The following is a 288358-nucleotide window of genomic DNA, read 5'->3' as shown; positions in this document are numbered from 1 at the left end:
ACGAACTGGGCAACTATTGGAACCAAGCTGATATGGGGTTGCTAGGTGATTCCAATACACGCCCAGGATTAGAATATTGATCCAGATTTTTGCTTTACCAATCCCTCCTGTTTCTTCTCAGTAGCATCCAGAGATCACTGGTTGGTCCACAGGAATAAGCAGGGTTAGTCTAAATTGCAGGAAATCTCAAAAACAACTGATGAAACCAGAATTCAATAACAAATGTACCATAGTTCTTGAAACACAATTTTTCTCTCTCCAGTTTCCCATTTTTACTAAAGACAAATCATGGTAAGGCTGATTTGCTTTATTATACATGGCCTGATTATTTGTACAAAGTGCAGCAAGAATAATTGCCATATAGGCTTTTAAAATTAGTTTTGATAGAACTCTTCCATAAGAAACCTTAGAGAAGACCTTTTTTTTTTTTAAGCCAAGCCCAGCCATGGATTTATACCCTCAAATACCTATGAGTTGGGTAAATTTCTCTCCTCTTGAGGTCTCATGATAACTTGGGGCTCCTGAGTCTGTCAGAAAGTGACATTCTTTACTTACTACAGGTTAGGAACCCTGTATAGAGACCGTGTAGACAAGGTACGAGGCCAGTTTTCCCCAGGGGCTTTTATTAGCTTTACAAGTCAAGTTTGATTCCTTAAAGGAAAGCATGCCATTCCAGTCAAAGCCTTGGCAAAATAACCAGTAGTTTCTCCAATTGTGCCCCGTTGCAAAGGAAAGCAGATTCTTACTGCATTTATGCAAATAACTATATTGCCATAAGTTAAGATACTCATAAGTAATTTCCAAATTCTGGAGAAATCAGAGAGGAACAAATATGCTCCAAATTTTGTTTATGAGTATGTACATTACTTGTTTAAAAAGCTGTGAATAACTTAAAAGTTTCCTTGACTCTGAAGAACAAAACAGGATCAGCAATGTTTTAAGCAACAAGTCAAAAAAGGTTACTTCAGACTTCTATTAGTTTAGTCCATATGGTTAACTTCTGTTTTGCTTGACATACATGAACATTTCAACTTTCCATGACAGTCCTGAAAGTTTCTCTTTCCCTTTTCTAATGTCACAATCTCCAAAGTTAAATGAAACCTGCATTCAAGAACACCTATTAGAGTTGTATAGTTGATTATAAATCACCTTTTGGGGCTTGGTGGCTCATGCCTGTAATCCCAGCACTTTGGGAGACTGAGGCAAGTGGATCACTTGAGGTCAGGAGCCTGACCAACATGGTGAAACACTGTCTCTAATAAAAACACAAAAATTAGCCAGGCATGGTGGCACGCTCCTGTAATCCCAGCTACTTGGGAGGCTGAGGCACGAGAATTGCTTGAACCTGGGAGGCAGAGGTTGCAGTGAACTGAGATTGTACCACTGCATTCCAGCTTGGGCAACAGAGTGAGACTCACTCTCAAAATAATAATAATAATAATAATAATAATCTTTTGAAGAGGATCAAAACAAAATAATTGTCTATGGATGACAAAAAGTTTTAGGACAGCCACAGTTAAAAACACAATTGACAAATTTGGTTACCTCTGTTGCATACAATGGTTTTGTGTAACAATTATAATTATACTGATAAGGTGCACTAAGTCATATCAGAATTATAGGAGTTTCCCATTATTTTGGAACACATACTAATAACATATTTATACAAATATAGCCCGAGGAAAGCTAAACACTGTTTCACATTTGACACTGCTTCCTGTATGACTTTTATGCCATATTTCACCTTTACATAACTGTACTGTTAATGTTAAACCCAATTTTCAATAAAACCTTATAGACATATCTACCCAATTTTAATGTTTGACCATAAAGTGAGGTTCTCATAAACCTTTTATAACCCTTTACAAATTTTTGTTAAAGAGCAGATTAGTGCTCTAAGAAAAACCTGTTGTGCTTTTATTCCAATGTTCAATTTACAGAAAACCTGAATACCCCTTTAACTTTAGACAATATGTTCACACACACAATTTCTTTTACAAAGATTAATTTTTTGCAAACCTTCCACAACTTGCTTAAACCTTAAGCTTTATCTTATCTAACTTAAAACAATCCTTTAACTTTTTAATCTAGACAAAAAAAAATCCACATTCCTATGCCTTCTTATAATCTTTTACCAAAAACGCATTTCACTTTCTATACACACCTTACGTGTAGAATTGTTTCAATTTCTCAAAAATTACTTAAATCACGTAAACTAAAAGACATTATACTTTTTGCTTTTCTGACAAAATAATTGATATAAGCACTTATTTTTAAACCAGTTAATCAAAGCTCTTTCATATTACACACACAACACATATAAATACAAAGACAAACAGAAAAAAAGGACTCATTCCCTAAGCCAGGAATTGAACCCTGAACCCAGACCACCATTGTGAAAAGACAAAGCTAGGCCACATGGTTACATGGTTACATGTCCCAAGGACATAGAAGACAAGAGGGAAACCTCATCCAGTTTTTTTCCCAGGGACCTGCAGCAAAGTTTATAACTGACTAGTTTGCTGGGCCATCTTAAACAGTGGGCTTATGGGGCTCTAAGCCTGTGTTTTATCCTAAGGTACCCATCTCTATGACAGAACAATACAGAAAGACACACAAAGCACACCAGATTCACTACAGCTTAAGACTAGCCTCACAAATCCTTTTTTTATTAATCAAAACTTTACAGAGGAGATAAACAGTGATTTTTGCCATTCATTCAATCAGTTTGCACAGAAAGAGAAAGGGAAGGGAAAGAAGAAAAGCATTGCTTTGTGGCAGAACGGGAAAGGCAAGGTGCTCAGAGAGGCCAGAGAAAGACCCACCCATTGCAACTGACACTAAATCAAAAGTTCAGGTGGCCATTTGTCAGTTAAGAAGGGATCTTTTCTAGCAGTTCCTTCAGTTCTCAAGTTTCTCCTTTTGGGGAGGTAAAAGCTCCCCATATCCCACCATCCTGTACATGCCTAATCCTGTCACCTACCACCATCAGCAAAGAGTGCAAGGCAGATTAATTCAAACAGAATAGCAGTTAACATCCGTAGTGCCAAACCCATTCTTAGCCAAGAGAAATTTTACTGAGAGGAGCCTCTAACCCTCTAAATCTTAGGAAGGAATCTAACCTTCCTAAGTTGGGACTCTAACCCCCTAAATCTTAGGAAGGAATCTAACCTTCCTAAGTTGGGCTTCAAACCCAAGTTCAGTCAAGCATCCTTGCCTTTTATTGAGAGGGGCCTTTAACCCACTCTGTCTTAGGAGAGACTTTAACTCCACTAAGTTGAGCCTGTAACCCAATCCCATTCTTTACCCAGGTATATGCACCCCACTTACCCACAGTTGGCCAATCAGTGCTGCAGTCTTTGGGTTGGAGGGTCTCCTCAGTATCATCCCTTCCATGGTTCATCAGAAAGACGTTACCAGACCCCAGTACTTACCCAAAGTTAGCCTTTGGGTCAGGATTTCCTTAGTATTGTTCCTTCTGTGGTCACCAGAAAGATGTTACCAGACAGGGGTCCTGATCCAGACCCCAAGAGAGGATTCTTGGCTCTCACACAAGAAGGAATTCAGGGTGAGTTCATACGGTAAAGTGAAAACAAGTTTATTAAGAAAGTAAAGGAATAAAGAATGGCTACTCCATAGAGAGAATAGCCTCTAGTAATAACATTTAAATATCCTGATAATCATACCGTGTGTCCTTTATGTCCTGCTAAATAATTACCTGTTGAACTAATGCAGTGCCAGAAGATTGTCAAAATGGTGCTGATAACGGAGAAGAGTGATATCAAGATATTTCACAAATCTTATCAAAACTGTTTAATACATCTTAAAGACTGGGATAAGAAACCACCTTTGAAGTATACTATTTGGGAAGAAAAAACAGAAATCAGATTTCTTCCTCAGTTCATATATAATACATATTCTAGATGGATTAAAAATGTAAATAGGGGCCAGGCACGGTGGCTTACGCCTGTAATCACAGCACTTCAGGAGGCCGAGGTGGGCGGATCACGAGGTCAGGAGATCAAGACCATCTTGGCTAACACAGTGAAACCCCGTCTCTACTAAAAATACAAAAAATTAGCGAGGTGTGGTGTTGGGCACGTGTAGTCCCAGATACTCGGGAGGCTGAGGCAGGAGAATGGCATGAACCCAGGAGGCGGAGCTTTCAGTGAGCCAAGATCACACCATTGCACTATAGCCTGGGCGACGGAGCAAGACTCCGTCTTAAAAATAAATAAATAAATAAAATAAATATGAAAATGAAAATGTTAAGACTCTTAGAAAATATCAAGGCGCTCATGATAGGACTCAGCTGCATCTGTCTGTCTCTTTGGCCATACTCTGACAGTGGCTGAATTAGGGCAGCTGGGATTTGATGCACCGCCTGGTTCTCAGACACTTCTAGACGCTGTGCTCCAGAAACTCTAAGTTAGATAAAGCTGCACAGAAAAGGGTCAATCAGAAAAAGGTAAATAAGACTGATTTAATAACTACAGAAATCTTAACAGAACACAGATCTTCATTGAACTTCCCTTATAAGCAGCCAAAGGAAAAGTGTTTCCAACTTCTAAGACCTCAGACAAGGCTGACCACGATGGCTTATGCCTGTAATCCCAGCACTTTGGGAGTTCAAGGAGGGTGGATTGCCTGAGCTCAGGAGTTCGAGACCAGCCTGGGCAACACAGTGAAACCCCGTCTCTACTGAAATACAAAAAATTAGCCAGGCATGGCGGCATGCGCTTGTAGTCCCAGCTACTCGGGAGGCTGAGGCAGGAGAATCGCTTGAACCTGGAAGGTGGAGGTTGCAGCGAGCCGAGATCGCACCATTACACTCCAGCCTGGGTAGCAGAGTGAGACTCCATCTCAAAACAAAACAAAACAAAACTCAGGCAAGAATTGCTCTGTGCTCTTGATGTGGCCCCCACACATTCCCTTCATAACCTGGAATCCCTACTGTAGTGTTTCCTCTTACCTGGAACAGCTAAAAGATGAGGGAGAGTCAGAAGTGGTATGTGTTAGTCTGTTCTCATGCTGTTATAAAGACATACCTGTGACTGGGTAATTTATTAAAGGAAAGAGGTTTAATGGACTCACAGTTCCACATGGCTGGGGAGGCCTCACAATCATGGCAGGAGGCAAAGGAGGAGCAAAGGCATGTCTTACATGACAGCAAGCAAGAGAGCCTGTGCAGGGAAACTACCATTTATAAAACCATCAGATCTCATGAGACTTACTATCACGAGAACAACATGGGAAAAACCTACCCCCATGATTCAGTTACCTCCCACCAGGTCCCACCCACCACACATGGGGATTATGGGGAGCTACAATTCAAGATGAGATTTGCGTGGGGACACAGCCAAACCATATCATGGTAGAATTTTACAATTGGAATTAGAAAAACAGACATTTCAGCTCTAACATGTAAAGAGCTTGAAAGTCATCAGTCACATCCAAAAAGCAAGAAAAAGGCTAACCAAAATGAAAGTCTGTGGCTTTAGAACCATCAGAGAATCGAGGCCATGGGACAAGCCTTCACTCTAAAATCTGGACAAGCATGCAAGTACAGTGAGTCACAGCCAGATCAGTTTACCTGGAGCAGAAGCTGCTGGAGCCCTAACACTTACGTGGGAATTTTGAAAAATGGCTGAGGCTAAGTGTGGGCCAGTGTGGAAGGGAGAAACTCCTTGGGACCCAGTCTTAGAGGAACCTCTTACTTTCATGGGGTTTGCCTCCAAGAACCTCATCAGCTTCCCACAGTAAAAATCCAAGAAGAAAAAAAATCCCTCGTGTTTTACAGCATTGAGAAGGGAAAAGTAACCAATCTGAAAGAGATATAGAGCATTCTATTCTCCATAACAAAAGAAATCGTAACTCCAAGGAGATGTTGCCAGAGCCTTTTTTGTTCAGGGGGAAGGTAGTTAGCCAACCACATTTAGCCTTCCCATTTCACCTAAGGGGAGGGAAAAAAAAACAACAACTTAGAAACACTTCACAGCACAAACACAGAACCACTAAAAGACTTGAGATTTAATCATAAGTTTATAGAGTGCTTCCCTGCCCCACACCCCACTACCAGGTTGCAATGGTCTAAATGTTTGTATCCCTCCAAAATTTACATGTTGAAACCTAACCCCCATCCCTAATGTATTAAGAGGTGGGGCCTTTGGTGGGTGTTAGGTCCTGAGTGTTCTGCCCTGATGAATGGAATTAGTTCCCCCAATAAAAGAGCTTGAGGAACCTATTTGCCCCTTCCCTCTTCCTCCATGTGAGGACACAGCAACATGATGCCATCTATGAGGAACGGACCCTCACCAGACACTGAATCTGCCAGTACCTTGATCTTGGATTTCTCAGCCTGAAAACTGTAAGACATAATTTTCTGTTGTTTATAAGTTACACAATTTAAGGTATTCTGTTATAGCAGCATAAAAAGACTAAGACACATGTCTTCAAGACTCCCATATAGTAACAATGGATTACAAATGGAGGAGCTGTAACTATGTAATAAGGAGTTCGTAGGGAAACCAGAGGCACTGGTATTAAAAACAAAACACAACAAGGACACTAGAGGAAACGGAAACATCTGGCATCTACAACTACTGCAGACATTAAACACAGCCTCCTTTCTAGCCAGATTGCCCTAAGGCCTCACTTTAAAAGACTGTTTACCTCAGATCCTATTACCTAATACATCATGTTCTACTTTTAGCAATTACAAAGCATGCTAAAAGGCAAGGGAAAAAAACGGACTAAAACAAAGTAAGCAGTACTAGACGGATATGATACAAATTTAGGAATTATCAGATAAGGAATTTAAAGTAACTGATTAATATATTAAAAGCTGTAATAGAACAAATAGACAACCTGCAAGAACAGATGCATAATGCAGGCAGAGAGATGGGAACACTGAAAATGAATCAAAAGAAAATGCTAGAAATAAAAAACACTGTAATAGAAATGAAGAATGCCTTTGTTGGGCTCATCAGTGGATTAGACACAGCTACAAAAAGAATCAGTGATCCTGAACATAGATAAATAGAACTTTCCCAAACGGACATGCAAGGAGAAACGAAAATGAAAGTAAAAAGGACAGAATGTCCAAGAACTCTGGGACAATTTAAAAGGATGTAACACGTTATTTGAATACCACAAGAATTAGCAGCAGGAGAGATATTTAAAGTAGTAATGGCCAAGAATTTTCCAAAATTAGTGACAGATGCAAAACTACAGAACCAGGAAGCTTAGAGGACACCAAGAAGAATAAATACCAAGATATGTACACCTATGCACATCATCTTCAAATGCAGGAAAAGAAAGACAAATAGAAAATACTGAAAGAAACCACAAGGAAGGACAATACTAGAGGAATAAAGATAAGAAATCTTACCAGAAACCATGCAAGAACAGAGTGGAGTGACATATAAAGTGTTCAGAGAAAAACAACTAAGCTAGTCTTCTGTATCCAATGAAATTATGCTTCAAGTATGAAGGAGCAATAAAGACTTTCTTAGACAAACAGAAATTAAGAGAATTTGTCACCAGTAGACCTGCCTTGCAGGACATATTAGTAGATGTTCTTTAGAGTGAAATAAAATGTTTTTGGTCAGAAACTTGGAGCTACATAAAGAATAGAAAAGAATTAGAGAAGGAATAGGTGGAAGTAAAATATTTTCCTGTTCTAACATAGGAATATTTTCCTATTCTGAATGGATTTAACAGATAACAGTTTGTTCAAAATAATGGCAACAATGTATTTGGTGATTATATAGCTTATGGATAAAGAGGAAAAGTCAACAAGGCAAGAAATCCAAAACGAAAAAATCAGCTCCAAGAATTTTATTAAGAGAATGTATTGGACAGGTTAGAAAATTCAAAACGGGAACTTTCAGAAAAGTTGATATATCAAGAAGATAAATTTTTTTTTTATTTTTGAGACAGAGTTTTACTCTGTCACCCAGACTGGAGTGCAATGGCACGATTTCGGCCCTCTGCAGCCTCCACCTCCCAGGTTCAAGTGATTCTCATGCCTCAGCCTCCTGATTAGCTGGGATTACAGGTGTGCACTACCACACCTGGCTAATTTTTGTATTTTTAGTAGAGACGGGATTTCACCATGTTGCCCAGCTGGTCTCGAACTCCTGGCCTCAGGTGATCTGCCCGCCTTGGCTTCCCAAAGTGCTGGGATTACAAGTGTGCACCAACCGTGCCCAACAAGAAGAGAAATTCTTTGAAGTGGTTAAATAACATACTTCATGAAGTAAACAAGAATAGAAATGACCTATTGTACTGAAGCAATACATTTATATGACTTTCTGGCCTTTTTTTTTTTTTGCCTCTTCTATGTTTGACAGTTTTTATTTTAAAAAATCAACAGGAAAACATATTTGCTGATCACCCCTGTATTATGATAGTGAATAGGTGAAGTGAACTACAGTGTGACCGTATCACAAATGTACCGAGAAGAATGCTTTCATGTTCACCAAATAGACCGTATTAGCCTTATTTCCACAAAGGTTATGTACATTCACTCTTAATATGATTTATCATAATTTTACTATTTTATAATCAACATGTAAGTACCTTTGTTGGTTGTTGTTGTTTTTTCCTTAGAGATGGGGTCTGACTTTATCAGCCAGGCTGGAATGCAGTGGCACAATCGTAGCTCACTGCCGCCTTGAATTCCTGGGCTTGAGGAATCCTCCCGCCTGAGCCTCCTGAGTGGCTAGGACTACAAGCATGTACCACCATGCCTGGCTAATTTATTTTTAAAAAAATTTTTTTAAGAAACAGTCTCACTATGTTGCCCAGGCTGGTCTTGAACTCCTGGGTTCAAGCAGTCCTCCTGCCTCGGCCTCCCAAAGTGCTGGGATTTATAAGTGTGAGGCACTATGCCCGGCCCTTTTTTGGGTTTTATTATGATTTTTTATTAGTATGTTTCTAAGATACTAATGGTCCATATTAATTTAATATATTTAACTTTTCTGGATGAGCCATTTTAATTTCAGTCTTCTATTTTCATAAAATTTAACTGTAAGAGTTGCTTAAAAACAAAAGGTCACAAAAATTTTTCATTGGTCTTTTGACAATATATGAAGTGACTATAATTTGTAATATTAATGTAGTCAAACTTATCAGTCTTTTCTTTGACAGTTTGTTCTTTTTGTTACGTATCCCTACTTTAGTCTCTATTTTCTGTCCTTTAAAAATATTCATTCATTTATTCATTCTCCTTCAGGTTGGAGAAATGTCTTTTATTATTTGCCATTTTATGTAGTGAGATTTTTTTCTCTTTAATATTCATCCTGCAAATGGTAACGTTTTCACTGAGTTTTACAAGATTACAGTTTCTTTGTTTTGACAGGGTCTCTCACTCTGTCACCTACGTTGGAGTGCTGTGGCACAATCTCAGCTTACTGCAGCCACAACCTTCTGGGCTCAGATGATCCTCCCACCGCAGCCTCCTGGGTAGCTGGGACTGCAGGCATGTGCTACCATGCCTGGCTAGTTTTTTTTTGTAGAGATTGGGGTTTCACCATGTTGCCCAGGCTCATCTTGAACTCCTGGGCTCGAGCATTCTGCCTGCCTTGGCACTGAAGTGCTGGGATTACAGGCGTAAGCCATCTCATTTGACCTGTGGTTTTTTTCTAAGTCTATAACCTCTAATTTGAGGTCAAAATATCAGATCTTACTTAAATAAAATAAAAGTGGAGAAATCCTGGTGATTGTACCTAACAGTTTAGCTTAACGAATGTGATATTTATCACCCCTAACAAATATATTAACATGTGTTTGCTTTTATATAGGCATGTAGAAGTCCAGGTGTTTGGTGACCACCATGGCAATGCTGTGTACTTGTTTGAAAGAGACTGTAGTGTGCAGAGACGACATCAGAAGATCATTGAGGAGGCCCCAGCGGTAAGCACCTTGGAAAGAAATTTCTAAGCTTCTCTATAATGTGAATCTTACTCTGATTTTCACATCAGAAGTCTGTGAATCTGGTGTCTCTCACCCCTCAAACTCCTGCTGGACAGCTGTTTCCTAATAGCGGTGTAATGAAAAGACCTCCTGCGGTATTGGGGATGAGGAGGAGACTGATGTTCTGGGGATAGACACAACAGGGCCGTGTTCCTTCTGGATAAAATATGGGAAAATCTACTCTGATTCACCTATCTGATTTACAGTGAAAAGCTGTATAGTGAGGTTTCAGTGCACATTTTAAATTGTAATGAACGGCTGGGTGTGGTGGCTCACGCCTGTATTCCCAGCACTTTGGGAGGCCAAGGTGCGTGGATCACCTGAGGTCGGGAGTTCAAGACCAGCTAGACCCACATGGAGAAACCCCCATCTCTACTAAAAATACAAAATTAGCCAGGTTTGGTGGCGTGTGCCTATAATCCCAGCTACTCGTGAAGGCTGAGGCAGGAGAATTGCTTGAACCTGGGAGGCGGAGGTTGCGGTGAGCCGAGATCACGCCATTGCACTCCAGCCTGGGCAATGAGCAAAACTCCGTCTCAAAAAAAAAAAAATACAGAAAATCGTAATGAACTAGAATTAATTACTGCAATGGAATGGTCTGGTTAATTGAATGTATTTTTTGTGGAGAAGGCTTTTTTAATTACCATTTTATATGTTCCCAAAATATGTGAGAGATTTTCCTGCCTTATTGGTTATATTACAGAGATGAGAGGGTCTCTCATTTGGCAGCGCTTGCTCGCTTAACATTATTTGTTTACATCTCTTTGAGCCTTACCCCTGATTGGTTGAGGTGATTACCTGGGTCAAAGCCTGCAACTAGGACTACCTAATTTTGGATTTACATTTCTGTGGAGATTGCTACTGCCATGGATTCTTGTTCAATGTTATATAGATGTTTTTTTAAATATATATTTATTTCCAAAAAGTCAGGGATCAGAGGTTTCTGGTTAATCAGTACATTATTCTTATACCATATTCAAATTTTAATTTATGTTGCAGAATATATTAACTTCTGTTGTAGAATATATTATACCATTCTATATTATACCAGAATATGTTATGCCATGAATATTGACATATTAAATGTCAATAGAAATTGCAGTAAAGCCTTATTTTCAAGTGGTGATTACTTAAATTTATATCTGTATAGCACTGTTTTTAAAAAGTTAAAAACTTTGTTTACTTCTTGACATATATTTCTTTTTATGTACCTTTCTTATTGGAATCTCAAGGTTTCCCATTATTTTAAGGTAATCATTAGGCACATCACTCAGATTGCTTATCATCCTGAAACAAAATAAGGACTGTTAAAAGTTACCATATTGATACATATAGTTTTGTTTTGTTTTTTTGAGACAAGGTCTGGCTTTGTCATCCAGGCTGGAGTGCAGTGGCGTGATCATAGCTTATTGCAGTCTCCAACTCCTGGGCTCAAGCTGTCCTCCCCTCAGCCTCCAGAGTACTTGGGACTACAAGCGCATGCCACCATGCCTGGCTAATTTTTTTTTAATTTATTGTAGAGATGGGGTCTTACTGTGTTGACCATGCTGGTGTCAAACTTCTGGCTTCAAGTGATCCTTTAACCTCAGCCTCCCAAGCACTTGGATTACAGGCCCGAGCCACTGTGCTCAGCCTGAAACATAATTTTAAGTGGACATATAGCTATAAAAGCTGTCATGTAGATACAATGGACAAAGATATGTAATTATGCTGAGTAATATCTGCAATGCATAGAAATTAGTAGCAGAATCATTAAACTTTGGTATATTGATAGTTAAACTAGCATAGGACAGTTCTTGATGAAGTATATAATATTAGCTTTTTATCCTTCTTTTTTTTTTTTTTGAGACGGAGTTTTGCTCTATCACCCAGGCTGGAGTGCAGTGGCGCTACCTTGGCTCACTGCATCCTCCGCCTCGTGGGTTTAAGCAGTTCTCTGCCTCAGCCTCCCAAGTAGCTGGGATTACAGGCACCCACCACCACACTCGGCTAATTTTTGTTTTGTATTTTTTAATAGAGACAGGGTTTCACCATCTTGGCCAGGCTGATCTTGAACTCCTAACCTCATGATCAACCCACCTTGACCTCCCAAAGTGCTGGGATTACAGGCGTGAGCCACCGCACCCGGCCAACTTTTTATCCTTTTTCATGCAGAATTTGATACATAGAAATATAATACAGTCATGCATTGCTTAACAATAGGAATACATTCTGAGAAATGCGTCCTTAGGTTATTTTGTAATCGTGTGAACATCATAGAGTGTATTTAAACCTAAATAGCAAAGCCTACCACACACCTAGGCTGCTAGTAGAGCCCATTGCTCCTAGGTTACAAACCTATACAGCATGTTACTGTACTGAATACTGTAGGCAGTTGTAACACAGTGGTAAGTATTTGTGTATCTAAACATATATAAACATAGAAAAGGTACAGTAAAAATACAGTATAAAAGATTATTAAAATGATACACCTGTATGGAATACTTACCATGAATTGAGCCTGCAAGATTTTCAGTTGCTCTGGGTGGGACAGTGAGTGAATGTGAAGACCTAGTACATCACTGTACACTTGGTAAACACTGTACACTTACACTCAATTAAATTTATAAAAAATATTTAATAAATTAGCCTTAACTTACTGTAACTTTTTTACTTTATAAACTTTCAAATTTTTTTTTCACTTTCTGACTCTTTTTTCATAATACTTAGCTTAAAACACAAACACATTATACAGACATACAAAAATATTCTTTCTTGGCTAGGTGTGGTGGCTCATACCTGTAATCCCAGGGCTCTAGGAGGCTGAGACGGGTGGGTCACTTGAGGTCAGGAGTTTGAGACCAGCCTGGCCAACATGCTGAAACCCTGTATTTACTAAAAATATAAGAATTATCTGGGTGTGGTAGCAGGCACCTGTAATCCCAGCTGCTCAGGAGGCTGAGACAGAATTGCTTTAAAAAACCCAGGAGGCAGAGGTTACAATGAGCCGAGATCACACCACTGCACTCCAGCCTGGGCAACAGAGTGAGACTCCATCTCAAAAAAAAAAAAAAAAAAAAATTATTTATAGCCTTATTCTATAACCTTTTTCCTGTTTTTTAATTTTTTTTTTTTTGAGACAGAGTCTCACTCTGTAGCCTAGGCTGGAGTGCAGTGGTACAGTCTTGACTCAGTGCAGCCTCTGCCTCCTGAGTTCAAGTGATTCTCGTGCCTCAGCCTCCAGAGTAGCTGGGACTACTGGCACTGGCCATCACACCCGGCTAATTTTTGTATTTTTATTAGATACGGGGTTTCACTATGTTGGCCAGGCTGGTCTCGAACTCTTGACGTCATGATCCGCCCACCTCAGCCTCCCAAAGTACTGGGATTACAGGCGTAAGCCACTGCACCCGGCCCCTATTTTAAAATTTTTAAATTAAATTAAATTAAATTTTTTCAAGACAGGGTCTTGCTGTGTCACCCAGGCTGGATGGAGTGCAGTGGCACAAACATGGCTCACTAGACCCCTGACGTCTTGGGCTCAAGTGATCCTCCCACCTCAGCCTCCTGAGTGACTGAAACTATAGGGGTGTGCTATCATGCCTGGCCAATTTTTTTTATTTTTTAGAGACGAGGGCTTACCGTGTTGCTCTATGGTTTGATTCTCGCCAGGCTGTTATCAGTCTCCTGGGCTCAAGTGCTTCACCCATCTCGGCCTCCCAAAATGTTGGGATTACAGAGGTGAGCCACCACACCTGGCCTGTTTTAACTTTTTAAACTTTTCTATTAAAAATGAAGACACAATCACACCCATTAGACCTAAACAGAGTCAGGATCATCAATGTCACTTTCTTTTCTCCACATCTTGTCCCACTAAAAGTTTTCAGGATCAATAACATCTTTGGAGCTGTCATATTCTATGATAACAATGCCGCCTTCTGAAATACCTCCTGAAGGACCTGCCTGAGGCTGTTTTACAGGTGACTTATTTTTTTCAGTAAAAGGGATACACTTTAAAGTAACTATTAGAATTGTATAGTATAGTAAATTAAAAAAAAAAAAAGTAGTTGTATTATAAAGTATTATATGCAGCGCATCATTGTGCTATACTTTTTTTTTTTTTTGAGACGGAATCTCGCTCTGTCACCCAGGCTAGAATGCAGTGGCATGATCTCTGCTCACTGCAAGCTCCACCTCCTGGGTTCACATCATTTTCCTGCCTCAGCCTCCCGAGTAGCTGGGACAACAGGCGCCCGCCACCACACTCGGCTAATTTTCTTTGTATTTTTAGTAGAGACAGGGTTTCACCGTGTTAGCCAGGATGGTCTGGATCTCCTGACCTCGTGATCTGCCTGCCTCAACCTCCCAAAGTGCTGGGATTATAGGCGTGAGCCACTGTGGCCGGCCGATTGTGCTATACTTTTGTATACTGGCAGTGAAGTCGTTTTGTTTACACCAGCCTCACCACAAAACACATGACTAATGACTGTGCTGTGATGTTATGGCAGCTACAGTGTCACTAGGTGATAGGGATTTTTCAGCTCCATTATAATCTTATGGGACAACTGTTGTATGTGTGATCTGTCGTTGACTGAGAAACATCATTACGTGACACCTGACTGAATTGAATTTTAATGGAATTTCTAGTAAGGCAAGCTACTAATGGAGATTTATTTAAATATCTTTTTCATAGCCTGGTATTAAACCTGAAGTAAGAAAAAAGCTGGGAGAAGCTGCAGTCAGAGCTGCTAAAGCTGTAAATTATGTTGGAGCAGGTATGTTAAGATTTGCTTCTAATGGAAGAGACATTAACAGTGATTAATTTATGTTTTAGAAGGCAAGAGAAACACAAGTTTTAAATCAGTCGCTTTCAAGCTGTTTTGACCATATTCACAGTAAGAAATACGTTTGATATTGAGACCTGGTATGTACACATAAATGTTTATTTTTACATACATATATATTTGAAACAAATGTTTCATTAAACAGTACCTGTCTTAATTATATGAGTTTTGATATTTTGTATTCTATTTTAAAATCACTAGATTGATTGATTTTTTTTTACTTCTTTATAGTTAATAAACTTTATTTTTTAGAGCAGTTTTAAGCCTACAGCAAAATTGAGCAAAAAGTACAGAGAGTTCCCATATACCCCCGTCCCCCGCTGACACTTCCCAACACACAAGCTCCCACAGTATCAGCATCCCTGTACCAGAGTGGTAACGTTTGTTAAAGTCAGTGACCCTACAGTGACATATCATTATCACCCAAGTCCGTAGTTGACATTAGGGCTCACTCTTGGTGGTGTACATTCTGTGAGTTTTGACATGAAATGTATGAAATGTAATGAAATGTATCCGCCATTGTACTATGGTATAGAATAGTTTCAGTGCCCTAAATATCCTCTGTGCTCTGTCTATTCATCCCTCCATTCCCCCTAAACCCCGGCAGCCATTCATGTTTTTACTGCCTCCCTAGTTTTGCCTTTTCAAGAATGTCATATAGCTGGAATCCTACAGTATTTAGCCTTTTCAGATTGGTTTCTTTATAATATGCATTTAAGTTTCCTCCATGTCTTTTCACGGCTTGATAGTTCATTTCTTTTTTATGCTGAATAATATTTTGTTGTCTCGATGTCCCAGAGTGTATTATCCATTCAGCTACTGAAGGACGTGTTGGTTGCTTCCAAGTTTTGGCAATTATGAATAAAGCTGCTATAAACGCCCTGGAAACAAACAGGCTTTTGTATGGACATAATTTTTTAGTTTATTTGGGTGAATACTAAGGAGCGTGCTACTGGGTCATATGGTGAGAGAATGTTTAGTTTTGGAAGAAACTGACAAACTGTCTTCTAGAGTGACTGTACTATTTTGCATTCCTACCAGCTACAAAAGAGGTTTCCTGTTGCTCCAAATCCTCAACAGCTTTTGGTGATGTCAGTGTTTTGGATTCGGGTCATTTGGTATCTCATTGTTTTAATTTGCATTTCGCTAATGACATACAATATTGAACATATTTTCATATGCATACTTGCCATCTGTATATCTTCTTTAATAAAGTGTCTGTTCAGGTCTTTCACCCATTTTTAATCAGGTAGTTTGTTTTCCTATTGTTGAGTTTTAAGAGTTCTTTGTATATTTTGAATAACAGTTATTTATCAGATGTGCCTTTTCAAACCTGTCCGTCTGAGGCTTGTCTTCACTTCTCTTGACTTTCCCTTTCTTTTTCTTCTTTTCTTTTTTTTTTTTTTTTTTTTTGAGAGAGAGTCTCACTCTGTCTCCCAGGCTGGAGTGTAGTGGCGCGATCTCAGCTCACTGCAACCTCCATCTCCCAGGTTCAAGCTATTCTCCTATCCCAGCCCCCCAAGTAGCTGCGATTATGGGCATGCGCCATCACACACCCAGCTACTTTTTTGCATTTTAGGTAGAGATGGAGTTTCACCACGTGAGCCAGGCTGATCTTGAACTCTTGACCTCAGGTGATTCGCCCACCTTGGCCTCCCAAAGTGCTGGGATTACAGGCATGAGCCACCACACCCGGCTGACTTTCTTTTCACAGAGCAGAAGTTTTAAGTTTTAATGAAGTCCAGCATATCAATTATTTGTAGATCATGCCTTTGGTGTTGTATATAAAAAGTCATCACCATATTCAAGCTTGTCTAGGTTATATTATACTCGGCTGGCCTTGTGCTTTTTTGAAAGGTTATTAATTATTGATTCAATCTCTTTAATAAACATAGCTATTCAGATTATTTCTCTTTATAGAGACAGGGTCTCATTATATTGCCCAGGCTGGTCTTAGACTCTTGGCCTCAAGAGATCCTCCTGCCTTAGCCTCCCAAAGTGCTGGGATTACAGGCATGAGCCACCATGCTGGCCTATCCTCACTGCAACCTCCACTTCCTGAACTCGAGCAGTCTTCCCACCTCAGCCTCCCAAGTAGCTGGAACTACAGGCATGTGCCACAACACTCAGCTAATTTTTAAACTTTTAGTAGAGACAGGGTCCCCCCATATTGCCAAGGCTGGTCTCAAACCCCTGAGCTCAAGCATTCCTCCCACCTTGGCCTCCCAAAGTGTTGGGATTACACACATGAGCTGGCCCTAGGTTCTCTCTTTCTTGTATGAGTTTTGACAGATTGTGTCTTTGAAGGAATCGGTTCATTTCATCTAGGTTATCACATTTGTGGGCATAGAATTATTCGTATTTCTTTATTATCATTTTAATGTCCATGGGATCTGTAGTGATAGCTCTCTTTTTGTTCCGTTACTAGCAATTTGTGTTTTCTCTCTTCTTTTTTTCTTGGTTAACCTGGCTAAAGGTTACTGTGTTTTTGTTTTGTTTTGTTTTTGAAACAGATTCTCACTCTGTCACCAGGCTGGAGTGCAGTGGCGAGATCTTGGCTCACTGCAACCTCCACCCACTGGGGTTCAAGTGATTCTCCTGCCTCAGCCTCCTGAGTAGCTGGGACTACAGGCGCGCACCACCACACCCAGCTCAGTTTTTGTATTTTTAGTAGAAACGGGGTTTCACCATCTTGGCCAGGATGGTCTTGATCTCTTGACCTCGTGATCTGCCCACCGCAGCCAACGTTATTGATTTTATTGATCTTTTCAAGGAACCAATTTGGGTTTTGGTGATTTTTTTCTATTGATTTTCCATTTTCAATTTCATTAATTTTTGCTTTAACTTTTATTATTCCTTCTGCTTACTTTGGATTTAATTTGCTGTTCTCATTAATTAAAATATAAGCTTAGATTATCGATCTTGGTATTTTCTTCTTTTCTAATATATACATTCAATGCTATAAATTTCCCACTATGCACTGCTTTTGATATATTCTTCATATTTTGAAAGTTGTATTTTTATTTAATTCAAAATATTTTAAATTTTTTCTTGAGATTTCTTTATTGATTCAGGTGTCATTTAGAAGTGTGTTGTTTAATATCCAAATATCTTAGGATTTTCCGGATATCCTTCTGTTAGTGATTTCTAGTTTAATTCTGTTATGTTCTGAGAGCAGACACTGTATGATTTCTATTCTTTTAAATTTGTTAAGACGTGGTTTATGTTACAGAATGTGGTCTATCCTGGTGAATATTCCTTTCTAGTTTGAGAATGTGTTCTGCTGTTGTTGGATGAAATAGTCTATAGATGACAGTTGTATCCAGTTGATTGATGGTGCTGTTGAGTTCAACTATGTCCTTATTGATTTTCTGCCTGCTGGATCATCCATATTTATTTAATAACAGATAGGTGTTAAAGTCTCCAACTATAATAGTGAATTAACTATAATAGTGAATTAATCTATTTCTCCTTACAATTCTTTTTTGCCACATATATTTTATGCTCTGTTGTTAGGTACATGCATGTTAAAAATTGTTATGTCTACCCCTTTATCATTGTTTAATACCCCTCATCCCTGATAACTTTTCCTGCTCTGAAATTTGCTCTAAAATTAAGATGGCTACTCCCACTCTCTTTGGTGTTAGCATATTCTATCTTTCTCTGTTTTACTTTAAATCTACAAGTCTTTATATTTAAAGTGGATTTCTTGTAGATAACATATATTTGTCTGTTGCTTTTTTATCTGCTCGAACAACCTCTGTCCTTTAATTGGTATATTCAGACCTCAACATTTAAAGTGATTGTTAATATACTTTGATTAATATTTACCATATTTATTATTGTTTTCTGTTTATTCCCCTTTTTCCTATTTTTATCTTTCAGACTTTTTCTGCCTTTCATGGTTTTAATTGAGCATCTTATATGATCCAATTTCCTCTCCTGTTTTAGCATATCAAGTATGGTCATATGCTGCATAACACCATTTTGTTCAATATAACAGTGGTTCCATAAGATTGAAATGCAGCTGAAAAATTCCTATCTAGTGACATTGTGGCCACTGCAACATTATAGTACAATGCATTACTTTTTTTAGGTTTAGATATATTTAGATATACAAATACTTACCACTGTATTACAGTTGCCTACAGTATGCAGTAACATATTATTATTGTTTCAAATATTACTTCCGTTCCTTCCTTTCTTCTCCTTCTGGTTTTCTCATTCTGTGTAGTTATACCTTTTGTAGTTGGCTTACAGTGCTAGGTATTGTTCTGTTTAAGGTTTTTTTCTCATTGTTTTTCAGAATTGGAAGTTTCTGTTGTCATATCCTCAAGTTCAGAGGTTCTTTCCCCTGCCATACCCAATGTGCTAATGAGCCCCCCACAAAGCATGCTTCGTTTCTATTAGGGTTATGGTGTTGGTGTTTTTTTTTTTTTCAATTCTAGCATTTCCTTTTTATTCTTTCTTAGAATTTTCACTTCTCTGCTTACATTGTCCATCTGTTCTTGCATGTTGTCTACTTTTTTCATTAAAGCCCTTAGCCTGTTAATCACAGTTTAGAATTTCTGTGTCTGATAATTCTAACATTCCTGCCATACCTGATGCTTCTTCAGTCTCTTCGAACTGTGTTTTTTGCCTTTTAGTATGCCTTGTAATTTTTTGTTGAAAGATGGACCTGGTGTACTGGGTAAAGAGAATTTTGCTAAACAGGCCTTTTGTAATGTGATAAGGCTGGAGGGGGCGTGTTCTACTGTCCCATGATTGGATGTCAGTCTTGCTGAGCCTGTGCCCCTGGTGTGTGAACTTCACCAGCGCTTCCCGGTATGTTTTTGTTTTGTTCTCCTCCACCCCTTAGATTGGACAGGATGTCTGGCAAAGGCTGGGGTTGAGTATTTCTCCTCCCCCAGTGAGGTTAGGCTCTGATAAAATCCCAATCGTTTAGGCTCTGATAAAATAGTTTTTCTCAAGGGCAAACCTTGAATGTTTTGGTGTATTTCAAACTGGTTGCATTTCCCTTCTTCTGATGCTGGAAGCATGGGAGGATTTTTCTCTGATATTCACTGTGAAGGTCTGGCAGAGCTCCTAGAGGTAAAACTCACGGAAGTGTGGGGTCCTCCTGTAACTGGGTCGCCTTGGAGTTTTTAACTCTCAGAGTTGTCCACACTGAGCTGCCAGGAATTTGTCAATTACAGCTCAGGCTTATCCTCATGGCATCTCTGTATCTGCCTGTCAGTTGTCTGTCTCTCTGGTTCTGTGGACAAGCAGCTTGCCCTGTGACCTGATTTCTCTGACAAATTTAAAAATTGTTGATTTTCAGCTTGTTCAGCTTTTTACTTGATAGGACAGAGTGGCAACTTCTAAGCTCCTTGATGCCAGATCAGATGCCAAGAGTCTTCAAATTGATTTTAAGCTGGGCACAGTGGCTCACACCTGTAACCCCAGCACTTTGGGAGGCCAAGGCAGGCAGATCACTTGAGGTCAGGAGTTCGAGACCAGCCTGGCCAACATGGTGAAACCCCATCTCTACTAAAAATACAAAAAATTAGCCGGACATAGTGGCGTGCGCCTGTGTTCCCATGTACAGGGAGGGTGAGGTAGAAGAATTGCTTGAACCCAGGAGGCAGAGGTTGCAGTGAGCCGAGATCGCGCCATTGCACCCCAGCCTGGGTGACAGAGTGAGATTCCGTCTTTAAAAAAAAAAAAGAATTGATTTTAAAATCCACTAATGGGTTGTGACCACACTTTTAAAAACAATTTTACATTGTGTTCACTTTAAGCTAAGAGAAAAACACACAAACACAGAAACACAGAAGACTACAAACTATATGATTTCATTTATATAAAATTCTAGGAAAACTATAGTGACAGAAAGCAGATTGGTGGTTTCCTGGATCCCAGGGTTTAGTGAAGGGACTGATTCCAAATGGGAACAAGGGAACTTTTTTTATAATGGAAATGTTCTATAGTTTCATTGTGGTTCTATGATTGTATTCAATTGCTAAATCACACACCTACACTTCAGATAGTTACAGTTTGTTGTCTAAAATTGAACCTTAATAAAGTTAGGGGAAATTTTTTAGAGCTTAATAGAATGCCAATAGATATTAACATAAGGTTTAGTTGCCAAACAATCTTTCAATGGGTTACCAGACAAAGGACTTTAAAAGGAAATTCCTGGAGCCCACAATCATGGAAAAAAAGTTTTCTTTTTCTCCATGGGGTTAGGGTGAGATGGGATGTCATGCTATGAGGCTCCCAGGATCTTGGTGCTCTGAGGCAGTAACATGTGGTCCACCCTTGTTCTCACTGTTACAGCAGCTGAAACGGATTCATAATTTGGGCTTACCATTTGCTCACAACCCCGAATATACCTTTTCGTTGCCAAATTTCATACAGCTCTCTATTTTTGACTAAGACTCATGCTGCTGCAAATGTGAGATGTTTTCTTCATGAAATGCAAAGTGTTACCATTGAATGAAGGCAGCAGTAAAACTTGATGTGATGCATCATGGGAGATTTTGGTTTGCTACTGATTGATTATACACTATTGAATATGACCATTGTTTTTTATCTTTTAGGGACTGTGGAGTTTATTATGGACTCGAAACATAATTTCTATTTCATGGAGATGAATACAAGGCTGCAAGTGGAACATCCTGTTACTGAGATGATCACAGGAACTGACTTGGTGGAGTGGCAGCTTAGAGTGCGAATATTTTTTCTATTAAAGATCAGCCTTGGCTGGGTGTGGTGGCTCACGCCTATAGTCCCAACACTTTGGCAGGCCAAGGCAGGTGGATCACCTGAGGTCAGAAGTTCAATACCAGCCTGGCCAACATGGTGAAACCCTGTCTCTACTAAAAATACAAAAATTAGCTGGGCGTGGTGCCAGGTGCCTGTAGTCGCTGGTACTCAGGAGGCTGAGGCAGGAGAATCGCTTGAGCTGGGGAGGCAGAGGTTGCAGTGAGCCGAGATCACACTGCTGCATTCCAGCCTGGGTGACAGAGTGAGACTCCATCTTAATAAAAGAAAAGAAAAAATAATCAGTCTTGATGGGAGGGAGGCGAGGGTTGAAAAACTACCTAAATGGTTCCATGTTCACTGTTTGAATGATGGGTGCACCAGGAGCTCAAACCCCAGCATTATGCAAAATACCCGTGTAGCAAACGTTCACGTGTTCCACCTGAATCTATAATTTACAAAATCCAAAAACAACAACAGCAACAACACAGTCTTGAGAATAGGTTACTACCTTCTGACCTCCTAATGCAGGTGTCATTTTGGACAGGATTCAGTTCTTGGTGGTTGTGATGAGGACAGGAAGATGGGACATAAAAAGTGAAGCCACATTTGATGCTGTAGCTTTTTTTGGCACATTAAGGACTCAGATTCATTTCCCCTTAGGCATGGGCAGCCAGCAGGTGAGATTCTGTCACAGAGGCTTGCTCACAACCACATCACCTCAAGGGAAAAGCCTCATGGTCTACCTAAAGCCTCAGCATTCTGGGCCAGGCCATCATTCGATTTTAGAGGCAGGGCAGATGCTAGACAAGATGAAATGAGCTAAGGCAGAGTTGGGAATGAAGAGCCAAGGAGATGGTCTAGAATGATCCAAGTAAAGTGCGGATTTATGGCTATTGCTGGCCCATGAGTAAATGTTCATTCAGAGTAATTGTTTGGAAACTTATAAAGCATTTTGGCATTGCTATGACATGTCTACTGTATTTTTCAAACACGTAAGGTTATAACTGTTCTTTTACTGTGGATAGTTTGAGAAGCACTGGTATAAACCAGAATTCCACAAAACATACTTCTCAAATATTAATAATAGCTTAGTCTGTTTTTGTTCTCGTAAGAACAACAGATTTTACTTTAGCCTTCTTTTTCTTAACATGAAAAAAGTTGGTTAAGTAATATAGACATTCCTGATATCTGTAGGATTCTCGGTTCCTTATATATCCTGAATCTAAATTGTTTTTTTATGGTGTGATGCTAAAGTCTTGATTATTTTGATAATTTTATCTTTTCAGAACTTCTGTAAATAATAATATAATACTCCTTTTGTTGGTTCCTTGGGGGTGATTGGTGGTTTTAATTGAGCCAAAAGGTTCTTCTGGGGCTGTATATCCTAGGGCGCTAATGAAAACCAGGCACAGCAAGCTAGTAAGTTTTAGTGAGTGTCAAGAAAAACTGTAATGGCTTTGGAAACTTCTGGAAAGAGTGTTTATATTTCCAGAATTCAAGGAAAAGGAGGACAATTTTTCTGAAGCAGTAAATCAAGAGAGTTTAGACTTTGGAAATCATAAGAGAAAAAAAGATTTCTAAGGATTAAGGAAGGAGAAAGCTTTTGGGCATTAGGGAAACCAACAGACATTTATTTTTTGTAAGAGCTTGTCAAGGCTCTTCGGAAAGAGAAGCCAGCTTTTATCATCTGGGGAGGGACACTAGAACTCAGGGAAGCTGCTGGACCTGGTTTATATACAGTTCAAGGCATTTGGCATCTGGCCTTTAAACAGAGGTAAAACAAAGGGGCTCACAAGTCAAGAGTCCAAGCTTGAGGACCTGCCTGTGTAGTCAAGCCTTCCTAGAACAAGGGTTGAACAGTGACTGATGTGAGTGTCCCGGGTTCAGGCTACAGATACAGATAGTTAACAGTGTTCAGGGAAAGCTGGTGAAAATGTCAAGGTTAGGGGTTCCAGAGAGCCAATGTCAGCCTGAGAGAACTCAAATGGCACTATCTCCAAAGACCCAGCGACACTCAAGTGGATGCCAAGCTTGGAGGAAAATGGACAGGCAAAGACAAGTCAAGGTGAACATAAGAGACAGAGTTTTGCTCTTTTTGCCCAGGCTGGAGTGTGCTAGAGTGCAATGGCGTGATCTCAGCTCACCTCAACCTCCACCTCCCAGGTTCAAGCGATTCTCCTGCCTCAGCCTCCCGTGTAGCTGGGATTACAGGCGTGCACCACCATGCCCAGCTAATTTTTGTGTTTTTAGTAGAGACGGGATTTTACCATGTTGGCCGCTGGTCTTGAACTACTGACCTCAGGTGATCCACCTGCCTCGGCCTCCCAAATTGCTAGGATTACAGGCATGAGCCACTGCGCCTGGCCCAGAATTCTTTATTAAAATATTAAAGAATTTGTTCCAAGTCTATTGTGAACAGTGCTGCAATAAACATACGTGTGCATGCATCTTTTTAGTAGAATGATTTATAATCCTTTGGGTGTATACCCAGTAATGTGATTGCTGGGTCAAATGGAATTTTTGGTTCTAGATTCTAAGGATGGAATGATAATAGGTAACATAATGCTTACTGTGTGCCAGACACTTTTCTCTGAAGCATGGAAGGCTTAAGAAACTTGTCTACATGACAAAGTAAATATAGAGACAAAATTTGAACCTAGGCAATCTGGCTGCAGAACCTGAGGTATTTTCAAAATATACTGCCATAAAGGCATTTAACTTAGTTCCGTTTCCTTTCATTCTTAACTGCCGTGCATCCTGATCTTTCATATTTACAGATTCAGAAAAATGAAACTTTTGCCTCTGTTTTATACTTAACCGGTGTAGTTCAATGTCATGCTAAGTTACTTAGAGTCTTTTTTCCTGTATCTAGATTGCTTTTTTAGGTTGTCATTTTCTCATCTTGGAAAAAAACTTGAGAGTAAATAGAGAAAAGTGCAGTGTGTCCTCCAATAGCCATTTCCAGTTTATACTAGTTAATTGAAGAGAGTGATTTGTTGTATTGGTACATAATAGCCAAAATAGTAATAATTATAGTAACAACAAACTGTGGTGATCACCCTGTTTGTAATCTGGTATCATACAGTACACATCAGCATAACAAAATTGAAAAACCATAATTTTCCCCTTTCTGTTTTGCTTTATCACCCACTTGCTGATGAAGATTACAGCATAGGATGACAACGCCAGCCACACTTTTTGCTTGGCTGTGAATCTAGTCGTAAACACTAATAATGTACTATTTTTTTAAAAAATTGATTTGGGAATTGAGTGCTAATGTTTTCAATGAAAACTGAGAGTATGTTGCCAGTAAGAAATTTTGGTTTTGATTATATTGAACAAACACTGATTTTTATATTAGTAAGTTAGCCATCACTTTGCCTGCTTTTGCCATTTAAAAACTCTGATGCCCAAATGATAGACTGTTGCCAAGCTGCATCTGTTTTTTAATTTATTTTTGTTTTGCCCAATACTCAAATGAGTAGACAAAATAATAGTTTTTATTTGGCTGCATTGCAAAACCTAGATGTACGTTTTACCTCGAAAAAAAGCAAGACCATTGATCTACTAAGTCTGGGAGCCGCTATATGGTAGATTTCATAAGAAACGCTATTCTGTTACCAGATTGCAGCAGGAGAGAAGATTCCTTTGAGCCAGGAAGAAATAACTCTGCAGGGCCATGCCTTCGAAGCTAGAATATATGCAGAAGATCCTAGTAATAACTTCATGCCTGGGGCTGGCCCATTAGTGCACCTCTCTACCCCTCGAGCAGATCCTTCCACCAGGATTGAAACTGGAGTGCGGCAAGGTAAAGTCAAAGAAAATGAAAAGTCTCACTCAATTTTTAAGTTTTTAGTACATTATTATTTTTGGACAAATTCTGATCCCTAAGTCTTACGGAACTGTCTAGCATATTTTAAAATAAAGAATTTAAGTGATTTCTCAGTAACCATTACTTTTTCCCTCTGGAATTGTTATTTTTAAAGAATAGCGAGTATTTTTAAACAGTGAACTCCTTTTCTTTGAAATTCAGCAGTATTTGGTCAAACCTAACCAGGAAATATTTTGTGCGTACTGTTTTTGACCTTGCCTCATTACAAAACTGATTTAAGATGACTGATATCTGCTATGCACAAGGCAGACTGCCTTCAAGGTACATAAAGTATAAGTTGGAGAATTAATACATAAACTTAGTGTAAGCTAAACAATAATAAAAAAATTACAGTAAAGAAACAGTGGAAGAGTTATCACAGTTCAGCATATGATTAATAAGAGTGGTCATAACTAGTGATTATTTAGGACTTCCTACTTACAGGCACTGCTCTAGGTGATTTTTCTACATGTGTTCCTTTCACCATGAGAACTACCCTGTGAGTAGACATTATTATCATCCCTGTTTTCTAGATGAGGAAACTGGAACACAGAAGAGTTAAGTGACTTGTCCAAGGTCATCCTTGGAGCCAAGATTCAGACCCAGACAGTCTAGCTCCAGAGTCAGTGCTCTGAGCCTCTCCTGTCATCTTAATTTCAGTTGCTGGAATAAGTTATACAGTGATGGGATATAGCAATTTTCAGGGGTAAGAGGTCACGCTAGACTAATATAATCAGGACAGATTTTTTTGTTTGTTTTTTTGTTTGTTTTTGTTTTGTTTTTGAGATGGTCTCGCTCTGTGGCCAGGCTGGAGTACAGTGGTGTGATCTTGGCTCATTACAACCTTTATCTCCCTGAGTTAAGTGATTCTCGGCCTCACCCTCCCGAGTAGCTGGGATTACAGGTGTATACCACCATGCCTGGCTAATTTTTTTTTGTTTTTTATATTTTTAGTAGAGACAGATTTTCACTATATTGGCTAGGCTGGTCTCAAACTCCTAGCCTCAAGTGATCTGCCTGCCTCGGCCTCTCAAGGTGCTGGGATTACAGGGGTGAACCACCGTGCCTGGCCAGGACAAGTTTTTAAATGGATGTCTGGAATAGATTTAGATAGGTAGATTTAACAACATAATGAAGAGTGAAGAAAAGAGAGAAAGGTATGTTCGAAGAATAGTAAGAAAATATGTGGCTGGAGACATGGGTTGAAGGCAAATCCTAGTGTCCTGAAAGCCAAAATGAGGATTTAGGTCTTCTTAAAAATAAATTGGTAGCATTTTGAGAGCTCTGGATAAGCCACAGCAAGATTTGGTAGTTAGTAGACTCTTTAACTTAGCAAAGCATCTTAACTCTGCTTGCCCCACTGGTTCCTTCTTTTTTTTTTTTTTTTTTTTTTGAGACAGAGTTTCACTCTTGTCGACCAGGCTGGAGTGCAATGGCACAATTTTGGCTCACTGCAACCTCTGCTTCCCAGGTTCAAATTATTCTCCTTCCTCAGCCTCCTGAGTAGCTGGAATTATAGGCACCCACCACCATGCCCGGCTAATTTTTTGTATTTTTAGTAGAGACGGGGTTTCACTATGTTGGCCAGACTGGTCTCAAACTCCTGACCTTGTGATCTGCCCACCTTGGCCTCCCAATGTCTTGGGAGTACTGGCGTGAGCCACCTGTAGGCATCTAATCTTACCAGTGAGGACTCTGGGGTTCAAAGAGGTCAAGTGACCTGCCAAAATCATGGAAAGACCCTACAACAACATTCTTTACAACACGCTACATCCTTTCTACTTGAACCATTTCTAACTAGTGGAATGCGCCCTGGTTCAGATTCTTGTTCTCTAGGACTGTAACCATCCTAGTGATGATAGCTGCCATTGGTTTATCAGCTTTGCCAGGTATGGCACCTGTCACTTTATTATCACTCCTCCCAGCAACCCTGCAGGACAGAGGAATTATTAAACTTGCTTGACTGGTGTGGAAACTGAAGGAGTGGAGGGTGGGGAATGCTAAGGGCAGAAATAAGGGGAATGTGAGAGGGTGGAGGAAGATTGTGTTGACTTTGAAAATGAAAAGGGAAAAGAAGCTTCAGAAGAAGATAGGAGAGGGAAAGCCAGCTTGTGTGCCATTGAATCACCACATTAGGGCCTGGTGCTATTGGGTGACCCACCCTTGTTACACCTGGCAAGTTTTCAAAGCCCTCTGAACCTCAGGGTCCTTATGAATAAATTTGTGTCGATGTTATTTATCATGCAGGGGTTTATGAGGATTAAGCGTGAAATGTACGTAACAAAACGTCTTGCTTGTTGTATTTTATTCCTTTATGTTTTGACTTGAAGAGGTTATCGTGGTTTTCAATTTCAGGAGATGAAGTTTCCGTGCATTACGACCCCATGATTGCAAAGCTGGTCGTGTGGGCTGCAGATCGCCAGGCAGCATTGACAAAACTGAGGTACAGCCTTCGTCAGTACAATGTGAGTGATCTGAGACCGTGCCAGTGACCTTGATGTGTTTGCTCAGCACCAGAGTTCAGCCTTTGTCTTTGGCAAGGCCTTGGTCTTGTCAGCGTATTCTCTATTTCCATCAATTGCCCAAACAAAATAGTTTCATATGGGAGAATTTTGCAAGGGCCAGAGCAGGGTTTGAGGACTTCTTCATTTCAGTTACAAAAGAAAGATTGCAGAAATAAAATTGTTAGTGTCAGTGCTATGTTTCGGTGAAATCCTATTCACTCTGTAGATAAATCCAGCTATACATGGTACCTTAGTAGGTTTTTTATTTTTCCTAAGAGCTGTCCACAGTAGAAAATACTTAGGAAATAAAAGCAGATGTTTTCCTGAATGTTGTTTTCGCTACCCAGTATGCCTGCAGTCTGGGTTTACTTTCTCTAAAGTAAAATAATTATGTTCAGTTTCATCCCTTTAATAGAGTTTGTTATTTTTCTGTAGAACATTAATTTCCTTGGTGCAGAAAGTCCCATATCACATTGATTTGGCCCATAGAAGGATTTATTCACCCAGTTATTCAACTTGTTTTGTGTTAATAATTGATCAAAGCTCTGGTTTCTGTGGCTTCAACCACACTGGCTGCCTTGCCGCTTCTGAGACTCACTCAGCATGCAGCCATGCATTCCTGTCCAATCTTCCAGAATGTTCTTCCCCTACATGATTGCAGGGCTCCCTCCTGACTACCCCGCTCTCCTGCTCTGAACCCTTTCCCAGGCTGCCGCATTTAAAGTATGACCTTTTGTTATTCTTTATCCTTGTAGCCAGCCTTCATTTTCTTCATAGCATGTGACATTATATTCAATACCTGTTTACAGATATTGTTACTTGTTGCCCTAGAATGTCAGCAGAGACTGTGAAGGCAGGGACTTCATACCTTTTGTTCCTCACTCTATCCCCAGTGCCTGGATCAGAGCCTGTCACTTAAGAGATGCTCAGGAAATGGCTGTTAAATGAATGAAGGAATGGATGAGTGAATGAATGAACCCAAAGCTCAGATAGCTGGTTTTACTTTTGATCCCATTTATTGGTGTATTTGGGTTAATTTTATACCTTTTAAAATTTTTGTATCAGTATATAAAATTTGGATTTTATTGTTGGAAGGAAGCTCTTTTGAGGTCATTTAATCCTATCCTCTCCTCAGTATAGCAATCCAGCTTGCTGTTTGCAGTCTTCCTATTCTGTGGAAGCGTTCTGAGCAGCAAGTCTTCAATACCTTGCAAATGAATTTCATTTATGTTTCTTAACATTTATTATGTTCCTAACCTGAGTCAAGTAAGTGCCTCGGTATTTCCAGTATCCTCTTTGTCATATTAAAATGTAATTTTGAGTGTCAAGTCCAGATGGATATAGTAATAGTGGATGGACATAGTGATAGTGAGATGGTTTTTTGTGGTTTTTTTTCCTGAGAGTTGTCCTGTTGCCACATGGTACCTTAGTAGGTTTTTTATTTTTCGTAAGAGTTGTTCACAGTAGAAAATGCTTAGATAAAAAGAGCAGATGGTTTTCTGAACATACTGTTTTTCCCACTCAGGAGGAACTGGGGCTTTATTCTCTTCCTAGATTATTGGACTGCACACCAACATTGACTTCTTACTCAATCTGTCTGGCCACCCAGAGTTTGAAGCTGGGAACGTGCACACTGATTTCATCCCTCAACACCACAAAGAATTGTTGCTTAGTCGGAAGGCTGCAGCCAAAGAGTCTTTATGCCAGGCAGCCCTGGGTCTCATCCTCAAGGAGAAAGCCATGACCGACGCTTTTACTCTTCAGGCACATGGTACGGATGGCTTTTCTCTTTCCTCTGCTTGTCAAGTTTTGCAAATCATCACTGAACATGCTTTTCTTTCTGTATGGCACCCTTGCCTCTCTTTTCTCCTCTCAGTGACTGACATCATTCTTTGCATTCTTTCTTTTGTAGTATGAAGTTTGCAGACATGTTTTTTAGTATGAAGCAAAGCTCTTCACTTGCCATGGATGCACCCATAAACACTATTTAACCCGTTAACTGGAGTGTAACTAATCACCTAACATTGTAGAAATGGATCTCTTATTTTACAGACGTGAGCACGGTGGCTTACGTCTGTAATCCCAGCACTTTGGGAGGCCAGGGCAGGTGGATCATGATGTCAGGAGATCAAGACCATCCTGGCTAACACAGTGAAACCCCATCTCTACTAAAAATACAAAAAATAAGCCGGGCGTGGTGGCACACACCTGTAGTCCCAGCTACTTGGGAGACTGAGGCAAGAGAATCGCTTGAACCCAGGAGGCGGAGGTTGCAGTGAACCGAGATCACGCCAGCCTGAGCAAGAGGGCAAGACTCCATCTCAAAAAAAAAAAAAAAAAGAAAGAAATGGATCTCTTTTCAGTCAAGCACTTGTTTTCCCCACATCCTATGCTAATTTCTTACCACTTCTTTTGTTCACCACTCCTCATGGCCCTACTTTGTTATGTCCTTTGTACCTGCAGGAACTCCCTTTGTCCCAGAGTCTCAAGACAGAACACCAGAGACTTAGATTCCCTTGGGTTACCCATGACTTATTGTCGAATTACTTCTTCCTCTTTTTCCATCCTGTGATTGGATGTCTACCTAGAGACTTCATAGTGTCATAGTATCCAAGCGTAGGAAGGGCCATAACAGGGGTTCGTCCTGGCTACCACACACATGCATTGCATCCCTACCCCAGCACACCCACTAAGCTGTTGCCCAACTTCTTCCTAACACCTTGGGAAACTGAAAGTTCATTACTTCATCGGGTAGTTGATACTTTCAGTCAGTTCTCCATTAGAAAGTTCTGCCCTTAAACCAAACACCGCATGTTCTCACTCATAGGTGGGAATTGAACAATGAGAACACTTGGACACAGGGTGGGGAACATCACACACCAGGGCCTGTTGTGGGGTTGGGGGAAGGGGAAGGGGAAGAGATAGCATTAGGAGAAATGCCTAATGTAAATGACAAGTTAATGGGTGCAGCACACCAACATGGCACATGTATACATATGTAACAAACCTGCACGTTGTGCACATGTACCCTAGAACTTAAAGTATTAAAAAAAAAAATTCTGCCCTTTAAATTGATACAGAATCTCAGCTCTCACATACTTTTTGCATTTCAGGCTAGCTCTGACCTTCAGAGCAAACAGAATTTTTAAAAATCTCATCTATTTTTCTCTTTTATTGGTAATTACTGTATTACCCTATACAGTTTGAGCATCCCAAATCCCCAAATCCAAAATGCTCCAGAATCGGAAGCTTTTTCAGCGCTAACATGATGCTCAAAGGAAATGCTCATTGGAACATTTCAGATTCCAGATATTTGGATCAGGGATGCTAAGCCAGTTAAATATAATGCAAATAATCCAAAAAAAAAAAATCTGAAATTCAAAACACTTCTGGTCCCAAGCATTTTGGATAAGTGATACTGAACCTATATTATTATATGATTCTATCATTAGAATCTTTAATTTCTATATCATTTAGATTCATTCAAGATAGCTATTTTGAAAGCTTAAAATGTAACATGTTTTAAGTGCTGAAAACTACATCTTTAGAAGATTTGTGCTCTATCCTCATTTTATCCTTTTACATTGAATGAAAATGCATCTAAATATGTCCCATGTGGTATTCCTGAGCCTGAACTTAACATTTTTAGAATGGAGTGTTCTCTTACTGTGACCTTCCTTTTAAAAGTTTATAATTGGTACAGATATGAGGTTCAGAATAAATTGCATCAGCTTAGCTATGCTGAAGCACCTGGATATTGTCCAATAGAGGATATACACCCAAATGCCCATAAGGGGCCAGGCACGGTGGCTCACGCCTGTAATCCCAACACTTTGGGAGGCCCAGGGCAGGTGGATCACTTAAGGTCAGGAGTTTGACCTTAAGTCAGCCTGGCCAACATGGTGAAACCCCGTCTCCACTAAAAATACAAAATTAACCGGCTATGGTGGCATGCACCTGTAATCCCAGCTACTCAGGAGGCTGAGGCAGGAGAATCACTTGAACCCAGGAGGTGGAGGTTGCAGTGAGCTGAGATCATGCCACTGCTCTCCAGCCTGGGCAACAGAATGAGACTCGTCTCAAAAAGAAAAAAAAAAAAGGCTATAAGGGCTGAGCCAACAACATAAAAGAGTAAAAGAGGCCAGGTGAAAGAAAAATAGTGAGCAGTAGAGACTTTAGTGACCTGGAATGAATTTGCCCCATCAAAAGGGGGTGACCATGGTACGTTTATGCCACTGTAGGATTAGAGTTTAGGTTGCAAATAGTCAGATTCTTCAGTAGAAGCTAGAATTTTTCATATGAAATTTCATAAGATGTAAACAAAAGTATCCCTTTAAACTTAAAACAACAAGAAGAACAAAAACAGCACATCTGAGCTGCCAGTTTAGGACTTGCATGTTTTTTTTTCTTTTTTTCTTTTTTTTTTTTTTGAGATGGAGTCTCGCCCTGTCACCCAGTATGGTGGCACAATCTTGGCTCACTGCAAGCTCCGCCTCCCAGGTTCACGCCATTCTCTTGCCTCAACCTCCCAGGGAGCTGGGACTATAGGCGCCCACCACCATGCCCGGCTAATTTTTTTGTATTTTTAGTAGAGACAGGGTTTCACTGTGTTAACCAGGATGGTCTCGATCTCCTGACCTCATGATCTCCCTGCCTTGGCCTCCCAAAGTGGTGGAATTACAGGTGTGAGCCACCGTGCCTGACCAGGACTTGCGTTTTATGTTTTCTTTTGTAAGGTGTAAATTTCATAGGCTTGATGCTCATAAATTTGTTACTGAATTTTAAATTTTTTCTAGATCAATTCTCTCCATTTTCATCTAGCAGTGGAAGAAGACTGAATATCTCTTATACCAGAAACATGACTCTTAAAGATGGTAAAAACAGTAAGTAATGTTTCATTAAAAGAGAAATGTGAGTCATACAAATGTATCACATTAGTCTGAAAAAGAGGATTCCAGCCTGGTCATGATCAGTTACGTTTTTTAAATGCCTAGGCTAAACATTGGAAGGAAATATGCCAAAATAATAGAATTGATTGGCTCTGGGTAGTAGAGTTGATCGTATTTGCCTTTCTTCTTTGCACTTTTTAAATATTTTGTAAATATTCTAAAAATATGTCATAAAATAAACGTAGCAAAACAGCTGAAATGAAATATGCCAGAATGTTAGAAATATGCAAAAAAAAAAAACCACCTCTTTTTCCCTAATCCTTTGTACTTTTTTTCTTGCTTTGCAATTCTTCTGCAGCGAGAGTGTATTACTTTTAAATAAGAAAAACAGTTTTCAGCTGGGCGCGGTGGCTCACGCCTCTGGTCCCAGCACTTTGGGAGGCTGAGGCAGGCAGATCACGAGGTCAGGAGATTGAGACCATCCTGGCTAACATGGTGAAACCCTGTCTCTACTAAAAATACAAAAGATTAGTGGGGCGTAGTGGCGGGTGCCTGTAGTCCCAGCTACTCAGGAGGCTGAGGCAGGAGAATGGCGTGAACCAGGGAGGCGGAGCTTGCAATGAGCTGAGATAACACCACTGCACTCCAGCCTGGGCGAAAGAGCGAGACTCCATCACAAAAAAAAAAAGAAAAACAGTTTTCAAAACTATGTCAGAGAGGGACGATTACCCACTGCCCAGGCAGTGTTTCAGGGGTTCAAGTGGAAGTGGGTCACTGCAGAGCTATAATTTATTAAGTGCCTTATCTCATGTAAGTTTTTATCTTCACAACATAAATGAGGGGGAGTCACTGTTATACCCATGTATGGATGATGAAAGCATGGATGATAAGGCACAGAAGTGAAGTAATTTTGTCAAGGCTAGTGAGTGGCCGAGCTAGGATTCACACCCACTCTTTGTGACATTGACTCTTAGGCTATTTCCACCAGTTTTCCAATAGAAAATTGATTTTTGATTGTCAACTAATTTGAGTTGACTCAACTTAGGGACTGACTTTCTTTAACTGAAGTCGAAAGAGGCTGATGCTTAAGCCAGAAGGAAGTTTATAAACTTCTGGCTGGAGCAGTGTAGCAGCAGGACCAGAATTCTATAGCTGGTCACTGTATCCCTTCTGCTGTAAGACAGTTTGTGTGGGAAGCCCAATGGGTGGAGTCAGAGCTCAGAGTCCTGGCTAACCTTGAATGTGAGATGTCATTGAACTGTGACAGTTCTGTTATAAAAATATGCCTCCCAGGTAGGGCAGAATACTTTTGTCAGCTGATGACAGAATCCTCTTCCTTGGACAGAGGAAAATCTTTTTCACTTCACCTCTATGAAGACACTAACTCAGTAACAATTTTTTTGTTTTGTTTTTTGACACAGAGTCTCTGTTGCCCAGGCTGGAGTGCAGTGGCACAATGTCGGCTCACTGCAAGCTCCGCCCCCCGGGTTCACACCATTCTCCTGCCTCAGCCTCCAGAGTAGCTGGGACTACAGGTGCCCACCACCACGCCCGGCTAATTTTTTGTATTTTTAGTAGATACGGGGTTTCACTGTGTTAGCCAGGATGGTCTCTATCTCTTGACCTCGTGATCCGCCCACCTCAGCCTCCCAAAGTGCTGAGATTACAGGCATGAGCCACCGTGCCCGGCCAGTAACAAATATTTTGTTCACACAAGTTTATTGGGTTATAGCTCTTCAGTTATTTTTCAATTCTGAGCCTAGATGGTCATTACCTTAAGTGCCTTGGGCATATTGTCAAGCCTTTATAATGAAAATTTGCAAACATCCTTTATATAGTAGCATTCTGCAAATGGTTAACCCATCCATTTATGCTCATTTCATCCTAAGAAATACAGCCCCCCAAATCTGGAAGTATCTTACTCTAGACTCCTATATGCTAAATACAAGTATCAAAAGTGGTAAAGTTTCACTGGCTTCTTCAACCTGAATTAAACAGAAGAATTGCATGTGTGATTGTAATTCATATAAGCCAACTGTGTTATTTGGCATGGCTCTTCACTAAAGCAGCAAGCACTGATTGGAAGTATGCTGTGTTTTTTGGAATTAAAAAATGTTTTCATTAAAAAATGAGTACATAATTGAAAAGCCAACATGATTGCTGTTCACTATATCCTTTTGGCAATATTCTATGAAAATAATCCAAGTCTATATGTAACAGCTTTCAGAAAATGTTATATTGCTAAGTCTCAAAAAAAATGCTAATAAGCCATGACCACAATTAAATGGAATGCATGAAATAGGAAGCTTAAGAGACCAGGCTGGCCACAGTGGCTCACACCTGTAATCTCAGCACTTTGGGAGGCCAAGGTGGGAGGATTGCTTGAGGGCAGGAGTTCGAGATCAGCCTAGGTGACATAGTGAGATCCTGCCCCTATTTATAAAATAAAAATTTTTAAAAAGGGGGGAAAAAAAAGATACCAGAAGAGCAGGACTCCATCTCAAAAAACAACAACAACAACAACAAAAAGATACCAGAAGCATTTATGAGTCAAAAGCAGAAGCATCTTCTAGTGAACTCAGTGAGAATGACCAACTATTTTAAGTATTCAAGGCTTGCAAGCTATTCTTACTTTGCTACTAGAGGCCATGTTTCACAGAACCCTGCCCAACCTCAATGATAATAATGTCTAAAATTTATTGAGTATTTGGTATATGTCAGTTACTGTATTAAACACTTTCCAAAGATTATTTCATTTGCATTTTCAGAACTGGCCAATGAGATTGGTGTTATTATTAGTGTGAACTTTATAAATTACTAATCTCTCTAAGCCAACGTCAAGGCTCAGAGAAATGAGTAATTTTCCAAAAAGTTACACCAAAAGTAATTGGTGGAGTTGGGATTTGAACCCACACTCCAGGATCCATGTGCTGACCGAATACTGCAAGTGCCACACTTGCATACCTTATTAAATGTATAAGAGGATGTTTAAGGTTCTCTTGTAGGTGACAAGAGATACCTAGGGTAGGATTTTTTTTGGTAGTGTCTTTACTGTGATCTGTTGGCATTCGTGCCAGTTAAATACATGTCATATTTTATAAATTCAAAGAAAATGGCTGTGGTGTAATTGGAGGCACTTTGTGATAAGAAGAGTTAAAGCCTGTCAACGTGATACAGGGTGGAGAAGTTTTATTCATTCATACATTCAGTACAAAGTTTTTGATAAAATAGATATGCCAAGTGATGTGGAGAAGAGAAGGAAATGTCTTTGTCCCTGCTTTTTTTCTGTTAAGGAATTTGCCATTTGGAAGTGTGTATGTTGAGAAGATGGAGAGCATAGTGGTCAAGAATGTGGGCCCTGGAGTTCTTGTACTTTAGTATTTGGCTTTTGTGAACATTTTAATTTTGATAATTTTTCTGAAACAACTGATAGAGAGGAAAATCACTCTTTATAAACCAGGATGAGAGGAGAATCATAGTGGGTGTTTTGTATGCAGAAGGCTAAATGTTCAGAGGAGGGAGAATTTACTCTGCCCAGGCTGACTCTTCCCAAGGACAGTGAGCCTGATGTGAATGGGCAGTGAGGTTTCTGTGCTGTGGCAGGGCACCAGCAGCGTAGTGAAAGAGAAGTGTGAGCATAGAGCCACAGTGCAGGGAAAGCTGGGCGCATACATGGGGAATGTTTTTGTGTGTGTGTGGTTTTTTGGGGTTTTTTTTCTGAGACAGAGGCCCGCTCTGTCGCCCAGGCAGGAGTGCAGTGGTGTGATCTCAGCTTACTGCAATCTCTGCCTCCCGCGTTCAAGCGATTCTCCTGCCTTAGTCTCCCAAGTAGCTGGGACTATAGGTGAGTGCCACCATGCCCAGCTAATATTTGTGTTTTTAGTAGAGATGGGGTTTCACCATGTTGGCCAGGCTGGTCTCCAATTCCTGACCTCAGGCGATCCTCCCACCTCGGCCTCCCAAAGTACTGGGATTACAGGTGTGAGCCACCGTGCACGGCCTAGGGAATGTTAATTGTCCCACTTTCCCATTTGGGTGGAGCATCAGGCCGTCCATGGAGGAGAATGGTAGGAAATAAGACTGAGAGGTTGGGGCCTCCAATATCAGGCGAAGTATTTGGAATGGGGTCAGGACATCAGCTCTGAGTGTTGAGATGAGAAGCAGGAAGACCCCAGAGGACCTCCTCAGATTCAGCCAGGCCTGAAGCAGTGGGGCCCGAGGCAGGGTAGAGCAGTAGGAATGGAAGGAAGAGATGCATAGGACAGGGAAGAATTTGGCAGCATTGTAGTAACTGTCCCTATTTATAAAATGAAAATTTTTAAAAAGGAAAAAAATAAGATGCCAGAAGCATTTATGAGTCTAAAGCAGAAGCAACTTCCAGTGACCTCAGTGAGAATGACCAACTATTTTAAGTATTCAAGACTTGCAAGCTATTCTTACTTTGCTACTAGAGGCCGTGTTTCACAGAACCCAGCAGTGGAGACTGTTGCATGTGGAAAGCAAAGAGGATGAGGCAAGGATGTTGCATGTGGAAAACAAAGGAGGAGGAGGCAAGGATGACAGGTTTTAAGCCTGGATGACAAGGAGCATCGGGGTGCCAGTCAGGGAGCTCACAGGTCTGGAGGAGAAGAAGGTAGAGGGAGAAGATTGGTTGGCCCCGCCGTGTTCATCTTAAGTTGTCAGTGGAGCATCCAGCTGGTAATGATAATAATAATCAGAGGTCACCTAGAGAAGAAACGTCGGGGCTGGAAACAGATGTGAGCTGGCAGCATCAAAATGAGTACTGAAGTATCAGAAGCAGACAAATTGATTTTGATCTATATACTCTACTCCACAAAACTTTAGATTTTCATCTCCTCGGATAGTCAACCAGTTCCATACTCATGTAATCTAGGCATACTCTGGAGTTATTGCAGGTTTGGTTCCAGACCACTGCAATAAAGTGAGTCAAAGTTTTTGGTTTCCTCATGCATATAAAAGTTATGTTTATATTATACTTTAGTTTATTGTGTGCCAATAACATTATGTCTAAAAAAAATGTATATACCTTAATTAAGAAATGCTTTATGGCTAAAAAAAATACTAATGATTATCTAAGCCTCCAGTGAGTTGTAATCTTGTTGCTGGCGAAGGCTCTTGCCTTAGTGTTGATTACTGTGATTGATTTAGAGTGGTGGTTGCTGAAGTTTGGGGTGACTGTAGTAGATTTTGTAAAATAAGACACCAAGGAGGTTTGCTGCTTCAGGTGACTTCCTTTCATGAAGATTTCTCTGCAGCATGCAGTACTGTTGAGATGTAGCAATTCGGTCACAACTTCAGGCTCCACTTCTAATCCTAGGTCCCTTGCTATTTCTACCACATCTGCAGTTACTTCCTCCACTAAAGTTTCAAACCCCTGAAAGTCATCCATGAGTCATTAACGTCTTCCAAACTCTTGTTAATGTTGATAATCCAACCTCCTGCCATGAATCACAAATGTTCTTAATGGCATCTAGAAGGTTTTCAATTTACTTTGACCAGATCCGTCAGAAGACTCACAATCTATGGCAGCTATTGCCTTACAAAATATATTTCTTAACAAGACTTGAAAGTTGAAATTACTCCTTGATCCATGGGCTGCAAAAAGGATGTTGTGTTAGCAGGCATGAAAGCATTAATCTCCTTGTATATCTCCATCAGAGCTGTTGGGTGGTGACTATGTGCATTGTCACTGAGTGATAATATTTTGAAAGGAATCTTTTTTATCTGAGCACTATTGAGTAGGTCTCAACAGTGGGCTTAAAATATTCAGTAAACCATGATGTAAACAGAAGTGCTGTCATCCAGGCTTTGTTGTTCCATTTATAGGGCATAGGTTGATTTAGCATCATTCCTAAAGGCCCTACGATTTTCAGAATGGTAAATGAGCATTTAATTCAACTTAAAGTCACTGGCTGCATTAACCCCTAGCAAGAGAGTCAGCCTGTCCTTTGAAGCTTTGAAACCAGGTATTGACTTCTCCTCTCCAGCTATGAAAGTCCTAGATGACATCTTCTTCCAATAGAAGACTGTTTTGTCTCCATTAAAAGTCTATTGTTTTTTGTAGCCACATTTATCAATTATCTTAGCTAGATCTCCTGGATAACTTGCTGCAGCTCCTCCATCAGCACTTTCTGCTTTATCTTGAACCTCATGAACCAGCCTCTGCTAGCTTCAAGTATTTTTTCTGCAGCTTCCTCACTTCTCTTGGCCTTAATTGAATTGAAGAGAGTTAGGGCCTTGCTCTGGATTGACTTTGGCTTAAGGGAATGTTGTGGCTGGTTTGATCTTCTATCCAGACCACTAAAACTTTCTCCATATCAGCAACAAGGCTGTTTCACACTATTTATTATTATCATTATTATTATTTTAGAGATGGGGTCTTGCTATGTTTCCTAGGGTGGTCTCAAACTCCCAGGCTCAAGCAGTCCTGCTTTGGCCTCCCAAAGCACTGGGATTATAGGCATGAGTCACTGCTCCCAGCCCAGCTGTTTCACCTTTTTATCATTCATGTGTTCACTGGAGTAGCACTTTTAACTTCCTTCAAGAACTTTTCTTTGCATTCACAACTTGGTGGTTTGGCATCAGAAGCCTAACTTTTGGCTTATCTCAGCTTTTGACATTCTTTCCTTGCTAAGCTTAATCACTTCTAGCTTTTGATTTAAAGTGAGAGACATGTAACTCTTCATTTGACCACTTATAGGCCATTGTAGGGTTACTAATTAGTCTAATTTCAATATTGTAGTGTCTCGGGGAATAGGGAGACCCATAGAGAGGGAGAGAGACAGGGGAATGGCTGGTCAATGGAGCAGTAAGAATACACACAATGTTGATTGAGGAAGTTCTTTATCTTACATGGGCACAGATTGAGGCACCGTAAAACTATTATATAGTAGTAATATCAGAGATCACAGATCACCATAACAGATATAATAATTTAAAAGTTTTAAATATTGTAAGAATTACAAGAATGTGATCTAGAGACACAAGGTGAACACATGCTGATGGAAAAATATGCTTGACATGGTGTTGCCACAAACTCAGTATGTAAAAAACATAATGTCTGCAGAGTGCAATAAAGTGAGATGGGCCTGTAACATGAATAATTTATTAGGTGTGTATAGTCTTACCATTTATAAAGCATTTTCACATTTATTTAATAATTATTACATTTTATACCCATTTAATGACTCAGAAAAATCAAGGCTCAGAGATTTAGTGAGTCAAGATGACAGAGGTGATCAGGTGGCAGATGCCATTCTCAACCAAAAACTTCTCTTTACCAATTCATTGCTTTTTTTTTTTTTTTTTTTCTTGAGATGGAGTCTTGCTCTGTCGCCCAGGCTGGAGTGCAGTGGTGCGATCTTGGATTACTGCAACCTCCGCCTTGCGGGTTCAAGCTATTCTCCTGCCTCAGCCTCCTGAGTAGCTGGGATTACAGGCGCGTGCCACCATGCCTGGCTCATTTTTGTATTTTTAGTAGAGACGGGGTTTCACCATGTTGGTCAGGCTGGTCTTAAATACCTGATCTCGTGATCCCCCTGCCTCGGCCTCCCAAAGTGCTGGGATTACAGGCGTGAGCCACCACACCCGGCCTGCATTTTTAAAATTATAATACTGTAGCCTTTTTGTTGAGGGAAAAATACGTAAAATATTTGACAGCCTTAAAATATCTAAAACTCAAGGCTGGATGTGGTGACTCATGCCTGTAATTCCAGCACTTTGGGAGGCCCAGGCAGATGGATCACTTGAGTCCAGGAGTTCAAGACCAGCCTGGGCAACATGGTGAAACCTCATCTCTAAAAAAAATCAAAAAATTAGCCAGGCATAGTGGCACGCCTGTAGTCCCAGCTACTTGGGAGGCTGAGGTGAGGGGATCACCTGACCCCAGGAGATTAAGGCTGCAGTGAGCCGTGATTACACCACTGCACTCCAGCCAGAGTGAGACTCTGTCTTAAAAAATAAATAAAAATGAAAATAAAACCCCTGAAATTCCATTTTAAAAAAGAAAAGTTTGAAATTCATCTTTATTGGTACTAATTTGACAGATGCTTTTCTAACAAAATATTTCCAAGAAGTTCAAAGATGTTGACTTTCCTTTGAATAGTTGGTTGTCTTCAGGTTGAGCATAAGATTCGTTATATCTCAGTTATTAAATAAATGAATGTTTTCTAATTTTTCTTCATTTTTTTCCCTTTTTCCGTAAAGATGTAGCCATAGCTGTAACGTATAACCATGATGGGTCTTATAGCATGCAGGTAAGCCTTATTGGTTTTGTTCTACAGTGCAGAGCTGAATCTGACCTCTTTTATACTGAATAGGGTATTTTTTCACTCTCTGGTTTCTCTTAAGCCTTTGACTATTATGACTGTAGTTACGAGAATAACTTATGCTTTTATTTCAGACCCAATTTGGGGAAATTACCCCCATACAGTTTCTAACTGATTGTTTACTCAGTTGGGCTGTTATTCCTTTAAGAATAAAAACTTGGCAAAAAGTAAAAGCTTGAATCAGACATTCACAAGCCCCTAAAGTATGTGCATGTATTTACATCAAAAGCAGCAGTTCTCTCAAATTTTTTGTCTCAGGAACCCTGTACACTCTTTAAAATACCCACCAGAGCACTTTTGTTTGTGTTAATTATATCTCTTGATATTTACCATTTAGACAATTTAACTGAGAAGAACTAATTTATTATTAGTTTTTAATTGTGGTGAAATACACATAATATAGAATTTACCATTTTAACTATTTGCATTCAGTGCATTCAAGTTGTTATGTAACCATCACAACCATCCATCTCCAGAACTTCTTTCTTCTTGTGAAACTAGAATTCTGTACTCACTGATTAAACAGTTACACTCCATTCCTTCTTCCCCCATCCCCTGAGAACCACGATTCTACTCTCTGTCTCTATGAATTTGACTATTCTAGGTACCTGATAAAAGCGGAATAATGTGGTATTTGTCCTTTTGTAACTGGCTTATTTCACTTGGTACAGTATCTTCAAGGTTCTTCCATGGTGTAGCATATGTGAGAATTTCCTGTTTTTTTGTTTTGTTTTGTTTTGTTTTGTTTTAAGGCTGAAAAATACTCTGTTGTATGTATATACCACATATTCATTATCCATTCAGCCATTAATGAACATTCAGGTTGTTTCTAGCTTTTGGCTATTGTGAATAATGCTGCTATGAACAGGGGTGTACAAATACTTCTTTAAGACTCTGTTTTTTGTCCTTTTGGGTATATATCCAGTAGTGGAATTGCTAGATCATATGGTGATTCTGATTCTTTGAGAAACCACCATAGTGTTTTCCATCGCAGCTGCAGCGGTTTGCAGTCCCATCAACAGTACACAGTGGCTCCAGTCTTTTCACATCCTTGCCACTATTTATTATTTTCTGGGGTTTTATTTTTTTGTTTTATAATAGCAATACTAATGAGTGTGAGGTAGTAGTATCTCACCGTGACTTTGACTTGCATTTCCATAATGACTAATGATGTTGAGCATCTTTTCATGTACTTATTGGCCATTTGTATATCTTGTTAGAAAAATCTGTATTCGAGTCCTCTGCCAATTTCTTAATCTGGTTGTTTTATCGTTGTTGTTGAGTTGTAGGATAAATCGAAAAAAATTTAAAACCTAATCACAAGTACACATTCCATTAGCCATCACAGTGATAACATTATCACACGTTCAGTAGCCTCTCGAAAATTCCGTTGTGTACTTATGAGAGAATGAGGTTATAAAAAACAATACCTTAATCTTTTTTTTTTTTTTTTTTTGGAGATGGAGTTATGCTCTTGTTGCCCAGGCTGGAGTGCAATGGCGTGATCTCAGCTCACCACCACCCCTGCCTCCCGGGTTCAAGTGATTCTCCTGCCTCAGCCTCCCAAGTAACTGGGATAACAGGCATGCGCCACCATGCCTGGCTAGTTTTGTGTTTTCAGTAGAGACAGGGTTTCACCATATTGGTCAGGCTGGTCTCAAACTCCCAACCTCTCAGGTGATCCGCCCACCTCCGCCTCCCAAAGTGCTGGGATTATGGGCATGAGCCATCACACCTGGCCTTCTTAGTCTTGTTATGATTTGTGGATGCCCTAAAAGGGTATTAGGGACCCCAAGGAACACACAGGTCATATTTTGAGAACCTCTAGTGTAAAGTTCATGGTAATCCTCAATTAGAAGAAGACCATTACATTGGCAAAATGGAATGCTTAAATGGTTTTTAAAAAGTGGGAATTCAATCAAATTCCTATAGTAAGGTACAACTTCAGGAAATAGAATAACTCATTTTTAATATGAGCTAAGAGATGTCAAATCCTGCAGAATAGATTTGTCAGTGATATGAGGCCGGGCGTGGTGGCTCAAGCCTGTAATCCCAGCACTTTGGGAGGCCGAGACGGGCGGATTACAAGGTCAGGAGATCGAGACCATCCTGGCTAACCCCGTGAAACCCCGTCTCTACTAAAAAATACAAAAAAAACTAGCCGGGCGAGGTGGCGGGCGCCTGCAGTCCCAGCTACTCGGGAGGCTGAGGCAGGAGAATGGCGTAAACCTGGGAGGCGAAGCTTGCAGTGAGCTGAGATCCGGCCACTGCACTCCAGCCTGGGTGACAGAGTGAGACTCCGTCTCAAAAAAAAAAAAAAAAAAAAAAAAAAAGATTTGTCAGTGATATGTATTAGACCTCCCAACACTTTGAGACACATTGATTTTCTTTCTCTGAGATTCAGAAAAACCATGGAAAGTCTGCCTACTTGGGTATAAGGGCTATAATTCATATTAATGCCTCTGGTTTGAGATAATTTCTTGTCCTATGGTAGCTGGTAAAGTAGATTGCCAATTTGTTCTTATCTGCTCATGGAACTACATTCACAATTTTAAAATGTGTTTTCATGAATCTTTAAACAAAACAGTTTCCAATCTAACCTTTGTCCTAAGAATTCCACAAACATTCAAATGGCTGTTTTAGTAGGTTACAAAGCATAGTAAAATGTCATATTTAACTTAGGATAGATGAGAACCAATGTATAAATATTGCAGTATGACCTATTTCACCTTAGTCTACGTAATATATTTGAAAAGAATAGCCATTTAACTTCTACACTAGCATTATGGGAATTGAAATGAAGACTATAGAGAGAAGATTTAAATGGAGTTTTTACCTAAGGGAAATTTTAAAACAGAAAGGTTCCATGTCCTTTTATCAGCTTCCTTGAAACATTGTGAACTTTGTTCTTTGGCGTATGGTCTCTTAAAGTGAGAAAATTATGGCCAATCTCCAGCTAATTTATGTTCTTAAATCATAACTGAAACCCATGAATTGGGCCTATGTGTTGATAAAAGAATATCATCTAATTATGTGGTTCTGGCTTTTTTTTGGTGACTGACTTTGGCACAGGAAAACTAAATTTGACTTCAAATACTCAGAAATAATTTTGTATTACAAACGTAATATATGCAAATGAATTTTAATAATTTTGCATAACTTGATTTGTATTTTTGTTTCATATTTTTAGTGCTATCTTTATATATTTACATGAACCTTAATCTATAGCATTATGGATAAGTTATATAACTTTTTTTCCCCTTTTAATTATCTTCCTGTCATTTCTATATGAAGTATCTTGGTTAGGAATAGGGGAAAAGTTCCATGACTTTTTAAAATATATATATATGTTTAAGACGTATTTTATGTTTTAAAACTACCAATAGTGAAGAATTGATTCTGATCTTATTAATTCTGTAGGGTTGTTCATTTATTTTAAAGATCTTATTTTCATTTTTTTCAGATTGAAGATAAAACTTTCCAGGTCCTTGGCGATCTTTACAGCGAGGAAGACTGCACTTACCTGAAATGTTCTGTTAATGGAGTTGCTAGTAAAGCTAAGTTGATTATCCTGGAAAACACTATTTACCTATTTTCCAAGGTAATGTGTCTTCTTTATAATATCACTCCTGGGGCATGGGAAAAAACTGTTTGGCCCGAGACATTTCACTGAAAGAGATTAGAAAGATCCAGCTTCCTTCGACCATTGCTGTGACCCTTTTCCCTCAGTTTCCCTCGCCATTCTGTGTTTCTTTGCCGAATTCCTGCCCTCTCTAGTTTCCCATTCACTTCTCTCATTCACACAGATGCTCATTGATAGACACATATCCATTTTCTTCCTGAATTCTGAAACAAATCCTTACATTTTCTTTGTCAGAGAGTATCTCCCTGCTCAGTGGGTGTTATTGTCTCAGGGCTTTGATGTCTGAACACTTTTCCCCACCCACCATCACCCTGACAACTGGAATCCTGGTGACTTTGGAGGAGGTGACCACTGAGAGAGGAGTCTGTGGACCAGATGTTCCTTGTGGGGAAGGTGGACAGTAGGAAGGTGGATGGCATTAGTGGTGGTCTCTTGACAGTCAGAGCCAAGGCAGGCTTTGCATGGTTTTGGTTAGGAGCCTGCTGGCCAGTGAGTCTGTAACCTTCTGCCTGGGCAGAGGAGGATAATGCATTATCAAATATGCTGTGGCCTCACAGTGCTTTGTGATGAGATTCCTTTGGTAGTCTAGTAAGTAAACTACTATATATGGAGTTGAGGATGATCCCACTTTGCCAGGCATTCCTTTCCATAGCCAATTGTGCTATAGTTATATGATGATAGAGGCAGTATAATGGAATGGTGAAGAGCACAAGTTCTAAAATGTGAAGATGCTTTGGTTCAAATCCTGGCCTTGCCACTTAACAGCCGTGTGACCTTGGCTGTTAAACTCTCTGGGCTTTAGTTCTCCTATCTATAAACAGTAATAATAACAGCAATAACAGTAATAATAATAGTTGCAGTGGCTTGTGCCTGTAGTCCCAACACTTTGGGAGGCCACGGCAAGCAGATTGCTTGAGACCAGGAGTTTGAGACCAGTCTGGGTAACATAGTGAGACCCCATCTCTACAAAAAATTTTAAACATTAGCCAGGCGTGGTGGTGTGTGCCTGTAATCCTAGCTACCCAGGAGGCTAATGCAGGATTATTAATAGGCTTAGGAGTTCAAGGTTGCAGTGAGCTATGATTGTGCCACTGTATTCCAGCCTGGGTGGCAGAGCAAGACCCTGCCTCTAAAAAATATTAATAATAGTACCTTCCTCATAGAGTTGTTGTGATGATTAATGATATAATATATGTGTGTTAAAACCAATTTCTAGCATACTGAGCATCTGAGAGTGGGGGTGCTACTGAAAATGGCTACCAGACAGTGGCTACTTGTTGTCTACAGTTAATGCTTTATTTTTATTTTATTTTTTGAGATGGAGTCTCGCTCTGACACCCAGGCTGGAGTGCAGTGGCGCAATCTCGGCTCACTGCAAGCTCCACCTCCCGGGTTCACTGCATTCTCCTGCCTCGGCCTCCCGAGTAGTTGAGACTGCGGGCGCCTGCCACGTCGCCCGGCTAATTGTTTGTATTTTTTAGTAGAGACGGGGTTTCACCGTGTTAGCCAGGATAGTCTTGATCTCCTGACCTCATGATCCACCCGCCTCGGCCTCCTAAAGTGCTGGGATTACAGGCGTGAGCCACGGCACCTGGCCTAAATCTTTTAATATACTGTGAGGCATGTATACCGTTACCTCTTTACAGTTGGAAACCAAGGCTGAGAGGGGTTTAATAATTTGCTCAAGGTCATAAAGCTAGATTAGAACCCTGGTATTAATGGTGACTAATTTTTGTGTGTGTATGTGTGAGTCAGAGTCTCTGTCACCCAGGCTGGAGTGTAGTGGCGTAGTCTCAGCTCACTACAGCCTCTACCTCCCAGGTTCAAGTGATCCTCCTGCCTCAGCTCCCGAATAGCTGGGACTATAGGCGCGTACCACCACACTGGGCTGATTTTTGTATTTTTTGTAGAGATGAGGTTTTGCTATGTTGCCCAGGCTTGTCTCAAACTCCTGGACTCAAGCTATCTGCCTGCCTTGGCCTCCCAAAGTGCTGGGATTACAAGTGTGAGCCACTGCGCCCAGCCATGATGACTAATATTTAACAAATAGTGGGAAACAATTACCTCAGGTATGTTAGTAAAAATATAGTGATAGGATCTTGATTCCATTTTCAGTTTGTTTTCTGTTTCTAGGAAGGAAGTATTGAGATTGACATTCCAGTCCCCAAATACTTATCTTCTGTGAGCTCAGAAGGAACTCAGGGAGGCCCCCTAGCTCCTATGACTGGAACCATTGAAAAGGTAATGACATAGCATCTGTAGAGTGTTCAGTAAGTTTTAATACGTGGCTTTGTTGAACTTTGTCATTTATGGCCTTTTCCCTTTCTAAACCTTGCCCACTGGCAAGCATCCACTTCACAAAAACAAGAGGATCTATTACAGATTCAAATGTTTTATCACAGTCCTCTCTGAAAATACCCATTTACCTCATTTATGAAAAAGACTGCTGTTTTTGAAGGCAGGCATTTGCATCAAAGTACAAATAATCTAAATTGTCTTTTTATGATTAAAACTGAGCATTCATTAAGCATTATTCAAAAAAGCTGGTTTTGAATGTTAAATTTAATAGCAACAAATTTTTCATGAAATAGTGACATTTTCTTTAGTGTACATAGTTGCATCTGTGTTAATGTAAAAGGCTGGTATCGGTGAAGAACGATACGGTTTTGTGTTGAATGCAGTGTATAATTCACAGTTGCAATCCATACTGTCTAAGTCAGTTCGGGCTGCTAGAACAGAATACCATAGACTGGGTGACTTTTAAACAATAGAAGTTTATTTCTCACGATGCTAGAGGCTGGGAAATCCATCAAAGCACCAGCAGATTAGGTGTCTGGTGAGATTCTACTTACCGATTTCATATACAGCCATTTTTTCTCTGTGTCCTCACGTGGTGGAAAGGACAAGGGACCTCTCTTCAGGCCTCTTTCATAAGGGCACTAATGTCATTCATGAGGTCAGATCCCTCATGACCTAATCACCTTCTAAAGGCCCCACCTCCAAATACCATCATCCTGGAGGTCAGGATTTCAACAAATGAATTCTGGGGGGATATAGACATTTATACCGTAGCACGTATTGATATAACATCAACTGGTGATAGATCAGTATCCGTTGTCTCCTTTTATATACTTGAATACAGTAGAGTCTCCTCAAATCCATTTAAGTCATAAAAACTCAACTGTATATGCTTGAAACAAAAAAAAGAAGAAGAAGAAAATAACTACTTAAATAGCGTGGGTGATTTCAGCCACCATTCTCCTTTGGACATATTTACCCCAAGTGGGTATGAGCTAGGAGACCTGGATCTGCCGTTAGCTCATTGGATTTCATTCCCATGGCCTCTCATAGTGTAGGCATCTCTGCACAACTCTGTTAGTCTCCCACTTAGTAGCCATGTTAACCACAATGAAAGTGAGACCATACAGGATCTATGAGTCCACTCATATGTATACAAAGGAAAACAGAAATCGCTTTCTGGGGTCGCTAATAAGTTTAATTCTGTTGCATGAAGGTTGTTTTCACATTTACTACACAGGACTCTGAAGACTTCAGACACACTTACTATACTTGGCCCTAGACAACCCCAAAACAAGAAAACCAGTCAAGACCCTCATCCCTCTTCCCTGTCTGGTGAAGACATTTAAGTATATTAGTCCTTCCCTACAGTAGGCAATGTGTCTTGTTTCTACATTCTTGAAAAAAATGAAAGGATATCAAAATATATGGAGTATATTCATGTGATTCAAGCAAAACTAAGTGGTTTTGGGGGTGGGGACAGGGGACTAAGCAGTGCTACCCGTCAACGACAGTGCCAGCAATGCCACATTGACCTGTAGGCCTCTGATTTGACCAGTACATTTGACCTGCAGGCCTCTGATTTGACCAGTACATTTGGGCTGCAGGCCTTTGATTTGACCAGTACATTTGGGCTGTAGGCCTTTGATTTGACCAGTACATTTGGGCTATAGGCCTCTGATTCGACCAGTACATTTGGCAGATAGCACAACCACATACTACTTCTGCCTGTAAGTTTATATAACAACTCTATGGACCACAAAGGACCTCTGTGTGTTTTTTTTTTTTTTTCTTTTAATTGATGTATTATTGTGTATATTCGTGGTTTACAACATGTTGTGAGTACATATAGACAGTAAAATGGTTACTGTAATGAAGCAGATTAACATATCTAGGACCTCTGTGTTTTCAAATATTAACCTGTCACACTGAATCTCAAGGTGTTTGTCAAAGCTGGAGACAAAGTGAAAGCGGGAGATTCCCTCATGGTTATGATCGCCATGAAGATGGAGGTAAGGAAATTATGAGTTCAGTTGCTAAGAGGACTTCGGGAGCAATCAGACCTAATTGTTCCTTTGGCTTATTTTGTAACTTAATACCACCTTAAATATGAAGAGCAATGAATTGACAAAGCATTAATTGTAGGAAACAAAACCAAACTATCTTTCTTGTAAAAAGATTTTTATTTTAATTTTGTGAAATTGTACCTGTCATTTCTGATTCTGAAATTAATGAAATTATCAATAGCTTGGAATCAGGTAGTAACCCAACTGAATGTTAACTGTTGGTGTTTTCTAAGGCCGAATCAAGGATACCAGGCATCAGTTTCAAAGTGAAAACCTGAATCAAATTAAATTAGCTGTTTAGGTTTTTAGCCGGTTCAAATGGTAGGTCAGTGATTCTTAGGCTGAATGTTGCAGTCCTTAACTTAGAGTGGTTCAATTAAGGATTTTTCAGCTTGACAATAGTGTAAAACCATACACGTTGAATGTACTCCTCAACTTACATTGAATTTATCTGGACCTGACCCCATTGTAAGTCAAGGAGCATGTGTACAGTCACCAGGGGAGATTTTAAAAACTGCTTCCCCAGACCCATTGAATTGCGATCTCCAGGATAAAGCCCAAGGATCAATACTTTTGAAAGGCCGGGCACAGTGGCTCATGCCTGTAATCCCAGCACTTTGGGAGGCCGAGGCAGGTGGATCATTTGAGGTCAGGAGTTCACAACCAGCTTGGCCAACATGGTGAGACCCCATCTCTATTAAAAATACAAAAATTAGCTGGGCATGGTGGTGCATGCCTGTAATCCCAGCTACTCGGGAGGCTGAGGCAGGAGAATTGCTTGAACCTGGGAGGCAGAAGTTGCAGTGAGCTGAGATCTTGCCACTGCACTCCAGCCTGGGTGACAGAGCAAGACTCTGTCTCAATTTAAAAAAACAAACAACAACAACAAAAAAAACAAGAACAACTGTTGAAAGCTTCCTAGGTGCAATTCTAACATGAAGCTCAAGTTGAGAACTGAGAGCTACACCAGAGCTTCCCAGTCATATCGTTGAATGGTCACTGCTGTGTCCTAGTGTTAATTCCTCTCAACTTGTTACCGTTCTCCCTGTGTGCTGTGATGTTAAAAATAAAAACAACAACAACAAAGTGTTGGAAAGCACTGAGAGACAACAAAACATCAAAGTTGGCTACAGTCTTCATTTTTGGTCTCCCTTTCTTGACTTGGTGTATACTGTCCTCATTAGTATTGCAGCTGTCTTTTGTCCTGTCTTGTGTCTCTGCAGCATACCATAAAGGCTCCAAAGGATGGCACAATAAAGAAAGTGTTCTACAGAGAAGGTGCTCAGGCCAACAGACACACTCCTTTAGTGGAGTTTGAGGAGGAAGAGTCAGACAAAAGGGAATCAGAATAAACTCCAGCAAGGAAATGGCCAATTAAGTAGTGTCTTCTCTCTCCACCAAAAAGAGAAAGTGCCTCCTGCTTTTCTCGGGGTCTCATAAAAAGCAGTTTTACTAAATGATTGTGTGCTTGTGCTGAATGCCTTTCATATTTGAGAATCATGCATTTGGATCACAAATATAATAAATTATCTCAAAATATTTCATACTAATAAAGTTGAATTATTCTTTTTTATTGGAAACCAATGTTTATTTCTGCCTCAAATTTTATACACTGTAGTCTCTTTTAGGAAGGGAGGAAGAGAAAAGGACATTTAATTAAATGAATTACTTTCCAGTTGCTGTTATGAAGAAAACGGGCAGTAACATGTTTCAGAGATGCCCTGGAGTTCAACAACTAAGGTTTTGTCTGGCCAAAAAGTAACTTACTAGGTAGTTTAAAATACATGGATATTAGCTGGGCACAGTGGCTTTCATCTGTAATCCCAGCACTTTGGGAGGCTGAGGCAGGCGGATCACTTGAGTTCAGGAGTTCAAGACCAGCCTGGCCAATATAGTGAAACCCCGTCTCTACAAAAAATAAGCCGTGTGTGGTGGTGTACACCTGTAGCCCCAGCTATTTGGGAGGCTGAGGCGGGAGAATCGCTTGAACCTGGGAGGCAGAGGTTGAGGTAAGTCAAGACCGCACCACTGCACTTCAACCTGGGTGACAAAGTGAGACTCCATCTCAAAACAAATATATAAATATAAATAAGGAAAGACATGGATATTGTTTCTAGTGTTTGTGATTAGAAAGTTTCTATCTAGGTTGCCTCTGCCTTTATTGTACTTTCTAAGCTTATAAAAATACATGTATTTTATATCTATTACATGCTAAAATATATTAATATAAATGTTTGGTAAATTTGAAAAGCATAATTTTACAGAAAAAGATAAGAATTAAAAGCCTGAGCCTGCTGAATACTTTTTTTTTAGAAATACTTTTTTCATTATGAAGAAAAACCATTCAGTTTACTTTTGTCTAGATTCCGTGTTACTTTTACTAACAGATGTGCAGCCTTTTGCATTTTTATATATTCATTGAAGTGTTAAATATTTGTTGAATTGAGTTCTTGTTGAATACATAAGACTATGCTAAATGTTGTGGAAAATACAGAGAAATATAAAAGATGGTCTCCGTACTTTAAGATGCCTATAATTGGGAAAGTAAAACATAATCATGTCTGCTATGATGAGAATGTGTGCCCTATATTTCACGTGTTAAAAACTTAATCCCCAAGTTCGTGTGTTGATTACAGGTAGGACCTTCGGGAAGTAATTAGGATTGGATATGGTCATCAGGGTGGGGCCCCCATGATGGGACTGGTGGCTTTAAAAGAGAAAGAGAGACCTGAGCTGGCTTGCTCTTGCCCTCTTGCCATGTGATGCCCTATACCATGTTATGACACAGGAAAAAGTCCCTCAGCAGACACTGGTCCCTTGATCTTGAACTTCCCAGACTTCATAACTGTAAGAAATAAATTTCTTCATAAATTATCCAGTCTGTGATACTCTGTTTTAGCAATGCAAAACAGAGCATGACAATGTCAGAAGTTACAGTTTTAGCAAGGGAGCCTTTTCCCCTTTCCAAACAAAATTTTCTCTGTTTAAGAGACAGAAAAGCGGCTGGGCACAGTGACTCATGCTTGTAATCCCAGCACTTTGGAAGGCCGAGGTGGGCAGATCACGAGGTCAAGAGATCGAGACCATCCTGGCCAACATGGTGAAACGCGTCTCTACTGAAAATACAAAGATTAACTGGGCATGATGGTGCGCGCCTGTAGTCCCAGCTACTCGGGAAGCTGAGGCAGGAGAATTGCTTGAACCAGGGAGTTGGAGGTTGCAGTGAGCTGAGATCGTGCCACTGCACTCCAGCCTGGTAACAGAGTGAGACTCTGTCTCCAAAAAAAAAGACGGAAAAGCAAAGGTGATGTGATGGAAATTTCACATTGCTGTTTGCCCCCTTTTGGAGAATGCTGTTTGTATCCTTCAGTGGAACATGGTTGAGTTCACTGTTGCATTGTTAAGTGACTGTGTTGGGGATATGTGTATTGAAGGAATTCGAAGCCAGCCTGCCCAATTACCCACATATTGGTAGAATTCTTTCTTTAGGATCTTTGCCAGGTCTGGTGCTGTGTGAGCAGAGTTGTTTTGCACATGAATGCATCTGTTTCTGCTACAGACACTTACAGAGCATTTGCTGTATACTAGGGCCTCTGGAAACAAAGATGGTAATAAATGACCTCTGCCCTTGCCCTATCTAATGGGAAACAGGATCCAGCTGCATAGAAAAATGTAATATAGGCCAGGCATGGTGGCTCACATCTGTAATCCCAGCACTTTGGGAGACCGAGGCAGGTGGATCACCTGAGGTCAGGAGTTGGAGACCAGCCTGGCCAACATGGTGAAACCCCATCCTTAGTAAAATTACTAAAATTAGTCGGGCATGGTGGCACATGCCTGTGGTCCCAGCTACGCAGAAGGCTGAGGCAGGAGAATTGCTTGAACCCTGGAGGCAGAGATGGCAGCGAGCCAAGATCGTGCCACTGCACTCCAGCCTGGGCAATGGAGTGAGACTCCATCTCAAAAAAAAAAAGTAATATAATTGACAATAAGTGGTATAATATACCTGTCTACTAGGTGCCATGTGCGGTCAGGTGAGTGAGGTACTAAATTCTGCTTTGGGTCAGGAGGCTGAGGGAGAGGCAGTGATGTTTGAACTGGGCTTTGGAGGATAGCCGTTTGCCAGATGGAGAAAGGTGGTGAGTCCAGGCCGTTGCAGGCAGAGGGACTCACAAGGTCTAGGACAGTAAGGCATGAAGGCATGCAACGTGTTGGGGGCACAGAGTGGATGGCTCAGGCCACTAGGCAGAGAAGGGCAAGCAAGGGATGCAGCTGCCTAGCAGTAAAAGGCCTTCTCTTGTCCCAGAGGACTTCATTCTGGAGGCAGTGAGGAGCTGCTGGAGATTTTCAACCAACTTGAGTTTTTCAAGTTGTATAATGTCCACAGTCTGGAGTACAGGCTGGAAAGTGAAGAGAGGCTGGAGACAGTCCCAGACACCAGGTATGTGGGCCAGGCTGGCTGCAGCGGCTCAAGCCTATAATCCCAGCACTTTGGGAGGCAGAGTCTGGAGGATCACTTGACAGCAGGAGTTGGAGACCAACCCCACACCGCCTGCCCCAGGTCTCTACAAAAAATTTAAAAATTAGGCATGGTGGCGCATCCCTGTAGTCCCAGCTACTTGGGAGGCTGGGGTGGGAGGATTGCGTGAGCCCAGGAGTTCGAGGTTACATTGCTCTATGATCACACGTCACTGCACTTCAGCCTGGACAATAGAGTGAGACCCTGTCTCAAAAAGAAAAAGAAAAAGTACAGGTCAGGGTGGGGAAAACAGACTATGGTGCACATCGTGACTTAAAAGTACTTCTCCCTTGGATAAGACCCATTACAGGCATGGACCAAAACAGTCATTGGTTGGAAAAAAGCAGCTAACTACCTTCTCTTTGATAGCAGCGTGGCTCAGATATTTAATAACCAAGAGAAGAACAACATTTAAGAACCCCAATGATTGCTTTTTGATCACAGGGGAGAACACATAGCATTGTAGTTGAAATACAGCAGTTAAAATTCTTGCATTCAGACCCTAGCTTTGTCACTAATTAGCTGTATTGCCTTGGGCAAGTCATTTAACCTCTCTCAGCTTTATTTGTAAAATCTGAGGTGGCAGCACTACCTCACAGGCTTGTTTTGGAGATTAAAGGAGAAAATGTAGAGGTTGCCTTTAGCATTGTACCTGGAAAATCATTTATACTTGCCTGGTAGTTATTGCCAACTCTGGTTCTTGCTAGGGAGCAATTAAGAAACTGCCGTAAATTCAGCCTAGCTGGTTACTCTTGCCAGGAAAAATCCCAGGTCCCAGGATGGTGAAAAATCCTGCTTGGACATGCATCACCCTGACCCCTCTCTCCCCTCCCTTCCCCAGCTGTAGCCTGCTCCAGTGTGACCCAGGAACCTGTCAACCACTGACAGACTGTGTTGCTGCCGGACTGTCGGGGGAAGCCTCCGTCAGTAGGTAGAACTGTGTGCTGGTGGGACAGCAGCCCACCCATTTGCATGAAGGCTGGGTCAACTGAGGAACAACTCACTTGGAACAACTCACTTGCATGAAGGCTGGGTCTGGACTTGCTCCACCTGCCACCATCAGTTGTCACATGTGTGTAGCTGGTGCTGGAGAGGAAGCCTGTGTCTGGCTTGCGCCTCAGTGTGGGCAGGCATCACACTTGCTGCTGGGCAGCAGAGTAGGGCGGTCTTTCATTTAGCTGAACTCTTTCCCCCTTTTCCTCCTCCACAATCGACTTCTCACTCCTGCACACTTACTGTTAACCCTCAACTAGTCCTCTTAGGAATATTAGAAGGTGAAATGTGCATCTGTGCCCTGCCTAGCCAGGGCTCTTCTGCTGTTGTCATGAAAGTATTTACAGTGTTGACAGTAATGTTTGCACGTCTATTACATCTTTCATCAGAAGATCTCAAAAAAGCGCTTCTAGGCGGGGAGTGGTGGCTCACGTCTGTAATTCCAGCACTTTGGGAGGCCAAGGTGGGCGTTTCACCTGAGGTCAGGAGTTCGAGACCAACCTGGCTGATATGGTGAAATCCTGTCTCTACTAAAAAAAAGATACGAAAATTAGCCGGGCATGGTGGCGGGGGGGGGCGCCTGTAGTCCCAGCTACTTGGGAGGCTGAGGCAGGAGAATTGCTTGAGCCTGGGAGGCGGAGGTTGCCGTGAGCCTAGGTTGTGCCACTGCACTCCAGCCTGGGTGACAGAGCAAGACTTTGTCTCAAAAAAAAAAAAAAAAAAAAAAAACACACTTCTAGATTTTCACACTAGGCTTCAAAATACCCCGGAAGAGGAAAATGCGATTTAAACTGTGTGGTAGAAGAGATGGCTGTCCCCAAATGCTTTACTCCTTGCTTAGTACAAAGAACCTTAGGGTACCAGTCTCCTCCTGCTAATAAAACACTGTTCCCTGAGGGCTGACCCCAGGGTGCTGCCCCTAGAGGTTAGTAGTTTTTCCCCACCAGACTGGGAGTATAGGGCATCCCAAGAGGCCCTGCCCGCAGCTCTCAGCTCTCTGCCGCAGGCGGAGTGGAAACACTCTTGCCCATCCTCCCCCAACCCCTGGGAATGTCCCTGGCGACACCATTCCTTCTGGATGGTGCCTGGGCCTTGAGGAGATTATACCCCTGATACCGATGATTACCTTGTCACCCTGACATTTGTCTCCCATTTGCTGGATCCCTGGGGACTCAAAATGCCTTGGTGCCTCTAACTGGCTCAGTCTCCTGCAGCGAGCTCCAAGTGAAGTGTGCACTCTCCTCTGCCACCTCCAAGCCACAGCACAGACGTCAGCTCCCTCCCTGCTAAGAATGGCTGATGGCATTCTCTGTATGTATACCACCCCTCATTACCATTTTGCTAAACTGTTAGATTAGATTAGACATAATTCTTAGTCCAAAACCAGCCTCCCCCAGAAACAAAAATCCACTAACAAAAACAGGGTAATTTGGGACTTCTCCCTCTTCCCAGTTATTCCTTTATCATTACCAACTATGTCATAAAAGTATTATGGTTTTTTTCCATTATTGAAAGCAGGCAGTTAAAAGTGCTACTCCAGTGAACACATAAATGATAAGAAGGTGAAACCGCCAGGCTAGGAGCAGTGGCTCACGCCTGTAATCCCAGAACTTTGGAAGGAGGAGGCAGGAGGATTGCTTGAGCCCAGGAGTTCAGGAGTTAGAGACCAGCCTGGTAGGGAGACCCTATCCCTACAAATAATTTAAAAAATTAACTAAGCATAGTGGCAGGCACCTGTGGTATCAGCTACTTGGGAAGCTGAAGTAGGAGGATTGGCTGAACTTAGGAGTTTGAGGCTGCGGTGAGCCGTGATCGCGCCACTGAGCGACAGAGCGAAACTCTGCCAAAAAAAAAAAAATAATAAAAATCTATTTAGAATGGGAGTTTATATTAAAACATTTCTCCAGACTAACTGATCCTCTGATTGCTTAACTTACAGAAGACGACTAATCACTTGAAACCTTAATAGAAATAATATGTTTCAACATTGCTGAGGAATTTGTTAACTTCCCAGATGAAAATTCTGGGATTAGGTGGTGAGTAGAGAAACAGGCAGTGAGGGCCAACATTCAGAGGTTTGCATTTCATGAAAGGGCTTTGGAAGTATCTGAAATTTGGAGAAATGTACTTAGGAGGTGGGGTCTGTGACAGTTTAGGTCTTATATACACAAGGACAAAATTTCACCCTCCTCCTAGAACATCAGGGAGATGGATTAATGAGAAAGATGTGACTCACCAAGGGTAATATTACATTTATAAACACTGAAAGAATATACCAGTTTAGAAACTCTTATCATCAACCCTGCTTTTTCAGATGTTTTTATTCTTGTATTTTTTGCACATTTTTATTATTTGCTAATGTAATTCTCCTTTCCAAAAAAAAATCTGACTTGCTTAAGTGAATGTTTAAAGAAGTTAAAAACTGCACAGTGGAATCCACATTTAGGAAACTCCTTTATGAGCAGAAATATTTGTCTCTTCCTCAAACAGAAATTTCATGTTGCTGTTAAAACAAAGTGACTTGATTTCTTAGATACACTAATAAAACAAACAGTATAATGTATCAACACTTTAGTTATGATTTCTTCTTTTATATATATATATTTTTAGACAGGATCTTGCTCTGTCACCCAGGCTAGAGTGCAATGGTCATCATCACAGCTTACATCAGCCTCAGCCTCCTGGGCTCAAGTGGCCCTCCCACCTCAGCCCCACAAGTAGCTGAAACCACAGGCATGCACTACCATGCCCAGCTATTTTTTATTTATTTATTATTTATTTTTGTAGTCTCACTTTTTTGACCAGGCTGGTCTTGAACTCTGGGTCTCAAGCGATGCTCCCACCTCGGACTCCCAAAGTGTTGAGATTACAGGCATGAGCCATTGTGCCTGGCCTTTTTATGACTTCACAGCGAGAAATGTACCTCTCGTTCAGATCAGAATATTTATATTGATCTGACTTGTGTGTTTCTCCTGAGTGAAAAGAGGATGGAAGCCAAATTATAATGATGAGGTTTCTTGATGAGCAGGGACCCAAATAAAAGGAAGGTGGCGCATGGTTTTGTTCTGCAGAGGATATGACAATTTGATACATGTCTCTCCACAAAAGGAATGCATACGGGGGCTACAGGTTGAAGATACATGCTAGGAGTTCTCTCCCTGCAGAGTTCCCATTTTTCTCCTTCACTTGCTCATCTCCATTTTGTTGACATATTCTTTCTTTAGATGTATTAATACCATTAGCCTGTTTTCCCTAAAATTGTCTGATGACAGGAATCACCTGGAGTGCTTGCCAAAAGTAGATTTCTGAATTAGAATCTCTAAGGGAAAGGCCTGGCATTCTGTATACTTAACAAATGCCCCAAGTTGTTCTGACCAGGAAGGTTTGGGAACAATGAGTTGGTCTAGTGCGTCTCAAAATTTAACATTCCTACTAATCACCTGCAGCTACCGATTCCACTGGTGTGGAGAAGGGCTGAGAGAGTCTCCATTTCTAACATGCTGCCAGGCTTGCAGCCCGAGGACTGCGTTTATTTTATTTTGAGATGGAGTTTTGCTCTTGTTGCCCAGGTTGGAGGGCAATGGTGTGATCTCGGCTCACTGCAACCTCCGCCTCCTAGGTTTAACCGATTCTGCTGCTTTAGCCTCCCGAGTAGCTGGGATTACAAGCATGCGCCACCATCCCCAGCTGATTTTGTATTTTTAGTAGAGACAGGGTTTCTACATGTTGGTCAGTCTGAACTCCCGACCTCAGGTAATCCGCCCGCCTCAGCCTCCCAAAATGCTAGGATTACAAGTATGAGCCACCGCGCCCAGCCCGAGGACTGCATTTTGAGGGACATGCATCAGTGATTCTCAAAAGGTGGTCCAGGGCCAGCAGCAGCAGCACTACCTGGGAAGTTATTAGAAATGCAAATTCTCAGCCCCACCCTACATCTCCGGCATCAGAATCTCACGGGTGAGGCTCAGCAAGACGTCTGGAGAGATTTTTATACATATGAAAAATCAAGAACCATAGATCAGATCTGTAGTTAGTTAGGCTTAGCTGCTTCTTACTGCTTCTGGCTGGAAAGTTATTTCACTGGAGATAAACCTTTGAATATTTCTAATCTTATTCGTTTTGTGTACATTTACGTAGTTTAACTCCACTTGGGGAGGTGCCTTGCTAGCCCCTTTGTAAAGAGTTCAGGGAATATTGGCAAGAAAGTCATCTTGGGGTATTTTGGGGGAAACTGTTCCTTGTTGGCTTCAAATTTAATGTTTAAAGATCACTACGGAAACCGCGTTAGGTTAGAACAGGCTTTGCAAATGCAAATGGGAAAGGGACAAGCACACAGACAGCAGTGAGTGAGGCAGCATGGGGTAAAGGGGAGGAGAGGTTTGGTGAGCTTTGGACCTTGGAGAGCAGCTACTCCTCAGCCCCACCCAGCTAGTGCCAGGCTAGGCGGGAATGTGGGCTCAGGGCGGTCACATCTTCCAACATTTTGCGTGAAATCTCCTGATTTTGAAATTTTGGCCAACTCTTAGATTCATGGTAAATATTCCGTGTGCCTAACCAAGTTGGCCTTGGTCGGCAGCTCTGCCTTGGAGGAACTAGCTGGGGAGATGATTCACCAGCCTTGCTGCCCCTCCATGGGTCACCCTCACAAAGAAGCAAGCCAAGGCTGCTCTGCCTATGGAGTAGTGGTTCTTTTGTTTCTTTACTTTCTTAATAAACTTGCTTTCACTTTATAGATTCGTCCTGAATTCTTTCTTGCGTGAGATCCAAGAACCCTCTCTTGGGGACTGGATTGAGACCCCTTTCCCACAACACTATTACTTACTTCTGGGGTTTTCATAAGAATTAATTTACATATGAGAGTTCCCTTCTCTCCCTTGGACACTTTCCCCAGGAGTCCTTTGCTTTCTGTTTTTTGTTTGTTTTTGTTTTTTGAGACATAGTCTCACTCTGTCCCCCAGGCTGGCTTACAGTGGCGCGATCTCGGGTCACTGTAACCTCCGCCTCCCGGGTTCAAGTGATTCTCCTGCCTCAGCCTTCCGACTAGCTGGGACTACAGACACGCACCCCCACACCCGGCTAATCTTCGTATTTTTAGCAGAGACAGGGTTTCACAACATTGGCCAGGATGGTCTCGATCTCTTGACCTCGTGATCCTTCCACCTTGGCCTCTCAAAGTGCTGGGATTACAGGCGTGAGCCGCCACACCTGGCAGGTCCTTTGCTTTCAAAACACCATTGAGTATTTCATTGTTGTCAAATTAAATCCAGAGTAGTATCTGAGATTCCATGTCATCTAACATGCTGTGGAAACTACAAAGCCTCCAAACAGGTTTCTACAGAGACTAGTACTCTTTGCCTTCCTCAATTAATTACACAGAAAGGATGGGAAAGGTGCATAGGGTGAAGGGGGAGATCAGGAAAATACAAACAAAGAAGCCAGGCAAGCTGAGGTATCGCCCAGCTCTGGTGGTCCAGTGCTGGGAAACCCAACCACCAATTACTTTCCAGGCCCCATGAAAGGTAAGTCAGCTCCTCTGTCCAAGTAGCAAACTGATCAGCCGAGGGTTAGCACCCATGGAAATTGTTGGAACACTTCATGTTGGAAAATGAAGTTTCAGATTGTGTAATCCCTCTAGAAGCAAAGAATACTTAACAGGAAAGTAATTCCAGAGGCAGATCCAGGTTTTGCAGGTCCTGAAGCTTACACAATTTGGGGAGAACTTATTTAAGAAAAAGAGTGTGAAATGACATATACAAAAATAGTTTTGAAAGTACACGGCAGTCTTAGCCAAATGTGGTAGAATGTTTACTTCTAAAATTTTACAAAAATCAGATGACTAGAGACTTGGAAGGGGCCCATACAAGCAGGGGTCCTGGAGGTTCCTAAGTATCCTGGAACATCAGCCTGTGTCCTGGTGACCACTGGAGGGCTGGGAGGGGTAGTGTCCAGAATGAAAGTGTTGGTGCTCTGGGAAGCTGGTGATGTTCCGTGTCTTGACCTAGGTAGGAAGGTGACTACACAGTGGGTAATTTCACAACAATCTGTTAAACTGCACACTTGGGTTTTTGCTTTTTTTTTGAGATGGAGTTTCGCTCTTGTTGCCCAGGCTGGAGTGCAATGGTGCAACCTCAGCTCACTGTAACTTCTGCCTCCCAGGTTCAAGTGATTCTCCAATCTCAGCCTCCTGAGTAGCTGGGGTTACAGGCACCTGCCACTACGGCCAGCTGATTTTGGGTATTTTTAAAAGAGATGGGGTTTCACCATGTTGGCCAGGCTGCTCTCGAACTCCTGACCTCAGGTGGTCCGCCTGCCTCGGCCTCCCAAAGTGCTGAGATTACAGGCATGAGCCAAGGTGCCTGGCCTAGTTTTTGCACTTTTATGTATACTTGTTATATTTCATAATTTAAGAAATAATTTGGCCCTTTTCTAAGTTAGGGAAAATACTCATTGGATGAAGTAGGTCTTCAATAAATACTTGTTGAATGAGCTAATGAACGAATAATTTTCAAATATATTCAGAAAATATATAGTAAAGGCCTAAATGTGTAAGGACATGTTATTAAATATTTTATAGTGGCTGGGTGTGGCGGCTCACACCTGTAGTCCCAGCGCTTTGGGAAGCTGAGGAAAGAGATCACCTGAGGTCAGGAGTTTGAGACCAGCCTGGCCAACATGGTGAAACCCAATCTCACTAAAAATACAAAAATTAGCAGGGCGTGGTGGTGTGCACCTGTAAGCCCAGCTACTGGGGAGGCTGAGGCAGGAGAATCACTTGAAGCCAGAAGGTGGAGGTTGCAATGAGCTGAGATAGCACCATTGCACTCTAGCCTGGGCAACAAGAGTGAAACTACATCTAAAAAAAAAAAAAAAAAAGACTGGGTGCAGTGGCTCACGCCCGTAATCCCAGCACTTTGGGAGGCCGAGGCGGGAAGATCACGAGGTTAGGAGATCGAGACCATCCTGGCTAACACAGTGAAAACTCATCTCTACTAAAAAATACAAAAAATTAGCCGGGCGTGGTGGCAGGCGCCTGTAGCCCCAGCTACTTGGGAGGCTGAGGCAGGAGAATGGTGTGAACCCAGGAGGTGGAGCTTGCAGTGAGCCGAGATCGCGCCACTGCACTCTAGCCTGGGTGACAGAGCAAGACTCTGTCTCAAAAAAAAACCCAAAAGTTATAGTATTATTATAGTATAGTATATTATTTTAAGCAAAAAGAAAAGTAAGATTTAATGAGAGAAAATTATATTTTACTTCATTTTGCCTTTTCTTGCGGGGGACAGGGTCTCTGTCACCCAGGCTAGAGTGCAGTGGTGTGATCATGGTTCACTGCAACCTCTGCCTCCTGGGGTTAGCAATTCTCCCACCTTAGCCTCCCTAGTAATTGTGACTATTACAGGTGTGCACCACCAAACCCGGCTATTTTTTGCATTTTTTGTAGAGATGGGGTTTTGCCTCATTGCCCAGGCTGGTCTCAAATGCCTGGGCTCAAGTGATCCATCCACCTCGGCCTCCCAAATTGCTGGGATTTCAGGAATGAGCCATTGTGCCTGGCCCTCTATTTTTTTTATCCTACAAACCCATATTTGTCCACTCTAATAAGGAACTAGGATTGGAGGCAAAATGGACAAGATAAACAGGTAGAGGGAGGTACAAAAGGGAACATCCATCATGTGTAGATATTTGAAGTTATTTATCTTGAGTTAATCCAAGGGAAATCTTCAATTTTTTATTACAATTTATAAAATGCATCTTTCTCCTAAAAGAAGTGTTCTCCTACTTTTCTTTGGTGATGATCGATATTGTGCCCAAACTGACGGAGTACATCACTCACTCTTTGGAAAATCAATTTCTCAAGTAGTCAGAAATTAGGATAGCTACATGAGAGATTTTTAATAGCCAGAGCTTTCAGATCTGCAATTACCTAATTATACTACATGCTCCATTTTCATTCCTATTTAATTCAAGAAATTAAGGATCTATATTATCCCTGTTTTCAATATCAAAATCTGAACAGGTAGTGTGATAATTTTTCCTAATTTGTGAATGTGTAGTTACGTAAAACCTTATTAAAGAGCTATTTTATTATACGTTTAATTAATTACCTTTGTTGTGAAGTCTGGGCATACATACGGGGGCAAAGCACTCAGAAGGAGGCATAAACAAAACAGTCCCTTGGCTCAAGCACTTAATAATTTACTAGGAAATCAGAAACATAAACCTGAATCAATTAACTTGCTAAATAAAGTTTATGTTCTTAAAAAAATGTATAAAACATCCAGGGAAATATAAATACAAACTAGATATTTGAAGACATTCAGGAATGATTCCTTTTTTTTTTTTTTTTTTTTTGAGTCTCGCTCTGATGCAATCTCGGCTCACTGCAAGCTCCGCCTCCCAGGTTCCCGCCATTCTCCTGCCTCAGCCTCCCAAGTAGCTGGGACTACAGGCGCCCGCCACCTCGCCTGGCTAATTTTTTATGTTTTTAGCAGAGACGGGGTTTCACCATGTTAGCCAGGATGGTCTCGATCTCCTGACCTCGTGATCCACCCGCCTGCACCTCCCAAAGTGCTGGGATTACAGGCGACAGCCGCCACGCCCGACCTCAGGAATTATTCTTAATTTTGTAGATGAGTTAACGGTATTGTAAGTTCTCCCCCTAGAGCCACCTTCTTTTCAGGACATATCCTGAAATATTACAAATCAAATGTTATGATATCTGAGATTTGCATCAAAATTATGCAGATTGACTGGGTGCGGTGACTTACACCTGTAATCCCAGCACTTTGGGAGGCTGGGGTGGGAGGATCACTTGAGTCCAGAAAGTTGAGGCAGTAGTGAGCTGTGATCAAGCCACTGCACTCTAGCCTGGGCAACAGAGCAAGACCCTTTCTCAAAAAAAAAAAAAAAAAAAAAAAAAAAAGCAGCTCATGGGGAATGAATGGGGTATAGATGAGATGAGACTGGCCTTGAGTTGATAATTGTAGAAGTCAGGTGATGGGTACATGGATAGGAAACCATTCAGTCTACTTTTGGATACGTTTATAAACTTTTAGCATAAAAATTATTACACCTTATTTAATCTTTCTTTCATTGTGAAATGAAAACACTAAATATTACTGGAGCCTCAGTGATTTGCCATCACCATTTGAAGCTCTCTCAACTTTAAGATCCCAGCAAGCCTGCCTCTTGTTTCCTCCATTGCTTCTATGCAGGTCTCAGTATCTGTCCTGTGGTTCTCAGAAGCATGTACCCTGGAGGGATATAATGACAATGGTTTGGTTAGTGAGAAACTGATTGCTTGACTCTTGCCTGAACTTTAAAATCTCCACTTATTTAGGAATAAAACAGAAATAGTTCATCTTATGAGTTTCCTCAGAGGCCAGTGAAATCCTGAATTCTCTTGGATGAGAGAAACCTACAAGGATGAACTAACTAAAAGATGTGTCAGTTCTTCTTGTCTCTGATCTTGGTGTCAAGGCTATTCTGCAGAAGCTAGGGCCTTTGTCAAAGAACTGAACACTTAAACCTGTCCTAAGAGTTGGAGAAGCTAAAGGAAGATCCAAGGGAAAGAAATTTCAGGCTTGGCTGCTGCTTCCCTTGTGCCCTTCAAATCTCCCAGGAATCTTCCTCAGGGCCCTTCCTAATGGGAAACATACAAGGAAAGGAATACAGGGAAATATAGTTGAGATGCATTCCAAGCCAGCACGAGTTGTGTTCAGACTATAAAGTTCCTGAAAATCAAGCTAAAGAGTTTGGTTGGGCTGGGCACAGTGGCTCATGCCTGTAATTCCACCTGGGAGGCCAAGGCGGGTGGATCACCTGAGGTCAGGAGTTCGAGACCAGCCTGACTAACATGGTGAAACTCCGTCTCTACTAAAAATACAAAATTAGCTGGGCTTGGTGGTGCATGCCTGTAATCCCAGCTACTCAGAAGGCTGAGGCAGGAGAATCACTTGAACCTGGGAGGCGTAGGTTGCAGTGAGCCAAGATCATGCCATTGCCCTCCAGCCTGGGCAACAAGAGCGAAACTCCGTCTCAAAAAAAAAAAAAAAAAAAGTTTGGTTGATATGGACAATGAGTGGCCACTGAAATCTTTTTTGAGCCAGAAGCGACATGAGTGAGGCTGGGCATGGAGGCTCATGCCCGTAATCCCAGCACTCTGGGAGGCTGAGGTGGGAGGATTGCTTGAGCCCAGGAGTTCAAGACCCAGGAGTTCAAAACTAGCCTGGGCAACTTAGGGAGACACTATCTCTACAAACAATTTAAAAATTAGCTGGGAGTAGGGGTGCGTTCCTGAAGTCCCAGCTACTTGGGAGGCTGAAGTGTGAGGATCACTTGAGCCTAAGAGTTTGAGGCTGCAGTGAGCTGTTACTGTGCCACTGCACCGTGGCCTGGGTGACAAGATTGCAGTGGTGAATAGGACAGACTGGAGGGCCTGGTTCTGGTGCCCTGTATATATTTCAAGTGAGGGGTAGCTAGACGATCTGGAAGGCTCATGTGGAAAAGGAAGAGGCAGAGCAATGACTAGAAATTTTGCTGCTGGGGGCTAGTATGCAAAGCTTGCTTTTGTGTGTTTGGGGGATAAGAGCAGATCTACACACAAAGTATTCCTGCCCTTGACATTGCCTTTGTCCCTCCATTTTTTAAGCCTAGAACATTTAAACTGGGTCAACATCCCAAGTTTGTGACCCTAAACAGGGTCCTGAAGGAGAGGATACAAATGGACATTTATCATGTTTTGTGACACTCAATAATAGCAATTGAAAACCCTTACTGTGAGGGAAGGCACCAAGTCGGTGGAGGAAAATACAAAAGCTGGGCTGAAGCAGGAGAAAGCTGGGAAGCCTACACAAGGCTAAGCACACCTGGGCTCCTTCCTGGCCCCCAAGAGCTCCGGGGGAATGGGAGAGTTGAACTGGCAAGGAGCAATCCACTCTCACCATCGGCCTCTGGAACCCTGTCAGGAAGAGACCCCTGGACCACAACAGACACTCAATTTGGCAGGGAGAGCTGCTTAGAGAAGCGGCAGCACACCATAGCGGCAGCACACCAGTGGATGTGGAGCCCAGAAGATTTCACGTGGGAGCATCTGTAGCAGAGCACAGCCAGGGATGTCAATCCCCCTAGATTCAACTTGCTCCCATAAGAGACTTCTGCCCTAGGGGAACTGATGGACCTGAATTCTGCAGGGTGGTCTTGTCCAACAGACAGGGCCAGTTGGACCTGAGCACCCCTTGGTCTGCTGGCACTGTCTGACGGGCCCCAGCCTGGCTATGTCTGCTTGCAAGTCAGCTTCAGGTGCCCTGGAGTCCCACACCATAGCTTCTGTGCTGGTGGACTGTGTGTGACTGGTGGAGAGCTCCAGAGGGGTGGCCCCTACAGCCACACACAAGCCCACACACTCCCTCCCCAAACTGCAGCTTCCCCGGGGTCCATAGCAGCTCCCCACATCACTTTGTTGGCACGCATCTGCCTGGGTGGGTTTTGCAATCCTTGACCTGCCAGTATGGGAATGCAACCACCCCCATTCCCCCACTGATCAACATTGCAGATGGAGCCTTGGCAAACAGAGTCGGCCAGCCCAGCCCCTGTCAGCATCCTACCCTTCACCCTAGGTGACCACTCCTGTTTGTGGGACACAGAGAAGGTACCCAGACCTGCACTTGCCAGCACTCTGCCCCCAAGCCAACACCACCTCCAGCACGATCACATGCACAGTCACCAGCAGAGGACCCCTGCACATCCCCAGCTTTGTTGCCTCCACCACTGTGGTGAATACCTGCAGGGAGGCAGATACCCTGCCACCTGCTAGCTCTTTGCCACAGCTGCCACTACCACTGCCACTGGCATGTGCAAATGAGGATGGATCTGCTGTCACTGCACTACTAAATGCTTTGGCTGACACCATCCATCAGAGTGTAGTGACCAGCAGTCCAGGAGCACCTCACTCCACCCCCTTACAGTGCAGTGGATTCCTAACCTTGAGGAGTCAGAGAACAAAGTCAGGGCCCAATACAAGTTCCCTAGAGTTAGAGCATACAGTCCAGGAGTTGAGGGCTGAGTGCTGGACCCCTAAAATCTTCCAGAAACAAAACCAGTCAGTGGAATCCACCTTATACCACAATCAAATCCTCAGGGTCATCAAATAGGATAAAAGAAAAAATTATATACAAAGGTCAGCAACCTCAAAGATTGAATGAAGATGCGGCCACAAATATGAGAAAGAATTAGTGCAAGACAGCTCAGAAAGCCAGAGTACTTTCTTTCCTCCAAATGACTGCATCCCCTCTTCAGCAAGGGTTCTAAACAAGGCTGAGATGGCTGAAATGTCAGAAATAGAATTCAGAATATGGAAAAGAATGAAGATCATTGAGCTGCAGGAATATGTTGAAACCCAATCCAAGAAAGCTAAAAATCATGATAAAACAATGCAGGAGTTGACAGAAAAAATAGCCAGTATAGAAAAGAAAATAACCCATCCGATAGAACTGAAAAACATAATACAAGAATTTCATAATGCAATCACAAGTATTAATAGCAGAACAGACAAAGCAGAGGAAAGAATCTCAGAGCTCGAAGACTGGCTTTCTGAAATAAGATAGTCAGACAAGAATAGAGAAAAAGGAATGAAAAGGAATGAACTAACCCTCATGTTTAGGTTTAGTTTACGTAATCTTATGTAAGATTATGTAAAAGAGACCAAATCTATGACTCATTGTTGTCCCTGAAAGAGATGGGGAGAATAGAACCAACTTGGAAAACATATTTCAAGATATCATTCATGAGAACTTCCCCAACCCAGCTAGAGAGGCCAACATTCAAATTTAGGAAATGCAGAAAACTCCAGTGAGATACTTCACAAGAAGTTCATCCCGAACACACATAATCATCAGATTCTCTAAGGCTGGAATGAAAGAAAAAATGTTAAAGGCAGGTAAAGAGAAAGGCCAGGTTACCTACAAGGGGAAGCCTATCAGATTAACAGCAGACCTCTCAGCAGAAACCTTATAAGCCAGAGGAGACTGGGGACCAATATTCAACATTCTTAAAGAAAAGAAATTCCAACCCAGCGTTTCATATCTTGCCAAACTAAGCTTCATAAGCAAAGGAAAAATAAGATCCTTTTTGGACACCTTTTCAGACATGCAGATGCTGAGGGAATTTGTTACCACCAGACCTGCCTTACAAGAGCTCCTGAAGGAAGCACTGAATATGGAAAGGAAAGACCATTACCAGCCACTACAAAAACACACTGAAGTACACAGACCAGTGACACTATAAAGGAACCACATAAACAAGTCTGCAAAATAACCAGCTAACATCATGATAAGAGAATCAAATCCACACATATAGATATTAACCTTGAATGTAAATGGACCAAATGTCCCAATTAAAAGGTGCAGCATGGCAAGCTGGATAAAGAATCAAGACTCATTGGCATGCTGTCTTCAAGAGACCCATCTCACATGTAATGACGTGCATAGGCTCAAAATAAAAGGATGCAGAAAACTACCAAGCAAATGGAAAACAGAAAAAAAGCAGGGGTTGCAATCCTAGTTTCAGACAAAACAGACTTTAAACCAACAAAGACAAAAAAAGACAAAGAAGGACATTACATGATGGTAAAAGGTTCAGTTCAACAAGGAGATCTAACTATCCTAAATATATATGCAGCCAACACAGGAGCACCCAGATTCATAAAACAAGTACTTAGAGGTCTTCAAATAGCCTTGAACTTCCTCATAATAATAGTGGGAGACTTTAAACCCTGCTGACAATATTAGACAGATCATTGAGACAGAAAATTAACCAAGATATTTAGGATCTGAACTCGGCACTGGACCAAATGGAGTTGATAGACGTCTACAGAACTCTCCACCAAAACCAACTGAATATACATTCTTCTCATCGCCACCACATGGCACATACTCTAAAATCATCAAATAATCAGAAGTAAAACACTCCTCGGGAAATAAAAAAGAACTGACGTCATAATAACCAATTTCTCAGACCACGGTGCAATTGAATTATAAATCAAGGCTAAGAAATTCACTCAAAACCATGTAGTTCCACGGTATTTGAATAACCTGCTCCTGAATGACTTCTGGGTAAAGAATGAAATCAAGGCAGAAATCAAGAAGTTCTTTGAAACTAATGAGAACAAAGATACAACATGCCAGAATCTCTGAGACACAGATAAGGCAATGTTAAAAGGGAAATCTATAGAACTAAATTAATAGAACTAAATTTATAGAACTAATCAGGCTGAGCATGGTGGCTTATGCTAATAATCCCAGCATTTTGGGAGGCTGAGGCAGGCAGATCACTTGAGCTCAAGACCAGCCTGACCAACATGGTGAACCCTGTCTCTACTAAAAATACAGAAAACTAACGGGGCATGGTGGTGCGTGCCTGTAGTCCCAGTTACTCAGGAGGCTGAGGCAGGAGAATCACTTGAACCTGGCAGGCACAGGTTGCAGTGAGCAGAGATTATGCCACTGCACTCTAGCCTGGGCAACAGAGTGAGAGACTCCGTCTCAAAACAAACAAACAAACAACAACAACAAAAACAAGAACTAAATGCCCATATCAAAAAGTTAGAAAGATCTCAATTTGACAACGTAGCATCACAGCTAAAAGAACTAGAGGCCAAGAGTCCACCAATCCCAAAGCCAGCAGAAGACGAAGAACCAAACTCAGAGCTAAACTGAATGAGACTGAGGCATGAAAAACACTCAAAAGATCAATGAATCCGGGAGCTTTTTTTTTGGAAAAAATTAAAATAGACCACTAGCTAGACTAATAAAGAAGAAAAGAGAGAAGATTCAAATAAACACAATCAGGGTCAGGCATGGTGACTCACGCCTGTAATCCCAGCACTTTGGGAGGCCAAAGCAGGTGGATCACTTGAGGTCAGGAGTTCAGACCAGCCTGGCCAATGTGGTGAAACCCCATCTCTTATAAAAATACAAAAATTAGCTGGGCGTGGTGGCACATGCCTGTAATCCCAGCTACTTGGGAGGCTGAAGCAGGAGAATCACTTGAAGCTGGGAGATGGAGGTTGCAGTGAGCCAAGGTCATGCCACTGCACTCTAGCCTGGGCAACAGAGTGGGACTCTGCCTCAAAAAACAAACAAACATAATCAGAAATGTCAAAGAGGATATTACCACTGACCCCACAGAAATACAAATAACCATCAGAGAATATTATGAACACCTACGTGCACATAAACTAGAAAATCTAGAAGAAATGGATAAATTCCTGGACACATACAGCTTCCTAAGACTGAATCAGGAAGAAACTGAATTCCTGAACAGACCAATAACAAGCTCTGAAATTGAGTCAGGAATGAATAGCCTACCAACCATAAAAAGCCCAGATCAGATGGATTCACAGCTAGATGCTACCAGCTGTACAAAGAAGAGCTGGTACCATTCCTGCTGAAACTATTCCAAAGAATTGAGGGCCAGGTGCGGTGGCTCACACCTGTAATCCCGGCACTTTGGGAGGCCGAGGCAGGCGGATCACAAGGTCAGGAGTTCGAGACCAGCCTGGCCAGCATGGTGAAACCCTGTCTCTACTAAAAACACAAAAAGTAGCTGGGCATGGTGGCACGTGCCTGTAATCCCAGCTACCTGGGAGGCTGAGGCAGGAGAATTGCTTGAACCCTGCAGGTGGAGGTTGCAGTGAGCTGAGATCACGCCACTGTACTCCAGCCTGGGTGACAGAGGGAGACTCCATCTCAAAAGAAAAAAAAAAAGAGAGAGAGAGAATTGACGAGGGGCGCTCCTCCCTAACTCATTCTTTGAGGCCAGCAGCATCCTGATACCAAAACCTAGCAGAGACACAACAAAAAAATAAAACTTCAGGCCAATATCCTTGATGAACATTGACGTAAAAATCCTCAACAAAATGCTGGCAAACTGAATCCAGCAGCACATTGAAAAGCTTATCCACCACAATCAAGTAGACTTTATCCCTGGGATGCAAGGTTGGTTCAATATTATTCAAATCAATAAATGCAATTCATCACATAAACAGAACCAAAGACAAAAACCACATGATTATCTCAATAGGTGGAGAAAAGGCTTTCAATAAAATTCAACACCCATTCATATTAAAACTCTCAATAAACTAGGTAATGAAGGAACATACCTCAAAATAATAAGAGCCATCTATGACAAACCCATAGCCAACATCATACTGTATGGGCAAAAGCTGGAAGCAATCCCCCTGAAAACTGGCATAAGAATGCCCTCTCTCACCAATTGTATTCAACATAGTATTGGAATTTCTGTGCAGGGCAATCAGGCAAGAGAAAGAAATAAAGGACATCCAAATAGGAAGACAGGAAGTCAAATTATCCCTGTTTGCAGATGACATGATCCTATACCTAGAAAACTACATAGTCTCAGCCCAAAAGCTCCTTAAGCTGATTAAAAACAAAAAACAAAAAACAAACAAAAAACTTCAGCAAAGTCTCAGGATACAAAATAAATGTGCAAAATCACTAACATTCCTATACATTAATAACAGTGAAGCTGAGAGCCAAATAAGAAATGCAATTCCATTCACAACTGCCACAAAAAAATATAAAATACCTAGGAATACAGCTAACCAGGGAGGTGAAAAATCTCTACAAGGAGAACTACAAAACACTGCTCAAAGAAACCAGAGATGATACAAAGAGAAAAATATTCCATGCTCATGGATAGGAAGAATCAATATCCTTAAAATGACCATACTGTATAAAGCAATTTATAGATTCAACGCTATTCCTATTAAATTACCATTGACATTCTTTGCAGAACTAGGAAAAACTAACCAGGCATGGTAACATGCACCAGTAGCCCTGGCTACTTGGGAGGCTGAGGCAAGAGAATCACTTGAACCCAGGAAGTAGAGGTTGCAGTGAGCCAAAATAGTGCCACTGCACTCCAGCCTGGGTGACAGAGTGAGACTCTCTCAAAAAACAAACAAACAAACAAACAAAACACTAGAAAAAACTATTTTAAAATTCATATGGAACCAAAAAAAGAGCCCAAATAGACAAGGCAATCCTAACCAAAAAGAACAAAACTGGGTCGGGTGTGGGGGCTCACTCCTGTAATCCCACCACTTTGGGAGGCCGAGGCGGGTGGATCACCTGAGGTCAGGAGTTCGAGACCAGCCTGGCCAACATGGTGAAACCTTGTCTCTACTAAAAATAAAAAATTAGCTGGTCATGGTGGTGCACGCCTGTAGTCCTAGCTACTCAGGAAGCTGAGGCAGGTGAATCGCTTGAACCTGGGAGGTGGAGGTTGCAGTGAACCAAGATCATGCCACTGTACTCCAGCCTGGGAGGTTGCAGTGGGCTGAGACTGCGCCACCACACTCCAAAAAATAAATAAATAAATAAATAAATAAATAAGAAGAACAAAACTGGAGGCATCAAGTTAACAATCTTCAAACTATACTACAGCTATAGTAATCAAAACAGCATGGTACTGTTACAAAAACAGAAACATAGACCAATAGAAAAGAATAGGAAGCCCAGAAATAAGACCGCAAGCCTATAACTATCTGATCTTCAATAAACTTGACAAAAACAAGCAATGGGGAAATGATTCCCTATTCAATAAATGGTGTTGGGATTACTGGCTAGTCATAAGCAGAAGATTGAAACTAGACCTCTTCCTTATACTATATACAAAAATTAACTCAAGATGGATTAAACACTTGAACATAAAACCCAAAACTATAAAAATCTGAAAGACAACCTAGGCAACACCGTTCTGGGCGTAGGAACGGGCAAAGATTTCACGACAAAGATGCCAAAAGCAATGTGACAAAAGCAAAAATTGACAAATGGGATCTAATAAAATTAAAGAGCTTCTGCACAGCCAAGGATACTATCAACAGAGTGAACAGACAACAGAATGGGAGAAAATTCTTGCAAATTACGCGTCTGACAAAGGTCTAATATCCAGCATCTATAAGACACTTAAATTTACAAGAAAAAAAAAAATCCAAACCCATTAAAAAGTGGGCAAAGGACATGAACACTTTTTAAAAGAAGACACACATGCAGCCAATAGTCATATGAAGAAAAGCTCAGCATCACTGATCATTAGGGAAATGCAAATCAAAACCACAATGAGATACCATCTTACATCAGTCAGAATGGCTATTGACTTTTTTGAAAAGTCAAAAAATAACAGATGCTGGTGAGTAAATAGAAAAAAATAAATGCTTATGCACGGTTGTTGAAAGTGTAAATTAGTTCAATCATTGTGGAAAGCAGTGTGATGATTCCTCAAAGACCTAAAATAGAAATCACATCCCATCCAGTAATCCTATCATTGGGCATACACCCAAAGCAATATAAATCACTCTATCATAAAGACACATGCACACGTATGTTTATGGCAACACTATTCACAATTGCAAAGACATGGAATCAACCTAAATGTCCATCAATGGTAGACTGGATAAAGAAAACATGGTACATATATACCATGGAATACTATGCAGCCATTAAAAAAAAATGAGATCATGTCCTTTGCAGGAACATGGATGCAGCTGGAGGCCATTATGCTTAGCAAACTAACACAGGAACAGAAAACCAAATACTCCATGTTCTTACTTATAAGTGGGAGCTAAATGATGAGAACACATGGACACATGGAGGTGAGCAGCACACACTGGGCCCTATCAGAGAGTGGAGTCTTGGAGGAGGGAGAGGATCAGGAAAAATAACAAACGGGTACTAGGCTTAGTACCTGGGTGATTAAATTATCTGTACAACAAGCCCCCGTGGCGAGGTGGCTCACACCTGTAATCCCAGCACTTTGGGAGGCTTAGGCAGGCAGATTACCTGAGGTCAGGAGTTCGAGACCAGCCTGGCCAACATGGTGAAACCTTGTCTCTACTTGTAATCCCAGCTACTCGAGAGGCTGAGGCAGGAGAATTGCTTGAATCCGGGACCCGCAGGTTGCAGTGAGCCGAGATCCTGCCACTCCACTCCAGCCTGGGTGACAGAGCCAGACTCCATCTCAAAACAACAACAACAACAACAATCACCAAAAAAAAAAAAAAAACCCAACAATCCATGATACAAGTTTACCTGTATAACAAACCTATACCCTTGAACACAACAGCTAAATTTTCAAAAATGTAAATTAAAACAGCAGGATATTGTTATTTTTACCTATTAGATTGGCAATAAGTAAAGGGGATTACAAAAATATGGATTTGGCAAGATTTGTAGGAAATGTACAATCACACACACTGGTAATGGGAGTACAAATTGGCATAACTTTTTTGACGGTCAATTTGGTAAAGCATTAATATGTGTTAAAATATCCCTTAATTCAGTCATTCCTCTCTAAAGAGGTTTTTTGTTGTTGTTGTTTGTTTTTTTTGAGACAGATTCTCGCTGTTGCCCAGGCTGGAGTGCAGTGGCCAACCTCCGCTTCGCGGGTTTACGCCATTCTCCTGCCTCAGCCTCCCGAGTAGCTGGGACCACAGGCACCTGCCACCATGCCCAGCTATTTTTTTTGTATTTTTAGTAGAGACGGGGTTTCACCGTGTTAGCCAGGATGGTCTTGATCTCCTGACCTCGTGATCCGCCTGCCTCGGCCTCCCAAAGTGCTGGGATTACAGGGGTGAGCCACTGCACCCGGCCTTGAAGAGTTTTTTTGTACAGATATATCCACACAGGCATTCCAGGATGTATGACTAAAAATAATCATTGTAGTATTGCTTGGAAAAGAAATTTTAAAAATAAAATGAATAAAATAAAATAAAATTGGATTTCTTGTCTTACTATTGAGTTTTTAAAGTCTTTAACATATTCTGGATATAGGTCCTTTATCAGTTATATGATTCATTGTCTGGCTTGGTTTTTTCTCTCTCTCTCTCTCTCTTTTTTTTTTTTTTTAGACTGAATCTCACTATGTTGTCCAGGCTGGAGTGCAGTGGTGCAATCTCGGCTCACTGCAACCTCTGCCTCCCGGGTTCAAGCGAGTCTCCTGCTTCAGCCTCCCGAGTAGCTAGGACTACAGGCACCCGCCACCACGCGCAGCTAATTTTTGTAGTTTTAATAGAGACGAGTTTCACCATGTTGGCCAGGATGGTCTCAATCTCTCGACCTTGTAATCCTGCCGCCTCGGCCTCCCAAAGTGCTGGGATTACAAGCGTGAGCCACCGCGCCCAGCTGTTATTTGACTTTTTAAATGATGTCTTTTAAAGTGCAAAATTTCCAATTTTGATGAAGTCAAATCATCCGGCTGGGCGCAGTGGCTCACGCCTGTAATCCCAGCACTTTGGGAGGCCGAGGTGGGCGGATCACGTCAGGAGATCAAGACCATCCTGGCTAACACGGTGAAACCCTATCTCTATTAAAAATACAAAAAATTAGCCGGGCGCGGTGGCGGGCGCCTGTAGTCCCAGCTACTCACTCGGGAGGCTGAGGCAGGAGAATGGCGTGAACCCGGGAGGCGGAACTTGCAGTGAGCCGAGATTGCGCCACTGCTCTCCAGTCTGGGCGACAGAGTGAGACTTCGTCTTAAAAAAAAAGAAAAAAAAAAATCATCCATCTGAAGGATTGGGATCAACCTGTAGATCCTTCTCAGGCACAAAAACAACCAACCCAATAAAACAGCTGGCTCATTGGTGGTGAACTAGGAAGCTGGGCTCTGTGCCATAGACTTCACCCAAGGTATGTTGCTCCACCACACTTGCACAGACTGAGCGAGGGATTCTCTTACACATTTCACAGCTATGCTGTTACTCTGTAGGGCTGTATCCTATTGATCAAGAATGAAAATAATCCCTTCCTCTCTCTTAACCCTTCCCACGTGGTGGCAGTTCTTTCCAGCTAGACCTGATCTGCCTATTGTGCTGTCACCAACACCTCCCCAGAGCTCACCCTGGCAGGCTTGACATGGACCTTTCTGCCTCCTCCTCTCTCCTCAGCTCCCATCCCCTGCATCTCCCTTCTGTGGCCAGGCTGTCCACAAAATTATTTTGCTTCAATGTGGTGATCTGTGGCCACAGCATTTTCCTCTCTTTTATACCTTTGGTCAATTAAGAGCTGCTATGTTACATTTGATCTCTATTCTCTCTCTCTATTTTTTTTTTTTTTTTTTTTTTGAGATGGAGTCTTGCTCTGTTGCTCAGGCTGGAGTGCAGTGGCGTAGTTTCAGCTCACTGCAACCTCTGCCTCCAGGGTTCAGGTGATTCTCCTGCTTCAGCGTCCTGAGTAGCTGGGATTACAGGCGTGCACCACCATGCCCAGTTAATTTTTGTATTTTTAGTAGAGATGGGGTTTCACCATGTTGGTCAGGCTGGTCTCGAACTCCTGACCTCTTCATCCGCCCGCCTTGGCGTCCCGAAGTGCTAGGATTACAGGCGTGAGCCACCGCGCTGGGCCACATTTGATCTCTAAAGACCTTTGCCCTGTCATCTCCCTGCTCAAATGTCCTGAAGGAGTCTCTCTCTCCCACAACAGATTAAGCTGTTTGGGCTGCACCTTTATTTGTGCGTTTGTGTGTGTGTGTGTGTGTGTGTGTGTGTGTGTGTGACCTTTAGATTCTCTCATTGATTTCTTTTTTTTTTTTTGAGACAGAGTCTCACACCGTTGCCCAGGCTGGAGTGCAGTGGCGTGATCTCGGCTCACTGCAACCTCTCCCTCCCAGGTTCAAGCGATTCTCCTGCCTCAGCCTCCCAAGTAGCTGGGATTACAGGTGCCTGCCATCACACCCAGCTAATTGTTTTAAATTTTTATTTCTAGTAGAGATGGTGTTTCACTATGTTGTCCAGGCTGGTCTCGAACTCCTGACCTCATGATCCACCCGCCTCGGCCTCCCAAAGTGCCGAGATTACAGGCTTGAGCCACCATGCCCGGCCCCTTCATTGATTTCTTTTGGTGCATACATTCTCAGAATGCTCATCTCACAATATTAGCATTGTGTTATTTTTATTGTTTTCTTTTTTTTTTTTAATTCTCTTTCACAGTGCTATAGGCTAACCTGACCCTGATACTAACCTTTTTTGGTTTTATTATATTTGTACAAAAACCTTCCCTTTCTCCAAACTCTTCTCTCTTCATCCAGCCCAAATAATTTCTTTTAAAAGTGTGACATATCACGAAGGCAATGGAGAAAATGACATTTATTTACTGTATAGCCCCACAAAAAACACCTCGAAACTCTAAAGTGCTTGTGAAATGTGTTTCTGAGTTTCATATGTCTTATTTTGATTGAAAAATCCCTGTGCAGAAACCACATTGAACAGGATGACATGCTCAGGGTCAAGCAAATTATAGGTGCTTGGAAGATTTTATAAATGTGTATGTGGTTTTCCTAGTTTGCTATCTACACTGAAAACATTCATCCAAGAGATATTTATTTTTTAAGAATAATTATTGCCGGGCGCGGTGGCTCAAGCCTGTAATCCCAGCACTTTGGGAGGCCGAGACGGGCGGATCACAAGGTCAGGAGATCGAGACCATCCTGGCTAATCCGGTGAAACCCCGTCTCTACTAAAAAATACAAAAAACTAGCCGGGCGAGGTGGCGGGCGCCTGTAGTCCCAGCTACTCGGGAGGCTGAGGCAGGAGAATGACGTAAACCCGGGAGGCGGAGCTTGCAGTGAGCTGAGATCCGGCCACTGCACTCCAGCCTGGGCGACAGAGTGAGACTCCGTCTCAAAAAAAAAAAAAAAAAAAAAAAAAAAAAAAAAAAAAAAAAGAATAATTATTATTTCCCCTTACCACATGCTTTTTTGCAGTTGAACTATGCTAACTTTCCAAATACTAAATATTTCTGTGCTTACTCTTGGTTATATATAAATATTTCAGGTTTGTTTCGGTTTTCACTTATTTCTTGAAGTTAAGAGTACTTATTACTCTCAATTGTTGAGCATCTACTCCAGCACAGCCACTGCTGAGGCACATGCTGGTCAATATGGTAGCCACTACCAACTGAGGCAACACTTGAAATATGGCTCGTCCAAATTAAGATATACGTTAGGCATAATAATATACACATCAAATTTCAAAGACATACTTGCAAAAAGAATATATGTCATTGATATTTTATATTAAGCACATGTTGAAATGCTGATATTTTGGACATCTTGGGTCAAATAAGATGCTATAAACAGGCCGGGTGCAGTGGCTCATGCTTGTAATCCCAGCACTTTGGGAGGCCAAGGTGGACAGATCACTTGAGGTCAGGAGTTCGAGAACAGCCTGGCCAACGTGGCGAAACTCCTTCTCTACTAAGAATACAGAAATTAGCCGGGCGTGTTGGTGGGCACCTGTAATCCCAGCTACTTGGGAGACTGAGGCGGGAGAATCACTTGAACCTGAGAGGCAGAGGTTGCAGTGAGCTGAGACCGAACCACTGCACTCCAGCCTGGGCAACAGAGAGAGACACTGTCTCAAATATTAAAAAAATTAAAAAAAAAAAAAAGAGAGATGCTAGAAACAAAACAGGTGAAGCCTGTTGTTTCTTTTTACATTTATTTTACATTTGCTAGTTTATTTATTTATTTTTTTGAAACCAAGTTTTGCTCTTTCACCCAGGCTGGAGCGAATTGGCATGATCTCGGCTCACTGCAACCTCCACCCTCCGGGTTCAAGCAATTCTTTTGCCTCAGCCTCCTGAGTAGCTGGGATTATAGGCACCCGCCACCATGCCTGGCTCATTTGTATATTTTTAGTAGAGACAGCATTTTGCCATGTTGGCCAGGCTGGTCTCAAACTCCTGACCTCGGGTGATCCACCAGCCTCGGCCTCCCAAAGTGCTGGGATTACAGGCGTGAGCCACTGCGCCCGGCCCATTTGCTAGTTTATTTAAAGTACATAATAAAGGATACAGAAGACAATTTAGATGAAGAGAAGCACAGGGCAAGGCGTTGTGGGAGAAGGTGCAGAGCTTTCATGCTCTCTCCGGGGTGACGCTCTGCAGGCACCTCCACGTGTTCAGCAATCAGGATGCTCCTCACTTTGTAAAATGACACTACAAGGAAAGGTAAACTTTCTTATTTGCCCGGTATTTGTGGCTTACGTCATATTTGTCAGACAGTGCTGGTCTCAGCACTTCATATATTTATAGTGAATGAATGAGTGAAAAAATGCAACTGGCTATACTTTTCTGATCTTTGAGGGCAGCTCACAATAGTCTACCAGGAAGGAATCAAACAAAGTTACGGTTTGACGGAAATTTATTGTAATTCAACTCCATCTCATTTTGTAATTGAGAATGCTGAGGCTCAGAGATATGTTCATGCTTTATATACTATCCATGGAATAGACAGGAAAGCGGGGGGTGATTCAATACCACCATCCCTCTGTCATCATCGGTGGAAAATGTCTCAGTGAGGATTTCCAAAAGTATCCAGGGACAAATGTCCAGGATTCTAGAGGACCCTCTAGCTTGCTACCTGTGGAACTGTTTCACTCATTATGGTTTCAATGAATTCATTCTCTGCAACTGACTGGAGCTGTCAAGGACAAACACCCCAGGCTGAGCCTTGGTCTCATCTAGGAGTGGCCAAGCTGGGGCAGGGAGGTCCAGGGTAGACGCTCTGGGACAGTGGGACATTGTGACATCATCATTGGTGGTCTTGGACAGTTTCTCATTGCTGGGTCTCCAGTCCTAGCTGTTACTGTAAGCCCATGCCTCTACCATGAGGGTGGAGGAGTTAAAATCCACAGATCCACATGTACCTTGAGGCGACAGACTGGCTCTGGTGAATATTCCCATTTTCCTATTTAGAAGTTGACCCACTGAAATACTGCTTTTGTTGGTTCTTTTGTATGAAAGGAGTAATGGTGCCCAATTTCCTAGGGGCAGTTCCTGAGGTGTACCCCTTCATCCTGATTAAGAATCCCTTTTATAATGGTTCTTATTTATTTACTTTTAATTTTTTTTTTTTTTTTTTTGAGACAGAGTCTCGCTCTGTCACCCAGGCTGGAGTGCAGTGGCCGGATCTCAGCTCACTGCAACCTCCGCCTCCTGGGTTTACGCCATTCTCCTGCCTCAGCCTCCTGAGTAGCTGGGACTATAGGCGCCCGCCACCTCGCCCGGCTAGTTTTTTGTATTTTTTAGTAGAGACGGGGTTTCACCGTGTTAGCCAGGATGGTCTCGATCTCCTGACCTCGTGATCCGCCCGTCTCGGCCTCCCAAAGTGCTGGGATTACAGGCTTGAGCCACCGCGCCCGGCCTACTTTTAATTTTATTTTTTATTTTCTGAGACAAAGTTTTGCTCTTGTTGACCAGGCTGAAGTGCAATGGCGCAATCTTGGCTCACTGCAACCTCTGCCTCCCGTGTTCAAGCGATTCTCCTGCCTCAGCCTCCCAAGTAGCTGGGATTACAGGCATGTGCCACCATACCCAGCTAAATTTGTATTTTTAGTAGAGACTGGGTTTCTCCATGTTGGTCAGGCTGGTCTCGAACTCCCGACCTCAGGTGATCCGCCCACCTCGGCCTCCGAAAGTGCTGGGATTACAGGTGTGAGCCACCGCGTCTGGCCTTAGAATGGTTCTTAACATGGAGGAAAGAGGCTCATGCAGTCATTCCTTTGGCATCACCAGTAACACTGGCGGGTGAGCCAAAAGGTTCTTCTGCTTCTAGCCTCCACTGATAAGTTTGGTATGAGTTTGAAACCGTGGCTTTCATGTTAGACTTCCTGTGGCTTCACTAGGGCCCACTCTGACTGAGGCCTAATCCTGTCTGCTTTACCCTTTAAAACATGGTTATAATTCTGAATTCATAAGATCTAAATGCCATGTTTTACTGAAAACAAAATAGGCTCCATCAGTCAATCGCATTTACCCTTAGGTATTTATAAGTCAGCAAGCTTGAATCCAATAAGGACATTAGTGTAAATGTTGGGCAAAATTGAGAGCACCCAAGTTAAGTGTGGGAGGGTGGTGGCTGTGTATCTCAGACTAGTGGCTTTGAACTGTGTCTGTGTATAGTCACCCTGCAGGCTTAATTTTAGCTAGATGAACTACCAGAAATGTTAGCAATCTGTCTTTTCAGATTACTTCTGCTCTTTCTGCTAAAGACAGATTCTAGAAGTATGAAATCCTCACTTTTACATGTTTCCTTGAGCAGAACTGCAACTATTTTATCAGTGAATATTATGTCTTAATATGAAATTTTAAGCTTCTGTGGCAACAAGTATTTACATATTTATGAGTGCTGTATTAATTTTTTCATCGTTCTAGGTATACAGTGAGAGGGCGTGTGTGTGTATGTGTTGGGGGTGGGAGGGGGTAGAGAGAAGAGGAGAGATAGAGAGACAAGATATTCAATTTTGGCTAGATGTTTCCATCTTATTTCTTATTATTGTACTGAGATTGTTACTATGGAAAAGTCATTAGAACTCCTGTACTTGAAAAAACTCAAAGCCTTAATTTAAATATCTGAAACATGACAAACAAGTAATATGAGCATATTAGTTAATATTATTTTGTTAAATATTGTAATTTATGTTTTATCTTCAGGATGCTTTTCCACTTAAAAAATAATCAGGACAATTTTAACAAATATGTTTATCTCACCCAATCACGACGATTGAGTAATAATTCTCCATTTCATATTCAGTACTGAGCCAGGAAGTACAGTAATGGATACAGTTGCTACTACATTTACCATCTGACCATATGGTATAACATACATCTGCCAAGGAGGACAAGCATTCCTTTACAATAACAAACAATATAGGCACTGTCTTAAGACAGACATCAGTTACATAACTCTTTCTTTTCATTAATTTATCCCACTCTGACTATGCAGCACATACATGTCGGGCACTCACTTTGACACTGAAAACCCAAAGAATTGTGCAACCAGGCCTCTGACCTTAAGCAGTGCAGTCCGGCAGGGGAGATGGTCATGTAGGCAAATGCTTATCATATGATATCATAAGTATAACAGAAGTACATGTAAGGTGTCAAGAGAAATGCAGGGAGAGAAACTTGCCTAACTGCTGGAATCCAAGGATCAGGTCAGGAGACAATCATAGAGAAGATGGTCTTTGAGTTGAGTACTGACATCTTGGTGGGAAATATAATGTGGCAGTCAAGAGAACAGACTCTGTAGCCAGACTCCGGGATTTCAAATCCCAGCTCTACTACTTGCTAATTATGGAATCTATTTTTTTTTTTTTTTCTTTGAGGCGGAGTCTCACTCTTGTTGCCCAGGCTGGAGTGCAGTGGCGCGATCTCAGCTCATTACAACCTCCGCCTCCAGGGTTCAAACAATTCTCCTGCCTCAGCCTCCTGAGTAGCTGGAATTACAGGCATGCATAACCATGCCCGGTTAATTTTTGTACTTTTAGTAGAGACGGGGTTTCGCCATGTTGGCCATGCTGGTCTTGAACTCCTGAACTTATCTGCCCGCCTTGGCCTCCCAAAGTGCTGGGATTACAGGCATGAGCCACTGCGCCTGGCCTAGCTAGGGAATCTTAGGCATATTGTTGAATCTCTCTGTGCTTCCATTTTCCCCTTTGTAGGATGGGCATAATAACTGGGCATGCTCATAGGGTAGAAGTGAGAATTATATGAGTTAGTATGTGTCGCAGTGAGGATTACATAAATTAGTATGTGTCATGGGCTTTCCATGTATCAGACACATGGAAAGCCCTCAGTCAGTATTAGCTAGGAAGCCAGGGATAGGAGAATCGGAGAAAGCAAGGAAACATGCAGAGGTATGGCAGTCTTGGTTTGTGAGAACTGAAATATAAGGTGCATTTGGGTGGAGGGTGGTGGAAAATGGCAATGGGAGCAGATAGATTAGAGAGAACTTCAATGCCATGCCAAAGAGGCTTATGCTTATGCAGCCCTTGGAGAATTTTAAGGACAAATTCAAATTTGCATTATAGAAAGACAACCATGGAGCAGTGGAGAAGTAGAGGCTGGAACATTAGCTAAGAAGTTATTGATAAGATGAGGAGAGATGATAAAGAAAAATCTCAGTACTTTGGGAGACTGAGGTGGGCAGATCATGAGGTCAGGAGTTCGAGACCAGCCTGACAGACATGGTGAAACCCTGTCTCTACTAAATATGCAAAAATTAGCTGGATGTGGTGGCACGCACCTGTAATCCCAGCTACTCAGGAGGCTGAGGCAGGAGAACTGCTTGAACCTGGGAGGCGGAGGTTGCAGTGAGCCAAGATTACACCATTGTACTCCAGCCTGGGTGACAGAGCTAGACTCCATGTCAAACAACAACAAAAAGAATTGGCTAAGAAATAGTAGGGTGCAGATTTAAAAGTCATTTAGGAGGGAAAATTGATGAGATGTGGAGTAAGGGGATGAGGCAGGAAGAGTGGTGGATGACTCTTAGATTTCTAGTTTGGATGATTTGATGAAAAGCCAGGAGGAAAAGTGGGTTTGGGGATAAGGTTTTAGATTTGGTGAGCTTGATGGACCTGTGGAATGACCAGAATGAGTGTTTAGGCCTGCCACTTGGGGACTGGAAGTCAAGATTTGGGATTCCTCTGGATATGGGCAGTACTTGACATCGTGGGAACGTGACAGCGTGACACAGGTTGTATACAGAAGGATGTTCAGGAATGGTCAGGAAAGCCCAAAGAGAGTACAGCCAGCAAAGGAGAGTGGTCACAGAGCAAAGAGGAGATGCAGGAGAAGGTGGAGTCATGGAAAATGAACAGGAAATTCAAGGAGGAAGTGTTCAAATGCAGGTGAGAGGTCAATTAGAATAACTAAGGCCTGTACCTTGGTAGAGCTTAGGAAAACTCACAAACGATTATTTCAATGGAGTAGAACAGAGTGGAGCAAGAGACACATGAATCCTCTTCATTAACACCCTAGGTGTTATGTTAATACTTTAGGTCAAAAGCTAGGTAATCATGGAGAACATCCGCGGACATAGTCCAGTTTCAGGCTTGCTGCATGAGGCAGATCTGGCTTGTCCCTGCAGGACTGTTTACTCAGAGCCCAGCAAGGAGCTTGGCACATTCACATGCACCCATTAAATATTGGGGGAAAGAATGGATGAATGGTTTGTGGCGGCCAGAAACCTGCCTTGGTACAAGCGGTGGGAGCTCCCAGTACATGGCTAGCTCCAGAAATTCAGGAGGCCTTTGGGAGTTACTACAGAAGTTCTGTTGTTTTGATGAGAACAAATTCGTTAGTTATAGGGTTGATCTGGTCTTTTAATGCCTGTGCTGGTGATGATGGTGATAACGGGTCTACTCAGGTGGGTCTTGCTCTGAAACATAGGTAAGCTCTTGGTCCAGTTTCAGATGTGATTTTCTGAGTGGGTTTGCTTTCTTAGCTGTTTTATTTCCTTCCTGTGTGAATGTGTCTTACCTCTCCAATTGGATACTACATTTCTGAAGGGTAAGGACCACTCACTCCACAGGAGTCTTCTGTCCACTTGCAGCACGAATTTGTCCACTTGATCCTCAGCTCAGAATCCTAGTGCTCCTCAGCCTCGGCCGACTTAGCGCCCAGGGCAGGTCACACCTGGACTGTCCGCCCTGCCTGACTCGACCCTCAGTGAAAAAATGTGTAGTTGCTTCCCGAATCTCACCCTGGACAGGCCGAACTGAGGGGATACTGAGAGCTAGCAGTAGGCAGGCCACCTGGACTCCCGCAGCCGGGCCTTGGGTCCCAGTGCACCCCACCCCATCCCACTCTAGGGTTGCCCCACTGTCTCCCAGCTGACACAGGTCTGGGGAGAGCCTGGGCCTCACTAACAGAGTGACAGCTACCGCAGGGCTGGACTAAGGTCTCCCCTGGGATGCCCACGCGAGGGAACGGATCTAAGTATGATACTGAGATGGGGGGGAAAAAGAAGAAAACACGGGGCGGGGGTAGGTGTTTCCACTATCTTCTCTCTTTTTTTGGTACTGATGGGGAGGGGAGGTCTGGGATGGATGAAGCTCCTCAACCATCCGTTTCAGCCGCCCCCAGCCGCTCAACTTATCGGCCGCCGCTCGTCCCCGCTTCCAGCCCGCGTAGACCCGGCCGTGACCGTCCGGAAGGAACCGCGTAGGAAACGGAGGTGGGGTGTCCCCCGGCGCCCCCACTAGAGACCGCCCGGCGCGGCAGGAGGATGTCGGCGCGCGGAGGGCTTGCGTCGCCCGCCCCTCCCCCGCCGCGCCCCCCGCCCCCGCCCCGGGGGACCCCCGCGCCCGGGGGAAGCCCCGCGCGGGGTGCCCTCCGCCCGCCTCCGTCCCTCCGCCTCCCCGAGGCCCGGGGCTGCCTCCTCGGGCCGCGCCGGGCCGCCCCGCACTGCGCATGAGCGGGAGCCCGGCAAGCCCGTGAGAGGAGCCGCCGCCGCCGCCGCCGTCCATTCGCTGCGGAGCCGGAGGAGGAGGGGAGAGGCCTGGAGGACACCAACATGGTGAGGCACTGCGGCCGCCCGCCCGCCCTGCCGGCTGGGGGCCGGCGCTGCCGCGCACCCTCGCCCCGGCCGCCCTCCGCCCCGCGGTGACCCTGCAGCCCCGAGCCTCGGCCCGCGGCCTCCGTCCCGCTCCCAGGCGGGGGCTCTCCTGCCTGCCTCTCCCTTCCTCCTTCGCCCCTTCCCGCCCGGGCGCCGCCGCTACGCGAGAGCCGAGGAGGCGGAGCGGAGCCGGGCCTAGTCGGGAGCCCCGGGGAGTTTGGGGCGCGGGGAGCGGCCCCGGTGCTTCTCTTCGGGGCCCGGCACGGGTGGGGGAGGCGTTGGGGCGGGGGGAGGGGATGGGGCAACGGCCCTGCCCCTGCCCCTCTGCCGGCTCCATTGTGTCTGGCCGGGGACTGGGGTCTGGGGTTCCGGGTGAGTAGCCTCCCCCCGCCCCGAAGCCGGGGCTTCCCTCTTCGCCCGGCCGGGGAGAAGGAAAGACTTTCCCGGCGCGCCTCTCCCTCCTCCGCTCCCGGCTCCAGTACCCCGCAAGTCTCCCAGGCAGTTTTGCTTGGGGCGGGGTATCAGCCCTTTTCCTTTCTCCATCACCTCTCGAGGCGTCCCATGCTTTTGGAGAAGGAGAGTTTCCCCGGCCAGTTGGTGGAGGTTATATTTACCTCTCTACTGAAAACATGGGAGACTGCTGAGCTTGGGGGAGGGGGTACGGAAGTGCAACCTGTTCTCATTTCATAAAATTAGGGAACACAGACTAGCGAGCGCCCTTTCGAGCACCTATTTTATTTGCTTGGGGGTGGGAGGAGTAATTGCTTTATTATAGTAGTTAAGGGCCATTTGTGATTTTTTTTTTTTTTTTAAAACAGTTTGTCAAGTTACTCTCCTTTTTTGTTTGGGGGCGGGGGGGAAAGAAAGTCCTTGGCTTGCAGACCCTTGTGGTCGAGTTGTTTACTTTGGTAATTAAGTACCTGACTCTGCTGGAAGCTCTTCGTGTTTCAGAAGCGCTGTTTGGCATTGTACAGTCTGAGCGTGAGTTGAATTCCGTGCAGGTTACTGTATGAATAGTAAAAATGATATTGTTGTCCTTTTGCTCATGGGGAACATAAAGGCCTCTTTGAGGAGGGTGTGTGTGCGGGCCTGTGTTAAGGGAATGCCCCAGTGTCTTTGTTTTTAGTTGGTCTTATTTTTGCTGAACGACACTTCTAGTCCCATCCTCCAGCTTGGCAGTATTTTGTTGTCATGTATGGATATATGGTTTAGTCTGCCACATATTTAACATTTATGTTCTGTGGCAAGTTGTGTAGGAATTTACAGTTTGAATTTGTAAGAAAACTTTCCTGTAAAGTGCAGGTTAATGTATGGATTAGTATTACAGTGTTCAGAGATCCACCAGGCAGTCTGAACAGTTTCTAGTTTCTTAAGTATTTACATGGTCGCAGACATTACTCCTGAAGTTTCCAGACTCTTAGCATTTAGATGAGTATAGTAAGCTCGAAGTAATGACATTAATTCCCTGGGAAGCACTCAGCCACAGCTGAAATGTGTGCTCTTCAGGATGGTTCCAGATCCGCATCATCCCCTAGATCTGGAGTCATCACCTGTTCAGGAATTCAGGATTCAAGTGGTTCATAGGAGAGTTCAGCTTGTAAGCTGCTATTCTTTTGGTTAATATTAAAATTAGCTACTTTTGAAACTTAGCTATAACCCATGTAATTCTACCATTGGTGACAAGATATTAATTAAAAACATATCCTGTGGCTGAACTCAGTTTATGTCATGAGAATTGTGATATTCTCTGGTTTAGAAACTCACCATGGGGGCAGGGCACGGTGGCTCATGCCTGTAATCCCAGCACCCTGGGTCACCGAAGCGGGAGAATTGCTTGAGAGCCTAGGAGTTTGAGACCAGCCTGGGCAACATAGTGAGACTCCATCCCAAGGGGAAAAAAAATAATATTAGCCAAGCATACTGGTGCTAGCCTGTGGTTGCAGCTACTCCAGAGGATGAGGTGGGAGGATTACTTGAGCTGGGAGATTGAGGTTGCTGTGAGCCCTGCCACTGCACCTCTCCAACCTGGCTAACAGACCTTGTCTCTTAAAAAATATAAGAAGAAAGAGACTCACCACTGGCCCTAATAGAAGTTAGGCAGTAAGAACTTTATAGTTAAGAAGTTGTTTCATTATAAACTTATCTTACATATAATTGTTTCTTTATACAGTTTTTGGGCTGTGAGTTTTTTGGTGTCTGTAGCTGCAGCCCATTTCTAGAGTACGTTATTGTCAGTTCTAGAGCAAACTTAAATGATGGGATATTTGAAATATTTTGTATAAGTAAAAAAGTTGTTCTGTTAACTTATTCCCTCCCCCCTGTAAATGACTCCAAAACTAGATAATATTCTGTTACTTTGGAACTTTTTTTTTTTTTTGAGATGGAGTTTTTGCTCTGTTGCCCAGGCTGGAGTGCAATGGTGCAATCTTGGCTCACTGCAACCTGCGCCTTCTGGGTTCAAGCGATTCTCCAGCCTAAGCCTCCCAAGTAGCTGGGATTGCAGGCGTCCGCCAACATACCCGGTTAATTTTTGTATTTTTAGTAGAGACGAGGTTTCACTATGTTGACCAGGCTGGTCTCGAACTCTTGACTTCAGGTGAGCCACCTACCTCGGCCTCCCAAAGTGCTAGGATTACAGGTGTGAGCCACTGTGCCCAGCCTAGAACATATTTTTAAAAAGTGTTCAAAACGTGTGGGTGGTTTTATTTATAAGATGGCAGGATTGGACTGGATGATTTCTAAAGTGTCATCCAGCATAGACATTTTGTGATTCTAATGGTTTTCTAGACTCATAGCATCATAGATTTTTTAGATCTGACATAGACTGAGATCATCTAATTTACTCCTCCCCATTTTTACACAAGAAGAAATTGAGGATCAAGGAGGTTTTGAGGTTCAAGTTTGCAGGATTGTTGGTTGCAGAACTGAAACTATTTTCTCCTCGTCTACCATTTCCCCCAGTATTTGTGGTATATATAAATCTGTTTACTCATGAAATCCAGAAAATTACATTTGAAATTAAATCATATTGATCACTTAGAGGAAACCACGTGTTATTAATGAATATGTTAAGTAACACAATTCATATTAATGGGCGATCAGTGATGTTAATGCCTATGTTTTCAATGGCTTTAAAAATATATGAACTTTGAAATTAAGATTATATTGTCAACAAATACTAGAATTTGTCTTTTCATAGCTTGTTGCACATTCTTTGCATATCTACAAGTAAATTAAACGAGAGTATCAATTCTTTTCAATGATTGTTATACATCTGTGTGCCAGACACAGTGTTAGGCACTGGAGGGATGTATGTATCACAGAAGAGACAAAAATTCTCACTCTGGTGAGGGTTACCTTTTAGTAGGGAGACATAAATAATAAACATGGTATATAGTTTTCTTTACTGTGTTAGAAGGTGTTAAGTACTGTGGGAGAAAACAGTGTTAGGGAAGGGGATTGGGGGTGCTAGGGCATTGATGGAAGTAGGGTTACTAAGTATCTGTATCACCGGTGAGACCATTTTGAGCAGACTAGGGAATGAGGGAATAAACCATGAAGAAATATGGTAGAAATCTTGAGGAACAGTGAGACCAGTGTGGCTGGAGCAGTGTGTGTGTGTACGTGTGTACGTGTGTACATGTGTATATACAGGGGATCATTAGAGCAGATAAGGCCTAGGTGGTAAGGAGTGGGGATAGGCATGGGTCGGCACTGTAAGGGTATTGGGCTTTTATCCTAGAGAGAGGGAAAGCCATTGAAGGATTTTGAGTGGTATGATATACCTTGTTTTTTTTGTTCCGTAGTGTGCTGTAACAGTATTACAGATAATTATTTTTTAAAGCAGTTTTTTCAAAAGACCCTTACTACAGTTTTCTTTACCATGCAGCTTCTGTGTACAGAGTTTTGAATTCTGTTTAAGATGACTGTCTAATGTTCAATAAAAACTAATGGATTATCAAGTATACCTAACCACACTAGGGTTAATAAAAACACAACAAAACCTCTTTGATAGATTGTCGAATATGTTCTCGTGGTTTGTATTTCGTTCAGTGACTATATGCAGAAAGCCGGGCCTTTCGTTCAGTGACTGTATGCAGAAAACTGGGGACAAAGAAAGGAAATTAACGTTTATTGAGAAGATACACTCTGCTAGTCAGACAATTTACAGTTGTCATTAATCTCCACTCCCACTTCTGAAATAGGCATTATTACTACCTTTTTTTTTTTTTTTTTTTAAATTTATTTAGCATATCGGGAATGAAGGCTTAGCATTCTAAATGATTTGATGCTAGTGTGTGGCAGAGCAGCGGTTAGAACCCTGGTCTCTGGTTCCACACTTTATCTCCCCCTGACCCTTACCTACTCCCATTTTTCTGTTTTTTTTTTTTTTTTTTTTTTTTAAACCCAGCAAGCACTCCTTCAGTGTAGATGTAGAATCTTTGTTTAGTTTTACTCTGGTTTCTTCCTTGTCATGCTGAATAATAGTGACCTAGTTGTTTCCATGTACAATCAAATGATTTGATGTAAACATTAAGCAATTGAAAAATTATAACTTTTGGTGCATATAATAAGAAAGTTGGAGGTACAATTAATTCTGTGTTAATTTTTGGCTGGGCACGGTGGCTCACGCCTGTATCCCAGCACTTTGGGTGGCCGAGGCCAGCAGATCACGAGGTCAGGAGATCGAGACTATCCTGGCTAACATGGTGAAACCCCATCTCTACTAAAAATACAAAAAATTAACTGGGTGTGTTGGTGGGCACCTGTAGTCCCAGCTACTTGGGAGGCTGAGGCAGGAGAATGGCATGAACCCGAGAGGTGGAGCTTGGAGTGAGCCAAGATCGTGCCACTGCACTCCAGCCTGGGCAACAGAGCTAGACTGTCTCAAAAACAAAAACATAACACAACAAAAAAAATTCTGTGTTAATTAAAAAAAAAATTTTTTTTAAAAGAACAGGTCATTTGGGTCAAGTGGCTACTTTGATTGTGCTCTTATAGATTGGGTCAAGCATAAGGAAAATCTGGGAGAAAACTCTGTTAAAATTTCAGTATTGAGTTCAAGTTATGGTAGTGTTTGCCATGAAATTTGATGAAAAGAAATAGTTCCAAATAGGATTCAGTTGCCTTGTGGACAGAAACAAGCTCTTGACCAATTTATATAGCCACTTTAGGTGTGCATCCACCCCCACAAGAAAAAGCAAAACAGAAGGAAAAAACAGTCACTGAAATACAGTCTTTTATTATTTTATTGAATTTGTTTTATGTAATTAGTACCTAGTCACTGAGAGTGATTAGGCTGCCTGTCTGTATTATAAAATTTTAAGGGATTTAGTTTTTTTTTTTTAAATCTATAGTACTTTTGAATCACTCAACACAGAGATAAGTTGCTGAAGTACACAGCCCATTCCCTCATTAGAGTAGGGTATTTTCGTTTTAATAAACGTGGAGTGTTTATTCAGAGGATTCTAATACTTCCTGATTTAGGATTTGAGAAAATATCAAACACTAGAATTAGAAGATTTTATTTTTCAAGGATCATTTATTCTCTCTAAGAAATATAGTATGTTAGATCTTAACTATGGAATTTTATAAATCTCATTTAATTTTTCATTTTTTTGGTGTTTTTTTTTCTTTCTGCCTCAGTAATCCTTTATTAACTTGAGATTACTTTAGAAAACAATGTTAGTGGAGAGAGGAAAGTAAATTTAAATTAGCTACTTGGATTTCTTGTTAGAAGTTCAAGCAATAAGTTTGAGAGAATCAATCGAGATGATGACTAATGCAAGTATTTTAAGATGGTTATTTCTTATTTATCATCAGAAATTAGCAAAAATAACATTTTTTTGTTTGTTTGTTTTGAGACAGGGTCTCACTGTGTCGTGCAGGCTGGAGTGCAGTGGCACGATCTCGGCTCACTGCAACCTCTGCCTCCTGGGTTCAAGCGATTCTCCTGCCTCAGTCTCCCGAGTAGCTGGGATTACAGACATGTGCCACCATGCCTGGCTAATTTTTGTATTTTAGTAGAGACAGGGTTTCAGCATGTTGGCCAGGCTGGTCTCAAACTCCTGACCTTGAGTGATCTGCCCCCCTTAGCCTCCCAAAGGAGTATACCTCCTGAAAGGCCAGACGAGGCTGGCCTTTTGACTAGTAATTTTAACTAGTAATTCTGAGGGGTGGAGAGAAAATCTTTTAAATTTTTACTAGTTGCCTACTTTTTAAAAACCTGTGAAGAAAAGTATACGAAAGTCTATAATAATCTATTTGAATCTTACAGATATACTTCTGAATATTTTCTTTTGAGCTGGAGTTTCGCTCTTGTCACCCAGGCTGGAGTGCAATGGTGCAATCTCAGCTCACTGCAGCCTCTGCCTCCAGGGTTCAAGTGATTCTCCTACCTCAGCCTCCCGAGTAGCTGGGATTACAGGCACACGCCACCGTGCCCAGCTAATTTTTGTATCTTTAGTAGAGACGGGGTTTCACCATGTTGGCCAGGAGGGTCTCAATCTCTTGACCTCATGATCCGCCCGCCTCGGCCTCCCAAAATGCTGGGATTATAGGCGTGAGCCACCATGCCCGGTCACTTCTGAATTTTTGAAAGGTAGGTTGCCATAATATATCATCGTGCACAATAATCACATAGTATGTATATCATTCCTATGGACTTAGTAGTACAGTAGTACCCTCTTGTCTGTGGCTTCACTTTGCTTGATTTCAGTTACCCATAATCACCTGGTGATCTGAAAATATTAATGAAAAGTTCCAGAAATAAACAATTCATAAGTTTTAAATTGTGCGTTGTTCTCAGTAGCATGATGAAATCTCATTGTTGTAGCCGTTGGTCATCCCTTTCTTTGTCCATCTTATTCATGCTGTATTCACTGCCTACTGTTAGTCACTTAGTAGCTCTCTTAGTTATCAGGTCAAAAAAAAAAAACCAAACAAACCAGAGTGTATATATAGGGTTCTATACTATCTGTGTTTTCAGGCATCCACTGAAGTCTTGGAATGTTTCTCCCTCCCCCACGTGGATAAGAGGGGACTAATGTAATACAGAGCCTCTTTTTTTTTTTGAGATGGAGTTTCCCTCTTCTTGCCCAGACTGGAGTACAATGGTGTGGTCTTGGCTCACCACAAACTCTGCCTCCTGGATTCAAGCAATTTTCCTGCCTCAGCCTCCCAAGTAGCTGGGATTACAGGCATGTGCCACCATGCCCGGCTAATTTTGTATTCTTAGTAGAGATGGGGTTTCTACATATTGGTCAGACTGGTCTCAAACTACCAACCTCAGGTGAACCACCCCCCTCTTGGCCTCCCAGAGTGCTGGGATTACAGGCGTGAGCCACTGGGTGTTGCACTGTTGTTCAGGCTAGAGTTAGTGATGTGATCATGGCTCACTGCAGCCTCAACTTTCTGTACTCAAGTGACCCTCCTACCTCAACCTCCTGAGTAGCTGGAACTACAGGTGTGCATGACCAGATATTGCTATGTTGCCCAGGCTGGTCTTGAACTCTGGGCTCAAGCAGTCCTCCTGCCTGGACCTCCCAAAATGCTGAGATTAAGGCGTGAGCTGCCTTGCCCAGCCTCAGCACCTCTTAAGAAGGAGTTAATTTCAAGAGTTATTCAAAGTGCAGGAAATTTAAGAATGAATGAATAAGTAATTGTTATCCATAAGCAATTATTTTAAACTTCAGATTTGAATACTATGAGGGTTTTGTTCGTTTTGCTTAGTATTTGAAATTGTACACATTTCCATATATTTTCTGGCCATAACCTATATAAGTATTTGTATTTTCTCTGAGTTTCAAGCCGTCTCTTTGGAAAAGGGAACCCTGACTTCGAGTGCCCTGTGATTTTTTTGTTTTCAACCTCTGTACATTTAAAGCTATAGATTATAGCCATCTGTTTTTAAAATAGACTGTGAAAGGACTATAAACACATTTTTCTTTCTGTTGTATTGCTTGTCTTAAAAATAACTTATCCTCTTCCTTTTCTCCTTCCTACCCCCAACCAAAAAAAAAAAAAAACCCTAAATAGAAGCTCAATCCCCAAATTATCTTTTTAGTTAGGTTGTGAGAGAATGCTTAATGGGGACTTTTAGTTGGAATGCAAATTGTTCACATTTGACTACTTTTCCATTAAAATAGGTGAAGAAATATTGCTCACAATTCTCCCTTCAACAGTCAGTGGTTGCACTTTTGTCCTTTTGATTTTCTTTTCACTTGAAGGCAGTATATAGTAAATGGCAAAACTGCATGCCTTGAAACCAGGCAGCAGGGCTTCATTTCTGGCTCTGCTACTTTTTGAATAAGTAGATAAATTATGCTGGAAGTTTGGTTCCTCATTGGTAAAATGGAATCATCTTGCAGGATTAATAAGTACCTAGTGCAGTGCCTGGCACACAGTAGAAGCTCAAATGTTAGCTGCTAGTTTTATTATAGTTTACCATTTAAATTTTTTTTGTGGAGTATTTTTTTTTTCTTCTTTTTTTAAGATAGGATCGCATGCCTTCTCTTGTCCAGGCTGGAGTGCAGTGGCGCCATCATAGCTCACTGCAGCCTTTATCTCCTGGGCTCAAGTGATCCTCCCACCACAGCCTCCCAAGTAGCTAGGACTCCAGGAATGCACCACCATGCGTGGCTACTTTTTTGTTGTTGCTAATTTTAATACAGACGAGGTCTTGCTATGCTGCCCAGGCTGGTCTTGAACTCCTGAGCTCAAGTGTTCCTCTTGCCTTGGCCTCCCAAAGTGCTGGGAGTACAAGCCGTGAGCCCACCACACTTGTCCATCTTTCTTCCTCTGTGAACTTATGTGGAGTCCTTACCATGTGCTAGTTACAGTTCTAAGAGTTTAACCTGAATTGATTCATGTAACCTCAACACTCTGTTTACGGATGAAGAAGTTGAAGCACAGAAAGATTAATTTTCCCAAAGTGATACGGCAATTAAGTGGCACCGGTAGAGTTAAAATCCTGACAGTCTGGTTTGAAAGTCTGCACTCTTCTCTAGCGAATCATATTATATTGCCTCTCTGTACAGGTGGAAGGAAAGAGATAGAGCTACTCCTGCCTAGATTCCTATGCTGACTTTCCTGGAGTAGAACTTTGGTTTCTAGGTGAAAGTCTGCTCTAGGAGTTGTAGGTAGGCTCATTGGTTGAATTGATTTTTTCCTGCACTTTTGACTTCGGACCTATAGTCTATTGGAAGGCCTTTTGTGAGTGAGTAGTTTTGGATATTGGTAACGTTTTCCTGTGTTTGCTGAATACCATGTATTATATATGGAAAGTATGATCTTCTAAAGTTAAAACTAGCTCTTTAAATTTCAGATGAAGTTAAACTGTCAATATGATAATTACATAACAACATACAGAGCTTTTAGTGAGAATTATGGGTGATCATAAAAGTGTTTTGATTTTGAAAGCATTAACTTTTGTGAGCTAGATTCATCAAATCCTAAGTTAACAAGAATTGAGTTAGAAAATTAATTCCTCTAAAGATATAAAGGCCTAAGTGTCTGTTTCTGGAATTCAGGCAGAAATATAAACTTAAGGATGAGAAGATAAAAATTCAAGACAATAGAAATAAAATGGATCTTAATTTTTTCCTGTAAAAATATCACTTATTAAAATTATTTCTATTTTGAAATTGTTAGGACTTAGTTGACTAGAAAGTCATTTTCATGTTTGTTGTTTTTCCTTGGGGAAATACTTTTAATAGGAAGACTTTTTAAACTTTATTAATATTTTTTCTTCAGATAAGCTATTATTTTAAATGTGATTCTTAAATTTCTTTTCTTTTTTTTAAGATAAGATTTCGCTCTGTCACCCAGGCTGTAGTGCAGTGGTGCTGTCTTAGCTCACTGCAGCCATGAACTCCTAGGCTCAAGTGATCCTCATCTTCCCACCTCAGCCTCCCATGTAGCTAGGACTACAGGTGTGCGCTACAACAACCAGTTAATTAAAAAAATTTTTTTGTAGCGATGGTCTCATTGTGTTACCCAGGCCAGACTAGTCTTGAACTCCTGGCCTCAAATAGTCCTACTGCCTCCGCCTCCGAAAGTGCTGGATTACAGGTGTGAGTTACTGCACCTGGCTGATTCTCTAATTCTTGAATTTCTTGAGTAAAAAAAAAAAAAAATGCAAATATGCTAGATTTAAGAATAAAACAATATGTGTTGATAACTTGGCATGTTATATTTTGGAAAGATGAGCAAATAAATTCATTTTACTCTTCAGATTATGACAGTATTTCTAATTTTGGTAATCTTTGATACCGTTGTAATTAGCTTTCTGTTACAAGAGATAGCATTTCTCTTCTCCCCCTGCTTTTTTTTGCCAGAGTTAAAAAGCAAAATATATTTTGTTTTATGCATTTTACATCCTTTCCACTATTGCGTTTTTTTGAAAACTTCATAATATCTAGGTAGTTTTAACATTGGAATACTGAAGATTGTATTGCCTGATCTTATTTAATGATTACTCTAGTTTATTCCCTTTAAATAAGTATTTAAATAAATGGCATATATTACATTTGAGTGCTGAATCATTGTAGCTGTCACATGATTTTGCTCTTGGGAAGTTCCCCACTGTGTTTGTAGTAGAAACAGAGAAAAAATCCATCTGTTTTTTCTTCCACCTCAATTTTCTATCCACCCTCTCATCCCCTATAAAATAATTCTTCTCTGGTTAGTCACCTTTTTCTCTTCCTTATGTTGATACAAATTTAAACCTTTGGTGCCATACTGTCAACATCAGAACACTGCCTGGTACGTCTTTGTGGCTTAGGAAAAGGGGATGGGAGTGTTACAGCTCCCCTAAATTGGTCTGGTATACTCCAGCTTTATTCTAGGATAGCCTTTGAGACTACAGAATTGAATTCCCTTAGTAGGGAATTGGGTGTTACAGTGTATTCTAGGAACAGAGAGCTGACAAAGAAATGGTAAGAGTGCACTGTGAGTATAAGAAGTGGAGGGTACTTATCAGACTTTATAGGAATGGGATTGTCAATATCACTTGGCTTAGCTGGAGTCCATACTGTCACTTCTTGGCCCAGTGTAACTCAGTAGCCTTTATGTTGTTGGAAATGGGTAGGTGCACCCTGTTTCTTCAGATATATTGATATTGCCCTGTATAATGGAAATTTATACCAAACCAGTTAAAATAGTTTACATTTGGCCTGGCCGGTGGCTCATGCCTGTAATCCCAGCACTTTGGGAGGCTGAGATGGTTGGATCACCTGAGGTCAGGAGTTCAAGACCAGCCTAGGCAACATGGCAAAACCCTGTCTCTACTAAAAATACAAAAATTAGCTGGGCACGGCAGCACGTGCCTGTAATCCTAGCTACTCGGGAGGCTGAGGCAGGAGAATCGCTTGAGCCTGGGAAGTGGAGGTTGCAGTGAGCCGAGATCGCACCACTGCACTCCAGCCTGGCGACAGAGTGAGACACTGTCTCAGAAAAAAAAAAAAAAGTTTACATTTATATTTGCGTGTATGTGTGTGTGTGTGTGTATATATATAAAATTTATTACATAAACATTTTTCAAATAAGATATGACATGGAATTAATTCGTTTGTATTATTTTGTTTTTAGTTTGTGTGGGTAAGACAGTTTTTTATCTTTGTTTCCCTGGTCTTCTATTATCCTGCTTTCTGATAGGAATAGAATAGTAGAATGACTAGTTCTTTTTGGCCGGTAGAAATGACTTAAGCTATGATTTTTCCTTTCCTCCCTTCAACAAAGGTGATAGACCCTGCAGGGAACAGAGCACTGGATTTAAAACTATATGATAAAACCCCAGCTAAATCTGTTTGTTTTGCCACCTCCAACTTTTAGGAGGATGGGGGAAAAATTACGCCAATAAGTTGTATCAGGTTTAATTAAAAAGTAATTGCCAAGCCAGGCACAGTGGCTTACTCCTGTAGTCCCAGCACTTTGGGAGGCTGAGGCAGGTGGATTGCTTGAGCCCAGGCGTTTGAGACCAGCCTGGGCAACATAGCGAGACCCAGTCTTTAAAAAAAAAACAAAAAAACCTACGTATTTTCCAGGATATGGTCTGTGGTTGGCATACTTGCAGGTTAATCTCCAACACTTCCTGCACCATTATACGGTGGTCACTGATGATCACAGTGAACCTTTGGTACTTTACCTTCTTTCTCAGAGGAGAATTAAAACATATGTTAGGGTACTCTATCACTCAAGGGAGAAAGGTATACTAAGTTTTAAAATAATTTTCAGTAACAAAAGTTGGAATCAAAATGATTTCCTTGTTAACTTTCATTTAAGCAAAATTAAATTAGGACAGTTATCTTCCTTGGCATTTGATTTCATTGTGAGTTTGTTGTCATTGAACAGTAAATCTCAAGGAGGAGATGGTTTTCCAAAGGGAAGAATCCTAGACACTTGAGGGATGTGTTTTGCAATGGGATATGACTTATCTGATGTCCAGATGTTGTAGAGTTATTAGTGAAGTAGCAGAAGAGTAGTGAATTTATAGTTTCTCAATTTTAGTGGAGTACAGAGGTTGAGATTTTAATCTGTAATCTTAACAGTAACATATTTGCAAAGAGAGAAGTGTGACTGACAGATCAGATTCTAGAGCATAGACATTTTTCATATTGCAAGAAATAGGGAGATAGGGTTAGTTTTCATATTTGATTTTGTATAGTGTTGTTTTTACTGTGATCGGTAGAAATATGTTGTAAAATCTCAAAAGCTTTGTAATTATGTATAGCAAGCAGTGTGATTTATGGAAAGATTACTCAGATTCATGAGAACTCTTTGTTCTTGTCTCATTTCTACTAATAACAGCCTGAGTGATATTTTTGAACAAATGCCTTAACCTTCTGGTTAGGGTTCTCTGATCTGTCTAATCTGGAAGTTGATGTTTACGATCTGTCTGTTTGGGCCAGATGAGAGCATCTGGGGCTCTCAAATGTGTTGCTTAAACCACAGGGGAAAAAAAAAAAAATATATATATATATATATATGTGTATGTATGTACATATATATATATATTTTTTTCTTTGAGGTGAAGTCTTGCTCTTGTCCTCTAGGCTGGAGTGTGATGGTGTTATCTCAGCTCACTGCAACCTCTGCCTCCCGATTTCAAGCATTTCTCCTGCCTCAGCCTCCCGAATAGCTGGGATTATAGGCACCTGCCACCATGCCCAGCTAATTTTTGTATTTTTAGTAGAGACGGGGTTTCACCATGTTGGCCAGGCTGGTCTCGAACTCCTGACTTCAGGTGAACCGCCTGCCTGGGCCTCCCAGAGTGCTAGGATTACAGGCATGAGCCACCGCGCCCAGCCAACCACAGAATATTGTGTCTATTCATGAGTATTCTACTCAAGTTTTCCCTCTTCATTTACAATAGTAACTCAGGAAGAACCCAAGTATTTTGCTAGAAGATGGTATTGGAGCTTGGGAGGAGGAAGAGTAACAGTGATGAGGCTGCAGTTGCTCAGAGGCTAGCTTGGGTGAGAGGGAAGGGAGAACATAGTCTTTGATACTGGGAGAGAGTACCCTGCCTTCTTTTCCTGTGGGTTTAGGTCAGATGAGAAATGAATCCTTGTCAGTGTGCAGCAAGTGAGAAGAGGTGATTATCTCTTCATCTCTTCCCCTCTCTGAGAAGAGGTAGAAGGGCTGTTTGGAGAGACCAAGGGTCTCTGCTAGGCTCTGGCTAAGGGAATGACGTGATTCTTCCAGGGGAAAAAGAAAAAAAAATTATTGCGGTAGGAAGGATGCTTCTCCTGATGTGAGTGAAAATATGAGGAAATTTTGTTGATAATTTTCTTGGTTTCTGAATACAACTAGGAGAAATGTCGAATCCTTCTATTTTATTGCTTCCTCCTATTTGATAAAAACAGCAAGAAAACAAGGTAGGTGGTGTTGGGGAGGGAGGATCCCCGCCCCCTAGCCCCATATCCTTTATAGTGGGTATTAGGACTGCAGTAAACACCTGTTAATCTCATGGTTCCCCAGGGGCATTTGCTCACTGGTCAGATCATGTCAACTTCTTCCCCACCACTACTTGTGCATCCATCTCAGAGCACTGTGCTTGTCCAGGTTTGGAGAGTAGCACCGCTTCCCTTCTGCAGCCTTTCTGTATGCTCTCAGGACCCACTGTAGGAGAAACACTGGGTGGTTGAGCTTCCTTCGCTTCTGTCCTATTTCTCTTCCAAAACTGTACCATATTTTTTGTTTCATATTTTTTAAAAGTTAGTCTTTCTGATTAATAATAGATCAAAAATAAATCTTAAGTTAAACTGTTTTAATGTTTTATGAGGAAAAAGTAATACTAAGAATGTTTTGTCAGCCATATAGAAATATTTAGTCTTACGTGATTTTACATAGAGTTTCAGTTTATTTTCTGGTTTCAATAGAACAAGTTGAAATCATCGCAGAAGGATAAAGTTCGTCAGTTTATGATCTTCACACAATCTAGTGAAAAAACAGCAGTAAGTTGTCTATCTCAAAATGACTGGAAGTTAGATGTTGCAACAGATAATTTTTTCCAAAATCCTGAACTTTATATACGAGAGAGTGTAAAAGGATCATTGGACAGGAAGAAGTTAGAACAACTGTACAATAGATACAAAGGTGAGTGCTTGCTTGTGACTTTAAATAAATTTTGGACCAGATTTTCCAAAGTGATGGGCTTGTGAGAAATCAAATACTATATATAACATAAATTGGGGGGATGTGTCCAATAGAGGTCTGTAGATCTTAGGGTTATTTCAAGAACTCTGAGGAGAAATTATTTTCTTTGCACTAAAATTTCTTCTTGGCCTCTTTATTTTCCTGCCCTCCTTTTTTTTCCTCCCCCATTGTCCAAGTTGAGCATGGGGATGGGGAACTGTTTTTTCTCCCCTCATATGTATAAAACTCAGCTGAACCAGTCTTTAAGAAAACCTGCATACTAAATCTTTAAAGAATTATAAAATAATGCATAGTTTTTAAAAAGTTCAACTGCATAATAGATGAATAAGGAAAGGTTAATAGTCTTTTCCTTATTCATTCTCCTTATTCATTCTCCTGAGTAACCAATGGTGTGGATCCTTCCATATCTTTTATGTTTTTGCAGAAATACATTTACAGAATTTCAAAGTTTTTCTGAATATGGGATGTTTTATGCATAACTTGTGCTCTAAAGTCAAATGATGTACATGTTTTTTATTGCTGGAGATATTGCCAGATTACTTTAAGAAAGGTGTTAGCAAGGCCGGGTTTGGTGGCTCACACCTATAATCCCAGCACTTTGGGAGGCCGAGGCGGGCCGATCACAAGGTCAGGAGTTCGAGACCAGCCTGTCCAATATGGTAAAACCTCATCTCTACTAAAAATACAAAAATTAGCTGGGCGTGGTGGCGTGTGCCTGTAGTCCCAGCTACTCGGGAGGCTGAGGCAGAAGAATCGCTTGAACCTGGGAGGCAGAGGTTACAATGAGCTAAGATCATGCCACTGCACTCCAGCCTGGGCGACAGAGTAAGACTCCGTCTCAAAAATAAAAAAAAAAAAAGGTGCTAGCAAATCATATTGGATAGCAGTCTATGAGTGCCTCTTTCTCTTTGTTATTTAAAATTTTTGCCTCTTTGATAAGTATTGATTTTTTTCTTTAAACAAAAGATATTTACGTTGTTGAGATTAGGGTTGAATTACATAGTTTAGTTTACAGTTTTTCTGATACTCTTAAGAAGTGGTTGTTGTGGGAAAGTGAACTTTGTTCTAAGAAAAAAAGAATTTCTGTTCAGAATGCCTACCTAAGCAAAATATGGATATATTGAATTAGAATCCCATGTCCCTATATACGAATGTCTGATTTTCTGAATGTGTATAAGTATGGGACATATTTCACATGAATAAATGAGACTTAAAAAAATCATGTCTCATCTGCATGTATCTCTTTTGTACACTTTAAGAATGCTGTTAGAGAGGAGAACGGCTTTAAAAAATGGGAAAGTGTATGTTAGAGTAATACTGTTTCATGCCTTCCTAGAGAGGAGAATGGCTTTAAAAAATGGGAAAGTGTATGTTAGAGTAATACTGTTTCATGCCTTCCTAGAGAGGAGAATGGCTTTAAATAATGGGAAAGTGTATGTTAGAGTAATACTGTTTCATGCCTTCCATATATTGTGGTCATTTAAAAAATGACATATAAAGCATTATCTTTTTCAGTTTTAGTAATGTAGCATAATATGACACTACTTTAATATTGCATTATTATTTTTAAAGACCCTCAAGATGAGAATAAAATTGGAATAGATGGCATACAGCAGTTCTGTGATGACCTGGCACTCGATCCAGCCAGCATTAGTGTGTTGATTATTGCATGGAAGTTCAGAGCAGCAACACAGTGCGAGTTCTCCAAACAGGAGTTCATGGATGGCATGACAGAATTAGGGTGAGTATATAATTACAAAAGGAAATTAGATATGTTACTGTGGAACTGAATTATGTCATGAATTTTTTAGTGTAAATTTAAAGATTTGCTGGCCTACAAACATTGGTATAAATAGAAATGGGTTAACTTGCTAGTTTCCATGTTATACAGTTTTCTGGGTTTGTCAAGTTATTTGTATAGTTAGTACAGCCTATTCTATTTGGATATATTCTTATCATTTGCTTCTAAGGCAGGTTCATTAGTATTAAAATTATGCATAAATATTTACCATGGAAGAGTGAAATGACCAAGTTTTAAAGTTATTTCCTAATGTGAGACTGTGAACCCTGCGTTTATAAAATCCTAGAATTTAAAAACTGGAAGATGCCTTAGAAGTTACTACTTGTTTCACTTACACTTTGACAGGTGATTAGCTGAATGTCTTCGGGTAAATTGATTGAAAAGTCATGGGTAGAGGTTTTACCTATGACCTCTAGTTGTCCATATTTAATGAGGTTGCAGACAGAAGTAATCAGTATGTTGGTAGGTAACAAGTTGCCCTTTCTGTTTTTAGAGGGCCACTATTAAATGATAATAGCTAACATTTATTAAACATTATTTTATTTCAGTTAACTGTGCTAAGTATTTCACCTACCTCTTTACAGCAACTTTTTGAGAATAGTGTTTCTCTCCCCATTTTAGAGATGAAGAAATTGAGGTACAGAGAAATTATAGAATTAGGTAGTATGAGAGTCATGATTTGAGCCTGATTGACATTGCAATCAGTCAGGGTCCAGTCAAGACACAAAAACCACACCAGGGGCCAGGTGCGGTGGCTCATGTCTGTAGTCTCAGCACTTTGGGAGGCCAAGGCAGGTGGATCACCTTAGGTCAGGAGTTGGAGACCAGCCTGACCAACATGGAGAAACCCCGTCTCTACTTAAAATACAAAATTAGCTGGGCATGGTGGCGCATACCTGTAATCCCAGCTACTTGGGAGGCTGAGGCAGGAGAATCGCTTGAACCCGGGAGGCAGAGGTTGTGGTGAGCCAAGATCATGCCACTGCACTCCAGCCTGGGCAGCAAGAGCGATACTCCATCTCAAAAAAACAAACAAAAAACAAAACAAAAACAAAAACAAAAACAAAGACCACACCTGTAATTTTAACAGGGAAAATTTAAAGACTTGCTTTACTCTATCAAATAGATAAAAGGATAAAAGGAAACTCCAAGGCATAACAGGTAGCAGTTGCAGCAAGCTGCTACCACCTCTAGGAAGTCAGGGAAGGGCACAGACAAGGAAGAAATTTAGAAGCTTAGGAGACCCCACAAGGCTGAGATTCAGACCTGGGGGTTGAAGGGAGAGGGTGTGGCCACCTGTAATGCTGGTGAAAAAGCTGCCTAGAGGCCACTTGCTGCAGGCTGTGAGATTGCTACCACTGGTGGATACTGCTGGGACCTTCCCACACACTAAAACCCTTGCCCTCTGGAGAAAACAAACTGGGATCAGAAAAGTTCCTTCTTCCTCTTCCAGCCTTTCGTTGGCTCTTGGTAGAGCCTAACACTGAGCCAGCTGGCAAGAAAAATGACGTCTCACAGTTTGTAGTCCAATATCACAAAGTAGGGCAAAGAAGGGTAGGTTTAAAGCTGAGAGGCAGTAAATTAACTGGCCTGGACACTATGTCCTTCAGCCAAAAAGCCAGGCCCATCCTGAACTTGCTGGGATTTTCTATGCTAGGACAGGTTTCATCAGAACTTAAGGAAGCAATGTTTTTAAAAATTTGAAACTGAATTCATATAATATGTAATGAACTTTCAAATCAAAATTTTAATTTACAAACTAATGATCTGGAAGGTGTTACAAAGAATATAGAAGGAAAATAAAAGCAAAAAATGATTAGAAGGAAAAAAATGGATTTGTTTGTGGAATCTATAAGAAATAGCGTATTTCTACCATAAGGCTGTATTAGGAAACTAAAGGCTTGGTACTTAGAGCTTTTCAAACTCTTTGAAAGTTGAATGTTTTGCATGTACAGAAAAAGCTTAATATTAATTTGAGGTAATTCAGTTGGAGGTGGTAGGAGGTTCACCTGTTTACTACTATACTTTGTATATGACAAGAAGCAAGTTTCCAAAAGAAATGTTTCCTCATAAGCAAGAGACCATACTTTTAGTTAATTTAGATAGTAAACGCGATTAAGTACTGTGTCAGTAGTGTCTAATACAGTTTAAAATGATTGTTATGCTGATTACTATACATTCTTATTTATCCACTGAAGCTGACTTCTACTAGTGAAAGTGTTGATAGCCTAATGAATTATGTAATTAAAACGAATAGCCCGTTTCTTTTAAAAGTAATTATTTAGAACATTTAATCACTCTAGACTTCTTCCCGCAGCTAACCTCCATGCATGTTTGTATTTATGTAATGTAAAAAGATTGAATTCCAACTATTTGATTTTTAAAAAAGTAGTTCTAGGAAATAAATGTAAGCCCTCATGGGAATAAATAAGTTATTAATTTATAGTGAAAAAGTTAATCTTTTATAAACTTAATTTTACAATGTAGATGTGACAGCATAGAAAAACTAAAGGCCCAGATACCCAAGATGGAACAAGAATTGAAAGAACCAGGACGATTTAAGGATTTTTACCAGTTTACTTTTAATTTTGCAAAGAATCCAGGACAAAAAGGATTAGGTAAGAATTTTTAAAAATTATATTTGGTGTTTCAGATATATTCAAATACATTGACAGTGTCATTTTTGTAATAGAAAGTTGTGTGTTTTGAGCATAAAGTCATGAAAATACCAATTATTGAAAAGTAATTAGAAACAGGAAACTTTTAATCAGAGAATACCATGCACACTGAATAATAAGTTTACCCTGGGTACTACATGTGAACCACTGATTTTTGTTTTATGAAAACTACAGTCAGTATAGAAGATAGTTGTTAAAATTCCACTGACATTTATTTATTTATGCATTCATTCATTTACTCATTTTTTTCATTCATGATCCTGAAGATATTTTAGGATCTTAGAATCTATAGAAATAGCACTATAAGATTTGAGTCATAGAATGCCAGATAAATTTATTCTTTTTTGTTATGATTTATTTGAAAACTATAAGGATGAAAAAGGAAATGCTTATCATTCATAATCTTATCCAGAAATAATCACTGTAAAAGTTTAGATCAATCCATTTGTATTTCTACATTTGCTTTTGGGATAGCTAAAGGATATGAGAGTAAAAGATACAGTGTAATTTGCAAATTACCTAAAAAGATTAGATAGTGCTAGTAGATAATTACAAAATAATAAAAGTGTGTAAGGGTTTTAGAGGTAGAAATGAGTAAAAGCAGGAGTGGTTGGGAAATGCTTCCTGGACAAGGTGGAATATGAACTAAAAGGTTTGGTATTTGGCTAGACAAGGGAAGATAAAAGATGTTCCAGTGAGAAGATAGTTATGAAGGTCTAAAATTTCAGCAATAAGCTTGGCTTTGTGCAAGAGAGAAGTTGTTGGTTTGATTTTAGTGGGAATGCTTGTTTGGAGATTAAATTGGTGAGACACAAGAAAGCTAAATAACCACAGACTTCTTTTGAAATCAGAAAGGGTTTCGTTTCTGTGTTTTTTGGAGACAGAAAGGTTTCAATTGGAATTTGTGGGAAATGGGGACCCAGTGAAGATTTTGGTGATGGTGGTAACTTCCATTTAATGTGAGCTTTTAGTATGCCTGGCACTGTGCTAAGTACTGTACTTTACATATACTACTTGTCTTGTATGTAAGTCCATTTCATGTTGCTGTAACAGAATACCTGAGATTGGGTAACGTATAAAGAGGTTTGTTTAGCTCATGATTCTGCAGGCTAGGAGTGGGGCATGGCCCTGGCTTCTGCAGAGGACTTTTATGCTGCATCATCATACGGCAGACAAAGTCAAAGGGGAAGTGGACTCCTGTGAAGAGAGAGACCAAACAGGAGGAGAAGCCTCGCTTTTAATAACACACTCCAGGAACGAATCTGTTCCCTCTGGCAAAAAAACGAGAATAGCACCAAGCCATTCATGAGGGACCCACCCCCATGAGTCAGACATTGCCCACCAGACCCCACCTTACAGCACCACCACACTGGGGATAAAATTTCAGTATGAGTTTTGGTGGGAACAAACCAACCATATCCAAACCATACCATTGCCTCATTTAATGTTTACCAATTTTTTGAGTTATTCATCCTTTCATTCAGTAATTTACCACCTGCTATGTGCCGTGCCAAATACATAGTAATAAAGTGCTAGCCGTTTATTATCCTAAATTTGAAGATGAGGAAATTTAGGCACAGAAAGGTTGAGTAACTTACCCAGTGAAGGTAAGTGAGGTCTTTTTTTTTCGGTTTTTGAAGATACAGTAGTAGTTGGAGAGGCTAATAATTAGGGCCTTTTGCACTAATTCCTCTTTATTTTTTAAATTAGCAGGGGGAAAGTATTGAGAAACAGATTATATTAACAGAGATTAGACTGAGGAAGTGACGGAAAGGTAGAGAGGAAGGGATAAATGTATAACCTTTGTAATGTAGTATGGCCCCACGAGTTACTAAACATGACTGAATTGATCAAAGATTCATAACATATTTGTAAAGCGAAATTCTCAGTGATAAAGCCTTCTTGCCAGCTTGATTGTTCAATATAGATTGGATTTTATTCTTAAAGGAAAAATCCTCAATTTGCGGGCAAAATAAGCCAGGATACCTACAATTAGTTTCTCTGTCTGGGGCCATCAGTTAACTGGGATTTTTTTCTATTTTTCCCTTTCCTTTCCACAAATCTGTTAAAGTCTTTGAATTTACATGTATGTGTAAAATCTTTATTTTGTCATATTTAGAAATGTAGCACAATATTTTGATACGATTAAATATAATGTGAATGTCAAATGTTGATTTAAAGGGACATAACCTATTTCTTAGTTATATCTCTACCCTTTACTGGAGCACAAAATAAATGGTGTTTTGGGTGAATATATACTTTTGATACTGAATCTTAGTTTTTATTATATGTGGTAAAAATTGAGCAAAATTAAAATTTTATAAGTATTGGATATATTAATATGGTAAATTAGAATTTTAGATTACAGGAAAAATTATGTGAAAGCATTATATTTAAGAATTATGTATGTTTATTCTGTTATCTAATAAGTATTGTGCTTAAGAAAAAAATGTAATATTTAAAGGATGTAGAGTTTTTGTTTTGTAAGATGAGCATTCTGAAGATCGATGGCACAGCAATGTGAATGTACTTCACACCGAACTGCACATTCAAGACATTTCAGATGATAAACTTTGTTATATGTATTTAATTACAATGAAAATATTATTTAAGACCCTCCCAAACCATACAGTGTACAATACAAAGAGTGAACTCTAATGTAGAATGTGAACTTTAGTCAATAGTAATGTATTCATATTGATTCATCAGTTATAAAAAATATACCACACTAAAGCAAGATGTTAAAAATAGTAGGAACTGACTGGGGAAGAGGGTATATGGAAATCTCTACTTTCTGCTCAACTTTTCATAAACCTAAAACTAAAAATGTCTATTAATTAAAAAAAAGAAACATGTAGTAAGAGACAAATCCTAGGTTTTTTTTGGTTTGTTTTGCTTTGGTGTTAGGTATCAGGAAATGTAATGACTTGCTTATTTGCAGAGTTTAATTAAAAAGGAAACAGTTTTTTTTAACAGCCTTTCTAAGGGTTCACAGTGCTCTTACATTACAAGAGTTGGCAGAGAGGAATTAGAAGATCATAGGAGACGAGGTAAGGCCCAAAACAAATTGGCAGAGAGTGAGTGACAACACTGTGGTTTGTTTATAAATAGCTGCGCTAATTAAAATGAGAACTGGTGTTTTCCTTTTTTTTTTTTTTTAATGCAGGGTCTTGCTCTGTTGCCCAGGCTAGAGTGCAGTGGTGCGATCATGGCTCACTGCAGGCTTGACTTCCTGGGCTCAAGTGATCCTCCTGCCTCAGCCTCCCAAGTAGCTGGAACTATATAGGCAAGCACCCACCATGCCAGGCTAATTTTCTAATTTCTTGTGGAGCTGAAGACTTGCTGTATTGCCCAGGCTGATTATTTTTTCACTTTTCATAACCTTATTTCTTGTGATACCAGGATACGGTGCTTCCTCTGTTGCCATCTGCTTTAGTAATCTGACTTAAACATTTAAAAAAAATTTTTTTTAGATACAGGATCCTGGCTCTCTTGCCTAGGTTGGACTGTAGTGCCACAATCGTAGCTCACTTCAGTCTCAAACTCCTAGGCTCAAGTGATCCTCCTGCCTCTGCCTCCGGAGTAGCCAAGACTACAGGCGTGTGCCACCACGCCTGGCTAATTTTTAAATTTTTTGTAGAGATAAGAACTCACCGTGTTGCCTAGGCTGGCCTCAACCTCCTGGCCTCAAGTGATCACCCTGCCTTGGCCTCCCAAAATCTTGGGATTACAGGCATGAGCTGCCACACCCAGCCTGCTGTTTTCTGATAATTGCCTGAATCTTAAATTTGAAAGGGATTTCGTAAGTCCTCTATAAAATTTAGCCCACCCAAAGTAGGATCCTTACCTGGTGCTCCTTCAGCTTCTCCTTTTGCACATGCAGGGACTGGACACACATTGTTTTAGGAAGTCGTCCATTCCTATCACAGAATATCCTTAACTTGTTATTACACAGTTCTTCCTTATTAAGCTAACATCTTTGTCTTTATTACTTCTACCATTGCTCTTACTTGTCCCCCAGTGCAACACAAAGGCTAAAATTAAAGATCCGCTCTCAGTTACCTTTTGTTTTTTTTCCAGGCCAGCATTCCGGTTATTTTAACTATTCTTATAGGAGACGTTTGTTACTCCCACTACTATCACCCCAAACACATTTCCAGTGTCTTTCAAAATAGAGCCCATAAAGTTGAACATCATATTTCAAAAGGACGCTAAGTAATGTATAACACTGTGGATCTGTTAATTTTTGTGAGACTATTCATTATGTTAATTTGATCAAAGATTATATATGTTCTTTAGCAGCCATATCATTTTTAGGGCCATACTGAACTTTTATTAGGCTAAAGTCTGTGAGTCACTTTTTTGTAGGTTGTGGTTCAGCTGGAATCTTATACCTCTACAATTGATTTAAATGATTTGAACATTATTCATTAAACATTTAGTTTCATATTTAGGAACAATTTTATAGTGTTTTAAAGAGCATGATCATCTATATAATCCCATTTGGTTCTCATAACAACCCCTTTGAGCTAAGTAAAAGCATATTATCTTCTCCATCATATAGATGAGGAAACTCATAGCCAGAGAGACTGACTTGTTAATAAGGTCACCTAACTGGAGAGTGGTTGGACTGGCACTGAGACTAGATCTCAGAACTTAGGACTCCACATTCTGTGTTTTGTTGTTGTTGTTATGTTGTATTAGCTGTAGATATTTCTAAGTATATTAAGACATTGTGGCTTTTGCCTGCTCCCAGTAAGGGGCAATTGTGGTTTCGGTGATGAGCTCCCAGAAGAGCAACGTGCCTCATTCCAGGCCTCAGAAGCACCGGAATATATTTAGCTTCAAAAATGACAAGTTCAGCTGGGCACGGTGGCTCATGCCTGTAATCCTAGCACTTTGGAGGCTGAGGCAGGTGGATCACTTGAGGTCAGGAGTTCGAGACCAGCCTTACCAACATGGTGAAACCCTATCTCTACTAAAAATACAAAAATTAGCCAGGCATGGTGGTGCCTGCCTGTAATCCCAGCTACCCAGGGGGCTGAGGCAGGAGAATGGCTTGAACCTGGGAGTCAAAGGTTGCAGTGAGCTGAGATCGTGCCACTGCACTTCAGCCTGGGTGACACAGCAAGACTCTGCCTCAAAAAAAAAAAAAAAAAAAAGTTTGATAAGAGTGTTCAGACCAAGAAAAGTAATGCAAAACTTCATGATGCGGCCGGGCGTAGTGGCTCACGTCTGTAATCCCAGAACTTTGGGAGGCCAAGGCAGGTGGATCTCCTGAAGTCAGGAGTTGAAGACCAGCCTGACCAACATGGTGAAACCCTGTCTCTACCAAAAATACAAAAATTAGTCAGGCATGGTAGTGGGTGCCTATAATCCCAGCTACTTGGGAGGCTGAGGCAGGAGAATCACTTGAACCTAGGAGGTGGAGGTTGCAGTGAGCCGAGATCGTGCCACTGCACTCCAGCCTGTGTGAGAGAGTGAGACTCTGTCTCAAAAAAACAAAAACAAAAACAAAAACCTCCTGATGGAGTATGTCAGCACTGTAAAACTGTAAAGAAGTTCTTGAGTGGTGTGTAAAATATAGCAAATACAAACCATTATCAGACCTAAAAAACATGTTAAATGTTTATAGAAGACAGTGGAGGATTCATATAACGTGTAGATCATGTGCCTATGAACTTGAAGTTTGCGCAAAATGTGGAAAGAAGACGTTGCTATTCTGTTCCATAAAGAACCAGGAAAAACAGAAAATATTGAAAATAGAATCTAAGTTCCAACCATAGAAGAAGTGAAGAAAGTGATGATGATTTAGATTTTGATATTGGTTTGGAAAACACAGGAGGAGACCATCAAGTGAATTAATATCACTGTATTAAAAGTCAGTTTAAGTTAGCTGGGTATGGTGGTGCATGCCTGTCATCCCAGCTACTCAGAAGGCTGAGGCAGGAGAATCGCTTGAACCCGGGAGGCAGAGGTTGCAGTGAGCCAAGATCGCACCATTGCACTCCATTCAGGGCAACAGAGCAAGACTCAGTCTCAAAAAAAAAGAAAGGTAAATTTAAGAATGTGAAATTCTGACCAACTTCTGACTGTTTCACAAAAGATACTGTGAAATCCTAATGATGAAATCAGAAAAAGCTATAGAAAAATAGATTTTAGGCATGAACAATATAAATTGTGTATGATGTATTATCTAATACTAAACTAAACCAGATTCAGAATTGATGGTTGTATAAGAAAAGAACCACCTCATGTAAAAATAAGATGACATTATTATATTGCTAGCCTCAAAAATTGGTCCTCAGTAAGGGCCTTTTGGTAAATGATCTCAAGTAAATGACTCATAGCAAAAGCCTCATCACTTGCGTTTGCATGTTACAGAGCAGAAGCAGCATTCTCAAATTATAATGTTTAACAAGTGTATAGCGATTTTTATTTGTATTTTTATATACCTCATCACATTGCTTTTACCTTTTTTCTTGTGAAATGTGCATACAGAAAAAAATGCATAGAATTTATATAGATAATAAATACAAGGAAAAGCTAATTCATTAAACAGCCAGGTGAAGAAACTACCAGCATCAGAAGATCCCAGTGAGACTCTCTCAGCAAAAGCTCATCTTTCTTCCCAGAGTTGGAAATTATTCTGAATTTTGATAATTAGAGGGACTTAATTCCTTTGCTACCCATGTTTGCGTTCCTAAACAATATAAATTAGCTTTGTCTAGTTTTTTAACTCTTTCCTCTTTTTGTTCTGAAAAATATCAATTGAAAATATCAATCAAAAAAGGTAGCAAAATAGTTCTGTGAACTTTTGCATATTCTTCACCTGGATTCCCAATTGTTAACATTTTACCACGTTTTCTTTATATATCAATGGATGGATGTACACACATATTTTATTTGCTGAACCATTTGAAATTGTTGAAGCACTGGTTTTGAACTTTATGTGAACAGACTTATACTATATATGTTATATCTCTTTTTCATTGTTATAAAATTTGTTGAAATTGATTTAAAAAAGACATTGTAAATAGGATTTTAAATCACCATTCCATCCTCCCTAGTGAGCTGGCAACATTTTGTTTCTTTTAGGGACTGTGATTGGGTCTAGTCTCAATTCATTTCCATGTTCATCCTGCATTCAGCTGATGATCTGCTGTAAAATCCCACATTATTCTTGTTGATTCTCTTTGAAAGAATAACATGGGGAGTATCTCTGTTTGCATTTTACATTTTACTGTAAGGACTTAAGGATTTATTCTGCAAGGATTCAATTTTAGGCAATAGCTTGTTATTAGGACTTGCTTATTTCTTTTTCTCTATATTTTCCTTCCATTTATTTTAACTGCTATTGCTTCTTGTTACCTTATCAATGACTTTGTTGTCTTTACCAATACTGCTTCAGAATGTAATATAATAATTCTGAATGATTTAAAATAATGGTAATAGTAAGAACTGATAGGTTATTTACCAGATACTGTTATAAATGCTTTGTGTGTATTAACTCATTTAGCCTTAGAACAACCCAGTAATGATAGGTACTATTGTTATCTTCGTTTTAAACTGAAAGAGAAGTCAGCCCAGTTGCCCAAGGTCACTTAACTGGTTGTAGACTAGGGGTTTAAGAGACGAAAACTCATACTCTAAACTACTATGTTGAACCACCTCTCTCTAGCTAAGCTGCTCTCTTCATCACTTAGAAACTTCTTTCTAAGGGCTTCTTTTCCTATACCTGTGACAATTAACGTTTTATCCTTGTTTAATCTTATGTATTTCAGCTCTTAGTTATAACTTACTAATCTTTTTGAGTTAAAGCCTTCCTTTTTTATTCAAAAACACTTGACTGCTTACACTGAGAGCGTAGAGTCAAGAGCATTTTTAGTCTGTCTGGGGTAGTTTGCAATACCTTCAAAAAGGGTATAGTTTTTGAGCCTTGAAGAATAATGCACATTTTCAAGACCAAAGGAAAAAAGCCATTTCAGGTTGAGGGGTTAGCATGTTCACTTGCTCAGAGGTGAAAGAACATTCCACCTTTGAGGAACTGCAAGTGAGTTCATTTGACTAGAAGTGCAAATTTTATCTAAAGGTAATTGGAAATCATTGAAGAATTTTAACATGGAAGTGACACCAGATTCATGCCTGAAAGGTCCATCTCAAAGCACTGTGGCCCTTTGAAAGGAGTGAAAGCTGGACTAGAAGAGAGATTGGTTATGGAGCTATCCCAGTGATTTAGTTAGAAATGAGGAATATCCTAACATAGGCCTTCCCAGTGGGGATGGAGAAGAGATAGATTTAAAAGGTACTTTGGTTGGTTGTATATGATGAGGAAGGAAGGAGCCTTTCTCAGGGATTATCAACACTTTCAGGAGACATCTGGGGAACCTGTAGGGTTTTTGTCATAATGACCTAAGGTTTCTACTGGCCATGGGAAGGGGGTGCAGGGTGGTGGGGATGGGGGCAGTGCTAATGAGAAGTGTTTCATTGAGAAATACTGTAGTGGGTGGTGACATTGAGAGAGAGAAGGAAGAGCAGGTCTGCAGAGGTAAGACAGAGTTCAGTTTGAGCCCTGCTGAGTTGAAGTTGTTCGCGGATACCAAGTTGAAGATGTCTTCAGGCAGTTAGATATCTGAGTCTAGAATATAGAGATAGGTTTCAGATTTAGGAGCTGTTAGGGGTGGTTGAATGTATAACATGAAAAATGATACAGGTTTGAGAATCTGAGGGAGATTAGAAAAGTGGTTATTGTTGACACATATTGTTAAAAAACACCAACATTTAATGGATGAATGGAGGAAGAGGAGCCCCTGGAAAAGAAAGTGAGAAGCCTAGATTGAATGGAGGAAAATCAGTAGAGTGCTTATCATTGAAGCTGAAGGAAGTGACAGTTCTATCAGGAGGTATGCTCAGTTCTCTAAGATATGGCAGAGAGGACATAAGAGTATTCATTTAGTAACCGGAGGGTCTGATGACCCTTCAGAGTTTTAATTTCATTGGGGTGGATGACAGGTTAGACATTGGTTAACAGGATTAGAATGTGTGGGAAATGGGCAAACAGGGCAATGAATGTAGACTGTAAGAAATTCCCTTCTTTTGACCAGGCGCGGTGGCTCACACCTGTAATCCCAGCACTTTGAGAGGCCGAGGTGGGCGGATCACCTGAGGTCAGAAGTTCGAGACCATCCTGACCAACATGGAGAAATCCTGTCTTTACTAAAAATAAAAAATTAACTGGGCGTGGTGGTGCATGCCTGTAATCCCAGCTACTTGGGAAGCTGAGGCAGGAGTATCACTTGAATCCGGGAGGCAGAGGTTGCAGTAAGCAGAGATTGTGCCAGCCTGGGCAACAAGAATGAAACTCCATCTCAAAAAAAAAAAAAAATTCCCTTCTTTTACAACCTGAACTTTCTTTGTTTTGTGTGTGTGTGTTTTTTGGAGACAGGGTCTCTCTGTCACCCAGACTGGAGTGCAGTGGCACAACATGACCTACTGCAACCTCAACCTGCTGGGCTCCGTCGATCCTCCTGCCTCAGCCTTTCGAGTAGCTAGGACTGCAGGCATGTACCACCATGCTCGGCTGGTTTTTTTGATTTTTAGTAGAGACCAAGTCTCACTATGTTCAGGATTACAACCTGAACTTTTACTTTTGTCAGATTCTTATTTTGGTATATCAGCTTGACATATCGGCATTTATAGGTGCCACATGGTTAATACTTATTAATGAGTATTTCATTGTCATCCTAATTTTATACAAATTAGTTGAAAAGGAAAAAAATACACTAGCAGTACGCTTAGTTCTCATAAATTTAAAGCATTTAAAGTGAAGTGAATTAAGCACACTAATAACAGCAAATATTTAGTCTCAACTGAACATTTTTGGCACTTAAGCCAGATAATTTTACATTGAGTTGGTAAAGAACAGAATTGAACAACCTGGAAGGAATATTGGCTTTACAGATTTTACAGATTGCAAAGATTAAAAGGGAAGTGCCATTAGAAATAGGTGTTAGGTTTTTTTTTTTTTTTTTTTTTTTGAGATGTAGTTTTGTTCTTGTCACCCAGGCTGGAGTGCAATGGGGCCATCTCGGCTCACTGCATCCTTTGCCTCCTGGGTTCAAGTGATTCTCCTGCCTCAGCCTCTCGAGTAGCTGGGATTACAAGTGCCCACCATAATGCCGGCCAATTTTTTTGCATTTTTAGTAGAGATGGGGTTTTGCCATGTTGGCCAGGCTGGTCTCGAGCTCCTGACCTCAGGTGATTCGCCCACCTCTGCCTCCCAAAGTGCTGGGATTACATCTGTGAGCCACTGCGCCCAGCCGGTATTATGCATGTTTTAGTTCTCTTAAAACATGGGCGTCAGAATTTGATTTTCAAACAAATTATGTATAAAAGTAGGAGATTCTGAGTGCTATTTCAGTATTACCTGTGAAGGGAAGGAGAAAAAGGGTATAGCCAGTAAAGGTGATAAGAGATCCAAGAGAGCTACAGAGCAAGACTGTCTCAAATAATAACAATAATAAAAATAAATAAATAAACCTATTTTGATTGACCAAAAAAAAAAGATCCAAGAAAGATTTTTAAAAGATAAGTGATAACTTGGCCGAGTGCGGTGGCTCATGCCTGTAATCCCAGCACTTTGGTAGACCGAGGTGGGCAGATCACAAGGTTGGGAGATCAAGACCATACTGGCCAACATAGTGAAACTCCATCTCTACTAAAAATACAAAAATTAGCAGGGCGTGGTAGTGTGTGCGCCTATAATCCCAGCTACTCAGGAGGCTGAAGCAGAATCGCTTGAACCGGGGAGTTGTAGGCTGCAGTGAACCGAGATCGCGCCACAGCACTCCAGCCTGGCGACACAGCGAGACTCCATCTCAAAAAAAAAAAAAAAAAAGATATGTTTCTGTTTCTTGATGGAGTTCAAAATGCCAGAGAACAAGGTAAAGTTGGAGATGTAGAGAAGGGGGGAAAGTGAATCAACAGACAAGATTCCTTGAAGAGGCAGGATGGTATTGGATTTAGAATAGAGGTGTAAGGGGCTTATCCTTGGATAGAAGAAAGGAGAGTTTCTTCTGTTGAGTTGGAAGGAAGATGATGATGGATTTGAAGGTAAGTACGTTTGTATGTGAAACCGTAGGAAGTTTGTCCACTTAACAGTTTCTGAATGCCTACTGTGTATTTCAGTCTGCTAGTTGAGGAATATGTAGTCTCCATCATTGAAGAAAGTTAAGGATCAGTCTTGCAGGTTTCCAGCTACTATGTGTGTATGTGGGGGTGGGGGGGTAGGTATTGTTTTTTATGTTGTGTTGTCTGTTTTTAAGAGACCTCACCTGTCACCCAGGCTGGAGTGTGGTGGCATGATCATAGCTTACTGCAGCCTTGATCTCCTGGGCTCAAAGGATTCTCCTGCTTCAGCTTCCTAGAGTAGCTGGGAATACAGGCATATACCACCACGAGCGGCTAATTTTTAAATTTTTTCTGGGGTCTTGCTATGTTGCCCAGGCTGGTCTTGAACTCCTGACCTCAAGCAGTCTTCCCTCTTCAGCTTCCCAGAGTGATGGGATTATAGGCATGTGCCACTGCATGGAGCCTATAATTGATTTCTTACAAATCATCCATTTTTGACAGCGAATTAGCATAAGTTCGCTCTTTTTTGTTTGTTTTTGAGACAGAGTCTTGTTCTGTCACCCAGGGTGGAGTGCAGTGGTGTGATCTTGGCTCACTGCAACCTCCACCTCCCAGGTTCAAGAAATTCTCCTGTCTCAGCCTCCCAAGTAGTTGGGATTACAGGCGCCCGCTACCACACCCAGCTAATTTTTTTGTATTTTTAGTAGAGACAGGGTTTCACCATGTTGGCCAGGCCTGTTTTGAACTCCTGACCTCAAGTAATCTGCCCGCCTTGGCCTCCCAAAGTGCTAGGATTACAGGTGAGAGTCACTGCGCCTGGCCTACTCTTTGTTCTTTTTTTTCTTTTGAGACGGAGTTTTGCTTTTCTTGCCCAGACTGGAGTGGAGTGGTGTGATCTTGGCTCAGTGCAACCTCCATCTTACGGTTTCAAGCGATTCTATTGCCTCAGCCTCACGAGTAGCTGGAATTACAGGTGCCCGCCACTATGCCCAGCTAAGTTTTGTATTTTTGGTAGAGATGGGGTTTCACAATGTTGGCCAGGCTGGTCTTAAACTCCTTACCTTGTGATCTGCCTGACTTGGCCTCCCAAAGTGCTGGGATTACAGGTGTGAGCCACTGTGCCCGGCTCTTTGTTGCTTTTAAAAATTGGGGCAACACTTGCCCCAATTTTTGTCTTTCTTAATCTCTCATGGTTTCTCAATTATAAAGAATGATTTTGGCCAGGTGCGGTGGCTCACACCTGTAATCCCAGCACTTGGGAGGCGAGGCGGGCGGATCACGAGATCAGGAGATCGAGACCATCCTGGCTAACACATTGAAACCCTGTCTCCACTAAAAATACAAAAAATTAGCCGGGCGTGGTGGTGGGCGCCTGTAGTCCCAGCTACTGGGGAGGCTGAGGCAGGAGAATGGCGGGAACCCGGGAGGCGGAGCTTGCAGTGAGCCGAGATCGTGCCACTGCACTCCAGCCTGGGCGACAGAGCGACTCCGACTTAGGAAAAAAAAATGGTTTTGAGATGTCATCTATCAATAAAAGGACTTTTAAGTTACTTAGGATGTAATTTTTCTTGTGCTGAAGGAGTAAATTCAGTCATAAAAACTAGATACTTTCTTAACTACTATGGTTCCTTGAAAGAGATCATAGTTCTCTGTCATGTGATAAGTGTAGTTCTCTGTCGTGTGATCAGTGTAGTTAGTCCTTTGTCATGCGGCATTATTGCCTTCTCTACCCTTCTCTGCTCCATGCCCAATTAAAAAGTCATTTATATTGTCTTTGGCAAACTTTAAGTAATTCTTAGTTTCTTATTAATTTTAAGTTTTAGATGAGTATTTTTAATGGTCTCTTTGTGGTCAGGATCAGTCAGTAAACAATTTAGAGCATAAGGTTACTTAGGATTGAAGAGCAGTCCTTCACATTCCAACCTGTAGGTGTACCTCAGGGGTTCTCAGCTGGGTTGCCCCTCAGGTGGTCTTTGGCAATATATGGAGACATTTTTGATTGTCACCAGTGGCGGGTTGAGTGAAGCTGCTACTGGCAGCTAGTGAGTGGAGGTCAGATAGATTGCTAAGTTTCCTACAGTACACAGGACAGCACCCCTACAACAGATAATTATCTGGCCTAAAATGTTGGAAGTACCCAGGTTGAGAAATCCTGGTGTACAGTAACTAATATTTGAACACTTTTGTGAGCTACTATGTTTAACTGCATTATCTAATTTAAAATACAGAATTCCCCTGTGAAATAAGTAGTATCACTTTTTGCCCTAAAGGCCCTGGTCATTTTTGAAGGAGGAGGATATAAACTTTGGACTCATTTGTATAGGAAATTTTTAATACAAAACTATTCAGGATACAAGTTTTTTATTTTTAGACTTTCTTTGGTCTTACCTTTTATTTGTTTGTGATTTTTGCAGGGACAAATATGTATAGCATTTAAACACATAATTCTTTTTTAATATTTCAGATCTAGAAATGGCCATTGCCTACTGGAACTTAGTGCTTAATGGAAGATTTAAATTCTTAGACTTATGGAATAAATTTTTGTTGGTAAGTTCACATTTTCTGCATTTCTCTCTATTTTCTCTAAAATTCTGCTATGTTTAAAGATAAATTAACATAATGTATTGAATATAGAATGAGAAATTTGATTACCAGAATTTTGTTACACAGTTGTTTTGCATTCTTGTATTTAAAATTTTCCAAACTGTTTTTGTCCAGCTCATTTTAGTGATACAAATGTATTTTGTTTTTGTTTTTTAAATAGGAACATCATAAACGATCAATACCAAAAGACACTTGGAATCTTCTTTTAGACTTCAGTACAATGATTGCAGATGACATGTCTAATTATGATGAAGAAGGTAATGAAATTTTTTTCCACACCAATTTTTTTTGACCTGTCTTTTTATCACATACCCCTGAACTTCTTCAGTACTTTTGTTTTTCTCGGAGTTGGAATTCCCTCCTCTGAGCTTTTGTTATGATTTTTTTTTTGAGATAGAGTCTCACTGTTGCCCAGGGTGGGTGCACTGGTGCGAGCATGGCTTATTGCAAGTCTTCAAACTCCTGGGCTCAGCAGTCCTCCTGCCTCAGCCTCCCAAGTAGCTAGGACTACAGGCATGCGCCACAGTGCCTGACTAATTTCTTAACATTTTATAGAAGTAGGGGTCTTACTGTCTTGTACTCCTGGCCTCAAGCAGTCCTCCTGCCTTGGCCTCCCAAAGTGTTGGGATTATAGGCATGAGCCACTGTGCCCAGCTCCAGGCTTTTTTTAATGCTCTTCTGAATGTATGAAATACCTTCATACATTTACCAATCTATATTTTTCTGTTTCCTTCAATTCCAACTCAGCATTCATGTCTTCCAGAAAGGCGTGAGTGATTTTCATCCATGTTTTAGGTTTTCAGTTTACTTTAGGAACCTTTTTACTTGATGTGCTTTTGTACCTATTTCTATCTCTTTTTCATCTGTTAGTCTTCTGTGTAAGCTTGATTGTAAACTCCTTAAGTTCAGTGACTTTTTTTTTTTTTTGAGATGGAGTCTTGCTCTGTTGCCCAGGCTGGAGTGCAGCGGCGCAGTCTCAGCTCACTGCAACCTATGCCTTCTGGGTTCAAGCGATTCTCCTGCCTCAGCTTCCCAAGTAGCTGGGATTACAGGTGCCTGCCACTACGCCCAGCTAATTTTTTGTATTTTTAGTAGAGATGGGGTTTCACCATGTTGGCCAGGCTGATGTCAAACTGCTGACCTTATTGTCCACCCGCCTCGGTCTCCCAAAGTGCTGGGATTACACGCATGAGCCACTGCGCCCGGCCTATTTTTTTGTTGAAACTTACTTCAAGTGCCTAATATAGTACTGTTGGCATTCAGTAAATAGTCACTGAATACTTTTCTGCTATTTCTTCATAAATGTATAAAGATGGCGCTACCATCCACTACTAGGATGTGGACTTGTATTTTTCTATATGTGGCAGTGATTTACATTGATTTCTTCATACATATTTCCCTAGTCCACTTGAGAATTGGCAGGATGCAGGATGGAGATTTTTTTTGAAAAACCCCCTGTGATCTTGGTGTCTTTAAAAGTGTCCTGGAATCATTAAGGCTAATCAGGGATGATGTTATTTCTTTTCTTCATTTTCATTGTCGTTTATAATCTTCCCTCCAAAGTGAGAAATGTTGAATCATGCGTATACCTAATAATTGTGTCTTCTGTTACGTTTTACACAAAAATGGAGAGCTTTCTGAGTTGGAGATGGGCATGTGAATGTGTAGAGGCATGCATATATTGAATTTTACACCTCTTAGTAATGTATTAGCATGAAATAGGATGGAATTTGACACTTCCTGTTAATTTCCTTTGTGAGATGGCCACAGAATGCTTGAAAACTTGTTTCTCCTCCTATGCCTTCAGCACTGGCAGCATGCTATCATATCATAGCCCCTCCTTAGGCTGCCAGTTTTTTTTTTTTTTTAAGAGGGAGTCTCGCTTTTTGCCCAGGCTGGAGTGCAGTCGCGCGATCTTGGCTCACTGCAAGCTCCGCCTCCCGGGTTCACGCCATTCTCCTGCTTCAGTCTGCCAGTTTTGACCAAATTACTTCCATTGCCTGACTTCAGTGGCCTTCAGAAAATCATATTATTGATTAGTTACCAGACAAGTTGTTTTTATCACTCAAGGAACAACCAGATGTTGGGAGTAATCACAAGGAATACAAGGAATATTTGGGGTAAAAACTCCAAAAAGTTTGAGTTTTGAAAGACTTAATCAGTGGGAATAGATAAGAATGATATACTTTAACACTTATGAGGAAGTCTTAAAAAAAGGATTCTGCTGAAATATTAGTCTTATTTCTTCTTTTTCTCCCTTCTCTTTCTTTCATATTTTTTCTTTTTTCCAGGAGCATGGCCTGTTCTTATTGATGACTTTGTGGAATTTGCACGCCCTCAAATTGCTGGGACAAAAAGTACAACAGTGTAGCACTAAAGGAACCTTCTAGAATGTACATAGTCTGTACAATAAATACAACAGAAAATTGCACAGTCAATTTCTGCTGGCTGGACTGAACTGAAGATCAATCCTCACAATTCAGACTGAGGGTTGAGACAAAACTTTAAGGATACATCTTGGACCATATCGTATTTCATTCTTCTAATGGTGGTTTGGGCTTGTCCTCTAGTCTGGGCCGCTCTAAACATTTATAATTCCAACATTGTGGATTTCATCTTATATCTGTGGACCATCCTAGTTTATTCTCCCATAAGTCTTAGAAGCTTTATGGTGATTATTTTGAGGTTTTCATTCTCGCATAAAGCACAATGCTGTCTTCATCAGAAAACAGTTGGCATAAGAATTAAACATATGAACATCACAAAACAATTTATAAAAACTTCTTAAATATACGCTTTGGGCTAGTTGCAAAGACTATGCTAATAGCACTTCCAATGAGAGTGATATATTTAAGTGTACTGGATCTGGAATGGTGTTTTGGTTTGGGGGGAATTTTTTTTTCCTGGCAAATCACATGTGTTGTTGATGTGAGTATCTGATGAAAAAACAATGTCAGAATAACCAACATGAAAATTTTTTAGGATAACTTGGTGCCTACCTGAAAAATGTATTGTGTTTTAGACTCTTGATTTCAAAAGGTTCCACAGAACTTGTCTGCGCTTACCTTACCCATGTTTATATATAGCTGTCCTACAGGGAGCTTTTATTTAGAAAATGTCTGCATAATGTTAGATTCTTCTCCTGTCTACATTATGCACTACATAATTGGACTTCATTATGCTTTTGAAATGCTTATCTGCCTGTCACATAAGTTAAACTATTTAATTTGTTTTGAATGTTTTGGATTGCTACACAATACAATATTCTAAATTTAGGCATGAGGGTTTTTTTGTTTTGTTTTTACTTTTTTTTTTGTCATCGCACTATGGAACACAAATGAAATTCTCTTAATTTATAAGAAGATAGTTGCAGTTAAATTTTGAAAATGGTTGTAATGAGCCATGAAGTTCAATCTTTATAATATAGGTACTGCTCTTTCAGACAAATAGTCCATTTTCGATGACTTATTATTTTGTTGAAATTGCTTTAACTGCTAATCACTGTGGTTGCCAAATACTTACTTCAGGAGCGAAGATTTTCAAACAAGCATACACGATGCAAAATACCAATCTGGCTTCTAGTCTCTCTACTGTTTTTGTTTCACTCAGATTAGCTTAGTTTTCTCATCAAAGCAGAATGCTATCTTGTATGTATTTTTTTCATTACAAGACCCATGAGCTGCTTTTATGCTGAAAATGGTCATTTCCCTGTTCCCTTACTGACATGTGAAGAAGGGTTTCTTGCTTTCTTAAACATTTCTGTAAGGCAGGCTAGAAATGTAAACTTCAAATGTCAGATGATTATGGTCTTTTGATAGGAATACATTCTGCTTGGGATATACATCCAGGCACTCTCTAAGGTTCTAGGGTTGATATTAACAAAGGAATGTACTTTAGAATAGCAGTACATTTTATGCAAATATGGAAATTATTTTAAGAAACAATGACATATCAAAACTACTTTTATTTACATGATTTTGAAATAGACTAGAAAGCTTTCCCTATAAACATATTAATATTCCAATCATAACTTTAATTCAAGAATGCAGTTTTACCAAAAGAAAAATTTGAAATTTCTATTCAGGCTACTGTAATTGGTTATTAAAAGAAAAAGGAAAAAGAATCCTGCTGCTTTCAGTATTTCCTGATTTCATTTTTTGTAAATATAAAGAACTTCAATTATGAAAAATTTTTAAAAGATATATATATATATATCTATATATATGTACTGTTTTGTTTCCTGTCTTGAACATTTTGAGTTATGGTTATTGGTTTCACATTGATTAATTCACATATGCTGTGTTTTGAAATGAGATCCCATTAGCTTTTTTTTTTTTTCCCCAATATAAAGTGTTTTCTTTAAAAGTCTGATATTGGTTTGTGGCCTAGTGCCTTGGATTTTACATATTTTTCTTTTTAAATGCAAAACCTTTTCAACAAAATAGTGTTTGTCATCAGGTTGGTACTAAACATTTATAATTACTGTGTAATTATAAACAAAAATACATAAAGCTTTGAATATAATTATGTAGCATAAAAGTTAAGGTTGTTCACTATGATGGCATCTTAGAATTAAACAAAATTTTTACTAGGGCTGAAAAGAGAAGACTGATTTAATGTGGTGTGATTATTCTGAAGATAAATGTCTGGTTACAGGGAATATTTTGTACTAAAAAATGATGACACATATGGCTGTGTGTGTTTGAGTCTGTGTCTGCGAGAGAGCCAGAGAGAGAGAGAGATTGACAGAGGAAGGGAGAGAGAGACACACACCCCTTGAATTGCTTTAACTCCTAAGCGTTTCAGTCCTCATTCCGGTAAACTCCCCATGCTGATTCTTTGTTTTAAACTGAACCATAGGTACAGTTTCCTTTTTGCCAAATGTCAAAACAGGTACACATTTTAAAATGTAATGCTTTTTAAATAGAAAAATGTATAAAATTAGAAGTGCCCACATATAAAAAATACTTGAGATGAAGATTATCTTTAGTGAATATCATCTGCATATCTCTGTAAGTTCGATTGTGTTTCTTACAGTCCCTGTTATATTACCAACAGAGGCAATAAAAGCTTCAGTGAAATTGCCATGACTAAATCTTCACATATTTCAGTGTATTTTTTTTATAGATTAAAAATATCCCTGAAAACTTTTCCAGGAAGAATAATTATTCATGGAAAGAGCATTGTAATGGCATGTTTTGGGGAGAAAAGACATGTCAAGTCTTGTTTACTACATTTAAAATGTTTACAACGATACTGGGCTGCTTTATTAACAATACTGTACTTGTGTAATATGGCATTATAAGTACATGTCCTTCCTTAGACTTTTAAAAGTTTTAGCGAGAGAAAGTAAATTTACTCAACAAAATAACATGAGAAATCTTTTACATAATATCTTTACTGGGGAATTCTTATTTAAGCAAGGTACACTATTTTTTCCTCAGACTTGAATGAAGTGTCTATTTTTTATTTGATGATAAGAAGTGAGTAGTAGTAGCTAACTTAATGTACACTTTGCTTAGGTTTTTAAACATGTTACTATTAAGACTACGTATTGTAAACCTTCTGTAATTTTCACATATGAATGACAGGAGAAAGTTAAACCTAATCGAAGGAGTTTTGGAATAAAAAGAAAGTGGTGCTGGGGAAATTTACCATGGTTCACAAAGTATGCCTTTGTAAAACTGAATCAACTTTTAGCAAGAATTAATTTATGTAGTTCTAAATGTTAAATTGTGTATATTTAACAGAAAATACTTATCTGGCACCTCAGTAGTTTTCTTTAAATGTTACCTTTTAACAATATGATTTATATTGAATACTTAGATGTTTTCATAAGATTTTATCAAATTTGATAATGTAATGATAAAATGTTTTTTAAATGTGAACTATTTAACGTATAAATGAGGACACAAAACCTGAATTGTGATTTCTACATAATGTGATAATTAGGGTTCAAATTATGACTCATCATTTAATTGATTATAAATGAGTATATTTCTGAACTCTTTATTGCCTCCATTTTTACAATCATAATATAGCAATAATTTCTATTTTTATTTCATAGAACTGTGGTGAAGTTATTTATCATGACACCTTTATCTTTGATTTCTGAGGGAAAGGGGTGTGTATTTCGTAGTTAAGATAAATGAGAAAATTCCTAATAGTACAAATGCCCTTTTCCAGGTTTATCTTTGCTAATTTGTTGCCATTTTTCTTAAATATTTGCTTTATTTGTACCTGATTTCTGGAGGCAAATAGTGCTATTTTTTCAAACTCATAATACAGTTACATAAATGATTTTATCAGAGCATTCTTGCTATCTCATTTTCTTTCCTACCTGTTAGTAAGTAGCATTTCTTGCTCACCAACTCATTTATTTGACAACTTTCCACTAGGGTCAATGTTTCCTATTAATGTGTTTTTTTATTTTCCTTTGGTTAATTTTTAAAAATCTGTCACAAATAAGGAAGTTATGATGAAAGATGCACAGCCTTTGTAGTTAGTGGAATTCTTAATAAGTAATGTCTTTATGGAGTTTTAAAGGGAAATTATTTAAAGGGAATCATGTTATAGTTGTCCATTTTTTAAATTGAGATTTGAAGTGTTTTTAAGTATAGCCCCAGTTTCTATTTACTTACAAGTGCTTCATGATTGTTTTCAGTTTAAGTTTTTGCCGTTGTGCTGTGCAGAAATCATAATGTAGTTTGTAATACTTTCGAGCATTGGTCTTGAAGCTATAACTTGGGGTTGCTGTCCTTCATGAGGTAGGGCCACAGCAGGCAGGCCCCTTCCCACTTCCTTTGTGGTGTTCGACTTTTATCTGTTGTAGGCTGTTAGTGTTTCATATTTGATTTGGTTTGGGGAAAAATAGTTAAAAAATTTTTTTTTTTAATGATTGGCTTTAGAGGGACTATTACCTCTTTGGCATATCTGTCAGAGGAATGGAAAGAAATGGCGTCTGACTAAAAATCATGCCAGCTTGGTCACTGAAGGCAGCACTGCTTTGAAAAGAAGAATTTTGAACCCACGTCGTAAAAGCAAAGCCTGATGGGAAACAGTGAAGTGTTTGAAACTTAGGGGCATCATGTAAGTGGCTTAATGAGCAAACAAACTAAAAGGAACATATTCCTTTTATATTTAAAAAGTATATATGTATTCAAATACATGTTCATATGAGTATTACAATTTTATTTCCGGTTATGAAATATTCTGAGAAAACCTTATATCTGATGGAAAACTTGGGCAATATCCAATAGCAAGCAAGAGATTCTTACAAAAAGAAATACCATAGGGCACAAGGTTGGGGGAAGACAAATTAATGAAATGGCTAAGGGACAATGCTAATTCAATCGTTAACAGTGATTTTGTCACATGACTTATAGCTAAAAGAGCAATGTTTAATCAGTAAGATTTAGAGATGGGTGTACTTGGAATCCTTTGAAAGTAGTGTGTTTAGTTTTCAAGGAAATGCTAATATTCTTAATCCTAGTAGTATATTAGAGTTTGTTGTGTTGAATATATCAAATGAATGAGCTTTGAGCCAGAGCTTTAAAATAGTGATTTCTAAGACTTTGTTACAATGGTACTTAAAAAATTGCTTTGTATAATTTACACACTGTAAAATTCACCGATTGTAAATGTACAATTAATTGGTTTTAGTAAACTTAGGAATTGTACAATCCAGTTTTAGAACATTTCCATCAGCCCCCAAAAGTTACTCATGCTGCTCTGCAGTTAATTCACTCCTACCTCCAGCCCCAGGCAGCCACACTGATCTGCTTTCTGTACAGATTTACCCTTTCTAGAAATTTCACAGAGTTAGAATCATGCAGTTAGTCTTTTATATCTGGCATCTTTCACTTAGCATGTTTTTGAGGTTCATCCATGTTGTAGCTTACACCTGCGTGTAGTTCCTTTAGTTGCTGATTTAGTGTTCACTGTTTGGATATACAACATTTTGTTTATCCATTCACCAGTTGATAGACATTTGACTGGCCTATTTTAAAATTGTGAATAACAATGCTGTGAAGATTCATAAATACGTCTTTGTGTGGACATGTTTTCATCTCAGATTCCTAGTTGTGGAATTGTCAGGTTGTGTGGTAAATTTATATTTAACGTTTTAAAAAACTGCTAAACTTTTTCCAAACTGACTGTACTTTTAGAGCTATTCCTGCCAGGTGCATGCGGGCTGCAGTGTCTCCACATCCTTGCCAATACTTGTTGTCTTTCTGATGACAGCCATTCTGGTGGGTATATATTTTATGTGTGTAAGTTACGCCTAGGCATCCCAACTCATGTATTGATTGGATGTGCAATTTGAGTGAGTTTCAAGTGGCCTGAGGGATTGCTGTAAAATTAGTTACTGTAGACACGTACTCTCTTGAAGGTAGTATTTTCTGTAGTCAGTGAGGGTAGTAATAATACTTCCGATGGGGGTTCCAGTCCCTCAGTGATCTCTGGTGAGAAGAAATGTGTCAGTGAAGAGTGGTGCTGATGACTGGTGCTTTTGCTCTGTTACTGTTTGTACCATGGTTGATACAGCTGCTCGACTAGCCTGTGACTGGTGGTGGTAATTAAATTTTATACACATTACTGTGTGCAGATAGTTACTGTCTTAATATTAAGTTTCCCAGAGATTTTACTTTTGAGATAACTGAGAATTAATGACTCTTTGAATTTATAAAAATTTAGTTGATACCGTTCAGTTGCTGCCAGCCGCCTGTGTTCTTATACCTAGGAGACACTGGAGTGAGTGCTTTTTAAAAATTTTAATGGGGTATGTAAGATACATGTAAAAGGAGAATTGCGTAATGAACTCATTTTAACATGATCAGTTCATTCTTGATTTATCTAAATGCCATTCATCTTTGAACCCCTATTTATTTTGAAGCAAATCCCAGATAGTGAATCATTTCATTTGTAAATATTTCAATATGTATGTCTAAAAGATAAGGACTGTTAAATAAAACCACAATTCTGTTATTAGACTTAACTGTTAACAGTTTGTTAGTGTTAATAACTATCCAGCAGTGTTCAAGTTGTGCCTTTTTTTTTTTTCTAATTCAAGTCAGGATTCAAATATTTCTACATTACATAGATCTCAAATGTCCTACCCAATGGATCCCCACACTCTCCACTCTTTGGCTTCAAATTCATTTATTTGAAAAAACAATGATTGCTTTAGCACTTTAAATTTCTATGCAGTTTTCAAATTTAAGGTGAAATTTTGATGTACTTAATAAAAAATATATTCTAACTTGAATATATTTTGAAAGTTAATGTAGTATATAAGAAGTTATTATATCAACAGATTTTCCTTTAACTTAAAAATACACTGTGACTTGTATCCAGAACTCCTGCAACTTAATGAAAAAACAACCCAATTTATAATTGAGCCAAGGATTTGAATGGACATTTATCCAAAGAAGATATACAAATGGCCACTAAGGATGTGAAAAGATGCTTAATATCATTAGCCATTAGGGAAATGTAAATCAAAACCACAATGAGATAACACTTCATGCCCACTAGGATTGCTTTAATCAGAAACAAACAGTAACAAGTGTTGCTGAGGATGTGGAGCCACTGGAACATCTGTAAGTTGCTGATAGGACTGCAAACTGGTGCAGCTGCTTTGAGAAACGGTTTGGCCATTCCTCATTTAATAAACACAGAGGATATGACCAGCAAATCTCCTAGATATATACTCAAGAGGATTGGAAACATGTTCATATAAAAATTTGTGTGTATTTACAGCATTATTCGTAATTGTTAAAAATTGTAAAACCCAAATGTCCATTAACTCATGACTGGATAAGCACAATCTTAATAGTCATTCAGTGGAATAATACTTGGCAGTAATAGGAATGAGGGAAGTACTGATACATGCTGCAACATGCATGAATCTTGAAAACATTATGCTCAGTTAAAGAAGCCAGTCACAGAAGTGCACACATTGTACTAATCCATTTGTATGACATGTCCAGAATAGGCAAATCGATAGAGAAAAAGATTAGCGGTTGCCAGGGGCTAGGGTTGGAGGTGGAGAATACAAAGTGAGAACTAATAGATACAAATTTCTTTTTGGAATGATGAAAATGTTCTAGAATTAGATAGTGGTGATGATTGCACTACTTTGTGAATCTACTAAAAATTTTAGGCTTTAAGACAGTCTTACGGCATATGAATTTACATATCCATAGTGATTTTTAAAAATATAAGCATGCATCTCTAAAGACAGTACAATGGAACTTTATAATACATTCTTTGAAAGCATCAGGATAATACATAGTTCCCCATTTTATCTGATTTTGGAGAGAACTGATTACACATAGGATTGTTGCATTTCTGTTTCATACACATGTAGCTGTACATTTTCCCTCTTCAAAATTTCCCTCTTTAAAAACAGGAAACCCTGCACCTTCTAATAATTTTTGATGAGTGGAACTTGGTAAAAACCTGAAATAGAAAATCCAGCTAATAATACTGAAGATAAAAGTATACTTCTATTTCTGTCATATCTGGAAGGAGTGTGTAGGGAATATATTTTCAGTGGTTTTTGAAAGTAGTTTAAAGCCTAGCAGACTGTAACTTTGCAATGTTTTCTTACTAGCAGGAGTGTGTGAAGGGGCTGCTCTGCATAGCATTCATGTCTGAGAGATTTACTGCCCAGCCCATGCTCAGCTGGATACAGGCAGTTTTTGGGCCTCCTTGTACCTCTACTAAGCCGCAAGGGAGAATAGGTTGGTAGTTTCTGTGGACTATCCTTATCAGGCGGAAATAATGACATGAAGTATTGATACCGTACCTAGTTGACAGAAGAATTTGGGAAGTCTGAATTCAGGTGGAATAGAATTGTTTCCTTTGATTTTTCGCTTTGAATACTCCCTAGCCTACTTTCTTCCCTTAACTTTTAATAGTGCTATGACTTTATTCAAGGGAGGATGTGTTCTTTAGACCAACCCTATCATAGCTGGAATAAATCTACATAACTCTCTTCCCCTGGATTTAAGTAGCTGGATCAGGTTTCCTAGCTGTAGCCAGTTCCTTGTTCATTAACTTGCTTGAGCTGATGAGCTGTGGGTTTTTCTAGAGGGAAGTAACCCTTGATATTTATATCTGTGAAAAAAAATAAATTTGAGATGTTGTTAAATGATCTAATTGGCTTTTATTTGCAATTTATGAATTGGGCATCATTATCTAAAAATCTACACTGGGCGTGGAAGAACAGTCAGTTTTTATAAGGTATCTTGAGCAGGAACAAGGAAACAGCGTAATACAAAATGCAGTTGGTTAACATTAGGTTACTTCAGGTTACTTTCCTTGTAAGGGTGAAATAGAGGAGACTTTCTCATCATGCAGGCTAAAACTGGCCTGTTTAGAGATTTGGCTATTCTCTCTTTCTCTTGATTTATCAGAAGCTCAGATAAACAACTTAGTTTTGGTTTGGTGGCCTGGAACTTTAGCACGAGTGACTTAGTTTTGGTTTGGTCTGTTGATGGTGCAGGAGCTCAGTCCAAATCCATGGCCTCCTGTAGGTTTCATTTAATGGTTATAGAACTTGAAGTGTGTTCCATTCTATAAGTGAAAGTTAATGTTGACTTTCATTTCAGGAAAGATTTTCTATTTATCTCTAGATGGAGAGTGATTGAGGAAGTGGTTACTTTAAAATGTTTCCTAAAAGCTAATTTATGCATCATTGCCATCTCCTCTCAGAGAGTCTGTTTGATTTGTACATTTACTTCAGAGTGAGCGATCCCAGTAAATTTGTGTAACTGCTTTGGAGAATGTCTTCCTCTTTAACCAGGCCTAGGAAGAGTCTGTCCATTGGTCTAAAGACACCGGTGCCAGGATGTGCCTTTGAAGGCAAGTTCCCAAAGTTGCATGGGAAGGAATTCAAGTTCTAAATCCAGATAATCAGTTTAGCTATTAAAGCTCCGATATGCAGGATCTTCTCTGATGACTGTTTAATCTTTTCTGGTAGAGGCTTATCTCTTCAGAGATCGCAACCTATTTCCCATTGCCAATTGCATGTTTAAGTAGTAATTGGTTCAGCATGATATCCCCATCTTGATGAGCACTTTGATTGTGTTCAGTTTGAAGAAGTCATCTGTAAAATGACAATCCACCAAAAAGATGGGTCCCTTTTGAAACTGTTAGCCTGTGACTAGAACAGGCTGGCTTCTGTGCCTATTAGCTGTGGTTAGCAGGATCCCATGTTTCTGTTACCTGCCAGCCTTCCTCCTGACGGGGAGGTAGGACATATCAGTGCTTTATGGATAACTTTATTCAAAGTATTTTGAGATAGCAGAGGACCTGGTCTGTTTGCTTCAATTGGTCTGTTAATAAAAAACACCAATCTTGATATTGAGAGATCCTTGAGGATATTAATTCAAGTGTTATCTTAGAATATGTCTTCTTTTTATTGGATTATAAAAAATTGAAAAATATATTCTGGATCAAATCTTAGATATTTATTTTGTATTTACTTTTTCCTGGTTGGTGGCTTCTCTTTTCATTTTATTCATGGTGTTTTTTTTGAGACAGGCTCTTGCTCGTCTCTCAGGCAGGAGTGCAGTGGTGAAGTCATGGCTCACTGCAGCCTTGACCTCCTAGGCATAAGTGATTTTCCTGTCTCAGCCTCCTAGTAGGTGGGACTACAGGCTTATGCCACCATACATAGATAATTTGTAAGTTCATAGAGATGGGGTCTCACTATGTTGGCCATACTGGTTTCGAATTGCTAGGCTATAGCCATCCTCTTGCCTTCGTCCCCCAAAGTGCTGGGAGTCCAGGTGCAAGCCACTGAGCCTGTCCTGATTTTCTCTTTGAGTGTATATTTGTGGGTCTTCAATTTAGGTTTCTTGTTTGATTCGAGTGAATTTATACATGTGGTATGTGAAGTAAGGGTCTAGGTTCTTCCTTTTTTATTTCTTTACAAAAAGATACCCAATTTTTCCAATACCATCCATTAAAAAGACTCTCCTTTCCCCCCTTAATTATCTTGGTACCTTTGTCAGCATCAATTGCCCGTGTGTGTGGGTTTATTTCTGGGCTCCCTTCTTTTCCATGGATTTCTAGGTCAAGTCTTCAACCTGTGGCAACTGCCTTGGCTACTGGAGCTTTCTGTTTTCACATCAGTGCTTTCAGTTCTCCAACTTTGTGGTTTTATGAAATTTTTGATCACTTTAGGTCCTTGATATTTGCATTTGATTATCATTATTATTATTTTTTTGAGACAGTCTTACTCTGTCACCCAGGCTGGAGTGCAATAGCGTGATCTTGGCTCCCTGCAACCTCTGCTTCCTGGGTTCAAGTCATTCTCCCACCTCAGCCTCCTGAGTAGCTGGGACTACAGATACCCACCACCACACCCAGCTAGTTTTTGTGCTTTTAGTAGAAATGTGTTTTTTTCATGTTGGTCAGGCTGGTGTTGAACTGCTGGTCTCAAGTGATTTGTCCGCCTCAGCCTCCCAAAGTGCTGGGATTACAGGTGTGAGTCACCACACCAGGCCTCTACGTACAAATTCTAGTATCACTTTTTCCTAGAAAACAACAACAACAACAAAAACCCAAAAACTTTTTTAAAAAGTCCTGCTGGGAATTTGATGGAGATTGTAACCACTGTTGAATGGTTCTCAACCAAGGGCAAATGTGCCCCAAAGGGACATTTGGCAATGTCTGGAGACATTTTTTATTACAACTAGAGTAAGGTGGTGCTACTGGCATCTAGTGGGGCCGAGGATGTTGCTAAACATTTTTTTTGTTTGTTTGTTTGAGATGGAGTCTCACTCTGTCTCCCAGGCTGGAGTGCAGTGGTGTGATCTTGGCTCACTGCAAGCTCCGCCTCTCGGGTTCACGCCATTCTCCTGCCTCAGCCCCCTGAGTAGCTGGGACTACAGGCACCCGCCACCATGGCCGGCTAATTTTTTTGTATTTTTAGTAGAGACGGGGTTTCACTGTGTTAGCCAGGATGGTCTCGATCTCCTGACCTTGTGATCTGCCCGCCTCGGCCTCCCAAAATGCTGGGATTACAGGTGTGAGCCACCGCGCCAGCCATGCTAAACATTTTATAATGCACAGGATGGCTCCATATAACAAAGAGTTGTCCTAAGTGCCAATAATGCCAAGGTTTAGAAACCTTACATTAAATCTGTAGATTACTTTGAGGGGAATTGCCATTTTAAGAATATTGAGTCCTCCAATCCAGAAACATAGGATGTCATTTATTTAAATGTTTAATTTTTCTAAGCAGTTTTATGATTTTCTGTTTGCAGGTATCGTACTTTGGTTTAATTTATTTTTTTAAGTGTTCTTTTTTTTTTTTTTTTTTTTGAGATTGAGTCTCGCTCTGTCACCCAGGCTGGAGTGCAGTGGCGTGATCTCAGCTTACTGCAACCTCCAGCTCCCCTGGTTCAAGCGATTCTCCTGACTCAGCCTCCCGAGTAGCTGGGATTACAGGCATGCGCCACCATGCCCAGCTAAGTTTTGTATTTTTAGTAGAGATGGGGTTTCACCATGTTGGCCAGGATGGTCTCGATCTTCTGACGTTATGATCTGCCTGCCTCAGCCTCCCAGAGTGCTGAAATTATGAGTGTGAGCCACCGCACCTGGCCTTAAGTATTCTTTTTGATGCTGTTGCAAATTTGTTTTTTTTAGTTTTGTGTTTTGTTTCTAGTATACATAACTAAAGTAGATTTTCATATATTGATCTTGGATCCTGGGACTGTGCTAAACACTTTTATTAGTTCTAATAGTTGTTTGATTTCTTAAGATTTACTATGTACAAGATTATATCATCTGTAAATAGACAGTTTAATTCATTTGTAAACAACGTGCCTTTAGTTATTTTTTATTGTCTTATTGCATTGGCTAGTACAATGTTGAATGGAAGTGGTGAAGATGTCACTTTTGCCTTTTTTTCCATTGTTGGGGGAAAACATTAAGTTTTTCCATTATTAAGTATAATATTAGTTGTACATTCTCTTTTAAGCCTTTGTTGAGGATTTTTATCGTGAATGGGTGTTGAATTTTTGTCACATGCTATTTTTTTATCACATGCTATTTGTGTATTGAGATCATCACGTGGTTTTTTGTTCTTTATTAATATGTTATATCACTTTGATTTTTGGATGTTAAACCAACCCTGCATTCCTGGGGCAAACAGCACTTGATCATGATATATAATCCTTTTTATATGCTGCTGAATTGGGTTTGCTAATATTTTTCATTGAGGTATAATTCACATAACATAAAATTCACCCCTTTATAGTGTACAATTCACTGATTCTTAGTATTTTCACAAGATTGTACAATGGTCAGTAGTATCTAATTCCAGAACATTTTTATCACCCCACAAAGAAACTCTGTACCCATTAGCTGTCACTCCTCATTATGCCCTCCCTTTAGTCCCTGACAGCCACTAAAATACTTTCTGTCTCTATAGATTTGCCTATCTTGGATATTTCACATAAATGGAATCATTCAATATGTGGCCTCTTGTAATTGGCTTCTTTCACTTAGCATGATGTTTTCAAGGTTTATGGGTATTGTAGGATATATCAGTATTTATTCCTTTTTGTGACTGAATAATGTTATTGTATGGATATATGTTTTGTTTATATATTCATCAGTTGATGGACACTTGGGTTTCCTTTTTGTTTTTTGAGACAGAGTTTCTCTCTGTTGCTCAGGCTGGAGTGCAGTGGCACCATCTCTGCTTACTGCAACCTCCACCTCCTGCGTTCAAGTGATTCCCCTGCCTCAGCCCCCTGAGTAGCTGGGATTACAGGCGCCCACCACCATGCCAGGCTAATTTTTGTATTTTTAATAGAGACAGGGTTTTACCATGTTGGCTAGTCTGGTCTCAAACTCCTGACCTCAGATGATCCACCCGACTCGGCTTCCCAAAGTGCTGGGATTACAGGAACTACTGCGCCTGGCCAGGTTTGCATTTTTTTTTACTGTTATATTGAGTAATGGTGCTATGCACATTCATGTACAAGTAAGTATTTGCTTGAGTATCTGTTTTCACTTCTTTTAGGTATATGCCTAGGATTGGAAGTGCTGAGTCATATCATAATTCTGTGTTTAACTTTTAAATGAGGGATGGCCAAACTATTTTCCAAAGCAGTTGTACCAGTTTACATTCCTGCCTATGTAGAGTATGAGGGTTCAAATTTCTCCACATCCTCAGCAACCCTTGTTACTGCCTCTTTTTGATTAAAGCAATCTTAGTGGGTATGAAGTGATATCTCATTGTGGATTTGATAAGCATTTCCCAAATGTTGAGCAGCTTTTTTCTTTCCTTTTTTTTTTTGAGTCTTGCTCTGTCACCCAGGCCGGAGTACAGTGGTGCACTCTCAGCTCACTGCAACCTCCACCTCCCAGGTTCAAGTGATTCTTCTGCCTCAGCCTCCCAAGTAGCTGGGACTACAGGCGCCTACCACCACACCCAGCTAATTTTTTTGTATTTTTAGTAGAGACGGGGTTTCACCCTGTTAGCCAGGATGGTCTCTATCTCCTGACCTCATGATCCACCCACCTCGGCCTCCCAAAGTGCTGGGATTACAGCGTGAGCCACTGCGCCCCGCTGAGCATCTTTTCATGTCCTTATTGGCCATTTGTATTTCTTCTCTGGAGAAATGTCCTATTCAAATCTTTGTCCATTAAATATTTTTTTTTTCTTTTTTGAGGTGAAGGTTTGCTCTTGTTGCCCAGGCTGGAGTGCAATGGTGTGATCTTGGCTCACTGCAACCTCCGCCTTCCGGGTTCAAGTGGTTCTCCTGCCTCAGCCTCCCAAGTAGCTGGGATTACAGGCATGCACCACCATGCCCCGCTAATTTTTTGTGTTTTTAGTAGAGATGGGGTTTCTCCATGTTGGTCAGGTTGATCTCGAACTCCCAACCTCAGGTTATCCGTCCACCTTGGCCTCCCAAAGTGCTGGGATTACAGGTGTGAGCCACCGCTCCCACCCTAAATATTTTTTTGACTGGTAAAAAGCATAACATTTACCATCTTAACCATTTTTAAGTGTACAGTCAGTAGTGTTGAGTATATTCACATTGTTATACAACAGATATCCAGAACTATTTCATCCTCCAAAACTGAAACTCTATTCCCATTAAACAATTCCTTATTTTTCCCTGCCCCTGACTCCAGGTAACCACAAATCTGTATTATTTTTCTATAAATTTGACTACTTTAGATGCCTCACCTAAGTAGAATCATATAGTACTTGTCTTTTTGTGACTGGCTGACTTCACTTAGCGTAATGTCCTCAAAATTCATTCATGTCAATGCATGTGATAGGATTTCGTTCACTTTTATGATTGAATAATATTCCATTATAGGTATGTACCACATTGTGCGTATTCATTTATCCTTTGATGGACGTTGAGTTGCTTTCATCTCTTGCCTATTATGAATAATGCTTCTGTGAACATGAGTGTGCAAATATCACTTTGATACCCTGTTTTTAACTCTTCTCGTATATATCCAGAAGTGGGATTGCTGGATCATATGGTATTTCTGTGTTTCATTTGTTAAGGAACTGCTATACTGTTTTTCATAGTGGCTTCACCATTTTAGTCCTGCCAGTAGTGCACAAGGGTTTCAATTTCTCCACATCCTTTTGAACACTTGTTATTTTCTGTTTTTGTTTGCTTGTTTTGATGGTAGCCATCCTAATGGGTATGAGGTGATATCTCATTGTAACTTTGATTTTCATTTCTCTGATTATTAGTGATGTTGAGCATTTTTCATATACTTGTTGGCCATTTGCATATCATTTTTGGAGAAATGTCAAGTCCTTTGCCTCTTAAAAAAATTTAGGGCCGGGCGCGGTGGCTCAAGCCTGTAATCCCAGCACTTTGGGAGGCCGAGACGGGCGGATCACGAGGTCAGGAGATCGAGACCATCCTGGCTAACACGGTGAAACCCCGTCTCTACTAAAAAAATACAAAAAACTAGCCGGGTGAGGTGGCGGGCGCCTGTAGTCCCAGCTACTCGGGAGGCTGAGGCAGGAGAATGGCGTAAACCTGGGAGGCGGAGCTTGCAGTGAGCTGAGATCCGGCCACTGCACCCCAGCCTGGGCGGCAGAGCAAGACTCCGTCTCAAAAAAAAAAAAAAAAAAAAATTTAGGTTATTTGATATTTTTATCGTTGTTGAGTTGTAGGCATTCTTTACATATTCTGGATATTAACCCCTTATATGTGATTTATAAATACATTTTCCTATTCCATAGATTGCCTTTCAATCTGTTGATTGTGTTCATTGATGCACAAAAGTTTTTGAGTTTGATATAGACCCATTTGTCTATCTTTGCTTTTGTTGTCCGTGCTTATGGTATCATATCCAACAAATTACTGCCAAGTCCAATGTCATAAAGCTTTCCTCTTATGTTTTGTTTTGTTTTCTTTTTTTTTTTTTTTTTGAGAAGAGTGTTGCTCTCTTGCCCAGGCTGGAATGCAGTGGTGTGATCTCAGCTCACTGCAACCTCCACCTTCCAGGTTCAGGCGATTCTCCTGCCTCAGCCTCCCGAGCAGCTGGGATTATAGGCTACAGGTGTATGCCACCACTCCCAGCTAATTTTTGTATTTTTAGTAGAGACAGGGTTTCATCACATTGACCAGGCTGGTCTCGAACTCCTGGCCTCAGATGATCTGCCTGCCTCTTATGTTTTCTTACAGGAGTTTTATAGTTTTTAGTCTTATTTTTAGGTCTTTGATCCATTTTGAGTTAATTTTTGTATATGGTATAAAGTAAGGAACTAACTATCTTTTCTTCTAGATTTTCATTTTTCCTGACACTGATTTGTTGAAAAACCTGTCCTTTCTCTACTCAGTGGTTTTGGCACCCTTGTCAAAGACCATTTGAACAGATACATGAGAGCTTATTTCTGGTCTTTTTTTAGTCCATCGGTCTATATGTTTGTCTTCATGTCACTACCACACTGTTTTGATTAATATAACTTTGTTGTAGTATGTTTTGAAGTCAGAAATTGTGAGTCTTCCACGTTTTGTTTTTTTGAGACAGAGTCTCACTCTGTTTCCCAGGCCAGAGTGCAGTGGTGTGATCTCAGCTCACTGCAACCTCTGCCTCCTGGGTTCAAGTGATTCTCCTGCCTCAGCCTCCTGAGTCGCTGGGATTACAGGTGTGTGCCACCACACCTGGCTAATTTTTTTTGTATTTTTAGTAGAGACAGGGTTTCACCATGTTCCAGGCTGGTCTAGTACTCCTGACCTCAAGTGATCCACCAACCTCGGCCTCCCAAAGTGCTGGGATTACAGGTGTGAGCCAGTGTGCCCAACCTGTTCTTTTTTTCTTTTTTTTTTTTTAGTTATTTTGGCTATGCAGGATCCCTTGATATTCCATATGAATTTTAGGATGGATTTTTCTATTCTTACAATAAATGCTATTGGCATTTTCATAGAGATTGCATTGAGTCTATAGATTACTTTGGATAGTATTGACATCTTAACAATACGAAGTCTTCCAGTCTTGAACACAGAATATCTTTCCATACATTTGTTTTCTTAAATTCCTTTTAGCAATGTCTTTTCGTTGGTTAGGTTTATTCCTAGGGTTTTTGTTGTTGTTTATTGAGGCTATTGTAAATTGCTTTCTTAATTTTCTTTTTGGATTGTTCATTGTTAATGTATACAAATGCAAACAATTTTGGTGTGTGGATTTTGTATCTTGTAACTTTGTTGAACTTAACAGTTCAAACTGTGTGTGTGTGTGGACTATTTAGGGTTTTCTAACACAAGATCATGTCATCTGCAAGTAGAGATAATTTTATTTCTTCCTTTCCAATTTGAATTGGTTTTCTTGCCTAATTCCTCTGATTAGGACTTCAGTACTGTGTTGAATAGAAGTGGTGAAAACTGGTATCCTTGTCTTGTTTCTGATCGTAGAGGAAAAGCTTTCTGTCTTTGACCAGTGTGTATGATGTGATGGGTTTGTCATACAGCACCTTTGTTATCTTGATGTACTTTCCGTCTTTTCTTAGCTTGTTGAGTGTTTTAATCATGAAAGGGTGTTGAATCATGTCATATGTTTTTTTCTGCATCAGTTGAGGTGATCATGTGCCCAGGTGATCAGGTAGGGCCTCACCGAGACATCTGAATAAGTATCTAAAAAAATGAGGTAGTAAGCCATGCATATATCTGGGAATGCTTTGTAGGCAGAGAAAATAGAAACTGTAAGGGCTCTGAGTTGGCAACAAGCCTGGCGTGTTTAAGGAATATCAAGGAGGCTGTCAGGCTGGGGAGGGGGAGGGGGAGGGGGTAAGGAGAACAAGATATGAGGTCAGAGATAACAGGTAGCAAATTGTCATTCTGTTAATGTGGTATATTTTGATGATTGAGTTTTCTGTATTGAACCATTCTTTCATTCCAGGAATAACTTGGTCGTGATGTATAATTTGCTACTATTTTGTTGAGAATGTTTGCACCAATATTTATCAGGGATATTGGCCTGTATTTTTCTTGTCTTATAGCCTCTTTGGCTTTGTTTGGTATTAGAGTAATGCTGTCTTCACAGAATGAGTTTGGAAGTGTTGCTTTTTCTTCAATTTTTTTGAGAGTTTGAAGATGATTGGTGTTAATTTTTAAATGTTTGGTAGAATTCTCCAGGGAAGTCATCTTGTTCCTGGGCTTTTCTTTGTTGGGAGGTTTTATGCCCATTTTTAATTTTTTTTTTTTTTTTTTTGAGACAGTCTGACGCCCATCACCCAGGCAAGAATGCAGTGGCGTGATACGGCTCATTGCAGCCTTGACCTCCTAGACTCAAGCAGTCCTCTTGCCTCATTTTTTCGTAGAGACAGGGTCTCACTATGTTGCCAAGGCTGATCTCAAACTCCTCGGCTCAAGTGATCCTCCCACCTCAGCCTCCCAAATTGCTGGGATTACAGGTGTGAGCCACCATGCCCGGCCTAATTTGGTTATCTTGTATTGTTGACTTATAAGAGTTCTTTATATATTCTAGATATTAGACCTTTATCAGGTATGTGACTTACAAATATTTTCTACTAGTCTGTGGATTGTCTTTTTACTTTCTTAATAGTGTCTTATGGCACAAAAGTTTAATTTTTTTCTTTTCTTTTTTATTTTTGAGACAGAGTCTTGCTCTGTTGCCCAGGCTGGAGTACAGTGGCGTGATCTCATCCCACTGCAACCTCTGCCTCCTGGGTTCAAGTGATTCTCCTGCCTCAGCCTCCCAAGTAGCTGGGACTACAGGCATGTATCACCACACCCGGCTAATGTTTTTTTTTGTATTTTTAGTAGAGATGGGGTTTCACCGTGTTAGCCAGGATGATCTCAATCTCCTGACCTCATGATCCGCCCACCTTGGCTTCCCAAAGTGCTGGGATTACAGGCCTGAGCCACCATGCCCAGCCACGTTTAATTTTTATTAAGTTCAATTTTATCTATTTTTTTCTCTTGTTGCTTGCACTTCAGGTATCACACCATTGCCTAATCCAATGTCAGAAGATTTTTACTTATGTGTCTAAGAGTTTTATAGTTTCAGATTATCATTTGGTATTTGATTTGTTTAGGTTAATTTCTGTATAATGCCTGAGGTGGGGGTCCAAATTAATTCTTTTACCTGTGGATATCCAGTTGTCCCTGCACCATTTGTTGACAAGACGGTTCTTTCCCCATTGAATGTCTTGGCACCCTTGCTAAAAATCAGTTGCCTATAAATGTATGGATTTTTGGATTCTCAATTTTATTGTCTATGTCCTTCCTTATGTCAGAACCACACAGTCTTGATTACTATAACTTTGTAGTAAAATTTTAGAATCAAGAAATGTGTCTTCCAACTTTGTTCTTTTTCAAGATTGTTTTGGTTTCTCTCTGAGTCTCTTGTACTTCCATATAAATAATAAGATCTGCATGTCAATTTTTGCCAAAGAAGCCAGCTGGTTTTTGATAGGGTTTGTGTTGAAATTGTAGATCAGTTTTGGAACCACTCATACATTTTGCCTATGTCATGTGTCCATATAATGTTCTTGATTTCTAGTGCCAGCGCCTTCATTTGAATTCCTTGATGTTTGCAGTGGCTTTTTATATGTTCTCTATGGCTTTTGTCTGTTTCTCTTCCAACCACTTGTTCTCACTCTTGTCAGGATGATTTAGCTAAAAGGCTTAAGATCCTCTGGTAACTCCCCATGGCTTTCAGAATTGATTCACTAACTTATTCAAATAAATGTCTCTTAAGTCCTTAATGTGCCAGGCATTATTCTGGGAATACAGCAGTGAACCAAACAATAATAGTTACCCTTATGGAGCTTACATTCTAGTGTTGGGGATGTAATAAACAAAATCAGTCAAGTATACAGTGTGATATGTAGTGCTGCAGAGGGAAAATGAAGCAGGGAAGGGGTAAGGAGATGATGCAATTTTAAAGAGGGTGATCAGGTAGGGCCTCACGGAGACATCTGAAAAAGTACCTAAAAAAATGAGGTAGTAGGCCATGCATATATCTGGGAAGGCTTTGTAGGCAGAGAAAATAGAAACTGTAAGGGCTCTGAGTTGGCAACAAGCCTGGCGTGTTTAAGGAATATCAAGGAGGCTGTCAGGCCGCGGTGGGGGGAGGGGGTAAGGAGAACAAGATAATGAGGTCAGAGATAACAGGTAGCAAATTGTATATGGCCTTGTAGGCTATTATTAGTGCTGTGGCTTTTACAGTGAGGTGGGAAGTCATTGGAGGGGTAACAAGTCCTGACTAGTTTTAATAAAATTAGCTGATGTGTTGACAAAAATCCTGTTGTGTCGGGGGTAGAGTGGAGGTAAGATGAAAGTCGGGGATCAGTTGTGGTAGGCAGCCTCTAAAATGCCCCCAGTGGTCCCTGCCTTCTGGGATTCACACTCTTGTGTAATCTCTTCCCCTTGAGTATGGTCTGGACTTAGTGACTTGCTTCTAATGAGTAGAATATGGCAAAGTGATGAGACATCACTTCTGAGATTAGGTTATAAATAGCTTCCATCTTGCATGCCCTCTCTTGCTCACTTGGTTGGAAGCCAGCTGCCATTTTGTAAGCTGCCTTTTTGAGAGGTCCGTGAGGGAAGGAACTGAGAGCAGTCTCTGGCCAACAGCCAGTAAGAAACTGAAAGTCCTTAGTACAGCAACCCATAAAGAACTAAATCATACAAACAATCACATTAATGAGCTTGGTTGCAGGTTTAATCTCAGTTGAGCCTTCAGGTGATAGGTGATACTGTGGCTCTGACAGTTTGCCGCCTTGTGAAAGACCTTGAGGCTTTGCTACCCAGATAATCTGCACCCATATCCTGGATCCACAGAAACTGGAATAAAGTCTATTCTTTTATGATGTGAAATTTTGGGGAATTTTTTTATGCAGTAATACAGAACTAATACGTCAGTTAAAGAATTAATGCAATTATCCTGAGATGATGGTGACTTAGACCAGGGTGATAACCAGGTTGACAAAAACTCTAAATATTAATGTATTTGAACTCTGGATATATTTTAAAGGTAGGTCTAACTATTTTCTGAGGAAGTAGATATAAATGGGGGGGGGCGCAGTGGTGGTGATCATAGTGTAGTAAGAAACATCACAACCAAGTGGGATTTATTTTAGGGATGCAAAGTTGGTTTAACATTCGAAAATCAACCAAGGAAGACTGGGTGTGGTGGCTCATGCCTGTAATCCCAGCACTCTGGGAGGCTGAGGTGGGAGGATTCCTTAAGCTCAGAAGTTGTAGATCAGCCTGGGCAACATAGTGATACTCTTGTCTCTACAAAAAATTTAAAAATTGGCTGGGTGTGGTGGTGTGTTCCTGTAATCCTAGCTACTTGGGAGGCTGAAGTGGGAGGACTGCTTGAGGCCAGGAGTTCCAGGCTGCAGTGGAGCCACAAGTGTGCCACTGCACTCCAGCCTAGGCAACAGGGGGTGACTCTGTCTCTTAAACAAAAAACCATAATCAGCAAGGTAATTCACTGTATTATCAAACTAAAAAAATTAAAACACATCATCTCAGTAAATGGAAAAAAAGCATTTTTCAAAATTCAGCACCTATTCATGGTTTTAACCATGCCTATATAACACTGTACCAGTGTTATAGCACACTGTACTAGCTAGTGTGCAGGGCAGCAACAAGTAATTACAGGCATAAAGATTGGAAAGAAAAAAATTAACCTTTTAGTTCTCAGATGACGTGACTGTATATGGGAAAATCCAAAGGATTCTATACAAAATAATCCTTTGAATGTGAATATGAAGTGAATATGGCAAGGCTGTAGGTTAACAAAGTTAAAATTAATTTGTCCAGGATCATATCCTTATTTTTTTTAATTTTTTTTTTGTGAGACAGAGTCTCACTCTGTCACCCAGGTTGGAGTGCAGTAGTGTGATCTTGGCTCACTGCAATCTTTGCCTCCTGGGTTCAAGTGATTCTCCTGCCTCAGCCTCCCGAGTAGCTGGGATTACAGGCGTGCATCAACATGCCCAGCTAATTTTGTGTTTTTAGTAGAGACGGGGTTTCACCATGTTGGCCAGGCTGGTCTTGATCTCTTGACCTTGTGATCTGCCCACCTCACCCTCCCAAAGCACTGGGATTAACAGGTGTGAGCCACTGCGCCCTGCCCCTTATTTCATATTTTATTTCTGTGTTCTAGTAAGGCTAATAGGAAAATAAATTTGAAAATGAGTCCCCTTAACATAGCATAAAAAATCATAAAAAATTAGGACTTTAACAAGAGTATTTGCCAGGTATCTACACTAAAGACTACCAGACATCGCTGAGAGAAATTAAAGAAGACCTAAATAAATGGATATACCATGTTCATGGATTGGAGGACTCAAGATGTCTGTTCTTTCCAAATTGATACATAGATTCAGAAAAATACAAATGAAAACCACATCAGGTGTTTTTTTTTGTTTTTTTTTTTAGAAAAGTCAATTCATTTTAAACAGAGGCACCATACCAATTCAATGGAGAAGGAGAGTATTTTAAAGAAATGGGGTTAAACCAGATAACCTTGTCAGGGGTGGGGGGAGTTGCGGGGAAGGACGATCCTCATTCCTTGCCGCCTTGCATCACACTCAAATGAATTTGAGATATCTTTGACCTAAACATAAAAGTTAAGACTAATGCTTTCAGAAGAAAACACGGGAAAATTTCTTCATGACCTTGGGGCTGACAGAGTTTGAAGTCATGAAAAGCACCTAACTATAAAAGGAAAAAAAAATTGGACTTCATCAAAATAAAACGCTTCTGCTCCCCAGAGTGACAAGTAAGAAAATAAATAGGCAAGCCACAAACTGGGGGGAAATGCTAGCAATACATACATAAGACAAAGGACTTATATCCTTACCTTAAAGATTCCTACCATTCAGTAACAAGAAAAGTAGCCTAATGAAAAAATGGCCAGACTTGAACAGACATTTTGAAAAAATCATAAATCACCAGTGAGCATATGAAGAGGATTAAACATCATCATGCAAATAACCACAGTGAGATACTTTATTAGAATGGCTAAAATTAAAAAGACACCAGCAAATGTTGGCAACTGGAACTCTCATAGTTGCTGGTGGGAGTGTAAAATAGTACATATAGCCACTGTGGAAAACTTTTTGATAGTTTCTTATAAACCTACCCTATGACCCTGCAATTCTACTCCTAGTTATTTCACAAAAGAAGTGAAAACAAGTCCACAAAGAATGTTCATAATAACTTTATTAAACAATAGCCCCAAACTGTAAAAAAACACATGTCCATAAAGAGGAGAAAGGACCAATTGTGGTACATTCATGCAATGAAACACTACTGAGTAGCAGAAAGAAAACCATGGGTCCTGGCACAACATAGATGAGTCTCTCAGACACGCTGAGCAACAACGCCGGACACAAAAGTGACACACTGTGTACTGTCATTTACATAAAATTCAAGATTAGGCAAAACTAATCTATGACAACAGGAATCAGAAAATGGTTGCTGGGACAGGACCAAGAGGGGAATATATTCACTGCAAAAGGCACAAGGGAACCTTGAGGAATGACTGAAGGATTTTTAACCTGGTTTGGGGTAAGGGTTACATGGGTGTAGAGATTTATCAAAAGTGAGTAACTATAATCTTAAAATCTATACATTTTACTGTGTACAAATCATATCTGAATACAAACCATTTTACCTCAAATTAGTATTTAAAAATCTGATTTATCACAGGGTTCTCGGGCTGTTCATAGAGAGGTGTGGTGACTTATCTCCATTTACAATAGCCTTTCCTTTGAGTCAGTTAGCTCTTCAATATAAAACTTGAATTTTTGAATTCACTAATTTTCCAGTGAAATGCTTCCAATTTTTTTGTCCTAAATTTCTTGTTCATTATTCATCATGTTCTACTTGTATATTAGAAGTTAAAGACAGTAGTCGTCCTAAAAATAGTCCAAACACTCCTTTTTAAATATAAAAACAGATGCCTAAACTGCTTTGTCTAGGATCATATTCTTATTACATCTCAAAAATACATTACATTATATAAATCATGCATTGTCATCCTTTGCAAATACTAACAGCTGGGCAAAGACAACAGCTTAACTTTTTACGCAGATGTAGATTAGACAATTATGTCTGTTCTAACTGGCAACCGAGGAAGCAGTGAAAATAACTGGGTGTCAGGAAACGGGAATATTTTATAGGGAAGTATACATTCTATCATCAGTTATATTTTTTTAAAAAGCACACATTTTCTATGAACCAGGGCATTTCCAAATTCCCAAGTGGTCTTGGCTGGCTTTTCAGGAATGATGCAATTTCTAGTCTAGTTGAGGTATGCTGGTCTTTACAGCTGGCGCATTCTTATCAGAGTCTTTTCCAGGAGTTGTACTGATGATCTATAAAAGCTGGGTAAGAACTACATTTTAAAAAACTGCAGTCAGTGAAAGGCATAAATGATATCCCTGTCCTATAATGAAGGGTAAATACAGTAAAATTTAACTTCAAACAAGTTTGGCAGTGAAGGTTGTGATAAACAGAGAGAGGCTTAAAATGCTTAAATAAAGGAACACTTTTAATTATATAGGAAAATTTTTATTTGATAAATATAACTTCATAAACTTTAAAAAATTACTAAGAGCTGTACAATAATATACTGTATTTACTGACAATGCAGAGAATTTTTAAAGGATTACATTAGACAGCCACAGTGTCTCAGGTCCAAAATTTTAAACTAAAAGTATTGCTACAATATTTCCAGATACTCATTCCTCATAAAAATCTAACAATTACCATTATTACAAATATATTAGTTATGATCTATTTTTTATAGGAACAACATTCAAGTTATTTCACATAAAACAGCACTTTAATAATGTTTTACTTATATGAAAATAGGTAACTCCTAGAAATAGAATGTAAGTGGGGACCAAAATCAATAAAACATGTTTTACAGAACTCTTTGGTGTGCTATTTTTGTTAATACCTGCCCAATATCATACCCCAAACCGATCTTTACAGGAAAAACACCAACATGGAAGATTCTCCCTTTTCCTACAGCGATTTTCAGAGTAGCATATTTTAAAAACTTTTGGCTCTTAACTGTCAATTTTCTAGTGGCCTTGACTCCTGCTTCTCAGGAATCTCCAGCTCTCAGGTAAGTTCAATCTCACAATCTTCTGCAGTAGAAACGGCCTCAGTCCTGGCACTAACCGTAGGGCAGAATGCAAGTGTTCCCTAAGGCTGATTTGCCTCTGTGTAGTCTCCTGTTCAGGACACTGCCTGGGCGGGGCTCAGCTCTGGAAGCCTTTGTATATCATGAGCTTTAGATCCAAGAAAGAGGACGGTTAGAAAATTCAGACCATAGATTCTCCCCTTTTCTCAACTCAACAGCAGGTCTTTGTAGCTGTAGTTCTCCCTGGCCCATACTTTGCTCCGCCCAGGGTGAGCCTATGCCTGCTAAAGCTGAGGCAGGGTGCTGAGTCACTTAAAGCCTTAGCTGAGGGGCAATTTTGGAAACTGACTTGGTGCTTGCCACTATCTTCAGGCTTACAGCCCTCAGACGAGGCAAAGGAAGGCAAAAGGAGGCAAATCGATTTGAGACCACTGATTAACTAGCAATAACATATTCAGCATTTTGCTCTGCTTTTGGCAGATAAGGGTTAATTATCAACATCATACTTTCCAAAGGATTTTAAAGAAATACGCAAAGGGGACACTTTCCTTGTGATTACTGGTTACGTAGTAAGAGTTTTACAAGATGAATATAGCACTAGAAAACTACTGAAAGCTTGTAGACTGCATTGTTACTTTCTTAAATAGAAAACTTCTTAAAATCAAGATAAGTTTGCTTTAAAAACGGAGTGGATTTGGGGTAACAGTTCAGGATGAGCACACTAGTGGATGCCATTTACTTTTTTTTTTTAAAAAAAATAAAGTTCTCCTTAACTAACTTCAAATGGTGAGTACAGAAAATTACATCAATCACACTTTAAGCACCATTCTAGGCGAGCTGACCTCCTGTCTTGCTGCAGTTGGTCATAGGCTACTTTATGACTTTGGAGTCTTTGTCTAGTGTCAGTACTCAGTTTATTTGATGGCAAATAAACACTGTCATGTAAATGTAATGCAGGCCTATTGAATGTCATTTTGTTATATGTATGTTTTATAAGAGACTTTATAAGCAAATTTCCATATCCTCCACTAAAGTACTCTACTGAGTATATCTGCAGTATTCCTTTTCTGGAACATGAATTAGTGAATGCAGACACTGTACAGTGTATTATTCTTTTAAAGTATTTCCAGAATAACAGATCTTCCTAAATCCAACTATGGAATATCTTAAGTTAAAGAAGGACTGTTTTTGAAAATTAATATTTAGCTTAATAACTTAATATCCTTACATCACTGGAACAGACAAATGTTACATTAGCAAGAAAATAGTTTACAAGCAAACAAAGATAAAGTCTTAATTTTTGTCTCAACCATTCTTTTCCCTGCCAGCCCAATTCTAGAAGCCTTATATTCATGAAATGGCAAGGAAGCTTAGGGCTGCACAATAAATCTCCATAAAAGAATGACATTTTCAAGGGAAAACTTGGTAAAACCGCATTTAACCATTTTCTTAATATGTATACAATCATTATTTGCTTAGAGCTGGGTAAGAAATAATTCTTAAGCTAATAATCACTTCTAAATCTTAAGACAACATTTCAACAAAACAAAAACAAATGACAATACAGAACTACTTGATAAATTCAGGATGGAAGTTAGGTTTTGAAGTGCAATGAGTTAATTACAGTAACATCTATCCGATTAATCATTCTTAGCATTGTAATTTATTGCTAATGTTACCTGATACAAGTTTAGCATTTTAAACTTTAACAATTTACATTCCATAGCCACACCTGAAAATATGCCTTGCACTGGGACACTGGCAGAACCCACTGTATTGCGGTAGTGTGCTATAACTTAGATAACATAACCTGAAAATAAGATTATTAACTGAAACTCTTTATTCTAAAATCTAGCTTACAAGGGGAAGAGCAATTGTAAGTTGGCCGCAGAAAGAGGCTCTTCTCTTTTTATTGATTTAATTACCCATACTATTCTGATTTGTATAATTAAACATATTTGCAATATTTAAATACTGTCCAAACTTTTTATTGATATAGTTAAACTTTACAACAATGCCATGAAATACTATACACAGAGCCTTCGGGTAAAGAGGAAAAAAAGCAAATTTAAATGTGTTAACCAGATTAAAGCATGCAAAAGATCCAATGATAAAGACATTAAATTAATAATATGTTAACGGTATCTAATTTACCCACTATAGGGTCTTCATACTCTGTCACAAAAATATTAGTAAACATCAATTTGAAGTTCGGTGAACAGACCTGATTCCTGATTTGTATATTTGATACACCCTTGCATTTATATGGCTAACTTTACAGGCTGTGTTACAGTACAGTTAGAGGAACTGGTATCCATACTGCAGTAAATAATGGTTGGAAATGATTCTCCTAATTTGCTCTGTGAACTCAGAATGCACTAATGAATTAACAACACAGGTCACTGAGGGACCAAAATTCCTCAGTATTCACATTAACTTTTCCCATGAAAAGTTTCAATATAACTCTAATAAAAAAATAGAGTTCTCAAGGCAAACTTTCAGCGTAATTTACAGAAGCAGATTTAAATAGAAGAGTCAATAATCAAGCTAATACTAAAAAATACACGTTACTAAGATTTATCTCTTTTTTCTACATTTATATTAAAATATAATGGCTTCAGCAACAGACTGAAATGCCATTAGGAGTCCCATAAGCACAAGGGACAAACCAGACAAAGAGATGAAAAATGTCTCTTTATTCTCCAATTTTAACATGTTCAGATTCAAATTAAGGGTGTTAGGAGGGGCTTGTATTAATGCTTTCTGTTTGTCTGCCATCGTAACTCGGAGTGGGTGTGAACTGTTACAAAGATTTCGGAAATTAATTTCAGAGCTAGTGTGGCCATTAACAGGGTGATCACACTGAATTTTAGGAAAGGAGGTGAAATGGCTCCCACAAAGCACTACAGCCCCTTTAACAAGTAGATGAGTCCATTGTGGAGAGAGTCAAGACGCTCCTGTCGTTGGTATAGAAAGGATCCGATGCACTCCATGATCTAAAGTAACAATAAGAGAAAAGTTTGGCTCACCAGGACCTATGTTTTAATTGAGAAAAAAATTTACTCTAAAACTTAGGACCCAAATGCAATCACTGATTGATTCAATTAAATGCTAAAGAGAGGTTCTTCATACTAGTATTGAATGCCCAAACTTTCTATTTATACTATATAAAAACTTGGGAAAAATAATGCTCTAGTCATCATATAAAAATATTAGCCAAAATTCAAACATTCATTAGCATTAAAACAGTTTCTCTATGTAGTAAAGCATGGGATGCTTTTTAAAGTCTTAACAATTCAATAAGAAGTATGTTATTAAGAGTTATGCACATTCAGTTTTACTGAAAAGTTCAGTTTACAAAAACAAACCCAAATCCCACTTACCAAAGGCTTTGGAATGAAACAGTAGTATGTTCCTATTATTGATCATTTCATTTCAGCTATGAATCCTATTCTAAAGACTTCAGCATAATTAGCTTGAATGTAGTGAATGATGTATTCAAAAGACATCAAAGACACCTGTAGGTCACTAGTGTTTTCACTTAACTAAGAACAAACAATCCTCTACTGGTCTGGAAAAGTTAACTGGTGTCTGAATGATAAGGCCCTAAAGCAATTCATTACATAATACTTTATGTGCAGCTGTAAACTTAAATTAGCTTGAGTTAATTTAAGCTAAAATAACTCAAGACCAAAAGTAGCCTGCCATGCTTAAAATAGACTAACCTAGTTCAAGGACAATGTTAGGACTGCCAAGTGAAAGGTTGCTTTTCTTACGAGACTAAACACATTTAACAATAAATACATTTTATGTAACTTTTTCCAGGGTTCCCACCTTCCCTAAACAGAGACGTTACAGGAAGAGACGAGCGTTAAAAATGGCCCCAATTCACCTTTGTCAAATATTTTCTTTTTCCCAGAGATGCTAAGTTTGTATGTAGCTCAACTTTAATTCGACTAGTTTCTAGAAAAGCTGGAACAGTATCTACTTTAGGTTAGGGAAGGACTAGTTCACTACTGTCTGCCTAGCATCTAGAACTGTGTCTGACATATATTAGGCACCCAGTGTTTGTAGAATAAATGAATAAAACGAGAAGATGAAAATTTCTGTAACAGTAAATATTTACAGGGGAAAAGTATGCTTTTAACTATAACTTTTAACTATAATAGCTATCAATATCCCAGTTATCTGGAGTCAGATGTCCAATTCCAAACTGCCATACTTTTTATTAGTTTTTCTTCTTTCCACATCGCTTACACCCAAGAATCTTATTAGGTAATGTCTCCTTTTTAATTTTTTTTTCAAAGCACACATTGTGCATTCATATGTTAAATATAATTTTTGACAGAACATTAAACACTTGAACTATGTATTACTTACTTTCTATTTAGAATATAGTTTTGATTAGGATAAAGTAACTTAACTATTAGTAATAATAGGAACAGAAAATCTTTTATTGCTAAAATCCAGCTCTTTAGGGTGCAACATGGCATATCCTTTATATAGCACCATGATGCTCCCTTTGAAACTAAGCTTGCAATATGGGATACTTCACTGACAACACCGATTAATAAAATGTAAGTCAATTTTTGTGCCTGCATGGTAAAAATGTAATCACCAAAGAAATCTGTCATATAAAAAATACTGGTGGCATTTCTCAAGTGATGCCCATTACTCTTTGAGTTTAATATGTTAATGGAACACACAGCCAAGGGCTTCCACATCTCGTAATGGCAGTCTCAGCCTTGCCTACCTCCTAGACATGAAATAGAAATGTAGAATAGATGCTGCTCTAAAGTCACAATGGAAATGCCCAACACATTTCACAAATACAATTATATGTAAAAAACAAAACCAGAACTCTACGTATCAAAATGACTTTGAAAGTTTAAATATAATCTTAATGCATCTATGGCAATTTTCACATAGCCCTTGAAAAGCACCAGGTAGCTTGGTGTTATTATATGACTTTATCCCCTAGAAAAGAATGAACAGGTCTGAAAAGACTTTCTAGATTATTCACATGAGAAAAAAGCTAAGAAAATAATAGTAACCAATAATATAACCTGTGATGTTGGAGAAAACTGGAAGGGCATTTATAGTCTGTCAAATATGATATTAATTACTAAGTTAAACATTTTATTAGGAGAATAAAAAAATTCAGAAAAAAGAATGTGGCACAATTTTAAGTGAAAAGAAGTATAGATGATAATAGCTACATGTCAAAGTAAATTCAGTAACTCCTGGGGCAGGTTCCAAAGAGGTAATGCCGCATCAAAATGGCTACGTAAAGAATAAAGGGGGTATATTACCTACATAATTGATATCAAGAAAATGGATATATATATAGAGAGAGAGCAGAAAAAATTTGGGGCTCATTTAAAATTAATTCTAGTTTAAAAAAATCATTAACAAAAACATATATTGTCATTAAAGAGAAATTTTCATTGAAACAGAAGTTGAAAAAATTCTGTAGAGGTTCTATTGTATCTTGGTCTAACTCCCATCTTCATTCTGTGCAATGAAGCTGTGTTATTAGGTAAAATAATATTATAAATCAAGCTCTTTTAGAACTTCCTTTGGGAAACTTGCTGGCCTAGGTACATGACAGAGCCACATTTTATAATACAATTATGTGAATCATAACAAAGTCCCAGAGTTTAAGTGCTCATCCTTCTACATGAAATGAAATTACTACAAAATGATATCACAACATTATGGAAATATTTCAGATCACATGTTATAATCAAGTCAGAATAAATGGGGATTGAAACCACAGACATATGTTAACATAAGAATGCTATTTATAAATTCAATCGTAACATAAAGGCATGGCTAAGCTAAAGCTAAAGTGAGGAACTAATAAGTTCACCAGTAAAAGTTATCTGAATTTTATAATAGATGAATGATATCATACTCATTTTTTTTTTTAAACATAAAGCTAACCAAATAATAAAAATCCTTTTTCCAGTAGATAGGAGTAGTGCCTTCTTCACTCTTTATAACCTGTTCCTGGGGTAATTTCCAACCTTTTCCAAGCCCTGGCACATGTAGAAAGTGCTAATATTCATGTAGCACATTTGGAACAATGGGAACCAACATCTCTCCCTGCCCATTTGTACCCTCCATGCATACCGTATACTGCTGCACTGATTTTGAGAATATGGTATCATTCACCTAAAGAACACCAAGGGTGGAAAAAGCGCTTTCTACCCCCTAACATCCTCTAAATAGTGATATAACTCTTGGGGACATGTATGAATAAATAAATTCATTGCACGTTTCAATGAATTTTAAATGGTATTTACCAAAAGGTGGTTTTTTTTGTTGTTGTTGTTATGGTGCACAACAGCAGGCATGGTGATAAACCTCAATCAAGAAATAGATTTAGAAGGGGACAAAAATGCTAAGATTCTTTTACTCCATAATTTAAAGAGCCTGTTCTAACTCATACACTTTTAATTAGACAATAAATACCAAGCAAAAGAAACTTAAAAATCATGACTCATTTCAAAACTTCATTACAGACATAAGAAGATGTAGGGGAGCAGAAATACAGCCTTTTGTGTTTATAAATACCTCAAAGCCTCAAATAAGCAACTGGAAAATATACATACAGAGTAAGAAAAGGAAAGCCTTTGACTTCACTGTTATGTTGAGATTATTTTGTAAAGACAAAAAGCAAAAAAAATTTAAAAAATAATGAAAAGGAAATAATATATGTATAATTTAAAAAAGAAAGTTATACAAACCATGAAAGAGTACCATATACACACTCCTACTCAGCACATTTTAGAAAGACTATGAGACAAAATGTTTTGTTCATTAGATGAAGTCTCTTCAAAGGTGCTTTCTCTTCCTTTGTGAGTGAAAAAGCCCCTTACCCCAAAGCCACAAAGTGAAATCTACCACCAAGGAATGCTAATAAATAGCAGACTTCCTGCTTCAGTTGGTAAAACCAGCTGCTGATTTATTAGGTATCTAGAGCTGCAGGTTCATCCTGTTCCAGATAGGATACTCATTTGCAGCAAAGGCTACTTAGAGATATTTCACACCTGCTGATGTGGGTCGGACTACATCTTCCTATAACTCGTTCCAGCATTCTTCCAACAGATGCGCACGCTGCTTCTCCTTCCGGGAAACAGCACATGGAGTCCAAGCACTTGATACCTGCATTTGTTTCAGTAAGCTGCAGAGGCGAAGCAGAAAACATTAGTTATTTAAAGATCTGGACTTCTAAAAAGCATTAGAAAATTACAACAAGCACTTTCAAATCAAAGGTAATATATGTAAACTTACATGTTTTTCTATAATATGGGAAACATATGAAAGGCTTTAATTTACTAGAGTATAACCATCCAAAATTATTTTAAAGCCTTGTATCCTAAATTAGAGGTCTAGTAAAATAATTACATAAATTAAGAAGCTGGATATTATTTAAATCTACTTTTAATGTTTTAATCATTTATTATGTTCAAAATGATATCCATCAACCACTCAGGAATGTAATGAATTCCAATTCTGCATGGAGTTTTTCTTTAGGTAAAATGCTCCTGCAATTTCAATGAAAAATGTCTAACAATTGAGAAAAGTGGAGTATGAACTATCTTGAAGACTGGGAAATAACAACCAGGCAGGGCCTCACCCCAATCTTCAATAACAACAACAATGGCAGCAAACACTTTACGTATGCTTTACTATGTGCCAGGTTCTAAGCACTCTACAGATAGCCACTCCATACTTATCTTTGAAAAAAGCATCATTTATCATAAATTGCTAAAAACTTTGAAGTGGCAATCATCCCATCATCAGCTCATCCTGCTTTTTAACAGTTAGCTGACAGCACACAGATTACAATTTATTAAACAAGTGAATAAGTAGTACTATCAAGATTTGAAACTGAATTACTTTCTGAAAGTATGCAAGATTTATGTTGATTCAGGCATAAATAGCCCAGCAAGATAATTTTATTCCACACTACTAACAATTTTAACTGAGCAAAAACGAGGGAGAAAGATGGTACGACCACGTAAATCGATGAATCCCAACCCTGGTTTTGTTTGTTAAGGATGCTCCGAAATTTTTCAAGGGCTGTTGTTTTTAAAAAAAAAAACACCTTATTTCAATTCACTGTCTTTTACATATATAACATCCTGCATAACACATCTTTTGAGGATAGAGGAGAATAAATACAGGGTTGCACTTCCACGAAGGTTGGGAGTCACCACGTGCTGGGTGCAGGCATTGGCAATAGAGGATGTTTGTGGAGATGCTCACAATGAACAGAAGAGACGGACGTGGTGGAACAGAAACCTGGCATTCTGAACGTAAGCAACTGCTGACGTCCTGCAAGATGCATGCTCAGAAGATTCGACACCACCCAGTGTGAAACAACGTGGTTCTTATCTGGCAACTGCCTGATGACAGTGTCCTAGGATCAGCTAAGCACTGAGAAAGAGCTAAACTTTACTTGTTCTTTCATTACAATACTCTTGGTTTAGAATTGTGTAGGCCACTGTTTCTTAAACTGTTTTGTGAGCTATTTACATACATTTCATGAAAAAAAAGGGCTGTGTTCAATTAAATTTGGGAAACACTAATTTAACAAAGTTCTAAACAGACTTTTAAAGTAGAGGACTGTCAAGTCAGGATACATGGTCATCTCCATGGGGGAAGCCTGAGATATCGTAATTCTCCCACTCATTTTCTTAGTGGGAGAAACCATACACTTCCACCCCACCAACCAGGAAACATTAAGCAACACCAGGAGGATCATTCATATTCAGAGGAATAGTTTAGGAAATGCTGGTTTAGGTAACAGGATTTCATGAGTTTTCCAGTGTCCTCTTTGGGTCACTGGACTCCAGTTTCCCCAATCTCAAATTTACCCCTTGTAGCAACCCAGACTCCAGGGCTCTTACATGCTCAAAGGATAAAGCCCCACACCCCATGAAGCCTTGAAGGCCTTTTACAGCCTGACCCAAGGCTGCCTTTCCTGCTCTGCTTCCCAATGCTCTGGTGCAGTATCCACTCCAGCCAACCAGGACGTGTTCCCTGCCCGTGGGCATGTGTCAGGGCCTGCTATCAATCAGGGTCCAAATGCTGACCCCTACACCAGGGTTCAGCTTAAACCCCACCGTCTCCATAGAACTTCCCTCACCTCTCCAACTATGAGTCATCTTTTTCTGATTCTATTTCACTGCTTATTTGTATCACTTAATTGGCACAAGCACTTAAACTTCTATTGATTGAGCAAGGTATTGTGCCAGTTTCCACAGGGGATAGCAACCCTGTGCTCAATCAGGTGAGCTAAAAGTAAGGAAGAAGGTGGGAGAGAGGACAAGTCAGGAAGACATACCAACAGCAGTTACATTAGTGGAGTGCTCACCACGTATGCCCCAGTGACTATATAAGATGCTTCTCACGGATTGTCTCACTGAAAACTTAAATAGCCCTTAGGAATAGGCGTCATGATCATCCCCAGTTTAAAGAGGAGGAAACAGTTAAGAATTTGTTCAACGTCACCCACTTAATCTGGGGCTTGAATCTTGGTTTCTTTGCTTGCAGAGCCCAAACCCCTTACCACGTCACTATTCTGCCTTATGATTGTAAGAGGCAGACTACTCAGAAAATAGGAGGGAAAGCTCAAACCCAGTTGCTGTTAGTGGTACTGGTGGGAGAGCATGAAGATTTGATGAAAAAGGTGGCATTTAAAATACATCTTAAAGGACTCGGGGGGCATTTCAATACAGCAGGAGATGGCGGAGAAGAGATATTCTAGGCTGAGGGAGGAGAAAGAGTGGCTATGTGTGGGCAGCAGTGTGCTACGTATTCAGCACAAGCTTAGCCTAAGTGTAAGGGAGTGGTACTGTCCCCCTGCAAAAAGACAAGCTGTGACTCAAAGTGTGGTCCATGGATCAATGCTGATCCATAAACACTATTACCGGTCCATGAAGAAATAAGCATTTGTAATCTGTGAGAATAAGAGCTTAGAAATTTTTACAGCAGTTGGACAAACTATGTTTATAATTGTTAAATTCAATAATTTAAAAATTTGGGCTTATTTTATATATCTTTTAGATTTCATTTTCCTGTAATTCATTTTTATTGTATTTGTAAAAGCATTGGCTCAAGATAAACTGGAAATTAAAACAAAACAAGAAAATAACAAACTGGTCCTTTACCACATTTACTTGGGGAGAACTAAACCAGAAACTCAAAAGAGCAAGGATCTTGTCTGACACTTTTTAGTTTAACAACATGTGCTGTGCTCAAAGCTGGTGCTCAACCAAACTGAGGAGAAATTCATCGAGATGACACCCAGAAGGTAGCCAGCGCTTGAGTATCCATATATATGCAAGACACTGCCTTGGTCTGGATCTGACCTTACGTAATCATCTTGCTTTGCATTCATCACCTTTCACTTTATTTTTATTATTTTTAGAGAGAGGGTCTTGCTCTGTCATCCAGGCTGGAGTGCAGTAGCACAACCGATCATAGCTCACTGCAGTCTCAACCTCCTGGGCTCAAGCAATCCTTCCACCTCAGCCTCCTGGGTGGCTACTACAGGTGTGCGTCATCATGTCAGGCTAATTTTTAATTTTAGTAGAGACAGGGTCTTACTATACTGCCCAGGCTGGTCTCAAACTCCTGGCCTCCAGTGGTCCTCCCACTTCAGCCCCTCAAAGTGCTGGCATTACAGGGGTGAGCTACTGAGCCTGGCCATCCTTCGCTTTAAAACTGAAGGACAGTTATTAAAATATAGACTTCCCAACAGAGAAGGTAAACATCTTGAAATGTCAAAAATTTTAAGAAATGACTTCTTTGGATCACTTTTTGAACTTATATATGTGTATATATAGTTTGTATGTATATGTTTCCTTTTTTCTCTAAAGAAAAAAAAAAGAACTCATCTGCTTGTTTTTTCTGAGACCGAGTCTCACTCTGTTGTCCAGGCTGGAGTACAGTGGTGCGATCTCGGCTCACTGCAACCTCCACCTCCTGGGTTCAAGCAATTCTCATGCCTCAACCTCCTGAGTAGCTGGGACTACAGACACGCACCACCATGCCAAGCTAATTTTTTGTATTTTAGTAGAGATGAGGTTTCACCATGTTGTCCAGGCTGGTCTCAATCTTCTGAGCTCAGACAATCCGCCCACCTCAGCCTCCCAAAGTGCTAGGATTACAAGCATGAGCCACTGTGGCCAGCCTCAGCTGCTGTTAAAATGCTGAATGTTGGCTGTGTTTCTGTAAAGCTATCTATAGAAAATGCTATACTGTTCTCTAGCAAACCTCTAAGCTCTACTACTTTCCCATATATATATCTTTGATCTCAATATTCAGGAACTGAGAGCTCGGCCAGAGTACTTATATAGCCATAGTTGCCAGTATAATTGGGCGAGGGAGAATGGAGTTGACCATTTAGAGCTCATTTCATTCAAAGTAAGGAGAGGAAATCATTACATTTTTTGGGAGACCACTTATAAATAATAGAAAAGAAAAAAAAGCATAGTAATGGGAGTGAGACCCTACCTGGTGGTATCAACAGGTAACTTTTAATTTACTAGAAGTTGTGATTGGTAAGCCTCACTTTCCATCACACTTGCTCCCAGGAATGACCACATAATTTAGTGCTAGAAAGGCTGTCAAGAAAAACAACTATGCCTATTCAACATGACTATGCACAGATAATAAAAATGCTCATCTTCACAGAAATTGCCCTTTGAAATAAATTCTGGTTCACTGCTTTTATTTCCATTATTTTCATGTCAATGACAATAAACAGATATTTCTTATTGCTTATACAAAATATTTTCCTGAAATTATAAATTTTAGAAAAATATCTTACATTTCTAACATTTTTTAGTCACACTTATGACATTCTATCAAATCAAATAAAGGTTTTTGTTATTTGAAGTTTAGATAACTGTCAAACAATTAACCATGCTAGGTCTTTTGCCCTGAAAGGTGTTTTATATACTATATAATCAAAGTGAGCACCTTGCATGGCCTTAAAGGAGTTATTTGGAAAGAAGCTTTCTACTCTAATTATAAAAATAAAATGAAAAAAGAGGAGGTTTGTGTTTAAGGAAATGTTTTTCTTTTTAATGTAAAATCAAGTCATCAAATATCACATTTTCAAATCTGATTAAGACTCATAAAATTTCTAAAACAAGTAACAAGCTTCATCTCATAATTCAGAATTGTGATGGAGATAGCCATGTAGTGATGAAATCTGGGTAACTGGTATATCTTACTCAAGGCCTGTTTCTCCAAAACATTCTTCAAGCTCATATTCACTCTTCTAAACTCCCTTTCCTCTCTCCTTCCCTCTAAGTAAAATAAACAACTTAGAAAGATGGTTATAAAATACTTCCATAAAGTCTTTTAGGAATTTCTTAAGAGAAGGAGATTTCTGTATGTATTACCTAAATTTAAGTATGAAAATAAGAATATGGGCTGGGCACAGTGGCTCACATCTGTAATCCCAGAACTATGGGAGGCAAGGAAGGTGAATCACTTGAGGCCAGGAGTTCGAGACCAGCCTGGCCAACAAGGCGAAACCCTGTCTCTACTAAATATACAAAAATTAGCTGCATGTGTAGTCCCAGCTAGTCTGTCAGCTGAGGCAGGAGAACTGCTTGAACCCAGGAGGTGGAGGTTGCAGTGAGCTGAGATGGTGCCTCTGCACTCCAGCCTGGGCAACAGAGTGAGACTCTATCTCAAAAAAGAAAAGAAAAATATGATGAGAATTATACTGATTCGGTAAATTTATTTTAATAATCTGGCTTATTCCTAGTTTGAAAGACGACTAAGGGCCTTCTGTTTTAATGATGTACTTACTCTACTGGTTACATAAATAACAACATATGACCAGGAATTTGTAGTTTAGGTGAGGAAGAAATTAATACCTGTGAAAAATGATAAAATCCCCAAACTTAATGCAGAGGGTAAATTAACATCACAGGGTGTAAGAGAGAATTCATTTATCATTCCTTTGCAAAAGTCACCATAATAAGGCTTCCGTTATTTAATGGGAACATTCTAAGAACCCAATTCTCAACTGTATTGTACATTTAATGGACATATTAAAGCAAAGCAGTACCAGATCCACATCGTATGAAATATCCACTAGAACTCGAATGTGTGGGGAACTTTTATCACAGAGGACACAATCTTATAGTTTTGGTATTATCAGGTCTCAAGTAGATAATCTGCTTTGTAGACTGTCCAGGGCATAACATAAATCCTAGGCAGCAGCAAGCTCTTCACATGAACTTTCTTTGGAGCTCAATCAGAGCATATTAAAAAAAACTAAACATCTTTCTACAGCAAGGCACAATGCAAGAGAAATATACTGTAAATATCATATGAAGCATACCAAAACAAATAAAAATTCTGAATTCTTTTGAATATCTTTTCAACTAATATTTAATAACAGAGTTGATTAATTTTTCATGTAGGGCAATCCATTAATCTAATTTAAAAACTGTATCTTATAGAATAGTTCAGATTCTTTAAATTATTCTACCTGTTCCAAGGTCTGATTTATAGTGTTGTTAAAAGATTTACAATTTTCAAGTCGCTTTTTACAAAATTTCATCACTGCTTATCCCATATGAGACAACAGCACTTTCTTGACTAGTAATGACAATAAATAAAATAGCAATTAGTCCAAATAATACAATTATTAGTGGCAGGAAATTTTATCCTCCATAATCACTACCAATCAAAATATTCTGCATATCCCAATTAGGTCTAGAAATGTTGTCAGGGTTATTCCTCAAGAGAAAATCAAGCTCTCATCAGTTCTTATTTCTTTTTTTTTTTGAGACGGAATCTCGCTCTGTCACCCAGGCTGGAATGCAGTGGCGCGATCTCAGCTCACTGCAAACTCCGCCTCCCAGGTTCACACCATTCTCCTGCCTCAGCCTCCCAAGTAGCTGGGACTACAGGCGTCCACCACCACATCCAGCTAATGATTTGTGTTTTTAGTAGAGATGGGGTTTCACGTGTCCGCCAGGATGGTCTCAATCTCCTGACCTCGTGATCCACTTACCTCAGCCCCCAAAGTGCTGGGATTACATGCATGAGCCACCACGCCCGGCCTTTTTAAAACAATTTTTATTAAAAAGATACAACTATGAAAATTTATGAGCCAGGTGTGGTGGTTTACACCTATATCCCAGCACTTTGGGAGGCTGAGGCAGGTAGATCGCGTGAGCCCAGGGGTTTGAGACCAGTGTGGGCAACATGGCAAGACCCAATACAAAAAACTAGCTGGGCATGGTGGGATGCACCTGTAGTCCCAGCTACAGGAGCAGGGTCTGGGGTGGGAGGACCACTTGAGCCCGGGAGGCTGAAGCTGCAGTGAGCCATGATCGTGCCACTGCACTCTAGCCTGGGCGATGAAATGAGACCCTGTCTCAAAAGATTTATGAAAAGAATGGAAAGTTTGTTGAATATCAGTCAGTAGAAAATTTCTCAGTACTAAGTCTAAGCACCCTACTCTTTGATCATTCAACTTAAAAGGTGACTTAGATAAGTAATTCAGTATCTTACTACATTAAGACAGGTAAATGATACACAACTACAACTTCAAGGGGGAAAATGATTTCAGAGAAAGCAGAAATAGCAAGACATTTTCAAAAGGAGAAGCGAAAAGGAGTATTTTCTTGAATGTAAGACAATAGGTTGTGAGAATATCTTTACAGCTTAGAATGTGAGGTGAAGTCTGATTTATCCTTGGAACTCTAAAGAGAGATTGACAAAATTTTCAGGGATGGACATATGAAAAATGTAAAGATCACAAAAAAGGAAAACAACGAAACCAAAACAACATATGAGGAACAGTGAAGGAATTAGTAACGAAATGGCAATATCAGGTGAGGTGTCCCATGACGTGCCCCCCAAGCATGAGAACTTAGCGGATGAGTCCCCGGGAAGGTCCAGCGCAGTACTACCTAGTGCACGCAACAACTGTCCTGCTGGCTGCAAGTCTCAGCTAGCAGGTGCCTACTGTCCTCCCCTCTGTGCTGGCTTTCAGCAAATTCATATGCTGAGCTGACTGAACCCTTATCTTCTTCCATCTGGAAGGACAGAAAAGCAACAAGTCTCATATTACAGAACGATACTCTTCACCATATAGAGGTTTAAAATCAAAGCAACAAGTTGGCGTCCACAATCTGAGGCACAAAAGAAATGTTCAAAGAACAGCACATTTACTGTCACAAAAGAGGGCTAACGGGAACTTTTTTTTTCAAATGTATAGTTTAATAACTATAAAGTGTATAAACAATTAGGTAAGCTTGTGGAGAAGCTGACCAAGATACATAAATTAGGAAATACAAATGTCCATCTAAATTTTCTGTATTTCATTTTTTTCATAGTATTTATTAAAGGTGTTTAATACACAGTTTCTCATCTGTCATTTTGGAAGTCCTTTATTGTAAAGACAATTCTATTGTCTGATGACACAGCAGCCACCATGGTTATTCAGGACCTCCATGTTGGATAAATTCAATTTCTTCTTGAGACACAAGTTTCCTTCTGTATTTCTAAGGTAATGTTTTTATTATTTCTGCAGTATCTGGTGGACCCTGATACATCAGCAAATCTGGTGATTTACTTCCCTTAGAATGTTGTGAAATTACAGAAGAGTGAGATGGTAGCCCTGCTGATCTCAAAGCTTCTGATACATTGGGTTTAGGACTGTCTCTTCTGTCAGGAAACCTTATTAATGCAGTGTGTGGTTTGACTACCTGAACGGCCCTACTGGCAGACGCCATCTTGCTGCCCATCATGACCCCCGAGAAGGGGCAGTTTCCCTAATGGGAACTTCTTAAGGGGAACATAAGCACACAAAATAAAGCCATGATTTTCCAGTGCACAAAGCTCTAACTAAACATATATTATAGCTAAGTTAAAACAAAATTTCTTTCAATAAAATTCAGTTTCTTCTATTAAATTCACTTGCCACCAAGATTTAGGGTTCTTATTGCAAAGGTATGTCCAATTTCTCACCTTTCCTGCTTCCCTTCTCAGAAGACTTCTCTATTCTAACTGGACTTCATGGCCTTAGAAATGTTGAGCATGTGTGCAAAGTGCTTCACCTGATCTATTTGTTAACAAAATAAATTTAATCCTCAATTTGAAACAGATTTTTAATGAGGGTCAATAATTTATACACATTTCAGTTCTTTTTCTGTATTTGTATTAGAGACCTTCTAAGGAAGTTTAAAGTGTGTCCACAGCCATCCTTATTTTAAATCTTATTAAATTACAAGAAAATGTCCTTAATGAATAAAAAACAATTTTGCCTCATCTCTATGTATTTTCCCAGGATTAAGACTGACCAATAATTATTTCTATGAAAGATGTAATGCTGAATTTCTGATATAAACAAAAAATTAGCAGAATTTTTTGGTTTCAAGAGTATAGTAAGTTTATGTGAAGATATCTTAATAGCTTTGCCTAAAATACAGGGGAAGAGGGGAAGGGAAAATACTCAAAATGAGTTTTGTTTATTCAAAAGAAAATTGTTAATAGTTTTGTATTGATTTTTTTTTTTTTTTTTTTTAAAAGAAGAAGTCCCACTCTGTTGTCCAGGCTGGAGTGAAGTGGGATGATCTTGGCTCACTGCAACCTCCAACTCCTGGCTTCAAGTGATTCTCTTGTCTCAGCCTCTCGAGTAGCTGGGATTACAGGTGTCTGCCACTACGCCCAGCTAATTTTTGTATTTTTAATAGAGATGGGGTTTCACCATGTTGGCCAGGATGGCCTCGAACTCTTGACCTTAAGGGATTCACCCGCCTTGGCCTCCCAAAGTGCTGGGATTACAGGCGTGAGCCATCGCCTGGCCTTAATTGTCCTTAAGAAGTACTAACTTGATTAAAGATTAAAAAGCTCTTAAAGATACCTGATATCCATACAGTTTTCCTCTCTGTCACAGGAGTAAACAGTTATGCTACTATGGATCACACCCATGGAATACTGCTCAATGCAGTTTAAAAAACCGATGCATTCAAAATTCAGAGCCTGCATCAGCAGAAAGATGTATATGGGCACTTATTCTCCATGCAGCTATGAACAAATGCCCACCTAGTGGTCACTCACTGCTCAATCTGAGTAACTGTTTCTCTGCCTGGCTTTTAGTTGAGCACAGTATTTCTTCTTTTTGTTTTTCTATGATGCTGATGGTAAATAAGCAGACCACAGTATGTAAAATGATCATGTGACAGGTGAAGAACCTGGAGACCCAGAGGTTAAGTGACTTGGTCAGGACCCACTGGGAGTAGCACCAGCTGCAGCATCAGCATTCAGGCCTGCCGCTCTCTGAACAGTGTTCTTTCCCACTTGTTACACCACCTGATTGGAGAGTGGCTTGCAGAAAGACCATCTCATCCATATCCTGTTCTCATTGTGACCTTTCACAGACGAATGTTCAGCTTACTGTTTTATCAGAGTATTACAGAATCAGTGATTTCTTTGATTTATGATTTCCTTTCTCCATTATTCTTAAATCTAGCTTTGCTAAAAAAATGTGGTTTGATTTAAGCCAGTATGATATGTGAAAATATGATTTCATAAAAATATTATTCACAATATAAAAGTTATCTTTATATGACAAAAAACAGTTGGCCAGAGTGTGCTTTTAAATAATGAGCTCTCCTTCTGCTTTAGAGTTAAATAATTAGATGCTAAAAAATGTGATAGAAAGCCACTGTTTTTAAAGTCACCTACTGATAAAATTGTGATACACCTATTTGGCTGAGCCAAAAGTGAAGGTAAATCTTTGTTTTAATTTAGTTCTCATTTTAAATATAAAATTTAGTTGACTACCACTTAAACACCCATTTGTGTACTCATTTGTAATTATTACACCATTGTAATTTGAAATATAATATTTTTTAAAGTTGAAGTTAATAACAACCTGAAAGGTTTAATAAATCTTTAAATGGCTCAATTTTATGAACTTATGGAGTTTTATAAAAGGTGATTTAAGTGGTGCTTTGTAAAAGCCATTCATTTGATCAGAAAAACACAGAAAGATTAGAAACCTTGAGAATAAAAAAGAATTTAAAATTCAAATGAACATAAAGATTAGAAACCTTGAGAATAAAAAATAATTTTAAAAAATACACGATTAAGAATCTGTAAGAAACCAATAGAGCAAGAAATGGAAAAGTGCCAATTTCTAAAAAGAAAAATAATAAGTTATATTACTTTTCCCCTTCAAACCATACTTAATACATAGTTTTAGTATCTTAATATAAAAAATCCTAGAATTTAAGCTTTCATCCCTTTCTATCAAAAGACATCTCTATATTATCATTTTTTGTACAAACTGACAGAATGCATCTGTCTGTGGAGATAAAGATAAGACATACACACACATTGTTCAATTTATAGATGCACTAAATAGTAGCCAGGATATGAAATGCTTCAGCAGCCATTACAGTATACAAACATAAATATGCACATGTATTTACAATACAAATTAAGGCAAGATAAAAAAAATGGGCAACTCTCACTTCCAAATATGTAGCTTAATTACTCAACATGCAGGAGCATTCATAAATATGAATAACATGACAAGCAGAAGCATTAGAGTTGTACTAGAAAAGATAGTTAAAGTGTAAAAATATATTAACAAGGTATAGATCTCTGTTCTGTGATCATGTTGAATTTTTATCTGAATTTTCTTCTCAAAGAAGAAATGGATTTTTTTTTTTTTTAGGTTTTAACGTATATGTTAATAAAGGTCAAATTAGCCAGAGACAGGGCCATGCTAACAAAAATGCCCCACTCTTTATTCATGCCTCTGCCCATCTTTTGATATTGTTTAATTGACCTTTAGCATGCAGAAGAGTTAATGAGGTTCTACTCCTCCTACTCTACCTAAGTTTGCTCAGCTGATTCCTTGCCCTCGACAATGGCTGCAGTGCGATGAACTCGTCACTTAAAGCAACTGTGTTGGAGTACATCTATAAGTGGACAGAAAAGGGATGGACACACAACAAGTCAGTGAGCTGTATTCATCACCTAAGAGACAGACACAGGACACGCTTTGTAAATACATCTGTTCCTACAGGAGGAATAAATATCATACGTGATACACATACATGACTAACATTTGTAGGGTTGTTGGCTGTGCCATCAAAAGAATTTATTATTCACTCTTAACACCACATTGTTATTCTGGAGAAAAACAAGGCTCAGAAAACATGCTGACAGCTCTTCCTTTGATACGATTTTTCTTGCTACTTTTGGTAAACAATGAAGTAGCTGACAGTTTTCTAGCCATTTCTCCATCATTTGAAATCAGGAATGATATAAAGCTAAAATAATGATTACTGACCATAACAAAGGAATAATGTTACATATAGGATTTCAATGACCATATACTGTTTCAGCAAAAAAAAAAAAAAAAAAGGAAAGGAAAAAATACACCAACCCCAGCAGGCTAGAAGATCCCTGAGTAGAAGCAGAGATTTCCTTCTTGGATTAGACCACCTAGAACATCCAGTTAAGTCATTTAGAAGTAAATTTAGTGAGCCAAGAAGGAAGACCATACTAGCTTTTATACATAGATAAAATGATTGATCCACTGTACATTCCATTTTTAATCAAATAGACTAAACCAATTTTAGCTTTATAGTGAAAGAACCAAAATATGTATAAGCACTTTTAATTTTCAACTTGTCTAACGGCCTACCTTAAGGTAGTCCAAATATTTCCTATGTATTACTTTAAAAAGAGGCTACCGGAAAGGTAACAAGAACTAATATTATCACCTTTTATATTATTAAGAAACCTCTATGAACACGTGTAAGTTTGCAAATGCTCTGCCTAAAGTAGAATTTCTAAGGATACATATAAATAAATCTGATTACAGGTTGAGTATCTCCAATCTGAAAATCCAAAATCTGAAACTTTCTGAGTGTAGACATGATGCTCAAAGAAAATGCTAATTGAAGCATTTCAGATTTTGTATTAAGGATGCTGAATCAATAAGTATAATGCAAGTACTCTTTAAACAATCTGAAATCTGAAACAAGCAGTTTGGATAAAGGATACTGAACCTATATTTACTCTTATAAAGAATTAAGTATATACTTCTTTGTGAGACGGAGTCTCACTTTGTCGCCTAAGGTGGAGTGCAGTGGCGCAATCTTGGCTCACTGCAACCTCTGCCTCCCAGATTCAAGAGATTCTTGTGCCTTAGCCTCCTGAGTAGCTGGGACTACAGGAGTGTGCTACCATGCCTGGCTAATTTATGTTTTTAAATTTTTATTTATTATTATTTTTTGAGACGGAGTCTCACTCTGTTGCCCAGGCTGGAGTGCAGTGGCGCCATCTCAGCTCACTGCAACCTCCACCTCCCAGGTTCAAACAATTCTCCTCCCAAGTAGCTGGGACTACAGGTGCCCACCGCCACATCCGGCTAATTTTTATGTATTTTTAGTAGAGACTGTGTTTCACCATGTTGGCCAGGATGGTCTCCATCTCCTGACCTCGTGATCCACCTGCCTCAGCCTCCCAAAGTGCTGGGATTACAAGTGTGAGCCACCGTGCCCGGCCTATTTTTTTAATTTTTAGTAGAGACCAAGGCTTTCGCCATGTTGGCCAGGCTGGTCTCAAATTCCTGAGCTCAAGCCATCCACCTGCCTCGGCCTCCCAAAGTGCTGGAATTACAGGTGTGAGCCACTGCACCCAGCCTCAAGAATTAAGTCTTTAAAACAATGCCATCCATATATTTTGGTGAAATATAACTATATTTAGGTCAAAACAGGGAGACAAAGTATTCTCCATAAAGATCTAGAGTAAGTATAATGAACAAAGCCTTAAAAATAGTACTCTTTTATTGTAAATTTTTTTTCCAGAAGATTAGGAATAGTAAGCTAGGCAAACTTTCTGATATATGTTTAAGTAATATGTTGCAGAGTGGAAAAGTCTGTCCACACTGATATAAATATATATGCATAGACAGATAGAGGAATCAGATTATGCAAATTTTTTTAGCCCCAGTTGGAGATCAGTATAACAGGGTAACATTCTCATCCTCATTTTACTTACAATGATAACTGTTTTACTGAGGATCAACTATATACAGGCTCAGTGTGAGGCACTTCATACTCATTATCTCTAACAACCATGTAAAGTAGTAATTATTTATCTGATTTTATAGAGGAGGAAACTGAGGCTTATGAAGTGCTTGATCAAGGACATACATATGAACTGTTGAAACAATATCTGAATTCAAGTTTGTCAGGCTTCACAAACCTATGCTGTCTCAATGGTGTGAATGTGTATACTGGCTAGGATTTGGTTATTGAAGCAAACAAATGCTAAAGAAATGTTGTGGACATGACCAACTGAAATTAAAACTAATGCACTGGTCAGGAAGCCTAACTTACATCACTAAATGTTTAGGAAGTAGTTTTTCTATTTGTAGGATGAATATACAACTAAATTTCCAAAATTCATCTGGCATGTTACAAGCGTGTTTAAAAAATCTCAACCTGGGAAGAACTAAATGATTAATAAACTCAGGGCATAAGAGTTGGCTAGAATATATTTTTGAGAGTATTTATCTAATACTACAATATAGTTAAAAGGACAAATTGAGAGATTTCTAGCTCAGGTACTAGTTAAATATATAAAAGAGGCACATTCAACTAAATAGCTACAATTTTTGAGCATCTACTATGTATTTGGAAATTTTTTCATTTAATCTTCACTAGAAAGGTAATACAAAAGATATTTCTATCATAATTTTACCAATGAGGAAACTGAGATTTAAAGTCACAGAGATACCAAATGGAAGACCTGGGATTTGAACTGAGATCTATCAGGCCCCCAAGATTCTTAAGCACTATGTAACATACCACTAATATTTGCTGTAGTTTAATATTTATTAATAAATGTTTAGTGAGATAATATGTTTTTAAAAATTCTATTCTGTACAAATTATTGAGGTTAAAGACCTCATTTCATACTTTTTTGGTGAAAATAATATGATCAGAAAAAATATTACTCAGCCAGGTGCAGTAGCTCACACCTGTAATCCCAGTGCTTTGGGAGGCCGAGGCAGGAGGATCACGAGGTCAGGAGATCAAGACCAGTCTAGCCAAAATGGTGAAACCCCGTCTCTACTAAAAATACAAAAAATAGCCAGGTGTGGAGGCAAGTGCCTGTAATCCCAGCTACTCATGAGGCTGAGGCAGGAGAACTGCTAGAACCCAGGAGGCAGAGGTTGCAGTGATCCAAGATCGTGCCACTACACTCCAGGCTGGGTGAGAGCAAGACTCCATCTCGGAAAAAAAAAAAAGAAAAATTCCTCAAATTATTATGTTTCTAAAGACATGGCTATAGATCTTCATTTTATATATATATGATAGAATGTTGTGATATTACTTTAAAAATATTTACTATTATCTGGATATAACTTGATAGTTTCATATCTAAAAACATCAAGTTTTATTAACACAATGTAATTAAAAAATAATTCATCAGTAGTCATAAAATTAATAGAAATAGTAAGAAATAACTTTAAAAATATCACATTGAACAATGTTTATGTTACAAAATACTTGAAACAGGAATGGCTAATTTCCTATTTTCTGACATAAGCAAATTATGACAGCTATTCATCATTAAAGATCCCTAACTAAAAAGATAATGAATTTATTACAAAAAGTGGTTACCTGTGCCTTTTCAGTACTTGTAGGGTAGAGGTGTCGGTCAAATACCTTCTTTATGATATCAAGAAATAGACATGTAACAACCATGAGGATTATGGCAAACCAAGCAGAACCACTTGATAGGAGCTGAATAAACACAAAGTACATATTCTGGGAGCCCAAAAATGGCCTGCAAAGAAAGACAATGTGCTTAATAAAAGTGGAAACTGAAAGACTTAAATCAGGACATCATATAAAGACACTATAGTTGAACGTAACAAGTACTCCAAGAAAATGTTCAAAACTGAAATCGGTATAACTTAATTAACTGAACAACTAATAAAACAAGATAAGCTTTAATTGTTAAAAATAAAACAACTATAGTTTTTATTAGGAAAATGGCAAGCAGTTGACCAGATAACCCTATCTTAGTGGTAGCGTATCAGAAGAATAATGTACTAATACAGACTTAAGGGACCAAGCAAAGCAAGAAAAAGGGTGTAACAACATATCTGAGAAGACTGATTATCCAAATCTTAGAATGAAAGCTTTATTCAGAAGCTCTTCTTCAAAAACATATTTTAAAATTAATGTACTCACAAATACTAGTTTTACATAGTAGTAGGTGTTATAAAGATATTCTTTTTGGGTTTTTGTATATACTACCTCAAAAGAATATGGTGAAATATAGAAACATTCATAATATCCTTTTATGATCCTAACTAGAAGCTAATGTTTAGCTAATCCAAATTTTTTTGGCCTACCTACCTTCAGAAGTTTTTTTGTCTGATAGATGAATCAAAGACATAGCAGGCAAATGTAATATAAATTCTCCAAAAGAGAGCCTTCAGTTATCCATCACTTACCAAAGAATCTTAGGAGAAACATTAATTTTTAATCTCTCAGAGTAGCCAGTTGAGTATCTGATTCTATCAATGAAGATGATGCATACTACTTACTTTTGTGAGAAAAGTGAATGATTAATATTTAATTGTTCTGTGTGACTTACTTTATTGTATATATTAATACATAATACATTAATACATAATATAACTAGTGTAAAGAAAATTAATTGTGAAATAAGACAACTGGGGTTTAAATCGTGGCTTTGCTACTTTTTTGTCTTTGTGACCCTGAGGCTCAGTTTCTACACAGAAAAAAACAGGGATAATGATTGTGATGAATCAATATAGTATCTTACACAGAAAATCTAGAAAAATTGTAGATATTCAATAAATGTTAGTTTTTTCCTCTCCATATCAGTAAGATCAAATGAAAGAAGTAAACTTACCAGGAGTCTCAAATCTGTTATGAGCAGAATATGTTCATAATGTAACCTATCACAATAAAGGTTTATTATGTCAAAGCAATCCATTTAAAATACAACATATTCACTCACCAGAGAATCCCTCCATAAAACAAGGAAAACACAAAATAAAATATAATAGATCCCCAGGTAACGAGATGGTTGATCCAAGTCCAAAAATGGGTTTCCAGAGCCATCTAAAAAAAAAGTTTTTATATCCTTAGAACTATAAACAAATAAAGCTTTACCTTAACTTTTCAGATAAAACTCAAGAATAAACATAAATATCTAAAAGTCCCTCAGAAGACAGATATAATCCCTCAAAATCCCTCAGAGATAAATATGAATGAAAAGGTCCTAGTATAAAATGAAATAATTTCAAGTTTATAATATTTTTCTTCTTTGAGGAAGCAGCATTCAAATTTCACGTGATTACTCTATTTTCAACTCCATGGCCTAAAACAAATTACGTTGTCTGGCACTATACACAGAGAAGCAAAATTTTAGAGATTTTTAAAAATGTGATCATAAAAATCAGTTGAGGCTTCCTAAAATAAACTTTAAAAATAACTTTTGACAAAAATTTAAGTGAATTATTAAAATAGTAATCAGTGAAATTAATCGTTTTTGAAAATGGAAAAAGGAAAAGTATCTATGGCTAAAGAAATGAAGAAAATTAACTAATTATGTTAACAGTTGCAAAATGTGTCCACATTTCTAATTTCAGTACCATACCTTTACTGTGACTGTAATAACCATGACTGTGAAGACCAAAGTGCCAAATGTCCAGTTTCCAAACATCTAAACAGAAAGAATACACTATTACATTATGTGTTAACATAATGTTAAATAAAATGTCAGGTAAAAAGTCGTCTAATTCTCTACTAAAAATCCCTTGAATTTTTTAAGTCACGTACATTTGAAACTGGTGACTATACTCATAAAGTTAAGAGTATGAGAAGAAACAGCATAAAGCATTATTTACATGTGTTATTATTACACACAATGATCTTTTAGATATCATTATCAGACTGGAAACCCAAAGACGGGTTTAAATGGTGTGGCCCAGACTATTTTTAGTTAGAATAATGTAGTCATTAGGGTCTGCTTTATTGCTGTCGCACACTAAAAATGGTAACAAAATCCTTTTCAATCACAAGTATTTTCAGAAACCTTTCCAACCAGATGTCACAGCAGAGCACCTGCCACAGTATTTCTGGATACAGTACAGTACAGCAGGAGGAAAAAAATTTACACTTAAAACCTGTATCTGAAAGGAAGGATAATGGATCATGGAATTATTCCTCAAAGGATTCCATGCAAAAATTCTGTTATTGCCAGTCAGAAAGTATTCCCCCAGGCTTTAAGCCAAAACTTATTAAGGTATTAAACATGCAGAACCCCAAAACAGCTTCAGGATTTTATCTCTACAAATAAGAATACAACCAGAAGTTTGATAATTTAGTTTACAAAGTAATCGTTGTTAGTCCAAACTGCACCGTTTTGTAAGCTCCCTGCTATTTTGCAGACCGTGGTCAAAGTCAACATTTCACAGGGGTTCGGGACCTGGGAAACATCCTGTCTACCACCACCTGACCACTATAGAAAGATCATTATCACGCCAGGTGCGGTGGCTCACGTCTGGGAGCCACTTTGGGAGGCTGAGGTGGGTGGATCGCCTGAGGTCAAGAGTTTGAGACCAGCCTGGCCAACACTGTGAAACCCCATCTCTACTAAAAATACAAAAAATTAGCCGGGCACAGTGGCGGGCGCCTGTAATCCCAGCTACTCTGGAGGATGAGGCAAGAGAATTGCTTGAACCCGGGAGGTGGAGGTTGCAGTGAGCTGAGATTTTGCCGTTGCACTCCAGCCTGGGCAATGAGAGCGACTCCAACTTCAAAAAAAAAAAAAAAAAAAAAAAAGACAGAAAGATCCTTATCATATCTTGCTGGATAAAGGTCCAAGGAACACCACGAAGACATCCCACCAGAACAAGGGCCAGAACCACCTCATCATGGGAACATCTTATCAATATCCTGCCGGACAGTGGGCCATACTGCCCAGACCCCTCCCGCCCATACCTGTAAGTACCCACAGCCTGTAAGCAGCTGATGGGCTCTGGCATTAGGCTGGTCCCCCACTTCTGTAGGTTTTATGCTGGACAAAAAGCTTGCATTTGCTCTTGAGCCGCCCTCTTTCTGTGTCTTTCTTTAACTCTCACCTTCTCTTCAAAACCTAACAATCATTATCTTAACACTGGTTCAAAAAAATTATTAAAAAGGCTGTGTTTTTATTATAGATTTCTAACAATTATCATTTACTTAACAAATTACTTAACCTCTCTATATCTCACTTTCTTCATTTGTAAAATAAGGATAAATCTCAGTTTTCTGTAAGTTTTCAATCAGCGTATACAAAAAGAATGGAGTACCTGGTATACAAAAGGCAGTCGGTAAATAATGGTTATGATTATCAACAATGAAACATCAATTAATATTCCTTTGAGAGCTTTTGAGGAATGTATTTGCCAAGAGGAGAATCAAAAGTCATATTGAACCTGTGGTCATCTGTCTGCTTTTATCATCTCTAGAAATGACCCAGAAATACTGATGATCAGTGGGTCTCAACTTAGCTCTCTGAGGAGGAGTGTTATTCTCCCCTTTCACAGGTATGGACACAGATACTTTTTTTTTTTTTTTTGAGTCAGAGTCTTGATCTGTCACCCAGGCTGGAGTGCAGTGACATGATCTTGGCTCATTGCAACCTCCACCTCCTGGACTCAAGCAATCCTCCCACCTCAGCCTCCCAAGTGGCTGGGACTAGAAGTGCACACCATCACACTTAGCTAATTTTTTTTTGTATTTTTTATAGAGACAGGCTTTCACCATGTTGCCCAGGCTGATCTCGGACTCCTGGGCTCAAGAGATCCACCTGCTTTGGCCTCCCAACATGCTAGGACTATAGGTATCAGACACTGTGCCCAGCTGGGAGAGATACTTTGATGCAACCAGGGAACCTGGGCCTGGAAGTGGTAAGGAATGTCTATCCTTCAGTATCTGGTTTTACTGGTCCTAGACTGGGGCATGTTACATGGTATTTTCCTTAGAGGAGAATTTAGGGCTTCCTCTTGCATAGGCCCCATTCAAGGCCCTAGAAGAAGCTATACGAAAGCATTCCCATAGTTTTTTGTGGGTAAAATTATACAAAGTAATGTATTTCAATTGTAATCAACTGGTTACGACTGCTGTCTCTTTCCATTCTGATTTGCCCTTGAGCTGGTAGGTGATAATGTGAGTGGCAAAGGGCATTTTGGAGATTTGGCTACAGATGAGCTTATAGGCCGGACGCAGTGGCTCACACCTGGAATCCCAGCACTTGGAGGCCGAGGAGGGCGGATCACCTGAGGTTACGAGTTTGTGACCAGCCTTACCAACATGAAGAAACCCTGTCTCTACTAAAAATACAAAATTAGCAAGGCATGGTGGCCCATGCCTGCAATCCCAGCTACTGGGGAGGCTGAGGCAGGAGAATCACTTGAACCCAGGAGGCACAAGTTGCGGTGAGCTGAGATAGCGCCATTGCACTCCAGCCTGGGCAACAGAGCAAAACTCTGTCTCAAAACAAACAAACAAACAAACAAACAAAAAAAAAACAAAAAAGATGAGCTTACATTTGGTTTGGGATAAATGAGACATATTTGTCACTCATAGTCATCTGCATATATACTTAAGTTCATAGTTGTATGTTTTTTTAAATTTTTTTCTTAAAGAGGGCCTGTGAAAATGTTTAGATTCTACTAAGCCTGGATCTGTCCCTGCTCAGAAGAGACAGATGCTCAAAATACTTTCTTTCCCACTCTGCTTGGTTTCTAGATCACTTCTTAGATGAGAAGAATGAGTGTACCCAGTGCACTGATGAAGATCTGATGGCCTAGAACTATGTCCTAGGCCACTGCTCCATTTAGAGCGGTGGGTCTCAAGTGTGGGTGATTTTGCCTCTGTAGGGACATTTGGATGACACCGTAAGAAGCAAGATAACGTTTTCTGTTCTCTTCTAAGGTATAGCTATATCTAATACTTAATAAAGTGCCTGGAATACTGTTGGTGCTTAAATTTTTGTCTCATGAATAGATGAACATATAGGGGAATTCTATAAAGAACTAGACAAAGATCTTTTTTGCCATATAACCTTTTATTAAAAAATCTGTATCTACCTCTAGGAATTAAGTTATATGCATTCTTGAGTGACCTGACTGGTAATCACAGTAAATCATTTGAATTGAAATAAAGGATATAGCATTCTCTGTGGAATACAGATACAAGAGAGTATGTATTTCTTGTCTTAACAGAGCTCTTACCATTTGATCAGGTTTCAACAGTTGATGATAATGTACAGTATGAAAAAAATTAATTAAAGATAGGAAATAAGGAGAGAAATCATTAAAAATTCAAGAGAAAATAGTAGTAAATACTAAACAAAGGTTTATTTTCTTTCAAAATTACAACCTGAAATTTCATGTCCTCAGTCTACCTTGTATTGCTAATTATTTACCCCCAGCTAATCTGGTTTAAATGCTTAATGGTCTAGAAGGTAATGAAGGGGTGAATAATTACATTCTCTTCCTTAATCCTTTGTTTTCCATTTAATTTTTAATGTGATATAGTATATGATTTTTTTTTTTTGGAATTGTGCTGACGGTCTGACAATCAAAATCTCTACTGGAGAAGTCAAATTGGATTTTTAAAAAAAAATCAGAGATGGGATCTTGCTATGTTGCCCAGGCTGGGATCAAGTGATCGTTTTACCTCAGCTTCCCAAAGTGCTGGGATTACAGGCATGAGCTACCATGCCCAGCCCAAAGTGGAATTTACATACTTTGATAGTTTTCTACTTTTTCTTCCAATCCTATATTTTTTGAATTTTAATTCTTTTAATTTCTCAAACTGGGTACACTTCCATAAAGAGAAGAAAAATCATTAATAATAGATGCTTTCCTTTGAATTCCTGTACACTTTAGTAAAACAGACAAAACAAAAGAAACCTCTTATTTGGGCAGGATTTCATTTTAAAGAGCAGTTCGCAGTTGAGAAGAAATGGAATAGATTTAGTGTTTGGGTCCCTAAGTTAAAAAAGAATTCTTTTTGTCTTTACTGTCTTTTTCTCCTGAAGCCAGGGAAACAATGACATGAAATACTACGATGGGAACTCAGCTACCTCTGAACTATTCTGGTATTTTCTTTCCTATATCAACCTAGTTTCCCGCTCTCACCATATGACAATTCCCTCCTTCTTGTTTCTTAATTGGAATATTCTTACTCATTTAATATACTCTTAAGGCAGCCATGAGGCTTTTTCCATTGCATTCTGTAGAAGTCTCTTCTAACTGGTGGTGAACTCTCTTAATCTGAATTGTTTTTCTCACCTTTCCCCATCACTTTCTTATCTATAATATCTTAATTAGTATCTTTTTTATAATTCTAAATAGCTTCTTTCCTGAGGAAGTTTCCTTGCTAAGATCACAGAAAGACAACTTAAGCTACTTCCAAAAATATTTTGTACAACAGCAACATTGTTAGAGTAAGTAAGTTATATACTAAGATGACTTATTCTGTAGGTGTCAACAAAATAAAAGATAAATTCTTCAAAAAAAAAGAAAAGAAAAAAAAGAAACAGTCCTTAGTTACTCCTCTCATTTACAGTATATTTAATAAACATGTTTCATTGGTATTAACCTCCAAATTATTTAGCCTTATTTTTTTAATAGCATGTGAGGTTTTCTGGTAAAAACCTAAAAGAGTTCTAAAAGAGCTATAACAATTATTTAGTTTTAAAAAATTATTTCATAGGTAGTCAAAGTTCATAGAAACAGATAAATAGAATGGTGGTTGCCAGGGGTTGGTTGGGGGAGAAAAAAATTGAGAAGTTATTTAATGAGTATAGAGTTTAAGTTTTGCAAGATGAAACAGTTCTGGAGAGCTGCTGCACAACACTGTGAATATTTTTAACACTACTGAACTGTACATTTAAAAATGGTGAAGATGGTAAAAAGAACTATCAAATTGTACATTTTAAATATGTGTAGTTTATTATATGTCAATTATACCTTAATAAAGCTGTTTTAAAAATGATTTAAGTTTTTCTAAATGGTATATTTTGGAGGGACTTAAAATTTTTAAAGTTACATCAAAATCTCTTATAAGTATTTTATAACATAATTTTACCTTTTTCAAAATTGTAAGAAATGATGATTGTACATTTCTTTAAGGTAGCAGGACAGTAAAAATCTACCACTATCAAACATAAACCTATAGTATTCTATAGAAGCCCTGTTTAAAAACAATTACAAAAAAGTTGACCCAGATTACAGACAGAATTTAAAGTCTTAGGCTCACAAAAACAAAGATAAATAGATGGGACTTAATTAACCTAAAAAGCTTCTGCACTGCTAAAGAAATAATCAGCAGAGTAAACAGACAAGCAGAGTGGGAGAAAATCTTTGCAATCTATACTTCTGACAAAGGACTAATATCCAGAATCTACAGGCAACTCAAAAGGATCAGCAAGAAAAAGACAATCTCATCAAAAAGGGGCCTAAGGACATGAATGGACAATTCTCAAAAGAAGATATACAAATGACCAAGGAACATGAGAAAATGCTCAACATCACTATCTGGGAAATCCAAATCAAAACCACAATGTGATACTACCTTACTCCTGCAAGAATGGTCATAATAAAAAAATAGAAAAATAATAGATGTTGGTGTGGACGTGGTGAAAAGGGAACACTTTTACACTGTTGGTGGGAATATAAACTAGTATAACCACTATGGAAAAAAGTGTGGAGATTCCTTAAAGAACTGAAAGTAGAACTACTATTTTATCCAGCAATCACACGCCCTCTATCTACCCAGAGGAAAAGAAGTCATTATACAAAAAAGATATTTGCATCCCCATGTTTATAGCAGCACAATTTGCAATTGCAAAAATAGGGAACCAGCCCAACTGGCCATTGGTTAAGGAGTGGATAAAGAAAATATGGTATATGTATATACCATGGAATACTACTCAGTCATAAAAAGGAATGAAATCATGGCATTCGCAGGAATCTGGATAGAATTGGAGACCATTATTCTAAGTGAAGTAACTCAGGAATAGAAGACCAAACATCTTGTGTTCTCACTCGTTAAGTGGAAGCTAAGCTATGGGGACGCAAAGGCATATGAATGAGACAATGAACTTTCGGGGCTCGGGGAAAAGGGTGGGAGGGGATAAGGAATAAAATACTACACACTGGGTACAATGTACACTGCTTGGGTGATGGGTGCACCAAAATTACAAGAACTTAATCATGTAAATAAATAAATAAATTGTGCTGCTATAAACATGGGGATGCAAATATCTTTTTTATCTACTAAAGAACTTAATCATGTAAATAAATAAATAAATAAACAAACAAGAAATCTTAAGCTTATTTTTAACTTTAAAAAATAAAATGAAAAGATTACTCAATATATTCAATAAATTACTAATCTATGACTTCTTGACAAATGTCCATGGTAAGATGATACTACTGTATTGTTAAGACAAGTCCCACTTTTTAACTAATACTTATATTTAAATACTGTGACTACTTTAAGCTTGGATAAGGGCTAGGCAAATTTTATGTGAGAGTTTGTTTTTTTTCTTTTGAGACGGAGTTTCGCTCTTTTTGCCCAGGATGGAGTGCAGTGGCCCGATCTCGGCTCACAGCAACCTCCGCCTCCCAGGTTCAAGTGATTCTTCTGCCTCAGCCTCCCTGATAGCTGGGATTACAGGCATGTGTCACCACTCCCGGCTAATTTTGTATTTTTAGGAGAGACGGGGTTTCTCCATGTTGGTCACGCTGGTCTTGAACTCCCGACCTCAGGTGATCTGCCCGCCTCGGCCTCCCAAAGTGCTGAGATTACAGGCATGAGCCGCCACGCCCAGCCGTGAGAGTTTAACTCGTCTACTATTTAGGAAGAAAAACAAAGCTAAAAATTAGTCACTAGTTCAGCCTTATTAACATATTTTTGTTCTCTGACAACTCATTAAGGAGTGATAGTAAAGGAGTATCTTTTTTATAGTGATCTGAAGGTAAAGAGCCTTCTTAGAGAAAACTGATCAAGACTTATACTTTACTAAGGGAAAGAAAGGCCTGTTAAAAAGATGTGAGATAAATACATGAAGAATGACTAGTTCTTTCCTAAGCTAAACTGAAATTAAGAACTAGTGAATACTTCAAAAGTATTTGTTGAAAATTAATATAAAATTGCTACACCCTAATAAAAAAAAAATGGGATAAAGTCTTAACTTTCTCTGAATCGTTCTGCCCTTAAACCCAAACTATTGCAACTCTTCCTCCTGCTCCTCTCCCAGGATCACCTGTTTGCAATGACTTCATCTTTGCCTCTAGTCACTCCTCTCAGCACTTCCCTCTAGTAACTTTGTCTGCTCTAGGCCCTCAATTGTTTACTGATATCTCATGCTACAACAATATTTAGAAAACAGGAAGCATTCAACATACTCAGTGCTGAGCAATGAGACACGGTCTAGATAGATGTCTAAAAGGATTTTTAGCACAGGGACACATAAGAGGGAGCTGGACCAAAAGGAAAGGGGTCTGTGGGCTCAACTGTGAAGAACAGGTGGTGGTGAGAGAGTCTTGGGGAAAAGGAAGCATGAGCATTCTAGAGAGGGAACAAAAGCAATGTCTTAGAATTAGAGAGTAGCATGGCGCATTCTGAGAGCCAGCAAGGTGATTTTCACAGTTAAGAGAGAGTTTCTGGGAGAATTAGACCGGGTGGTATTGAGTAGGACAGGATCTTCCAATATAATGATTTAATAGTAAAAATAACAATGAACACTGCTAAGATGCAGTGAATACTTCTATATGCTAGCCACTATGCTTAATGCTCTACAAATAATATGTCATTTAATCCTCACAGCAAATCTATAAGGTGAGGATTATGTGCCTTTTTACAGGTGAGAAAACTGAGTCTGAGAGAGGTTAATTCATCCCAAATCACTCAAACGATAGCTACAGATGCCAGGATATGAATCCAATTCTGATTCTAACGTGTGCTTCTTTATTACTGTACCTAGTATTGGGGGTAGGGAGTGGCAGATTAATTTCAATAGACAGTAAAGAGAAAAAAGCTTTCATACTAATGGCCAATAACAATTTATCCTTCACTAAGGTTTTATCTTTTGTACAAAGAATGTTCAAGATTTTATTTTAAAAAGTTACTAAAAATTAGAAACAAATTCTCAAATTAAGGGAATACTTAAATTATGACAATGTAATAGAGTATTATGTAATCATGAAAAATGTTCTTGAAGCATTTTTAATAACATACAAAATCACTTAGGCTACAATGTTAAGAAGGGATACAAATTATGAGGTTAATGAAAATAGCAAAAAGGAAGAATTGAAACAAATATGTAAAAATAACAAAGTAATAATATCTGGGTAGAGGGCCACCAGGTGATTTATTTTCTTTATACTTTTTCCTACAAACTTCAAACTTATCACAATGGGTACCTATTACTTTTAAAAATTAAAAAAAGTAGTGACTAGCAATACAAGATATCTTTAATGTCCTTTTCATCCAATGATGAAGACCCAAATTTCCTTCTTCTTAACTCTCCTCCCGTCTTAATTTTCTCTGGTTTTCACTCCACTATTTAAGGTGGAAGTGTGCATACTTATTCATATGTCTATATATTTGATGGCAATTGCACTGATGGTAAGACTGTGCAGAAGGGCACCAGGTTAACAGTTGTTTCTCAAAAGAATTGAGAATCATGACTAAGCATGTAGGTTTTAAAGTCACATAGATCTGAGTCTGAATTCTATTACTGTAATTTGCTTACTGTGTGAACTTAGGCAAGTTTCTTAACCTCTCTAAGGTTAATTTTCTAACATGCAAAATTAATAATGATATTTTTCTCATACAGAGTTATGATTTAAAGAGCAAATGCACATAATGTACCAGGCACAGAGAAAAAAACTCAACAAAAAGTAGTTATTATTTGGGAAGTGCTGTAACCTTTATGCTACAAGATTCATATTTTCATCCACATCAGTCTAAATATGTCCTCAAAAGTGAACTGGCAATTATATTTATGTCCCTATTCTACAATATAAAGGGATTTTGCAGAGTTAAGGCCTCTACATTTGAAATCCATTTCCTTTATTACACCGGTGTATTTTGTTATTAGTTTACTTGCTCATTTTCTGTATCCTTTTCAAGATTCTAAGCTCCATGACCAAGTTACTTACCAGAGCCTAGTATAGTACTTGGGAAAGGCTTGTCTTCAATAAAGATCTGTTGAGCAGGTAAAACTTTATAGTGTTCCAATTTCAAATTCTGTATGTCTGTATCTCCAAACGTATTTTGCAACACTTAAGTGGTGGGAATGGAAAAGGGAAACTAAAAGTGACAACCATTTCCAGTCCACCAGAGTCCCTACAACTGCTGTCATTTCTTTTCTTCCTAATCCATTTAGCTAAGCCTTGGAAGAGAGGTCTAGCTCTGCCAAGAGTCTCCCAACATGAGCACTCCAATAAGAACACAGTGTAACAGTGTACTGTCGAAAATGCACTCTTCCCTAATTTCATACTTCAGAAAAGTGGCCAAATTAAACAGTAAGTTATGACATCTATTGAGAATTGTGAGTGTGCAATGAAGAGTATGGTAGCATTTCCTAGGCAAAAAACAATGCAATTAAAAGCAAACAAACACTAAGTCTTCATTTCTCATCTGAAAAATGGGAGTAATAATACCAGTCTAATAAGAATATTGGGAGGACTAATGGAGATATAGCATATAAAGTACTTAGCACAAAAGTAAGTACCAAATAAATGGCAGCTATCAATAAAACACAATACTAAGGTGAACAGCATGCAGGGGCAATAACATATCCCCTGTGTGAGCTAATTTTTGAATAGTAAAATTGTCTAGTAACTTGAGTTTCATTTTGAGATTACACTGTATTGCCTGTCAATTTTCATTTGTATGAAACTTTATTATTTAACCCCCAAAATTTAAATCTTTTTATATTTGCATTTTAATACTTGAAGTTCTATAATTTAAATTTTACTTTATGACAAAAGTTATAAAAAACCATGAAATATTAACAACCATTCTTTAAAAAAACTATATACTTTACCTGGCCATTTCCAAGCAGAGATGTATCTTTCCCTATTAGTAAATAGGAGCCAAAAAAGAAAATAAAGGCATGACTGAAACCCAGGATGGTCCAATAAAGAAATGTTTTAATACTTAAGAGGCGGTTTTTACTAATGTCTCTGTTAAAAAGAAGAAGAGAAAAAGAAACACATTAGGGATCATTTATTATTTGCCTACTAAACAATTACTATAATTTGATAATTTAAAAACAAGGTATTTTAAATTTAAAATTGTTGAAAATATTAGCACAAAGAATAAGTAAATCCAAATTTACAAACCACTACTTACAATACCATACATCTGTTTAATAGCTTATAGTTCACATAATATATTCAAATACATTTCTTCATTTGATAAAGAGATATGAAGACTTGGCACAATGGCTCATGCCTGTAATCCCAGCACTTTGGGAGGTCAAGGCAGGTGGACCACGAGGTTAAGAGATCAAGACCATCCTGGCCAACATGGTGAAATCCCATCTCTACTAAAAATACAAAAATTAGTTGGGTGTGGTGGCACACACCTGTAGTCTCAGCTACTTGGGAGGCTGAGGCAGGAGACTCGCTTCAACCCGGGAGGCAGAGGTTGCAGTGAGCCCAGATCACGCCACTGCACTCAGCCTAGCGACAGAGCGAGACTCCGTCTCAAAAGGAAAAAAAAAAAAAGAAATATGATAGGCTGGGCATGGTGGCTCATGCCTGTAATCCCAACACTTTGGGAGGCCAAGGCAGGAGGGTCACCTGAGACTAGGAGTTTGAGACCAACCTGGGCAACACAGCAAAACCTTGTCTCTACTAAAATTAATAAATAAAAATTTAAAAAAATTAGCCAGGCATGGTGATGTGTGCCTGTAATCCCAGTTACTCCAGAGGTTAAGACAGGAGGATTGCTTGAGCCTGGGAGACTGAGGCTGCAGTGAGCTACGATCTTGCTACTGCACTCCAGCCTGGGTGACATAGCAAGATCCTGTCTCAAAAAAGAAAAAAAGAATTATGATATAGGCATAACACTTCACTTTAATTTTGAAAAGTTGATTTATCTGTTATTATATTCTTCTGTTAACATTCAGTCACTCTGCCATAATGGTCTCTTTTTAGTGAGGTTATCTGAGTTAGGTTCAGCACTGAAGCTCCTAACTTCCCTTCTAATAATAGCTATTATGGGAAGAACAATCTATGCCAATCTTAGGTCAAGCCCTGTCCTAGATAACCTGAGGAATCAAAGTCAATGAATCCAAATCTAGATAATGAGATGCCTCTATAAGTGATACTTCAATAGCTACCTCTGTAATAGCTTATGGCGAATACCATAGCTGGTACTGAGGAACAGGTCCCAGTCACATCTCTGTGATTACTTGGTTCTGGGGAAGCAGGAATAAAGCAGAGAATCTGGGGTGGGAATTAATGTCCTCACCTCTGGATTTTGCACTAATTATTACATAAATTTTGCTAACAGTAGAAAAAACACTAACTTTTAGGAATTCTAGAGATTATCAATTATGAATAACTTCTTTTGTGCACATGAAATAGAATGTTACTGGTTGCAACAGTAAGTGCAAATTACACAACTGCCCGGTGCTTTCCCAGGATGAAAGTGCTCATTCTTAAAAAACACTGGAAAAATTAATTCAAATTTTGTCTTTGAAAGAAACCTTTTTTCTCTGATATTCAACAACTGTAAATCATACCACAACTGAAGAACTTTCCTTAGGAAAGCATTAATCACCAAGACATAAATAAATCTGCTTATTTTTTACTTAAAATAACTGAGAAGGCCATTTAATACCAGAAAATACTTACCGATAGAGAGTAGGCTTATTTTGTAACACATGGGGGTCTACATGCTGTTCCAAAAGACTATATATCAGAATAGGTAGGGAAGTAAAACAAATATTGTATAAAGTCAGGTACACGCCATCATACAACGTCTAGAAAGAGAAATTGGTAGGAATGTTGAGATTCTGAATTATGCATTACTATTATGCATATATCACAACTATGCATATTAAAAACAAAATTAAACAGTTTTAAAAATTTATACTAAAATCCATTTTAGTAACTCCAATTAAATAATTCTAATTTGTTTTTAATATTGACATAAACATATAATGTTCCCAGGTTGATACTCTTTGTGCGAACTGGAATATTTTGCTATGTCAGGTGCTTCTGGAATTATAGTGAGTTAGATCAACATTTCAAGATTCTCCACAATTTGATCACTGTGAAGTAATTTTATATAATTCTTCTCCATGTATTCCAGGCATCTTACTACTTGTTCCACATGCAACACATATAGTTTACCTTTCATGGCTTTGTCTCCCTTTCTACATCCTACCCTTCCTTTAAGGCACTGAACAAGACTATCTTCTTCCATGAAACTCTGCACGATGGCTTAAGTCCTTAACAATATCCTGCTCCTCTAAACAGTCACAGGTACTACTGTTGGTACTAATCACTTAGCACTCTGCCTATGCTTTACATATTGTTTTTATTGTTATTAATACTGCCTCCCAAATTACACTATAAACTCTCCAGAAAACCTAATCAAAATAGGTCAGTTTTCCTTGTCATATTGTCTTAACACATTCTTTAGTTCATTCAGGTAAACAAACTTTTACTGGTAATCAATGCCCAAGCAAACATTTGGAATTTAGAGTTACAGGTTGTAAACAGGATAAAACAGCAATTAAGAATAGGAAAAACTCATGAAAAACCTAAGATAATAAAGCTCTTTTTTTTTTCAATAAATTAGAACTGATGTCTTGATCAATTTGAGATGTATAGTATGGTATGTGAAAAGGGTGCCTGCCACATTAGTCAGAAGCAGTAGGTCAAAGTCATAGTTTAGTCATTAAGTTAGCAAGACAAGTTACTTAATTTCTGTGGATTTCATTTTTCTTTTCTAGAAATTAAAACAAAGTAGATCAGGACTGGTAAGTATGTGACATGCATGCAAACAAAGACCTACCCCGTGCCCATTACAACTACTGCTAACGAATTACACTTTCCCTCTGAGCCTGCGGCTTTAGAAGCCTTTTCAATGTACTCTAGGTGCCCCATCAATTATTTAAAGGGAGTTTCTGAGATAAAACCTATATGTCATCCCTGGACTAAATCACTATTGCTCCTTCCAAATCTAAGACATTTCGAACCAAAATAAAAATGAGGTGAACCTCCAAGTTATCTGGCCTGGCTTGATTTGGATTTTACAGGAATATCACAAATAAGTTATCAAAATTCTCTCATAAGCTGTTAAGGGTTATTATCTATTTTTAAAAGCATCCAGAATTATATTTTGGTATTAACACTCACCTCAAACTGAAAACCAGAATAAATAAATATTATGAATATTATGCTGGTTAAATATACTAAACAGTTTTGTCTGGTTCCCTGTAGGACTAAGAAAAATGAAAAAAGTTCCTTCAAACATCTATCAAAGTCTGAACTTAAATACCTTACTCTAAAAGGACAAAACACAAAACACAAGTTTCTATTTACTTACTTGTTGAGAAAACAAACAGTAGAACTGATACAAAAACTGGGGTGTGATAAAGCACACATTCTGAAAAACAAGATGAAATGGAAAATAATTAAAATATTTAGGTCTAAAAGACAAAATAAAAAATAAAAATAATGGCTTTAAAGTATCCAAAAACAATCTCAGTTGGTATGGTAAGTAAAGGATAAGGACTTGTCTATATATAACACGAATGCAGGATTCCCATTTTATCAAAAAATGTCTAAAAACATTCTAAGCAACAGTGCAGATATCAGAATGAAAACACCCTTGACTCCTCTCATTGCCAAGCAATACTATAATTTTGAATTTACAACCTTCAAACTATTACTCAATACTTTTCATAATAGTACAATAAGTAAGACTTACTTAAACTTTAGGGCTATGATATCTCTACAACACAAAAATGTTTAAACCACACAATAAATCAAACTATCAAAACTTCTTCCCATCTCAATATACTCATATTACAAGTAAAAGCTAGAAAAATAAGTTAGAAAAAAACTGCCATCATCATCTTAGAGCAACATGCAATCTACATATGTTCTATCACTGGATTGTAGCTATCAATTATAGAAATATATGCAACATAGTACACTCTGGTGTTATTTATTAAATATATCGGTAACAGGGACTCTTAATGTGGGTTCTACAGACTCCCACCTTATACAAAAGGACCCAAAGATAGGACAGTATTTCGACATAATTTGTTTCTTTGTAACCCTACGTATTTTACCTTATGCACATAAAATCTCTATATTGAGGAGCTCACACATTTCACTAGACTACTAAAGGGTCATTCATGGCATAAAAAAGGCTAAAAACCTCTACTTGAAACCATTATATTGGTGTTAAAACTTATTGCTGGTTCAGGACAAAATAACTTTAAAGATATCAAATGTACTGTGTTCCAATTTGCACGGAACCCGTGGGCCACAGGCAACCACTGATTTGCTTTCTGTCAGTATAGACTAGATTCATGACAAAATACTGTTATTTTTACTTATTGAAACTATTTTAAAGAAAAATGTATACAGTTATAACATTCCTTAAATTGAAACTTCATATTACTGTATCAATAATTGGTTCTAAATACATGAAACTCACCTTATAAAAAAAATACTGTACAAGGGTAGCTATTCTAATATAATAAAAATGACCATGAACAAAAAGCAATTTGGAGAGGAATTTAAATCTGGCTATTGCATAGTCACTGTTTCTTGCAGCCTGTCTTCCTTCTTTACCCATGATTCCTATAATAAAAGGGACAAAAGATGTGTTCACTGGTAACTGGTAAGTGTAATTTTCATGATAAATCTGCAAATATCTTATTTATATTAGTTGAACATGCACTTAGGAACTTTAAATTCTAATATACAACAGATGTCCAAAAGGTTGTTCTACTTGAATATGTAATTAATATAAAGCTACGATATTTATCAGACACATAACACCAATTTCCAAAGAATTAGAATATAAAAAGATAAAATACAATATAAAAAGTAATAGTGAAAGTTAAGGATTTAGCAGGAACATCAATATTACACTAATTAGCACAAGTACTGGGTAACAGACTTCTGACGGACAGAATGCTGTATAATACTTAAATACTTAACTTCACTATTTTCAATGAATATAAAAAATATTCAAATTGAGTCATTTGAGATTAGCAAAATAAGCATGCTTAACACTTTCATGAATAAGTCAAAGTGTGCTTTTTAAAAGGAAAATGTGAATTTAAAATAAATTTTTTAAAATGTACAGTATCATTTGAAATCAGTGCATCATTTCATCTGACAAGTATGAATACTTTTTTAATGGTTACAATATTCCTTAAGGTTTCAAAAGAGAAGAGTCATTGCCAAGTTCGTATTTTTCAATCTAGAAGCAACTTTTAAAAACTATTTTTCAAAACTAAAACTTTTGTCACAAAACGATGAAAGTGTTCCAAAATGTATAAGCAACAACAACAAAAAAACTGTATTCATAATCCCTAGAGAAAACCCGTTTTTAGTCTGCATTCTTTTAGAAATTTTCTTTCTGCTTATTTCATGTCTGTGTGTGTATGTATTTCATACATACAAAAACATCTATAAAAATGTGGCTCGGCCGGGTGCGGTGGCTCACGCCTGTAATCCCAGCACTTTGGGAGGCCGAGACGGGCGGATCACAAGGTCAGGAGATCGAGACCATCCTGGCGAACCCGGTGAAACCCCGTCTCTACTAAAAAATACAAAAAACTAGCCGGGTGAGGTGGCAGGCACCTGTAGTCCCAGCTACTCGGGAGGCTGAGGCAGGAGAATGGCGTAAACCCGGGAGGTGGAGCTTGCAGTGAGCTGAGATCCGGCCACTGCATTCCAGCCTGGGTGACAGAGCGAGACCCCGTCTCAAAAAAAAAAAAAAAAAAAAAAAAAAAATGTGGCTCAGGCTGGGTGCGGTGGCTCAAGTCTGTAGGATCCCAGCACTTTGGGAGGCCAAGGCAGGTGGATCACCTGAGGTCAGGAGTCCAAGACAAGCCTGGCCAAAATGGTGAAACCTCATCTCTACAAAAATACAAAAATTAGTTGGGCATGGTGGTGGGCACCTGTAATCCCAGCTACTTAGGAGGCTGAGGCCAGAGAATCGCTTGAATCCAGGAGATGGAGGTGCCATGAGCCAAGATCGGGCTATTGCACTCCAGCCTGGGAAATAAGAGCGAAGCTCTATACCAAAAAAAAAAAAAAAAAAGGATTGTTTTACAACTTGTTTTTGTTGCTTAACAGACTACGGACACTGCTTAAAATGTATACTTGTAATGTATATCTTTATAAACGTGCTCAATTTTTTTTCCTACAAGAAATTCCTGCATGCATAATTGCAATGTCAATAGGCATACATTTAAAATTTTGTTTTGAATAATAATGCAGGGCTTACCAATTTATGTTCCCACTAACATTGTATAAGACCATTTGTTAATCCATACCTTTACCAACTCCAGGTTTATCAATGTTTATAATGGATGTCAATCTGATAGGAAATTTTAACTTCCATTCCTCGGAATGTTAGAGAAACTAAACTTTTTTTTCATACATTTAGTATTCTTTTTAGATTTCTCCTTTTGTGACAATTGATTGCTCACATCCTTCCGCATTATTTCTACTGGAATGTTTTTCTTATTCTCATTAATTTGTTAATACTTTGTAGACCAGGATTATTAAAACTTTGTCATCTATTTTACAAATATTCTTTACTAGTTTGTCCTTTGTTTTTAAAATTTGTTTTGGGAGCTTTTACCTCTGCATGATCTTTTCCCTATAGTTAACTATAGTTCCTTGCTTTGGTGCTGTCCTCAAAAGATTCTTCCACACCTCAAATAACAGAATTATTCATTAAATTTTCTTCTGTTACTTTTTAGGGTCTTTGTAAGTGATTTAAATCCTAATCCATCTTGAATTTGTTTTGTTATAAGTAATAGAAAGAGACTCAACTTTTCTTTTTTTTCCAATCACTAATCAGTTTTATCCATTTATTTTTTTACTAAATAATTTGGTTTCCTACTTATATGAAATATCTCCTTTGTTATATTCTAAACTTCCAGATGCTTGAATGTATTCTAGTCACTGGTCTGCCTGTTATCATTACAGAATCAAACTGTTATAAATACTGTAGTTTTTTTATGGCTTTAAATGTATGGTATAGGAAGTTATCATCAAATTGCTATGAAGATTTACAGAAAATAACGGTATACAAACTAGAAGGACAATTAAGTTTTCAAAATGAAGAGTTAATTATCTGAAAGAGGAAGGAGTTGATTTGAGAGGCACACAGAAAATATCAGACCTGATAACTACCCATTCAGCACATTATAGAGACTATTCCAGAACAGGAATTAGCTTAACTCTCAAATTTTATCCTTCCATAAAAAATACCATGCCCATACTTTTCATTTTGCTCTGTATTTCTACAATAAGATTCTATGGCTAAAAAGGAAAGGATTAATACATTAAATATAATGAAATGATACTAGCAGTCTGAATCTAATAAAAGTTTTAGGCAAAAATAGAAAAGAATAAGGATAAAGGTTATTAAAATAAGAAAACTACTTGAGATTTTATATTTTTATTGCAGTTTGGTGCAATTTCCTGTCTTTATAATTATCTTTAAAAAGGACTGTAGGATCTTTAGATTCACAAATAAATGGAGTTAACAGTAAGATTCTAAAACAAGAACTATAAGTGCAACTATGTAAATCACAAATTTAGAATTTAAAAAGGATAAAATAACATGTGAAAGTACTTTAAAAGGTACAAAATGGCATGTAAAAATAAAGCTACTTTTATTATGAAAAAGAATTGGCAAAGATAAAATTCACTAATGTGGTATTTATTTCCTTTAAAATCTGAAACTAAAATTTGGAATGAAAATATACTAACCAGTGGGCTTAATTATAGTAAGTTTCTGATGGGACACACTGTGCTATATTATTACCATGTTGCATTTAGTTTTCATTCACAAATTTGATACCGCACTTTAATCTACAAAAAGAAAATTCAAAACCACCAAGTAATACCACCAACTTTAAAAGTTCAGGAAAAACTTTTCAGGAAAAATCAATCACCTATGCCAACATGGGCTTCTTGTATCATGCTTACGTCATTAGCACCATCACCAACAGCCAATGTTATAGGTTTCTCAGGTGATATTTTTATTAGTCTTATTACCTGAAAGACATAATGAATTAGTTATTTATGACACAATTTCATTTTTCTTGCATTTATATAATCATTTATCTGAAATGACTCTAGTAAGAACACTAATGAAATAAATATTTAATTTTCTATTAGACAATAATATGCACTGAGGTTCATTTTTTTGAGGGCGTCTCCACTAAGATTTTAGAAATGTCTTTCAGAAATGTTATAACAAAAACAGAATTATCTTTGGATTTTATGATGAGAAACAAGAATCTTTTAAATATAGCCTAAATATTTAGAAGGCTTAATAATAGTGTAAAAAAAGACTGCACTTAATTGAACTGTTAGGCAAATGTTTTTAAGAAATTATTTTTTCATTTGATATGAAAGAAGACAATTGTTTCCTCTTGCAACACAATTTTAAGAATTTTAAAAAATCAATCAAGATTAAATTCAATGAACTCAAAAGAAATGTTTCTTTGGCATTCTTAAATGTACTTTTATAAAGAACTTGGGTATTTGCTCTGTTTGGTCTCCAGTTTTAGTCTCCACAGACTGGGGTACATGAATTGTCATAATATCGGTACTGTAACAAAATTCCGTGAAGCCCAAAAAATTGGATGTCTAATTCATTAGACCTATATGGGAAATAATCAGTATTCAGATGTGCATTGCAAATGATATTTGTGAAAAATAGTCTAAGACCACAAATTCCAAATTTAGAATTATAAAAAATGTTTATATAGGCTTTCACTTGAATCACATAGGTAGCTAAAATTTAAATATTTCCTATATATAAGCTTTATATTACAAGTTAATTGGCTTTTCAACTTTTTACACTAAAGCTCTATTTATCACTTTACGGCCAAAAGTAACAGAGAATTATCACTTCATGAGAATGCAAGAATAAACGGAGACCAACAGAACCATCTAAAGGTGCAAGTAACTGATGTCTCCTAGGCTCCTTCACTTGCTAAGTAGCTAACTTGGGAAACATTAGTTATCACAGTTTAATTTCTGCAAGATCACAAACTGCTACTCATCACAGGTTTTCTGGGTCACTATGAATAGTTGAAACTCACTCTAAGAATTCCAGAAGTCTGATGTGCATGGTTAAAATTTACAATATGTGACTGACTCTTGGCAAAATTTATATATTGCACACCACCAAATGGAACTATGTAAGGCATTAACTTTAAATAATATGTTTATATCTAAATAGCTTTAAGGGACTTTTTATAACACATATACATACTTTTGCTTTCTGCAGTGGAGCCATACGACAGCATAATACAGCTGAACAATTTCTGCAAACTTCCATAAATAATTTTTCATGCTCCCTGAGTGCAAGAGATAGGCTGGTCCCATCCACTACCAGCCCATGCTGAATCACATGATCCTCTGTAATTCTAAAAGAGAAAAAATTATATTCTCTGTAAGATACTTTGAAGCCGTATTATTTACACTCATATAGAACAACACATTCTTACTGAAAGATGGATCTTTTACCCACAGCCTTTACTGTTATAAGACTGTTATGTCAGGAAACAAACTGTTTTATTATCTTAAGTTTAAAATTAAGCAGAATTGAGTCACTAATGAGTAAAACAGATAATATTCAATTTTTCTTTTTTTTTGAAACAGGGTCTTGCTCTGTCACCCAGGCTGGAGTATAGCAGCTAACCGCAGCCCTGACCTCCTGGGCTTAAGTGATTCTCTCACTTCAGCTTCCTATCTGGGACTATATGCATGAGCCACCATGATTGGCTAAATTTTGTTATTTTAGTAGAGATGGGGTTTCACCATGTTGCCCAGGCTGGTCTCAAACTCCTGACCTCAAGTGATCCGCCTGTCTCAGCCTCCCAAAGTGCTGGGATTACAGGTGTGAGCCACTGTGCCCCGCCTAATATTCAATTTTACAACGAACTGATATAGGTACAGTAATTATATTTTCTAAAATGTGAATTGTAATACATAATCTGAGGATATTCTCCCAAATTGTATGAAAAGTCTTACAAAAATCAAAACATTGTTTTAACATTCAGCAAATCCTAATTAAAATTTAAAAAACTATATGAAATCAAGGATGTTCAGGAAAACCCATGAGCAAGATTCACCACATGCATAACAAGCAAAGAAAAGAATGAAGGAAGAGTACTGTCTTGCAATAGGAAACCGATGATGGATTGTAATGCCAGATATTACTGTGGTAGAAGATGGATAACACCTCACATGTGGGCATATGCTACTCCAAGTACAGTCTCACTGCTGGAAGGTGGGCAAACTATTTGTTGCCAGGAAGAGATAAGGAGCCTACACCAGAATGTAAATCAACAAAATCACTAAGCACACTATTTTATTAAACTGCTTCCCCCTGCAATTCTTTGGTAATAACACTTTCTTGATGAAGGAAGTATACGCAGATTTACATTTTGATGTAAGCTCCTTTATGTTGTTGAAAACCAGTACTCAGTGCAGCACTGTGCTATATACACCACAGAAAAGCACCAAAGGTTCACAGAATAGCAGACTCTGCTGAGAACTATCCCTCCAATTAAAAATAAGAAGTGAGAAGACTATTAAATGAGCACAAGGTATAAAAGCTAAACATACATTGATAGATTTTAGTCTTATAATAAGAAACTTTCATAAGTTAAAGCAATGTCTTTCATAGTATGCCTAATCACTGTTGTGTTGTACTATAGCTATAAAGCAATTCACTTTACACCATAAAGTTTTATAAAATGTATTTTTCTCATTATTACTAATTCTCCAATATCTGAAATCAACACCTATATAGACTACTTTTCTTCCCTATTGGCCAAACTTTATTTGGCAACTTGTGCTGCCTCCAATGTCTTCAGCCTGTCCAAAGCACTACCTGAGCAACAGTCCTCAGAAATGCTAGCAGTCAAGAGTGGGACAGAGATTAGTTTTCCTAGGAAAAGTTCCCAAGGCACATGCAATTAGGTTTTCCTCTGGACAGGCTTCATGAATCACATTATGATCTTACAATCCATGGAGTAATATTTAAGAAATATGGAAAAGCACCTACATCTCTGGCACATAGGTAGCATTTACTCATCTCTGTAGCCCTCATGTATCACTACTCTTCATACCCTGTCCCATCTATACCACTCCCTGGCCATACTTTCTAATTATTTCCTTGAATATGCCCTCCTCTCTCTCAGCTCTGGGAATCTGCATGCACTGCCCCCTTTGCTGCCTTTCTTTTTCTGACACAGCAACTCAGTCACCCAGGTTGGAGCGCAGTGGTATGATCACAACTCACTACAGCCTTAACCTCCCTGATTCAATCCATCCTCCCACCTCAGCCTCCCAAGAAGCTGGGACTACAAGTAGGTGTCACCACACACGTCTAATTTTTGTACTGTTTGTAAAGATGGGGTTTCACTATGTTGCCCAGGCTGGTCTTGAACTTCTAGACTCAAGTGATCTGCCTGGCTTGGCCTCCCAAAGTGCTGGGATTATTGGCCACTGTGCCTGTAAATCAGGATTATGAGCCACTGTGTCCAGCCTCCCCTTTGCTTCTTTGTGTCACTCTCTGTCCAGTGAACATTTGGCCCCACAGGAGGCAACACAGTCATTGGTTGTTCAGAGCTCTCCCTGGTACCCCTAGTCTAGGCTAGGCTTCTCTCCTCTGTCCTCCCAGAGCTTCTGTTCTTGCCTCAGATACAGTTCTGTAGGGATAGGACTATGACAGTGTATTTACTTTTCTGTTTTCCCCACACACTGTAAGTATCCAGGGCGTAAACAACACACTTTATGTCTCGGTTCCAAATGCCTAGACAGGTGACAATATATCTTTGTGAAGGAATGGAAATATATACTAAAGTTTTCAAAGGTACGAAATTCTTTGTGCGACAGAAGATTTTTATCAAGATTTTTAGAATAGATACTTCCTGAAAGTCTGAATGAATAGGTCTACTGACTTTTATGGTTGTCTCATAAAATGTATTCCATCAAAAGGTATCTTTAAAATATAACATAAGCTTCACATAGCAAGTGCTATGGTTTGAATGTCGTATCCCTTCCAAAATTAATGTGGAGAGTTAACCCCCATTGTTATGAAGCGGGGCCTTTCGGGAAGCGATTAACTCATAGTGGCTTTGCCTTCATGAAGGGATTAATGCCCTGATAAAAGAGGTTTCAGAGATTTGCCCTCTCTTGCCTTTCATCCCTTCCACCATGTGGGGACACAGCAATCCTCCCTTCAGAAGGATGCAGCAATAAGGCGCTATTTTGGAACAGGGAGCAGCCCTCACTATACAACTTGCTGGTGCCTTGATCTTCAACTTCCCAGCCTCCAGAATTGTGAGAAATAAATTTCTGTTCTTTATAAATTACCTAGTCTCAGGTATTTTGTTACAGCAGCACAAACAGACTAAGATGGCAAGCCTAAAATTCACTTTAAGAGTATAGTCTTCATTTTATAATACAGCTTTTGTACAAAAAAGAAAACAAATACTAATGATTAGCATATTCGTTAAAACCACCTATACACAGGAGACTTAAATAGCCTAAATTACAAATAATAATCTTCTGATGACTTTATTATGTTACTAACCACTGCATAAGCTTTACAATTTTCAGCATTTTTAAAGTAGATATTTATTATTTTTATAATCAGAAAAATTTTTTTAAAATTATTTTTATTTTTTAGGTGAGAGCACGGTTCACTGTAGCCTTGAACTTCTAGACTCAAGTGATCCTCTTGCCTCAGCTTCCAGAGTAACCGGGACTACAGGTACATGCCACACACCTGGATAATTTTTAAATTTTTTGTGGGGACAGGGTCTTGTTATATTGACCAGGCTGATCTCAAACTCCTGGGCTCAAGCGATCCACCTCAGCCTCCCAGGGTATTGGGATTACAGGCACAAGCCACTGTGCCCAGCCAGAAAAAGTATTTAAAAAGGCATATATAAAGTAAATGATTCTAAGCAATTAATTTCTGTGTTTTAGGGAGTTCATGATATTGCAGTATTTAAATGTTTAAAGAGCCACAATGTTGCTGACATTGTCCCCAAATTGTAGTATAATTAGCTAAATCAATTGTCTTTTTGCACTCAAAGATCCAGTGTGACCCTATTTAAGAGATATTTTAAATAGGCCCTATACAGGCCGGGTGCGGCCTGTATATAATATAACCTATAATCCTAACACTCTGGGAGGCTGAGGCAGGCAGATCACCTGAGGTCGGGTGTTCGAGACCAGCCTGACCAACATGGAGAAACTCTGTCTCCACTAAAAATACAAAATTAGCCAGGCATGGTGATGCATGCCTGTAATCCCAGCTACTCAGGAGGCTGAGGCAGGAGAATCACTTGAACCCTGAAGGCGGAGGTTGTGGTGAACCCAGTGCGCCACTGCACTCCAGCTTGGGCAACAAGAGTGAAACTCTGTCTCAGAAAACAAATGAACAAACAAACAACAACAACAACAAAATAACCCTGTATGGTCTTTTAAAAATGTCTCTTAAATAGGTTTTAAAAAGATGAAATCCAGACTTTGGTATCACATAAATGCCTGCATAAAAAATAGAAATATAAAACACTGAATGTATATTAACAACTACGGTATTGTCTCTCTGTGTTTATTTTTCTGGATTAGTATCACAAGACAGCAAACAACAGAACCCTGCAGGAGACCTAACACGCTTACATGCAAGCAGCCCTGAGACTTGAATGAAGCCCTCCCTAGTTTACTGTGAAAAATTAGACTGTGTTAAATGGGGCATCATTTGCCCCCATATGCGGCAAAACTTTGATATGCCCATAAAGCATGGATTTACAAAAAAGACAGAATTTAGAGTATAAATTCTTATGAAATAATCTTGAACAGTAAAATGTAGCTTAATTTCCCAGTTTGGTCATGTAAACTAGATCAGGGGTTGGCAAATGTTTCCTGTTATGGGCCAGAGAGTAAATATTTCAATTTTAGGTTTTGTGGGCCAAGAGGCAAAATTGAGGATATAGGTAGTTATCGAATGAGAGGAAAAAATCTCAACAAAATTTTCACTAAGTTAAGGATGTAGCGATCATTGAGTATAATTTTTTAAATGAGAGGTTTACTAATGAGAATGAAAATATTTTTGGGCAAGGGATAATATTTTGTTTAACTGGGGTTCAAAGTTAACATTGCAAATGTTCATCTGTTAATGCCTATCTGTAACGAGATTTTTACATTTCAATACGATAGAACTGTATGTAATGAGATTTATAATTCATCTTTGAAAATGTCTTTTCAAACAGGTAGCACAGCTAACATATCAATGCATAATAAATAATGCTTTGCCATCTAATTCAAAAATAAAATAATCCCCTATCCACAGTGATTTTTAAAAAAAGTGTAATGTTAAAAATCCACTTTTCTTTTCTTGTTTTGACATGATGGCCATATACTGACAATAAAAAATGGTAAAATGTCGCGATATGGTGCTATGCATGGCACTCCAAACACTATCACATTATATGTATCTGTGATTTGCAGCGTATCAAACAGCAGTGTGAAGTTGAAGAGAAGTATTTTGTAAAGTCTCTGCTGCAACTACTCAATTCTGGTGCTGTAATGTAAAAGCACTCGTTGATAACATGTAAACAAATGAAAGTGATTATGTTCCAATCAAACTTTATAGATACTGGAATTTGAATTTCATATACTTTTCACTTCATGAAATATTATTATTCTTTGGATTTCTATTCAACTATCAAAAAATGTAAAAACTACTTTTAGCTGACAGGCTGTAAAAAGCAGGCAGAGACAGTGGGCTATATCATCGGGCCCAGGGAACCACAGTTTGCTAACCCCTGAAAGGTACGATACAGTTACCTATATTCTTACCTTCTGGCAAGCTGCCTCAACTGTTCAGCACATTCGCTGTCTGATTTCTGGTTTATAAGTTCAAGGATGTTCATGGTTCTATGAAAATGGCCACATGATAAACTCACACTAACAGCTGTTTCATGTTTATCTCCAGTAAGTACCCATACTTTGATACCAGCCATTCTCAATGCTTCAATAGTTTCTCGAACTTTATCTTGTAGTCTGAAAAGAAACAAATTAGTAGTAGAGAATACTTTTATGACTGTATTTTAAGTTAAACTACATAGTATATTTAAGGATAATTCTAAACTCCTTGACCTATGCATGTTATTACATAACATAGCAATATAACTGGAATTTCCTCTCATTAAGAAACATGAATAAACAGATTGGTGATTGGTTAACACAAAATCAATTCAAATCTACAATTTCATATATTAAGAATGTATCTTCAAAGTTGCTATTTATAGGATGAAACTATGTGCTCTTCATAAACTCCTGTTTTATTAGGAAGTCTTACATTTCAAAAAAGAAGATTTTTCTCTTTTTATTTTGATTAAAAAAAAACTCAAACCACTCATATAGTTCAAAAATCAGACTGTAGAAAATAAAGGTCTAGCTAACTTTAGGTGAGTCTCAGAAATCTCGTAAGGACAACCAAAAAGTAAATGAAAACCTAGATTTTAAAAATATGCAAACACCCTTAGGTCTAGGTGGTGGAGGTAAACATAACAACAGACTTCATCTGCAGGATTCAATCTCAGAATTCAGCTAAATTTAAGAAACTGTGAAACAGACATTGAGATAGGTGCTGGGAACAAAGACAAAGAATAAATGGACTTCAAGGATTTCACAGGTTAACAGAGGAGAAGTCTTTAAACAAATAATTAAAATATAGTGCCACAAAGACAACAACAGAACTACCTACAATGAGACTTCACAAAGAAGAGAATTTTTAATCCTCTTAGGTGTCAGGAAAGGTCTTACTGGAGTGGACCTAATATCTAAGCTATACTTTATGAATAGGTAGTCACAGAGGGATGGTGAAAGGAAGAATCACCCAGGCAGAAGGCCAACATAGGCACAAAACAGAATAGTTTTAGCTACAGATGGCATGCAGAGACAGTCTGGTATTGTTGAAACATAAAGGAGAAGGAGACAGTGGTAGGAAGGAAGGCTGGAGAATTAAGCAGGTGGTTCAAGTGTTTGCATGACACACTGAGGAGTATTCTAAAGATTCAAGCCTATAAGAAAAAACTATAGAGAGCTGGTTTCTTTCATCGATTTCAGATATCTGGCTAGAACAAAAATTGTACATACTGACTGGGAAAAATTAAGAATTTAGTTCTCTATTTTGATCTTAAATATATTAATTTATCATAGGATGTTAGTAAAGAGAATTTATGCCACATATTAGAACACTTGGTTACAAAAATTCTTATGAGAGAAAAATAATATTGTTTACTTATCTGATACTTACCTGTCTTCTACTGCTGTGGCTCCAAGTAATATCAGGTCTTTCTCTATGAACTGAAAAACATCTGCTAATTTCTCTTCCCGCTGCTGCAAGGCAGTCCTGGCTTCAAATATGCGTTTATCTATTTCCTCATACTCTTTTGATGTAAATTTTCTATATGCTATACACAGAGTTCTTAGCCCTTTCTGAAACAAACAAAAATTAAAGACAAAAATTGAACACAAACAACTAACAGAAAATCAAGAAGTCACTATCAAAATACACTGAGGACCAAGTACCAAAAGTCAATCACAAATCATTTAAAAAGTACCATCACCTAGTGACAGGAAATAAATAGTGTCACAAAGCCCTACTGATCTGAGTCATGGGACACATATACATCTTTCAACTTCTGATGTTTTTGTAAAAAGTTGCTCAAAATAGACGAGGCGCAGTGGCTCACGCCTATAATGCCAGCACTTTGGGAGGCCGAGGTGGGTGGATCACGAGGTCAGGAGATCGAGACCATCCTGGCTAACATGGTGAAACCCCATCTCTACTAAAAATACAAAAAATTAGCCGGGCATGGTGGTGGGCGCCTGTAGTCCCAGCTACTCAGGAGGCTGAGGCAGGAGAATGGCGTGAACCCGGGAGGTGAGCCGAGAGAGCACCACTGCACTCCAGCCTGGGCGAAAGAGTGAGACTCTGTCTCAAAAAAATAAAAAATTAAAAAAAAAAAGTTGCTGAAAATAATTAAGGTCACTGAATTGTAGAATATTAGAGCCTAGAATAGATCATAAAGACTATCCTATTAGTGGTTTTTAAACTGTGTTACATGGAAAGCCAGAAAGTTCTTAATACCTTCAAGGCTGTCGAGAGAGAGACAGCTGCAGGTTCTACCTTCCTGTTTTAACTTACAATTCCATTTTTACCTACTTCATAAAATTTCTAAAGCAAAGGAGACCATAATTTCCTAACGGTTCACTGTATGACAAAATTTGCCTTTCAAATAAAGTAGTCAATAAAATGGCCATTATAAAAAATACTTTTTAGATTTATCAAATAAATGATTTTAAGGAATATATCTTTACCAGTGAATTGGAATCAGAATTGATTATCTGGTTCTACCAGGCTCAAAGTTTTCTTATAGTATTCATCTCTGAAAATTGATATCTAAATCTAAAGACTTATAAAAGTTCCTTTTCTTGTTACATGCATTTTCTTCAAGAAAACCAATAATAAATATTCTTTTTTATTTTTAGAGACAGGGTCTTGCTCTGCTGCTTAGGCTGGGGTGCAGTGGTATGATCTTGCCTTACTATAGCCTTGAACTCTTGGGCTCAAGTGATCCTGCTGCCTCAGCCTCCTGAGTAGCTAGGTCTATAGACACGTGCCACCATGCCTGGCTATGTTTTATTTTTTTGTAGAGATGGGGTCTCGCTACATTGCCCAGGCTGGTCTCAAACTCCTGGCCACAAGTGATACTGCCTCAGCATCCCAAAGTGCTGGGATTACAGGCGTGAGCCACTGTGCTGAGCCCCATAATAAATATTCTAACAACAACCTGGAAAGCATAGACTTAAAAATACTATATGACACTATTTAGCAGATTTCCCTTTTTTTTTTTTTTTTGAGACGGAGTCTTGCTCTGTTGCCCAGGCTGGAGTGCAGTGGTGAGATCTTGGCTCACTGCAATTTCTGCCTCCTGTGTTCAAGCGATTCTCCTGCCTCAGCCTCCCAAGTAGCTGGGACTACAGGTGGGGTTTCACTCTGTTAGCCAGGATGGTCTCAATCTCCTGACCTCGTGATCTGCCGGCCTTGGCCTCCCAAAGTGCTGGGATTATAGGCATGAGCCACTGCGCCCAGCCCTATTTAGCAGATTTCTAAACATTGCCATTCCCTGACTTATAAATGACCCATACCTATAAATGTGCTTCTTTTAGTTGATAAAGAACCATCTGTTATTAATACACGAATTCATTCTATAACAAATACTAAGCACAAACTATGTGCCATCATTATTTTAAATATTAAAATGGTGATAAGGCAGAACCATGTCTTTGTTCTCACAGATGTTACAATGTGGTGGATAAACTGGAACATAAACAATTAGGAAACAAATAATGGGAAAAAAATCATAAACTGTTAAAGAAGGCAGATGAGCAGAGGTGAGTGTGGAGTATACATTTACAGAAATGCAAAAATGAGAGACCATGAAGTTCTAAGACTGAGAGACAACTGCAAAATAATTTTGTTATTTACATGAATGATGGCTCTTTGTTTTAATAAGATTCCCCTATATTTTTAAATTTTGTAAATAAGAGAGATATAATTCACATACTATAAAATTCACCTCTCAAATAGTACAAATCAGTGTTTTATTGCATATTCACAGAGTTGTGCAATTATCACCACTATCTAAATCCACAATATCTCATTGCTCCCACGAGTACCCTCCTTTTTCTCCTTCCTCCAGCCCCTGGCAATCAGTAATCAGCTTTCTCTGTGAATTTGCCTATTCTGGATATTTCATATAAATGTATTATTAATATATAGCCTTTTTTATGGCCTCTTTCACTCAGCATAATCTTTTCAAGATTCATCCATGTTGTAGCATACATCGGTACTTCATTCCTCTTAACAGCCAACTGATATTCCATTATATGGATATACCACATTTTGCCTATCCACTCATTAGTTGGACATTTGGGTTTTCCATTTTTGTGGCTATTGGAAATAATGCTGCTTATGAACATTCGTGTATAAGTTTTTTTGTGGACATGTTTTCAGCTGTCTTGGGTGTACACCCAGGAGTAGAACTGCTGTGTCACACAGTAACTCGATGTTTACCTTTTGAGGAACTTAGCCCAATTATTTTTCAATGTGGCTGTACCATTTATAATTCTACCAGCAATATGTGTATAAGGGTTCCAGTTTCTCCACATCATTAGGATTCCCCTATGTTTGTTTAATAAACACTCTTTTAAAATAGTGTAGTTTGAGTAGACTTTGCAACCAGAAATGCCCTGACTGTAGAATAGGTTTGAAGAGAAGATATATTTTAGCTTGCGTTAAAAGCGTTAAAAGTCAGTTTTCATAAAAGGAATGTGGAGCCAACATACAGTGTAACACAACTGCAGAATTTCCATAATTTTTGATAAATTATAAGAAATAAAGTCTGAAATCTCTCATAAATATATCTTTTAGAGTTTTTTAAATCATAGAAATTTGCACTCACCAAAGCAAATTCATCTACATGAATTCTGGTTTTTTCTATTTCTCCGCCTATACATTTAGGGAGAATTGATGACTCAGCTCCTTTAGCAAATAATAACTTCTCACCTACAGACCAAAAAAAAAAAGAGTTATCAAACTCTTAATATTACATAAATAAAAATTCATGAAAGTTTAGATTGGTTACCTGAAGGTGCCTGAACAATTACACTCATTCTCCTACGATCTGAATCAAATTCCAGAATATGAAGCAGTTTGTACCTAAAGAAAAGTAAGAAAGACAAAAACTTTACTTTTTTAAAATAATATGAAGTGACTATATGGAAATAATCCATATCTAAGATAAAATGGCTAATTTAGAACAAGAATTAATCACATTTTCATGATAGGTTACATGACATTAATAACAAAACAGGGAAGAAATAGAAGAGACTGACACTGAGTAATTACCAAATGCCATATATTTTACATACCTTATGTCGTTTAACAACCAAGAAAAGCCAAGAAAGTAGGTCTTATCTCATTTTTATAGATGAGGACTATTAACCTCAGAAAGATTAAGTAATTTGCCTAAAGTCACGTAAGCTTGTGAGTGGCAGAGCAAAGACTGGAATCCACATCTGCCCAGCTCCATGTTTTTCTGACTGAAAAAGGTAACTGATTCTCAGTGCTTTTTTCTGTCCTAATACACCTGACAAACACAACACACATTAATATCAAAGGCTCATTATAGCAGTGACTGTGAACCTGGGTGTGTGTGTGCAGGGGTCCATTCCCTCGTGCCTCTCTAGGGAGCTGTAAAAGAATTTGTGTGGCTACATGAGGTGTGGCTTAAAGTATTCCAGATGAATCTTACACAGTGATTTACATATGAAATCTTCACACATCTCAAAGAAAAACAATGATTGAATATGGTTTGTAAGTTGATGAAATAAGCTAGACAGACTCTCATAAAAGTAGCCAAAGAATTGGCCCTATTTAGTATGGAAAAGCATAGTTTGGAAAAGCACAGCTGGAATTGACATATGATCAGAATTGCTAAAACCATGAAAGGAGTAAGTATATTAAGCATGAACTAATTTATCAAAGAATGGAAAAACTAGATATAGACAGCTGTTCCTTCATGTTTGAAAGATAAAAATCACAGGAAATATAAGGAAAGTTTTCTTTATTCACTAAGTAGAAACCTACAAAACTCATTACCCAGGAGCATCTAAAAATAAACATACAAATAAATTCAAGAATCATTAAGCTAAAATATAGATGAAATATTCAAAGCAGACTATTGTTATAACTATGATGAGATACAATATAATGTTAACATCATTCTAGAGCAGAGTTCAGTAACTTTTTCTGTAAAGGGCCAGAGAGTAAATATTTCAGGCTTTGCGGCCATATATGGTCTCTGTTGCATATTTTACCTCTTTTTAATGTGGGCCAGGCACGGTGGATCATGCCTGTAATCGCAGCACTTTGGGTGGCCAAGGTAGGTGGATCTCTTGAGGCTAGGAGTTCCAGACCATACTGGTCAACATTTCCACTAAAAATACAAAAATTAGCCAGGCATAGTGGTGCATGCCTGTAATCCCAGCTACTTGGGAGGCTGAGGCACAAGCATCACTTGAACCTGGGAGATGGAGGCTGCAGTGAGCCAAGATCGTGCCACTGCACTCCAGCCTGGGTGACAGAGCAAGATTCTGTCACAAAAACAAACAAACAAACAAACAAAAAAAGTAATGTGATTTGTGGGCTGTAGAAAAACAGAAAATAGGCCAGATTTGCCCTGTGAGCCACAGTTTACTGATCCCTATTCTATACTATATACACTTAACACAGAGAACATTCTAATATATGAAAAAAATTACCGTTCCAGTTTTCCAAGTGTTTTAACTTCCATAGTTTCTTCAGAATTGCCGATAAACACAATACCAATCCTAGACATTATAAGGATAAAAAAGTGAGACTTAAGAAATAATACTGCATATTTCACAATGTCACTATAGCTTAACTTGAATAAAAACATTTAAAATCAAAATTTAAAATGCATTTAAAAATATTTCCTTTTAATATCACTACTTTGGTGCCAGGAGTGGTGGCTCATGTCTGTTATCCCAGTACTTTGGGAGGCCAAAGCGGGTTGATCACCTGAGTTTAGGAATTCAAGACCAGTCTGGCTAACATGGTGAAACCCAATCTCTACTAAAAATACAAAAATTAGCCAGGTGTGGTGCCCTGTGACTGTAGTCCCAGCTACTCAGGAGTCTGAGTCAGGAGAATGGCTTGAACCCCAGAGGCTGCACTGAGCTGAGATCACGCCACTGCACTCCAGCCTGGGTGACAGAGTGAGATTCCATCTCAAAAAAAAAAAAAAAAAAATATATATATATATATATATATATATATATATATAGACACACACATTTTTATATATTATATATACATGTATATATTATATATATTCACATATATATATTATATATTCACATTTATATGTATTATATATATTCTTATATTCTTTTATATATATAAAAGAAAATATATACACATACACACATATATACTTTTAAGGACTAGGAGGATTAGAAGGATCAGAGTAGATGTAGTACAACATATACACAAGCATTTTTCATAAATTCTATTACACAGATTTTTATAGTAATCAGACTTTCAAAGAGATCTTAAAAAAAAGAATGCAAGCTTGATAATAAAATGACTTCAAATTGTCATTTAAAATTTAAATTGTACTTCTATTTTTATGTATTTATATGAATTCTGACAACTTAAAATGATGAATTTATGTTTGAAAAATTTAAATTATGATTCTAATATTGTTGCATTTATTTAAACGGTGTTTTTCCGAAGATCTGGAAATCAGACTAAATTACCTTGCAGCAGCTTCTACTAGTGCCTTTTCGTCTGGTGAAGATGCATAGTACTCCAACTGCGAGGGTGCCAGGTTGGATTGCCAGGGACCATCACCAATACAGTCAGTCTGAACATTGCTAATCTGTACAGTGTGACAGAGACTGACTGCTTTAAAGAAGAGATCATGTTCTTTAATCTGTAAAAATGTAATTCATATTCATGATAAAAATATCATTTCCACATACCATTTAGGAAACCAGAGGCAAAATTCTAAGATCTAGAACAAGAGTGCTACAACCTTGATTGCCTGAATAATAGTTGGTTGTTTCTGCCTTCAAAAAGTAAAATGTCACATTTGCTTAGGACCCTTCGACATGTGAGCATCTTTTTAGGAGGTACAACCAAACTGCAAGTAGAGGGGAACACTTTTTTATAGAAGAAGTGAGGTCTCAAAAAGTATTAAATAAGTTTAAGCTCTATTTTTCAAAGAAAGTCTTCTTCACTTCAAGGCAGTAAGGGCTTTTTTTAACTATGTTCCATTTAAATACTCAAAGAGCTAAGGCAGACAAGTTAAACTGTCTGATATGAATTTCAAATATATATTCCTTGCTCTACTGACACAAACTTTTTTTCCTGCAACTCATCAACTACTGCAGAGAATTATTTCATATGAAACCCTTATTTATTAATTTAAAAATTACTTACCAGTTCAGTTTCATTTTCAGGACTGGTTCTGAAAGAGGAACTGGTTGTAAGATGGGATAAGTTGTTAAGATGGGATAAACTACTAAGATAAGATAAGTTTCCTTCTGAAGAGTCTGGGGTTGGTCCTTCGGGTACGAGTCTACCATTGATTTCTTGGTATTTCATGCCATTAATTGAACATTCCCGAAACTGCATCTCATTTTCTGTCAGTGTACCAGTTTTATCTGTAAACACATACTCTACCTATAGAGACAGCAAACAAAAGAAAATAAACCTTTGTGTTCACGGACCTATGTTAAGCAAGAAAAAAATCTCTGTCCTTGCTCTCCTGAAGTCAAGTTTATCTATTAATATTGATATATGGATGCTGAGATTCTTATAATCCAAGCACAATTAAAAAAAAAAGATGACAAGGAAAGAAAACAGGGTAACACAAAATAGTTTAAAGCTACATAGATTTTGAAGTTTGTGGCATTTTTATGTACATGTTTATCTCTAGAATTGACGAGAATTTGGTATTAATGCTTCTTTTCTGTTTCTTGGCTAAGGTATTTTAAGTAGTAGGACTCAAGAATTATCTCTAAAGCAGGGCAGAAAGGATGCTTAATAACAAAGAATGTGAAAGGGTATCTGGGTGAGGAGAAATAGTGCAGGGCTGGGAATAGGAATACACAATGATAACAACTGCAATACAAGAAGGTAGAGGTATGAATTGTCTAAAACAGAGAGAAGTTGAAACTGAGGACAGAAAACAAATTTAGTGAAAAAAATGAATGTGTAAAAGAAAAAAATATTTTTTTTTTTTTTTTTTTTTTTTTTGAGACGGAGTCTCGTTCTGTCGCCCGGGCTGAAGTGCAGTGGCCGGATCTCAGCTCACTGCAAGCTCCGCCTCCCAGGTTTACGCCATTCTCCTGCCTCAGCCTCCCAAGTAACTGGGACTACAGGCGCCCGCCATCTCGCCCGGCTAGTTTTTTGTATTTTTTAGTAGAGACGGGGTTTCACCGTGTTCGCCAGGATGGTCTCGATCTCCTGACCTCGTGATCCACCCGTCTCGGCCTCCCAAAGTGCTGGGATTACAGGCTTGAGCCACCGCGCCCGGCCAAAAAATATTTTTAAAAGCAAGTAAGACAAATTATTTCATTACTTTTGGAGGCTAATTCCAGAAAAATTACTTTAAAAGAAGGTACGTCCATGACAAAAGAAGGATGTAATAGTCAAGTCTTGATCCAACTAGGATCATCATGAAAATTTGATTATTGCAATAATGACTTGAGAAAGAAGTCCTTTAAAAAGGGATGTAGAAATCACAAGAAAAGAAACAAGCTACAGACCAACATCCCTTATAAAGAGATGCAAATCAAATCCAGAAACATATAAAAAGGGTTATATACTACAAATATGTGGGATTTATCCCAGAATTGCAAGATTTATTCAACATTTTAAAAAATTAACGTAATCCATCATATTAATAAAATGGTACCTGGCCTTCATTTTATTAATAAAATAACCACCAAAATAGGTGCAGAAAAAAGCATTTGATAAAAATCCAATAGCCTTCATGATAAAGGCATCCAACAAACTGGAATAAAAAGGAACTTCCTCAGCCTGATAAAGGGTATCTATAAAAAACTCACAGCTAACATCATACTTTATGGAGAGAGACTGCATGCTGTCTTCCTAAGATCAGGAATAAGACTGCTTTTGTCACTTTTACTCAACATTGTACTTAAGGTTTTAGCCATGACAATTAGGCAAGAAAAGGGAAATAAAAGTTAACATGATTGGAAAACTATCTCCATTTGCACATATGAATTTGTATACAGAAAATTCTAAAAAGCCACTAAAAAAAATAGAATACATAAGTTCAGCAAAATTTCAGGATAAAAAGATCGATATCCAAAAAGAAAGGCAGAGATAAATTTGGCAGAAAATTATAAAAAGTCAAAAAGCAAATAAATGGTGAAACTGGAAATAAGAGCTAGAATACCTTATCTTTACTATTTGATATTAAATGTTGCCCAGTATCTATAGCAATGTTGAGTTGGAAGTTAAAGGTAGATATAAAGACCCCATGCAAGTTAATTAAAAAACACCCACAAGTGTAGATTAGAAAGAATGAGGGATGAGTTATAAACAAAATATATAAGATACATTAGCAGTCAAACAGAAATAATACTCCACAGGTTACTAGATACTAGAATACAGACTGACCTATCAGTCATGGAAGATTCTTTAGAAAAAAGATTAGATGGTAGGGATGGATAAAATAAATTAATTTTGATTAAAAAAAATATATATATATAAATTCAAGAAGTTTAATCTTTTAACTTTGGTGATAAATAGGTCACCACTGTAAACCTTCCTAAGCGTTGTTTTTTGGATAATATGGAAATAAAAGAGCATAGAAGAGTATGAAATAAAGTAGATTTCATTGGTATAAAGACAAAATAGGAATAGAGGCAATACACATACATGAAATACTTGAAGTTTCAAAAGCAAAAAGAGAGGCTGAGAAAATCAGTAATTAAAGAAATAATCACCAGAAGCTTCTTAAAGACAAAGCAGGCCGGGCGCGGTGGCTCACACCTGTAATCCCAGCACTTTGGGAGGCCGAGGCAGGCAGATCACCTGAGGTCAGGAGTTTGAGACCAGCCTGGCCAAATGGCAAAACCTGTCTCTACTAAAAATACAGAAATTAGCCAGGCATGGTGGCAAGCGCCTATAATCCCAGCTAGTTGGGAGGCTAAGGCGAGAGAATCGCTTGAACCTGGAAGGTGGTGGTTGCAGTGAGCCGAGATTCTGGGTGACAGAATAAGACTCCGTCTCAAAAACAAAAACAAAAACAAACAAACAAACAAAAAAGACAAAGCAGACATGAGTATGCCTACACAATGTGGAGTTCCAGAAAAACAAAAAGTCTATCATGAAGGAAAAAGGAGGTGAAGAGAGTTGAGAAAGAAAGGTCAAAGGTAGATTGGAAAAAATTTATTCAGAAAAGTAAAAATGGGCCTTTAGGCCTTAAATATATAATAATACATAATTAAAGAAATGTGACATTAATTAATATTTAACATAAACTATTAAGGCCTCCTAAATGTTACTAAAAATAAATGCATCAACTTGTGGTTAAATATGATAGGTTGAGCACATTTAATTACCTCTGGTTCTCTTAAAACTTCACCATGAGGATAAAAAAATAGAAAAAGAACAAAAAAATGGTAAAAAAGTCAACATGAGAGGGAAGATTGACACAAGTTTGGAAGATGGAAAAGGAGATGAATGAGTGGTAACTGATTTACCAGAATTAAGAATCTGAAACCCAAGCGATGAGGAAACCCATTCTCAGAAACTCTCAGGAAGTAGACCTACCAGCTAACCCTGAATGTGGGAGTACAGGATGAGGCTGAAAATACAGGCTATCAGGAGTAGTTTAATTCTGAAATCTCTTTAAAAGTTGCAAACTTCAAAATGCCCCTCATTTATTGGAGTAACAGCTGGAAGGCTAGTAGGCTGAACCAGACAGAATCTGGTCTCCACAGACAGCTGAACACAGAAGTAAGGCAGCACACTAAAAACAGATTTCCAATGGCCAATTCTAGCAGTCATAAGCAGCAGAAATATTACCTGCTGGGCCTGTCAGCCCATTACCTTAAGGTGTGGCCCACTGAATCAATAGCTTCTGATAAGCATATTAGTGGTTTTTTTTTTTTTTTTTTTTTTTTATAGACAGGGTTTCACTCTTGTTGCCCAGGCTGGAGCGCAGTGGCACAATCTTGGCTCATTGCAACCTCCATCTCCTGGGCTCAAGTGATTCTCCTACCTTAGCCTCCCAGGTAGCTGGAACCATAGGCACGCACCACTGCACCTGGCTAATTTTTGTATTCCAGCTAATTTTTTATTTTTTGTAGAGATGGGGTTTTGCCATGTTCTCCAAGCTGGTCTTGAACTCCTGGGCTCAACTGATCCACCCCCTTGGCCTCCCAAAGTGCTGGGATCCCAGCCTTTCGTTTTTGTTTGTTTGTTTGTTTATTTATTTATTTATTTGTTTGTTTTTGAGACAGGGTCTCATTCTGTTGCCCAGGCTGGAGTGCAGTGGTGTGATCACGGCTCACTGCAGCCTCGACTTCCTGGGCTCAAGTCATCCTCTCACCTCAGCCTCCCGGACAGAGCACTTTTACACTTGAAATGATAGCCAAAGATTAGCATCCATTTGAGGATCACTCCTTACATAAAAGGTAGAATCTGAAACAAATTATAATCAGTTCTGCTGTAACACTGTCTTGAAAAACACAAATTTATCCCGATGCAACTGATAAAATGAGGGGCAATTTAAGCGTAATCAAAACTTTGCTCAAATTTTGCCCAAACCTCAGTTACTAGCTATCTCAGTTCACCATGTGTTATGAGTCACACTCATCCACGTCTGGTATTACAACCTTCCCTCTGATTTCAGATAACCTTCCTTCTAACACTTCACAGTAACACATAAGCTGCAACCCTTCTGATGCCTATCTTCCACAGGCAAACTTCAGGTCTTTTCCAGATAAGTGCCATATTTATTGCAGTATTTGCGTATTCATGAACAATTTGGCAAGTGCTGCTTTTATTAGGTTCCTATCTTTTAAAAAATGTATTATTAGGCCGGGTGCAGTGGCTCACGCCTGTAATCCCAGCACTTTGGGAGGCTGAGGTGGGAGGATCACCTGAGGTTGGGAGTTCAAGACCAGCCTGACCAATATGGAGAAACCACGTCTCTACTAAAAATACAAAATTAGCCGGGTGTGGGTGGCGCATGCCAGTAATCCTAGCTACTCGGGAGGCTGAGGCAGGAGAATCGCTTGAACCTGGGAGGTGGAGGTTGTGGTGAGCCGAGATTATGCCATTGCACTCCAGCCTGGGCCACAAGAGTGAAACCCCATCTCAAAAAAAAAAAAAGAAAGTATTATTAATGTTTTTGTGTTCTACCCCAATCCCATTCTCTCATAAACCCTGTGGCTTTAACTAATCAATTTTGCATTATGCAGTGAATTTTAGGAATGCATATATCACATTATAGCAGAACTCATTGTTCTGGAAAATGCACTACAAGCAAAGATAATACAGGGGGCAGAAGAAGACTTCAATTGACTGTCATTAATATACTAGGGGAGGTACAAGAATAGATTGTGCTCAAGGAATGGGATAAGAGGCAATTTTAAAAAACTATCCAGAGAATACCAAAATATTAGAAATTAAAAATACTATAGCAGAAATAAATCTAAAGATACTGAAAAGATAAACCAGAGGCATTCTACCAGAAAGCAGAATTATAAAAACAAATAAAAACTGAAAATTGAAGAGAATTAAAGGGTCAATATAAGTGGTATGACATGCAAATAGTTAAGTTTCAAAACAAGGGAAACACAGAAAGACATGTTATCAAAAAAAAAAAAAGAAAAAAAAAAAAAAAAAAAAAAAAAGAAAATTTCCTAGAATTGAAGGCCATGTGTTTCTAGGCTGAAAAGACTCACAGAGTTAACTGCCAATGAAACAAAACATAAAAAAGGAAAAACCAACACCAAGGTACACCATCATGAATTTCACAACTATTGCATAAGGAGATCCTAAAGCTTCCAGAGATAAAACAACAGATCATACATAAATAATTGGGAATCAGAATGGAACTGGATTTCTCTAACAGCAATACTGGAGGCTAGAAAACAATAAAATCCCTTAAAATTTCTGAAGATTTCAATCTGGAATGCAATACCAGCTAAATTATTAATCAAGTGTGAAAAGAGAATAAAGATATTTTCAGATATGTCAAGTTTAAAAACATTTTCCTCTCATACATCCTTTCTCAGGAAGTTGTTAGAAGATATACAGCACCAAAAGACAATAAGCCACAGGTAGGAAGCACATGGGATGCAAGAAAGAGGAGATCCAAAACAGGAGAGAGGTAAAGGAATTTCCAGGGTGATGGTAAAGGGAAGTCCAGAGTGACAGTTGAGAAGCAAGCCCAGAAAGAATAAAAGAATAATCCAATTGAAGCAGAAAGGTGGAAGCCTCCAAAAACACTGTCACCAAAAAAAAAAAAAAAGAAAAGAAAAAAGAAAAAAAAGGAAGGCAGGGAGGAAGAAAGGAACTCCTAGATTACCTGATATGTTTGAATATGTAGACAGATGCTGCACATATTATCAGAGACTTGTTTGTGGCATATGGAAATTAAGGAAATGAAAAAACAGAGCAATTAACTCTTGGGAAAACAAAATATATAAGAAGGGAAATGTAATTATGGTATTATAGAACACACCCATAGAACTGAGAATTAGTGAACAACATTAAAACAATCATAAGAATGTTAATAAAAATATTTATTAAATCCCAAATTGTGATATGATAATATTAGGGGGCTATGGAGAAGCAAAGTGGATATGTGTCTGGGTACGTGTGTGTGAAGAGTAGTGTAAGAGCTATGTCTTTATATTCCATAGTAGATAATGTCTAAAACTCAAGAATAAGAAAGAATATCAAATAGAAATATAGTGGTAAATAACAAAAGAAACAACTTAGGGTTTAAAAACTGGGAACAGCTAGGAGTGGAGCAAAGGAGTGTTGTTTTAGGTATAAGCGTCATAATATCTTGTTAATCTTTGCACATGTATTACTTTGATAATAACAAATTAGAGAAACAAAATATTAGGATCATTTTCACCTGTCCAAGCTCTTCGTTCAGATCGGAAGTATTGACTTGAGCTTTCTGATCTGATTCTTCATGATACAGATCAAGATCCCAGCCAATAAAAAATGATCCAAGAAATTTCTGCATTTCAACTGTCACATATAATGAAATTGGAATGATGAAATTGTAGAGAACCAAAAAAGCAAGGAAGTCTGAAATAAATCTCAGAATCTAGAAAAAAGGAAATAATTGTTTGATAAGAAAAAATACACTAGAATTTCTTCAGTATTATTGATGAAAATTACCAGAAAGTTTCATGTCTACATAGACTATCAACTATATTCTGAGGTAAATAGTCTCATGAATTCAAATCCATTTATTGAATTGTCTAACATTACATTTCCTCTGGTTATTGTATTGCTCATTAGAATCTTGATGAAGTAAATGATGAAAAGGTTAAATTCAAATAAGTTAATTTGTTACTTTCAGAAGTTAACAAAAAGCCTGGTATGACTGAAACTACCTTTGGCAAAATTATAATATCTGGAGTGTACTTATCCCATTCTACTATTACCCTTCAAAATCAGATAACTACTAAAAGTTGAGTGTAACTTTACAAAGTTATAAAATAATTGTGAGGCTAAAAGTGCTAGAAATTAAAACTCTTAAGTACAGATTACATAGGAATAGCCTATTTTAATGGCTTTAGTGGTTTCATATTTCAACATGCATTTGTGAAAGGAAATGTACCTAATTGTGAATGATATTAAAAATATGACCCTGTGATTATTTGCTTTATAGTCTCTTGAGATCCAAATTTGTCTTCCAATACATAGATTTTAATCTAAAGTGAAATTTGGAGAACAATTATTTACCAAAATTATAGGTTAAATTCTCTTGGTAGTCCATGTTTAATCAATTTAAAACATACGACATAATTTGTATATTAGTTCATATTAAGACTGATAATAAGCATCCTTGAATTATTAAGACAAAATGAAAAATACATCCATTTACTCTTTGATTCATTTATAAGACATAGTAAATGGAAGAGAAAACTGAGTTTGTAGTATTATTAATGTGAAATGCAAAGATAGACGGATTTAAAATTTTGTGACCTCTTTGAACTATTCAAGTCAAGCCATAGGGAATACAACTTTTTATGCTGTAAACTACAAAAAGCTATCAGTACAAACACGCTGGCTTCTCTGCATCTGCAATGCCATTTTTGTCACCCTTCAGTACCAACGATTTTAGGATTATAGTGGTCTCTCCTATCAGAAGTCGCTACCAAAGCACTAACTGTGCCAAATAATAGTTTCCTTTATGACACAGTCAATAACACCATAAAATACCTTACTGCTATTTCTTTGATGTTCTGTTTTTTGGTTATACCAAGGTTCATCCCATTTTTCTTCAGTTTGCCATGTATACTTCAAGATAGTGCTGATGACAGCTTCAGATATAAGAATTACTAGATAAATTATCAAAAATGTATTCATTGACCTAAAGGAAGAAAAAGAGAATATAAAACATACAAATCATTTATTACTATATTCATTTGCTTGAAAATTAGTACTTGTATTAGAGAGGATATTAAAACACAGAAAGTACTATACTGTAGCTATTTTAAAACACACAGTTTTTGTTTTCAAGAAATAACCATTAAATAGAATTTATTTACTAGCAATAAAAGAACCAATACACACAGGTTACAAGCCTATTTAATATAGCCATGTTACCATTCAAAATGCTTATAGTAAGTGACGGTTTTAAGTCAGTTATTTTTGCCATAAGTAATTATTCTAAGTTTTTTTTTTTTTCACATTTTCAGCACCCATCTTAAGTGTAATAGCTAAAAATAACATTTGTATAGCATTAAAATTTTATAAAATGTTTGTCACATCTACTACCTTACCTAATCTATATGAAAACCCTTAAAGGGGAAATTATTACACACTTTTAACTGACAAAGACCAAAGCCCAAAAATAATTCTGTAAATTTCCCAAAATCACACAAGTCAGGAATTGACTTCAGAATCCCTCTTCTCTTTACTAGGTAAGCCTAATGCCACATGTCTTTGATTTTAAGTTTAAAAACATATATTATTAACACAATTAAAGGAACTCATCATTGTAAATGCAACTGTATACAAAACAAGCGATGTTATAATGAACTCTCACATCCAACAGATATTGAGGGAAAATGCAAATCACAAGCTTTGTAAAAACCCTTAAAAGATTGAAAAATGCCTGAATTCTGATTTTTCTCCCTAGGCCTTCCATAATTTAACCTAATCTTACCTATGGAATAAGTCGATTCCACCATGTTCCAATGTAAACTCTATATATTCTGCAGTGACAGTAAATAAGGAACATAAGAAAGGAACTGGCTTTTGTTTGGTTATTATGTGTTAGGCATAGTATTCAGCACTTCACCTACAGTACTGCTAGCACTTTTATACATGAGAACACTCGGATCAAGAGAAGAAAAAAACTGGTCCAAAGCCCCACAGAGCTAGTAAGGAAGGGATATGCCATTCAAATCTACATCTGTATGACTCTAAATTTTGACCTCTTTTCACTAAACTAGTCATGTCTCCTTGCGGCAACAAAATGCCTGGTTTATTTCCATCTTTCTTTGCTCATGTCTATCCTCATCAGACATATTCTCCTTTTTCCTGACATTATTAACCTATTTTTCAAAATTTAACTCAAAATCCATCTCCTTCCTAAAGTCTGTCCTAATTACATTGGTTTACATTCAACTTCCCCTTATTTAAATTTAAAACTAGTACCACAGCCCCTATTACCTAATTTTTTTACTGTGCATTAAACTTTCAACTTGATTGAAATCCCCAAAAAGAGATTGAATTATATCTCAGAAAACCTACTACAGCAACAGATACGCAAAAAAGCTGAATAAAGATTTCTAGGACATTGGGCTGTTGCCAGTTTTTTGCTGTAACAAATAAAGTGGCTATGAACATTTCTGCTTGAGTTTTTGTGACAGCATAAAATTCATTTATCTGAGTTAAATGCCCAAGAGTGCAACAGCTGGGTCATATGGTAAACACATTTAGTTTTATAAGAAACTTCCAAACTATCTTCCAGAGTGGGTTTACTATTTTTAATTCCCACCAACAACATATAAGAGATTCAGTCTCTCCACCCCCTAGCCATTTAGTATTATCACTATTTTTAACTATTGTAATGGGTGTGGTGATATCCCAATGTGGTTCTAATTTGCTTTTCTCAAATAGGTAATGATGCTGAGTATCTTTTCATGTGCTTGTCATCTGCAGCTTTTCTCTGGTGAAATATGTATTATGCATTTGGTGAAATATGAAATATGTCTTTTGCTCATTTTCTAATTGGATCACTGAATTACTGTTGAGTTTCAGCACTCTTTATGTTTCCAAACGTAAAGCCTCTGAAAGATTTGTGGTTTGCAAATATTTTTCCCCAGTCTGTAGCTTGTCTTTTCATCCTTTTAAGAGGGTTTTTCACAGCACCAAAGTGTTTAACTTTGATTAACTACAACTTACTAATTTTTTTGATTGAGGAATTACACTTTCAGTGTCATGTCTTCTAGCTCTTTGTCTAACACTAGGTCCTGAAGATTCTGTTTTCTTCTAAAAGTTTTATAGCTTAATGTTTTACATTAAATCTATGCTTCAGTTGAATTAATTTTTACACACAGTGGGGGTTTGGGTTTGTTTTGCTATGGATATCCAATTGTTCTAGCACCATTTGTTGAAAAAGATTATCCTTCCTCTATTGTATTGCTTTTGTGTTGTTGCCAAAAATCAACTGGGCCTATTTGTGTTGGTCTGTTTCTGGGGTTCTCTATTGTGTAACACAGATCTATGTACCTATTCTTTCACCAACACCAAATTGTCTTGATTACTGTCGCTTATATAGTAAGACTTAACATCAATAGCAACTCTTCCCACTTTTTCATTTTCAAAACTGTTCCTTTGCTTTTCTATCTAAATTTCTGAATAAATTTTCTACTTCTACAAAAAAACTTGCTGAGACTTTTATAGAAATTGCATTATACCTATTAATCGATTTGGGAAAACTGGCATCTTTACTGAGTCTTTCAACCCATGAACATGATATATTGTTCCATTTATTTAGATCTTTGATTTCTTTCCTCAGTGTTTTGTGATTTTCAGCATAAAGATTTGTATGTATTTTGTTAGATGTGTACCTAGGTTGTTCTTTCTTTGGGGAGCAACTGTAAGTGGCATTGTGGTTTAAATGTTAATTTCCCTTTGCCACTGATGTTTCTGTTCTAATGTAAGTATTTAGTGCTAGAAATGCCTATACTGCTTCAGCTGTATCCCACAAATTTTGATATACTGTATTTTCACTGATATCCAAGTATTTTTTAAAATTTTCTTTAAGATTTCCTCTTTGACCCTTGGATTATTTAGAAGAGTTCCAGTTGTTTCAAATCTTTACCAGTACTGGGAACATTTAGTCTTTTCAATTTTTACCATTCTAGTAAGTCATGCATTTGTATCTCCTTGTAGTTTTGATTTGCATTTCTCTCATGAGCAATGATGCTGTATACTTCTTTATGTGCTTATTGGCCATTTAAGTGTCTACCTTTCACCTTTTCCCCATTTTTAAAATTGGCTTGTTTCTCTTTTCATTGTCGATTTGTAGGCAGCTTTTTGTGTATGTGTGTTTGTGTGTGTGTGTACACAAATGATGTATGTATCATTATATACTCAGGATACAAGTCTTTGGTCAGATATGTTTTCAAATATTGTCTCCCAGTTCGTAATGTGCAGGTTCATTTCTTTAAATGTTTAGCCTGATGAGCAGAAGTTTTTAATTTTGAGAAAGTCTAATTTATCAATTTTTTATTATATTTGTTGTATCCTAAGAAATCCTTACCTACTCTAAGTCATAAAGATATCTTTCTAAGTTTTCTTCTAAAAGTGTTTTTTGTTTTGTTTTGTTGTTTTAGACGGAGTTTTGCTCTTGTTGCCCAGGCTGGAGTGCAATGGCATGATCTCGGCTCACCATAACCTCCGACTCCAGGGTTCAAGTGATTCTCCTACCTCAGCCTACCAAGTATCTGGGATTACAAGCATTCACCACCATGCCCAGCTAATTTTTGCATTTTTAGTACAGACAGGGTTTCTCCATGTTGGTTAGGATGGTCTCAAACTCCCGACCTCAGATGATCTGCCTGTCTCGGCCTCCCAAAGTGCTGGGATTACTGGCCTGAGCCACCACGCCCGGCTCTTCTAAAAGTTTTATAATTTTAGCTTTTATATTTAGGTCTATGACTCATTTTCAAAACTTTCTGGAGTACAGCATAAGGTAGAAGCTAAGTTTCATGTTTTTCTCATTTGAATATCCAACTGCTGCATCATTTGTAGAAAATACTAACTTTTTTATTGAATTGACTTGTTGCTTGGTTGAAAATCAACAAACCCACACATGAATGGTCTACTTCTCAACTCTCTATTTTATTCTATGTTAATACCACACTGTAATTACTGTAGCTTTATATTAAGTATTAAATCAGGTAAGGTAAATCTTTTAGCTTTCTTAAAGAGACTGTTTTTGCTGTGCATCTCAATATGCATTTTGGCTATTGCATTTCAATATACACTTTAGTATTACCTTGTCAATTACTACAAAAAGATTGCTGTGATTTTGAGACTAAGGGAATCTATACAGTAATTGATAGCTTAACAATACTGAGCTTGACAATCTATTAATGTGATTTCTCCGTTTATTTAGGTCTTAATTTCTCTTGCCACATTTTGTAATTTTCATTATAGAAATCTTGCACAAGTTAAAAAAAAAAACTTATTCCTAAATATATTATGCTTTTTGACACTACTATAAAAATAATTTTTTTAAAATTTCATTTTCTGTTTCTATTATATAGATATAAAAATGATTTATCAGCCGGGCACACGGGCTCATGCCTGTAAACCCAGCACTTTGGGAGGCCGAGGCAGGCAGACCACGAGGTCAAGAGATCAAGACTATCCTGGCGAACATGGTGAAACCCCATCTCTACTAAAAAATACAAAAATTAGCTGGGTGTTGTGGCACGCACCTGTAGTCCCAGCTACTCGGGAGGCTGAGGCAAGAGAACTGCTTGAACCCAGGAGGCGGAGGTTGCAGTGAGCCGAGATCACGCCACTGCACTCCAGCCTAGTGACAGACTGAGACTCTGTCTCAAAAAAAAAAAAAAAAATTATCTTCATTTACCTTGTATTCTGAGACCAACTTGCTTATTATAGTTTTCTTGTTGAATACTTATGCCTGTTTATATGAAAAATCATGTGTCTTCCAGTAGGACAACTTTACTTTTTGCTTTCTAGTACTTATGGTTTTTAAATCCTTTAACTTGTTGCACTGCATAAGGCTTCCAGAATAATGTTAAAAAGTAGTGAGACTGGATACTCTAGGTACAAGTCCTTTACAAGATATGTGCTTTGCAGACATTTTCTCTGATCTATGGCTTGTCTTTTTAAATTTTTTATTTTAGTTTCTGGCATCTTCATAACACAAACAGTGCCTTTTTAAGTGCATTTCGATGAAGTTTAAGCTGTCAATTTTCGTGGTTCCTTTTTCATACATTTCCCATCTAAGAAATCTTTACTTAACCCAAGGTCACAAAGATTTTCTCCCATGTTTTACAGATTTAGTTATTATGCTTAGACCTTACACTTTGGGTTAGTTTTTGCGTATGTGGGAGACGGGTAAGGGTGAAGATTCAATTTTTGACATACAGACGTCCAGCTGTTCTAGCACCATGTGTTAAAAAGGCAGAGCTTTAGTGTGCAGACTTTTAAAATAATAACTTAAAGCTATTTGACAGACTTATGGTTATTTAGACTTTATTTCATCCTGTGCCAATTTGGTAAGTTACCTGTGTTTTCAAAGAATCTGCCCATTTCATCTAAGTTGTAAAAGTCAGTGACATAAAGTTGTTCATAATAGTTCCTTATTATCCTTGGATATGTGTAGGCTCTATGGGGCTATCCCCTCTTTCATCCCTGACATTGGTAATTTTTTACTTTTCTTCTCTTATACCACTTCTCTTTTGCTTAATCAGTTAATCTCAGCAGGAATTTATCAACTTTATAGCTAGAAATTTCCCTCTAAGCTGCTGGGCTTTGCCTTGAGTCTGCAAATGTAGATATGTTGGGTTTAAATTACCATTCTATTTGAAGAAATTTAAATTTCCTTTGTGATTTCTCCTTTGACCCATGAGTCAGTTAAGAGAGTTGTTTTTTAATTTCAAAATATTTGCAGATTTTGTTATTGATTTTTAATCCAATTCCCTCATTGTCAAAGAACACACTTTGTATGATTTCAATCTTTTGGGATTTGTTTTATGGCACATCATATGATCTCTCTAGATGAACTTTCCACGTATAATTATGGAACTATTCTGGTTTTCAGTTTTCATAGGCTTATAACATACACAGTATATCTTTTGATGTCAACCTATTTATATCTTTATATGTAAACTATATTTCTTCTAGGCAGCATGTAGTTGGGTCTGGCTCTTTTATCCAATCTGACAATCTCTGACTTCATTAGACTGTTTGATGCATTTACATTTCATGTAATTTTTGGTCAAATTTAGGACCACCATTTTGCTATTTGTTTTCTATTTGTGTCATTTGGTTTTCTGTTTCGCTGTTCTTCCTTTCTAGCTGTTTACAGTGTTTATCAAACATTTTAATATTCAGTTGCTCTAACTTACTAGCTATAAATCCTTGCCTTATTGTTTTTAATGAAAGCTCCAGAGATGAGAATATGCATCTTCACCTTATTGTAATTTATTTATAGATGCTACTGTATTACTTCATGTAAAATGTAGGACCTTTGTAACAGTTCATTTACAGCCCCTCATCATCTTTTGTGCTCTGTTTATATAAGAGAAAAAGAAAGCTTAAAATTAATCATTTGAGTTCACCTGGCACCATAAGAAGTTAAAGAGGAACAATGAGACCCAACCTGAGAAGAAACAGAGGAAATTAAGAAGATGTGAGCTGAAGCCAATGGAAAAGAGAAAAAAAATACACAAAATTAAAGCCGAAAGTTGGTTCTTTGAAAAACATGAATAAAGTGTCTTTTTTTAATTTTTTGAGATGGAGTCTCGCTCTGTCACCCAGGCTGGAGTTCAGTGGTGCGATCTCGCCTTACTGTAACCTCAGCCTCCTGGGTTCAAGCAATTCTCCTGCCTCAGCCTCCCAAGCAGCTGGAACTACAGGCGCACACCACCACACCCAGCTAATTTTGCATATTTAGTAGAGACAGGGTTTTGCCATGTTGGCCAGGTTGGTCTTGAACTCCTGACCTCAAGTGATCCGCCCACCTCGGCCTCCCAAGGTGCTGGGATTACAGGTGTGTGCCATGAATGAGTGTCTTTCTGTGCTTGCTTGCATCACTTAACATAATGATCTTCGGTTACATCCATGTTGCTGCTAATGACACGATTTCATTCTTCTTATGGCCAAACAGTATTCCATTGTGTAGGTATGTATACATTTTTTTATCCATCCATCTGCTGAACTGTTAGATTGAATCCTTATCTTTGTTATTATGAATAGTGCTGCAATAAACATGCAAGTGCAGATATTCCTTTGATATACTGATTTCTCTTCCTTTGGATAAAACCCAGTAGTGGGATTGTTGGACCATAAGGTAATTATGTTTTTAGTTTTCGGAGACATCTCCAGACTGTTTTCCACAGTGGCTAGCCTAACTGACATGCCCACCAACACATATAAGAGTTTCCTTTTCTCCATATCCTTGCCAGCATCTATTGTTTATTTTTTTATTTTTGTCTTTTTAATAACAGCCATTCTGGCTGGCAAGATGACATCTCATCGTGGTTTTGATACACTTTTGTTTTTTGTTTTGTTTTTGAGATGGAGTCTCGCGCTCTGTTGCCCAGGCTGGAGTGCATGGCATGATCTCAGCTCACTGCAACCTCTGCCTCCTGGGTTCAAGCAATTCTCTTGCCTCAGCCTCCTGAGTAGCTGGGACTACAGGCAGACGCCACCATACCCGGCTGATTTTTGTATTTTTAGTAGTGACAAAGTTTCACCATGTTGGCCAGGCTGGTCTTGAACTCCTGACCTCAAGTGATCCTCCTGTCTTGGTTTCCCAAAGTGCTGGGATTACAGGTATGAGCCACTGCACTCAGCCTTGAGTTGATTATTTCTTTGGTGAAAGACAGGGATCCAGTTTCATTCTTCTGCATGTAACTATCCAATTTTCCTTGGATGTCCTTTCCCCAGTGTCCTCTGTTGTTTCTGATAAGAACCGGTCATCACTCATATTGTTATTCACCTACATGTGAGGCATTTCTCTTTGGCTCCTTGAAACATTTTCTTTTTCTCTGGATTCTGGTATTTTGACCATCATGTGCTTTGGGGTGGTTTTCTTTGCATTTTTCCTGCTTAGAGTTTACTGATCTTTGTAGTGTAGGCTGAAACTTTTTCCCCAAATTTTAGAAATTTTCAGACATTATTGTTTCAAATATTTTTATTCTGTCCTTTTTTCTATTTGGGAATCAATTACACATATGCCAAACAGCTTAATATTATCCCACATGGCTCTGAAGCTCTGTTCATTTTTCGTAATCTTTTTTCCTCTCCATTTTTCAACTGAATAATTTGTGTTTTCTTCAAGTTCACTGGTCTGACTGATTCAGTCTGGTGTTGAGCCCACCTAATGATGTTTCCATTTTAGTAATTATGTTTTTCAAGTCAAGAGTTTTCATTTATCTGCTGAGTTTTCCCATATGTTCATTCAAATTTTCCTTTAGGCCCTTGAACATATTTATAATAAATTTATAGTATCTGCTTTAAAGTTCTTGTCTGCTAAACGCAAGATCTGGATCATTCTGGAGAGTTTCTATTAAGTGCTTTTTCTCTTATGGATGAAATACATTTTCTTCACCTTCTGCTTATTTTTTATTGCAGACTGGACTTTATAAATAATACATTCTAGACAGTCTGTATTCTTTTATGTTCCTCAGAAGAGTGCTAATTTTTATTCCAGTAGGCAGTTAATTTCACCTGGTTCAACAAACTATATCTCCAATGCAATGAGCAGCAGTAAAATTCTCTGTTGAGTTCTTTGTCTCCTTTGCACATGCATAGTTCTAGCAGTCAGCCAAGGACTTGGGCAGAATTTATGTGCAGTTTTTAGAGTTAATTCCCTTCTGTAGCTTACCTCTCATTGCTTACAGAAGGGAATTAATGCTAATCCCCTTACATTATTTTCCCCTAACTTTCCAGCTGCTCTTCCAGCTATTAACCTTGTCCTCTGATACTTCTATCCAGTAAAGTTCAGACTTTTTGATGTTCCAAGCAGCACATAAACTGCGGAGTGTCCTCAGGCAAAAAGCTACACTCTAAAATTTTCCCCCTTGCTGCTATCATCTTTCAGGATTACACTCCCTGCCCATTTCTATTTGATTCAGGTTTGTCTCCAATGTTTTCAAATAGTTGTTTATTTAAAAATTTTTTTTTCAGTTTTAGAACTGTAATCTGCAGAAGCGTTAGTCTGATTAAGTGTTTCCACCATTTATTCAATAGTATTTATTTTAAAAGTCATACTATAGAGCATCTACTATATGCTCAATACTGTGCAAAATGTTACTTGTATGTAAAAATATAAAAAACGATCACTGTCCCCAAGGTTATCATCCTGTTTACTTAATATATATATTTTTATATAAATATTTTATACCAAATGAATAAAAAATGTATAGTTATAATTACATATAAATAAATGAAAACAGTTTTCTTACTTTTCTACTGCAGATCGTTTCTGTGATTTGCTCTTGTAATTTAATGCCATCTTAGTTTCCATTCCAGTGTATATAGCAACACCTGTAAAATAAAACAAAATTGTCTCAAAATAATCCTCTAGCATGTTTCACAAGAAATAAATATATTTACCAGCATGAAAGCTTTTAGTGTACTGCCTGACAGTTGTCATAATTTTGCTTTTCTTTAAGTGTTTTCAGAGTTTTAAAAGGCTTTCTGAGACCAATTTTGGGAAGCCCCAGTCAACTGGCTAAATGGGGGAGGGCATGGATCTTGTTCCTGAGTTATAACAGACATCTGAATGAAAAATGTATTACTTGAATTGGAATTGATAGAGGAAAGGAATCTGGAAAGATAAAAGTGTCAGGGAAGGCCATTACAAATGGAGCAGTGTTAACAAAGACAGATATGGAAAACCTCACTTCCTGTTAGGTTGGGTCAATGGATTGTGGCCACAGTGTGAAAAGCCCTGAATGCTGGACTCGGGGGTCTACACATTATTCCATAAGCATCGGCAAGATAATATGGAGGTCTATCAGAGTAAATCAAGTAAGCACACGGAAAGTGCTCTTTAAAAAATGTGTGCCTACTGAATGACTTTGAGATGAGCAAAGATGATGGTAGTAATGGGACTAAAACTGGACAACAAATGGAATTAGGTGAGACCAGCTTATAAAAAAACTTTGCACCTAGACCTTGGTTTGAATTCTAGCTCTGCCACTTATTAGTTCTACATCCTCGGGTAAGTAATTTCTGTGTCTCAATCTTCCCATCTTTAAATGGGAAAAAATACCTCATAGAATTGTGAGGTCTGTATGACAAATTAACAAAATGCCTAACAACTGAGAGATGATCAATAAATGTTCATTCCCACCCCTAAATAGCACAATTTGAAAAGCAATATAGAACCTTTCATGTCCTCTTCCTAAATACTTGTCCTGGAAGTTTTATCTTGACTTATTCCTTAAAGGCAGGCTATTACAACTCAAATAGAGATTATAGAAATGTGGTAAAATAGCCAGAATGATCCAATAGGGAGAGGTGGTACTGAGATAAAACAACAGAAGACAGACCCATCTAAAGGCATTCAAATCCACATTTTCTTTTAAGAGTGTACAAAATTTGGACCCCATTCATTATGGTTTACTTTAAAGTAAACAGGAGTGACGAAGTTACTACTAGAAAGATGTGTTGGCCAGGTGTGGTGGCTCACGCCTGTAATCCCACCACTTTGGGAGGCCACGGCAGGAGGATCACTTGAGGTCAGGAGTTCAAGACCAACCTGGCCAACACGGTCTACTAAAAATACAAAAATCAGCCGGGCATGGTGGCACACGCCTGTAATCTCAGCTACTTGAGAGGCTGAAGTACAGTGGCACGGTCTCAGCTCACTGCAACCCCCATTTCCTGGGCTCAAGCAATTCTCCTGCCTTAGCCTCCCAAGTAGCTGGGATTATAGGTGTGTGCCACCACACCCTGTTAATTTTTTTGTATTTTTAGTAGAGATGGGGTTTCACCATGTTGGCCAGGCTGTTATCAAACTCCTGACCTCAAATGATCCGCCCACTTTGGTCTCCCAAAGTGCTGGGATTACAGTTGTGAGCCATCCCACCCAGCCTAATATTTCCTTTAAGAATGTGGATTGGTTTTGTGATTTTAAAAAGTATTTTCCATTGTACTGAATGGTATTCTTGACTTTTTTAAAAATATTGCAGGAAGCTTAATTAATGATCATTTTAAATGGCTATGAATAGTCCAAGTGCATGTACTAGATAGAACCTAACCATTCCCCAACCTTTCCATACTTGACTCTTTTCATTGTTTTGCTATTACAAATACTGTATGGTACCTTATTACAAATAAAATTCACCAATTCAAAATCTAGTGGTTGAATAGTTCATTACTTTCTCTTCTTTGATGCAATTTGCTAACTTGTCTTCCAGGACACTCCCGTCTCTTGGTTTACCTCCTACCTCACTATTCCCTCTGTCTCAGTCTCCTTTGCTAGTTTTTCCTCTTGTCCCAGACTTCTTTCTTTTAGAGTGCCCCAGGACTTGCACTGTTTCCTTCCCTACCTATACCTTTCACTATCTACCCTCACTCCCTTGGTGATCTCACCCAACCTCCTGGCTTTAAAGACTAGCTACGTGCTGCTGACTGTTGGATTTATTTCTCTATCCCAGACTTCTTTCCCAAACTTCAGCTGCCTGTTCCACAGTTCCACCTGGATATTTAGTAGAAATCTCAAATTAATAAGCTGAAAACGAAACTGCTAATCTTCCTGAAAGGAAGCTTTTCTACCAGCGGTCTTTCTCATCTCAGTTGATACAGTCCATCCTTCCAATAGCTCAGGCCAGAAACCTTGGAATCAGCCATGACTTCTCACATCTCCTCTCCCTTCACCTTTCTTCACCTCCTTACTCACATCTCACCCCAACCCATCAGAACATTCTGAAGGCTTACCTTCAAAATACATCCAAAATCTGACCATCTTTTCCTAGTTTTGTCTGAACCAGTACCATCTCCTGCCTGGATTACTGCTATTTTATAGTTGGTTCTCACAAAAGCAGTCATAGTGTTCCTTTTTTAATATAAGTCAGATCATGTGACTCTTCTGCTCAAACCCTGTACTGGCTCACTGTGTCACTTAGAGTCAAAGCCCATATCTCTATAACCATCTCTAAGATCTGCCCCCATCCCCCATCCTCGACCTTTCTTCTCTGCCCTGTTTGCTATCCTTCACCCTCTAGCTCATCCTCCACATACACTGACCTCCTTACTTTTCCTTGAACATACCATGTCTACTCCCACCTGGTCACTAGACCTAGCCCTTGTCTGATGCTTGAGTAATACCTTCAAGTCTGCTTAAATCACCTCCTCAGTGAGGCCTACCTTAACTACTTAGTACTGCTCCCTGATCCTTCTTACTCTGTTCTGCTTTTCTGTTTTCACAACACATAATATTTTCTAGTACACTATGTAATTTACTTTTTTATTATGTTCCTTGCTTACCATCTCTCCCACTAGAATGCAAACTGTAGAGCAGGCATCTTTGTGTATTTGTTCACTGATGGATCTCAAGCACCTAGAACAGTATCTGTCATCTTGCAGGCCTTACTGTTTATTTGTTGACAGTTGATAGAGTAAACATTCTTGTATACCCTTTGATTGAATTACGGGTTGAATATCCCTAATCCACAAACTCAAAATCCAAAGTGCTCCAGATTCTTGCCATTTTGAAAACATTTTTTATTCATTACCTCATCATAGCTGGAGTAGAGATAGCAAGAATTCTAAATTTTTTAAAGCTTAAGGACCGATAAGTATTTTAAAATAATTTATAGCAAGAATATTGGACCATTAATATATACAAATGGTTGATTTTTGTTTCATATATAAGAATGGTTCAGGCCGGGTGCAGTGGCTCATGCCTGTAATCCCACCACTTTGGGAGGCCATGGCGGGAGGATCACTTGAGGTCAGGAGTTCAAGACCAACCTGGCCAACATGGTCTACTAAAAATACAAAAATCAGCCGGGCATGGTGGCACACGCCTGTATCTCAGCTACTTGAGAAGCTGAGGCAGGAGGATCGCTTGAACCTGGGAGGCAGAGGTTGCAATGAGCCGACACCGTGTAACTATACTCCAGCCTGGGCAACAGAGTAAGACCTTGTCTCAAAAAAAAAAAAAAAAAAAAAAGTTTTAAAGTACAGTGTTATATTAGAGGATCTAAAAGCCCTGAAGGTTTACTCTAGTTTCTGCTATTAGAACATTCTTATGGATTTCTTTTTAATTGTGGAAAAATATACATATTTACCAGTTTAAAGTGTATAATTCAGTGGCACTTAGTACATTTATAATTTTGAGAATATTTTCATCACCCCCAAAGAAAACCCTGTACCCATTAAGCAAACATTCCCCATTCTCCTCTGCTCCCCAGCCCCTGGAAACCACTAATCTGTTTTCAGTCTCTATGAATTTGCCTATTCTGGGTATTTCAAATAAATGGAATCACACAACATGTGGCCTTTTATGTCTGGCTTCTTTCATTTAACATAATATTTTCAAGGTTCATCCATATTGTAGCATGCATTAATACTTCATTCCTCTTTATAGCTGAATAATATTCCATTATATGGATATACTATATTTTGCTTATTCATTCATTTTCTAATGAACATTGGGCTGTTTCCAACCTTTGGCTATCATCATTAGTGCTGCTATGAACATTCTTGTACGAGTTTTTGTTTGAACACTCATTTTCAGTTACTTTGGGTATACATGTAGTGTGGGATCACTGAGTCATATAATTCTATGTTTAACTTATTGAAGAACTGCCAAAACTATTTTTCAAGGCAGCTGCAACGTTTTACATTCCCATCAGCAATGTACAAGGGTTCCAATTTCTCCACGTCCTCACCAACACTTGCTATTTTCTGCTTGGTCTTTTTTTCTCGATATATGGACTTCTTTATCAGAGAGTCTAACACTGAGAGGTAAGATATAGTACAGGTAACAGAAAAAGAGCAAATGAGAAAGAAGATCTCACAAGCTGCAGACAGTCAGTGGGTAACACAGTAGGCCAAGATACTAAGGGCCATTCCTGAAATGTGAGGAGTTAGCTAACAGCTAAAGGTTATCATCAACTTCACAATTTGCTTATAGTTGACTCAGAGTGTACTATATTAATTTAGATCTCCAAGGCAAGAGCAGTACTTATTCATCCTTTTGATCCAGTCAGTGTATGTTCGAATAGTACCTACTATATATTCAGATATCAGTAAGAAATTTGAATATATGAATGAATAAATCTGTAGTTATTAATCCAATCTAATAATCATAATGAAATTATAGAAGTGGTTTACTGTACCATGATGCCAGATTATATTGGTTCTCACTCACCATTACTAGAAGTGTTATATAAATTATCCGCCCTCAGTTTCACAAGTATCCATAAAGATAACGTAAGAGCATGGTTCTAGTCTACTATTAAAAAACAGGGATCATCAACAGAACAAAAGTATAATACATGACTACTTTAATACAAACTTTATAAGAAAATTGTCATAAATGATAATAAATAAATTATCTAACCAAAAGACCACAAACATTGTACTTTTAGAAGTACTTCATATAAAGCATTAACACAAATCAATCATTTAAAATGTTTAAATATGTACAAACCAAAAATTTCTTTTGTGTTTTTTAATCTGGCTCCACGAAGCAGGAGACTCTCTGGACCCAGAGGTCTAGGAAAAAAAGAAAATAACCATAAAGCACTGAATATATTAAAAATTCAATTCGATTCTAAAATGGTGTCTTCAGCAGAAAGTACTTAAGCTATAGCTATAATACTGCTTTCATAAAAAAACGAAATCCCAGCTACTATAAAGCTTCCTAGGGGCCGGGCACGGTGGCTCAAGCCTGTAATGCTAGCACTTTGGGAGGCTGAGGTGGGCGGATTGCCTGAGCTCAGGAGTTCGATACCAGCCTGGGCAACATGGAGAAACCCTGTCTTTACTAGAATACAAAAGAAATTAGCCAGGCGTGGCAGCGTGCGCCTGTAGTCCCAGTTACTCAGGAGGCTAAGGCAGGGGAATTTTTTGAACCCTGGAGGCAGAGGTTGCAGTGAGCCGAGATTGCGCCACTGCACTCCAGCCTTGGCGAGAGAGCGAGATTCCATCTCCACAAAAAAAAGAAAAAGAAAAAGAAAAAAAGCTGCCTAGGCCAATCTGATGTTAGTTACTGTAACAACCTGCTTTAAGATTAGTGGCTCAGAAAAATGATTATGCATGTAAATACAGTCACAAAGCCACTAGTTTCAAAATTTTTAAACATAAAATTCAGCAAAATCAAAGAGTAAGCAGTGATTTAAAAATGTGTGGCAGAAGATGAAATTTTAAAATTTTAAAGCAAAGTTAATAAACAGCTTTGAAAGGGAAAATAATTAGAACACAACGTAAACATAAATTGTAGTATGATTTGCATATAAATGCATGAGTTCTGCACAATTAAAATTATACTGAATTATAAAACACAATGTACAAGGTATGTTAGTACTTTTTCTAGGCAAGATTGCACAGTATAACTTGACTACTTGCATTGCATACTTCTTGAAGCCCAGGTCTTCTTGCTGTTTGAATTTCTCTCCATAAAGGAGATATAAAACGACAAGGAATAACTAGAAAGGAAATTGATCTTCTTAGTGATAGCAAAATAAGAATCTTCTATGGATAAGTTAAAAAGCCATTATTTTGTTGCTATTCCTTATACTTTTCTGAAATATCCATACACAGCTATACAAACCAAATAGAATCTGAACCATTTATGAAGATACCTGCAAACCCAAACACTGTAAAAAACTGCAATGAAGCAAGGAGAACCAATACAGTCATATTCGGAGTATACTCCATGGATAGTCCAAAATCAATGTGAAAACTATTTTAGGGGCTATAAAATAGTTCTTTTTCACTCAGTGGTGCCTCTAACAATAAACAGAAATACTTTTAGCTCACATTGGCATGTAAAATTGGGATACAATGACAACTTCAGATTAAAATATAACTCATCAGTTCGGTCAGGTTGTTTTAGTAGAGAACATCGTTCATTTTTTCAACCATTCTAGGGGCTGAAGTAATGTAACTGCTATTTTCCTTCACATATTAATGCAATTCAGACTATGTATCCAAACATTTCTCACTATTTCCCTAAAAAAATCAAAATAAACCTAGTCATAGTTATTCAGCAGGGATCCTACACATACAAAGGTCTTGCTGCAGAGTTTACTGAACATGCTCCTATGTTAATGCTTATTAAAAATATGAATCAATGTGAATGTATGGTATTTTTGCTGACTTGTCTTGAGGATTTCATTTAAAAATGCTCATCTCTTTCTGTTAGTGACTTATTTCATGCAGCCAGTACAAACTGAACATGTCCCCAGAAAAGAGGTAGAAAGTCAAATATGATTAGAAACTCAAGAGCTGATTCCAAGACTGATTCCAAATTAGGTTTACGCTCATGAGTAACAATGTAATCATATCCCATCAGCATATCTTTGAACTGACACAAAGCTTTTCATTTAGGAGCCAGAAATTAACCCAAATACTGAGGGAAAACAATCTGAAACAACCAAACAAGAAAAAAAAAAATCAGAAAAGTAAGTAAGCCATTCTGGATTGACCAGTAAACACTCCAGCTTGCACTGAATGATTCTGAAGTGAAGAAGAGCATAGCATTTATACTTGTTAAACATTATATAAAACATTTTTCATATTCTAGACTTACTAAGCATCGTGGGTTTAAATGCATGAGGAGTGAATAAAAGCAGCTATGTTTCTTTTTAATATTACTACTTAGTATTATTAGAAAAAGAAATACAAAAACACAAATAATTTTACTAAACTATTTTGATATCATTTCATGGGATTTGTTTCATCCTCACTTGCTACTGCCACAAATTACTAGCAGATGAAATGTGAAGTGTTTTAAATTAACCCTTTCCTGGAAAAGTTTGGGTATTAATGGAGAAAAGGAGAAATAACAGATGAGGGTAAATGAATGAATAAATGGGTTACAAGTTGAGGGAAATCTCACATTACATTAACACCTTGAAGGAGGCTCAGAGCAAAAGATTACATTCTCTCTTAGCTCAATAATACCAGATGCCTGAAAGAGTGAAGCTGTATATTTGCTGAGACCATTGCTGCTTTTGGAATCTGAGAAGATTGATAAGAAGCCTGCAAACCTGAGTGACCTTACTCTGGGAGATACTTATCCACTATGATGGACTGGACTAATTATTAACAACTGAATGGGATTCTAGTAATGTGGCAGTATCTTCTGAATTATATTATTCTTTTGATGTAAGGGATTTGTGTTTGAAAACCAGGGGATGGCCTGTGACATTATGATATATACATTAGTTTTCATCCATGGTCCCTGGCTCATAACTCCCACAGCCCTTGTTACAGTCTTTTGTTATAATGTTGGGTGTGCTCGGCCTCCGGGGCAGGTTTTTGACCTTCTCCTGCCCCCGTTTCACCCCAAGATAGGACTCTACTCTACCCCCACCTTTCTAATTGTAAGTCTTAAGGCCCTCCCCAGAGAGGGTCCTACTGGGGTAAAGAAAGCTGATGTCATGAAGCTTCCATAAAAAACCAAGAGAAGTGGGTTGGGAGGGCTTCCAGAGGTTTCTGGAGAGTTGCATACCCAGGAAGAGCAGGGAAGCTCCACAACCCTTCCCCAATACCTGGCCCTGAGCAACTCTTCACCTGTATGCTTTGTTTACATTTAGTGGTTTATTATAAAGGATATGATAAACCAATCAGAAGAAAAAGCAAGCAGTGCTGGGTTGACCACTAAACACTCTAGCTTGCACTGAATGATTCTGAAGTGATATAATAAACCACTAAATATAAACAAAACAAAACAAACAAAAAACAACAAAATCAACCCTTTCCCATGATGGGCTGCTTATTTACATAATCTCCCTTTGGAACTTCTAGTCCCTCCCCCAAACAGTTCCCACTTAAAGGTAATTAGATAACAAAAATTCTTACCTTACAATTTCTTCCATTTGTTGGGTTATGATCATTCGTCCCATGAATCTACCAAAAAATTCACCATATTACAAAATTATATAATATCACTTATGATATCAATGGCTGGTTTTTTGCACCATTCTTTTTCTTCTTTTTTTTTTTGAGACGGAGTCTCCCTCTGTCGCCCAGGCTGGAGTGCAGTGGCGCGATCTCGGCTCACTGCAAGCCGTGCCTTGCGGGTTCACGCCATTCTCCTGCCTCAGTCTCCTGAGTAGCTGGGACTACAGGCGCCCACCACCATGCCCGGCTAATTTTTTGTATTTTTAGTAGAAACAGAGTTTCACCATGTTAGCCAGGATGGTCTCAATCTCCTGACCTCGTGATCTGCCCACCTCGGTCTCCCAAAGTGGTGGGATTACAGGCATGAGCCACTGCACCCGGCCTGAACCATTCTTATATATGAAACAAAAATCAACCATTTGTATATATTAATGGTCCAATATTCTTGCTATAAATTATTTTAAAATACTTATCGGTCCTTAAGCTTTAAAAAATTTAGAATTCTTGCTATCTCTACTCCAGCTATGATGAGGTAATGAATAAAAAATGTTTTCAAAATGGCAAGAATCTGGAGCACTTTGGATTTTGAGTTTGTGGATTAGGGATATTCAACCCGTAATTCAATCAAAGGGTATACAAGAATGTTTACTCTATCAACTGTCAACAAATAAACAGTAAGGCCTGCAAGATGACAGATACTGTTCTAGGTGCTTGAGATCCATCAGTGAACAAATACACAAAGATGCCTGCTCTACAGTTTGCATTCTAGTGGGAGAGATGGTAAGCAAGGAACATAATAAAAAAGTAAATTACATAGTGTACTAGAAAATATTATGTGTTGTGAAAACAGAAAAGCAGAACAGAGTAAGAAGGATCAGGGAGCAGTACTAAGTAGTTAAGGTAGGCCTCACTGAGGAGGTGATTTAAGCAGACTTGAAGGTGTTACTCAAGCATCAGACAAGGGCTAGGTCTAGTGACCAGGTGGGAGTAGACATGGTATGTTCAAGGAAAAGTAAGGAGGTCAGTGTATGTGGAGGATGAGCTAGAGGGTGAAGGATAGCAAACAGGGCAGAGAAGAAAGGTCGAGGATGGGGGATGGGGGCAGATCTTAGAGATGGTTATAGAGATATGGGCTTTGACTCTAAGTGACACAGTGAGCCAGTACAGGGTTTGAGCAGAAGAGTCACATGATCTGACTTATATTAAAAAAGGAACACTATGACTGCTTTTGTGAGAACCAACTATAAAATAGCAGTAATCCAGGCAGGAGATGGTACTGGTTCAGACAAAACTAGGAAAAGATGGTCAGATTTTGGATGTATTTTGAAGGTAAGCCTTCAGAATGTTCTGATGGGTTGGGGTGAGATGTGAGTAAGGAGGTGAAGAAAGGTGAAGGGAGAGGAGATGTGAGAAGTCATGGCTGATTCCAAGGTTTCTGGCCTGAGCTATTGGAAGGATGGACTGTATCAACTGAGATGAGAAAGACCGCTGGTAGAAAAGCTTCCTTTCAGGAAGATTAGCAGTTTCGTTTTCAGCTTATTAATTTGAGATTTCTACTAAATATCCAGGTGGAACTGTGGAACAGGCAGCTGAAGTTTGGGAAAGAAGTCTGGGATAGAGAAATAAATCCAACAGTCAGCAGCACGTAGCTAGTCTTTAAAGCCAGGAGGTTGGGTGAGATCACCAAGGGAGTGAGGGTAGATAGTGAAAGGTATAGGTAGGGAAGGAAACAGTGCAAGTCCTGGGGCACTCTAAAAGAAAGAAGTCTGGGACAAGAGGAAAAACTAGCAAAGGAGACTGAGACAGAGGGAATAGTGAGGTAGGAGGTAAACCAAGAGACGGGAGTGTCCTGGAAGACAAGTTAGCAAATTGCATCAAAGAAGAGAAAGTAATGAACTATTCAACCACTAGATTTTGAATTGGTGAATTTTATTTGTAATAAGGTACCATACAGTATTTGTAATAGCAAAACAATGAAAAGAGTCAAGTATGGAAAGGTTGGGGAATGGTTAGGTTCTATCTAGTACATGCACTTGGACTATTCATAGCCATTTAAAATGATCATTAATTAAGCTTCCTGCAATATTTTTAAAAAAGTCAAGAATACCATTCAGTACAATGGAAAATACTTTTTAAAATCACAAAACCAATCCACATTCTTAAAGGAAATATTAGGCTGGGTGGGATGGCTCACAACTGTAATCCCAGCACTTTGGGAGACCAAAGTGGGCGGATCATTTGAGGTCAGGAGTTTGATAACAGCCTGGCCAACATGGTGAAACCCCATCTCTACTAAAAATACAAAAAAATTAACAGGGTGTGGTGGCACACACCTATAATCCCAGCTACTTGGGAGGCTAAGGCAGGAGAATTGCTTGAGCCCAGGAAATGGGGGTTGCAGTGAGCTGAGACCGTGCCACTGTACTTCAGCCTGGGCAACAGAGCGAGACTCTGTTTCAAAAATAAATAAAAATAAAGAAGTATTTAAAAATATGGAAAAGAAAAAGATGATTAAAAATCAGCAGAAATCCTACCACGAGAATATTACTAAATTTTCATCTACAATTCCTCCAGGTTTTTCTTTCTGTAGCTATCAATTTTTCTATCTTGTCACCTAATTACCTATTTAGTATATATATACACACATTTATTTATTTTTAAACATTTAGGTTCAGTGGTACATGTGCAGGTTTGTTATACAGGTAAACTTGTGTCACAGAGGTTTGTTGTACAGATTATTTTGTCACTCAGGTACTAAGCCTAGTACCCAACAGTTATTTTTTCTGCTCTTCTCCCTCCTCATATCCTCCATCCTCCAGTAGGCCCCAGTATGTGTTGTTCCCTTGTGTCCATGTGTTCTCATCGGTTAGCTCCCACTTATAAGTGAGGACATGCAGTATTTGGTTTTCTGTTCCTACGTTAGTTTGCTAAGGATAATGGCCTCCAGCTCTATCCATGTTCCTGCAAAAGATGTGATCTCTTTCTTTTTTGTGCCTACATAGTATCCTATGGTGTATATTTACCGCATTTTCCTTATCCAATCTGCCACTGACAGGCATTTAGGTTGATTCCATGTCTTTGCTATTGCACACACATTATTTTTACATAACTGGGATCATATGAGAGGCCCAACTTTGTATCTTATTTCATTTAATATTATATTTCAGTATGTACCTATATCATTCAATTCTTGAAAAAGATTTTAAATATCTCTATATATACCTATCTAAGCATTTTCGTACTTGGACATTTAAAATGTTTGCAGTATTTCACATGTAATATATATGAATATATATATAACATATAGCACATATATGTGTTACAAGTACATAATAAAATGAAAGATATAATTTTATATAAATAGTCTCTAACTCCTATGAGTTCCTCAAGGAGGGAAACTATTCCTATTCATCTTATTCACCTATCACAATGAGCACACAGATTTAGCTAAACAGTAATTTGTTAAATGAATGAATGAATAAAAATGGCAAATCAAAGATTTTAAATAGTGATATAATTACGAGTTTTCTTTCTATTATAAAAGCCTGTTGCAATGATTACATTTTACTTATATTTAAAACAAAACATATACTTCCAATAAGAGAAACTGCTTATTTAAAAATTTTTTTTCAAACTTTCTCCCCATATTCCAAGATAATGTAAAAACCATATACCAAAGCATTAGTTACACTTAATCTCATATTGATCTTATGCTTGCTTAGTTCTTAGTTGTCCATTTTCTGGTTTTTAATAATTTTTAAATAATTTGCCATTGCCTCAGACCAGGATATAGCAGCAATATAGAAATTTTAAAATTCTTCATCCTTCACAGTTAAATACAGTCAGTCTATCAAGTGCTTTTTAAGCATATGATTCCAAAGTTTTTAGTTAATTGGCAAATTCTACACTGCATTTGACTTTGATGAAAGTATACAATTTTTATAACATCACATAGAGAAAACCTCCATTATAAAGATGGATCCAAAAAAAAGATACCTAAGAAGTTTGGAAAAGCCAATGGCTAAAGACTTTTGAAACATTTCAACCAACAGGGGGCGATATATAATATGACAAGAAGCTGAGGGTGATTTTTACGAAGTAGTTGTAATTTATAGTCTACCACCATTTATTGAGTAAAAATGAACTTAGTTTATTATTTAATTTTTTAGTAATAAAAAGTTGTTTCCATTCCACAGCCCACATATAACTGGCAGGATTACTGAAGATGATCACTGAAGGTATACAACTGAAGATGATCACTGAAGGTATACAACACTGTATTTAGCAAACCGTAATGTTAAAAGAAGTTAGTTCCTCTGTTCCTTTCTCTCCTTTCAGAAACAAGATCTTTAAAAATCTAACAAACTAGAAAAACAGATTTTTTATTTTGTGTTCATTGTGATAGATAAGACGAATAGTAGCTTCTGTCTTTGAGAAACTCATAGCTGTTAAATATAATATTTATAGAAAATTATTTTTTACTTCATTATGTGCTACATATAAGTAAAATATTGAAAACTTTATAAGGTTCTAATTTAAAAGTAGTGTCCTCTAATTTAAAAGTAGTATCCTCTATAGTAGTAAAAACAAAGACATAGTCCCTGGCTTCACGGAGCTTACCAAAAAAATCATTATTTTCTTCTAAGAAAATAATCTTATGTCTACTATAACTACTGTTATAGCTACAAAGTGAGCATGACAGTTCAAAGCAAAATAGAAGGTAATGTGAAGAAACTTGTGAATAAAAACTCTGGCTTTGAACTATTATCCTTTGCTTAGAATTCTAGCAATTTCTGCTCTTAGTTTTTTTTCACCATTAATTGCATCCCCCACCAACCCCCCCCACAAATATTGTCTCCAATTAGCTAAAGATTTCATTTTATGTTTATGGTTATTTAAAAATGAGGTCTGTAAGTAGGACTTAAAATAAGTATACTGAACATCACACCATACCTGTATAAGTCTGCTTCTGGTTGCTGGCATTCTATTACAGCTACTAGAGTGTCCAAATTGGCAACTGTCTGTAATAATGCTGTTTCTGGAACTGCCAGATGTGTCTGAAAAAAATGAATAAAATTGTAGAGTTTTCAGATCCAAATGGGACCTTTGATATCAGTTATTTCAAATCTCTTTTGTAGGTAAAGTAATGGCACACTGTACTTGAGATCACTCAGCTAGACAACAGAAGAGAAAGAAACATGTAAAATAAACAAGGGGCAAAGGCAGCTATCACTCTCTGTCTACAGAGGCCATCTGCACATAAGGAAATTAAGTCTGTGTGCATAGTCACTATTACTTTATCATAAGTAATTTAATAGGAAAAATTGTGAATTTTCACCTTTGATTACACTCTGAAAACAGAAAATAAAAATTTGCCCCTTATCTTTTAAAAGTACCACAAATAGTAAAAGATTGTATTTTTCCTAAAAACACTTTATTTTTAACTTGGATTAAACCCATGTGAGGCTACCCTTGAAATAAAGATATAACATCAATTCTTTCTTAAAACCTTTTAATTTTTGAAATAGTAATTTTAAAAACTTCCCCTTAATCTAGTCAAACTTTACTACTTTAACCAAAGGAAAGCATAATTATAATTCAAAGACATTTTGTTCACCAAGAGCAATACTCAAACATATGCAAGCAAACCTTCAGGTTAGTTTCTCCATCCAAACTAGCAGTTGTAACGTGACAGGAACCATCAAGTCGATCTGAGGACAGAAGCACCAAGTCTGCAGGAAAAATTTCATCTTTGGCTATTCGAACAATATCACCCACCTATAAAGAATTTTGGGGAAGAGTGAATTTATAAATTTTAAAAGGCAAGGACTTACTTTTATTGGGCTCTAAATAAGCAGCCTATCACAGTATTTTAGCATAGGAAAGTAGGCTTTTAATTAAAACGTAATATCAAGATTAGAATTATGTCCTGTGATATCAAGATAAAACTGATTTCCATCATTTACCAGATGCATACCCGAATGTTTTTGGATCTAGTTTTTACAAGGCCACCACTTCGAACAACATAAACAGGAGCTCCATTTACTTCATTATCTGAGTTATGCCGTAACCAATCTTCATATCCCTGTAAATATCCAAAGGGTAAAAAATAATTTTTCAGTATAATTTGAAGATACTTTTATCAAACAAGAAAAAATCTTCCCTAAAACACTACATTCCAGAATCATATTAGGCTATTTGGCTGCATACGCTCATAGGTATTTGACATTTGTTCCTACTGGAAACACTTGGTTCTTTTTTGTTATATACATTTTCCTGGCTTTCAAAGGACCTCTAGTTATTTCTTCCTTTTTTTTTTGAGACGGAGTCTCGCTCTGTCGCCCAGGCTGGAGTGTGGAGTGGTGCGATCTCAGCTCACTGCAAGCTCCGCGTCCCAGGTTCATGCTATTCTCCTACCTCAGCCTCCCGAGTAGCTGGGGCTACAACCACCGGCCACCATGCCCAGCTAATTTTTTGTATTTTTAGGACAGACAGGGTTTCACTGTGTTAGCCAGGATGGTCTCGATCTCCTGACCTCGTGATCCGCCTGCCTTGGCCTCCCAAAGTACTGGGATTACAGGCGTGAGCCACCACGCCTGGCCTATTTCTTCTAAATGTCCTTATGGAGGCTCCTTCTATGTCACCTTTATGGATCCTTTTCTCACATTTCTCTTTCGCACTAAGAGATTTCTTCTATCCCTGTGTCTTCAAATAGTATAAATATGCTGGTAATTCCGAAATGTGTATCTCCAGCCATATATCTCTTTTGAACTCCAAACTTGAATATCTAATTGCTTTATTAATATATCTCAATTTTATTGTCTCATAAATGTCTTAAACATATTCAGAACCAAACAGATGATGTCCTGAACATGTGCTGCATGTCCAGTGTTTCCCATCTTGACAAATGACATCACCATCTACCAAGCTGTTCTTGCCAGAAATCTGGGGAGTCATTCTTGACTCCTAACCTTTTCCTAACATTTACTCAATCACTAAATTCTATTGTTTCTATGTATAAATGATATTTTGATCATAAAGCATAAATTCACAGAGCGTTACAGACAATAAGTAGAAAAAAATGAGCAGATTTTTGGAACCAAGATTGTGTTCTTTTACTTTCTTAAACAGTAGACTGACAGAATTATAATAAGTACAGTTGACCCTTGAATAACACAGGTTTGAACTGCACAGGTCCACTCATACATGGACTGTTTTCACTAAAAGTTATACTGAGTGTTCCTAAATTATCTTCCTCCCTATCCACCTCCTCCACTCTTGTGCCTCTGCCACCCAGAGACAGAAAGACCCACCTCTCCTCTTCCTCCTCAGTCAACTCAATGTGAAGACAAGGATGAAGACCTCAAAGACGATCCATTTCCACTTCATGAATAGTAAATATATTGTCTTTTTTATGATCCTCTTAATAACATGTTCTTTTCTCTAGTTGACTTTAAGAATACAGTATATAATACATATAACATACAAAATATGTGATAAACTACTGTTATGATATTGGTAAGGCTTCCGACGAACAACAGACTATCAGTAGTTAAGTTTTGGGAGAGTCAAAAGTTATACATGAATCTTCAATTGCACAAGGGGTTCCCCTAACCCCTGCACTGTTCAAGGGTCAACTGTGCTTAACAAAAATACGTTAGCCTGTATGGATCATTATTAGGAAGGAAACAGACACAGGCATTTCACAAAGAATATTTTGATTAAATATTAAGGAATGGTGATGTTTTTCAAATGGAAAAGACTTCTTGTGCCATTTTACAAAAATTCAAGAACTCAAGACATACAGGACAAGTATAGATAATGGAATGATATCTAAGAGAGAGTAATAAGTGAATAAAGAGATAAGGTACAGAACAGGTTTTGTTCTCCGTTACCATTTGTGAAAAGATATGCTTGCCTATGTGAACACTTTGTATAGGTAATCTGGACTAACTTACAAATAATTGCTCCCTGGGTAGGAGAACTAGAAGACTGGGGATTAGGAGTCTAAGATTTACTATATGCTATTTTGTGCTGTTTCCCTTAAAAAAATGTGCATCTATTATTTTTAAAATATTAAGAAATTATAAAATAAAAAGCAAAATATGAAAGACTATTTTGAAGGTATACTGTTTTCAGGTGGAAACCTTGTGGGAAAGTACTCTTAAGACACCTAAATTATGTTGGCCTTATTTAAGTTGCAGTATGTCATTTTAGAGAAATTTAATTGAGAGTCAAAATATTTTTTCTGAAACTGTCAAAAGCACACTTTCCTTTACAGTCAGATGACACTAATAGCAGAGCAATAATTCAAACATTATCTTTTTTTAATACAAGCTCATAAATTCTAATCCATCCTACACATTACTGCCAGATTAATCTTCCCAAAGCATTGTCTTGATTCACTATCCTGCTCAAAACCCCTTCAGTGATTCTCAATGCTTACAGCAAAGCATCTTCTGGCTTCCTTAATTTAGAACCAAACTACACTTCTATTATCTTGTAGTACTTTCCTAAATACGATCAAACATTAGTTCGACTTACAATTCCCCAGAATAGGTCTTGCCTCTTCTTGCACTTGGGTCTTTGCCCAGGTCGTTCATTTCTACCTCATCTTCTTCATCAACTGTCATTTTACCCATGTTCCTAAACTCATCTTAATAATATTTCCTCCATGAGAATTCATATTTTCATCTATTTGTCAGCAATTTGCATTTATTTTCTTGGAGATGATCTATGCCTTTTCACTTATTTATGTTGAAGAGAAAGGTATGTGCTCTTGGTAAAATATCTTTTAAAATTAAGATCAGCTGGGCATGGTGACTCACGCCTATTATTACATCACTTTGCGAAGCTGAAGCGAGAGAACTGCTTGAGCCCAAAAGTTGGAGGCCAGACCAAGCAACATGGTGAAACCCCGTCTCTACAAAAAAAATACAAAAATTAGCTGACTGAGGTGGAAGGATCACCTGAGCCTGGGAGGTCAAGGCTGCAATGAGCTGTGATTGCACTACTGTTCTCCAGCCTGGACAACAGAATGAGACTCTGTCTCCAAAAAAAAAAATAAATAAATAAAATTAAGGGCACAGGCTCTTTGTTATACATAACACAAATGTTTCAGTTTCCTTTTAATATTATTCAGACTTTTTTTAAACACTCATATTTTATTTTTCCTATATGATTTCTTTCCTTGCTTACAACAGTAGATTAACTGATTAATTCCCAAATTGAAAATGAGATAACATTTCATCTGTATTTACTTCTACTACTTCTGTAGTTACAATAATAATCCAAATGTATTTTATTTTGCTATATGGGTATGAAGTATGAATCCAACTATTTTTTCTAAATATTCAAATGATTATCACATCACAATTTATTGTCTGATATTTTACCCAGATTTGAAGTATGACCCTTAACATGAATAAATTCTTAAATTTATGTAAAAATAATATTTCCTCCACAAAATCATCTCTGATCATCCAGATGAAAATGAAGTGTTCCCTTCCTCCTCTAAATAGCTAGCCTCAGCTCCCTGGATTTTACTACTACTCTACGGAACCATAATTTTTTTTTTTAATTTATTTTTTATTATTATTAGACTAAGTTCTAGGGTACATGTGCATAACGTGCAGGTTTATTATTTTTATATTTGGTCTTTTTTTTTTTTTGAGACGGAGTCTCACGCTGTTGCCCAGGCTGGAGTGCAGTGGCGCGATCTCGGCTCACTGCAAGCTCCGCCTCCTGGGTTCACGCCATTCTCCTGTCTCAGCCTCCTGAGTAGCTAGGACTACAGGCGCCCGCCACCGCGCCCAGCTAATTTTTTTTTGTATTTTTAGTAGAGACGGGGTTTCACTGTGGTCTCGATCTCCTGACCTTGTGATCCGCCCGCCTCGGCCTCCCAAAGTGCTGGGATTACAGGCTTGAGCCACCGCGCCCGGCTATATTTGGTCTTACCTTCCTATTTCATGGGTTTTAGAATCACGGAGGGCAAAGACTTATTTCCTAGAGCACTATATCTTGCATTACACAACTGGAGAGAAGACTTAATATGTAAATACAGTTGGGAGAACCTAAAAGCAAGCAAACAACTGACAACCTCATTCATATTATAGTGTAAGTAACTGATAATGGAGCCTTTTCCTATTTTGATAGAAGTACAAAGGGAAAAGGTAGACTAAAAGGGGAGAAGACAAGAAAGAAAGGTTGGAACATGGTAACTTTCACTTTTACAATTTTTCCAAAATTTGTTCTATTGATCTATAGCATTAAATAGATACATAAATCTGAACAATGTATGGAAGTATTCTGTGTATTTATTAAATGAGAAAAAGTTAGGAATAGATGTTGCAAAAGAGAAAACCCTGAGTCTCAAAATTTTGTTTTAAGTTAAGGAGAAAATCTTTGTGGATCAAATTTTCTCTTTGAAAACTGTATGACCAGCAAAGCATCTTCTGGCTTACAGCAAAAGCATCTTCTGGATTCCTTTTTTTTTTTTTTTTTGAGACAGGGTGTTACTCTGTCAACCAGGTGGGAGTGCAGTGACATAATCATGGCTCACTGCAGCCTCCACCTCCTGGGCTCAAGCGTTCCTCCCGCCTCAGCCCACCGAGTAGCTGGGACCACAGGTATGTGCCACCACACCCTAGTTTTTGAACTACATAATTTTTACTCACAAATGTTCACACCAGAAGTATATACCCTGCTCTCTATAAACATATCTTTTTTGAATTGTATTTCCTTTAAATATCACCAAACTCTACAAAGATAATAATTAAGAAATCTATTTCATATATAAATTGATTTCTACATATACAATACTTGTTTTTGGATGCTTTCTAGCTCTGTCAAGGGAACAACATATTTTAATGATGTTAATCATCCCATGAGTCACCAGGTACCTGAAATATAACAGAGTGGCTAATTCAGTTTAATTTTACTACATACCAGACACATTTGCTGCTTTCTCACGGAAATTATTTTCACAACAATAAATGTTCTTTGGAGTGGAAATATTTAGCAATTTCTAAATGACTTGGAGGAAAATAAAAAGAGAAAGTATCTCATACCTGCTTTATGGCTGTTACTGTTATCACAAAGAATAATGGAAGTCCACTGGTAATTGGACTGGTAGGTGTATCAATCATAAGCTAGATTTATAAAAAAGAATAGAGAATATTATATTTTTATATTGTGCACATCATACTATTAACATGTAAAATTTCACATTACACAGCGAGTATACTTTAGTTGACAATTTTACAACTTCACTTTGTTGGCTATTACGTGCGGTTGGAAGATTATTTAAATCTATTGCCTTTCCACATACATGGCTAGATTGGACTCGGTAACTTAAACACAGAGAGTCCTTAAGTTCTTCAATATTCACCAAGGAGTGGAACTACAGCTACTCAGATCTCATTTCACATTTCTTTGTACATCCTGATAAATGCTGAAAAGTCTGTCAGCAATTTTTACCCTTGGATTCAGAATGATATCTACACTAGGGAAAGAAAACTAGGAATGGAACTATGGAAAGAATTTTTTTCTATAAGTGATTTTGTTACATCCAACAGAGCCAGAGGGAGATAACTAGGAAAACGATGTTCCTTTACTCCAGATAGGCCAATTAAATTTGTTCTATTCCCCAGACAAGCTGAATTCATCTTAGCTAGTGATTTCACAAACGTATGGATGTTACATGGATATGGTTAGTATACATTTCTTGCTTTTCCAAGAAAACAAAGCTAACAGTCTATGGGCAGAAAATCAGAAGTTCCTTCTCTGTTCATGAAGGAGAGCAATTTTTTTTTTAAAGCAAATGTTTCCTAAAGTATTAAAATGAATATTTGACAAGTTTCAATTTTTCATTTGAAATCCCAGGTTCTACTGAGAGAAGAGTTCAGAGTTTTATACATTCAATGCTACACTGGAATTGCAAAGTTTTATCGGAAAAGAATAACTTCTTTAAAGGAAAATGGCAATCACTATTTTAAAATGATTTATACTCATGTTTCATGGGCTGTTCTCTTGATTTTATATATATATGTGTGTGTGTGTATGTGTATATATATATAATTTTTTAAGCACAGGGTGAAAATTAAGAAACTGTCTAACAGCCTATAATAGACACAGATTTAAGCAAAGAAAATTGTCTCCTGGAAAAAAAATCTATACCCACAGGGATACTTAAAACTTACAATTCTTTTAAATAACTTACATTTAAGTTAAATTTAAATTAAAAAATTAAAAGCCAAAGAAAAGTTTACTTTGTACAAAGATGATTCCATAGGCAGAAACGTACCAAAAACATGCACTATATATTAAAAGCCTAAATATTTATGTTCTGAGGCAGAATATCTGAAAGACATTAGACTACATTCTTAGCTAAGATTATGGTTAATCTAAGTACTACAGTACATTATTGATGAAACAATATACAATTGATCTTAAAGTTTATGGGCTATTTCTTTTAGAAATCTAGATATGACTTGTATTCACCAAATACAATGCAGAAGCACTGCAGAAAAAATGGTCACATGGTCAAATGATTAACAAAACATAATTTTTCTTTGTTCTAAGACATATTTTTAGGAACTATGTTTACAAACTTAATATTGAGTAATAAAGCTTACCTGAACCAAAAATATAATAAGAAAATAAAAGTTTGCCACTCTTCTGAACTGTTCAAATAAATTTTTTGGAACAAAATTCCACACAGTATACTAAAAAGAAAGAGGAGAGATCAATAAATCAGTATTTAAAAATAATATCAAGCATATAGACATAATAAGTAAAGTAAAATCAGATTTACTAACCCCTTAGACAAAATTCTGCAAGTCTATATGCTACAGAAACGATCTGGCTTTTAGAGTTCAGGACTTTTATTCTACTTCCCTTTTTTCTTCCTTTTACTATTTATTGGCAATTTTATTTTGAAAAATAAGCTGAAACCCAACAATTTTGCTACTAAATTCTGTCTTTTTTAGAAGTTAGAGAAAGCAGATCTAAAACAACATTTTAACAACTTATTTTGGATTCTGGTATACAAAACTAAACCTAATGCTAAAGATAAATATGAATTGATAGAAAGGATGATACTAGATACAATTTGTATTTTATTTAGTTTAGCATCAGAAACAGAGGAAGTAGTTTGTTTAGTATGAAACATGACAAAATAACCTAGAATGTTAAAGAAATAAAAATGCTTTAGATAAGTGATCACTGCGATAACCACCAAGAAAATTTCATGAAGGATATGAAAATCTGTCACAACATCAATTTTAAAAGGTAAGATAGTAGAGTACAATGGTTAAAAACATAGATGCTTTGGGGTTAAGCTGTGGTGGCCCAAATCTTAACTTTAATACTCACTAAATGACCCTGGACTTAATCTCTCTGTGTCCCACTTTGCTCCTTTATAAAATGAGGATAATATTAATCATATCTTATAGGGTTCCTATAAACATTAAATGAGCTAACATACTGACGAAACACTTAGGACAGAACCTGGCTCATACTAATTGCTATCAAAGTGCTTATTATTACTCAGCCCAAAAACCTATAATGCTGTATTACAAGGGCAGAATAATATGCTGCAAATTTTATTTGTATTACAACTCACAACATAATTCATATATGAAACAGGGAAATGATTTATAGAATTTTTACTTTATGTACATTCTCCCAGAAGAATATAAGATCCCTGAGGCCAGGGATATCATTTTATTTACTGCTCCACCTCTAGCACATATACTACTCCTTGGCACATAGGTGGAGATCAAATATTTTGCAGAATAGATTAATGAATAAATAAATATGGTTGACAATGGGTTTTTTCTCAGATAATATCCTGATCTCAGGCAATGAAGCCTCAATGGTTATTGACCAATTCAAGATTTCCAAAGAGGTACTTTACCTTACCCAATTTTCTCTGGTGTCATGTCAGATGTCTCTAATTTTTGGATTTTCATTGTCAAAAGTTCACTTCTTAATTAGCTGTTTCAGACCTAAATCACTGTTTCCCACATGAACAACCTTACAAATAGAGTTAGGTTCCCAGAAAAGCCCACAAAAGCCTATCTGACCCAGGGATATGGAAAGACTAGTCCAATACCCAATAAACTTTCTTTGGTGAAATTATATTTTCAGTTTGAATCTGGAATATGTGAAACATATTTTCTCTGAGCAGTGGCAGCACCAGGGGTTCCAGAATCTGAGGATGGGAAGTATGTTTAGGGCTCTAGAGAGAAGAGAGGTAGACACTTCCTGGAGCCAAAGGAAGTCAATGTTTAATGTATACACATGAGATGGTAATTGTGTCAAGTCACCTCCAGGTGATCATAATTGGAATTAAAAATCAGTTGTCAGAATATCTCCTTATAACTTCTTCAGTCACCAAATCGAATGTATAATACTTTATCAGGAAGGTTTGAAATCTCCTAAGTTTACAGCAATCTATTTGAAACGTAACAGCAACAACATATTTTGTATTCCAGAATCCTGAGGAGAAGAGCTATATAAATTAGCAGTAAAGTAACTGGTTTCAGGGTGTTTTCTTTGGCTAGCTCAATAATACAAGGAACAACTCAGAACAAACACAAATTTCTTATGAAGACTAGCACATAAATGGTAGAAATTATTTCCAGTTTTTCCAAAATACAAACATATTAATAGATTGTGAATGAGTCTAAATTCTGTGCTTGTCCTATTGTATAGAGAGGGGGAACTCTAGTAGCATAATATCAAACATTATTAAAATACTGCTAAGAAAAGAATTCATTATGCTTTAAAGTTCTTTTTGTTATGTAATAATGGTTAAGATAAATGAATTAGAAGTGTAACTTCTCTATAGTCATATATGACTTTACAATTGACCTTATTTTCCACCTAAGAAAACTAAAACATGGCTATAAAATTAAATATTTTGCAAGAAGGTTATTTTATTTTATTTTTTTGAGACAGTCTCACTCTGTCTGCCCAGGCTGGAGTGCAGTGGTGCAATTTTGGCTCACTCCAACCTCCACCTCCTGAGTTTAAGTGATTCTCATGTCTCAGACTCCTGAGTAGCTGGGACTACTGGTATGCGCCACCATACCTGGCTAATTTTTTTTGGATTTTTAGTAGAGATGGGGTTTCACCTTGTTGGCCAGGCTGTTCTCAAACTTCTGGCCTCAAGTGATCCGCCCACCTTGGCCTCCCAAAGTACTAGGATTACAGGCGTGTGCCACTGCGCACGGCCAAAGAAAGTTTAAATTTAAGACAATGTAGTTACTATGGCCAATTAAAGACATACTATGCAACCACAACATGCAAAACACTTATAGAAATAAGATGTTTAATATTAAGTAGAGGAGATTAAGAACAAAATATTAATAGCTGTATTCAAAGGTAAAGTATATGAAAAAAAAAAATGAAGATGGTCATATTTGACATGTGCTTTAAAAGAAGAACATTCAACAGGCTGAAAATCCAGGGCAAATAAGGGAGAGCATTTCAGGAAGCTAGGACAGCATGAGCAAAGGGACAGGAGAAAAGTTCATCATGGCTTTGTGAGATAGAAAACTATGCAGTCTGGAAGGAGACCAATAATAGGGGAGTGAAAAGGTAATAAAATGAGAGTAATGAGAAGCAGGCTTCATTTATGCTTAGGAAAAAAAGTGACAGTATCTGTGTAAATATTTACATTCTTGAAATTATGGTCAAAGACATGAATTCTACCTTTCTACAAAAACATAAAATCTACAATGTCCACAAATACATAAAATTTACATTTTAAAAATTGTGGCTAACAACATGAAATCAAAGCAAAGGCACAGTGATAGGAAAGTTCAACATGAGTTTGTGGAATAACAGGTAATCTGTTTTGGAAGGAGTTTAAGAAAGCAATAGTGGTATAATAAAAGAAGTAATAGGTAGTAATGAGAGAGACAGTCCTCATTTATGGTAAAAATTTAAAAAGGCAATATCCACATTAAACATCCACATTTTAAAAATATGGTCAAAAACATTAAACCAAATACTTCTGTGTACAAAGACAGTCATATAAAGATACTTATTTAATCCCAAAAGCTTTCCAGGAGGACGCTCAGTTTCCACTATCGGCAGAGAAGTGGTCCTGTGAACTCCCAGCAGATAAGAATTATAAAGATCACATTTTAAAAACTGTCAAATCCTGGAAAGTGTCCAAAATATAGATGGAAACAGTAAGAGAGTTTAATTTCAAAAAATTGCAAATGGAAGAAGTATAAATTGTGAATTTTTGGCTTCTTAGCTTGGAGACAGTATCCAACTACCACACACGGCAATGGCTGCAAAACAGCCGGGGAAAAACTACAGCCTCATCAACAAAATGTGACAGAGATTAGAGTTCAGGGCTGGAAAAGAAGCTGGAAATGTAAGGGGGAAAATACTGATTGTGAGAGAACCACACAAAGAAAATGGCTTACATTCAAAACATAAACCATCCAAATTCAGGCCGACAGCTAAACTATGCACTAGAAAGGAATGAACTACTGATACTAACACTTGCAACAACAAAAATGAACCTCAAAAGCATTATGTTAGGAAAAAACAGTCAGGCACAAAAGACTTTGTGTATTAGATGAAATTCTGGAAAAGACAAAACTATAGTTACAGAAAGCATATCAGTGGTTGCTAGTGCTAGGGGTGAGGAGGAGGGGGATCGGCTGCAAAAGCCATGAAAGAATTTTTTGGAGCAATGGATATATTCTACATCTTGATTAAAGCGGTGGTCAGATTTGTCAAAACTCACCAAACTGTGTCACTAATCTAATGCTCATCAATTATCCTGGATTCTGACATTTCCTCTCTCTACTTTCTGCTTTAGAATCATCATCCAAAATGAGAGATGGCACTAAGGGTATGTTACACACATAAAGAATGTGAAGGCAGAAACACAGGACAGGGCAAAGAACTGCTGACCTAAGACAACATCCTTGGGAAAGACGAGGTTAGGATTAGAGGAAAGATGTTAGTTGCTTTGGAAGAGAGGGAAGGAGCAATGCAAAGATGCTTCTTAAGGTGCCCTTTCAGGCAATAGTTATAAGGAAAACTTTACCCTCAGTCTCTTTGACTCATATCCTCTATAACTGTACCATCCAATAAGGTAGCCACTGACATTTAAATACATTTAAATACACATGTAGCCACTGACATTTAAATAAAAATTAAATTAAACTTCAGTTCCTGAGTTGCACTAGCCATATTTCAAGGCCTTGATAACCTTGTATAGTTATTGGCCATCATCTTGGACAATTGCATCATGAGAGAAAAGTCTACTGCAAAGTACTATTCTACAATCTTTAGCTTCAGAATAACCTAAGACATCTTAAAAACGCCACAGGGAAAAATGAAACAAGGAAGAATATACAAGAGTGAAGCTGTACTTTGGTACCATAAAATGTGTACAAATGGGTGATAAAATTGGAGGAAGCTGGCTTTAAAGCAACACAGAACTGAGTTTAAAATCCAATCTGTGGCTGGGTGTGGTGGCTCATGCCTGTAATCCCAGCACTTTGGGAGGCTGAAGCAGGTGGATCATGAGGTCAGGAGTTCAAGACCAGCCTGGCCAAGGTGGTGAAATCTGGTCTCTACTAATAATACAAAAATTAGCCAGATGTGGTGGTGGGCAACTGTAATCCCAGCTACTCGGGAGGCTGAGGCAGAGAATGGCTTGAACCTGGGAGGTGGAGGTTGCAATGAGCTGAGATTGCGCCACTGCATTGCAGTCTGGGTGACACAGTGAGACTCTGTCTCAAAAAAAAAAAAAAAAGGGGGGTGGGCACACGCCCAAGAGGGCCGAATAGGAACAGCTCCAGCCTCCAACTCCCAGCGTGAGCAACAAAGAAGATGGGTGAATTCTGCATTTTCAACTGAGGTACTGGGTTCATCTCACTGCGTCATGTCAGACAGTTGGTGCTGGTCCGTGGGTGCAGCCCGACCAGCGAGAGCTGAAGCAGGGCGAGGTATCGCCTCACCTGGGAAGTGCAAGGGGGAAGAGAATTCCTTTTCCTAGCCAAAGGAAACTGAGACACACAACACCTGGAAAATCGGGTCACTCCCACCCTAATACTGCGCTTTACCAAGGGTCTTAGCAAACGGCACATCAGGAGATTATATCCCACACCTGGCCTGGAGGGTCCCACGCCCGTGGAGCCTCTCTCACTGCTAGCACAGCAGTCTGAGATCTAACTGCAAGGCGGCAGCGAGGCTGGGGGAGGGGCGCCCGCCATTGCTGAGGCTTAAGTAGGTAAACAAAGCCACCGGAAAGCTCGAATTGAGTGGAGCCCACCACAGCTCAAGGAGGCCTGCCTGCCTGTGTAGACTCCACCTCTGGGGACAGGGCATAGCTAAACGAAAAGCAGCAGAAACCTCAGCAGAGGTAAATGTCCCCGTTTGACAGTTTTGAAGAGAGCAGTGGATCCTCCCAGCATGGAGGTTGAGATCTGAGATAAATGTCCCTGTCTGACAGTTTTGAAGAGAGCAGTGGATCTCCCAGCATGGAGGTTGAGATCTGAGATAAATGTCCCTGTCTGACAGTTTTGAAGAGAGCAGTGGATCTCCCAGTATGGAGGTTGAGATCTGAGATAAATGTCCCTGTCTGACAGTTTTGAAGAGAGCAGTGGATCTCCCAGCACGGAGGTTGAGATCTGAGAATGGACAGACTGCCTGCTCAAGTGGGTCCCTGACCCCTGAGTAGCCTAACTGGGAGACATCCCCCACTGGGTGCGGACTGACACCTCACACCTCACACGGCTGGGTACACCCCTGAGACGAAGCTTCCAGAGCAAAAATCAGACAGCAACACTCGCTGTTCAGCAATATTCTACCTTCTGCAGCCTCTGCTGCTGATACCCAGGCAAACAGGGTCTGGAGTGGACCTCAAGCAAACTCCAACAGACCTGCAGCTGGGGGTCCTGACTGTTAGAAGGAAAACTAACAAACAGAAAGGACACCCCCACCAAAACCCCATCAGTACATCACCATCATCAAAGACCAAAGACAGATAAAACCACAAAGATGGGGAAAAAGCAGTGCAGAAAAGCTGGAAATTCAAAAAATCAGAGCGCATCTCCCCGTCCAAAGGAAAGCAGCTCATCGCCAGCAACGGAACAAAGCTGGATGGAGAATGACTTTGACGAGCTGAGAGAAGAAGGCTTCAGTCGATCAGACTTCTCAGAGCTAAAGGAGGAACTACATAACCAGCGTGAAGAAACTAAAAACCTTGAAAAAAGATTTGACGAATGGCTAACTAGAATAACCAATGTAGAGAAGTCCTTAAAAGAACTGATAGAGATGAAAACCGTAACACGAGAACTATGTGTCAAATGCACAAGCTTCAGTAACCGACTCGATCAACTGGAAGAAAGAGTATCAGTGACTGAAGATCAAATGAATGAAATGAAGCGAGAAGAGAAGTGTAGAGAAAAAAGAGTAAAAAGAAATTAACAAAGCCTCCAAGAAATATGGGATTATGTGAAAAGACAAAATCAACATCTGATTGGTGTGCCTGAAAGTGACGGGGACAATGGAACCAAGTTGGAAAACACTCTGCAGGATATTATCCAGGAGAACTTCCCCAACCTAGTAAGGCAGGCCAACATTCAAATTCAGGAAATACAGAGAACGCAACAAAGATACTCCTCGAGAAGAGCAACTCCAAGACACATAATTGTCAGATTCACCAAAATTGAAATGAAGGAAAAAATCTTAAGGGCAGCCAGAGAGAAAGGTCGGGTTACCCACAAAGAGAAGCCCATCAGACTAACAGCACATCTCTTGGCAGAAACTCTAAAGGCCAGAAGAGAGTGGGGACCAGTATTCAACATTCTTTTTTTTTTTTTTTTTTAGACAGAGTCTCGCTCTGCCGCCCAGGCTGGAGTGCAGTGGCCGGATCTCAGCTCACTGCAAGCTCCACCTCCCGGGTTCACGCCATTCTCCTGCCTCAGCCTCCCGAGTAGCTGCGACTACAGGCACCCGCCACCTCGCCCGGCTAGTTTTTTGTATTTTTTAGTAGAGACGGGGTTTCACCGTGTTAGCCAGGATGGTCTCGATATCCTGACCTCGTGATCTGCCCGTCTCGGCCTCCCAAAGTGCTGGGATTACAGGCTTGAGCCACCGCGCCTGGCCTCAACATTCTTAAAGAAAAGAATTTTCAACCCAGAATTTCATATCCAGCCAAACTAAGTTTCATAAGTGAAGGATAAATAAAATCCTTTACAGACAAGCAAATGCTTAGAGATTTTGTCACCACCAGGCCTGCCCTACGAGAGATCCTGAAAGAAGCACTAAACATGGAAAGGAACAACAGGTACCAGCCATTGCAAAAACATGCCAAAATGTGAAGTCCATCGATGCTAGGAAGAAACTGCATCAACTAACAAGCAAAATAACCAGCTAATATCATAATGATAGGATCAAGTTCACACATAATATTAACCTTAAATGTAAATGGATTAAATGGTCCAATTAAAAGACACAGACTGGCAAATTGGATAAAGAGTCAAGACCCATCAGTTTGCTGTATTCAGGAGACCCATCTCACATGCAGAGACACACATAGGCTCAAAATAAAGGGACGAAGATCTACCAAGCAAATGGAGAACAAAAAAAAGCAGGGGTTGCAATCCTAGTCTCTGATAAAACAGACTTTAAACCATCAAAGATCAAAAGAGACAAAGAAGGCCATTACATAATGGTAAAGGGATCAATTCATCAGGAAGAGCTAACTATCCTAAATATATATGCACCCAATACAGAAGCACCCAGATTCCTAAAGCATGTCCTTAGAGACTTACAAAGAGACTTAGACTCCCATACAATAATAATGGGAGACTTCAACACTCCACTGTCAACATTAGACAGATCAACGAGACAGAAAGTTAACAAGGATATCCAGGAATTGAACTCTGCACCAAGCAGACCTAAAGGACATCTACAGAACTCTCCACCCCAAATCAACAGAATATACATTCTTCTCAGCACCACATTACACTAACTCCAAAATTGACCACATAGTTGGAAGTAAAGCACTCCTCAGCAAATGTAAAAGAACAGAAATAACAAACTGTCTCTCAGACCACAGTGCAATCAAATTAGAACTCAGGACTAAGAAACTCAATCAAAACCGCTCAACTACATGGAAACTGAACAACCTGCTCCTGAGTGACTACTGGGTACATAATGAAATGAAGGCAGAAATAAAGATGTTCTTTGAAACCAATGAGAACAAAGATACAACATACCAGAATCTCTAGGACACATTTAAAGCAGTGTGTAGAGGGAAATTTATAGCACTAAATGCCCACAAGAGAAAGCAGGAAAGATCTAAAATTGACACCCTAACATCACAATTAAAAGAACTAGAGAAGCAAGAGTAAACACATTCAAAAGCTAGCAGAAGGCAAGAAATAACTAAGATCAGAGCAGAACTGAAGGAGATAGAGACACAAAAAACCCTCCAAAAAATCAATGAATCCAGGAGCTGGTTTTCTGAAAAGATCAACAAAATTGATACACCGCTAGCAAGACTAACAAAGAAGAAAAGAGAGAAGAATCAAATAGACACAATAAAAAATGATAAAGGGGATATCACCACCGACCCCACAGAAATACAAACTACCATCAGAGAATACTATAAACACCTCTATGCAAATAAACTAGATAACCTAGAAGAAATGGATAATTTCCTGGACACTTACACTCTCCCAAGACTAAACCAGGAAGAAGTTGAATCCCTGAATAGACCAATAGCAGGCTCTGAAATTGAGGCAATAATTAATAGCTTACCAACCAAAAAAAGTCCAGGACCAGAAGGATTCACAGCCGAATTCTGTCAGAGGTACAAGGAGGAGCTGGTACCATTCCTTCTGAAACTATTCCAATCAATAGAAAAAGAGGGAATCCTCCCTAACTCATTTTACGAGGGCAACATCATCCTGATACCAAAGCCTGGCAGAGATACAACAAAAAAAGAGAATTTTAGACCAATATCCCTGATGAACATCAGTGCAAAAATCCTCAATAAAATACTGGCAAACTGAATCCAGCAGCACATCAAAAAGCTTATCCACCATGATCAAGTGGACTTCATCCCTGGGATGCAACGCTGGTTCAACATACACAAATCAATAAACGTAATCCAGCATATGAACAGAACCAAAGACAAAAACCACATGATTATCTCAATAGATGTAGAAAAGGCCTTTGACAAAATTCAACACTCCTTCATGCTAAAAACTCTCAATAAATTTGGTATTGACAGAACGTATCTCAAAATAATAAGAGCTATTTATGACAAACCCACAGCAAAAACTGGAAGCATTCCCTTTGAAAACTGGCAGAAGACAGGGATGCCCTCTATCACCACTCCTATTCAACATAGTGTTGGAAGTTCTGGCTAGGGCAATCAGGCAAGAGAAAGAAATAAAGGGTATTTAGTTAGGAAAAGAAGTTGTCAAATTGTCCCTGTTTGCAGATAACATGATTGTATATTTAGAAAACCCCATTGTCTCAGCCCAAAATCTCCTTAAGCTGATAAGCAACTTCAGCAAAGTCTCAGGATACAAAATCAATGTGCAAAAATCACAAGCATTCTTATACACCACTAACAGACAAACAGAGAGCCAAATCATCAATGAACTCCCATTCACAATTGCTACAAAGAGAATAAAATACCCAGGAATCCAACTTACAAGGGATGTAAAGGAACTTTTCAAGGAGAACTACAAACCACTGCTCAGTGAAATAAAAGAGGACACAAACAAATGGAAGAACATACCATGCTCATGGACAGGAAGAATCAATATTGTGAAAATGGCCATACTGCCCAAGGTAATTTATAGATTCAATGCTATCCCCATTAAGCTACCAATGACTTTCTTCACAGAAGTGGAAAAAACTGCTTTAAAGTTCATATGGAACCAAAGAAGACCCCGCATTGCCAAAAAAATCCTAAGCCGAAAGAACAAAGCTGGAGGCATCACACTACCTGACTTCAAACTATACTACAAGGCTACAGTAACCAAAACAGCATGGTACTGGTACCAAAACAGAGTTATAGACCAATGAAACAGAACAGAGCCCTCAGAAATAATATCACACATCTACAGCCATCTGATCTTTGACAAACCTGAGAAAAACAAGAAATGGGGAAAGGATTCCCTATTTAATAAATGGTGCTGGGAAAATTGGCTAGCCATAAGTAGAAAGCTCAAACTGGATCCTTTCCTTACTCCTTATACGAAAATTAATTCAAGACGGATTAGAGACTTAAATGTTAGATCTAAAACCATAAAAACCCTAAAAGAAAACCTAGGTAATACCATTCAGGACATAGGCATGGGCAAGGACTTCATGTCTAAAACACCAAAAGCAACGGCAACAAAAGCCAGAATTGACAAATGGGATCTAAAGAGCTTCTGCACAGCAAAAGAAACTACCATCACAGTGAACAGGCAACCTACAGAATGGGAGAAAATTTTTGCAATCTACTCATCTAACAAAGGGCTAATATCCAGAACCTATAAAGAACTCAATCAAATTTACAAGAAAAAAACAACCCCATCAAAAAGTGGGCAAAGGACATGAACAGACACTTCTCAAAAAGAAGACATTCATACAGCCAACAGACACATGAAAAAATGCTCATCATCACTTGCCATCAGAGAAATGCAAATCAAAACCACAATGAGATACCATCTCACACCAGTTAGAAAGGCAATCATTAAAAAATCAGGAAACAACAGGTGCTGGAGAAGATGTGGAGAAATAGGAACACTTTTACACTGTTGGTGGGACTGTAAACTAGTTCAACCATTGTGGAAAACAGTGTGGCCATTCCTCAAGGATCTAGAACTAGAAATACCATTTGACCCAGCCATCCCATTACTGGAGATATATCCAAAGGATTATAAGTCATGCTGCTATAAAGACACATGCACACGTATGTTTACTGTGGCACTATTCACAATAGCAAAGACTTGGAATCAACCCAAAAGTCCATCAGTGACAGACTGGATTAAGAAAATGTGGCACATATATACCATGGAATACTATGCAGCCATAAAAAAGGATGAGTTCGTGTCCTTTGTAGGGACATGGATGCAGCTGGAAACCATCATTCTCAGCAAACTATCGCAAGAACAGAAAACCAAATACCGCATGTTCTCACTCATAGGTGGGAATTGAACAATGAGATCACGTGGACACAGGATGGGGAACATCACACACCGGGTCCTACTGTGGGGAGGGGGTAGTGGGGAGGAATAGCATTAGGAGATATACCTAATGTAAATGACAAGTTAATGGGTGCAGCACACCAACATGGCACATGTATACATATTTAACAAACCTGCACGTTGTGCACATGTACCCTAGAACTTAAAGTATAATAATAATTAAAAAAAAAAAAAACCCAATCTAGCCATTTACTAGTAAGCAACCTTGGGAAAATTATTCAATTTCCTGGCACTTCAACTAAGGAAACTGATTTAAAACAAAAAAAACAAGTATGACACTGCTTTGTAAAATAGATTTCATAAAAGCTATCTCATATCTCAAGCTTTTTATTTCATAAAAGCTACAACATATTATGTTGTAAGGATTAAATGATATGAAAAGTACTTAATATAGTTTCTGGTACACAGCATATTAGTTCCTTAGTTTACTAGCAACTAAAAATAATTTTTTGGCATGTGGGCTACTGGTATGAGCAATTAGCAACTCCTTTTATTCTACAGTTAACCATTTTGGTTAAGATAAATCGACCACCACCATTTTCTTGTATTTGTAAGGATATAAATAAATATATATACACACATATAATCACTTTTAAAAATAAAAGTGATTTATATCCACAGTTTTAATAATTTTTTTTTTGAGACATGGTCTCACTCTGTTGCCCAGGTTGGAGTGCAGTGGTGCGATCATGGCTCACTGTAGCCTTGACCTCCCAGGCTGAAGCCAGCCTCCAGAGCAGCTAGCAGTACAGGTGTGCCACCACACCTGGCTAATTTTTTGTAGAGACGAGGTCTCATTATGCTGCCCACACTGGTCTCAAACTCCTGGGTGTAAGCGATCCTCTCACCGTGGCCTCCCAAAGTGCTGGCATTATGGGTATGAGTCACTGCACATGGCCTAACAATAAAAACTTAATTCTTACCTTAGATGAAATGATTCGGTTATCTATAAATTTCTGAGGTGTGTAAAGGCCATTCTGAGGAAACCTGTTGGCTACGTAGATGGTTCTTGTGTCACTCTGATGTGGTGGGTCAAAACCCTAAGACCAGCCAAGCAAGAGAAAAAGAAATACTAGTCAACCAGGTTAGTTATGATACTTTACTGTTAGCTTTATTTAACTGGTCAGATTACATACATTACTATTGCCCTTAAAATGCATACAGACTCAATCTATTTAATTAGAAGAGCTATGCCACCTATTTTTTTCTTTCACAGGTAAACAGGTACATTATCTCCAGATAGAAACTTAACTAGGTAATGCCGTTAGTAATGTAAAACAGTTCATTCTCTGTCAGAAATACTCCTATATTGAAAAAAAAAATCTCATGGAAGACCTATAGAAGTATTTGAGGACAAGTTTTCTATCCCTACTGCATTCCTTCCCTTTCATTTCTGTGGATGGATTTCTACTCAAGTGATGTGGAAGTCCTGTGTAGCTACAGCCCAGTAAATACCTACCACATCTGATGGCAAAGGTTTATATTTATTTCACTTTTCCCATCACCAGACTGACTTGGTTGCAAAGAGCTTTGTTCCCAGATGACTTACAGTACGTTAGGTAGGATCTTGCCCAGACTCATTCCACACAAGTACTTATTGGTGCCATTATAGTATCAATTGACTTACTGAAATATAGATATGAATACGCTGTAATTCCTGGCCTTCAGGAACTCATATCCTGACCTCAAATTTAGAAGACCATCTGTCAAGGCATATTAGTAATCATCTCCAGTAGAAAAGATTCCACGGGTGACAAGAATACTGAAACTTTATCCTCAGAGGACTGTACTATCTTCCACAGTTGCAAGTGAATCTTCAAGACAACTTTTAACATTCGACATACTGTCTAGGGGTTTGAAAAATTAGAGGAAAAAAAAAAACCAGACTCTTCTGGCAGATCCTGGGAACCCACTGATAGGCTGAAAGCAATATACAAATGAAAGACTTTCTTTCTTTGGTTCTAACAGGCAAATGATTCAAAATTCCTTAGGTTTCTTTTTTTTTTTTTTTTTTTAATAGTGGTCATGGGCTATAAAACTTGGTATTCATAAGCTACGATAATCCATTTTTAGATATTAGTAAAGGCTCTAATTTAGTAACCTACTAAGAAAGTACTCTGGCTGCCATTCAATGCTTAGCATCCCTGTAACATTTCCATTAAGCACAGACATACACAGACAGTGGGAGATCCCATGTAAGCTAGAGGGATATTTTGCTTAGTTCATTGGAATATTAAGTGTTATGTATGGTATTCAACTGTTATTATTCTTGGTTTTAAACTTTTATTCTGTGATCTCAGAAACAGCTAGTACAGGACTGTACAAATGCATTTGTATGCATCATAACAAACATGTTTATCTGTTCAGACTATTTAAAGTCCTAAGATTTTTCTACCCTGCTTTTGCAACACTTTGCAATAGTGATGAACACACTTTGTAGATGTGAAAATGGCATTATGTGTCTGATTTCAAAATAGGTCTCTTCAATGAAAAAATATGGTGGCAGAAATATTTATTTTCCTCATAAAGTGTCTTTAAAATTTTTCACAATTTGGCAAATAAATGAATAAGTGAACAAATGAATGAACAAATAGTTTCAAGGCTACTCCTTTAGTCTAGGACTGTATTTCTCAAAAGAGGTTCACAGGGAGTTTACCTATAAACAGGTATCTGGAGCATTAGACTGCAGGGAGGCATATTTATTCAGCATCTGCTTTGTAAACATGTTAACATCTCCCCCCATACACTAGCTCCTGCCTCTTCATATGCTTTCTGCCATCTTTCTCTCCAGCATCACTCTGCTTTCAGCTCAACTCAACAGATTCAGATGGACACCTGTTTAAGAGCCTATTAAAACAGGTAAAATGTTACTAACATGTTATTACTTCTCTTTAACACTAATTTAAACACTGATTTATAGCTTCTGGGATTTTTTTTAAAAAAGAAAGTAAATTTCAGGGCCTCAAACAATACATAAGTCTTTAAGATGTCAAGAAAACTGAGACTGAGAACCACTTAAAGAAAATTTTAATTTCTTGCTAAATTCTCACCAAGACTGGAATTTATGTACATCTAAAGTTAAGAAACAAAAACCAAAGGACCCAAAGTAACAGCAAGATAACTACAGCAATACCTCAGTTATGACTAGAATTTCTATTAACATATAAATGCACATAATTTACATGAAGCAAATGCTCATCATTTCCCATTTATCTCTACTGGATGGATAAGAACCAATGACCACATACTAAAATTCTGGAACTCCTGAAGGTTCTATAATTATTTCAAAGGGATATATTAAAATGTTCCCCCTGGCTGGGCGCGGTGGCTCACGCCTGTAATCCCAGCACTTTGGGGCGCCAAGACGGGCGGATCACGAGATCAGGAGAGTGAGACCGTCCTGGCCAACATGGTGAAAACCCATCTCTACTAAAAATTTAAAAATTAGCTGGGTGTGGTGGTGGGCGCCTGTAGTCCCAGCTATTTGGGAGGCTGAGGCAGGGGAATCGCTTCAACCCGGGAGGTGGAGGTTGCAGTGAGCCGATATTGTGCCACTGCGCTCCAGGCTGGCAACAGAGCAAGACTCTGTCTCAAAAAAAAAAACCAAAAAATATATATATATATTATACATTAAACCGAATTTTAAAAATCCTATAGAGCATTTCTATATTCCAATTAAAAATAAGATGACAAATCTAAAAGGAGAATGACAAACTTTTCTGTATTTCCAATGATGATACAGTATCTACTTATGCATTCTGAGGTTTTTCATTAATTCACATAATCTCATCTAATCATATTATAGTCAATGGCATGCATTTGTGGGGATGTACGTGTGTTATTTTCTTTCATACGCAAAACAGTTAAATTTAATATATGTGTCTATTGTATAAATATGGCCAAATGTCCCTTACGGAAATTAAACCTATAACTTCAGTTTATTAATATTTAATATCAACTTTGCTGCAACAAATTAAACTAGCCACAACCTAAATAAAAATAAAAGAACAAAACTATCCAAAAATGAAGAAAGTGATTTAGAGCAGGATCGATAAATGGGCTTCAGGTCTCTGAATCCCTTAAATTGTGTGTAAATTTGCATATATGTGCATTTTTCTGATAAGCGTGTACATAGGTTTCATGAGCTGTGTATGATGAAAAGAAGCTTAAAAGTACTTAACTTAAAATCGTGCTTTGTAATTAGTTCTCTAGCTTGAAATTCTACATTTAAAACTACCTCAAGAGAATCTTTATGTTTCAGTGATACCTTTATCTTCTTTAACAGGAATCAAAACAAGCTATTAACAAAATTATCTGTGTAACTACATGTTTAGTACGAAGTTCAAGCATATTTTCACACTATTTCTAGTAAGCATTGTCAGCAATTCTATAACACTGGAGAGGAAATATAATTTGAACTCCCTAATCACTAGGTCAAGGCTACATGCCAAGGTTCAGAAACCTTTGGCACATAATACATTTTCTCTTGTTATCCTAGGTTACTCATTCACACCCTCAACCCCTTGATGCTTGCCTGCTCCTTTCTTCTCTGATTTTATCTTGTCCCGGGCAAAGGAACTGAGATAGATTAATGCTATTCCAACTACCATGGTTTAATGTTAATGTCTACTAAAAAGTAGAGTTTAGGTATTGTAGGCACACAAATTTAAACTATGAAAGCTATTATAGTCTTAAAAATTATGAAATTCAAAATCCCTTTTTTTTCTTACTGGATTTGTGAGCATAGGTTAAAGCCATAGGTACTAAAAAAAAAAAAATTGTGGGGAATATTTAAAAGGGGAAAAGTCTCATGATGGCGGATGGGGAAGAACTGTTAATACAGAAGACAGGATTGATTTGAACGAGACTCCTCTTGTAACCAAACTGAATGAGACCTGGAGAAATCAAACCAGCAAACAGCTATATGAATTTTAGGAGGAGGTCTCTGGCATAAAACAATTCTTAGGAATGAATCTCAACATTTTCAATTGTAGGCCAAGTATATTAGCCTCTTCAATATCTTAAAATCCCAAAGATTTTGTAAGCATTACAAATAAAAGAGCTAAGAAGAGACTAAAACTACAGTTATGAATAATTTAATTAGTCATACTTCTTTAATATAACTAAGAAAACATCATCCTTAGAGTTCACAGCGCTTTCTAGCATTCCTACATATGATCTATTTGCTCTATGACAGAAAGAAAAAGCATCAAAACAAACAAAAGACCTCAAAACAACAAAAACAAAAAGCAGCTTCAGGGTCAAAACTGTAATACCATTAGATTATTAAAACAAACGAACAGAATTTTATTTAGATCGCATGCATGACAGAAAGTGATTTTTGTTGGCTATATGTTTCAAAGTATACAGGCACATGAAAATGCCTAGGGAAAAAAAATACCAATGCTTCTGGGGAGGAATTATTTAACGTCTTTTACTGAAACCTACAAAGTTAATTGTGAATTACTGTTTCCTAGACATAAACTTTCAATAAAACATACCTATTCAGTAACATATACCTATATAAAGGTACCATTAGGGCAAGATAATGTGACACAGTTAACAGACCAGAGTAAGGTGACAGAGAAAAGCTTAAAACACCCACAATGTAAACAGTTGTAATTTATCTTAGCTTTTTGCTTTGTATTACATAACTTTCACTTCAGGATTTAAGTTAGTTTGCCATCTATCAGACCAGTCTGGTCTTCCAAGAGCTCCAGCTTAGTGCAGGGGTGAGTTGGGACTGGATTTTTCAAGTTGTAGGATATAAAATCTAGTGTAATCTTAACGAAAGATAACTCAAAAACTCTCAAATCATTTGCCTAAGTTTTACTAAAGGTTGCTCATTTCTTTGTTATAACATTACTTCCCAAACTTGATTTCCTATTCCAACGTTGGCTCCAGCAAAAGCCTACTCATCCTTCATTTTTCAGCTTAAGAGTTTCCTTCTCAATGGAGCTTTAGCTGATGCCCCTCATTCCCCAGAGACAAAGGCAGGCATGTGTTATGTACTACTCTCACCAAACCTTTTATACAGTCCCAGTATAGATTTCATTTCATTACACTCAATTGTAATTACTTATCTCTGTAACTATCTCCCCCTCTAGACTGTAAGATTCTTTTGAGATCAGGTCTTGCTCTGTCACCCAGGCTGAAGTGCTAGTGGTGTATTCACGGCTCACTGCAGCCTCGACTTCCCAGGCTCAAGCGATCCTTCTCATTTCAGCCTTCTGACTAGCTGGGACTACAGATACACACCACCATGCCCAGCTAACTTTTTAAATTTTTTGTAAATATGGGTCTCACTGTGTTGCCCAGACTGGTCCCAACCTCCTGGGATCAAGCAATCCTCCTTCCTCAACCTCCCAAAGTGCTGGGATTACAGGTGTGAGCCACTGTGCTCAGATTGTGTCAGATGTCTGACACAAATTAATTCTTTAAAGAATATTTACTCAATGGATTAAATTCTCTAGTTTTCACATTCTAAGTTTGGTTTTAAAACATCACTAAAGGCCGGGCACGGTGGCTCACGCCTGTAATCTCAGCACTTTGGGAGGCTGAGGTGGAAAAATCACCTGAGGTCAGGAGTTCGAGACCAGCCTGTCCAACATGGTAAAACCCCATCTTTACTAAAAACACAAAAAATTAGCTGGGTGTGGTGGTGCATGCCTGTAATCCCAGCTACTTCCAAGGCTGAGGCAGGAGAATTGCTTAAACCTGGGAGGCGGAGGTAGCAAGTGAGCCAAGATTGCACCACTGCACTCCAGCCTGGGTGACAAGAGCAAAACTCATCTCAAAATAAATAAATGAATAAATACATAAATATAAAATATCACTAAAATGTCAGCCAGGCATGGTGGCTCACACATGTAATCCCACAACTTTGGGAGGCCAAGGCAGGCGATCACTTAAGCCAGGAGTTCGAGAACAGCCTGGGCAACATGGGAATACTCTGTCTTTACAAATAAGTAGAAAAATTAGCTGGGTGTGGTAGCATGTGTCTATTGTCCCGGCTATTCAAGAGACTGAGGCAGGAGGGTCACTTGGGCCCAGGAGGTGAAGGTTGCAATGAGCCATAATCATGCCACTGCACTCCAGCCTGGGCAGCAGAGTAAGACCCTGCTTCAAAAAATAAAAAATAAAAATAATAAACAAATGTCTACCAAACTGAATTTAACTTTTATGTTATTTAATTTGGAAATGGAAAAAACGTAAAAGTGATACTGTAGAGTGAAATATACCATTACTAGTATAAGAAGGGCTAGCAGGAAACTTTTTATTCTGGTGTTCCTAGAAATGTCTTATTCTTCTCAAAGCTATTTATTACAGTTTTACAGTTGGTGGGGATCCATTCCTGAATGTCAAAGAAATCAACTTCCATTAGGGGAATACAAATCAAAACCACAAGGATATAACACTTCACATCCATTAAGATAGTAATTACAAAGACAAATCAAAACAAAAAAACCAAAAAACCCCACAAAACAGAAAAAAACTATTGGCAAAAATATGGAGAAACTGGGACCCTTGTGCATTGCTGGGGGGAATCTAAAATGGTGAAGCTACCGTGGAAAATGGTATGGCAGTTTCTCAAAAAATTAAAAACAGAATTAACATAAGATCCAGCAATTCTACTTCTGGGTATATACTTCAGAGAAGTGAAAGAAGGAGCTCAAAGAATATTTCTACACCCATGTCCGTAGCAGCATTATTCACAAAAGTCAAAAGGTGGAAGCAACTCAAGCATTCATCTACTGATGAACGAATAAACAAAATGCGGTATTATACAGGCAATGAAATATTATACAGCATTCAAAAGGAAGAAAATGTTGGCACATGCTGCAATATGGATCAACCTGAAGGACATTATGCTAAGTGAAGTAAGCCAGTCACAAAATGACAAATATCATATGATTCCTCTTATATAAGGAATAAGAGTAGTTAAATTCATAAGACAGAAGCAGAAAGTGGTTGTCATGGGTTGAGTAAGGAAGAGAATAGCAAGTTTATGAGTACAGAGTTTCAGGTTGGGAAGATAAAAAAGTTCAAGAGATGGATGGTGGTAATGATTATATAACAATGTGAATACACTGAATGCCACAGAACTGTATACTTAAAAATGGTTAAAATGGTAAATTTTATATTATGTATATTTCACATAATTTTTAAAAATCAACTTCATCCATTTGGGACTTCACTATGGATTTTCTGCATCAGGCAAGTCCTATTTGGCCATAATTCAACCATGATAGTAAATATCCCTTATATGCTGGACTGGTAGTTTCCATGCATGGAAACATAGGGGGTATTTATGATAAAAATAAATGTGTAAGGTTGTTTTAGTTTAGATCAAATGTAAAGATCACAGGTTTCAGTAAGGGAGAATCTAAGGTTTCTATAACCAAGAACACTAAATTTGAGTTCTTTAATTTGCCTATCCAGTTAACCATTGTCTGGATAAGGAGTGAAACTAGTAAATTTTATAGCTGCAGTATCCAGATTGGAGATAAATGGGTAAAAATACATTTTCACTCATATCTAAAACACTTCTGAGCTTCTTCCTTCTCCCCCAATAATCACAAACAAAAATGGCCATGAAAATGGCTTTCTAAATCCTCCTTGGTATATCAGCAATAGCTGGCTACAGCTCTGCAAAGAGGCTGGAGACGCAGTCAATGAATAAACATATCTTTTTCACAATATCTTCAAAGTTTACTATTTAAAAAACATACCAGTCACAAACGTACACCACAAAATTCTAAACAACATTAAAAAATACATTGAAGTAAAAAAAAGATGTCCTGAGTGAATCCTATTTGGTTATTTAGACAAGAATTAACACAAAAAAAAGTTTAAAAAAGTAGAAAAAAGGTGAATGGAAGATATGTAATTTTGCTATTAATTTTACATGCTGGAAACCTGTTTTCAGTAATGCCTAGACCAAGAAACCATTACTAAATAAATAGCAGCAGCAACAACAAAAACCAACTACCTTGTACCAGTCTCACCACAATCTAGTTGTCCTACTTTTCATCTTCTCATAATTATAAACATTTTTAATGTTTCTCAAAATACATAATGCTCTTACATATAATGAAAGTATATGCTGTTCCTGTTATCAGATACTTACAATGTAATATAAAGAATTTAAATTGGACAAACCAACCAAAATAATAATATCACTGAAGTAATGTTCCCAAATAATCATATATACTTAGTGTTCTACAAGCTCTTCAATCCACCTATCATTTTCTGATTGGTTGCTTAAGTGTGTTTCCCTATTCTCATATATCAAACTGTATGTACTAGTTCTATTATAGTTAAAAGGTGTATGCCTCAAAGTCAAAACTCCTTTTTGGGGTATGAGCCAAAGGAAGGAAGGTGGACTTCTAGGGAACTTTTCAGAAATAAGGTTGGTATTGATTTTCACAATGACTGGGGGGTGCTAGTGGTATTTAGTTACTGGGTGGATGAGGCAAAAGTATTAAGACATTCTACAATGGATTGCAGAGTCTTGCCAATGAAGAACTGTCCTACGAGCATCACAATTTCCAGATGCCATGTTTGCAAAAATCCCTTTGAAATAATCCAAACCTTCTATTTAAACATAAACAAAACAATTTTATATGGATTTATGAATTTCCCAGGAATGCAATTACCAGGTAAATTGAAGAAAGATTATACTTTTTGACAGAACTTTTATGAAGTAGTGTTTACTGTTTCAGAAAATCACATCACCAGTGAAAATGTTATGAGTCACCATAACAATATATTTTTAGCAGTATATTTTAGAGCCACAGCATTCACAATGACTTCAGCATCTGATTATTCATTATGTCTAGTGTAGTCATGATTGTTTACATACTGAAATAGATTTTATTTAATATAAATGTATTCATTTATTTTTCCTTCATATGACAATTAGGTTGGTAATGTGGATTAAAAAAAATTACTTGTATAAGCAAGTTATTTAAATTTTATTTCAGGATTAAAAAAGGAAGAAATATTTATAAAATATTTGATAGGAACAGGGGAAATATGTCTGACAGTGTTGAGAATCAACTATGTACTTGGATGCTAAAATGTAAGTTACACCACAAGTATTCACTATCTCTTAAGTTAGAAGGTGCTGCTTATCTCACATGAGCAGTACAGACAGTATTCACACCAGGAAACTACTGTACAACAAATATTTCCAACTACAGATTTAAAAATAGGATTAAAGTATAGGTAAAAATATTCTCAACAGTAACAGCACAAAAAACATACTGAGGTCAAAGAATAAAGATGCTAGGGGAATCCTATTTATTTAGATAAGAATAGAAACAAAGGTAGAAAAAAGTAGGGTGAGAGGAAGATACACAATTGTCTAATTAATTTTATATGTCAGAAATGTGTTATCAAGAACCTGGGAAACATGCTTCAAAAGAAAGTAAAGCATGCCTACACAGGGAAAAAAGTAAAAAAAAGACTCAGTAAATCCTAAACTAATGCCATGAAAATTAAACTTTAAGTAGAGAAATGATTATTTAGCATCACTGGATCACACTAACATAATTCTGAAAAATTTATTTATTTATTTATTTATTTTGAGGTGGAGTCTTGTTCCATCGCTCAGGCTGGAGTGTAGTGGCGCCATCTCGGCTCACTGCAACCTCCGCCTCCTGGGTTCAAGCAATTCTCCTGTCTCAGCCTCCTGAGTAGCTGGGATTACAGGCACCCACCACGATGCCCAGCTATCTTTTATATTTTTAATAGAGACGGGGTTTCACCATGTTGGCCAGGCTGGTCTTGAACTCCTGATCTCAAGTGATCTGCCTGCCTCAGCTTCCCAAAGTGCATGAGCCACCGTGACTGGCTGAAAATGTATTTTTAGAAAACAAAAGAATTTTAGCTTATTTTCAGTTATTTCAAAAAGCAGCTCATTTACCCTGTATAATAACTATGAAAATTCTACTGCTGATCTGCAATTCTTGCCTTCTAATATCTTCCTGTATTCAATTTTTTTTAAATGTACTTTAGAAACCAATCAAAGAATACTTACTGAATACTTACTATGTGCTTTGTAGTGTGCTAAGGACTAATGATGATGAAAGAAACACATGACTTAGTCCCTGCCCATATGGAATTGATGAAATCTTAGTTATTTATGCCTTAAGCTATTTCATCTCAAATACTTAAGATCAAATCAGAATTGTTTTCTGTTTCAAATGTGAGACAACTAGCATGGATATCTAACAATCTGGTAAGCAACTGGATATACTTGTTTAGAGCTTAGAAAAGAGGGCTGGACTTGATACTGGAACCCAGCAAGCAAAATGGTGACAGTTCAAGCAAAGGATGTGTACAGAATTGCCTATTAGTGTACAGAGTGGGCAGGGCGTGGTGGCTCACACCTATAATCCCAGCACTTTGGGAAGCCGAGGCAGGCAGATCACTTGAGGCCAGGAGTTCAAGAATGGCCTGGCCAACATGGCATAACCCTGTCTCTACTAAAAATACAAAAATTAGCCAGGTGTGGTGGCGTGCCTGTAGTCCCAGTTACTTGGGAGGCTGAGGCAGGAGAATCACTTGAACCCAGGAGGCAGAGGTTGCAGTAAGCAGAGATGGCACCATTGCACTCCCGCCTGGGCGACAGAGCAAAACTCCATCTCAATAAAATAAAATAAAATAATTAAAATAGATAAAACAGAATATAAATAAAACGTAATTAGGAAACTTAGAGAGTCTTTTAATTGTTAATGGTTATCACACTGACTTCTAACAACCAAAGGCACTGGTTCTCAGAGTTTTGGATTTCTATTTTTTTAATCTCCTATAGGAGGGAACAGTTCTGGATTTTACAGATCGGTAAAACTTTTTTAATTAGGAAACTGGCATAGGGTTGCCAACTTTTTATTTTTCCAACCAAAAATATTAAGAAAAAAGAAAGCAAAGGAAACAATCTAAGACTTTAAAAAGTCTGAGAAACTAAACCAGAAAAGGGAAATTAGGAAAAAAACTAATAAAATTCAAATAAAGTATGGAGTAAAATAACACATCAATATTGGTATAACAAACACAGCATAGTAATATAAGATGTTAACAGTAAGAGAAACTGGGTGGGAGAAGAGGGTACAGGAATCCTCTCTACTATATTTGCAACTTTTTTGTTAACCAAAAACCATTCTAAAATAAAGTTTATATTTAAAATGTTAAAAAAATTACTCAAAAACAAGCACATCTATAAATTTATGCAAACAAACAGATTACACTGACCTCATTTTTCTCTTTTTGCCATAGACCACTGAGAGCTTTATCTCAATCTACATGAAACATCATCATTACGAAACCCATGGCCTGGGAGACTACCAACTAAAAAAAACTGTTAAAAGTATTCTTTAGAAATTTTGACTTTCCCTTTCTCATATTAAATTCCTAAGATACTTCAGCTTTTCCCTCTTTTTAAAAAAATACTACAAATACATGCTGGAAAAAAAATGTTGATCAACATGGGCAGGTTAGCACTGCATCAATTCCTTTTAACTTTGCATAAAGATTTGGATCCACAAAGTATGAGGGTCTCCTACATATCCAAGTTAGAAACCAATTCCTTTACAACACTTTGGAAGTTCAATAGGAAAACACAAGAGTACAGAACTACTTTACAGTCTCTCCACAGTAAACAATCAGGCTCATTCTCACTGTTTCTGAACTTACTGTACATTAAAGAGCACAGTGTAGGGCTAAGATAAGCAAGAATATCTACATTCCTCTTGTAGTTCAGGAGGTGATACAGTGAAGAAACAATTTTCGAGGTAACATGATTAAGATTTGAACTTACTATATTGTGCTCAAGCTTTACCTGCCCATTACACTCATTTCAGAAGACTCTTCAAAGCAAAATCTTACAATACCAATGTGTAACACTTATAAAGAAAAATGTGTTTGCTACTCTGCTAGGCTCTGTACCAAATTTAAGTTAAAATGTTTGATCATTCTGAAGTATCAAGCCACTTAGTATTTCATCTTATAATTCAATTTATAAATACCATGAGCAAGGTAATATGCTTGGAACTATGGAAATACCAAAATGAGAAAACCACGCCCCTCCCCTGAATAGAATTCATTTTTTTTAAAAGCCCTTTTAATAAGCACAAAAAGTAAAATATCATGTAGAATGAGTACAGTTTTGACTAAAATAGCATTAAATTATACATGACTCACTTATTTTCCTACAGAATATTATAAAATATAATCTTAATAGATTTAAAAGTATGGCATAATTTCCTTATGGATATGATAAAAGCTATTATTAAAAATGGGCAACCACTTTATCTCTTTGCTGCATTTCTAATTTCTATTTCAAGGTCACAAATTTCTCAAACATCAAAATAATTTTTGAGCTCCCAAGGAATTAAAAACTTTCAAAAACTCTAAAAAATAATTTGCCACGCTATTTAAAATCAATGTACACATTGCCATTTACACTATACAACATTTGTAAGAGGAGACATACATTAAGATATAAGCCAGGCCTAACTAATAAAATATATTTCACATTGAGAATGGCCATGGCTGGACTACAGAAACTCTTGATTATTCTTTTTCTTTTTCCTCTACTAACTTGTCACCACCATCTCCAGAATACCACTGCTAGACATTCCTTCCCCTAATGCATTCTGTACTCTTATCTCACTTTCAGGCAGATTTAAGAGATAATGGTGGAAGCTACTGCTATTTCATTCTTCCCACTATAGCTAATTCTATTCCAAACTACTAAACTCCCTGGAAAAACTCTCTAGGTTCAAGTACTGGCTGTGGCATTAATTGGCTACTGGCTTTGGGAAGGTCTACATTTTGAACTGTTCCCTTTACTTCACAAAAGCAAAGACAGATAGTCTTTTTATTTTATTTTTTTAAATTAATACTTAGCCAAGCTTAACATAAGATAATCATTTCTGTCATCAGGGGCTGAGCCTCTGGGACTCTCAGTGTGGAAATAAGCAGTCTGAAGTTCAACTCCTATAGGATAAGAATAGCCGGGTAAGAATCAGCAGTATTCCCTTTGCACCAGGGTTCTAGAGTCAGGTTCAATTAGTAGTATTGTGCTTGGGTCCAGGCTTGCTTCCACCTTTGAAAGAAGGCTGGAAAAAGCTGGGTACCTTTAAAATAAGTATGTTTAAGATCTCCAAAGGAATAATGGAATAATATTTTTAATGAAAAATTATGAAACAAGTCAGGCACATATGCAGAAAAAGCAGACAGAAATGAACAAGGTCCAATAATAGATGCTGAAAATGAGAAATTGTCACTTAAGTAAAAATTCAGAAGAGAGGATAAACTCTTCAGTAAAAACCAAGAGAACTGGTGGACTTGAAGCTAGAAATACAAAATTTCCGCTGAAAACAGCAGATAGAAAATGAGCCGAGAAGAAGAAAAGAGCCATAGAGGACAAATTAAGAGGCTTCAACATATGTCAAGCAAGAGTTCCAGAATGAGAAAACTAAAGGATGAGAAATAATATTTTAAAGAAAAAATGGCTAAAAATTTTTCTGAACTGTATAGACTTCAGATTGAAAGCACATGCAAATGCAGAGCAGGAAAAATAATATGAAAAAACATAATGGATCTATCATAGTAAAATTACAAAATATCAAGGACAAAGAGATAATCTTAAAAATAATGTGAAAAATATTACCAACAAAGCAATGACAATTAGATTAAAAGCATATTTCATACCAGCAATTATACATGTCAGAAAGTAAGCAGTATCTCCAATATATAGAGCTAAAGTAACTATTAATCTAGAATTCTGTATCTAGCTAAATTCGCATTCCATAGTGACTATGAAATAAAAACATTACCACTCATGAACCCTTGCTTAAAAACGACTAAAGAAGTTATTTCAGCAAGAATAAAATTAAATCCAGAAGAAAGAGGTAGTATGCAAGAAACAATAATGAGTAAAAGATACCACTAAATCCTTGTGCTAAATCAAAATTACCATATTAATTAAAAATTAATGTTAAAAAACGAGTTTAAAAAGAAGGACTACAACCCACATTATGGGAGAAAATATTTGCAAATCACATATCTCATAAAGGTCTTATATCTGGAATATATAAAGAAGTCTTACAACTCAAGAATTTTTTAAAAAACACAAGAAATAACCCAATTAAAAATAAGCGGCCAGGCGCGGTGGCTCACACCTGTAATCCCAGCACTTTGGGAGGCCGAGGCAGGCGTATCACCTGAGGTTAGGAGTTCAAGACCAGTCTGACCAACATGGAGAAACCCCATCCCTACTAAAAATACAAAAAGAAAAAAAAAATTAGCTGGGCCTGGTGGTACGCACCTGTAATCCCAGCTACTCAGGAGGCTGAGGCAGGAGAATCACTTGAATCTGGGAGGCGGAGGTTGCCATGAGCCGAGATCGCACCATTGCATTCCAGCATGGGCAACAAGAGTGAAACTCCGTCTCAAAAGAAAAAAAGAGAAAAAAAAAGCAAAATATCTGAATAGGCATTTCTCCAAAAATACTATACAAATGGCCAACAGGTATATATAAAAAAAACTGGACATCATTAGTCATTAGGGAAGCACAAACCAAAATCACAGTAAGATACTATTCATACCCACTAGGATGACTATAATCAAAAAGACAGACAAAAGTAAGTGTTGGCAAGGATATGAAGACATTGGAACCCTCATACATTGCTAGTGGGAATGTAAAATGGTCCAGATAGTTTGAAAAGCACTTTGGCAATTCCTCACAAAGTTAAAAACAGAGTTACTATACAACCCAATAAAAGTCTACTCTTTAGGTATAAGCCCAGATGAAAATACACATCTACATAACAACTTACAGATGAATGGTGATAATACCCAAAAGGCAGAAACAACCCAAACGTCCATGAATTGATGGATGAATAAAAAAATACAGTATATCCATAAAATTGAGTATTATTTGGCAATAAAAAGAAATGAAGTAGTGATACATGCTACAACATAGAAGAATCTTGAAAACATTATGCTAGGTGAAAGAACACTGTTACAAAATACCACATATTGTTATGACGACATTTATATAAAATGTTTAGAGTAGGCAAATCTAGAAACAGAAAGTGGTTGATTTAGGCTGGGGGCTTGAAGTTTGGGAACATGGGGAATGAGAGTTAATGAGTATGTAGCTTTTTTGGGGAAGAAAAAATGTTCTAAAATTAGAGTGTGGTGATGGTTACACTAACCTATGAATACACTAGAAAAAAATTGAATCATATACTTTAAATGGGTAAATTGTATGGTATGTGAGTTGTAGCTCAATAAAGCTGGTAAAAGAGAAAAAAATAGAACTAAACTACTATGCAATTGTAATGCGGAAGATGAGAAAGAACACTGGAGTTAAAAAATCTAAATTCCTATGTTATTTGTAGATGTATAGAGATGCTCAATGACTATAGGCATAACTAGAAAAATAAATAAAAATGAAAATACAATCCATAGCTTATAATCATCAAAGGGAAAAATATGAAGAAACTTAACTTCGGTGAAAGCTAATCAAAATCTAGAATGATTTTCCATGGAGTTAGACAAACACTGTAAGTGGCATATGGAAGAATAAAGGTCAATATAATTCTAAAAAGAAAAAAAAAAAAGAAGGTGGGGGTTCTGCCTGCCAAATACCAAGACTTATCATTAAAATACTATAATTAAGACAGAGCATTATTTGTGTACCAACAAATGAATGAAACGGAATACAGAATCTAGAATGAGACCAAGGTATATGAAAGAGAATGCTGGTATATGACAGAGTATGTGAAAGAGAATGCTGGTATGTGTCGTAAATGTGTCATTTATGATAGAGAAGGCAAACAACACAGACTTGTGGAGGAAGGATGCCTCATTCAATAAACAGCATTGACACAACTTTCTATATGGGAGAAAACAAATTCCCTACCTTATTCCATGCACAAAAATTGATTCCAGGTATCTTTAAAGATCTAAATGTTGAAAAAGTAAATTTTAAAACAATTTGAAGATTATGCTAGAAAAACAGCTTTATGATCCTAGTATAAGAAAGGAATTGTCAAATATGTCATAAAAAGCAGAAATCATATGCCTAATAAATTTACCTACAAATAAATTTAAAATTTCTGTATAAAAAAGATACCATAAACAAAATTAAATACAAGGGACAGACTAGAAGATATTTACAACACATATAACAAAAAATTAGCATCCAGGCTATAGCAAGAATAAGGACAGGCCAAACTACCCAATGGAAAATGGGCAATCTATTCATATGAATGAAATTGAGGATACCTGCATCTCACTAGCAATCAAGAAAATGCAAATTAGAACAAAACGAGACACTGTTTCACACCCATCAGACTGGTACATTTTTTCAAGTCTGACAGAACAAAGTGTTGAGCAAGATGTAGGGAAAGGAGAACTCTGTTTTAGAAAATACTTTGGCAATATTTAGTAACAGTCATAATGTACATAACCCATGACCCAGCAACTCCACTTCTAGTATTTCACTTCAAAATAAATAAATTAATAAACAAGCAATAATAGTCATTGTAACACTTTTTGTAACAGGAAAAAATTGGCAACAATCCCAATACACATTAGAAAAGAACCCCCCAGAAGATTGGCTGGGGCAGGATTACTTCATTTTGGTAGTTCCAAAACCTAGCAACAAACACGCTATCACAGAAAATTAATTCACTTACAGAAAATGAGTGAATTCATGGCATGAGAAAGAAATGGTGTCACCTAAAAGGGGATGCAGAGTTGAAAAATAGCTTTTGTTAAATGGAGAACAAAACCAAAGCAGACAAAATCCCTTCTTTCCTGAGATAAACGAGACAAGTAAGTTTTGGAGTAGATTAAACAGTGTTAACTTCTGAGAAATCAAGCAAGGAAAGGCAACGGGGAAGTATTGGAGAGGATCAGAACATTATACTGAATGGCTGGAAAAAGGTTCACTCATGAATAAGGCAATATTTGAATAAAGACTTGAAAGGAGCAAAGGAGCCAGCAGATGTCTGTAGGAAGAACATTCCAGGTAGAGGTAGTAACAGTCAGGACAAACATCCTAAAACTGAAGTATGCCTGGGATGCAATAGGCTAGTGTGAACAAAGAGGGAGAGAAGAGTGAATGAGGATGAGAAATGAATTGGAAGAAGTGTAGGGGTGGGGATACAGATCAAGCAGAGACTTTGGCTTTTACTCTGAACCAAGCAGAGACTTTGGCTTTTACTCTGAACAAAAGAGGAAGCAATTGGAAAATCTTAGGCAGAGGAATCATATGATCTAACCTGTTCAACAAGATCACTCTGGTAGGTATACTGAAAACAGACTGCAAAGACAGAAAGGGAGAAACAATGAGATGAACTAGGAAGCTTTTGCAATGATTTAGGTAAGAGAAAGCTAGTCGAGGGTGGTGGCAGAGAAAAGAGAGAAATGGTTCTGGATATATCACTTTTAGCAACAACAAAAAGGGAGATATGATTTGCTCCCCAAACACTTAAATGCATTCATGTTATAAGTAAAACACCTTTTAAAATGCATTTTTTTAAAAAATTGACAGAAATTTTGTATATTTATGGTGCACAACATTATGTTTTAAAGCAAAGCATTTTTGGATTCATGTATTTCTGTGATTTCTTCTCCCCACAGATGTATCCACAGAAAAAGAGCAGCTGACTTAACTACATATTCTGCTTAGAATTTGACAGATTCTTAACAAATTTATTAGCAATACATATTATGCATATACCTTTTGTTATCAATATAACTGAATTAAATCAAGTTAAGGGGAGAGTTTTACATGAACTTATATTAATAATCACTGATGTAACTGACATAAAATTTCTACACTTATAAAAATAAGAATTTGAGAATGGAAAGAAAGGAAGAAGCAATTTTGGAGATAAATACAAAAATATTTATGGGTAAAATTATATAATGTCTGGGATTTGCTTCAAAATAACTAAAGGGAGTGAGGATAGTGGGTGGGGGGAATAGATAAAACAAGTTTGGTCATGTGCCGATAATTATAAAAGTTGGGTAAAGGATAAATTATGCCATTTGCCCAACTTTATACCATAAAGGGGCTCATTATACCATTTTCTCTACTTTTGTATGTGATTCAAATTTTCCGTAATATAATGCTTAAAGAAAGAATAAAAATAACCTGTACCAGCTCTACCGGCTTCACACAGTAAGAATAAGCTACATATATACAACCTGTTTCTGTTCCTAACTTTTCCAAAATGTAGGGGAATGAATGAATGGTTGATACCTATGCATATCATCCTATTCTTCCTCCTTTCCTGAGGGGCACTCCACTTCCAATTAAAATGTGGAGACAGACACAGCTTAACTAATTAATATCCTTAATTTGATATTTCATCTAAATTTTGGATACTCTAATAGTTTTAAAGAGAAACAAGTATGATTATCTGCATAAGCTATAACTTAATGTTAAGGAGGACAGACTACATCCTAAAAATTCCAAAGGAAGGCCTGGTGGGATGGCTCACACCTGTAATCCCAGCACTCTGGGAGGCCAAAGTGGGTGGATCACCTGAGGTCCGGGGTTCGAGACTGGCCTGGCCAACGTGGCAAAACCCCATCTCTACTAAAAATACAAAAAATCAGCTGGATGTGGTGGGATGTGCCTATAATCCCAGCTACTCAGGAGGCTGAGGCAGGAGAATCGCCTGAATCTTGGGGGGTGGAGGTTGCAGTGAGCCAAGATTGCGCCACTGCACTCCAGCCTGGGCGACAAAGCAAGACTGTCTCAAAAAAAAAAAAAAAAAAAAAAATTCAAAAGAATTTGCCAATACCATATATAGGATAAGAAAATAAGAAAATTAAAAACTGTACAATTTTAAGTGAGCCAGTCAGCAAAAAAATTTTAGTGTTCTAGTTTTCTCCTACGCACACCCAAGAGTCAAACAGTTCCCTCAGAGCCATTCCCAAGTGCTAAGAAGTAATAGAAATTCAATGCATGTCACTCCCAATACAGGTGAATGTTTACTAAATGCATTATAACTACACATGCAAAAGAATTAAATACAAACATTGTCTGGGCACAGTGGCTCACACCTGTAACCTCAGCACTTTGGGAGGCTGAGACAGGAGGACTGCTTGAGGCCAGGAGTTTGAGACCAGCTTGGGCAACATAGTGAGACCCCATCTCTACAAATTTTTTTTTTTTAATTAGCTGGGTGTGGCGGCAAATGCCTGAAGTCCTGGCTACTCAGGAGGCTGAGGAGGAGGATCACTTGAGCCCAGGAGTTTGGGGTTGCGGTGAGCTATGATCACACCACTGCACTCCAGCCTGGGAGACAAAGTGAGGCCTTATTTAAAAAAAAATTACATATATATTTTCTAACTTGTTAAAAATAAGTCTCCTAGTATTTCCCATATAAATATCCAATTAAGAATGTTTTTGTTTCTTTCTTTTTTTATTTTTTAGAGACACAGTCTCACTCTGTCATCCAGGCTGGAATGCAATGGCACAATCATAGCTCAGTGCCCCCTTGAACTCCTGTGTTCAAGCAATACTCCTGCCTCAGTCTCCCAAGTAGCTGGGACTAAAGGCAGGCACCACCATGCCCAGCTAATTTTTAATTTTTGCAGACACAGGGTCTCACTATGTTGCCCAGTCTGGCCTTAAACTCCTGGCCCAAAACAATCCTCCGGTGTGTCTCCCAAAGTGTTGAAGTTACAGGTTTGAGCCACCACACCTGGCCTAGAATGTTTTTCTTATACTAAATTTTATAACAGAGAAACTCCAGGAAGAAAAGCAAAATAAAGAATACCTGAGAATAAAATCTTTCAACTATGTTTATAAACTCAAATCTTGAGTTTCATTTTGATATTTTAAAAAAATACACGTTTACTTCCTTTTAAGAATAAAAAAATTAAAATTAAACAATAAAAAAATGCACATTTCTAGCAAAAACTAAGCTAATCGTGAATATTCTCTTGCTTAGAATGATCACTCAGATAACTGTAGGAACAAAATGAAGAATCAACAGCATGGCTAAATCTAGAACCCCACAGCAGCCAACAGAAAACTCACAGAAAAAAAGCCTGGGTAAAATCAGAAAGTCCTTAGAATCAAAAACTTTCTTGAATCTGCCTATGCCAGGCATTATATATTGTTACCATAATCTAAAACAATGCTGTCGAACAGAAATATGACCTAAGCCACATATGTTAATTTTCTTAGTTTCCACATTTAAAAAAAGGTAAAAATAAACAAGTAACATTTAATATTTAACCCAATATATATTTATATAACCCAATATAATTTCAACATGGAATCAATTAGAAAATGAATGAGATATTTTACATCCTTTTTCCAAACTAAGTCTTCAAGATCCATTGTGTATTTCATTCACACACATCTCAATTCAGAGTAGACACATTTCAAGTGCCTACATTTTGACAGCCATATGTGGATACTATGTTGAATAGCACAGGTCTAGGAAACATTTAATGACAATAATGGTAATCATAAGGCTCTTTAGAGGATCTGGAGCAAGGTCCCTACTTCAGTGTTGCTGGGAATACCTGAGATTCCTCTAATGCTCTATCCTCTTCCTAACCAAATGCAAAAGTGGGTATCTAAGAATGTATGTCTGAAAATTGAGATAAAGCAGCACATATTCACAGATCTAGGTTCTTAAACATTAATTATTGAGGTTAAGACTTAACCACAAAAAAAATACCACCATAGGCCAGTGCTTCCTTTTTCAATTCCTTCATTCATTCCTTGGAAAAGAGGCAAAGAAAGCAGGTATTTTCAAACTGATGCTGAATTAGATTTGATACTCACTCATTCATTCAACTAACATTTACCTACAATGGGCCAACTGCTGTCTTGAGTGTAAGGAATATAAACACAAGTAAGATATGGTTCTTATCCTAGTCTAGTCTAGTAAGTGAGATATCTAGACTTCCGTAATGCGTTCTGTAACAACAGGAGCTCACTATTCTTTTCAGACAGGGTCTCACTCTGTCACCCAGGCTAGAGTGCAGTGGCACGATCATGGCTCACTGCAGCCTCAAACTCCTTGGCTCAAGTATCTTCCCACCTCAACCTTCCAAGCAGCTGAGACTACAGGTCAGTACCACAATGCCCAGCTAATTTTTTTTCTTTCCTAGAGATGGGATCTCACTATGCTTACCAGGATACAGAAATTCACTTTTAATGTTATATAGCAGCACGAATAGAAACAGAACATGAGTCACAGATGCAAGTCATGTAGGTAACTTTAAAATTTCTAACCACTTAAAAAAAAGTAAAAAGAAACACATAAAATTCTAAAAATTTATTTTACTTTACCTATATATCCAAAGAATTATAGTATTTCAACATGTAACTAATAAAAAAATGAGAGTTCTTTTTTTTTTTTTTTTTGAGACAGAATCTCCCTCTGTCACCCAGGCTGGAGTCTAGTGGAGTGATCTTGGCTTACTGCAACCTTTGCCTCCCAGGTTCAAGAGATTCTCCTGCTTCAGCCTCCTGAGTACCTGGGATTACAGGTGCCCACCACCATGCCAGGCAAATTTTTGGATTTTTAGTAGAGACGGGGTTTCACCATGTTGGCCAGGCTGGTCTTGAACTCCTGACTTCAGGTGATCCGCCTGTCTCGGCCTCCCAAAGTGCTGAGATTACAGGCATGAGCCATCGTGCCCAGCCAGGTTTCACATTTTTTAATACTGTTTTTGAAATCCAATGTGTATTTTATATGTAAGAATAACTCTACTCAAACCAGCCACATTTCAAATATATCAGCCAGCATAGTTTTATAGAATAGATCTGTTTTCCAGAAAATTAAAAATAATTTGGCAGTTACAGGTATAGGAAAAAGTAGCAGAGAGAGGCCTGAACATGTTCACAAGAGAAAAGAGAAAGAGAAAGAAAAGAAACATACTAACGATAACTGATGGAGTACAGACAGCAGTATGAAAGAAAAGGATCAAGAGCTTAAGTGGAATTGTTATCTTGGAAAAGAGGGTTGCATCTTCCTTGTGATTGTGGGAAAGAAGGGAAGAATTAAGTACCAATATAAGCAAGTTTGGTGAGTGTGAGAAAGAACAGAAAGTTGAGTGAGTTCAGACTAAGACCTTCTCATTTTTCTCAGTTAATCAGAAGACAATCTTAGCAACCTCCTACCACCATCACCAATACAATCTAAAAGGTTTACATTTGTGGAACAATTTAAGAAACAGTTATCCTAGTAATATTGGTTTTGTGTAATTACTTATTTTCTAACTGTTTTCTGGGCTAGCCAATCTTAAATTTTGTCACTTTTGTTTCCAAACACAGAAAGAACACTAGATTCACTCTTTCTTTCCTCATCTATTATTTGTTCAGCAACATGTACCCAATGTCTACTCATGTAGAGTGTGACCCTGACCAACATTTGTACCCCCAGTATTCAGCATATTTTAATACCAGCACACAGCAAGTGCTTTATTACATTCAAATGTGTACTGACACAGACTTTCATTTAAAAGCCTAAATTGGTGCTGTCCACTAGAATTTTCTGTGATAATAAAAATATTAACAGTCCAATATAGTAGCCAATGGCAGCCAATAGACACATGAATTCTAATTTTAATTTTAATAGCCACATGTGGTTCAAATTTTAATTTTAATGGCCACTTGGGCCTAATGGCTACCGTACAGGTCTAAATATTAGAATACAGTGAGTAGCTAATGGCATTTCCATAATTACAATCAAGGTATTGTCATCTCTAATGAGTTAACACATCAAATATGCTATTGAAAATGAGTACACTTTGAATAATACTAACTGTACCACAAAGACACCATAAGAGAATTTTCTTAGTGTAAAATAACTTTAACATTGTGTGCCAAAAAACAAAAACAAAAAAGAAAAGCATATTCCAATCTTTTCATTTTCAGTCTACTTTCCCAATAGAAAAGATCAAGCTCCTGTCAACCCTCTGGTTTTTTCCATCTTCTCAAGTAGTGAAAACACTTTGTCATCATAAGGAGTCACACTTTTTTTTAATTAAAAAGAAATTACTAGAGCATAGGTGTTGTTTCCGTAATAAAAGGACAACTTTTTTGAGACAACATTAGTTGAAAATCGAGATTCATATAATGAATTAAATATGCTTATAACTCCAACCTGTCCTTAGGATTTGCTTGTCAATTTCCCCAAATTTGTCCTATTTATCTGAATTTTAAAATAAACCCATTGCTGAAAGTCATGGTGATTCAATCCATTAAGCCAATGGAAGTATAATCTAAACTAGCTTTCACCTGGGTTGAATAATTTCTGGTGCAATAACTAGAATAGCTGTTTATGACTGGGATAGTAAAATATACTTTCCTTACTCTGTATCCAGTGTCCTTGATGTTTACTTTACGTGACCATACAAACTTAACCAGAGACACAAAGTCCTACGCTGGCCCAGGTATGATTACATATGTAGAGGATCTGATAACTTAAAACCAGTGAGGTGAGCAACTAAATGTCAGAGATAGCATTTTTTATGCACAGCAACTTGTTCAACTCGTTAACCATCCCTGTAAGACGGCTGCCTTGTAAAATAACCACACACAACTTCCCGCCCTTCCTTTCAGCTGTGTTCATTTGAAGCCATTTTAAAAAACATTACCAGATTTTCTGTCTTGAAGATGAGCGTGGTTATACAACCAGGATTTTATTCTGGCTAAAAAATATCTAACAGTGCGAAAGGATGTCTCAATATATTTAAAAAAAGCTTCAAAAGAACCACTTTAAAATGATCTTCCTACCACACAAAAACACCAGGAGGTAAATCAGCCCTCTATACACGAAGCTTTGGCAAATCAAAAGCATAAGATCAAACCTGCAATAATTAACTTCCTGAGTAAAATTACTGTGCTACAGCTTACGGCAACAAATCCAAAGTATTACAAGATGGTATTATAACGACATCATTAGCTTGGTTTCCTAATAAAGCATATATCTGGGATATCTGAATTTACAATGCTAAAAATAGAGAGCCAACATTTGTAGGAGGGAGTGGGAGTCAGTTCTTATTTATAAATCTTTTTTTTTGAGAATGATGCCCACTGCAAAACGAAGTAACAGAAGGCTGGCTCTGAAACCCCACACTTCTTGGTCTTAACGTTAAAATGCTTTTCTAGAGCAGAAGGGGAAAAGAGGTATCAATGCTTTCGTCCCACAAAAATAGTTTGTTTCACTAAATTGTACCACTGCCTTTAGAATTAGTAAATGAAAACACTAACTTGTAGAAGCATTAAGTTAATGCGATTTAGAAATTAAATAGTAACCGGCCTCATCACACAGATAAGGTTAGGCTTCTTCAGCCAGGGGCAATTTCTGTCCTAATTGTCACAGCTGCCTTAGTGCTGTACTTTCTGCGCTGTAGCTGCCAGGAGGCAGAAAAGATTTTTCTCTTTGAATTGATTCTGGGAAAGGTGGCACTTCTTACAGGCCTCAAATCACCCTTTTCTAAGATCTTTTGTTGGTGGTGTCCAGATGTTCCAGTAATACTGGAGAGTTAACTGTTCCTTCCAAACCTGTCTCGCTCAAACTGCCTTGAGGAGAACGGGAAAAAAGTAAGGTTCACATTCGAAAAGTTTCACTCGGGGTGGGGTGAGGACGAGGTAGGAAGGAAACGACAGTACGTATTGTTCATACCTATCATACGTGTCGTTTCCGAAGCTAGACCAGGAGCTGGAAGTCTTTCCCCTTTCCAGGTCCTGGGGAGAAACGTCTCTCGCTGAGGGGGTTAGACTACCTACGACAGCCTCCTCCTCGGGAATCAACACAGCTGTGAATCGTGACACGCTTCCAGAAGTCCGTGACGAGAGGAGGCAGAAGACAGGTTCTTCGATTCCCCTTCACCCAAACACGTCCCAAATTGTTCGAGGCAGGAAGCGCACGCCTCTCTCATCTCCCCAAGACCTACTCTCGCTCAGCTCCCTCGCCCTGTTTCCTCAGAGGGCACCGCCACTCCGCTCGGGACTCCCTCCTCTGGTCACAGCCGCCCCGGAGCGGCAAGGGGGAGGAAGTAACGGAGAAGCGCCAGCCTCGGGGGCTCGGGCTTGGAGGCGAGACGAGCGCGGGGGCCGCACGGGGCTTCTCCGGCTCTGGGCCCCGCGCCCGTCCCCGCTGCGGCCTAGCCGGGCGCCCGCGCCCTGGCCTCCCGGCTCGGCGCCGCCGGCCTTTCCCCGCCACCCCGGGCCAAGAGGCCGCGCAGGGGGGGACGAACGGAAGTGGAGGGACGGGAGCACCTACCAGCTGCTGCCGGATCCAGCGCCACATTCCCCCGTCGTCGCCGTCCCGGTCCCGCGGGGCGCGGGGGCCGCGGGGCTGCAGGTGGAGGCGGACAAGACAGAGGCGGGAGCGGGCGAGCCCCTCGGGCCGAAGTTCCGCTTACCGCCGCCGCCGCCACTGCCTCACTCCCCGCGCCGCGTCCCCATCCCGCGGCGTCGGCCCTGAGTCCTACAGGCGCGGCCCCGGCGCCGCCCCCGCCCGGCGCAGCTGAGCCTGCCGCCGCGCCGCAGCCACCTTCATTATTGACCGTTGTCACCCGAAGCACCCCCGCAACCCCACCCCCGCCCCGCCCCGTCCCGCCCCGCCCAGCCCCCCGACTCCACCCGGGACCGCCCCCGGCGCCCCGGCCCGCCCCCGGACGTGACGAAAGGGGATGGGCAGACTGAGGGGGGCCTGGCGCGCTCCGCCGTGGTTCCGAGTGGGGGTGGGAGACTGTGTTGTGGGTCCGGGAAGAAGGGAGCGTGGAAAGGTGCCGGGTTCTCGGACGCTCTTTCTGTCCACCGCCACCCTCCTCCCCGTTCTGAGAGTGGGATTAAGTCGTGTCTGTGGGTCTGGCCGTCTCCGGAGTCTGCCGCTTGGGGCTGATTCCTCGGTGTCTACCTCCTGTTGCAGGTCTGTTTCGGGCTGTCTGGCTTCTTGGTCCACCAGTCTCCCGACAAGCACACGCACAGTCCTGAGCTTATGTGACTGAAAGTTAATCCCCAGAGGGCCCAGTTTGGGTTCCATCAAGTTGTCAGAGCTTTTGTCTCAACACAAGTCAGGCCTCTTGTTTAGCAAACGGCTGAGACGGGGCTAGGGAAATCGTGATCACACCCATTAAGTGATTGGAAAGCATTGCAACTCCCCTGAGCCTGGTACAGCCTGGGCCCGTGTTTCTAGGAGAATGGATGAGATATTCTGTCTTGTCGTGTGCTAAATTGGACAGGTTCAGGGGAAGATAATTTGTATAAAAAGGTAGTTGTTCACTGTTAACTGCCAAATTTCTGCAATCAAAAACACCCGTAGAAGTAACTTGACCTGGGTTAAAAAAGTGTGTGGATGACAATCTCATAAGGAATATACAAGCAACTGGAACAAGGCTTTGACTTAAAGGTTTGGCGTTGTTTAAAAGCAGCCTGGTATACATATTGTGTTATGTATATGTGTTGAATGCTGTATTTTTGCTGAATTAAAGCACACTTCACCGACAGACGTTTGTGGTTAAAAAAAAAATTAAGAACAAATCTAAATGAGATTAGCATGACTAGGCAGGTCGTTGCATGTGTATCCTCAATCTTCTAGTTTCAGTAGACCTTTCTTATTATATAATGCTTATCCAGCACCACAAATAGAATCTTTCTTTGGGGATATTTATGATCTATAAAACCAGCATGGAATTTTATATTATAAATCATCTAACTTCAAAAAAAAAAAGCTAGATACTTGAAAAGTCATCTTTTATTCTTATGACTAAACCCTACTTTATGACCCTAAAAGGAAGTTTGAGATATATTTAGTGACAAAACCTTACTACCATTCATGGAGCACTGTGTCCATTCATGGAGCACTCAGGTCCTGTATCAAGTTCTTTCCTTGTATGCTGTAATTTAACTCCAATCAATCCCTTGAAGTAGGTATTATTCCCATTTTGTATAGATGCAGAAAGGGAGGCTCACACTAATTTGGCAAAGCCAGGATTCAGATTCTGGATTGTCAGGCAATAGTGCTCATGCTCTTAAGCTATGTCTAGAAATAAAAATATGGTCATGCCTACTTTATTCATCTGCAAATAGTTTGATTACAAATGAGGCCTGGAAATTTTTATTTATATGCCTCTAAAATTTCAAGATAACATAAGAAATAGCAATCTGGAGAACACTTTGTGTATCATTATTTAATTGTGCCCCAAATTTCAAAAGGAAGAAATTGGGGGAAGGAAGGGGTTGATCCCTAGTGCTCTGGTGGAATATGGTAAGAAGTAATCTCAAGGTAACTATGTAAAGATCAAATTGAAGCTCAAACTGTCAGGAACAGAATGAACAGCCCAAGTAGTATTTTAAGCCTTTTTTTTTTTTTTCTGAGACATAGTCTCACTCTGTTGGCAGGCTGGAGTGGAGTGGCCTGATCTCGGCTCACTGCAACCTCTGCCTCCCAGATTCAATCGATTCTCCTACCTCAGCCTCCTGAGTAGCCGAGTAGCCGGGACTACAGGCGCATGCCACCACAACCAGCTAATTTTTGTATTTTTAGTAGAGACGGAGTTTCAGCATGTTGGCCAGGATGGTCTTGATCTCTTGACCTCGTGATCCACTCTCCATGGCCTCCCAAAGTGCTGGGATTGTAGACATGAGCCCACCGCGCCTGGCCATTTTAAGCATTTTTTTTAAGAGCAGTACTATACACCTCATGTTAATATAAGGCGCATAGGAGAGCGTTTTTCTACCGTAGAGGTCAAGGGAAAGCTTTCCCCCTTGGCCCTCTGAAGATTTGCCGAAAAATCAACTTGCAAAAGGCAGATTAATTAGAGAAAAGGCATATAAATTTATTTAATGTGCACACAGTATGCACATGCGGAGAATCATAAAGTGATTGCCCACCCCCTAATGTGGTTGGCAAGCTTATATACCATCCTGGCAAAACAGGTTATGGGAGTGGGGAGAAGAGGAATTCTGTTGAGGAAGTTACTAGGGAAGATGAATGGATCAGGGAACAGAGATTAATTAACTTGTATGTTATTTTGTCAAAGGGTCTATTAGGTGTGGTTACATTCTTGGTCTTACAGGAAGGGGAAGGAAAAACAATTGTTCCTTTTGATGGGTCTAGATCTTGGGCAGATAAAGGAACTTCAGCTTCATCATGTGCTTTGGGAGAGGTGGTGGGGGCAAAGAGGGGAGGCCAGAGAGATTTTACGGCTTCTTCAGTTCAGCATGTCAAAACACTATATTTGGGATATTGATTTCTGAGTCCCAACAATACTGTAATTATAACCCCTTGGTGGTGAAATCAATTTAGTGTATCATGATCTGTATTTTAAAAAATAGAAAACATCAGAATACATGGCACAGAGTAAGTCCTTACACGTATTGTTTTGTGAATTTTTCATATACATGTACATCAGGTCACAATATAAAAGCAATTTCTTCCTATTGGTTATGGTTAGAAAGGTTTGAAAAACACTGAGATGGGTAAATACAGAACTTAAGGACTTAAGAAGGCAGGCATCAGCTATAAAGGAAAGGGGAAAAAAAAACATGCTTGGAGCCAGTGGTAATTTATTCAATCCACACTTATTTCTTACGTGTATTAAGCATCAAATGTATGCGTAACAACTGCCTAAAACTAGGAGGAGACACAAAGGCAACTTTTAAGGTGAGCCTCTTTTCTCTGGATAGTTTAAAATCTAGGTGGAAAAAGAAGTTGCAGAGGGGAATCAGTTAAATAACAATCCAAGTCAGTATGGGATTAAGTCCTAAAGAACTATACTGACAGTAGACGCTAATTTCAGAAAATTGATGTGAGCAATAGCAGTTGGGGAAGGCTGCAGAAGAAAGGAGCTGAATTTAAGCTGATCTTGAAGTGGGAGGATGAAGGTGGGAGGGAAAAACTTTCCAACTGCAGGAAGAACTGCAGGAGCAAATACAGAGTCAAGAAAGCTCAAGTTGTTTGAGGTGTAACTAACTTGGAGTAATAAGAAGTGAGACTGGGTAAGTAAGGGGAGGCATAGTGTGGGGTGAGTTTCTGTCTAGTCATAAGAGTTTACAGGAAATGGGCAATCTGGAATTTTGTGATCAGGTTAATAGCAGGATGAAATCAGAATACTAGTCCATAGACACTATATGTGATAGGTTGGAGAGAGAAGACAGGTTAGATAGGAAGTTATTGTGAGAGTGAAACATTAAGTTGAAAAGTGCTGGACTGGCAAAGAACCAGAAGTAACAAACTGTTATAGGAAGCTGTGCTGTGATGCAGGGAAACTGGAAAGTTAATCTGTTCCAAGTGAAGTAACAGAACCTCCGAGACAGTAAGTTTACCGGCATCTCGTAACAACCACCGAATAAATGGTAAATATGGTTCTTTTTGTTGAGTAAACTTGTTAACATAATTCTGTGCTAGTTACACTGTGAGACATGTTCATTCCCAAGAGAAAAACATCTCCTAGTTCAGTACAATATTCTCAGCTACAACACAGACAAAACAAAGAGGGCTGTTTTTCCTGATGAGAACATCTTGGACCGTCAATAGGAAGCACAGACTATGATCAACATTTGTGGCTCATTCATTCTGGTACCCACAGCGTCTAAGGAGTACTCAATAAATGTAAAATGAACTAAGAAAGCCAATGACTGAGTAGATAGGGAGAAAAACATCAAAGTGATATAGAGCCAAGCACCCTGAATAACTTTAATAGATCCCAAACTATTCAGTAAGACCAGTGGTCACCATCCTTTAGATCCAGGGCACCTCCTATTGTGTGCCTCTCAGAACTCTTCAAGGGTCAGTCGGCTTGAAGGACACAGCCTTGCCAATCTGTTGCCCTAAATATTTCTATAGTGACGGAGATATCAGATGGGCACCAGAATCTGCTCTATCTCATTTTTTAAAAGGACAACTTTTGGCCAGGCGCGGTGGCTCACACCTGTAATCCCAGCACTTTGGGAGGCCGAGGCGGGCGGATCACGAGGTCAGGAGATCAAGACCATCCTGGCTAACATGGTGAAACCCCGTCTCTACTAAAAATGTTTTAAAAATTAGCCAGGCATGGTGGCAGGCGCCTGTAGTCCCAGGTACTTGGGAGGCTGAGGCAGGAGAGTGGTGTGAACCCGGGAGGCGGAGCTTGCAGTGAGCCGAGATCAGGCCACTGCACTCCAGCCTGGGCGACAGAGTGAGACTCTGTCTCAAAAAAAAAAAAAAAAAAGGACAACTTTTCACTTCCTCAAAATTATCAGTCTAGTACTAGGTTACAAATTATTCCATTTAAAAAGCAGTTTCCTTCTGATTATCATTTCAGGATTTCCAGACCAGACTGTGTATATATTTTTAAGCCACCTTCAATGTTTTTTGAATAGAAGAAACAAAGGACAATATAAGACATAATTATTCATGATTATGCCACAAAGATTAATTTTAAAATGAGGTAATGAGCTTCAAATAATCTAATCTGAAGATTATTCAATTTCCTTACCTCCACCATAATTACACGTATATTTTCACTATTTTACAATGACTGTACATGTAATTTGTATGAGTAAGAGATTGACAGAAAAGAAACAAAATGATGAGTAAAGGCTGAAGCCAGGTAAGGCAGGGTGTGAAAAGAGGGGAAAAAATGTAAGTGAGAAGGAAATATGCTGAATCGAAGAGAAAGCACCGTTCTTTCAGGTTGCAAGAAGTAGCACGGGTTGGAAGTGGAGAACTGGGAAATACTGATTCAAAGAGACTGCTGTATGGGAGACAGGAAGAAAGTGGCTAGTGGTTCAAGAGATTAGCATTCCCACAGTATTCAGTATCTCTGCAAGTACTTTGCACACTGGTCATCGTGTAATTGTTTGCTGTAACCTCTTTAATGTCTGTCTTCCCCATGAGACTGTTCTGAAGGGCAACGACTCAGTTTGTGGAATTCATCAAGAGCTCAAGTGTTCGTTTGTGTGACCAGCTGTTCTATAAAGAATAAGCAATTTTATGGCTAGGTGCGGTGGCTCAGCACTTTGGGAGGCCGAGGTGGGAAGATCACTTGAAGTCAGGAGTTCAAGACCAGCCTAGCCAACATGGTGAAACCCTGTCTCTACTAAAAATACAAAAATTAGCCAGGCATGGTGGCAGGTGCCTGTAATCCCAGCTACTCAGGAGGCTGAGGCAGGAGAATCGCTTGAACCTGGGAGGTGGAGGTTGCAGTGAGCCAAGATCTTACCACTGCATTCCAGCCAGAGTGACAGAGGGAGACTCCATCTCAAAGAAAAAAAAAAAAAAAAAAAACACCTAGCTTTTAAGTGATCAGTGAAGAAATCAGGGAATTTTCTAGACATCAATGATAAAATGGAGTTTTATGAGTGAAAAAAGGGATAAAAGAAGATGACTTACTAATTGAAAAGACCAAATAAGTAAGAGGTGTTTTCCTACACAATACTGATTCAATCAGAGACTTCGCAGACTATTTAATGTTGCTATTCTGGTGAGGTAAATTGGTTTCCTGTAGATAATTCCTAGTGAAATACAACATAAATGTGTCACTACAATCAATTGCTGACAGTTTTATATGGCCCATTCATTAAATCATACTAAGAACTTTCCTATTCTGGTATACTAGCCTCTGGACCTGTCTCTTCACCATCACCTTTTCTGCCACCATTCAGTTATTCAACAAATGTTTGCTAAGCATGTAGCAACCACTAGCCATTGTCCTAGGTGCCTGGGTGAAGAGTCCCATAGGCCTTGCCTTCAAGGAGTTCATGGTTTAAGACTTGGGACACTGCTTCAGAATTAGGTTATTAACAGCAACACAATTTTATGTCTACCATCTTGAGTATAATAAAAATATTGTAGGTGAGAGTATTCAGACAGGTACTGACCATACCTGTGTTGGAAATTACAGATACATGGAGTAAAAGATAAAGTTTAGAAATTGTTGGTTTTGTCAGCTCCCATTTAAGACTTTCTTGTTCACTGACCAGGTCCTTAATAATTCAACAGAGACATGATAACTTTTTTGGATGGATCAATACTTCTTGCCAGTCAGCATATACACACCCAGTGACCTTGCATGAAGAAACATCCTGTCTGCAGAAGATTGTGTCTCATCTACCCCAAGCAGGAGTGGTGGTGTCAGTGTGTGTGCACGCATTTATGTATCTGTATGCTTGTGCAGAGAGGGGAAGATGGGGGAGGGGATGTGGGTTTGTTACTTAGCTTGCTTGATTTTTATCCACAGTTTTTAAGAGGTAAAATATTGTAGCTCAACCCCTAGAAGTGGTCGTTAGCTTTACAGAGAGGAAAATCTCTGTCCCATGACCATGGCTTGCACTTCCAGCCCCAAAAGGCAAAAAGAGGGAGCACGTAACTCAGTGGAATCAATAGCATGACCAGAAAGTCAATTCAGTCATATGATGGTGGATCAGTATCTTCACTCTAAAGGAGAGGAGATCACTGTTACTGTTAGATGCGCCACTCTGACTTTCCCCCATCACTGTGGAAAAAGGAGGGAAAAAAACCCTCAATCATAATAGGAAAGGTAAACAGTTTTTCGAACTGACAAACGTATGTACATGTCTTCCTCTGTATTATTTTATATATGTTGTTTTTATGTATGTACCAGTACAAAGAGATGTAAATATCACTTAACCTTGAGTAATATAATAGTATGTGTGAATTCTAATTAATAGGTTTTAATTCCATTAAGTATTAATAATTAACGGTAACTTCATTGAGTGTGAGAATTCCACAAGTTTGCGTTAGAATTCTGAATGACATTTTGTTTTTGCTTTACTGGGTTTTGATATGTCAGACAAGAGAATTCAACTTTTCTCCTGTGTGAATGAATTCAATAGTCTGTTGTGAGAGATGCCAGTTTTCAGGTTGCAT

The 288358-nt window shown here is 38.5% G+C and overlaps 3 protein-coding genes, 1 long non-coding RNA gene and 2 pseudogenes across 58 annotated transcripts in view; 3 read left to right on the top strand and 3 right to left on the bottom strand.

Annotated features, from left to right (window-relative positions):
- Positions 1–50721, top strand: part of MCCC1 (methylcrotonyl-CoA carboxylase subunit 1) — an 82198-nt gene extending 31477 nt beyond the window's left edge. For 24 of the 39 annotated variants that reach the window (XM_077991739.1, XM_077991737.1, XM_077991715.1 and 21 more), the window contains 12 exons: positions 9807–9918; positions 14651–14732; positions 21383–21510; positions 25173–25356; positions 27775–27884; positions 29478–29694; positions 32720–32806; positions 41039–41088; positions 44624–44761; positions 46937–47044; positions 49042–49113; positions 50391–50721. In XM_077991739.1, coding sequence (XP_077847865.1) covers positions 9807–9918; positions 14651–14732; positions 21383–21510; positions 25173–25356; positions 27775–27884; positions 29478–29694; positions 32720–32806; positions 41039–41088; positions 44624–44761; positions 46937–47044; positions 49042–49113; positions 50391–50519 — 1417 coding nt within the window. In that variant the 3' untranslated portion in view covers positions 50520–50721. The remainder of the gene's footprint in view (positions 1–9806; positions 9919–14650; positions 14733–21382; positions 21511–25172; positions 25357–27774; positions 27885–29477; positions 29695–32719; positions 32807–41038; positions 41089–44623; positions 44762–46936; positions 47045–49041; positions 49114–50390) is intronic. The other 15 variants (XM_077991716.1, XM_077991728.1, XM_077991706.1 and 12 more) reach the window with 3 other exon arrangements.
- Positions 50722–66933: 16212 nt separating this feature from the next.
- Positions 66934–73759, bottom strand: LOC144339056 (uncharacterized). Its single transcript, XR_013413673.1, has 2 exons — positions 73608–73759; positions 66934–69115 (listed from the first exon to the last, which is right to left on the bottom strand). It is a non-coding gene; the product is annotated as an uncharacterized LOC144339056 (long non-coding RNA).
- Positions 73760–79324: 5565 nt separating this feature from the next.
- DCUN1D1 (defective in cullin neddylation 1 domain containing 1) lies at positions 79325–122654 on the top strand. 10 transcript variants are annotated; one of them, XM_015131496.3, is made up of 8 exons: positions 84823–85054; positions 99475–99691; positions 101324–101492; positions 104040–104170; positions 107194–107280; positions 117825–117907; positions 118125–118221; positions 120256–122084. In XM_015131496.3, exons 1-8 carry the CDS (start codon positions 85052–85054, stop codon positions 120333–120335), a joined length of 867 nt encoding a protein of 288 aa, XP_014986982.1. In that variant the 5' UTR covers positions 84823–85051; the 3' UTR covers positions 120336–122084.
- LOC114676304 (uncharacterized protein C9orf85 homolog) lies at positions 108867–110228 on the top strand (annotated as a pseudogene).
- A 21004-nt stretch (positions 122655–143658) lies between the features above and the next one.
- ATP11B (ATPase phospholipid transporting 11B (putative)) lies at positions 143659–281048 on the bottom strand. 8 transcript variants are annotated; one of them, XM_015131513.3, is made up of 31 exons: positions 280766–281048; positions 255395–255511; positions 242847–242936; positions 241281–241361; positions 236189–236296; positions 235861–235989; positions 235165–235268; positions 230170–230217; positions 226793–226857; positions 221589–221670; positions 212125–212275; positions 210803–211000; positions 204109–204351; positions 203424–203599; positions 202404–202472; positions 200726–200799; positions 200543–200646; positions 197329–197510; positions 195867–196070; positions 190258–190411; positions 188927–189029; positions 185437–185582; positions 184315–184374; positions 182613–182740; positions 180794–180932; positions 170336–170401; positions 169694–169797; positions 168319–168484; positions 164510–164595; positions 152665–152798; positions 144715–144853 (listed from the first exon to the last, which is right to left on the bottom strand). In XM_015131513.3, the coding sequence occupies exons 1-30, from the start codon at positions 280790–280792 to the stop codon at positions 152693–152695; spliced, it is 3510 nt and encodes a 1169-aa protein (XP_014986999.3). In that variant the 5' UTR covers positions 280793–281048; the 3' UTR covers positions 144715–144853; positions 152665–152692. The 8 variants fall into 8 exon arrangements, 7 of the variants coding, with proteins under 7 accessions (XP_014987000.3, XP_014986999.3, XP_028699711.2 ...); XM_015131512.3 differs by lacking the exon at positions 144715–144853 and adding an exon at positions 147582–148605; XM_015131514.3 differs by lacking the exon at positions 164510–164595 and having other exon boundaries at positions 143659–144853.
- Positions 160987–161418, bottom strand: LOC106996978 (alpha-ketoglutarate dehydrogenase component 4 pseudogene; annotated as a pseudogene).
- Positions 281049–288358: the final 7310 nt, after the last annotated feature.

The sequence above is a fragment of the Macaca mulatta genome, chromosome 2 (assembly GCF_049350105.2).
Source record: "Macaca mulatta isolate MMU2019108-1 chromosome 2, T2T-MMU8v2.0, whole genome shotgun sequence".
NCBI classification, from domain to species: domain Eukaryota; kingdom Metazoa; phylum Chordata; class Mammalia; order Primates; family Cercopithecidae; genus Macaca; species Macaca mulatta.
The sequence above is the reverse complement of the archived record's forward strand: the minus strand, read 5'-3'. Positions and strand labels throughout refer to the sequence as shown.

Excerpts from the sequence above, each read along its gene's own strand:
- DCUN1D1 (XM_015131496.3), top strand. Across the intron at positions 99,692-101,323 it reads ACTGTACAATAGATACAAAG|ACCCTCAAGATGAGAATAAA; the intron begins GTGAGTGCTTGC and ends TTATTTTTAAAG. Across the intron at positions 118,222-120,255 it reads GTCTAATTATGATGAAGAAG|GAGCATGGCCTGTTCTTATT; the intron begins GTAATGAAATTT and ends TCTTTTTTCCAG.
- ATP11B (XM_028843878.2), bottom strand. The coding sequence starts at position 280,792 with ATGTGGCGCTGGATCCGGCAGCAGCTG. Across the intron at positions 230,218-235,164 it reads CCAGAAGCAGACTTATACAG|ATTCATGGGACGAATGATCA; the intron begins GTATGGTGTGAT and ends ATTTTTTGGTAG. Across the intron at positions 182,741-184,314 it reads ACTGTTTGTTTTCTCAACAA|ACGTTGTATGATGGCGTGTA; the intron begins GTAAGTAAATAG and ends TTCTCTTTCTAG.